Raw genomic sequence first — 288,358 nt, forward strand, 5'->3', positions numbered from 1 at the left:
CCCACTCACTAATCCATCTCCTGCAGGCAGATGACCAATCCAAACCTCTAAGCAGCTTTAAACATGTGTCATTTAAAAATTTGTCAACCACAAAAATATTTCCTCCTTTTTGTCCAAAAGTGGAATTCACCACCATCTTACACAGGATAGAGTTTCAGGTTGGGCACTATTCTGTCCTGGACCAGCAATAAATGTATGGTCTAAAATCCAATGTCTTTTACGATGAAATAATTCCTAGCTGTCCATTGGGTTCTAGCCCCAGAAGATCTTAATATATATCAGACTTTAAAAACATGATGCATTCTTTGTATTTCTTAGATGTTTTAAAATTGTGTTACTGATATTTTTTCCTCTCTCCCACATAGGTCTGACTAGCTGGACTCATGGGGCCAGGTTCTCAACTTGTATAAATCAGTATATTTACCACATCTGATTTATACCAGATAAGGATCTGGCCCTATAATACTAAGGCAACTGGTTTTAAAGATAGAGGATTACAAAACAAAACAAAACAACCCAACCCCCCCCCCAACCCAAGTCCCAATAAAAATTTAAATTTCAAATATCTAAGTTTTCCTGTGAAATACAGACTACATGATCGGTTGGTATAATTATTTTTATCAGCCTGAATTTGGAATCAAATACATAATGCGCCCATCTCAAGCTCATGCTGATCAAATCTTTACGTTGCACCATACCCATGTGTATTACAGAATACATGCTGCTCAGAGACTATAAGATTCAAGGTGTTGCACATCTGTCTGTTTTAGGAAGATATTACTGTTGTGCCCATCACAGTGGTATCTAATCATTAGGAAGTACATTAGTTCAGCATGGTGGTGTCCTTAGTGAATTTCACAAGAGAGTCTACTCTGCACCCAAATTCTAAGCTGTCTTGTGTACATTTTTCATAACACTGATTTTAGACCATGTTGCAATACCCACCCATTTGCTAAAGCATTCCTACCATAACCAATCACATTTTGGGTTAGCTTAATCTCCTCATTCCACAAATGATCTCCCCTTACTCCCATGAATGAATCCCAAAATATGAGTGTCAATTTCCTTGTATTTTTTGTATAATTAGTGGTTTTGTATAATTAGCTCTGGTAGCTACGCCCTCATGAAGGTGGTTTTTTGAGAGCTCTGGGAGAGCTGTGCCACAAGTGGCAGCGCTTTAATGTTACCAGTGTAGACAAGCCCTTACAAAAAGCAATAATGAAAAGGAAGTGGGAGATGCACCTAAACCCCTTGGATAAGGATGATAGGGTAAAGGAAACTCCCCTAGCCTTATTTGCATCTAAGATGGGACAGGGAGGCATCTCCATTAGCATACAGAATGGAGAACAGATTCCAAGACAAGAACCGCATGGAAGTCTGGGACCAGAAAAGCAGGGAAGCACTGCATGATGGGGGATCTCTGCTCCAGATGTTAATGAACCCATGTCTGAACACACCTAGCTCAGTAGTTATCAGACTAATTCTAGTAATAAATCCTTTATTGGTATCCAAAATAGTGAAGCTCCCTAATTGCCTTGTGAGCTCCCTCCAAGGAACTCCACCCAAAGCCAGGAATGATCAGCTTCCATTGTCTAGCCTGAACAAAACAACTTTGGTATTCTCCATTGTTTACATATAAACAAATCTAGTGTTCTCCCTTGAACCATTGTTGTTTCTCTAGGAAAAACCCCTACCCATGCTCAAGTAAGCCTGGATCCAAAATCTGCATCAGTTCCATTGGAACTTCATCTTCTCCTGACTGATCATGCTGGGGGCTCTGCCTGTCTCCAGCACTCCGGACCCTCAGTTATCACCACCACCTAGGACCCCCGATTGATTCTAGCTTCATGGAGTGGTGAGAACCTAGCTCTCTCTCTATCTCAGTATAGCCTTCTGACCCTGACTTATGTGATCAGTTACAGTTTTGTAAACCTGACTTTTATAATCAAATGTAAGTTAGATTTAATATTATAACTGTTTTGTTTGTTTGGCTCCCCTATGGTTATTACCTGGCAATAAATGACTCTCATAATTAAGCTGGTTGCTTCTCTCTCTCCCTCCCTCTCTCTTTCTCCACCTCATGGGTTTCGTTTTGTTTTTTGTTTCGTTTCCTCATTTGCTCTGTAGCAATGCTCCTCGTACCTAAGCGAAAGATCCCTGCAGCGCCCAAAAATCCTGTGGGGTTTGCTCATCAAGTGGGTGACTACAAGAACAATTGTAACATGAAAGTGGGGGTAGGGACGTGCTGAACCTGGGACATATGAGGGTGGCAGCTTGGAAGTGCTGCTCGACCCAGTCTGCTGAGTCCAGAGGCATAAGAGGGTGGCAGATTGAAAGTGTTGCTCCACCCAGCCTGCTCAGGCTCACTCTATTGTGGTGCGGAACCATGGCATATCAGGATGGCAGCTTGGAGGTGCTGTTCGACCCCATCTGCTCAATCCCAGGGCACATGAAGATGACAGCTTGGAAGTGCTGCTCGACCCAGCCTATTAAATCAATGGTGTAACTGAGAGCATAATATGGCCAAGGGATCCCTAATCCATCATTATTAGTGGATTATCCTTAGGCAAAGGTAAAACATTTGCAAATTTCCAAGCCAAGGGAGATATTACCCTCCAGCAAGGATGTGTTAAATATTGAACAAAGCATTCAAATGACCACTTCTGCTCCATCTTTTATTACTCAGGTTTGAATCAACAGCCTCAAGTCCATCTGCTTTAATAATGTTAATTCTATTTAGATGCAATTGAAATTATCACTGCGTGTTATTTCTTTTGAGCATCCAAAACTGTGGTATGCACATCACAGAAACTATAGACACAAACTCTGTCCTTGAGGATGTACAATCGAAATCTGACAGTACAACACAGGGCTGACCAACCTAAACCCTCCCCCCCACCAAAAAAAAAAAAAAAAAAAAGCAGGGTGGACAAAAGAGATAATAAAATCATAGAAATGTAGGGCTGGAAGGGACCTTGAGAGGTCATCTACTCTACCTCCTGTGCTGAGGTAGGACCAAGTATACCTAGATCACCCTAACATGTGTTTGTCTAACCTGCTCTTAAAAAAACTCCCATGATGAGTATTCTACAACCTCCCTTGGTACACTATCCTTAGGGGTTTGAATGTTGTTTTCCTAATAGTTAACCTAAATCTCCCTTGCTGCAGATTAAGCCCATTATTTCTTGTCCTACCTGCAATAGACATGGAGAACAATTGATCACTGCCCTCTTTATAATAGCCTTAACATATTTGAAGACTGTTATCAGATTCCCCTTGGTTTTCTTCTCGGTTGACTAAACATGTCCAGCTTTTTTTAATCTTTCCTCATAAGTCATGTTTTCTAAACCAGTTTTGTTTTGGACTCTCTCCAATTTTTCCACATCTTTCCTAAAGTGTGGTGCCCAGAATTGGACACAGTACTCCAGCAGAGGCCTCATCAATGCCAAGTAGAGCGAAACAATTACCTCCCATGTCTTGCATAACAAATTCCTGTTAATACAGCCTAGAATATTAGCCTTTTTGCAACTTCATCACAATATTGGCTCATTCAATTTGTGATCCACTATAATCCCAGATCCTTTCCTGCAGTATTGCTGCCTAGCCAAGCCAGTTATTTCCCATTTTGTGATTGTTTATTTGATTTTTCCTTCCTAAGTGCGGTACTTTGCACTTGTCTCTATTGAATTTCATTTTGTTAATTTCAGATCAATTTTCCAATTTATCAAGGCCATTTTGAATTCTAAACCTGTTCTCCAAAATACTAGCAATCACTCTCTGCTTGGTGTCATCTGCAAATTTTATAAGCATACTCTCTGCTCCAATATCCAAGTCATTAATGACAGGTTTAGTACTGGACCTAGGAGATACCTCTGTGGGACTCCACCAGATATATCCTCCCAGTTTAACAGGGAATAATTGATAACTACTCTTTGAGTATGATTTTTCAACCAGTTTTGCAATCGCTTTATAGTGATTTCATCTAGACCATATTTTCCCTAGGTTTCTTATGAGGATGTCCTGGGGGATGATGCCAAAAGTATTACTAAATTCAGGATGTACCTCATCTACTGCTTCTACTATCACTAGGCTAGTAATGCTGTCAAAGAAAGAAATTAGGTTGGCTTGGCATGATTTATTCTTGATAAATATATGTTGGCTATTACATCGTATCCTATTACCCTTTAGGTCAGTGGTTCTCAAACTTATCTGATCGTGTTACCCTTCTTTGTCCCTGTAGTAGTTCTCCCCCACCCCCGCCACCCAAGTGCGTCTATTGATTAAAAAAGTCAACATGCAACTCACTCTAAATATTAAAAACAGTAAGGCATTGATTCAAACAGAGCCAACAATCCATATAAGAGCAAAAGCAAATCTGCGATTGTTGTCAATGCTTACAAATAAATGTGCACACCTCATTGTAGCAAATGGATTAACGAACAGATGGCAACGACTTTGTATAATGCTAGGCAGGCTTACCAGAAATCTGTCAAAATGCACAGCGCCATCTGGAGTCAAATGCATAGTGCCATCTGAGGACCTGGTATGTCTGGAGGAATCAGCTTTGCTGTGGGTAAAATGTGCCCAGTAATGCTGCCCCCTGCCCCTGAGTACATTCCATGTCCCCCTGCAGAGGAGACTGTCCCCCAGTTTGAGAACTTCTGCTCTAAAGTGCTTATAAACTGATTGTTTAATAATTTGTTCCAGTATCTTTCCATGCTTAGCTAGGTCAGTGAGATCAGTCATCATGGTGGTGGCATTGCTTTTAGTGTTTTTAGTTCCTTCTCTCTCATATTTCACCCTGTGCATGGTGAGACAACAGAAATGAGCTTTCAGAATGGATTTGAAAGAAGCAAGGGAAGGGGCTTGGTGAACAGGTTTGGGGAAGGAGTTCTGGGTGCAAGCGGCAGAATGCTGGGTGGCTACCTCTCACAATTTCATCACAGGTGTCATGATATTTGGTGTTTTTTCTTAAAGCTCAACCTCCTGGAAGCTCGTGATCATGTGCGGATCTCATTGTTCATTTTTTAATAAAACCTGTTTAGACAAAACCTGACAACACGATCTGAGCGCACCCGAAAGACTCTAAAATCAGAAAGCAAATAAAAAGAACCACAAATGTATTCTAATTTTAAAAGCTCATGATTTTTTTAAGCTAATCTTGACATTTGAAGGGGGGCCTGACTCAAGATTTTTGATTGTTTGATGTTGGCAATACTGGGGATGGAAGACAATGTGACAGACAAGGACATTTGCAGGAGCGGGAGATGAAAGGGGTATTGAGACAGATGGGATGACAATGGTGGAGGAAGGCAACATGAAAGGAGATGAAGTGTCGCGGGTCTTGAAAGTAGCGTACGGGGAAGAGGAACCATGTGTAAAACCTTGCAAGAGGCGGAGAGAAGATTGTTGGAGCTTCTCCCTTCATTGCCTCCCATCCCATCCATTTATCCATCTACTATCCCTGTCTCTCCAAAAGGTGCTCTCCTGTGACTGATGGGCCAATGATCTGCTGCTCTTCACACTGGTATCACAGCTGCCAACTTTCATACAATAAATAAGCACCCTGACTTTCACAATAAGCCAAAAATCAAGCTAATCCCATTTCAAAACAAGGTCAAAACAAGCCAGTCCCTAGGAACCCCAACACTCTACGTGTCTAGTTCCCCCTGATGTGCAGTATGGGACTGTAGTGGGCCCACTGTGCACCACTGACTCTCTCCCCCCCTTGCCCCGCCCCAGCTTACCGGGAGCTGATTAAAAAAAAAAGAAGCAACAAGCTACAACAAGCAACAAGCCAAAAACTAGCCAACAAGCAACTCACAAGCCAATTAAGCCAAAACCAAGCCCAATTTCAGCAGGGTTTTTTGTGGGTTTGGCATGTCTGCCTGGTATCCCCTCTTCTGTTCTGTACTCTGTGTGAGTGATAGTTATGGTGCGGGAGCAGGGGAGGCTGTAAGCAGTGAATACTCAGGTAGGGAATTAGCTGTCAGCTGGCCAGCCCTGCTATTTTACAGCCATTTTTAACTATTCAGTGTCCAGTGTCTAGATATTTTGTTATTTACTACCTTATACTGGTAGCACCTAGAAGTACATTAAATTGAATGCACCAAGGTTTTTTACTTGACTTTGATAACTGTTTGGTAACTTCTTATTCCTTTAAGAAGGTGCTCAGTTACAGTATAATTACAATGGGATGTGGCAGTTGCTACGGTAACAAATCTTATGAAGAGCCTAGCAATTAGACATGTAAAAGCTATGGAGAGCATCCATTTGTAAATTTATTTCTGCTGTTGTGTTTCAAAAACACCTCCCCACCCTCTACCCCTGCTTAATGGCCACATTTGAAGAATTGTATTCATGACTACAGGAACACAGTGTGTAAATAGGGAGAGCGCTTGCTGACAGCTGACCTGAGTTTTTCTCTCTCTCTCTTTTTTAATTCTACAACCCCTTTGTAACTAAAAGAAATGGCCACTTAAAGACAGAAAAATCTCCTCTGAAAGGTCTCTCTGTGTGAGGCCTTATTTATTATTTAGCTCTCGGTCATATTTAACACTGCAACACCCTTGGAGGATAGTTTGTATGAAATATACTGCACAGAATCAAGCCTTTCTGCAGGAACCAGAAAATCATCCTAAACAAAGTGAATTTCTCAAAGTTAAGGTTAATTCCTATGAAAAAGCAACAATTGTTGCTAAGGCCAGGTCTACACACAGACCTCTATAGGTACAACTATGTCGCTCAGGGATGTGAAAAATCCAGACCAGCATAGTTCATATGGATTCATAAACCAATGAACCTTCCTTCTACTGAAGAGATCACATTAACCCTTTGAATTCCTGCTCCTCTTGAAAAGGAAAAAAAATGTGCATAGTGTCTTTAAAAAATAAAGTCACAAAATATTGCAGGCCCGATTTTCTTGTTATTTACAGTTTTAACACCAGTGTGAAGCCATTCACTTCTGTGGCGTGACACCTGATTTACACTGGTGAAAGAAAGAAGAGAATCAGACTTTTTACATGTGGTGCAGTTCCTTAATCCTGAAGTTAGTTCTGTATGTTATTGGCACTGAGTCACATATTGATTTATCTGAAAAGCCTTAAGGATGAAGTATAGAAGAGCTGAAAAGAAATGAGGGACTTTTTTCATAGTCTGCGTTAAGCCTGCAGCAGTAGATAATGCATTAAGTGAACAGTACATTTGGACACCCCTGTGCATTGCCATAACAAGGGAAATAAAATTAAAGATCTCATTATTCAGATGGCAGGACTGCAAATGTAACTCCTGGCTAAAGTGGGAAGGTACTAATGACAGGATGGGCAAGGAAATGACTCAGTGCTGAGTGCAAAGATGGGGGTTTTCTCTCTCAAAACTGAAGATGGGACAAAGCTAATGCTGTAGATACATAGATATTGTTATTTATACAGAACCTAAATTTGCCCTTGCGTAGTAGTTACCTAGGCTTGGAGTCATGAATAGTGGGTGTAAAATGTTACTGTTCTGATTTGGGAGCATTTTATACCCACTTTGTCCTGGGGTAAATGACTACATAAGGTGCAAGGCAACAGCCAGTCAGACCTGAATCCCTTTGAGGATCTGTGCTTTGGTTCTAACCCTAAACAGCTCAGCTGCCACTAGGGCTCAGTCTTGCAGCCACTTATTACAAAGCTTGCTACAGAGAGAGAATAAGGAGAGAATAAGAATAAATCTACACTACAGAGACTATACCAGCATAGCTACATTATCATAGCTATAGCAGCATAATCCCTTAGTGTAGACACAGCCTACACTGATGGAAGAGGTTTTTCCATTGGTACAGGAACACCACCTCCACAACAGTAGCTATACTGATGGAAGCATTCTTCCATTGCCATAGCTGTGTCTACACTGGGTGTTCAGTTGTCACAGTTACGACAGACAGGGGTGTGTTTTTTCATACCCCTGACCAACATAGATATATCATTGCAACTTTTAAGTGTAGACTAAGCCTGAAAGTGAATGTGTGCGAGAGGGGTGAATAGATAAGGGTAGGTGAGAGGGAATAAGTGACCGCACATGTGAGGGAGTGAATGAGTATGAGTGCAAGATTGAATGAATGACCAAGGCCTGGTCTACATTTAAAATTTAGGTCAACCTAGCTATGGTGCTTAGGGGCTATGCTGACCTAACCCCAATGTAAACACAACTAGGTTGATGAAAGAATGCTTCTGTCGACCTAGCTACCATTGCTAGGGGAGGTGGTGTTCCTACTGAGATGGAAAATCCCCTTCTGTCAGTGTAGGCTATGTCTATGCCATTATAGTCCCCAGAGTGGCCTAAGTTTATGAGGGAGGAGGTGGATGTGAGGGAAGGCATGGAAAGCCTGACTGAGGCCCTGTCCCTTTCCGTGGGCTGTACTTATAGATACATCAAGCACTAGAAGGTTGATATATTATTTTACTTTATAGCTATCTCCAATTAGCATAATGAGGTAGGCTCCTTTCAATGCAGTTTCAGCAGTATCCCTGCAGTGCCTTTCCTCCAAAACTGCATACGAAAGACAGCTGGTTAGCAGCACATTAGGAACACTGAGAAACAACCTCCTCTACTGCAGTGCCACCGAAGGGGCAGATTCTCGAGTGAAATAGTTTCTAGAGTCTAGAATCTAGACATTAACCAGAGTTGCACTGAGAGCTCAGACTGATTAGTCTGTGAAGTAAGGAATTGGACTACACTATTACAAAACCTGTAATTTTTTAGAACATATGGCACACAATTGTGCTCCTAATTTGCATTCACAATTATGTAATCCTATTCCTCAAGCAGTGGGATTGAACCCAGGACCTCTGGTTCTAGAAGTATGACATCACTATTGTGCTCAGAGGTAAACATCTACACTCCTGAGCATCATAGCTATGCCAGCATAACCTCCAGTATAGGCACAGCTAGGTAGATGGAAGAATGCTTCTGTTGATCTAGCTACTGTCACTCAGGGAAGTGAAGTTTCTACAGTGATGGAAAAACCCCTTCTGTCACTGTTGGAAGCGTCTACACTATGGGGTTAAAGCAGCTGTAATGCCTGTATAGTAGACTTGGCCTGAACTGACAAACCCAGCTTTGTTAGCCATTGTTGTAAGCAGGTTCATCAACATGTATATATGGCCCAGCCACCACCAGAAGGGGAGAGTGTAGGTTATAACCTAAGTGTAGGTTACAATTATGGTAACTGAGCTCAAGTCAGGTGGAAATTGAGGGTTAAGTGGAAATCCATGTGATCTTGTATTGCTTTCAAGCAGGTATCTCAGTGGGAGGAGGAGTCCTGGCTTAGCTGTTTGGCTCCCTTTCTGAAAACAGAGGTGTATGTCACAAACAGGACCTAGTATGGGGAGGTTGCTACAGAGAACAAGCCTATGTCACCTACTCTTTTAGATCAGTTCCAGGTCTCAGAGAAGACATACTGGACTTCCAAAATTAACTGTATTCCTTGGGAGTGCAGCCATGCACTTTTGTCCAGCTCCTGATGGACTGGGTAGTCTGTTGGTTCAAACCTGGGGCCTAGATGGTTCTAATAACTGTACTGGTATTTGAGCAGTTTGATTAAGTTAAAAAAACAGGAGTACTTGTTGCACCTTAGAGACTAACGAATTTATTGGAGCATAAGCTTTCGTGAGCTACAGCTCACTTCATCGGATGCATAGAATGGAACATATAGTAAGATAGATAGATAGATAGATATACACACACACACACACACACAAGTTGGAAGTTACCATACAAACAGTGAGAGGCTAATTAGTTAAGATGAGCTATTATCAGCAGGAGAAAAAAAAACTTTTGTAGTGATAATCAAGATGGCCCATTTGATTAAATTGTCTTCTATGTTCTGGAAACCCTATTTATTGCTGGAGGCATACATCATGCTCTGGGTGAGACCATGATGGGACTGGCTATTTGGGGGGGCGGGGGGGGAAACGGACATAATACCAATTCAAGATAACTAGGATCATCACATCCTTCATCTCAACATTTAGGGCCTGATTCACTGCTGTTTTACTTCTACTTTATATCAGTGACCCCATTAGAAGTGGTGATCATCACTTGGAATCTTTAAATAAAGATTGGCTGTCTATTCAGCAGCAAGTTACTGGCCTCAGTAACGTTCATTTATGCAGTAGGGAAGAATGATTGCCTTCACTGCAGAAATAACAGTGTGAAATTCTATGGTTCATGTTACGCAAGAGGTCAAATACGATGATAGTGGTTCTTTCTGGCCCTAAAAATCTATGAAAAACTGGTTGCCAATTCATAGATACTAAGGTCAGAAGGGACCATTCTGATCTAGTCCGACCTCCTGCACAGCGCAGGCCACAGAATCTCACCCATCCACTCCTACGAAAAACTTCACCTATGTCTGAGCTATTGAAGTCCTCAAATCATGGTTTAAAGACTTCAAGGAGCAGAGAAGCCTCCTCAAGTCTCCCATGCCCCATGCTACAGAGGAAGGCGAAAAACCTCCAGGGCCTCTCCAATCTGCCCTGGAGGAAAATTCCTTCCCAACCCCAAATATGGCAATCAGCTAAACTCTGAGCATATGGGCAAGATTCACCAGCCAAATACTACAGAAAATTCTTTCCTGGGTAACTCGGATCCCATCCATCTAATATCCCATCTCAGGGGATTAGTCCTATTTACCCTGAATATTTAAAGATCAATTACTTACCAAAATCACATTAACCCATCATACATCTCCTCCATAAACTTATCGAGTAGAATCTTAAAACCAGATAGATCTTTTGCCCCCACTGCTTCCCTTGGAAGGCTATTCTAAAACTTCACTCCTCTGATGGTTAAAAACCTTCATCTGATTTCAAGTCTAAACTTCCTGGTGGCCAGTTTATACCCATTTGTTCTTGTGTCCACATTGGTGCTGAGCTTAAATAATTCCTCTCCCTCTCCTGTATTTATCCCTCTGATATATTTATAGAGAGCAATCATATCTCCCCTCAACCTTCTTTTAGTTAGGCTAAACAAGCCAAGCTCCTTAAGTCTCCTTTCATAAGACAAGTTTTCCATTCCTCGGATCATCCTAGTAGCCCTTCTCTGTACCTGCTCCAGTTTGAATTCATCCTTTTTAAACATGGGACACCAGAACTGCACACAGTATTCTAGGTGAGGTCTCACCAGTGCCTTGTATAATGGTACTAAAACCTCCTTATCCCTACTGGAAATGCCTCTCCTGATGCATCCCAAAACCACATTAGCTTTTTTCACAGCCATATCACATTGGCAGCTCATAGTCATCCTATGATCAACCTCTATTCCAAGGTCCTTCTCCTCTTCCGTTACTTCTAATTGATGCGTCCCCAACTTATAACTAAAATTCTTGTTATTAATCCCTAAATGCATAACCTTACACTTCTGGTTGGCTCTATTCCTGGAGGTTTCATCACAGGACATAATATAATGTTAATCTTTAATTCCTGGAGACTCCAGGACAATCCGGGAGGGTTGGCATCCCAAAGCAATGGTGGTTAATGGCTTCTCCATTGTGTCTTTTTACTAGGATTCCTATATACTCCTCCCAGTTCTGCCACTGATTTGCTGTGTGATGTTGGGTTTATTAGAGCATAAGCTTTATTTACATTTGTGTGTCTCAGTTTACCCTACTGAAAAATGTATGTACCACGATTTAGCCATCTATAAGAGTGTAGTGAAAGTTACCTAATGTTTAGAAAGCACGTGGAGATCATTGGATTATTAATTATTATGTGTTAAATGTACAGCATTTCAGGCTTTGAAATAATCTCATTTGACAATGTAACTGAAACAGACTGGGGACGTGATCTCATTTTGTTTCTGTTATCAATTTCCAACTGTGCAAACATGTTTCATTATACGCAAGACTACGATTTAGAGATAGGTATTTTTAGGAAAAGTAATGGGCAGGTCACGGGCAACGAACAAAACTTCACAGTGACTTATACTAAAAATATCTGTTATTAAATCTTGGGGGGGGGCATTGGAGGGGCATGGGGCGGGGCCACTGCTGTGGGGAGCACCCAGGACCAGCAGCACCATCTGCCTGAGCCAACAGACAGCGGCTGCTCCAGCTGGCCGGGGATCGCTGCCTGGGGCTGCAGACTATGGCTGCTCCGGCCGGCTGGCCAGGAACTGATGCCTGGGGCAGCAGGAGCAGTGGCTGGCGTGGCTGTCCCGGAGGCCACCTGAGCAGCTGGTCCCAGAGCCAGCTGCTTGGATGGCCCTGGGGTCAGCCATACTAGGCCCTGCAGAAGTCACTGAGGTCACGGAATCCATGACTTCTGCAACCTCCATGACAGACACGAAGCCCTAATTATAGGTAGTGTGATTCTTGAATGGATATTCCTGGGGCTGGTTTTGTTCAACATCTTTTTTAGTTATCTGGATGATGGGATGGATTGCACCCTCAGCAAGTTTTCAGATGATACTAAGCTGAGGGGAGAGGTAGATATGCTGGAGGGTACGGATAGAGTCCAGAGTGACCTAGACAAATTGAAGGATTGGGCCAAAAGAAATCTGTTGGGGTTAAACAAGGACAAGTGGAGAGTCCTGCACTTAGGAAGGAAGAATCCCATCCCATGTGGTGGCTATACTGTAGTACTTAACTAAAAACCCTTAGCTCAATTCACCACTACTGAACGTTATGTACTCACCGACAGCTGTACAAAGAGGGAGTAAAATGCTACTGCGGATGGGAGTGGAGAATTCTAAATTGACAGCATTTTACACTCAGAGGGCCAGACTGTCTCCTGTAGCTAAGCTCCATTAAGCAGGGTGTCATGAAGCCTGTTATTCAACGGGAGTTTTGTTTGAGTAAGAATTTCAGGATTTGGCTCATTATTAATAATAAGTATATAGTTACTTTAGGACAACTGCTGTGTAATATAAGAGGAAGGGTAAACACCTTTAAAATCCCTCCTGGCCAGAGGAAAAACCCTTTCACCTGTAAAAGGTGAAGAAGCTAGGATAACCTCACTGGCACCTGACAAAATGACCAATGAGGAGACAAGATGCTGGTAAAAGTAAGCTTAGGAGGTTTTTATGCAAGTCCCCACATCTGTACCCTAGAGTTCAGAGTGGGGAAGGAACCTTGACATGTTTCAAGTTAATCCCACTGCTCTGCCACCAAGTCAAGGTTCCTTCACCACTCTGAACTCTAGGGTACAGATGTAGGGACCTGCATGAAAACCTCCTAAGCTTACCTTTTACCATCTTAGATTAAAACTTCTCCAAGGTACAAACTATTTTACCTTTTGCCCTTGGACTTTATCGCTGCCACCACCAAACAACTAACAGGTATATAACTGGGAAAGAGCCTGTTTGGAAACATCTTTCCCCCCAAAATCCTCCCAAACCTTACATCCCTTTTCCTGGGGAAGGTTTGATAAAAAATCCCCACCAATTTGCATAGGTGAAAACAGACCCAAACCCTTGGATCTTAAGAACAAAGAAGAATTTTAATTGAAGAAAAGGTAAAAGAATCACCTCTGTAAAATCAGAATGGTAAGTACCTTCCAGGGTAATCAGATTCAAAACATAGAGAATCCCTCTAGGCAAAACCTTAAGTTACAAAAAGACACAAAAACAGGAATATGCATTCCATTCAGCACAGCTTATTTTCTCAGCCATTTAAAGAAATCAGAATCTATCACATATCTAGCTAGATTACTTACTAAATTCTAAGACTCCATTCCTGTTCTGTCCCCAGCAAAAGCATCACACAGACAGATAGAGAGGCTTTGTTTCTCCCTCCCCCCAGCTTTTGAAAGTATCTTGTCTCCTCATTGGTCATTTTGGTCAGGTGCCAGCGAGGTTATCCTAGCTTCTTAACCCTTTACAGGTGAAAGGGTTTTTCCTCTGTCCAGGAGGGATTTTAAAGGTGTTTACCCTTCCCTTTATATTTATGACATAAGTATATAGTTACTTTAGGACAACTGTTGTGTAATGCTTAGAGAAAACTTCAGAATGATAATGTCCAAAGCAGCGCTGAGTAGATAAAACTTCCAAAATCCTTGCAATATTATTTCCAATAATCCTTGACAATACTAGTGGTATTCTGTATGTGCTGTACAAGTGACAAACATCTCGCAGGAGCCCCACAAATCTTTCAGAGTCCAGGTGATTAGAGGTGTCAGGTATCTTTTCAAAAGTGTCTAAGTGATTTAGGAGCCTAACTCCCATTTTCAAAAGTGCCTAAGGGCCAAATATTCAATGGTATTTAGGTGCCTAAAGATGCAACCTGACACCTAGTGGGATTTTCAAAAGTGCCTCGGTGCTTAACTCTCATTGAGTTGTACCACTTTGACTATATTGGGATAGTGGAAATAGTGCAGCCTTTGTGTGTGTAGGCAAGTCCCTTCTGAAAATGAGACTTTAGCTTCTAAATCGCTTAGATGCTCTTATCTGTATTCTATGATGCACATTGAGTTAGGAGAAACTTATTTCAAAACAAAGGTCCAAGATCCAGAGCCACAAAAGGACTTAGGCATTGCAATGCTAAGCATCACAGTGCCAACTTTTAGGTGCCTAGAGAATCACAGGAACAACCCAGTGATTGGCAAAGCCTGCATTAGGTACCTAGGCTATACAATGAATGGGGAGAGATAGTTGCCATAGATTAGAACCACTGGATTTTTTTTGGCTCAGCACCAAGATGCCTGAAAAATGTTTTCTAATTAAATAACTAGGGCTGCTTCTGGGCCAAATGACTATTTAAGTATTTTGTCAAGCTGTTCTGCAGTGTCTCAAGAGCATGAGTACCAACCTTAGATCAGACTGTTAAGAACCAGGGCACAATCCCCAAATTGGTTCTGAGTTCTGGTTGTGTGTTAGATTTCACCAACCAGTTATCAAGTGTAAACTCCTCATGCACCATAACAGCCTGAACACAGAGTCATAGACACGAGTCCCCTTCTCGCTCCTGTCACCTAGACAAGCCTGCCTCTGTGACAGATGGTCCCTTACACCACGAATCACAGAAATATTCAGGTTATTCCAAGTCCAAAAGGACCAATCACTTAACCCAGATCAATTGCACCTTAGATCTCAAACCAAAGACAATGCTTGTAGAGACCCCTATAATAAACTATATTGTTCTATTCATAGGAAAAGGAAATAAGAGTGTTAGTTACAAGGTTAAAGCCAGTAAACATACATACACAAATGAATTACAATCTTCAATTTCAACATTATAGAAGGATTCTTAATAAGCTCTATATGTCCTTTAGGGCTAACCCAAACTCAGGACTGAGTTCTCTTGCCTATGCCTAGAAAACCTTGCCACGAAGAGTCCAAACAGCATAGAGGTCCACTTTCTTCTCATTAGGGGTTTTTATTCCCTTCCCCCTGGCACTTTGAGCTGCAAATCAGCTGATGGGAATAATTCACTTGCAAGGCTCATCTTCATGGAGGGGGAAAGAGTAAACAACATTTTTCTTCGTTAATGTTCTTCTCTATCTGGTATTGATGGGCCTTCCTTGTCAGGCAGGACATAACACCTTCAATTGGAGACCAGCATTTCACACTAGTTCATGTCTCTCTCCTGTCTGGTGATTTACACAGTTACAGAAGCTTGCAATGCAAACCCTCAAATATGACCTTATAATATGGGATACAGATGTTATCAGTGAAATTAATGCACACAGCAACTCACAAGCATTCACATCTAAACACTAAACAATTCTTATAATTCTAATACCTATTTTAATAGTACTAACGCACAGGTGAGCCAGCCTGATCTCAGCTATATATTTGTCAGTACTCAACTGAGACTGGTAAAATGACTAGGGCTGCTTCTGGCAGGGGTGAAAGTAACATTCAACACTTACTGGTACAGGGGCTGGGTCCGGGCTCAGGAAGGGGCAGGGCTGGGGGTCAGCCTCCCCCAGCCAGCCCATGCGCACTGCCTGGCCCACGTTGCCTGGGACTCCAGTGGCAATTTAAAGGATCCGGGGCTTTGGCTGCTGCCGCAGTAGCAGCAGTGGTGGCCGGAGCCCTGAGCCCTTTTAAATTGAGGCCCCAGGGCAGCTGCTCCGCTTGCCACCCCACCCCCATCCCGTCAGTGGCCCAGGGGGTGCGAAAGGGGCAGTGACGTTAAAGCGCTGTCATGGCAGTGCTTTAATGTCAGTTGAGTACGGACCGGTACCGGTGGACACTTTTTACTGGTACGTACCAGATTAGTTTCACCCCTGGCTTCTGGGCCCAATGACTATTTAAGTATTTATCCACAGTAGAACAGTCACTGGGCTTGAGAAAGGTGGGAGACTCAGGGACCAGCCCCTGTTTCAATCAGTCACTCATTATTTGGCCACAGCAGAACAGCTTCAATAGGAGAGATTGAGGGAATCCTGCATCAGACTATCCCATACTTCAGTGGTTAGAGCACACTTTCCCCCTTTTGGCAGTTCTCTAACCACAGGGCTAAAAGTGATAAGGTGTTCATGATCACCTCCTCCAGCAGCTAGATCTTGAATGGAAGTTGACCTGGTAGATGGCCTATGCTCAAACGAGTTAGGTGGATAAACGCTTATCTTTCCTCAGTTCACAGCTTGTTCTGGGATCTAGGTATCTGGACGCCTAGAGGAAGGCAGCACTGCATATGCTCAGAGGCAGAAACTTAGGCACCTAGGGAACTTTTACCCTGAAAACTTAGGTGTCGAATGAGCCTACAAGGTTTAGCAAGAGTTTTGTGGATCACAGTGGAGCCTAAAACTGGGATGTATGCACAAAAACCTAAGGCTTCATTTTTGTTAAATGAAAATTAAATTTTAAACTTATGAACCTGCAACAAAACACAAATGACTCAGCTTGGAAAGGGCCCAGTGATGACCAGAACAGAGCATTCTCAGCTTCCACATATAAAAAGATAGCCAGTAGCGATTTCTGATAATTATTATATTTACAGTAGAACCTCAGAGTTATGAACACCAGTTATAAACTGACCAGTTAACCACACATCTCATTTGGAACTGGAAGTACATAATCAGGCAGCAGCAAAGACCAAAAGTAAAAAAAGGCAAATAGGGTACAGTACTGTGTTTAAACATAAACTACTAAAAAAATAAAGGGAAAGCAGCATTTTTCTTCTGCAGAGTAAAGTTTCAAAGCTGTATTAGGTCAATGTTCAGTTGTAAACTTTTGAAAAAACAACCATAATTCTTTGAGAGTTACAAACGTTTCAGAGTTACAAACAACCTATATTCCCGAGGTGTTCATAGTTCTGAGGGTCTACTGTACATCTTATAAATGAAAAAAGTAATTGACTCAAAACAATCTGTGTATATAACTAATCACGTTCCCTTTGTCCTCTCTTCCATTTTTCTTCCTATTGTTTGTTACACTCACCCACTTGTGTCTTGTTTTATAGATTGTAAGACCTTGAGAGCAGAAACTGTCTTTTACTCTGAGATTGAACAGTAATGTCTTTTACTATGTATTTGTAGAGCCCAATCACAGCTGGAGGCTTTAGGCACTACTGTAATATTGTATAACTATCATAATAAAAATAGAATTAGTGGGAGTTGAGAACGCTCAGCACTTAGCAGAGCACCTTGCAGCATTAGCCTGCAAATGAAAACAGAATATGCTACCTTGCATGAAAGCAATGCTGAGGGTTTTCAGTGCTTCTTCTCCAGAAGAAGAATACAGAAGTGAGGCGCATGTGGGGATCTGAATATAAATAGGTTGAACACAGAGGTGGAACAGACTTTAATATGGTCTAACAGATACAGGTATCAGCCATGAACATTATAAATACTGTTCTCAGTCAATGGTTACAGAAAGACTGGGGCTGAACGCTTGGTGACAAAAGAATGAAGAGGCACAATACATTCAATCCGAAGTGAACAAAAGGAAAAAGGAATCCAGGCAGACAAAAAGGTCCAAAGTCAGTATTATTCATGGGACAGAAAGGCTGTTGTGGTTATGTTCTTCCTTTTAATAACTGGGTTGCAATAACTGGATGAAAAAGAAAGTACACATTCAGAGAGAATCATCCTCTGCATACCTGTGAAGAAAAACAACATAGAATGTTAAGATAGTTTAAGTGTATTTGGGGGACTCATTTGTAACCATTTGTAGTTAAGAGGCTAGATTCGGTCAAATTGGCACTAGGAGGTGTACATTAAACCTATCAATCAACTCCAACAATACCCTTGCATGGAACAGGGCATTCCTCTCTAGTGAGAGCATGGAGCCTGTCAGCAATTTTCTTCATTGGGGGTCATCAGCGCAGGGCAGGGCAGCTTTCATTTGTACCAGAGACTCATAGGAGCTTTGGAAGTGGGAGTGCCGGGGGAGGAACTAAATCAATGAACTCCCTAACTGCCCTGGAAATGCCTCCGTCCTGGTCATCAGACCCATTCTGGGGGATATACTGGCTCCTATGCTTCTCTAACCCCTAAGAAGAACTGAGATTGTGATTGCTTTGCACCACTGCAACCCTGACACTCTGCTATTGGGGCTTGTGCTAGTCATGTAAGTGCTGCATAATTGCGGAGTTAATTGAGCCCAAGGGATTTAATTCTCTACACTGCTGATATTCTTACCTTCTGAGAATTGATCAGTCATAAATCATCAGCTGCTCATGGGAGATGGGGAAAAGCATAAGATTTCAAATGCAGTATTTTAAAATATAGTTCTCTCTCAATTATTTGTGTCTTTTCATATCAGAGATACATCAATTTCAAATATGTATCTGTGTTCAATTTTGTGTTCAATCACTACCATAATCAAAAAACATTACTGTGAGATATGTAGACTCATCTCACTGTACAGTGTTACATGCCTAGCTAAACTGATTCCTGCACACCAAGATGAGAATATACCCATTACCTTGTTTTATCTGCTTGCTATATTGTTATGGCATCTTCACAATCACTTCGTTCTGAAGCTATGTATATGCTAGAATGCAAACAAATAGTCCTCTAACAGAAGCTGTCCCAGATTTTATGGAATACTTGAGGTTTACGTTGTTTTTCCTCATTGTCTAGGCATCCTAAATTGGTTCCTCACAGCCCTCTATTGTGATCCTCTTTAGCATGTGACAGTGTGCCAAATGTTCATGACAATTTGGGTATTCACAAAGCCCCACACTATGTCTGCCCGGACACTCATATTGTGCAAACACTGCTCTTTTTGAGCAAACAAAGCCATAGATAGCAGGATCAGAGGAACAGAAGGGAGTGGGGGAAGAAGTGTATCTATCAATCTAATATTCTTTATTGAGATACTCTCTCAAAATGGTGTGCTTTTATGGCACACTCCACATTTATAATTTTTCAGCATTTAAAGTTATTTTACGAGAAAAAGCTCAGACTATATAGGTGATGTTTCAGGTTCAACCAGTGCCCTGTTTTTTAAACTATTAGTTCTCTTTAATTGTTGCATGCAGTGTTGTTGTAGCCATGTTATTCCCAGGACACTAGAGACAAGGTGGGTGAGGTAATATCTATTATTGGACCAAGTTCTGTCAACTTAGCTGTGACACACTGAGTACCTTTCCCAGACCTGAGGAAAAGCTCTGTATAGCTCAAAAGCTTGTCTCTCTCACCAACAGAAGTCAGTTCAATAAAAGATATTACCTCAGTCGCCTTGTCTCTCTCATTCTCTTTAATGCAGCAACTGTGCTTTTGAACTGATGGTCTGCTAAGTGCACTGGGTTGCTTTAACTGTTGGCAACTTTCAAGGGGACACCCCTGAGGCTAAAATAAGAATATAATTTAGTTTCAGTAACACAGTGCAAGTTGTAAATATGCATATTGTTTACAAGCAAAAATATAATAAATAGAAAAAACAAATAGCCTGAGCCATCACAACAGAGTACAGACATATCATGAATTAGTGTTACAAATATTCAGTTCTTAACTGCCTGCCATAGGCTTCTTTAAACCAGCTTGTGTAAAGTGATTACTGTATCAGTTCTGTGAATAAATAAAATAGTATCAAGTTGCAATTATTAAACAACTTTTATTCCAGGGTACAGAAGCACTTTACAGAAGGTAGGTTTCAGAGTAGCAGCCGTGTTAGTCTGTATTCGCAAAAAGAAAAGGAGTATTTGTGGCACCTTAGAGACTAACCAATTTATTTGAGCATAAGCTTTCGTGAGCTACAGCTCATTTCATCGGATGTTAACACAAATGCGTTAGTCTCTAAGGTGCCACAAGTACTCCTTTTTTTTTTATTAGAGCATAAGATTTTGTGGGCTACAGCCCACTTCATTGACGCATAGAATGGAACATAGTAAGAAGAAATATATATACATACAGATAAGTTGGAAGTTGCCATACAAACTGTGAGAGGCTAATTAGTTAAGATGAGTTATTATCAGGAGAAAATTTTGTAGTGATAATCAAAATGGCCCATTTAGACAGTTGACAAGAAGATATTTACAGAAGGTAGTGAGCACTGTTAGCTCCAGACACAATGGTGATTGATTAATATGTAAAGATCTGAATAAACAAACAGATATTTATGTATAGGAAACTGAGGCACAGTATTAAATAGCAGGCTTCAGAGTAGTAGCTGTGTTAGTCTGTATTCGCAAAAAGAAAAGGAGTACTTGTGGCACCTTAGAGACTAACAAATTTATTTGAGCATAAGCTTTCATGAGCTACAGCTCACTTCATCGGATAGCTCACGAAAGCTTATGCTCAAATAAATTTGTTAGTCTCTAAGATGCCACAAGTACTCCTTTTCTTTCTAGTATTAAATAGCATAATAGTTACTATGGAAAAGAGTGCAGTGTAAAACTCCCAGCTACCATGGGTACACTGATGGTGGTATATGAACTTCAGGCCCAATTCTGCAAAACACCTATGCATCTAAATAACTTTAGGCATATGACTATCTCATTGTAAGTAATTTAGCAAAAAGAAAAGGAGTACTTGTGGCACCTTAGAGACTAACAAATTTATTAGAGCATAAGCTTTCGTGAGCTACAACTCACTTCATCGGATGAAAGCTTATGCTCTAATAAATTTGTTAGTCTCTAAGGAGCCACAAGTCCTCCTTTTCTTTTTGCGATTACAGACTAACACGGCTGCTACTCTGAAATAAGTAATTTAGATTGCTCATGTGTGTAAAGTTACTCAGTGGTTGCAGCACTGGATTTGGAAAGAGAGAGCTACCACAGTCATTCTGTGGTATAATTTATAAATGCCTAGATGCTCAGATTAGATTAGACCTGTTTTGCAAAATTTTACCAGTGCACTCACCCAGGAAAAGTAATCTTTATTTGAAGAGTAAATGAAATATCTGTACTTTTACCATTCTGATCATCATCATAAAGGTAGAGAGAATGCTCTAGCCTCTCTCATGGCTTTATCACAAGTCTCAAGATACCTGGCATTTTATGGCATCTTAAAGACCCAGCTCCTGGAGCCATTTGAGGAGGATGTGATCATTTTGCCTTTCCTTTCAAAAAGGACATTGCCAGCCGCGGAGGTTTCAGAGAAAAAAGCTTGAGAACAGGAATCCCAAGGACGCATTAACCAGCAGGCGAGCATAAAGCAGCCCCTGGTGATTATTTTTAAATCGACTACTTTCTGAAGTGAAGCTTGCGATGCCGTGGGGCCTGATTCGTGATGTCTGAACGCGGGTAGCCGAGGGGGCCGCTCGTGTCCGGGCCGGTACGTTTCCAGGACGGCTTGCCAAGAAGGCCGGACTGGGGGGCTGCCGATCACCCTGCCTCTCACGGCTCTGCCCGGGCCGCCGCCCCGCACCTGCGAGCACCTTGCAGCTGCCCCAGCCGCAGGGCGGCTCCGGTCAGGTGGTTGCCGCTGGCTGACGTGGCCGGGAGCCCGCCCTATATGAAGCCCAGGCGGCGCTCGCGCTGCCGAGCCTGACGCCGGGGGTGGTGACTGAGCCGGGGCTGCAGGGGAGCAAGGCGGCGGCGGCGGCGGCTTCCGGAGGGCGCTGGCTGCGAGCATGGACCCCAGCAGCGAGCAAGGTACGGGGGGGGGGGCGGCGCTGTCTGCCCCGGCCCCGCGGGGCCCCCGGAGCAGCGGGACGGGGCAGAGAGGCGGAGCCTGACTGCAGCGCCCCGGCCCCTGCGCTTCCCCAGCCCCAGAACCCTCCCGCCTCCGGGCGGGGCGGGCGTGGCCGCGGCAGCCCCTCCCCTGGCGCCGCAGGGCACGGCCCGCGCTCGGGGGCGCTGCGCTGCGTCCTCCCCCCCCCCCTGCCCTGTCCCCGTCCCTAGCCGCATCCGGGAGCCGGGCGCGTGGTGACAAGCGGCCGCCGGGCAGCGCCGCTTGTTTGCATAGCGATTAGCTGCGCGCGGCGCTGGCTGGGGGCGGAGGAGCGAGGCGAGGGTGTGGAGGTAGCTGGCCCCGCCGGGGGAGACGGAAAGCCCTAAGCTCCCCATAGCTTGGCTTCCTCTCGATCTCCCCTGCTGGGACCTAGGCACCTCCCAGCCCCGCTCCTACCGGGCCCCTGTCTGCACTAGCCGAAGACGTGGCTCGTCTCCCCCCCCCCCCGTTACTCCTGCGTGACACCAAGCACCCAACCTGCTGAGATGCTGAACTCTCCCTACTCCGATTTGCTCTTGGGGGTGATCAGGCCCGAGGTGGACCCAGCTACTTGGTTTAACTGCCCAATGGTCCCCGTTAAAGATGTTGTACGCTTTAAAAAAAAAAAATCCACATTCTTCTTAACCATGGTGTCTTCTCTACTAGAATGTTGAGATTCTATTTATGCCATGTAGTTGTTGCCCTGTTGTCCCCAGAATACTAAAGAGGGGAACTTGAGTCTCACCTACAGATTGTATTGCCTTATCTCTTCAGGAGTCTACTTACTGAGGATTGCAGCCTTCCTCCTATCCCTATTCCTTGCAGGTCAAACGGCTGACATTTCTAAGACAAAAGGTGTCTGGCATTGGCCCCTTGCATAGGGTGACTGTAGCTGATTCTAAAGGGAATGATTTTGCTGCATGAATGCAGCTTTTAGTGGAATGTTCCAAGGTCAGATTCATGTATGTACCTTGAGACTGCTTCTCTGTACAAACACAGGACTGGCATTTGAGCTAAGGCATGATCTGTGCTTTGCACCAGAGAATAAAATCCAATCTTGAGTATTTCAGAGTAGCAGCCATGTTAGTCTGTATTCGCAAAAAGAAAAGGAGGACTTGTGGCACCTTAGAGACTAACAAATTTATTGGAGCATAAGCTTTCGTGAGCTACAGCTCACTTTGACTCTAGTTTCTACCTTCTGTTCACATACAAGATAGAATGGAATTACTCTGATTTAGCCTCTGAGATGTTGGGTAATCTTCTAAAATAGCTTATACATTCATATGTAATAACTGTACTAGGCTCAGATGAAAGTCTTAAAACACAGGCTAAGCATTTATATCCTATATTTCTAATGTGCTCAGCACTCTGGATATTTTATGACAGTATAGTAAACATGGATTGAAAACCAAACCCAACAAAACACCTTCATTATAGAAATCTGGATGGGGGATAGGGATTATGTTAATTTTGTAAACCTGGTAGTGGAACAGTTCCAATAAAATATTCTAATCTGCCAAATCTTCTCTGGTAGAAGTAAACCTCCAGTTTTTCTGTAGCACGAAAGAGCTGCTTTCCTACAATAAATCCAAGGCTTTAAACCACCAAAAACTATTAGCGGGAGAACTGAACCTACTAGTTACAAATATGACTTTATAGCAAGGAGTGGATATTGGTAAGGTATAGGGCAATGCTCTAATGAAGAAACCAAACTCTGCTGTCAAATCCACCTGGAAAAAAAAAAGTTGAGTGCTGGGACTTATTCCTTGAGCAGGAGTGCTAGGGTAGTAGTTGTCAAATTCCTCACTAATAGGTAGAATGGAGAAGCTTTGTTTCTTCTTCCTTGCAGTAGAGGCACATGGCTGTGGGAGGGGAACGGATAGTGAGGATGTTGAGTAAATGGAGACTTTTTTTTTTAAATTGGTCTTCCTAATTCTTGTGCTCACAACTTTGCCTAACAGCAAAGACTTTGCAAAAAGAAAAGGAGTACTTGTATGATGTCCCTTGTGCTGCAGCCCACAGGCTTCTGAATTGCTATAGCAGAGGCAGTGCAGCTGTCTGTAGACTTTGGAAGGCAAAAATTCATGGGCTTGGATTTCCTTTATAGATGGAAGGCTCTTACGTCATCACAACTCTCTTCCTGCCTTTATAGTTAACTGAAGCTCCTCTCTTGAGATTAATCATGAGACTAAGGGAAAAAGTGAGTTGAATCTTGCGCCTTAAGGCGGGTGGTTATTGTTGGGCCAATCTGTGACATGACCTGTTGCTCTAAAATGCTTTCAGGATATTTTACACTTTACATAGCAACATGCTGCATTATGCACCTCTGATGTCTCCTGGGTGGAATAAATTAGACCTACTGTATTTCTATAAACAGCTTCTTGCACTGCCTGAGCCACTGGTGCTGCTCCTTACCTGGTCAAGCTTGATATTTGGATCCAAGTGCCCTCATTTTGTATCTTCATGACACATTTTCAAAGTCACAATGGGTTAAATGGTAAATGGCTAGTCTTGGTGTGAACAATAGACTGGCATGCCTCCAACTTGGACTTTATCTAGTTTTGGCCATAACCCCTTTTGATCAGAGGCTGTGCACTTCAGTTAACTCGCATGGCAATGTAGTTGGCCTGATTAGACTAAACAAGTGCATTACTGTGTTAACCACTTTTTTTAGCAAAAGTGTACTGCATTAGCTGATATAACTTTAAAAAGACATCTGTAAACTTCTCTGCATGTGCACAACAGAAGGAAAGCATTGCCTGGTAAGATAATTAGTGCAGAGGAAAAAAACTTGTTAGTGAAAGTACTGAAGTAAAACTTTCAGTTGTACCTAAGTCCCATTGTAAATATTTGTGCTCCTAAGTCACTTTCGTAAAATTTAGTGCACATCAGTGCAGCAGGATTTATGTGGCACCTTCAAATATTGTCAAGTACTGAGGACATGATCCATTATGCTTTGAGATTGAGGTCTCAATTTGGTGTTTTTTTGCTCTGCAATGTAATTGTAGACTTGTATGTCAAATTTTAGTTTGTTTTTATGTGGAATGTTATAAAAAAAGTGGATGAAACTTGTGCTTTGCCAGGGCACCTCCACTGAGCTCATGTGAGGGTCTGCTAAGGAAAATGTGTAGCTTTTACACTTAACTAATCTGGTCACATAAATCTATCTCTGTAAGACTCAAAGTGCAATATTTAACAACTTGCATCAAAGTATATTTAATTGAAAAAAAATTACTGTAGGGTAGACTTTATTCCAAAGCAGCTATTCCCTGAAAGGAATAGCTCTGCACTGAAACATGGAATCTGCAACAAAAGATTGACAAGACTTGTAGAGTGAAATACTTGCCTCTTCCAGAAGCCACTGTTTCACTACGATACTGTCACGGCTAACCTGGTGCCTGAACTTTGTGACTTTGTCCTGACCCATAACTATGTCACATTTGGTGACAATGTATACCTTCAAATCAGCGGCACTGCGATGGGTACCCGCATGGCCCCACAGTATGCCAACATTTTTATGGCTGACTTAGAACAACGCTTCCTCAGCTCTCGTCCCCTAATGCCCCTACTCTACTTGCACTACATTGATGACATCTTCATCATCTGGACCCATGGAAAAGAAGCCCTTGAGGAATTCCACCATGATTTCAACAATTTCCATCCCACCATCAACCTCAGCCTGGACCAGTCCACACAAGAGATCCACTTCCTGGACACTACAGTGCTAATAAGCGATGGTCACATAAACACCACCCTATATCGGAAACCTACTGACCGCTATTCCTACCTACATGCCTCTAGCTTTCATCCAGATCATACCACTTGATCCATTGTCTACAGCCAAGCGCTACAATATAACCGCATTTGCTCCAACCCCTCAGACAGAGACAAACACCTACAAGATCTCTATCATGCATTCCTACAACTACAATACCCACCTGCTGAAGTGAAGCAACAGATTGACAGAGCCAGAAGAGTACCCAGAAGTCACCTACTACAGGACAGGCCCAACAAAGAAAACAACAGAACGCCACTAGCCATCACCTTCAGCCCCCAACTAAAACCTCTCCAACTCATCATCAAGGATCTACAACCTATCCTGAAGGACGACCCATCACTCTCACAGATCTTGGGAGACAGACCAGTCCTTGCTTACAGACAGCCCCCCAATCTGAAGCAAATACTCACCAGCAACCACACACCACACACCAGAACCACTAACCCAGGAACCTATCCTTGCAACAAAGCCCGTTGCCAACTCTGCCCACATATCTATTCAGGGGACATCATAGGGCCTAATCACATCAGCCACGCTATCAGAGGCTCGTTCACCTGCGCATCTACCAATGTGATATATGCCATCATGTGCCAGCAATGCCCCTCTGCCGTGTACATTGGCCAAACTGGACAGTCTCTACGTAAAAGAATGAATGGACACAAATCAGACGTCAAGAATTATAACATTCAAAAACCAGTTGGAGAACACTTCAATCTCTCTGGTCACTCGATTACAGACCTAAGAATGGCTATCCTTCAACAAAAAAGCTTCAAAAACAGACTCCAACGAGAGACTGCTGAATTGGAATTAATTTGCAAACTGGATACAGTTAACTTAGGCTTGAATAGAGACTGGGAATGGATGAGTCATTACACAAAGTAAAACGATTTCCCCATGGTATTTCTCCCTCCCACCCCACCCCCCACTGTTCCTCTGATATTCTTGTTAACTGCTGGAATTAGCCTACCTTGCTTGTCACCATGAAAGGTTTTCCTCCTTTCCCCCCCTGCTGCTGGTGATGGCTTATCTTAAGTGATCACTCTCCTTACAGTGTGTATGATAAACCCATTGTTTCATGTTCTCTCTGTGTGTGTATATAAATCTCTCCTGTTTTTTCCACCAAATGCATCCGATGAAGTGAGCTGTAGCTCACGAAAGCTTATGCTCTAATAAATTTGTTAGTCTCTAAGGTGCCACAAGTACTCCTTTTCTTTTTGTTTCACTACTGTCCACTTCAGGAACTTCAAGGGAATGTTTCTCGGAATTCCCACTTCTGATCTCCTTGTACAAAATGAGAATATGCCCAATTATAAAGTCAACTACTCTGAAATAACAAGACTCCTGTGTAGTGAAGACAAACATAGTTAAATCAGTTTAAAAAGAAGGCATGCAAGAAATTAGTCTAAAGAAATATAGCTGTAAGAAAACTCTAGTACAGGAGATATGGGATTCTTGTTCCACATTTGATAGGCCTACACTCACCAATGACTTACCACTACAGCGGCCTGTTGTCTTGGACACATCTAATTAGCAAACTGGATGTTTCTTTGGATTGTAAACTTGGCTGACAATACTAGTCTTGTGTGTCTCACCAACAGAAGTTGGTCCAATAAGATATTACCTCACCCACCTTGTCTCTCTAATATTCTGAGACTGACATGACTAGAACAACAATGCTAGCCTAGTCAGCCAAACAAACTCTTGCTCAAGAAAGCATAGTGTTAGTAAGCTGTATCTCATTGACTCTTGGTGGCTGCTGTAAACCCAAAAGGAATATGGGGGGAGGAGGGTGAGAAGGCAACCCAGAGGTAATACAGATAACTCGTAATCAGCTCAGCAATAGCCAGAATGCTGAAAAGATCATCTTTGTTTGAAACTAGCAAAAGTTGGACTCTTCTTGCTTTCTGTCTCTCTTTTCTGGGTAGTGTGGAAGGAAAACCTCATTTAGATGCTCTATATAAGATTATGGCTACAGTCTAGGAGATGCCTATGCCATGAGCAAGACAATTGAAATAAGTTTGTTGGTCTAACAATGAGGTTTGTGAATTGTGATGCATACAGAGTGATAATAGTGAAACTGCCATGTAACCTATGTTTCCACTTAATAGATGTCAATGCATGGTATCAACCTTGTAACAATTAAGTTGACAGCTGCATTCTCACCCTGTGAAAAGTAAAAAATCTTGGATGGCTTGATAGCTGTTCCTGAATTTTTGTACTCCAACTATATAATATGTTAAATATGAAACTAATTGTAAATAAGTTGGTTACTCAAAACAGTAAACTTTAAAAATACACTGGTAAATGCATCTCAAAACAAACAAATTAAAATAATACACTGAAATGAAGAGCTTCATAAACTTAGCAATTAATACCATAAACTGGGTTTCTTCACACTTGTGCAATAGAAAGACTTGTGTAATGCTGGCTAGAGACTACTTTGATTGGAAACCCGGCAAGAGAGCCTTTAGTTTAAAACTGTTAGCACTAGAAGTTTAACTTTATAGAACAAAAAAGCAATTTACTAAACTAGTGGATGTCACAATATTAATTTAAAATGCTACTTAATGCTTATTCTTTGTTTAGTGTTATTTAGCCCAGATGCTCTTTCACTACAAACTAATGCTGATAAATCATGTAGTCTTTTTTGCTTTGTGGTGCTTGTAATCGCTGAGAAGTAGGGTCTTCATAGGTAAATAGACACTAACTTTCTGAGGAAACCTGCCTTGGTTACTTACTGTTTCCCACCCTTAAAGGCCAACTACTTGGGGCTAGTCTACACTAGAATTGCTACAGAGCTCTCCTATGGGCATAATAAAACCACCTCGAGAGGCGGTAGCTATGTTGGTGAGAGAAGCTTTTCCACTGACCTAGCACTGTCCACATTAGTACTTAAGTTGGTGTAACTTGCGTCATTTAGGAGGATGGCTTATTCACACCCCTGAGCAACATAAGTTATATCAACATAAGTGGTAGTGTGTACAAATCCATAGATCATTGCATACTGTCAACATTCCCACACCCTCCTCAAAAACCTAAGCTTACAGAGTTTAGTCTGAACAACTTTTAAATGGCCTGTTACACAAAATACCTGAAGCTGTGTGGTTGTATCCTTTTCAGCAGTAGAAAACATTGTACCAGCACTTCCAGCTTCTGCACAGTATGGTAGCAAGAGACATCTGAGCCCTATCTATGTTGGCACTGACACCTTCGCCAGCACTTGTGCAGCTCACCATTGCTCAGAAAGCTGGCACAACTTCAGTGCACATGCAATCTATCGGTATGATCGGATCAGAAATGTCTTAACCTTGAATGCTTGGTAACCACATGCAGCAAAAAAGTCTCCATGATTTACCAAGACTAATCCGTGTTTGATTTTTGTTCTTGTGGTTTTTTTAATTGTATTATGCTCAGACTTCACAATTCGGTGCTGGTTTCTTTTACCTGCACTTCAGCAGTTTTCCATTTTTAGACCTGGAGAAGAATCATAGCGTGCAAGCTTTTCACTCCAGTAGTCAAGAGGATTTTTGAAGTGTTCTGGGAGTTGTGGTACATTGAGCTCCTCTGTTCTATTCACATTGTTATACATGCCCAATATAAACATCTCTTTCTAGAACTAGCAGTCTGTATTAAGTCTGTTACATCAGAATCCATTATATCAACCCCAGGGTGGAGGGAACTACTGCTAGCAATATTGGGAACCTTCCTCATGTTGACTCTCTAAGCACTAATGTTGCACGTCTAACATCGTAGCTAACATGAATGATGGGGAAAGGAAACAAATGTGCTTTAAAATCGGGAGTGACAAGCATAACTTCACCAGGCAAATGGGCCACCTGTGTGACTAAAAGTAAAACTGAAGAGAATTTAGCTATACAAAAAAATCCAATTTTACTGTGGCCAGAGCAGATCTGCCCTTGAACCTCACTAGGTTGAACTTTGGCCAACTAGTCAGTCCATACAAGACCCATCAAGTTCTGCCCTGGTGAGTATGGTATGTTTGTCAACTTGTATCAGTTCTTGTCAAGCTTGTTTGAAAAACTCAGACTTGCATTCAAAATTAAACTACACATTTCAAAACTACTTTCTCTAAAGTTGCACATGGCTAGACAAATGGGAAATTAATAGTTAAGGGATCATCCAGTTCTCACTGTCAGTAATTCTTCAGTATCCTGACATCCAACTGACCTTTTCTGTAGGTTTTCATTGATGTGTAGAGGTGAAGCTGACCAACTACTAGATGAATAGAAATTGGCTTTTTATTCCTAATTTATAAGGCCAGAAGAGACTACTGATCTAGTCTGACTCCTGCATCACCCTGACCATAGGATTTCACTGAACTAAATTCCATTAGAACTAGAGCATGTTTTAGGAAAAACATCCAATCTTGATTTAAAAATAGGATTTTTATGGTGTCCAAGTAACTTGTTTTGACCTCCTGTATATTTTGGCAAAACTTAGTGGTAAACTGTTTGGGTGGGCAGTGTAAATCAGAGGGTGATAGTGAGAAAAGGATTTCTCACTGGAGACGGGTTGGGTCCTGGATGGCTAACTGGAAATGCCCAGACACTCCAATGCTTGTGAGGAGAGGTGGGTGGAAGGCTGAGGAGCAGGATGTCTCTGTCTCTGGCTCTTCCAGCTTTTTTTAGACCCTCATTCCCCCGACAGCTTCATTGCCTGCATGCTTCAGGTATTCGGAGCTTCCCCAAGTACCAGCAGGATAGTTGATATGAATCTCATCAGTTTCATTGCTGCCCATAGCACTCTGAGCAGCTTTGGTGAAACAGAAGAATTCTGAACTTCAGTCTGCTGCTTAGCAAAGTGAGTAGCAGCTGAGATGTGTCATTTGTCTCTAGACTTGGAAGGGTGCCATTACATTGACAAACACTTTGTACTTTCAGCAAATGGAAGGGCTAAATTGTCTCTAAATGAGGATTACATGTTCCAGGAAAACTTCCTATCTTATCTCTGTTGTAAATTCTACCCCTAGCTATTTTTTAGTGTTGCTCCTATTAGGCCTGATCTACACTTGTGCTATAGATTATTTTAATTCTACTTGTAAGGGATGTGTCTCTTTTTTTAAACAATCAGTTAGGCCAGTGAGAGCCCTAATGTAGATCAAATTATGCTGGTATAAAGGTCTCTATACTGATATAGATTATTTTGCTTTGCTTCGCCAGGCTAAGCTATATCAGTATATGCATTCTTATACCCATACAACTGCATCTATGCTGGGGGAATTGCTGCTATAACTATGTTGACCTAGTAAGGTCTATGATGATGTCGTTAAGTGGCAAAACCTTAAATGAAGACAAGGCCTTAATTTCCCTCTCCCCCACCCCCCTGACCCCTATATTTACCAGTTTAGAACTGGCTTCACTCAGAAGTGCTTATTTGGCAAGAACATCATTGGTAAAACACTTCCTTAATCTCACTCGGCTCAGAGCATCTAGCTTTTTTTTCTGTTGAGTTTCCTTTTCCTGTTTGCAGCCTCTATTCCTGGGTCAGATCCTTGGTTCCAAAGCTTGCTGATGTTCTATCAGCACAAACAAAGCCAGAATTTTCTGGATCTGGATGAAGGACTTTCCTTAGTGTGGGGGAATTCCTAGATGGTATCCCCAGCTCTTGCTGTAGGGGATATTCTGGGGAAGGGAGAGTGGTATGACTGGAATGCTTTTGTAATTGGTCAGTCCTGGCTGCTAGGACAGTCCCTTTGCTTCTACTACTAGCTGCTGGCATAACAGAGTAGCCTGAAACTGCTCTGAACTATGCTGGGTACCAGCCTGGTGCAGAACTGTTACTGAGCAACTCTACTAAACCCCTTTCAGCAAAACCCGGTGCTTATTAGGAATAGCTATACATCTAGCTCCAATATATGCAAGTCTGCTGCTGCTCTCCAACACTATTCTAATTTGCTGTAAGAATCTTGTCTATGCCCTCCTTGCTCCAGTGCTAATCTCATGCATGCTTTTGCTTTCTAGTGTTAACTTTTTCAACGCTACTGGCCATAGAGAAAAGTTCCTATATTCTGGCTACTCTACAGACCTTAAACATTTCTCCCCTTATTAGCCTGTAAGTACTGTCTCTCTTTTTAAACAATTTTTTTTCTCCAGGGCCAGATTCTTTCCTGTGGCAGAGCATTGATCTGCCTAGGAAATGGGGGGAGATCTATGTCAGGGAGTTGAGTGAGGCTTCCTGACTTGCACCAGTCTCTGAGATTGAAGAAGCCTCTTGGCTGTTCTAAATGCCACCATTGCCATGAGGGCTCAGTTGGTATCCAGAGCTGTCATGCTTTCTCCCAATTGCTTGCATTTCTGACACCAGGGTGTGGGGCAACTGGTGTAGGAGCCACTTCTGCCTGTTTATGATAGAAAGCTCTCCTATGCCAACAGAAAGGGATCTTGGAGAATCTACCTTCATCATAGCAACGTATAAAGGTGTTGGCGTGTTTAGCCTATGTACTATAAGTCTGTAAAGTATTTTGGGATTTGAGATAAAAATGACATAATTGTATCCTTTCAGACAAATAGTGTGCAAGATGGAAACAAAACAAAAGTTAGTGTTTCCATGGCAGCAGAACAGTGTAGGAACTTTACCTGAATGCTAAGGATTCCTGAACTAACTTACAGAAAATCTTATTGTAGACTTAATGGTGTGTGGTTTTTTTTTTTTGGTGGGTTCCCCCCGAACAGAATAATTGTCCAGGTTGCTGACCTCTGCTCAGCAAGGCTATCTGAAAGAACTGTAGGTGGCTTCAAAGCAAAAGTAAAGCTTGACTGAGCTTGTATCAGAAAAGCACACAGCTGCTTCTGATGGAGAAATAATCTTTCCTAGTCTTAATATCTTGGCTTGAGGTTTGTTGTGTGTTAGTAGATGGCTCACTTATCCTCCTCCTTGGGTAGACTGCAGAGGGTAAGCCAAAAAAATGGGGACTGGAAGGGAAAGATGGTGCTACAATAAGACTACTCACTGAATTGAGGTGCTACTATATGGCCAGAATCATCTGTGAGTCAGCTTAAGCTTGGGCCCCATATAGATTCTTAACATAGAGATGCTGAGCACATGGAGATGTACTTAATTCTCAGAGAGGGGTAGGATGGAATGGAACTAGGTCATTCTTAGCTAGATGCCTAAATTGAAGCCCCTAAAACTAAAAAGTCAAGTCTCTATCACTAAGGCATACTGAGCTTTTGTGTGTGTGGGGAGAGGGAGAAGCAGAGTTCCCTCAAATGCTGAAGTGTGGAAATACTAGAAAACACTTTCTAGTGCAAGTCTAAAATCTATTGTTGATAATGGGAGAATCTCAGCTAGTCAACCAGAAACTAGTGCTAAAAAAGAAACTACTTTCATGACTGTAAAAGTTCTGCTCTCCCTATTTTGCAGCTGTGCTTTGGACCCCTGTTCATAGCCTAAGGAACACCATCCAGAGCATTTACTAAATGTTGAGTACTTAAAATCTACTCACTCACAAGTTGCAACTGGAAAGCTTTTTCCTGGCAAGTTTCTGTGGCCAGTTCTGCAGAACTGAAACTTTTAAATAAAATGTTCTAGTCCTTGGCTGCTGCAACCTAAACACTAACTGATAATTAAGTTCTCTCTCTGAATCTGCAAGGATGGACTCACTACCGCTGTTGCTGTTAACTCTTACCTAGCAGCAGAGCAAAATTTTCCTACTTCTGGGGGCAGTTGAGCAGCACAAGCTTCCACTGGACTTGGACCTTGTCTATACTACACAGTTTTTAAGCAAAAGGCTGTTTTGTCAGCAAAAGCTATGAAGCTGTACATACTAAAAGCTACTTTTGGTGGCAAAACTGTTTTGCAGACAAAATAAAACCACCTTGACAAGAGGCATAGTTTTTGTGGCAAAGTTAGTGACAAGATGTCAGCATAGATGCTGCTGTTTGTTGCCCCAACTGGCCTCCCCAGTATCCCACAATGCTCACCATGACTGCTTTCTCTCGCTGTTTTGAACTCTGCTGCCCTGCATCTAGCTATGAAGGCATGTGCCTCTCCCCTGCCAAAGCTCCAGGAAGCTTTGACATTCCACAGTGTGGAGAGCTAAGAGCTGCTGAGGAGGCTGTGGGATAACTTGGAGGGAATCACAGAAGTCCGTTAATGGGAATCAGCAGGCAGAGCAGGCTGCTGTTGTGGGGGCTGAGAGGGGGAAGAGACTGCTGTGCAGAGCTGGGCATTGATGTGTGGAGGTGTCCTCCTCCCTTGCCTCAGGTTGGTTGCTCAAGCAGCTGTCTGAACTTAGAGACAGCATGCTCACACACTCTTCCCCAACACACTCCCCTCCCCCCCTGCTCCCCCTTCTCCACCCCATACTCTTCACTTGAAAAGCAGCTGGCAATGTAATAGGATGCCCATGGAACAATGGGATTGAGAAACCTGCATTATGTGATGCTGTGCCTGCCCCATGAGGCATTGCAAACCCTTCCCAAAGCACCCTGTGGCCAGTTGCACAGTGGGATAGCTACCCACAGTGCACTGCTTCCTGTGTTGATGCAAATGCTGCTAGTGTGGCTGCACTGTGCTGACACAAGGAGCATAGTGTGGCCATGCAACAGCTGTTTTATGTTGCTTTAATTACTTTGTCTACAAAACTCTGTACTGTAGACATAGCCTTAATCATAGACAAGAGTCAAAATATAGAGGCCAGGGAAAAGGTAGTGGCAGACTCCTTCCTCCTGTTACAAAATAGCCTAGAAGGAGAAAAGTGCTCTCTTCCAGCAGGGTAAAGGTAGATGGAGCTTCAAATTTATCAGAGCCCTATAAGACACTGATTCAAAAGAATGTGCCCAGCAAGGGATAGGGACAGCATCGCACCTTGGTAAAAATCAATCAGCTGGGGTGGAGTTGAGCTTCTCGTCAGAGTTGCTGCTGGGCTTCAGTGCAGGCAGAGCCCATCCTTGTGTAGCAACCTGGATGAGTAGCTCTCATATTCTTCAAGGCTTTTATAGCAACCTATCCTTGCTTATTTACTCCTCTAAATGGAGAAATTGACATGTACAGCTGCAGCAGGCAGGTACTTCATGTGCTTGCCTTGTTAGGCGTTGACTCTTTTTTTTGTCTCTCTGAAAAAGGCCTTTTGTCACTGATCAAACAGCAAGCTCTGGCAGGTTTTATGCACTGCTGGAGAATATCTTAATGCATTAAAAGGCCAGCAGTGAGGTTACTGATAATCCTTAAGTTATGGAAAGGTAGGACTTGAAACTCTGTGTCCATTACAGGATGTAGGACCCAGTCTGCTTGAGCAGGGCCAGAATTATGACTCTCTCAAAATCTATCCAATGTTTAGGACCTGTTCACAGGATACACCTCTACCTCCATAAAGGTATCTCCATCCCTGAACTGTGTGAGATAGAGAGAGAGATATGAAGTAATGGTAACTGACAATTGGAACAATTCAAAGTATTTGGATTTTCCATCATTCAAAGTCTTCAAAGAATGGATGCCCTCTTCCAAGGGTATGTCTACACAGCCAATGTTAAAGTGCAGTGGTAGCACTTTAACATGGCTGTGTAGATGTAGCTCCAGCACAGGGAGACAGCTATCCCAGCACGCTTTAAAAAAAACAAAACAAAAAAAAAACCTACCTCTGCAAGGGCAATAGTTCCCAGTGCAGGGAGCACTATCTACACTGCCACTTTACAGCACTGAAACTTGCATCACTCATGGGTGTGGTTTTTTTCTCCCCCCAAACCCCTGAGCAAGGAAAGTTTCAGCACTAAGTGGCAGTGTAGACAAGCCCTAAAAGACACTAACATCACTTACTGCACTTCTGGAAGGAGCTCTGACTACAGTGGTGAGGGGCTTTATAAAACTGAATGGAGTAGTACAACCCAGAAGTTATGGGTTTGATGCAGGAATTATTGGATGAAAGTCTATGGCCCGTTATGCATGAGGTTACATTAGATTAAGGCCAGAAGAGGCCATTATGATGATCTCAGAATTGATACATCATCCTGTAAGGCACTAAAATGAGTACTGATTAGCTTTGCCCTTTAGTTCAAGGTCAAGCTGCTAGGGCCCAAATTTTTAGATTTGATTCTTGAGTAATGCTGTGACTGAGGGGTCTTTAAAATTTTTAGGTCTAGATAACTGACCCTTAATATAGTAACATGCCCTGCTTTCAGCTATAAGACAGTCAGTAAGAACTAGTCTCATTCTACCCACAAATATGCAGTAGGCAATTGGCTGGAACTGAAATATTTATTTGTTTCACCAGGACATCATCAACTCTCGAATTTGTCTTCTCAGTAGCAGATTCTGAGCCCTCTGGAGCAGAGATTCCCAAACTTTTCTTAGTGCGTACCCCATTCCATATCTGCCAGCTGCCTATGTACCCCATTCCAGATCTACCAGCTGTTCCTGTACCCATACCCCACTCATCACTGATCCTTTGTGTGTTCTTCTTAACTCTATCTGTCTTTAGCCATCTGTCCATATTTCACTGTTACGTACAGTATATAGTGTGACATAAACAAATGAAAACCTCCACCGACTAAGTTTTGAGCTCAGTTACACTGGACAATTGCTGGGCAACTGAACCTGTGCTGTACGATGATTAGAGGTGAGGGCTCTGTGTATCAGTTCTCTGTCCTCATTGGTACATCTTGAAGTAAACTAACTACTGTATTTTATATATCATTACCACAGTTGTAAAGCTTTGAGTAGCCTGTTAAGAAAATGCAATAAATCCACTATTATACAATTTCTCTCGTGTACCCCCACGGGATGTGTACAACAGTTTGGGAACTCCTGCTATAGGGGAAGGACTGCAAATACAGGATGTTGTACTGTCCAACTTGTCAGGATTGCAGTTGATATTAAACTTGACCGTGCGCACAATTGCCCAAGGGAGAAACAAAACAAGCTGAGCAGGCATATACTAACTAAGCACTGAAACGAAACTGCTTAAATTATACAGTGTTATATGTCATAGCAACACAAAACTTTAAAACTGTTGTCTTATAAGTATCTACTATGTAACAAACAACCCTAGAGACAGGAAATCCTAGGTTCCCTGGCTCTGCTTTACATAACATACACAGCATACACCTTGAATTCAGCAGGATTCTTTACAAATCCATGGCTACAAGCACTCCCGAGGCTTGACTGTATTTACAAAAACATACTGTCATTGACATCTTAAAGCAAGCTTCCATATGTCAAGTGCTTTATCTGTATTCCTAAACCCATCTGCAGACTCAATTTCTGCATAGCAACACAATGTTTAGAGGCAAGCTCATCAGACATAACTTAAAATGTAGATATCAAGGTCTCTGCGGTATCTTTGGCTGGCAATAGTAGTGTATTTAAACTCTTGTAGCAAATTACACCTGCATTCATAGCTGGAGCAGTATCTCAGTGGCGACAAGCGTGCACAACAAAATACTTAATCAGTGGGCATAGTCTGAATCTTAATAAAATGTAAACTACATCTTTTGTGAAGACTAATCCATTAAACAGGCTTCAGTTGTCACATTAATCGTATGAAGTATTAATACAATGTTTGTCAAGGTTCCTTCCCCACTCTGAACTCTTAGGGTACAGATGTAGGGACCTGCATGAAAGACCCCCTAAGGCATATTCTTACCAGCTTAGGTTAAAAGCTGCCACCGCCAAAATGTTACACAAAACAGGGGAAGTGCCCACTTGGAAACTTCTTCCCCCCCCCCCCCAAAAATCCCCCAAAGCACTACACCCCCTTTCCTGGGGAAGGCTTGATAAAAGTCCTCACCAATTTGCATAGGTGAACACAGACCCAAACCCTTGGATCTTAAGAACAATGAAAAAGCAATCTGGTTCTTAAAAGAAGAATTTTAATTGAAGAAAAAGTAAAAGAATCACCTCTGTAAAATCAGGATGGTAAATATCTTCCAGGGTAATCGGATTCAAAACAGAGAATCCCTGTAGGCAAAACCTTAAGTTACAAAAACAGGAATCTACATTCCATTCAGCACAACTTATTTTATCAGCCATTTAAACAAAACAGAATCTGACGCATCTAACTAGATTGCTTACTAACTCTTTACAGGAGTTCTGACCTGCATTCCTGCTCTGGTCCTGGCAAAAACATCACAGAGAGAACCCTTTGTTCCACTGCCCCCCCCCCTCCAGCTTTGAAAGTATCTTGTCTCCTCATTGGTCATTTTGATCAGGTGCCAGTGAGGTTAGCTTAGCTTCTTAACCCTTTACAGGTGAAAGGGTTTTTCCTCTGGCCAGGAGGGATTTAAAGGTATTTACTTTATTTATGACAGTGTTCATCTTTATTTGGGGACTAGAGCAGGATATGGATTTCTTTCCAGACTGAAGGGGTACCATTCTATGAACTCTGAGTACAACCACACTCAAATGGATCTGTTTATACAACCTATACAGTAACTAGTTCCTTTATCAAGATTATTCCTGGTTGGCACTTCAGTGCCAACCCAGTTAAGAGGGAACTAGTCTATACCTCCCTTGAGCATTAATAAAAACATTCCAGTGACTTGCATCCACTAACAAAGCCCATGGAAATAATGCAGCTGCATGTCACTGAGGCATATTTGAGTCTAGACAGTCCTCCCATCCTATGTATGAGAAGGAAACCCACCATGACTCCTATCCTAGGTAGAATCTGGAGAGCTATCTGTTTATTAAAAACAACAACAACAAAAAACCTTGCTGTAGCTGTAAATAGAATACTTATGCTCTGGTTATTTGCTTATAAGAGTTGCACTTTATACATTAATTGAATACTACAGTATTCAATTTTGAATATCCTTCAGTTTCTTACCTAAACTAAATGGACTTCCTCTTGATAGTTATGGCAGGGCTGCCCACTCTTAAACTTGGAAGGGCACTGCAGGGTCTTCACTCCAGCCCTTGGCCCAACAGATGGCATATAAATGGGAAGGAAGAATAGGTGGTGGTTGAAAAAAGTTGGGAGAACAATCAAAATATTGAGTTCAGAAAGAACTCTACATATCAAAGCCAAACTATAAGAAATAAGTGTGAAAGAAACTTGAGACATCTTAAGATCAGAGGAAAAACTAGTGAATAAATGTGTGGATCTGGAGGAGAATGGGTGTTGCAATAAAGCAAGCTTTCTCTTAAATGTTTAGCATCTACAATCTTTATGGTAACTTGACTATTTATATTCAGCTTTGGATGGGGAGGGAGTTGCTGTTTATCTAACCCCTTTAGGATGCTGCTGTACTCTCCTTTCAAGCAACCAAGTTTTGGCCTGTTATAGAAATAAGGATTCAAGCACTTTCAACAAGTGGAGAGTACTCTAGCACACTACTACTAGTAGAGAATGTCTTAATATGTTGGAAGTACTGTTGATTTAAATAATGCAGTAGGTTGAATGTGCCATTGAGAATTGCCTACATCATACTTGCAGATTTCAAGAACATGGGTGTTTAAACCCCCCCCCCAAAAAAAACCATACACCTTTGGCATCACATTCTACATTTCAGAATGAATGGAAAATTAATCTGGATTAGTCACCTTAATCCCAGCAAAAAATGCTAGCATTTAAATATTCTCAGCAATTATCACACGTGCTGGTGGCACCATGTGCAAAACAAGGCTTGTACATTTACTGATGCAATGGCCTAAAACTCAGAGTTTTCCATAACTCTTGCTTGGATATAGAGATTTTAAATATCTAAACAGTTTCTTAGGTTGTAAACTGATAATATAACATGCAGTCTGCTACTAAACCCAGCAACAAGAAATACCTGTTAAAACTTTCACTATAGGCTTCATAACTGTGGATTACAATTAGGAAACAGGATGAATGCATAAGTGATTACTGAAATCGTGCAATATATTCAAAGTTCCAGTCAGGGCTTTACATTATACTTTAATTCTAGCTGAGAACTTGCATAATTCACAAGATGAAGTGATCCCACAACTTCAGCTTTTTATTGTACACTTCTTACTGTACACTTGTAAGTGTTCATAGGTCTCCTGACACCCATGTTGCCATTCTTCAATCCATAGAAAATAGTGCTAGATCTCTTGCCCATGCCACCTGCTTTCTGAATCTCCCCACTGGTTTCCATGTTCACTGCATCAAGTTCAAGGTCTGTCCTTTCAGGTCTTGCATAATTGTCTGCATTGTTCCATTAATGCCAGCTTTTACATGTGATTGTCCATTTGCCTTTCACTTAAACACTTTAAAATTCACCTAACCAGTTTCCCTGTGAAATATAAACCTTGCTAGATAATCCCCAGTACAAACCTGCTTATGAGGGCAGATGAGAGAAACAACTTGCCATCAGACCGGAGTGACTGAAGTCCCACAAATGGAAAAGACAAGCATGTCGATACCACTCCTGATTACCAAATGGTTGGGAGGGATCAGAGCAATACTAAGGCTAAAATATCTGAACAAATTCCTAACCATGGTTTGCAAGAAGTTAAGGACTCTGTACTGGCAGTTCTATCTTGGAACTTTTATCTTCCATAAACTTCAAGGAGGCAAATTCACACCTAGATTCATCACCTACATGTAGCAACAAGAAGTCACACTTGCCATAGCACCCTGAATACTCATAGGCTTTTGCGGTACTGGTAGCAGGCCTTGGACAAGAGGCGACTATATACAGCTCAGGGCTCCATCTGAAACAAAGTAGTGCATGTTACAGATAATCCTAGAGGAGAACAGACATTGAGATAAACAGGAAGAATTGGCTTCATTGAGCCTGCCTGGATGCCATCTAGCAGAAGGGGTTTCTTTGAGAGGAAACAATTTGCCCAGGTCTCCTAGATGTGATGGCCTCACTTAAAGAAATACTGCAATGTGTCCACTTGCCACAATTTCAACTAATTTAGGGGTCTCCCTCTGTGCATGGCAGAAAGCAGATTATTGAGGGCATGCTGAATAGCCAAACAAGAAATCAATTAATGACTGAAGCCTGTGGTCTAGAGTTAGCTAAGAAGTGGAATGAATGTTGTCTCTTTATGGAAGACGTCAAAAGTTGGAATTTTTTGACCAGCTTTATTGCAGATGTCTCAATCTTGGAAAATAAGAATGTATTCCTATTTTGTGTAGTAAAGATCTACAGGCCAAATATTCTGATTGGGACTGAACCAGAGAACATGGCTCTTTAGCACCCTTCCACTCTGACCCTGACTCTGGCCTGCAGTGTTCAAATATGATGAAAATAACTTGAACATGTAGAAAATTCTCTAGGTTTTTACATGAACCCCATAACTCTAGTATCTTTGCATCTCATAAAGGGCCATATACTTGCCTTCCTCACAAGAAGAGGACAAGTAATTTTTTTTATTCAGTTACCTGAGCTTGCACAGGAAGTCTGTGGTATAGCTGGAATAGAATGCAGATCTGAGTTCTTGTAGTACCTTACCTAAGGACCAAACCTCAGCTCTATCCAGTATTCCAGAATCTTCCAAAGGAGGATGCTGGGATACAGTGAACTCAAGCAGCATTAAACATTAACAAGTCTTACTATGACTAGACATTTGCAGTTATTTCAAGTCAGATAATTAAGTGAATTGGTAAGCCTACAAAGATATTGCTGTCACATGAATGAATCAAACTGTTATAAATACTAATCATCCCAATCTTCTACACATGAGCTAATAGCTGCTAGTATGCAGCATCTACAACTTTAGTCTTACCTATGTTACTACTCTGCTATACCATGTGATGGAACAAGTGGATTAATAGTTTTGCAGTCAAACTAAAACAAATAGAACCAAACCTGTCAGATGCTCTTACTATATTGTCAAATATGGATTATTTGAAGGTCAAGATTTCAAAACCAAACTAAAAAGCAGCGTATCTGGTGTCCATCTGCATCAACCTTTCTTGCAGTTTCCAGCTTTGTGTGCACACACATTGTGAATGACGCAGGAGGAAACTAACAAATGGGGAAACTGGTCAAACCTTTTGAAAGTGCATCAGACAATACTGTGTACTAGTATTGCAATAGCCCCAAAATGAGCTAGTTACACAAGGGAAGATGAGCCCTGCCCCAACACACTTGGTGGGGAAGGGTTATAATAAAACATAAGCAGACTGGTCAGGGGATGATAAACGCATTTTACTTTGTTTAAAAAAAAAAAATCTAATTCTGTGTCTAAGCTGTGACTATCCTTAGTCCACCTTCTTGCAAGCTACCACCTTAACATCAAGCTGCAAATTAAATCAATGTCTTTTTTTTACCTTTCAAGCTGTCTGAAAGATGTCTGGCTAAATATTAAACTTTTTTTTAATCCAAGCAGGGGAGCTAATACGTTGCATTAGTGGTTAGAAATAATAGAGCCATTATTTGAGACTTGTCCAGTGTGTGTACACTCTTGCTCCAGTCATACCACTGAGTAAAGTGTTCACTAATAATCTTCTGTAACAAAAGATTCAATTCAAAATGGTATGGGACAACTTCATAACAATCTGCAATTTGCTGTTGACAAGCTAAGAGAGCAAAGGTGTTGGGTAGCAGTTCTAAACTGCCAGTTGGGTATGCAACAACTTCCCTGCAATCATTTGTTATAGCAATTCAGTAAGGCAAACTTCTTATGCAATAGCTTAAGATATGACAGAAGTCCCAGTTGACAATGCTGTGACACTGCAATCTTGAATTTAGCTGGTTGTGGCCTTAAAGAGAAGAAAATAAGTAACAGCAAGTTTTGATGCTTGGTGTGAGCATGGTTCATGTACACTGTTTGAACTACTACAGAAATACCTTATTTCTATACTGGATAGCTAAGCTTGCTGTACTCTGGTTCCATATTTAATTTACCTGTACTAGATATCTTCTACAGATGTGCTCTTGATGAACATGAAGCAGAGTCTCTATGTACATGTAACTATTTGGCTACTAAAATCTAGAAATGTTCTTTTTAGAAACACTTGAACATTTAGAATCTTTAAAGCTAGCCAAATTTTAAGTGACTAGTGTCTTTAAGACTAGCACCTACATTCTATTTGCTGTACACCATAGCTTGTAACCCCTCCCCTGAGCTGACCACTTCCCCTCTCCCGACTTGAACTAGTACAAACATTTTGGGGGAGCATTTTCTGCCACCAGGTACCTGCTGTTTACCAGGAGGAGGGATGTGGGGGAGGGAAGTCAGGGCCTGGCTGGGGAGGGGGGGTGGAGAAGACTGACTTGGCCAGGGGTGGGTGATGGGGGCCTGAGTGAAGGGGTGGAGCCAAAGATGGGAAGAGGTGGCACAGGTGGGGCCACCCCAGCCCAGGTGTCCGCGCACTGAAAGGCAGCGGGTCGGTAATTGTACCACAGGTGAGGCTTAGCTTCCCCTGGCCTATTATACCCTCCTCCTAGGCTAAAGAGCCACTCAACTCTGAGAATTCAGGGTTGAACCAGGATTGTCCCCTGAAAACAGAGGGGAGGAGTACATGTAGAAGCCCACAGTTCTCAAAACAAATAGCTGGTACAGAGTTAATGGGAGTGGGTTAATGGCTTAATGACATCCATACAGAATTTTAAAGGGCAAAACTAAACTGATACTCCTCTATAGAATCCCTGCATGATATGGACCTACCTGTATAACAAGCCTGATAAATAGACTTGTTTACAGCAGAGTTGATATCAGTAGTGTCTGAATACACTAAATTTAAGATCAAACTGATCCTTAGACAATTGTGCTACTGGCAGATCAGGCATAATTCAGGGATTGGGAACATTTGAGTACTCTCAAACTGCTAGGAGAACATAGACTTGTATTAATAATATAATAATAATAAATAATAATAAAAAAGGCTATTAACTTCTAACTAATCTAACCACTGTAACACAATGTAATTTCAGGTTTCCTCAAGGAGCAGATTAGTGAGATGTAAACAAGGCCAGTCTAACTTGCTTTCCCAATTTTTTTTTCCCCAGGGCATAATATTCTATAACTTTCTATTTCTACAGAATGCCATTAGGGGGAGCTCAACTACTTATTTCAATACCTAGGCTGCTTATTAATGATTTTAACTTTGTCACATTTAACCTTCACACTTGCACTGAACAAATAGTATTAAGTGCAATCTAAATATTTAATTCAAATATTAGTTGGGTGACCAGATAGCAAGTGTGAAAAATGGGAGTGGGAGGTGACAGGCCTCCTTATAAGACAGCCTCAAATGTCAGGACTGTCCCTATAAAGTCAGGACATCTGGTCACCCTAAATATTGGAATAGGCAGTCGGCTGTTCTTAAAATCCCTGATCAGTCCCTTATTCCTCTACTGCAGCGTTTCCTCAATGACCCATCTATGGACCATTGCTGGTTCCTGAGAACTTCCTGACACAGTTTAGGAAGGCAAGGTATCAAAGGTTGCACTAGAGCAGCATTTCTCAGTGTTTTTTGATGTCAACAATTCCCCATTTGCTGAAGGACACATTTCTTGCACCTCTTCCTCATGTAAGGGGAGCTGGTAGAAGGCTCTGGATGCTGCTGTCAGTAGTGGTAAAGGAGCCTCCAGAAGGTTAGATGTTGGCTCTGGCAGAATAAACAAATGTGACAGTCTAATTCTTCTGTCTACAACAGGGGACTTTACTGTGAATTACTAGTACCTAGAATCAAAAATGGATTTCTTTAGGTCTGGGTGGAGAAGAATTCAGGTGCCCCTGAACCATTTTTAAGTTTCAGCTGGCTTTACACTGTTCTTTGGGTGAAGCTGCTAAATTCTCATATCAAATGCACCAAACTAGGCCTTGTCCACAATAGAAAAAAGTAGTAGTGAAGAGAGCGTGTTTGGAACTTGCTCTGCTTGAGTACCTTTGAACAAACAAGTACAGATTAATACTGTCTAATAAACAAGCTTCTCCCTATTCCTAGCCCCTCACATAGCTGCATGGATGCAATCCCCTTAGTGTCTCTCAACCCTGCTTGAAATTAAGATAGCTGCTTGGCTGTCAAGCAGGCTACTGATGTAGCTGCACTGGTGCAATGGACAGAATCTGCACAGAGAATATGGCGGTGCTCAGTCCCTTAGAGGAAACTGTTAGTCTAAAACCCAAAATTGGAGCTCAAATCTCCAACTTGTATGAACAAGTTCTTGTTTGTACCACAGGTACAAGTAGTGCAGAATCCTTTCCCTTTGGATTTCAGTCCTGGCAGTTACACTATCACCATTTAAAGAACTTTATAAAAAGGCATAAGGGGACAGTCTGCTCAAACTCTAAAAACATTAATGTCTTAACTGGATGTGATAACTTCTAAACCAAGTTACTAGTTACATCTCGCATTGGAGCATAATTGGCATACTTCAAAAAATTGGATCTTTCTACCAACATATCTATTGTATACTCTGTTCAAGTTCTTAAAGTAACTTGAGCGCTACTCAAAGGTAATCATGTAAAATCACTTAATGTTGTATTCTCGTATTCCATAATTAACCACAGTAGGCTAACGTTGCCTAGTAGAGCTTGTTGTGAAAAACCTTAAATTTTGTTCTCCAGCAAGCTTAACTTTCATTAGCTTCAGATTTTGGGCATGTCAACTACAAACTTAAGTCGCCCTATGTTAGGTTCATGTTATCCTTCTGCCAATGGTGCACATCCTCACCAGGAGTGCTTCCACCAACTTAAGGGGTTAATGTTGGGGATGCTGAGAACCCAGGCTCTTGGCTCTGCAGCTCTCTGCCCCCCAATGTAAGTAACCTGCAGTGTCTACACAGACACAGTACTGCCTAGCTATACCAACATAATTCCATCTCCACAAGAGGTGTAGGGCTGCTTATGTCTATAGGTCACTTACATTGGCAGGGCAAAGCGGTAGTGTGTACACAACATAATTAGGTTGACATAAGATGCCTTATGTTGACCTAACTCTGTAGTGTAGACCAGGGCTTTGAGATCCAGAAAACTGACCAGTTCAACTGTCTTTGCCTGTTTAGTAACAGCCTTGCTATATGGTTCATATGTTAGCTGGCTTTTGCTCTATCATTACTTGCAACAAATTATGCATTACCATACTACTAGCAGAAGTTTCTGAATGCCAGTTCCTTTTTAATATTCCTTGTACTCAAGCTCTGTGGCTATAAAAATCCAGGCCTTTTAAACAAACAATCAAAACTTGTTGGCATTCCCATGGGATGAACTAGCTTAAATTAGCAAATATCAGCACTTTAGCAATACCTTAACTTGAAGCCTGAACTGATGGTTACTGGCACATCTAAGAGATTCAATACTATTTTAGGTCACATCAAGTGACTAACTTTGGTGTATCGACCACAAAACTAGTACCATCACTTCAGATAACATTGCAAGTGCTACCTCAGGAGCACTATCTTAGCTACTTAAGATCCAGCTTGGTGGCTTTAATCAAGAATATTTAATGCTGTTCCAAGTTAAGTCCTATACCTTGGATTCAGGGTCCTTAGTGATTTGGCAAAGAGTTCTGAGAACCAATGAAGGAAGTTTTTGGCATGTTGCATTGAAGGAAGTGGATTTAGCTGAGGAGAGCAGTGTACATAATCATCCTCTGAGGAAAGACTTAAGACAAGTTTAGTACATAGCTGTAAGGGTTAGGCAAACAGCATGCTTGAGTGCACTAAAGAGAACCAGGACACATCCTCATCTAGAGCATTGTGTCCAACTTTGGTTATATTTTGAGATAACAGTCCAAGGAAGAGCAGCTGAAATGACTAGATATGGCAGGTCTAAATGGGGCACTTGCTGATGAATCAATTGCATAAAATTTACCTGAGGTTGTGTGACAAACTTGGGTACAATCTGGACTAAATTATAGCTGTCACTCATGCCCTGTAACCTGGAGTGCCCTCTACAATGTTTTGCTGCTGTAGCCTCCAGTCTGAACTGCTCACAGCTTCCAGCATATAAGCCACTCACAGCTGTCTGTGCTGCAGCCATCCAGCCATACCTTTGCTCTTGCCATCCTTGGTTATATTGCATGGTGACTCCAACACACTGTCCGACTTCTCCCAGAAATGTATGTTTTGTATTGCCCAGACCTATCCTAGACCACACACATTCATACAAAGTCCATATTTCTTTGATAAAAGTAATGTGTACACACCTTGTTACCCCAATAGAGTTTCACAGACACTTCCATTTAAACAAACTGGATTCGATAAAACAAGTTTATTAACTACAAAGATTGAGTACAACTAATGAGGCATAAAAGTCAGAAATGTTGTACCTTTTATTTTTATTATAAACACAACTGGTGCCTGATTTAACAAACTGTTAAATTTAAAGCAAGGTTTTCTTACCACATGCTCTGAGCAGTCTTACTGACCAAACTTCTTAGACCAGAAGCCCTTTTCCAATTCAGTGGCTGCTTCTTTTGTCCCTTCTGGAGCAGTGAATCAATGGACAGAGGAGAGGTGCCTTGGGGTGTGTTCCTCCTTTTTATGGTGTCAGTCCTCCTCTTGGAAAATGTTTCCAGCTGAGATTCTGGAGACAGTCTATGGAGAAGGCTGTTCCCTGCTGCTTTTCCTCAGCTGTCTGAAGTTTGTCTACCTTTCCTACTTGGGGACTGTTTTTTACTGCTTAAATGCAAATTAAGCACAGAACACATTCCTTTGTTTGATATACCAGTTTGTCAACTTCTACTGTGGTTTAGAATGTGGTGTTAACACTATAAAGGGAAATTTTATAACTCCACATACAACTTTGGCACACATTTTATCAAGACAATATTGACCAGCAAACTCTGTGTGTGTGTGTGTGTGTGTGTATACACGTACACAATTTTTTTTTTCAGATACTACCTCACAAGGCTACTTAGTACAAAGATTATTCATGTTGTTTTGTGGGTGTTGAAGCTGACCACTTGCAACAAACTGGTTTAGTTGTCCTTGTAGCTGAAATGGCTGAGTTTCTCTGCTACTGAGGTAAAAATGACCAATGAAATCTTGCAGAAGGGCCATTCAGGTATATCCTGCATATTGGTGCCAAACATAAAATTGGTACTGGAAGCACGTCCAAAACTGTGAAAGCTGTCATCAAGCAATTGAAAAATCTGAATGCTTGATATCTGCCTTTTATCTGAGTTGCACTGGACACGAAGCAATGAAAAAATTGAAGACTATACTTTGTTCTCACGCTGCCCTGACAGGTTGCTTCAGCAACAGTAGGCTGTTATAGCTTAACCCAGTGCCTGATAGGCATTGCAAGGCTGGCAGGTGATTGATGAACTACTTACCAGTATCCGAGTCTATACCAGCTGTAGGCATCTTTCCATCATTGCAGTATGGGTCCTGCCCAGGCCAATGATGCAACTGGAGATCACTTTTTACCAGCAACTGCAGTCAGTCCTTTAAGAAACTCCAAGAACTCTTGTGATCCTGGGAAACTTTAATGCACAGGTAGGAAAGGATAATGACACCTGGGCAGTACCAAACTTTGCATGTCTCTGGTAGACAAACGGGAACCAGGCACTGGCTGCTCAGCACATGGTGATGATTGATTTGCTCTTGTCACTCATTCACAAGCAGATCTGAGACCGCCCAGATGGTTTTGCTATGGCTGATGTCTTCAGCACCACTGACCACCAGCAATAGATGTTCAAGTTCAGAGGTGATGAACTTGATGCTTCTGCTATCGAAAGTGCACCTCCAACTTTGAAGACAGTTGATGGGCTGAGTTGTTCCAATTCAACCAAAAGCTCTTTATTACAACCCAGCTGTCAGATGGCTTTGTCTTGAATGGTGTGACAAAGTCAGGCCAGATGGTTGCAATAGGGTCCTGGAAGGCAGATATATTAGTCCTAGAATGTTAAAGGCCCTTTTTCCTCCAAGCTGAGAAGGGGGTCAGTTAGGGACACCTGAATCCAATTAAGGACAGCCTGATGTCTTTAAAAACCCCTCCTTGGGAGAGCGAGAGCCAAGCTGCTGCCAGGCGAGTGGCAGCAGGGAAATAGGCTGTTCCAGGCTGCGAGGTGGTACTCCTTAGCCTAGGGGAAACAACCAAACCTGAGGGCCTGCTAGGGGAAAGACTGACACCCCAGGGCAGGGGTGACCAATCTGTGGCTCCAGAACCACATACGGCTCTTCAGAAGTTAATATTCAACTCCTTTGTATAGGCACAGACTCTGGAGCTGGAGCTACAGGTGCCAACTTTCCAATGTGCCGGGGGGGGGGGGTTCTCACGGCTCAACCCCTGGCTCTGCCACAGGCCCTGCCCCCACTCCACCCCTTCCTGCCCCCTCCCCTGAGCCTGCCATGCCCTCGCTCCTCCCTCTACTTCCCCCTCCCCCCGTGAGTCTCCTGCATGCCATGGAACAGCTGATTGGGAAGGAGGGTGAGGCTCTGATCAGCCACCCGTGGGCAGGAGGTGCTAGGAACAGGCAGGCTGGGAACAGATAGGGTGGGGAAGGGGGCTGCTGACATTGATAAATTCTGGCTCCTTCTCAGGCTCAGGTTGGCCACCTCTGCCCCAGAGCAACCAACTGGATGACACAAGGGGGGGGGCAGCGAAAGGTACCCCCCTGGGTTTTTGTATGAGACTGTTTCCTTTTTGTTTGGTAGAGGATCACCCCTTAGGCCGACTCTGAAAATACAACCAAGGGAGCCCAGAAGGGAGAAGGCAAACCCTGCCAGAGTGGGGCTGATTACCCTAGGCCTGCCATCAACAGAGGGGGAAATGCTAAGTCTGGCGAGAGAAAAGAGGTGCCTTGTCACAATGGCTTAAAAACATCAAAGGCCGCTTTCTCTGTCATCTAAGCATATAGATTCTAGTTTTCAGTGCTGACTGCAGCCAGATCAGTGCAGGGGCCTCAAGCGTTCAAACTTCCTCCGTGGATCATTGGAGCTAAGAAAAAAGTGAGGCTACAATATGAGTCTTTAAAGACACATTTGACAAGCACAAAAGGAAAGGCTGAATGGATTTGATTTCAGAACTTCATGGGGTGTGTGTGTGTGCGTGTAAATCCTGGTTGACTCAGGTAGCTGGTGTAGAATAGGGTGCAGTCGGGTATGATCTCTGCACTCTTTTATTCAACTTAGCAGTGTGTTTGGGCACCAGCTTGTAGAGGAAAGGATCAGGATGACCATATCGCCCAGAGTCTGCAGATTAGTTCCATTGATGGAAGGTGCACCTTCCAAATTCCACATTCAAAATGCACCTTCCAAATTGTCTGCCCCGGCTCCTCCACTTGAGTGCTCCTCCACTTGAGGAGCAGGAAGTTCAGGTAGAACGACTTTTTTTTTTCTTCTGAGATCCAAATAGTCCATAAGCTGAAGTCGGGGAAGACACCGGGGGTTGGTTACAGTACCCCTGAGTTGCTACAGACACATGAGAATTGTTGTTGTATTGTGGCTGTAGAGTCTGGAAAACTCCTATCTGGTGTATAAAAACCATCCCCCTCTGATCAGAAGAAAGGGGCTATTCATTTGCTGAAGGTAGCAACTATGGACCCAGGGGAAGTTTTCACTTTTGTTAATGTCTCAAATGAACAATGCACTTTATGAAAAAGGCCAGGATACTTGGTGCAACATTAGACCTAGTTATTCCATTGTCCATGAGATCTCTACCTTGAGACTGCCTTTTGAGGATGTCTGAATTTTAGTAAGCAGGGTGCTGCACTTACATGGTGGCCTTTGATTCAATACATTGAACAAGTTTGTGGGAGCTGAAAACGTGGCTCAGCATCACAGGGAAGATGGTCACTTGCTAGAAGAACTATATTGGAACAAAGCTGCATTCAAGTCCATGGCAGATAGGAAACCCTGGTGTGTATTGCCACAGGAATGTGGGAAGGCAGTTTTGCCACCCTCATTGTTCAGTATCCTTGTTGATTGGCTAACAAGTTTAAGAAGGCAACTGCTGGTGTTAAACTCAGCACTATTCTGCTGTAAAGTCTCAAATATGCTGATGACCTATTGTTGGGCTTAGTTTGAAATCACTGTACCTGATGGCTGACTTGGTTGGGCAAGAAGCCATGAGCACTGATCTGATTATTAAATAGGCTAAAACGAAGTCCCTGGTTTCTGTCATTAAGCTGTCCAGATGGCAACTGTCATACATGTTTGGGTAGTGTTAGTGGAGGATACTTGAAGGATGTGGAAATTTGTATAGCAGTAGCTGCTGCTGTGTGAGGCCTTTCAATGATCTCCAGGGATGTCATGTCATCAAGCTTGCTATAAAGCTGCAGATCTGTAGAACCGCAGTTAAACTGTTGCACAGAAGCAAAACATGAGCACTGAGGCAGGCTGAACAACATCAGATTGACTTTTTTTTACTCTTGTTTTTTGTTAGCTGCTCCCCCAAAGCATGTGTGCCAAAGAATGCTGCTATGTGGCCTGCAATCACATGTCATGTTACCAATGCTTTTGGTGCACAAGATTAAAGTTATGCCCATCATTGGCATATCAAACCAGACCACCTTAAGCTCCTAGCTAGCCAGTGACCTGGATGGTGCTCTATTTGCAGAGGCTGTGTCCCTTTGCAATTTGTGGTGATGTGTGTTCAGTGTCTTTTAAACTACAGGAGGGGAAAAAGAAAACTTAGACCACAATGGAAAGTGGCTTCTGGTAATATCTTCCTTTGGTCTTAAATGAACAGACTCCAGTTATCCATTATGATTCTAACAGTGTGATTTCAAAAGCTGAATTGCTGGCTTCCTCTACTAGAATCCTGTGTGTTGGAATGGGAAAGGTGGGGAACAGCAGTGCCACAGGACCATTTTAAAAACCAAACCTGGACACACTACATGTCATCTTGCCCTGTTGCACTGCTTTTTCCCATCCTGAAAACCCTGTTTTTGTTTTTTTTTTTTTAAACTGATCCAGAACCTTAAAGCTGCATTAGCTGACTTAGTCTTTGAGGGTTTATCAGTTTAGGTTTATCATTTGGATTGCTTATCTACAGTTATGCAGTAAGTGGCTTTAAGGTTTAGATGGTGTATACCCCACTTCAGTTTTATTGGGGTAAGGCATCTAAGGGATATGGGAACACTGACTTGGTTGAAGGGTGTAGGTTTAAAAGGCACTAGTTGGGCAAGTATTGACTAAATTCAGAATGGCCTAGTAAGGTAATCCCCCAGTTCAGGTCACAGTCTAAAGCTAATCGCAACATAAATTTGGCAAAGTGATGCCCATGTAAGAACCCTTTTAGCATGACAGCACTACCCTGCCAATTCAAATAGAATATGGTTCTGGCCTACAAAGTTGTGACAATGATCATTCAGTCCAGGAAAGTGATAGCCAACTGGCAGGGGACTTAGCTTTTTTTAGTGCTAATTCTGGAGTGTGGACTTGAAGGCACCAAAAGACCTCAAGAAAGAAATGTCCATGGAATTTCTATTACATGTCCTGTGCAGCACCAGGCTCTGTCCAAATAATGCACCCTGGTCCAAAGCTCTAATGATAGAATTTAATGTCTACTTACTTATAGGGTAGACCACTAGTATCCCAGTCACTCTTCAGGCAATATGGAGCTCCTACCCAACTCTCACTTTCTGACTTCAGTATGGAAGACCAAAGAAATAGATATTGCTGAAGTGTGTTTCAGATTCTAAGGCTGTCTCCACTGAAGATGTGCTGTTTGCTGTGCAAACAATTCAAATCAAGGCTACAGGCAACTGGAACTCAGTTTCTCTAATCAAGCTTCCTGAAAAAAATGCACTTACTACAAGGTAGGGGGAGATGGACTGAATTAATAACCATTGTATGTTATGACTATATGAAAAGCATACAGCTGATTAATTCATAAATGCAATCTGTGATAGTGTAGATAAGATAGCCTTATTGAAATGTAGGCAAGCATGCTTTCTTAGCCTTTCCCATTTGAGAAAGCAGTTAATAAGATGGCAACACTTGTCACATTATCATTGCCAAATAGTATTAGCCCTATGCTGTGAAATTGAAACTAGGTAGCAGTTTGTATATGAGGAACAAATACATCTGTGCCCAACTCTAATCAAATACATGTCCTGTTTTTTTAACAGTGGTTAACAGCTCTCTACATGTGATTCATGTAGAGAAATACTAGCCCTTGTTCCTCATGCTAAGTACTAACTCTGAGAAGTCTTGGAACACTAACCGATCGCAATCCAATTACTTGTAGCATATAAGAATCTTTTGTGGAATATACTGACTAGCACTAAATAGGCTTTAGCCAAAGCACTGAGTGCATGGGTTACTAAGGTAGATGAAGGACATTTCCTCTGTAGCTTGTGAAACTTAGACTTTTTATACTGTCTGTTAATCAGTTTGTCCATTGCAGGCCCCTTCCCTGGGTCTCATCTGGAAGTATCTTGAATATATTGGTAACTCTCTCTTCTTGGGTGATAAATACCACTTTAAGTATATTAGACTGCTGAGATGGGTGCTGCATTGTAACCTTGCTAGATAGAATCAGTGCTTTTGTTTGACTTTTTATTTTTGCTAGCCACACAAATTACAAGCAGTTGTTGCACAGACAACAGGATGCCATGCATGATTTCTTATTTCTGCGATTAAAAGTCCTACACAGATGGCATATAGAATAGATTATGGCTAGTAATCCTTTTGTGTCCTAGAAGATTAAGGATATCCTGGTACAGCTGCAGTCAGCTGACTTTTTTTATTTCAATGATTGAAAATTCTGGCTGCAATTCTGCAGAAGACATCCCAAAAGCCTATGCATAGTGTGCTGCAAGTGTTTGTTTACCAAGGGAACGGTCCATAAAACCCAGCCCAGTTTATAGATTTACAAAAACTTAACTTTCTGCTATGCCACAACTATGACGTGGCTCAGAAGTAATTTATTAAATGTATACTGCACTTGAGTCTCAAATGAACGTCTAAAGTCGTCCAAAGGAAATAAAGTTCAGTGTGGGAAAGTACAACATCTAAATCCTATGGTTGGGATTACTAAGTGAATGAGGCTGCACAACGCTGAAAATCGGAATGAATGCTTCAGTGGATGTTGATCTATATTAAGGAGTGAACATGCATTCTGAACTTTCTGGGATGGATTGGAGGGATACAGATCTAAATGAGGATTATAAATCTCCTTTTGATTTCAATAGTGGCATTAACAAAAACTATCTCTACCTGTCACCTAGTGTAAACATCTCTCCACCTGGATCACCTGTACAGAAGAATTCTGGTAACTTTTTCCTTAATATCTTTTTGCAGGGGAGTGGTGAGTGTACTAGTTTACTTTAATCTATGTAATCATTTCTACATCTGCAGCAAGAGCAATCAAATTCTGGGAATCTAAGGGCTGGCATTGTGGGGGCCAAATTCTGCCAAATTCCTATTCTGGCAACATCATTGAAAAAAATGGTTAGTTATAAATGAGGACAATTTGGTCCACTGCTCCCAACTTGAGAGGCTTGCTGGATACAAAAAAATGCTGTCTTGTGGAATGACCTGCATTACATATGCTTCACGGACTGACTAAAGTTGACTTCCTGCTGTAAACAAGCTGTTTGGGGTCTGAAGTAGACTGAGGAAAAAAAGTGATCTGAAATTTTTTTGTGGGATGGAGATATTTAACATAGCTAAACAATTGCTTAGTTTCATGTGAATCTTGCATCAAAAAATCTAAGATGTACTTCAGTTTAAGATTGCCAGTGCCCCAAAATGGTGGAAACCAGACATTAACTCTTGATGGTTCTGTGTCAAAGTATTTATTTCCCAACCTATCAAAGGTCCATAAAGTCTTTTAAATTACAATTCCCACATAATTTCTACCCTCCCTCCCCCCTCCCCCCCAAAGCTGCACACTAACTTTCTTGTGCACACAACCGGCAGAGTCTGGTTCAGATGAATACTGCTTTTAGTGTCACATGTGCCAAAGAAGCTGCTTTGGTTTAAAATTAAACATTTATAATTATGGATGGACTGGCATTTTGAATTTGTCTTGAACACTTGTGACAATACTCTCCAGTTGGAGAACTGCCAACCTCTGGCACCCTCCTATGCTCATTTACTTGCTTCTGTTCCTGCCCCATCCACCCACCCTTCCTTATGCTAGTGAACACATTGCTCTTGTTCACACTGTGTTCAGATCTGACCAGAGAACAGGAAGTTGCTTGTAAAGTGATAAATTTTAAATAATAAATGCAAAAGAATATGGTTCCTTCCCTCCCCCCCACCGCCGAGGACAGAACTGTTAAGAAACATGTTTTAAAGCTAAACTACAGGGATGGAAGAGACTGTTTGGGAACGTGGTCCTCTGTAGATAGGAGGCCTAAGGTATTAGTATGGAAAAAAGAGGTAGTTTCTCACCAGATTGACTAGAGAATTAGTGAAATAACTTACAAGTGAAAGTTGAGCCAGAGAAGTTAAGTTAAAATGAAAACCAGTGACTCTTATGGAACAAGGACAACTCTGCCCAATATCTTCATCTTAAATCAATGTGGGAACTCAAGGTATGCATCCTCCCCATGACCAAGTGTTCTCTAGCAAAATCAGGGGGAAACTGACTTGGCAGACTGTAAATTAGATACTTCATGCCTCTCCTTTGTCAATCACAAAGCAAAAATCCCTTCCAGTTAGGCTGTAAGAAATTATGTGAGTAAACTTAAGATCACTAGCAGGCCAGATAGATTAAGAAAAATCTTTAGTATACATGGGAACATTTCCACTCCCTGCCACCCTGTTCATGGGCTTTAAACTGTTGTGCCTATCATGATATTTCACTTTCTAGTCAGACTTGACTTATCCCTATTTCTGTTCACTGAGGGCAAAGTTCATGGAAAATATCAAATTTACAATGATTGGGAGACCTACAACTTTTCAACATAAAAACGGACATACTGGTCCATCTAGCTCAGTATCCTGTCTTCCAATAGTGGCCAGTGCCAGGTGCTTCAGAGGGAATGAACAGAACAAGTAATCAAGGACCACATTTTCTGTTCCCAGAACTAGTGGCTCAGATCATATTGACTACTCCTAAATCTTAATTTTTTGGGCAGAGAATGAACATGAGTAACTTCAGGTCAATAAGTAACTTTTTTGAGACCATCAATATCTTGTGTGTATGGTTCTAATAGTAATTCATTTTGTAGTAGCAGAACAGGGAAGTCTGCAAACAAGATTTCTCAAGTTCCTAAGGAGATGCAGTTCTCAAACTGGGTAGCGAGTGCTAATTGCATCTTTTAAAAGCCAAGTGCTTTCCCTCTTGATTTTGCAAACCATTTAGATCTCAAATGAGGAAGACATCAGCTCAGAAGATGGGTTTAAAAACTTGATAATCTGAGATGCTAAAATGAAGATGCCATTCCTGCTCTCCAGACAAACATGTACTGGGTTAGTAATTGGAATGCTGTCAGTGGAATTAACCCTCAAAAGTCATGAGGTTGCCCATGTTAATTAATCAGCTAACATACACTGAAAGACTTCTTTTGGAAAAAAGCACCAGGTAGGTCTAAATTGACAATGTATTAATTTTGGCCATCCTTAGTTGTGTAAAGGTACAAAATTACCCCACACAACTTGTGGCTATCAAACTAGTTAAACTTCTGAAAAAGTCATCCTAGTGTGTTATCTATTTTGCAAGCATCTTAGAATGAAAACACTGTAGCCCCTTAAATCCATTCAGTCCAGACTTTAGCTCCTAAAGAGCTGACAGTATCCCAAATGTACATTGGAGGAGAACTCCTAAAACAAATATCTTTCCCCTTCTGCAAAATAAGGGGATTAGATAGCTGACTTCTTACTACCTTTAAACTTATTAGGTGGTAACAACTGTTACTTATGTTTTGACATGAAATTGAGTTGGTCAGTCACTTGCTAGCAATGTGTCAATATTGTCTACCCACATCAGATGGAGAGCTTGCCACTTGTGGCAGGATGAGATTTTTAAGCTTTTTGGGAAGTTCAGATCTACTATGAAGGCTGCTTATAACCCTGGCTTCAGGACTAACCGAACTCCCACTAGGTGTAGGGGAAGAAGACTCTGAATAGCAGCGATTTCCAGTGTCCTGAAAATGTTTGGCATCACAAAATCCACCTTTGCTGGTACGTGGTGCAGAGGTTGAGGACTAAATGCATATGGAAACCTATCTACAGTTTTGACCTGGGTGGTCTTGAGCTCAGGATTGAGGCATGCTGTGCTGTGAAGAGGATTGTGCTGCTCATGTTGACCCTATTCCTCAAATATATAGATGTTGCTGACAATCTGGCATGTTTCATTGGCACTGAATTTACATAAACTGTTTCTGGATAGATAAGCCAGATGACTGTGTTCCAGTCAGCTTGTAATTAGGATGGTAAATGAATCCCCATGAACACAGGTGATTAACGCACAGCACAATTAGCATGTTCATTTTTTAATGCACGTTAATTGCAGAACCTCTGGGTGGGAGGGCAGCATCAGCTGCTACGTAGAACCTATGTCCGGTCAGGTGCAGTATCACAGCAGTCACCTGAGGGCATGAAGAGAAGAGGCTAGAGAAAGATGTGGTTTTCATCCTGGCTCCAGGGATGAAAGTAGAGATTCTGAACAAATATTCTCCCTCCCCCCGCAGGTGACCATATTTCTTAAAGTAAAAACAGGATGACCAGGGGCTTGCCCGAGCAGCTGCCCCCCCCACCAGGGCTGAGCCCTGTGCTGCCTGTGGCCCACCAGCAGCAAATTTCTCCACTTTCCTGCTGGTGGGCAGTGCTGCCTTCACCTGATCCTCAGGCAGCAGCCACCACATTCTGCTCTGCCTTGCAGCTGGGACAAATGCCCAGTTTTGGCAAAAAATAAGGACAGCCAGGACAGAGCTGAAAAAGGGTTCTGTCCTGGCCAAAACAGGACATGGCATCACCCTAGCCAACCTGTGCCCTATTGTTCCCGGCCAGCCCCTCACTTCCAGGACCAACCCCCCCTGCGTCATGCCCCATTGCCCCATCCGGCCGCTTGCTCCAGGGGTACCCTGTAGAGGACATGGGCCTAGCGAGCTCAGCCTCCCTGCACCAGCTTCTCCTCTCCTACAGTATGATGAGTTCCTGAGGTAAAATCACTCTTCCTTGCAAACAATGGCTCACTCAGCTGAAGAGAGCCCAGCTCACCTCCTTTTACTGAGCTAGCCCAATACCAGAAACCACCCTTCCAGAAGCAGCCACAAGATATCTCCTTCATCCTCCTCCTGCACAGTTATTGCTTGCTCTCTCCTGTTGTCACCCGCTGCCCTCACAGATTCTTCTCCTGTACACATTACTTCCCCCCCCCACCCCCTGTCCTCCAACACTGAATGCTTGTTTGTCTGACTGAGTGGTTGAACAAGAAGTAGGACTGAATGGACTTGTAGGCTCTAAAGTTTTATATTGTTTTGTTAAATGCAGTTATTTATCATGAAAGTTGAACTTGCAAATGTAAAGAGATTGTACTACAGTACTTCAGTGAGGTGAACTGAAGTTTATTTTTTATAGTCCAAATGTTTGTAATATAAAGTGAGCACTGTACACTTTTTGTATTCTCTTGTAATTGAAATCAATATATATTTGAAAACATCCACAAATTTAAATAAATGGCGTTCTATTTAACAGTGTGACTAATTTTTTTAATTGCTTGACAGCAATTATTAACTTGTAATATACTGGTGTCCCAATTCTAAATTCTCAAATCAGAGTCTCTACTTGATTTTATTTTTTTTCATATCTTTCCACTTATCTTTGCACTTGTTCTGAAGTAGTCAATTAATTACTGAAGTATAGGAAGAGCTATTCTATTCCCAGCTGAGTGTCATTTAGTATTAATTGTATTAAATTTTAACACATGAATGCCAGATAAGTCTGTTAAGATTCTGCAAGCTATCTTGGCTGTGACCCTGTATCCACTCCTGGCCCTCCAACAGGGTGTCTGAAAGCATTAAGTACAGAAATTCCTTACAGCTATAAAATGGCAACATTTTATATGTGCCCCAGTTTTCCTTTGGAGAAAAGAATACTACAAAAAACTTTGGATCCAGCAAGCTGTTCCAAACATTACTCAGTTGCTTGCATTCCTTCAGGAGTAAGGTTTTCAGGCAGTCTTGGCTCAAGAGCAAGCAGTTAACATACATTTTGGCACTGTAGTCAGAGAGTGGGTAACACCACCATTTTTACAGCCTCCCCCAAAAGTATTTCAGGTTTGTTTCTGGAGAGTGCCTCATAACCGTTGTATGGATGAAAACACTGGGATCTGTTTCCTAGAAAATAGATTAGGCGCACTGGCTTATCACAGAAGGGTCTGTCTTTGACCCTTTGAGGTATAAGGCATGTCCTTTATTTTCTTGTGATGTACACTCCAGGTTTAGCAGGGTTTTTCTGTTTTTTTCCAAATACAAAACCAATTCTCTTCTGATGTAATATCCTTATTTGCTGTCCACATACTATTGTGCTTGCATTGCAAGCTCACTGGTGTAGGGACTGTTTTATTTACACAGCTCCTAACTCAAGGGAGTCCTGCTCCATGATCAGGGTTTCCCGAGTCTCTGGTAATACAAATTAAGAAGTGAGAATAAATGGTCTAGCAAGAATTACTTGCCTAATGAGCAGTAACACTGAACAAATTGTTGGTAGATCAGAAAGTATTAAGGTTGGAATCTATTAGCTTTACACTTTAGTGCTGTGTCCACTAAGGTTGAAGCCAAAAACTTGTTAATCAGACTACTGCTATGAAGCATATATTTAGTGGTGATCACAGTACGTGCCAGCACTAAAACATGTTTTGGTCTGAAAATGACTGAGGCCCAGGGCTATCTTGCTGACTGTTTCAGTTTCCATATCAAATACACTCAATTGGTTTCTCAAGACAATCAGAACAGCAGATTCAACCATGGGCTCTGGACAAGATGGCTCTCTTTGCACATCAGTAAGCAAGGTTCTTCAGGATAAATGTTTAGAGTTACAATTGGCAATCTCACTGAAAGCTCTGAGGTTGTGCTGGTAGAACTGTCTAGAGTTCTAATGACTTGCAATGAGAATAGAATCTATCTTGCTTAGTTTTGAATGGCCAACATAGCAGCTAAGTATAAAATTCCTCATTGGCCTGTAGAGGAGATGTATTTAAAAAGCTGTAGACCTGCATCTATTTAACAAGGCACCAGGCTTCTTTCCCAACCCCCAGTTACAAAGACCAAAGGACAGAGAATATGGCTGTTCTCTGATCCCACCTTAGTGCTAGGTGCTACCTGTATTTTCTTTGGGAACTTGGACTGGTATGTTAAAGGATGACAGGCAGTACTTTCCCCCAGCTACAGCAGGGGTCTGGCAATGGAGATTCAAGAATGTCTGCTTTCTTTTTTTTTTCCTATCCATCCTACATGTATAAGAGAGCCTCCCAAACTAAGGAAGCTGATTTCAATGCTGATGTCAAACTAGGAGGCCCTTATACAAGTGCCAAAACAATTGCCTTAAGGATTTCAGTACTCCTTAGTACAAGAACTCTGGCACTTCAATGTTTGTCACAAGAACAAATCTTGCAGTCTCCTAGGAGACTGCAATACATGTACCATCTTTTCTTACAATAGAGTACTCTACTAATCTTTCTCTCCTAGGTTTGCTGAGCTCAGACACGGTACCTGAGGTAGGAGAGGATGCTGCTGCTACTGTTAATATGACAGAAAATCTTTCTGAAGAAGAACAGGAAGAACTGAGAAAAGAACTTGCTAAGGTAAAGAACAATCTTTATGCAAGTGATTCTCACTCTGAATGAAATCTTTCAGAAACCAGCAAGTTCAAAATTTGAATAAGATCCTTCTCTAAAGTGGCTGACTTCAAAATAGAAGTCTGGAGAGCACTGACCAAAATGGTCAACTTTGGGTCCCCAACTTGAGGCATTTATCTACCTTGATTTTTCTTCAAAGCTGGTACTCACAAATCTCCCTAAAGTCATCTAAAGCTACCAATGCTCAACATTACATAACTAATCATTTTCAGTAGATGCCTAAATATAGCTTTAAGTCTGTTTTTAGGTTCCCTGGCTTGAACAGCTTGTCCACTTCCCTTCACACTTCAACTTCAGCATCCACTAGTGAAACATCCTGCTCATGTTTTTATTTTTTGTAGTGTTAACCATTAGCAATAAGATGTGCACATTGATAACAAGGAAACTAATCTGTCCTCAATTCATAGCAGCAGTGAACATTCAGTAAACATTTTTTAAACAGACCTTATAAATGAGCCAAAATGAACTAGGTTCCTAAAGTTTTACTTCTAAAGCTGCTTGAACACCCTCTAGCTTCAGTGTAACCTGAAAAAAAAATCTGGCTGCTCAAATAAGACTTTACTCCTGAGAGACTTCTGTGCCACTGTGTATGTGCAGAATTAATGTCCCCTGCAGATTTCTTTGCTTCCCTGCAGAAAAATGACTTTCTGACAGGGAAGCTGCAAGAGCAGTGTCACACCACTCTCTAGCAGCACAAGTACATTGTTTCAGGCACCTGGAACAGCCAGCAGAGAGGTAAATCACTGCGGGGCTGGACACACCCCAACCACTGGCTCTTATCCTGAGCTGGGATGAGCTGCTAGTCCTGGCTGGGCTGGAGGCAGAAGAGGATGGGTCTTCCTCTTCCCCTTCAAGGAGTGGATGGAGCTGTTAGATCCACCCCCAGAAACCTCCCCCAGCTGCAGGAAGCTCAGCATCCTCCCTTCTTCACTTCTCATGTGCAGGGAAGAGGGGTCACTGTAAGGGGAGCTGGTCCCCCATGCATCCAGACCTTCCATACCCAGACACCCCTGTCAAGCCTCACCCTGTACACCCAGAACCCACCTAGCACTTCATACCTGAACCCCACCCTACTGAACCTCAACCCCTGCATCTGGAGCCCCCTGCACCCAGACCACTCCCCACTGAACTCTCTGCACTCTGACCCCCAGTTAGCTGCACCCAGACCCCCCCACACAACCAAGCCCCACTCCCCCAGTCCCCTGCTGAGACCCCCACACAGAGATCCCTCCACTGAACTCCAACCACCTTCACCTGGAAGCCCATAGTCACATTGCATGTGGAACCCCCCTGCCCCACGAGCCTCTGTGCATCCAGATCCCCCCACACCTAGACCCCCTACTGAGCTGCCTGCACCCAGATTGTTCCACAGAGTCCTCTAACATCTGGATTTCCCTCCCCCCCCCCCCCCACCCACTGAGCTCCTCCACACTTGGATCCTGCCTGGTTGAGCTTGCTTACTTCCAACCTGGTGCACCTGGCACAGAAGGAGAGGGCCCCAGGCTGTTTCTGGGGCAGGCCCAGGCCTTGTGTGGTGTCAAGGTTGGGTGCAGCCTCACCGCTGAGTCCGTGTCCCAGGGGTGGGGAGGCTGCAAGGTGATCTCCCACCTTTGTGCAGCCAGTGACCTGTGCTCCTCACTGCCATGCTGGAGCCTCCATATTGTTTTATTGACCAATAAAATGTGCAGAATTTTAAAATTTTTGGCGCAGAATTTTTAGGTGCAGAATGCCCTCAGGAGTAAATACTGCTAGAGCCTCCATATAGTTTAACTTTAGACCCTTAAGTTTGAACATCTTGGCCTAAATGCTTTTTATGTATCCTAGAGTTGATGAATAAAACTGGCATTCCCCAGCTAGTCATTTCTCTAGCCTCTGCTGGCCTGTTCAGGAGTGGTGTTCACATATAAGCAGATTGGTTGGGCACCTCCCCTCTGAGAGGGTCTCCATAAGCTGCTTCATGCTGGACACTCAAACCTTGGCATTCTGTTTATAAGAAATATAATACTGTCAGTCTATTCTTCTCAAGAACCTTTAGTCTCCAGGGCAGCTACTCTACATTTTTTTTTTTTTTTTTTTTTTAACACAAGAGCTCAAATCTTATGCACAGAACAGGTACAGTGCAGGCTTCACTAGTCCCTGTAACCGTGCGTTAATCCTGACATGAAAGGACTGTCAAGACATGAAAGTGTGTGGTAATTCCCTTAAATCAATCCTAGAGCTTCAAACTGGCTAAAAATTGTCTGGTAAACCATTATTTACTATTTAATCTGGATGAGTAGATAAATGAGGCCCTATAGCCTATTAATCTCCTAAATCACTAGTCCTCCAGAAATGCTGAAATAACTGGAGGAGATGAGGACCCCCTCCCCTTTTTTCATTAGGCTCTTCCTAATGACTGCAGTCCTTTTTTTATAAAAAGACACTTACATCAATCCCTTTCTAAAATACCAGATGAAATGTTAAAACATTGCATCCATTGTAAATTACTTCATTATGCTAAATGTTCTTCGGTTAATACCTTCCTAAATGAAGTATTGCTAACTGATTCCATAACTTGCTAACTGATCTTCCTTGAACTGTATACTGCCCTAGGTAGAAGAGGAAATCCAGACACTGTCACAGGTACTAGCTGCCAAGGAGAAGCATCTAGCAGAGATCAAGAGAAAACTAGGAATCAATTCACTGCAGGAACTGAGACAGAACATTACCAAAGGCTGGCAAGATGTGACTTCTACTTCAGCGTATGTTCCTGTCACTGGTTCAATGTATCATGAATCTGTGTTGGTTAAGTGAAAACCGTTCCTCTGCTGTTAAACTTTGTAACATATTTACTAGTCAAACTTTCTTTACTTACAAATGTCTGAAGAAACAGTAGCAGCCTTCTTGAGGATATCAAGTTTAAGGTAGAACTAAGCTTCATTAAAATCTAGCTAGGTCCCTGCCCCAAAGAGGCTTCTATCAACCCTGTCTTTACAGTGCCATGATTCTTATTCCACATAAACAAAAAAAGCAATTCTGTCTTGCCAGCACATAGCATCACCAAGGTGATGCAAATCAAATGCAATACCCTTCCCCCTTTATTTGGCAAACTATTATAAATCTTTCCCTTTATGTAGGAAAAGAAATGTACAATACCACAATGGACATTTGAACCTGGGATTTTATCCAAAAAAATTCCAAAGATTGTTGTTTTTAATGTCACTCAACTAGTGGATATCTGAAAGATCTGCAATAACTGTATGCATGAAGTAAAAAGTTTATACTGAAGTCTCACAATATTGAGATTCAGCAGAAAGCCTTTACTCTTACTTAATCGCTTCTTCAAGCAGTTTTTCACTAGAACCGCACAAAATTTAGCAATCTTGGTTTCAGCCTGCAACTTAAATCACTTCTCCAGTGGCCGCAGAGCATGTTGCTTTGCTTCATGTATAAAAACCAAATTGATTTCTAGGTGAGCCTGCACTGAAACTTGAGTTGATGCCAGTGAATTAAGTGTTAAGGCTAAAGGGACTATTATCTAGTTTGACCACCTGCAAAATTTCAGATTCTTGTGATTGGGGCATATTTTGGATATCTGTCTTGATTCAAAGACTTAATGTTCATATGGGTTTTTCAGAATTTTTTTTTTGGGTATCAAAATGTTGCACAACTTTTGTGACTGTCAGACTTACTAATGGAATCCGATTTTACTTCTCGCTGTTTGAATATAGATATAAGAAGACATCAGAAACCCTGTCTCAGGCTGGGCAGAAGGCTTCTGCTGCTTTTTCATCAGTTGGCTCAGTTATCACAAAGAAGCTGGAAGATGTGAAGTATGTTTCATTAATCTTTTACTGAAGTTCAGTGTGTTGGGAGGGAGGGCACTTTATTAATTTCACTTACACTTCTGATCAGTAAGTAAAGGCACAGAGTAGTATACCAAGAACCTGCAGAGCATCTGCTGCTGACTTGATCTGGGTGAGAGAGTGGCTGCTTGTGGAATGCACTCCTAAAATCATTATATGCAATTCTATTCATACAAGAGGTTTATGTATGCAAAATAGTTTACTATTAAAATATTTTTTTACTATAAAAACATTACTTCTAATGTCACTCACTTGAGTCTCTTTTGTAGGATATTACACAGTAAGTATGTTCATCAGTACTCCTGTGGTGTCATTGCTCCTGGGGTTTTTTTTGGCCATCTTAGCCTATGGAAGCGCATTACATTCTCTCATGACAGTCTAAAACCTTTGCATCAAAATCCATTTTGTATGAATAGCTTTTGGTGTTTTGTTTGCTCTCCTTAAGTTATGTTCCATGTTTTTATAAGCTATTTGTAACTTCATTCCAAGAGCCTGATTTTATTACCTTTTATGAACTATTGCCAATGTGCCAGGTTAAAAGCTGGTAACTGCCAAACTGAAGCTGTTGCCAACTTGTGCCAAAACTGCACATCCATTCTATTGTTGCTTTCATGCACACTAATACCAAAGACAATTTAAAACTACCCTCTGTTTTGACCAGCATGAAAGATTTTTTTTTTCCTGAATCCATTAACATCTGAAGGCTTATACAATTGCACTGCTTTCGCTAAAGGAATTTGCGAAATTCCTATTTATCTTGCATGTCTTGCATTAGTGGACCACATTATTTGCCTGTTAACTGGATTACATTTCTATAGGCCAATTAAGAATTTAACTGCATTGAAAAACAGTGTAATAAAGTCAGCCCTGCATTTCAAGTGCTGCCATTTATCTCTCTTGCTTCTATAAAATGAGTGCTTGAGAAGTAGCTACATGAGATTAATTTTACTACAGATTTATCAGAACTTCCTTTCTTTTTTAATGCTTACTCTGGCGTCCTGCAGATTGCAGGCATTTTCACATTCCTTTAGGTAAGGTGGGCTTTAGAATTGTTAATACAACTTCAGCACATAGTTGGTTAGACTGTTCCATATAAATTTTTAAAATTGGTTTATCTAGGAAACAGTTAGTTCCCTTATAGTAACCACACAGAATAAAAATAACCCAGTCTTTTTAAAGTCGGGGATTGGATTTTATCATTTTGGGCAGTTCCTAAATGAACAGGAAATCCCAGATATACAGTAAAACTGTAATATTTTTAAAAAAGTAAAAGAAAGGAAGCTGTTGAGAGGTGGAGGGGGAACAGTTGTGGAAGCATGTTATAAAGAGACGTGGAAAGGCTTTCAGGTCAATGGCATGCAGAATTCCTTCCTCTGTTTGATTAAAAGTTCTGGTCCCCTGTTTGTACCATGTATGTTTGTTCAGCAGTGCATTGGTAGAGTAGTAGTTGTCTTTTCAGTGTCTCTCATCACAGTAGCCGTTCAGTAATTACACTGGTGTCACAATACTTGAGGCTAAATACATTTCAAAGTAATTGATGCATACTGATGTCTGTAATCTACCCAACTACACTATTTCTCACCCTTTTGTATTTATTATTTTTGGAATCCTAAGCAAGCTTAATATTTAACTTGCAAATAAGACTCAGATTTATAAGTAACTGAAAAGCTAAGGCAAGCTACTAAATTTAATGTTAGTATACAGACTTTGGTGGATCATCTTGGTCTGACTAAATGTAGTGTATAAGGGGCAACAAATATTGATGGAATTGACAATGTATCTGCATAAACAATATTCACACAATACCATGTAAAGGGTTGTGTATTAAAAAGGGGTAACATGCATGAGAAACGAGTACTTCTAAATATATAGTAATTCAAGCATCTTAAGTGTATAACAGACCTATGGCACAAATATTCTGAATTTGATTCACGTGTATTGTAAAATAATACTCCTGTCTTCAATGTTTTATCCCTACCAGTGCCTCTTGGTTCCAGTGGCTACCTGCTAGAGTAGAGCGGGGCTGGGCAAACTTTTCGGCCCGAGGGCCACATCTGCGTATGGAAATTGTATGGCGGGCCATGAATGCTCATGAAATTGGCATTGGGATGAGTGTGGGGGGGGACTCCAGGGTGGGGCCAGAAATGAGGGTGCAGGAGGGGGCTCCAGGTGGGGCTGGGGATGAGGGGTTTGAGGTGCAGGAGGGTGCTCTGGGCTGGGACTAAGGGGTTTAGTGGGTGGGGGAATGGGTTGGGGCATGGGAGGGCAGTGGTTCAGGGGTGCAGGCTCTGGGTGGAGCTTCTGTACCAAGGCCAGCCCAGGATCACAGGTGAAGGCAGCCTAGAAACCAGAACTGCCATCGCCAACCCCAGCCTCCAAACAACCAGGGATCTGGTTCGTCCAAACTGCCAGGCCCTAGGCAGGCCTTTTGAAGATGCACCTAAGGATGACCAACCAGCCAACTGGATCCTTCCTTCCCCTTTTTTGGCATGTCTATCCCATTTATAGTAGGCTTGGTCCCAAATCACCTCAGACCGTTGGGACCTTTGCACGGTAGAAATGGATATTCTCTCCAATTCTTTCCCACCCCTTCTCTTTCCTCCCCCTCCACCCCAAATCCCTCTTCAGGGACCCTTCTCATAAGCAACTCCTTATGCAGGAGGTACAAACCATCCTATCGGCAGGAGCTGTGGAGGAGGTTCTGCTTGAGCTCGGGGGCAAGGGGTCTTTACTTATGCAGTATTACTCAATACTGAAAGCACAGGGGGGCCTCAGACCCATCCTGGACCTGCACAACATCAACAGCTAAAGTTTCAGATGGTCTCTCGGCCACCATTATTCCTTCCCTGGATCCAGGAGATCTGTATACTGCCCCTGATTTTTTGAAAGATGCATATTTCCATAATCCCACCCCACAGGCATTTCCTAAGGTTTGTAGTAGGGGGCTGCTCACTATCAATCCAGTGCTCCTGCTGAGCCTGTCATCGGCACCTCGGGTGTTCAAATGCATGTCAGTCATGGCCACTTTCCCGTGGAAAAGACTGGTTCAGGTATTCCCATATCTCAATGACTGGTTGGTGAAGGGACGTTCCAAGACGCAAGCAGATCAGCAGGTCAACCTGATAAGATCCACCTTCAACTCATTGGGCCTCCTGCTAAATACTCAAGTCAATGCTCACCTCTATTCAGAGAATAGAGTTCATGGGGGCGGTGCTAGACTCAAGGCAGGTCAGAACATGTCTACTTCAGTTCTGTTTTCAGGCCATACACGTATAAGACCTCAGACAGTTTCCTACAGCCACAGCAAGGAGTTGTCTGAAACTCTTGGGACCCATGGTGTCATGTACATATGTGGTCCAGCATGCGAGGCTCAAACTCTCCAGGCTTGGCTGGCATCTGTGTATCAACCAGCAAACAGTCTAGACAGGGCAGTCATGCTTCCACCAATGGTTCTCTAGTCTCTTCAGTAGTGACTCAACCCTCGCATGGTGTATACAGGTGTCGCATTCTCCAGACTGTACCCCTCATTATGTCTGGCCACCGACTCATCGGCAATGGGGTGGGGAGCTCACCTCAGAGCGCAGAACTCAAGGCCTCTGCTTTCCAGAGGAGCTGTTGCTTCACATCACCAGAGCTGAGCGGTTTGTCTCATGTGTCAGATCTTCTGGCCTCATCTGGAGGGCAAAAGCATATCAGTCCTGACAGACAACACAACAGCGATGTATTGTATCAACAGACAGGATGGGGCGTGCTCCTTTTCCCTGTGTGAGGAAGCCTGCAAGCTCTCGGAGTTCTGCATAACACACTCAATCCTTCTGAAAGCCTTCTACCTCCCCGGATCTCGGAATGAGCTAGCAGATCATCTCAGCAGGTCTCTTCACAACCATGAGTGGCCCATTCACCTGGATGTAATAAACAATATCTTCCAATGGTGGGGTCTTCCCCAAGTTGACTTGTTTGCTCCAAGGAGCAACAGGAAGTGCCTGTAATTCTGCTCCTTCCTGAGCCACAGCCTGGGCTCACTGGCAGATGCATTCCTTCTTCCACGGAAGGACCAGCTCTTCTACGCATTCTTCTTCCTCCTCTTTCTCCCCCCCCCCCCCCCCACATGACACTTGTTCACAAGGTCCTCCTCAAGATCCGGAGTGATGGGGCCTCTGTCACCCTGGTAGCACCAGCCTGACCATGCCAGCTTTGGTACGCCATGTTACTGGAACTCTCAGTGGAGACTCCAATCACCCTGCCGCTAGTTTCAGGTCTCATTACTCAACATCACAGCTGGCTCCGACACTGCAATCTCAAATCTCTCCCCCTCACTCCTTGGAAGCTGCGTAGTTGAATCCACTCAAGCATGCATGGTCAAACCCCATTAGGGAAGTTCTTATGGGCAGCAGAAAACCATCAACAAACCTACTTAGCCAAGTGGAAAAGATTATCTATTTGGTGTTCGCAGAGCCATGTCCTTCTATCACAATCTTCAGTCCCCTTTTATCTTGGACTACCTACTAAAGCTGAAACGGCAGGGCCTGTCACACTCGTCAATAAAGGTTCACCTGGTCGCCATCTTGGCTTTTCACCCAGGAGAGTTGGGCCTCTCTGTTTTCACTAACTCTATGGTGCAGTGGTTTCTTAAAGGGATAGTTTGGCTATACCCTCAAATCCAGTGGCCCACCCTGCCTTGGGACTTTAACCTGGTACTCTTAAGGCTGATGTGGCCTCCGTATTCAAATCATTGGCGACATGCTCAACTACTTTACCTGTCTTCTAAAGTGGCCTAATCCTAGTCACTATAGCTTCAGCCAAGAGAGTGTCTGAGCTCATGCCCTCACATCTGACCCTCCCATATACTACCTTCTCTAAGGACACAGTGCAACTTTGACCCCACATGGCGTTCCTCCCAAAGGTAGTTTCCAACTTCCACACCAACAAAGACTCATTTCTTCTAGTCTTTTTTCCTAAAACCCCATGCCAACAGCCATGAGCAGAGACTTCACTCCCTGGATATTCAGCGGGCTTTGGCTTTGTATGTTGAACGAACAAAACTGTTCCGCAAGTCAAACCAGCAATTTGTTGTGGTGGCGGACAGGATGAAGGGCCAGTGTTCTCCCAGAGAGTATTTTCTTGGATCACATCCTGAATCCAGGTATGCTACAACCTGGCTAAGTGTAACCATTGGATTTGTAAGTCAAACTTGAAAACCAAAGTAACTTAACTGCTACTAATTGAAAATATGCTTCATTTTAAATCCGTTGGCTGGGCTTTATCCTACAATATGCAAATACTATCCTGGAGGGCCACTCCTTTTTGCTCTAACTTTCCTGTATGTATGTGTGGGTGGGTTTGTAGACTCGAGTACCAGGGTAGAGTCTGCATCCTTCTACTCCAATTTTAAAAAATAAGACTCCCATCTCTAGAGGTGAGAGCCTCTTACAGGGTCAGACAGGTGGCTGACCACTGCTGGAAAAAATGTAACTATTGAGTACATTAGAAAATGTATTGAGCAGAAACTTGGCATCCAGCAAAGTTGGGATCTGTGCCAATCATATCACATAATGGGACTCAATATAGAAGTGACTCATCCTGAAGGCATGGGATAAAATGGACTCTCAAAATCTAATTATTAGAAGCTGGACCTCCTACAGGGACATGGGCGGCAGATGTACACAAGGTGAAACAATGAATAAACATGACTGGAGCACAAACTAAACCTCAGCAAACTAGTAGCTGACACTGAGTTTGACTTGCAGTATATGGCACTACTATCCCATCTTCAGTCACATGTTCAGTTAGCAATGTGTCCTGGCTTATCTTAAAGCTTTTTACCTCTTTGGCATCTAAACAAGTCCAGAAATCCTTACATTCTAAACCTATTCTGGAACCTTTTCATTAGTACCAAAGTGGCTCTACCACTGAGGCACTAATTTAGGGGAGACGAGTTGCCATCAAAATGAGATGACTAGCTACTGCCAGGGATAAGAACTCTCATATGAAAGTATTGATTCAAGATTAAGCATTCCAGGTGTGGTTGAACATGCGTGTCCAGCAAAACTGCTCTACCGAAGCTGGTATGGTACTCCACTAGTACAGACTACACATCTACAGTAGCGTAGGGCTAGATTTTGGGGGAGGGAGTGGAGGAACTGAAAATGAGAATGCTGAGCTTTTCCTAGGAAGGATTAAATTGGCTTCAGTTATTACTTTCTGAAATGATCTAGTTGCTATTGGGCCTGAGACACTCCTAATGACTCCTTCCTAATGAGCAGTTGTCCACATCGCCTAAACCATATCACTAACTAAGCTCATAGTGATGAGTTGGATGTATTGGCAGGGATTAGATTTAACAAGTATGAAGACTAAATTTTGTCGTTCCTCAAAAACAAAGTTAAGGCTAGGGCTGGGCAAGAAACTGTCTTCCTGTCCCACAAACTTGAGCTTTCAAATTGTTCTCCTGTTCCATACTAGAACAAAACAAAGGCCAAATTCAGAGCTGGGACTTGATCCTGGGTCTGTGACATTCAAGGTGAATGCCCTAACCACCAAGCTAATGGATATATCACCCCACTATACCAGAAAAGCCAACCATTTTGTTAGAAACTTCGCAACCAGCTGTAGTTGAAACTAGGCCCGTTGAGTTACTATCACTCTAATCCTAGTGAAAGGTAATGGATTGAAACTGAGCTGTTTCTAAATGGTGCTAGTGAACTAAAATTCAGCCTTGTAGTTTGCTACTCCATATGCAGGAGTCCCATTAATGTAGTAATAGTCTGAAAGAATTTATCCTTTAACATAAACATCATTCAAGGGGAGGAAATATGTGAATGATAGAGCTTTAGGCATTCACTTGACACTACCAGAATTGCAAATTTAGCATGTTTCTCACTGTTTGAAAACTTAATGGGTAGATTAAAGGACACAGGAATTGTGTTGACTATGTAGAATGTACTTTTTAACTGGCGTATTTTTAATAAAGTATTGCTACAGCTCTCATGTTCTTTATGAATGTGTTTATTTGAAACTACCCTTGGGGAAAACAGTTGTAGTGTCAGAATCTTTCTCCCCATAATTGAAGAGGTCTCTTTAAATTGAACCTAATGCAAAGGGTTTCTAAGCAAATTGCTTTTCATAATTGATCATAACTAACTCTCTCTCTCTCTCTCCTTTTCTTAATGCTGACACTTAGTATACGCTCAATACAACATTCAATTAGCATGCCTGTTATGAGGTAATGTATGTATGTTTTAGTATGTAATCCAGCTATTGGATGTGTGTTGTCTTACTAGTTGAACTGATCCTCTTTCCTTCCCATAATCCACCCACATATGTAGAATTAAATACATGGAAACATCTTGGTTTTTTAGAACAATTTACTGTACTGACTTAGGATAAAGCATGTACTGACTGTTCTTGCAGAAAGTTCATTATTTCTTTGAACTTGTTCTATTGGCAATTACACATCCTAGACATATTTGCTTATGGTGAGAAGCTGAATAGTCTTTACTTTCTTAAATGTTATGCTACTAAATGATTTCAAATTCAGAACCATCTACAGCTCTTCTAAAATGAAGACTTATTTTCTTATTAACCTATAGGAAAGTAAGTAGTTTGGCCTCTGACCTCAGTTTTTTCTCTTGCTGTCTTTAATTGCTTGCCTTGCCTCCCTCTTCCCCAAAAAGCCTGCTTTGATCAAAAGGCATGCAGATACAACTTCATATTGGTTGGTGTCCATTTCCCAAACCAAGGAGTGGTGCACATGCCTACTGTATAAATGCATATCAGAGTAACTGGAAGATAAATGTGGGGCATCCTAAATGGACAATGAGCAAGGGAAAATCTGAAGTTAGGGCCTTACTCCAAACCTAAAGCTTCTAATGTTTTGCACCTTCTAAATAAGGTTGAGTACATTGCAAACACTAAGGCTGACTGCATCAGAAGTAAGAATTTCTCCATCTGGCAAAAAAGGCACACTATCACACTGCAAATTGGTGGCAATTGATATAGAATCCTTGGGTGACTTACCGACCCTACTGAAATCAGTGTTTGCCATTTACTTCAGTGGGGACAAAATTTCACCGCTTGTCTCAACAAGCAAACCTAGGCTGCTACCACTAAATAACACTGCTTTTAACTTAGCATATTGCATTTTATCTTTTCATAGTTTAATAGTCCTATACCTGTGAGAGATCGAGGAGAATACTTATTACTGTTGATAGGGGCTGTCTCCAGGACAGGGTAAATTATCTCCAGGGTAAATCTTTAACTTTGAGACACACATACTATAATGAGTTGTCTTTATAGACAACTAGAGCAGTGATTTTCAAACTGCGGGTTGTGACCCAGTATTGGGTCAGAGAATGTAAGGCACTGGGTTGTGGCGCGGTGCTCTGGTAAGCACTGCTGACCGGGCCATTTAAAAGTCTCTTCGTGGTGCTGCTTGGCTACGGCAGGCTAGTTCCTACCTGTTCTGACACTACACTGTGCCCCAGAAGTGGCCAGCAGCAGGTCCAGCTCCTAGGCAGTGGGAGCCACAGGACTCTGTGTGCTGCTCCCACCCTGAGCACCGGCTCCACACTCCCATTGGCTGGTTGCTGGCCAATAAGAACGGGGGGGGGCAGTGCCTGCAGGTGAGAGCTGCATGCACACCTCCACGTAGGAGCCGGACCAGCTGCTTCTGAGACACAGCGCAATCTGTGGTGCCAGGACATGCAGGAAGCCTGCCTTAGCACCCCCGCTGCACCGCTGACTGAGCGCTGCCTTAGGTAAGCCCGTGCCCCAATCCCTTGCCCCAGCTCGGAGCCCCACCCCAAACCTGGAGCCTCCTGCTGCACCCCAAACCCCTCATCCCTGGCCCCAGGCCAGAGCCCCTTCTCACACCCCAAACTCCTCATCCCCAACTCTGCTGGGTCACGGGCATCAATGATTTTTTTTTCAACTGGGTTGCCAGAAAAAGTTTGAAAACCACTGCTTTAGAGTGACTAGATGTGGCTACGTTGTCTTACTGAACTAGTTAACTTTCCTAAGCCAACAACCATCAGCCTGTTTGAAGAGTCTATGAAAAGTGACTAATGACAAGTTAAATCTGGCATTCTACAGTACTTTACCCCTTAATTTTGAAAAGGGTACTGTCACTGAGTTCCAGGCAATGAATAATTTCACTAAGAACTTCTCTTGTTTTTTTTTATTCTGCTGTTAAGCAGTGTAAAGACTAATTGCCTCAAAGATAGTAATAAAATGAGCTTCTTGGCTTGCAGTATAAAGCTCTATACATGAGTTGTATTTGAAGCTCTTCAACTGTACAGTTTAGGTCTAAAGCAGGGGTCGGCAACCTTTCAGAAGTGGTGTGCCGAGTCTTCATTTATTCTCTCTAATTTTAAGGTTTTGCATGCCAGTAATACATTTTTAATGTTTTTTAGAAGGTCTGTGTCTTTAATATATAACTAAACTATTGTTGTATGTAAAGTAAGTAAGGTTTTAAAAATGTTTAAGAAGCTTCATTTAAAATTAAATCAAAATGCAGAGCCCCCTGGACCGGTGGCCAGGACTCAGGACTCGGCGTGCCACAGGTTGCCTATCCCTGGGCTAAAGTAACTGTTCACAAAATGTGCTAAAGCTACTATCCAAAAGATACATTAATCTGACTGCTGTCAAAAGCATGTTAACATAGGACAGGGAAACATGGATGCATTGTCCCAAAACTAACCTAGTATTACTATGCTCAGTTTCTCACTTTAAGAAACTAACCACTAGCTTTTTTTTCCCCCCACAGAAATTCTTCTACTTTCAAGTCATTTGAAGAAAAGGTTGAAAACTTAAAGGTAAATCTAACTAGCTGCCTCTGGAAACAGCTGTTTAATGGGAGACTTAAGCTGGGACTTTCTAAGGAATCAAAATGTGGTGCTCAAATTTCTTCCCTTAAAATTCAATGGCAGCTGGGCAACTAGCCTCTTAGGCTACTTTTGAAAATTCGAATGTAGTAATTTGACAACCAAGTAAACAAATGCTATGAAATGCAGGGATTTAGTCAACTGGCTTCATGCCAGAAAATCCCCAGTTGGGAAGACTGACTGACTGCTCTCTGGTCTGCTTGTATGCTCAGAATGGCACAAATGGGCTGGATCATGCTGTTTCAGTTCAAGGCAGTTGCACCTGTATTTCTCCTATATGGTCCAAAAAAGGTCACTCTTTCTGACTTCCTGCCGTTACCTTTGGATGAAAACATGCATCTCTCTCCCTCCTGACCCCAAAATACTTGAAGAACACAGCTCCCTGCCTACACTGTAAATTCACCAGCAAAGTCAGACTGCCTAAACAGGCCTGCTTTTACTTTTTCTCCTCTGATGGTAAACAATGTAATTGACCACAATTAAGTTAGCACACAGCTTTCTAAGCAAGTACAATTATTAAGGAAAAAAACATTAGTGAGAGAACATATAAAATAGTAAACCCACACGCAAATAGGCTTATCAGAGATCACCCCAATTCCAAGCAGAACTCTGGCTAGAGAATGGCCCTTCAAACCCCACCAAGGGGTTTTTCTGTAGTTACAAGTTGATGATTGCCTTGGTGCAGACCCAGAGCACTATGAATAGAGTTGCTCTTTTATGCCATTTGGGCTTTGATCCTGGGAACAAGTAATTTTGTAGACAAAGATTCCCATCTCAGGTCAAGCTTCAGTAGATCAGGTCTGGAGGTGGATATTTGCATTCCCCTCCTCCCAAATATTTCCTAGGAAACCTACTCCATTAAAGCTCAGTCTTGTCTTACCCCATTGTTTTAAAATCTTCTTTGACGCTTGTAACGCTTCTCAAAGTTTACATTTATCATGTTTTCCCAGACAAGTTAGACAGTCCCACAATAACACAAACTTGCATTTTTAATACAGTGAGGTTCTAAGATACTTCATTCAATAAAGGTTGTCCAGGAAACTGCCTTTCACACATAGAGAACCTGGTCTTTGTATATCCAGAATCTATACTGTTTTTAACTTTAGGGCTGAAAAGCTTTATATTCTAGCTTATACTGGGAATGCAAACTCTTACATGTTACCATCAGAAAGTAAGGAATACAGGTGTGTAATTCTGTTGTAAAATGTACGTGATGTAAAATGACTTCACTTTCAGGTAAGGAGGCTGAAGTTGATGCTGAGGCCTCAATAAGCAGAGATCAACGTTGTGTGGCTGTTCCAACTAACCTTTTGGTATAAAGGCCTTCATATTATGGACTAGACTGCTCCTTGTACAGGAATTTGGGGTTGGGAAAAAGTACATAAAGAACTCCTTTCCCCTTTTAGCATCTTGTATAATGGTTTGTTGCAATCTGAGAGTTTAGGGACTTCTCCTTCCATGAACTCTGGGAATGCATCTCCCTATAAGGGAGGTGGTGGAGGTAAGTGTGTTACACACACCATCTGAAGGGGTGTAGCAGTGGATGTGCTCCACCAAAACTCCAGAGCTTCAGGATGTGTCCTTGAGGCTGAATGTTTCTTGGAGCTGCTCCAGAGTGGTACAGAACAAAAGCTAATCTTGTTTTAACTCAATGTTCCAAAACCTCTGTAGGATGTCTCAACTTGAAGTTGTACAATCTTCATAGAGCATATCTGAATATAGGCGGCTGCAACAATCTCATCAGGAATATTTTTGCAGTACTAAAGGCCAAGGGAAACTCATGTGTTAAGCCAATGATTGGAGGGTTGCAACATTTCCTTCAGAGTATCTCCACCTAGCTTCTTCCACCAAGTGGCACTGAGTGCTGCTTCTACTACAAGTATTGTAGAGGCAGTCTGATCCTGGAAAAATTGTTTGCCTCCACAGGATAAATTCCCCCAATCTTAACATTAAGGTATTGTTTGTTGCAAAACCTGTTTGTTAAAATACCTGGCTATCTAACTGTATTTGCAGTTATCCTTTCTGAAAAGTTTATCTAAAACTATCTGTATTTTAGTCTAAAGTTGGAGGAGCCAAGCCTGCTGGAGGTGACTTTGGAGAAGTCTTAAACTCAGCTGCCAATGCTAGTGCCACAGAAACTATTACAGAACAGATACACGAGGAGACCCAGTGAGATTCCTGCCTTTGTCCTGCTACCCACTGCCAGATGCTACAAGCAAACTCTAAGCACATTTGTAATGTTCTTCACTGTCAGTTTCCACCAGATGTGTTTTTACTTAGCACTTAGCTTTATATCAATTTGATAAAATAGCTTGTTTATGGGTTTGAAATATTTTTGGAACTAAAGTAGATTGTATCAGCCTGGCTTTCTGGGGGGAAGGGACAGTTTTATGCTTTTCAAGTACTTAAAGGATATATCTGATTTTAAAGGCAATCTCTAAAGCTCTGAAAAACTTTATGCTGTACATATAGTATGTGGATTAATAATCACAGCATCCAAAAGAAAGTTATTAGCAATTGTCTTCACTTATAAGAACTGTCATTCTACTTTTACTGCCAAACTGAAGGCTTACTTCACTCCTTTGGTGGCTTCAGTGCAACAGTTCCCTAAATTGGACATCACACTTGGAAGATTACTCTAAGCTGCAGAAAGGATTTCTGCTTCAACATTATAAATAACATAGTTATAGCAGGTTTCCACAAGTGTGTAGTAATCTACTGTAGTCAAAACAGGAGTCCTAAACTGGATTTGGTGCACATGAGGCAAAGGACATAATCCTAACTAGCCTTTAGAATTACTGACTTCTCTGTGGGTCCTATGACTAAAGTTAATGTCCTAAGTGTGGGTTTCTGAAAGTGCTTCAAATGAAAGATGCCTAATGCTGCTGGTCTAGTATCTGAGCTAGTTTGTTTACCACAGTACACTATTGTGAGTTCTTCACTTGATGCTTTAACTCCTGAATTATTCTGCTGTGATAAAATGGCAGTCTTGTAATAATGGTCTCCAATAATGCTGATTTTAACTTCTATTCTAGTATTAATATTGAATCTTGCACTATAAAACGTGGAGTGGAGATGAAATGTGAACACATTCGTACAGCTTAGAATGTAGGAATATGGCTTTATGAACTTGATCTTGAATGGCTGCAAAAAGTATTTCTAACAAGTCATTACTGATTAATAATTCAGAGACCGTTACGGGAAGCTTTTCAAAATCTTTCACCAGGCTGTAATAAACTTGCACAGCATTTGCAGGCAAGAACCATTGCTCTAGGAGGTAGAAGACCTTTTAGATGTTCAAACTATTTCATGCTCTCAACACTCTTGTAGTCCTACTCTTTTTGTTAGAGACTTGAAAATTAGCAATACTGTTTGCACCATGGGAGACTCCACTCCTGCTTAATCATTGAGATCCACTCTTGAAACTTTACCCATTTCAAAGCCTACAGCAGTCTTTGTAAGAGGGCTACATTGCTTTACATATTGACTATATCCACTTTATGTACTTTGGAAGTTGCTTGTATTATGTACATGTCTGGCACATGTTGGTTGTTATCAAATTGTAACTTATGCCAAATGTCTCATCACTGAGCTTGGAATGAACTGGAAGCAATTAAAAAAAAAAAAGTACCTGCAAAAATTTGTCTTATGCATGTCAAATTCCAAAACTGCTACACAATTTTCTTTAGACACCGTTGTACTACATTTCTGACAAGCGCTTTGATAGCACCTCACCACTAGTGAATATGCTTAGTTACACGTGAGCAGCTTAATAAAAATCTTATACATGAGCAATGTATTGCCATTCTCATTAACAGCACAGCTGTATATGCAGACATTATGAAAACTCTTCTTTGGAAAAGTCATAGCTAACTATAGGCCTAAGCTTTTTTTAAAATCAACTTGAAAGGACTGAATTCACATATGAAATATTCATAGGCCTAATCCTCTTTTCGGTGATGTGATGAAACACCTGAATCCTGCCCAAACGTAAACTGAGCTAGCTGTGTGGGATAAGCTGAACAGATGCACCTTGGAATCCTTAGGGCTTGTCTACACTGGCAATTTACAGCACTGCAACTTTCTTGCTCAGGGACTTGAAACACCCCCAACCACAGCAAGTTTCAGTGCTGTAAAGCACCAGTATAGACAGTGCACCCCATGCTGGGAGCTACACCCCTTATGGAGGTGTGTTTCTGTGTTTTAAGAGCCCTGGGAGTGCTCTCTCCCAGCGCTCTGCTGCGACCACACAAGCCACATTAAAGCACTGCCATGGTGCCAGTGTAGATTAGCCCTTGGGCAGTAAAATTCCACTTAAAACATTGGAAAGAAATCAGAGGAGCAGTTTCAGTTCACACATCTAGGGAATGTTTTCCCACTAGTGTGAAATGCAATTAGCGGCTCCATCGAAGATGTCTTCAGTACTGAATTCTGTCAATTGAGACTCCTCCCAGAACCTTGACTTGAAATGGCTGAAGCCATCCTGGGCATCAATTTTCTAGAACCACAACCTAGTCAAGATCCTAAGCCAATTAATATTTACTCCCTGCTTTTGAGAGGGAAGTTTTTATGCCCATTTGATATCCAGGGCAGCTTCTGTTAGAAATCGGACCTATCTGCAAAGCTGGACCTTTGTGCTAAAGATAAATGCAATGATTTGTAATTGTCTGTGAGATTTAGTAGCTGATCTCCTAACTTGATCTCTATACATATTCTACCTGTACTGCTATTCATTACTCGGTTCTTATACTTTCACTACCTGCTTCCTTCTTTATTACTCAATTTACCCATTTCCTGTGTCTCCTTTCATTTTCCAATCTTTAAATGACTTATCAAATACAATACGCTTACTGTTCCAGTCCAGTGACCTTTGTACTAAACTGCTGCTTTTACTTGTCATGGATTTTTAGATACCTTTACTATCATAATGCTATCTAACTTTCTTAGTTATAACAATCTTTACAGAAACCAGACAACAGGTATAGAGAGTCTCAAACTGGTCTCTTCTAGGTATTTAGCCCTAGACACTATTTGTTTGAAAAGATGGAGTTTGTAAAACAGCTATTTTACAAATACTTTAATTTTTATGAGATTCATTTTCTAGGTACTGATTATCTGTGAATGCACCTATGTTTCTTGGCCTAAGCTTCCCTATGTATGTCTCCTTACTGAAACTGCTCCTCTGATTCCTTTTTAACTGCCATTACAATAGAACCTCAGAGTTGCGAATACCTGGGGAATAAAGGTTAACACTGAAATGTTTGAGATGATGGAGCATCCAGGATTTCCAGGTTTATGGATCTTGGGTAGCAGATAGAATACCCCAGGTCGGGATTCCAGGGGTGTGTCTGCAGATTTGTTCTTGTGCTTTTTCAGGGAGTTTCTTGAGCAAATGCTGTAGTTTCTTTTGGTAATCCTCAGTGGGATCAGAGGGTAATGGCTTGTAGAAAGTGGTGTTGAAATGTTTAACTCTAAACAAAACATTAGGGTTATTCTTTCAGAAGTTTACAACTCAACCTTGACTTAATACAGCTCTGAAACTTTACTATGCAGAAAAAAAATACGGCTTTTTTTTTTACTAGTTTACATTTAAGAGTACTGTATTATATTGCATTTTGGGTGGGTGGGTATCTCTCTCTACTGCTGCCTGATTGCATAATTCTGGTTCTAAATGGGGCATGTGATTAACTAGCTAGTTTGTAGTTCTAGTGGTCATAACTCATTCACCTCAAGATTGTTATTTTTTTAGTCCTTTTTCCTGTTTCTCATAGATGTCTTGGCTTTTCTTAAACTCACCTGCTGCTGCTAGACTGAGCCTTCAGCTTGCATTGTGTGTCTAACTTAGCTTTGGTGTAGTGGGAGCTCTTCTTTCTTTGTGCAGGCCAAGTCTCCCTGACAGTTCACAAGCTAGGATTTCACAGCCAATGTGTCAAAATATTAAACAGGAAGGCTTGTCAGTGCTCTCTAGGCCTTCACCTCCTCAAGGGTGTCCTTCACTAACAAAGCTTCCAAACTGTACTATTGCAGCAGCTAGTCACTTAAGACTATCTACGTAGTTTTGGAGGGAGCAGGAACAAGCCTCCCAGGCCCAGCTGCCAGAGGCAGGCTCGTGCTCTGAAAAATATCTGTTCTGACAGCAGTTTGAAGTTGTGGCTTAGGCCCTGGAGCCTACCTTGGCTTGAGAACCCAACCTCCACCTTAGCCCCCCTAACCTAAATAAGGCTATTGATCCAGCCCGGGCCTATTCCTTCCTTCCCAACTGCTGTACAGAGGGTCGCTTCGACAAAACCCAAGGGCCTGAGCGGCCTGTTTAGCAGTCGTCATGACAGTGATTCACTTATCTCCCGCTGCCAGCTGGTTCCCAGCCGGCCAGGCCTGGTGGCAGATTCAGCCTGTCCCTCAGTCGCGGGGGAGACTTGCACTTCCAGCGAAGCCGGTGCCTTGTTCGGGGACAGTAACGGGGCCCTGGGCGTGACACCGCCGGTCTGAGCGGCCGCGGCTGCTGCTGGGAGGGCCTGGCCCTGGGCCTTCGCCCCGAGAAGGGCAGCGAGTCTCTCACTTCGCTCCTCCCCCTCCCCCACAACGGGCCGCTCCTGGCAGCTAAGCCCTTACAGCGCCCGCGAGCCAGCAGCAGAGGCGGACGCTGAGCGGCCGTTTCCGCACGAACAGGGCACCCCGCGAAGGGGGGGGACCCTCCAGCCAGGCTCCACGGGCCGGAGCCCCCGCCTCCTGTCCCCGGGCGGGACACGTGACGGTGGGGAACTTGCCACCCCGCCCCCGGGAGAGGTGGGCCCCAAGCAGCAGGTGCTGTTCCCCCTCCAGCGCCTTTTTTCTCTTCCCCAGAAGCCCCCCCCCCCCCCGCCCTTGGGTGAACGCCGCCTCCCGGAGCCGACCAAGATGGCGGCGGAGTTCCTGCGCGCGAGGCGGCGCTCTAGGATAGCCCCGCGCTACTCGATGGTTGCCCGCGAGGCCGCCGCCCGTGCGTGACCGGGCGCAGGAGGGGTCAGAGGTCACGCCCCGCCCTCCCGACGGACGCGGCATGGCGATGCTGAGCTGGAGCCGCGCCGCCTCGCGGAGCCGGGCGTGGCAGCTGCTGGGTGCGGCCAGGCGGGGCAGCAGCCATGGAACCGGCGACTCGCTCCCGGAGTCGGAGAAACGGCCGAGCGGCCTCACCAGCGCTTTGGGCGCCGGCCCGCGGCAGGTGAGAACGCAAAGAGGGGGTGGGACCAAGGGGAGGGATCTCAACGGCAGGGGCAGAGGAAGCCGCGCGGTATCACGTGACAAGGGGCGACGGCGCTAGTGGCGAGTGGTTGTCACCTGATGCGGAGCGAGGGGCGGGGCTTATCCCTTAGCGCTACCCCGTGCGTGCGCCGTAGGGAGGCCTCGAGGGAGCGCTCAAGCAGCGCCCCCTGCGGTGTGTGGGGCGGGCCTGGCAGCTGGTCCTTGGCGCGTGCGCAGGGGCATCGCGGGCTTCACTGCTGCGGGCTCAACACGATTTAGTGCAACACGAGTGAAAAGCCCTGCTTAGATGAGCGCAGGCGCGTGTGAAGCCCGTTTTAGCGGGGAGGTGGGGGGCTACAGGGGAGGATGACCCCGGCTTGATACGTGTCAGGTGCCAGCCTGCAGCTGACCAGGGTTTACAGGTGCAGGGCTCCTTTTCCCCCCACGCCGTGGGTATGTCGCTCTCCCCTACCCCTGCTGTCGGTGTATCACTGGTGTTGCCAGGTTTGCCCTTATTTTGGGGTATGTTCATTTGTTCGGGTTACTCTTTGGGGAGATTTCAGAGTAGCAGCCGTGTTAGTCTGTAATCTCCCCTCTGTTTTTTCCACCAAATGCATCCGATGAAGTGAGCTGTAGCTCACGAAAGCTTATGCTCTAATAAATTTGTTAGTCTCTAAGGTGCCACAAGTCCTCTCTTTGGGGAGAGGGGGTGTTCTATAATTCTGTCAATATACTGCTTGTGTCATTTGTGTTCTCACATGGAGCTCTGCTTCTCCCTTTGGCAAGTCCCGGCGCAATGGAGCTATTCTGCAGGATCTAAGTTCCCCAGGGCTGGGTTCCTCCAGCCCCAGAATCAGATGAACACACACAAATGCATTAACAGAGCACGTCTGAGAGGAACGGGTTAATCAGCACTCCCAAGCTGAACCCTTATGTGTCGCTGGACTCAGCAGACTGGGTCGAACAGCACTTTCAATCTGCCACTCTCATATGCTCCTGGACTCAGCAGACAGGGTCAAGCAGCACTTCTAAGCTGCCATCCTCATATGTCCCAGGTTCCAGCAGGTTCCTACCCCCACTTTCATGTTACAATTGTTGTTGTAGTAACCCACTTGATGAGCAAACCCCACAGGATTTTTGGGCGCTGCAGGGATCTTTCAGTTAGGTATGAGGAGCATTGCTACAGAGCAAATGAGGAAACAAAACAAAACAAAACCCACGAGGTGGAGAAAGAGGGAGGGAGAGAGAGAAGCAACCAGCTTAATCATGAGAATTATTTATTGCCAGGTAATAACCATAGGGGAGCCAAACAAACAAAACAGTTATATTAAATCAAACTTACATTTGACTAGGAAAGTCAGGTTTAGAACATTAAACTCATCACACAAGGCAGGGTCAGAAGGCTATGCCTAGAGAGGGTGAGAGCTGGGTTCTCTCACCCTTCTCTCCATGAAGCTTGAATCAATCATGGGGGGGGGGGGTCCCCAGGTGGTGGAGGTGGTGGTAACTGAAGGTCCAGAGTGCTGGACACAGGCAGAGCCCACTGCATGATCAGTCAGGAGAAAATGAAGTCCCCATGGAACTGATGCAGATGTTGGATACAGGCATCAGAAAACTTACTTGAGCATGGGTAGGGGTTTTTGTAGGGAAACAACAATGGTTCAAGGGAGAACACTAGATTTGTTTATGGGTAAACTGATGGCCCAAGGGAGTATACCAAAGTTGTTTTGTTCAGACTAGACAATAGGAACTGTTCATTCCTGGCTATGGGCTGTGTTTCCTCAAGGGAGCCCATAATGCAATTAGTCAACTTCAGTAATTTGGATACCAATAAAGGATTTATTACTAGAATTGGTCTGACAACTACTGAGCTGGGTATGTGCAGGTGTGGGGTTATTAACATCTGGAGTTGAGATTCCCTATCATGCAGTGCTTCCCTGCTTTTCTGGTCCCAGACTTCAATGCTATTCTTGCCTTGGAATCTCTGTTCTCTATTCTGTCTGCTAAATGGGGATGCCTCCCTGTCCCATCTTTGATGCAGATGAGGCTAGGGGAGTTTCCTTAATTCTGTAACCCTTGTCCGAGGGCAGGTGTGTGTGTGTGTGTGTTTAGGTGCGTCTCCCACTTCCTTTTCATTGCTTTTTGTAAGTCTTTCTTCTGATTGGCTTTGGCTCAAGTAGAGGCTGGGAGGGTGTTCTTTGTGAGTCAGACAGGTTCGATACTGTGCTCTGGTTCCCCAAGAATGCAGAGCTGACAGGTAACACCGGGCTCCAGGTGCAGGGCTCCCCCCCATCTGTCTTGGGTGTGTCACTGGGCCCCTGGTGCAGCGCTGTCCTCTTTTCCCCCCTTCCCCCTGCTTTCGGTGTGTCACTGGTCTCCAGGTGCACGGCTTCCCCTACTGTCGGTGTGTCACTGGGCCCACATGTAGCCCCCCAGTCCTCCCGGCAGTGTGTCACTGGGTCCAAGTGCAGGCCCCTTCCCCCCCCTGCCCACCGTCAGCGTGTCACTGGGCCACAGGTGCAGGGTTTCTGTTCTTAGGAAGAATGCGAGGTTTAGGTTTTCTTTCTTTTAGCAAATTCTGGATCCTATTCATTTGACCAGTAAACAAAACAAGATTAATGTAAGAGAAAATCATATTAAAATTCATAATGGAATAATCAAATCAGCTTTCAAGTTATTTGTTTTTCCTTCTGAAATCAGAGAGTCAGTTTCTCCTTGGCCAAGTTCATCCTACTACCAACATGTAATAAAGTAAGAGCTTTTCATGCCTATGGAAAAAAAAAGTTGAAGCTTGCATGGGTATCTTTTTAAAGGGATTCTATCAACATGAAATCTAACCAATTTAAAAATAAAAATAAAAGTACAAGTAGTTTTATATACTGCTATTGAATCCCCTGCCAATTATTGTTAAATAGGAGAATGTGGTAAAATATTTTTCTCTCCCATGTTGTTGTGTAATAGATCCAGGCAAACAAAGGGTGAACTGACTGCCAGTTGCAGGAAACTGGCTGTTAGTGTGATTATTTATTATTTGTATTAGCATAGCATGGAACCCTACATGATTGTTGTTAAATGCACAAAGTAAAATATTGGGGAAAATAGGGATTTTTTTTCTTTTATTGGTTTAAATTATAGTAATCTAAGATGTCATATGTAACAAAAATAGGTAAAGCATTTTCTGATAGGTGTATGGCTTTTTAAAATCGTCTAATTTGTTAATGTGAATTTCAGTTTTACATACCTATTTTTCTAATTACAATATTTGATATACAAACACTGGAGCAGTTCTTCTAAGTTTTGATTCTGCAAGCAGACCTATGTGGGCTGGTTTCAGTGGGTCCTACTAGGATGCAGCAGTCTGATTTTAGGATTGGGACCTAATATGTCAAGCTGAGCCTTAATTCTAGTGGTTAGATACCTTTTTTTTTAATGCCCTAGCTAAACTGATGTGAATTCCTAATGTTGATTATCTAATGGGTTTAACTCTTGCTTGTATCCCTTTATTGACTTAGTGTATGTAAGTAAGGGTTAAACCAGTTCAGTGTGTCTCCATTAGCGATTTACACCAGTTTTAACTGGATACATTGGTTTAAAAGTCCATCTAGTTAAGATGGTGAATTTTTCTAGTATAGCAAAGATTAAAGTTAAGGTTGCCCTCTGCAAAAATAACCCATGCTATAAAAAGCCTTCCGCTTACACAGGCTATTGGGAAAGAGTATCCTCATTAACTGAAGGCAAACTGTGGCCTCAGTGCCTCTAAGAATAATGGAATATGGCAGCCATTTTTGAAAGAGGGCAATTGTGAATTCCCCTGAAGATTTGATGCACCAATTCTGCAAACAGGTAAACTTACAAACAGGCAAAAATCACATTTAATCCTAGATATTTATTTTCAAAACCTACCTACTGTAGTAGATCTATGCAAGGGTCATCTCTTCACCAGTTGTTGTGTCGGTACAAAACATAATGTTGTTTTTATAAATACACGTTGATAACAAAAGGTTAGAAACCCTGCAGGAGTCCAACTTCAAACACTCTTTTAAAAATGTATTACACAAAACGAAACAAAGTTTATGTAGAAAAATCAAAGGGCATAAAAGATAACACTGTGGAAATGTCACACTGGAAGACCAACTACATTTGAAACAAACCAATCCAGAAATTGATGCCACATTTTAAAACGATTTCAGAATGCAACCTTAGCTATAGAGTTGTGGCAAGAGTCTCCATTGTACATATATAATTGCAATATATGGAACATGATTCATTATATGCAGTCAGATATTCGATAATGTATAACAGAAATCTGTTTTGCCTCTGTAAACTGAATATCATCAGAATAGAACTAATCTATCGGTAAGATATTTGCCGTGGGGTAGAATTGCTTCCAGTGCAGTTAGTAACAAAATTTCATTGACTTCACAGGGGCCCAGATCAGTTACAAGTTGTGTCTGTAATAAAACTAAGCAATAGAAAATATCTGAATTCTATACTGAGTACATCAGCTTGTCACACTGCTTAGTATGGGACACAGCTAAGAGCGCCTCAGGTCAGACTACCAAAATACAGGGCATGTACCCCATATGGGAGGTTTACTCTATCATAAGATTTCACCAAGCCAGTAACAAATGTGTGCTTCCAAACTATTTTACTAGTTACTGTGAAACCACAGACAATCCCTCTCAGGCCCTCTAGACCCTCATGTATCACCCAAACAAACCAGACTTCAGTGATAAATGTTTATTAAAACCAGAAATCACACATATATTAGGTTCTTCAGTTCCAGAGAACAGCCACTCATCCCAGGCCATAGTATACTTCAGATCTTACCCAAAAGCCACGCTGGTAGCTAATCCTCTAGCAAACTAAAAACTAACAGTTTATTAATATAAAAAAAGAGAGGAGAGTTATTAAATGGTTAAGCTGAATCATAAATTACAGTTGATTTCAGAATCTGTAGATCAGGCTAATAACAGTGATGTTAAATCTGATAGCTTGTAAAAAGGCTCTCTGGTTCATCCTAAATGTTGGGGTCCTCAGTCCATTGTTCAAAGCTCCCTTTGTTAGAAATTGTAGTCCAGAGAAAGGGACAGGAAAGAGGCAAGGAGATGTGTCAGTCTCCAAGTTACAGCCCGAGTTTATGTGCATGGAAAAATACTGGTCAAACCATGGAATCATGGATCACATTTTCTACTGCTGAGTCATTGGCCAGACTCCTGCTGAGTCACTGGCCCTCCATTGTCCATATGCTCTCTGAGGCATCCTTGGGAGGGGCCCACGGGAACAGTTGATTCTCCTTAATGGCCCATCAACACATGGCTAGCTAGTCTTGATGTAAATGGGTCGGGTGGGCATTATCCAAGAACACAACATGTGTTGTAACAATCACACATAACAATTTCATAACTTCATACACAATGGTGATACACACATTTCAACAGGATAATAATACTTAGCAGATTATAACTTTTCCAGTGATACCTTGAGAGGCATACTTTGTACAAATGTATTGTGATTGTGCAACAGTGGTGATAATAGTAACATAAACAGGGTCACCTTACTTTTTATACAGTGTCACACAGCTATAAAAGCTTATTAGTATAACTGACCAAATATATATCTCTGTGTGGGCCAGGTTGTGTCCAGAGCATAGGCAGAAACAGGGCACTTCGAGCATCTCCCTCCCCTTTGGACCACAGCAGGAACCGGGCATGGTGGGAGTCCTTGTGCTTGAGGGCAAGATCTCCTTCAGTCTAGTGTCAGTGCTACCAGAAGCCACTGCAAAGGGATCTGGACCATGTCCGTGGAAGGGGTCGAGACACCCGTTAGAAATGTTTACTGGTGACCAGTATGAAAGATGGCAGATCCCCCACCAGTAAAATTCACAGGCAGTGCCCTAATGAGAAACAGCCTCACCCCACTCTGAACTGCTGGGAAGGGGAAGATGGATGCTGGGGAGCTATCTGCCCAGGGGCTCCATCTTGCATATCAGCCTATGACTTGCAGGTGTCTGATATACCTGAAACCACGTGACCCCCCCCCTCTGATTCCTGGAAGGGAAGGAGCTTTTCCTCTCTCATCTTTCATCCCCGAGCCTTCTGACTGTTGGGAATGTGTGGGCGCAGGCCATTAATTACATAAATATTTGGGAGTTGGTTCAAGGATGGGTTGGTTCTCCTATGTACAGAAGCCAGTTTGGATCAGGGTATTTCTTCACTGTAGTTATCTCAAGTTCTCTACTTCTCTATTTTTACTTCTCTTGAGTTATCCTAGCTTGAGTGAGAACAGCCACTCCGTGAAATAACACTCATGTTGTTGCGGCCATACTGGCACTGTACTTACTTGTGTGGTGCTAAAACTTGGGCTGAAAACGGAGCTGGGGGCAGAACGGGGGATGTGGGAGGAGCTGGGGCTAGAGGTGGAGGAGGGGCTAGAACTGGGCTGTGACTGGGGCCAGAGCTGGGCTGGGTGTGGAGTGGAGCTGCATCTGGGATCAGAGCTGGGCTGAGGACAGAGTAGGGGGTGGGGTGGAACTGTGGCTGGGGGCAGAGCTGCGGCTGGGTGACACTCCCATTGGGGCTGGCCTGGGCCCCACCGTGCACCTCCCTCCCCGAATGTTTCTCTGTGCCTCCCTGTGGGTTGTGCCCCACAGTTTGGGGACCACTACCTTAGATGGGCAGCACAAAGAGAAAGATGTTTATTCCCCATCTCCACTAAGTAGCCATATAAGGACCAGGCATATCCTGGCCCGCAGTGAACTGTCTATGAGAGGGTGTGAAGTTTAAGGGTAGTTTTACAGTTTTTATGGAGGAATGATAGTGAAGCCACACTTAACCACAGTTCTCTGATGCAACCTTAACCGGGCAAAAGAATTGGAGTATCTGCTAAATATTTCACTTCTGGGAGGTGGGGAAGGGGAAGAAATCAACAAAATACAGTGTAAGAAAGAAGAAAGCTTTTAATTCTTGTATGGTAGGAATTTGTGGGGGAGTTAAGGTACCTCAAAATATTTGGGTCCCTAGTGTCATGCTTTTTTGGAACCCTTTTGCAAAGAGTACATACAGAGATTCTACACTAAGTTTCTGGGATGGATTATTGTAGATCACCACTCTTATATTTTTCCATTTTGGAATTTTGGAGAAAATACATTTTAATTTTCATAACTGATTTGAGCTTTGCCAGTTTGAAAGCACTGCATTAACCATATGACAGTGTTATTGCCTAAACAGATAATCTGTCTGTACATCGTAGAAAATTAGACAAATTCCAGTTTCTCTATTTACTCGACATGTACTTCAGCAAAGCCAATTGAAAAAGCATCACATACACTAATTATTACATTCTTTGCTAGGTAGTTTTCCAATTTTTTCACACGACAGCAAGAGTCGCCAAGCTGCAAGCTCTGCATTTTAATGTTGACATTTCTCCATAGTCAAACATTCCCTGCAGCTTCTGTGTGCTTCACTATATTATTCTTTGTAAAGCTCTGTATTATTTTATTTTTATTTTTAATTTCCAATTTGCACATTTTTTTAAAATCTAGGGAAATTAACAAATAAAAGTTTTCATTTAAAGTTAGTTATGGTTGCTCAGTTCTACTCTAATAACATTTTGCTGAAAAACCAGCAAATACAATGTTAAGGTCAACAGCCACGCTTGTTTCTCTACTTACACCAATATAAAACTTAACAATTTTATCTATTACTGTCCTTTTTACACAACACATGGTTGACAGCCAAAGCTTCAAAAACTACCATGCAGTCTTAATTTTGGTACACCTACAAGAAGAACAGGTACATTGTTCTTGTTGTTCTTTTCCCACCTATGACATCTATTCAACAAAATCTTAAAAAGAAAATACTTTTAACATATGTCCTTGTATGCATGTCAGATTTAAGGTTGCATAGTAGTTTAATGAAGGCCTGCTTATTAGGTAAGAGTTGATTAGTTTTATGTAGATGTTGGTAGAGAAACAAAATGTGGTTGTTGATCTTAACTGAATGTTATTTATTTGCTAGCTTTTCAGTGGTTGAGAAAAATGTTAAAGTAGAACAGTGTAACCTTAAGTTACATTAAATGAAGTCTTTTGCTGTGCGATAGACTAAATAAAGGGTAAAATGTTTTGATAATAGAGTGAATAATCTAAATTTTGTAGCTCAATATCTTTAAGTGGAAATGATTATTACTATGACTTCTTTTTAGTTGTTTAGAAAAAGAGTGCATTGGCACAGTATTAGGTTCTGTTTGCTCCTATTGTTTCCTTAATATTAATAGAAAAAGATACCAGGTCTACCTTTTACATTTAGGCAAAATCTTAGAACATCTCAAATGTTTATTTTAAAACTATTTACTAAAGAATTTATGTCTGAAAGCCTAGTCTCCGCCCCTTAAATTTAATGGAATGTGAGTTGTTGGAAGCAAAAACACAAAACAAAAACAAAATAAAACAAAACCAACAATGACCCAGACTCATAACCCTCAATATCTCACTTATAACCACAAGGTGGAGGTAACTGAGCAAAGAATCCTCCTTTGTGGAGTTAGGCTAACTTTAGTTTTATTACAGCAGAGGGCATCAGTTCTTTTAAGACATAGTGGAAAAAGTACTGTACATTTGGGGGATTTTCTGTCTAGTCACTTTTAAAACATACTACTCTTGGGAAATGTTATAATTGTGAATAACTAAGGTTGAGATTTATAAAAGTGCCTAAGTGACTTAAGAGCACAAGTCCCTTAGGCAATGTTGAAAATATCACCCTTAATCTTCAACTTTTATTTTGATTTTTTCTTATTTATGAGTGTACATACTTTTATCATACCTGTGTATTGAATAGTTCTTTTGATTAACATTGCATCTCACTTGCTTGGCTGAGGCACAATGCTTAACATGTCGATCTCATCTTCTGTTCTCCATGTCATTACAATTGAAATGTTAATATAAATATGCATGTGTGTGTTTTTCCATCTAAAATTATGCTGTGATAACTGTTTTTTATCTAAACCTTCTTGACCTGTAAAATATTTTGCAGTTTCTGTATCTTCTGCACAAAAGGTCTACTGGTCTATTTTACCTGAATGTGAAGATTTTCTACATCCATTTGAAGTTCCCTCCTCTGGATCTGTGGTGATATTATTGTGATGATCTAACTTTTCTTGCTCTATAAATGAATTTTTGATGGAAAATCACAGATAACATTTCTAATAATGATTACATTTGTATTAAATTACATATGTTATTTAACTTTAGAAAAAAACTTTGCATATGTTTGTTAATCCCTTATTATGAGCACATTAATTTCAAAATAAATTTTGAGGTGGACATTAAAATTGGTAAATGGCACTTCGTTTAATGAAGGCCAGCAAACCATGTGTTTTGGCTGCAGTCCAGAAAGTCATCATTTGGAGCCTTTTGTGGTGCAGTTTCTCCCTTCTTTGTCTAACTTAGATGGGAAGATAGTGAGAGAGCTCCTACTTTTTACAGGAAACAGGGATATTTGTTTGAGCTGATAAATCACAATAAGATGTTGTAAGGTTATGGCGTTTGTGGGTTAGCCCCTTGTAGTTGTGGTAGCAATACAGCATGTAAACAAAGTGATGTCACTACTTTCTACTACATTCAAATAACTGATTTACCTCACACTAGGGTTGCATAAAACTGGGACCCAGGAGTAGCTGTGGTGAGAGCATCCTGCGTTTAGATAAGGTCTAGCGATGATACTTTAGGCTTGTTCAGAGGTAAATTGTACTGTTTATTTTCAAAGTATAATTATTTGTTATTGTTTTCTAAAAAGGATTACCTGAAAATAATAGATATGAAATTATAACTCCTTTTCATGTAGGTACGTTTTATCAATTGGGGACTATGACTTTCTTAATATTTTCAAAAGAAGGAAATTATAGACGAGTCCCTACTCCTTCCTAGTACAAAAATAAATAAATACATTTTTTCTATTGAATATGTGTGGGTAAATAATAAATATATGTTTAGCATTACTATATTTTTATGCTTCATGACATTAAAACTTTCTCCCAAAACACAGAGATATATATTAAATTAATGCTGATTTTTATATGTTCTAGATGCATAGATTCTAAGGCCACAGGAGACCACTGTGATCATCTAGTCTGACCTCCTGTGCTACACAGGCCTTCTGACATTCTGTGAACAATATTGATGCAATATAATTAACAAGGGCATATGATACAACATCAGTATTGTTATATTACATTATTTTACCACCTACATATATTTATTAAAATTATGACACCATAACATAATTTCTGTTTTCCACAGTATTGAAGGGCTGTTTTTTATATATCTAGACATGCCTATGAAAATGCCTCTGACTCAAAAAAGGCAAAAGTCACAACATAAAAAATATTATCAGAGCCATAGAAAAAAAAATTATACAGCAACGAAGTTTTGATTTAAAAAGAGAGTAATTCAGGAAAAGATATTGTATACTATGCCAAACATAAAAATAAGATGGCTGTCATTTAAAACCTGCCTACATGGTACTTCTTGAAGAACATCATAATTAATAAGGAAAAAGGAAAATAACATGTACAGTATAATACTAAACAGTTGGAATGCTTCATATATTTGTCTGTTCACTAATTAAATGATAAAAAATAAATTGTCATGTCCTATTCTAAACTTTAGTTGGAGTTTAATCTTTAACTTTATATTTCCTGATTCTTTTAATAATTTGATGGAAAGCAACCAACATGCACATTTAAACAAAGTTTTTTGTGTTGGAATAAAAATCTCTGGTAAATTATTTTCCCTACATGTATAATTTTTAATATTTTTGTCAGCAGTCACATGCTAATCACTTCCTTTTTCAACCACTGGCACATCCTTCATAGTTGCAATTCAGGGGATTAAGCAATTAACTGTGAAGAAAATAATTTAATGTCCAATATATGCCAGCAGATTTTCACTGTTGTTCAAATATGAATGTAAGGTGTTAGAAAAATGGTATAGAAATGTACTGGATTGTTTGAGAAATAGTGTGTGATCGTGTAATTAAAGACTACATAATAGATTTTAATATTGAAGGGTGCCATTGTAATAATCTAGTTTGATCTCCTGCATGATACATGCCGTAGAATTTTACCCAGAGATTCCAGTACCAAACCAATTACTTGTGGTTGAACTAAAATACATCTTTTAGAAAGACAGCCAGTCTTGATTTAAAATCTCCATCATGATGTGTGGAAGAGGGCAGAGTTAAGGTGTCTAATGTAACCTAATTTTTGGCATTTTCTGATTTCTGAATGCAGCTTTAACATTCTCTTTATGTAGCTTTGTGTCTTGGATTTTATGAGTTTTGTTTTATTTGCTTTAAGAATAAAGTTGGAAAAAATAAAAACATAAGAAAGAACTTCAATTTCTGTGACTTTGTAGTTCAGCAAGCTCTGAACAGGTTTGGCAGGAGCACTTGTAAATCAACGATTTGGAACTGTCTGTCCAGACACCCTCAGAATGCCCTGTCCCACATATGCAGGAGACTTGCAGAAGGAGTTGGTAGATGCATAGAGGAATGCAATGGGTGGGAGGGGCAGAGAGACCCTCTCATGCAAACTTTTAGCAACTGCACGCTTCAAAGGCACATCAGAGCAGGTCTTCTTTACACAAGTCTTATAAAGTGTGCAGTACCTTTCTCTAAAGTCTTTGTATCTTCAGTATAAATGAGCTAGCCTGTTTTGCAAAGGGTTTTTCACTAAGGCCTTGACTACTCATATGTGCAGCATGGGCTCCTTAGATGAATTACTTACACGCTTAGGCCCTTATTCTGCAAATGTGAGTAGTCAAGGCCTTAGTGAAAAACCCTTTGCAAAATAGTACTGTGCATAGGCAACAAGTGGTTTTTGAAAGGCTATAACTTGGTAAAATCAAAACTAAATTGTGCTAGATCACTCCTTCTCATTAAAAGATATTTAAATATCAAATTTCAACTTTCTATCCCCATCATTTTTGGTTGTAGAGTTAATAAAGTAGGAAGAAGATTTTTTATATAATGGGAAAAATTATACATGTATTTTTCACCCTCTTACTCAGAACAGTTTTATTTGTAAATTTGGAAAAAAACCATTTTTTTTAGGCCGGGATTAAACATTGAAAAATTTAAATCCAAAATACGTAAATTTCAGAAAGTTATGAAATGAATGCAGATGCTTAAGCAATCTCAATCATAGCAGTTACTGTTACTCATGGTATAATTCTATTCCGACTAGATCATTTATCGCTTTTTTCTTTCTTTTGGTAACCATTTCCAAGATTCCTTCACTGCATTTTTGTTAGCATATTGAAAGTGTCTGAGTAAGAGACTCCAGTTTTCACTGTGGTCTTTCAGCTTTGTGTTTTGTAATGTTAACTCTAACTCTTACTCATCTTTTTTTCATCTTTTCTCTGAATTTTGATATTCTTCCACAAAATTTGCTATGTTCACTGGGGTCATTTTGAAGACTTGTTTATAGTCGGTTATTTTTCTAAATTATTATTAAGTTGAAATAAGCAAGAAGGAATAATGCTGTTGAAAAGGCTGTTGGTATTCATTGCAATAGCTGTTGTGTGCATTTTTTTTAAACTATTAGAGAAGATTAAAATGTATTACTAATTCATATATTTCCAGTGTTTTCAGTGCTTTGGTTGCAGGCAATAACCAGTTAACTTTAAAATATAATAGACAAAAATAGGATTGTGGTGACTCTCATGCTTACAGAAATGACCCAGGACAATATGTTTCCTAAGAAGAAGAAAGTTTTTAATACAATATTTTGTTTGAGAATATCTTCTGACTTTCCATCCAACTGCCTCCCAAATCCCATTCAAAACTCTCCCTTGTGATTTTCCAAGTCAGCATTTAACTGTTTTCTCTGAGTTAATCACAGCTTTCACTTTCTTTGTTTTTGATAAAAACATCCTTCTTTTATGACTTCTCCTGTTACCCTGTTTTATAAAGCAACTTTATTAAATAAAATTTCTTTCTGTTTCAGTTTATACAGTAGTTGTTTTTAATTCCTGTTGGTAATGAGATCCATGTTTGTGCTCCCTACCATTATCTCCAATTGTATGGAATAAAGTAAAAAAGTTTCTTGTTTTAAAAAAAAAAAAAAAAACACGAAGAGGTCGATCTTGTCTTTGTGGTTGCCCATGTTGGCTTGTATGTTCAATCTGCTGGGAAATACTATGAGCTTTAATTGTGTGGGGTTTTTTATATGCCAGAAACCCAAAGGCCACTAATGAAGGAGGACAAAGAACTATACTCTGATGGGAAAAAATTTCAAAACACAGTGTGTTTTAAAAAAGTAAACACTGTGTGTGTACAGTATTTAGTTGTAACTATACAAGTAAAAGTGGATTATAATTGAACGTCTTACTTATGTGCCTTAATAGGTGAATTTTACTAACAGCTGTATTTACTTGAATTATTCACACTCTAGCTAAAACTTTTGATTTGGTCTGTATCATGCAGGGTTGTATGATCAATGGTCTTGTTTAAATTTCTATTGCCTGCCCAGATTGATGTGTATATTTTGTCCATACACATCATTTTGATTTTGTAAGCAGTGTTGTGATTACAGTCTAAGATATAATTTGTCACAATCAAGTAGATTCAATGAGCGGTAAGTCTTGAAAAACACTAAATGTAGTGGATACTGGGCAATTGCTTTGCTTTTGAGACCATTAGACTGCCAAGCCAGGATGGGTAGCAACAGTTTTGCCATCCATATTGAATTGCTGTATCATATCTGGAAAAATAGGAAAGAGACTTAATACTTCTGGTCTGGTGATATTTTCAAATCAAGAGATTAATAACTAAATCAGTACTGTTTACTGCTGGGGAAATTGTGCTCAGATTTCCTTTGCTTCCTTGCAGAAAATGGTTTCTGTGGGGAAGGAAAGAGAAGCTTCATCAGTACTCACTCACCCCTCACTGGCAGCTTGGCAGCTCAGAAACATCTGTTTGGGCTGCCGTGGTTGTGGGGAGAGGTAGATCACTACGGGGGAGAGAGATCTGGAGATCCCCCATAGAATCATAGAAGATTAGGGTTGGAAGAGACCTCAGGAGATCATCTAGTCCAACCCCCTGCTCAAAGCAGCACCAACTCCAACTAAATCATCCCAGCCAAGGCTTTGTCAGGGCCCTAGCCGCCTCGGGGATATTAGTCCCAGCTGGGGGAGGAGGATGGAGATGGAGCTCCCCCTTCCCTGCAGGGAGTAGCTGGCCTGGGTCAGATCAAGCTCCAGAAACTTCCCGTGGCTTCAGGAAGCTCTGCACTGCGTGGTGGGGAAGAGGCTTGAGAGAGGGGTTCCAGGTATGGGGGGTGAGGCTCAGCGGGAGAGGTTGATTGCAGGGGGGCCCGGATGCATGGGGCTTGGGCGGACAGGGGGAGCAGCTCCCTGTACAGTGACCCCTCCTTCCACCCACGCACCCGGAACCCCCCCACTGAGCTCCCTTCACATCAGGAGCCCCCCCACTCCCTTCGCACCCAGACCCCCCCCAAGCCTTAGCCCCTGCATCAGGAGCCCCCCACACCACTGAGCCCCACTCATCAGGGATTCCCACCCCCTGAGCCCCAACCAGGTGCACTCTGACCCCCCACTCTCCCTTCCCCCACTGGGCCCTAACCAGCTTCACCTGGACTCCCCTGCAGAGTCCTGTTTCCCCCTGTACTCAGAACCCTGCACCGAGCTCCTGTGCGTCCAGATTCCCCATGCACCCAGACTCCCCACTTAGCTGCCCGCACCCAGATTGCACCACACAGAACCCTGGTACTCTTGAGGGAATTCTTTGAATTTTAAATTTTTAGGTGAAGTTCTAGATATTTTAATTGATAAAATAACACAGAAACACAATAACTATAATCACAGCATTTTCAATTATTTTGGTAGTTTATTTCAAAATACTTGTCAGCAAATAATTGAAAATGGTGTGATTATATTGTATTATTTTGACAAACAAAATTTGCAGAATTTTAAAATGTGCGCAGAATATTTAATTTTTTGGTACAGAATTCCCTCAGGAGTAACTGTTGAATAGTGTACGATGAATGACTTTGGTATATACAATAGAATAGAGATTTGGAGAAGACATGCTGCACTGAAAACATGCCCTACCAAATTCAGGTCCATGATTTCAGGTATTTAAATCTGAAATTTCATGGTGTTGTAACTGTCAGGGTCCTGACCCAAAATGGGATTTTGGAGGGGTCGCAAAGTTATTTTAGGGAGGTCCCAGTATTGCCTTCCTTACTTCTGCACTGTTGCTGGCGGTGCCCCTGTCTTCAGAGCTGGGGAGCTGAAAAGCGGCAGCTGCTGGCCGGGAGCCCAGGTCTGAAGGCAGCACCATCACCAGCAGCAGTGCAGAAGGATGGCCTGGTATGGTATTGCCACCCTTACTTCTGTGCTGCTGCCTTCAGAGCTGGGCCCTCAACCAGCAACTGCCACTCTCGGCCACCCAATTCTGAAGGCATCAGCACAGAAGTAAGGATGATGTGGTATGGTATTGTCACCCTTATTTCTGCACTGCTGCGGGTGGGGTGCTGCCTTCGGAGCTGGACACCTGGCCAGCAGCTGCCGTCTCTGGCCACCCAACTCTGAAGGCAGCACAGAAGTAAGGGTGGCAATACCATGATCTCCCCTACAATAACCTTGTGACCCCCATGAAATCCCTTTTTGGGTCAGGACCCCCAGTTTGGTCTCCCCCATAAAATCTGTATAGAATAGGGTAAAATTCCACAAAAATGTGGCACGGACTGTGAAATCTGATCTTTTCATGGCTGTGAATTTGGTAGGGCCCTAGCTATATGTGTTTGTGTGTTATCCTTAACTGAAAGTTCAAATGGAACCTGGGGTTACATCATAGTACAGCACTTCTTGTATGGTCCAACACTACAAAAATATTAATACATTCTGTACAGCAAATAGGCCACAGTATTTAATATTAGGTTTCAGAGTAGCAGCCGTGTTAGTCTGTATTCGCAAAAAGAAAAGGAGTACCCGTGGCACCTTAGAGACTAACAAATTTATTAGAGCATAAGCTTTCGTGAGCTAAGTGAGCTGTAGCTCACGAAAGCTTATGCTCTAATAAATTTGTTAGTCTCTAAGGTGCCACGGGTACTCCTTTTCTTTTTTAGTATTTAATATTGTAAGTATAAATACGTAGTGTTTATTCATCGGCTTCTCTTTGCTTCTAATAACATCAGCTAATAGGTGAGATGAGCCTGTGACACAGCAGAAATAATAGCTTGTTTAATCCAAAAGGAAATTATGAACAATATTTCTCTGAGGAATTTGGAGCTGCTGTGTAATAATTTATGAATACTGTATGTTGGTCTGGTTTGTGGGGTATTTTCTGTATGGCTAATATTGACTTAAATCAACAGGGCAAACTATCTGGAAAAACAGGCAGGGAAGAATTGCTCAAGATAATACCTTTCTATGCTAATAATTGAGAGTTAAGGAATAACGCCAGAAATCTTAGCTCTGAAGATTTTGCCTCCTCCCCAGCTAACCTACAGAACTGGTTTGGATCAAGACATGAAAGAAATCCATAGAACTTTGACAGGTTTTAAAAAAGCACTCTCTAAAGGGCATGTGTAGTAGTTCAGGGGAAGCAGGATTGAGACTCCAAGAACTGATGGGAGTGTCTGAAGAAGTTAGGTGTTGCCTGTATTACCATTGGGGATGGTAAGCCTCTAGGTAAGTAGACGTGTGTAGACTATTTGGGCATGTGTGCACTACAGACTTCAGTCGCTACACTGTTAGGTCACCTTTCATCCACCACAGTAAATACTGTGGTGCTGCCTGATGTCCACACTACCTTTCTGTCGATGATGCATGTCCTTGCCAGGAGTGCTTCCACCAATTGAAGAAGGGCAGTGTGGGGAGGCTGAGAGCCAGGGCTCTCAGCTCTGTGCAGCTTCCCACCGGGAACCTAGCTGTCCCCCGAGCTTCTTGCCTTCCCACCAGGAGTGTGACCCAGCCACCTGGGTTCTTGCCTCCCCATCACGAGTGAGGGGAAGCCACCTGGGCTTCTTGCCTTCCTGAATGGGGAGCTAGGCAGGTGCAGCCCAGTTCCAAGTGGGGAGCTGAAGGCAGCCTGGCTATAGTCCCCTGGCTTTCTTGTCAATTTCACAGATCCAGCATGGAGCCCTGAAATTGACCAGATAGCCAACAGCCCAGGTAAGTAATGCAGCAGACGTAACTACACTGACTTAAGCTCTAGGTCTTTCGTGGAGGTGGAGTTATTATGTCAGTGTAGTAGGGCACTTACATCGGCAGAACGAGGCTTTAGTGTGTACTCTGACATACTTAGGTTGACATAAGCTGACTTATGTCGACCTAACTGTGTAGCGTAGACCAGGCCTTAGTTGATTTCAAATCCTTTTTCTGTACAAGCTAAAGCTTTGTTCCTACTTCTAAAATAAACAATACTTCTGTTTTAAGAAGGCTGTCTGACCAGAAATGCCACTGGTCACAGACTCCCAACAGAAAGAATCACAGATGCCCAGACTAGCTGACTTGGGCTTGCACTGCAGGGCTGTTTTATTGAAGTGTAGACTTTTGGGTTAGGTCTGGAGTTCAGGCTCTAGGACTCTGTGAGGTGGAGCTAGGGCTGCAGCCTGAGCCCAACATCTATATTGCAATTAAACAGTCCTGCGAGCCCAAGTCAGCTGGCATGGGCCAGCTGTGGGGGTCTAATTGCAATATAGACATACCCATTGGGTCTTTCATTTTGTTGGACATCAGGTGCTTCAAGACTATATTGTGCGTGAACTGCCTTCAGCTATGCAGCTCCCATTGGCTTCAAGGTGAGAAGTATATGCACAGCTGAGAGCAAAGTTTGGACTTGAGTACAGAAATCTTATAAAAATCTTATAACGGTTATTATCAAAGTTACAAGCCTTATCTTTGGGAATTGGCATTTTAAGAATTGTAAGGGTCCCTGTTTCTAGAAGTAATGCCTGGAGCGCATTTTGGTTAAAGGGTGGTGGTTGAGGGGAAAAAAATGGTATAACTGAAGAACAAAATGTGTTGGTGATTTTTTTAATAGAAAACTCCAGAGAGAGACCCACTAAGTGGGTTGTGTAAATAGTTACTCCCTGGGTTTGTAGTAATTTGTATAACCGTTTATTTAAAATTGCTAGAATTTTCACTCATATTTAAATAGTAATATATAATTTTTATAGGTACAATATTGCAGAACCATAAGCTCTTGTGGGCTAGTAAATAGAAATGAAATATTTATTATAAAGAAATACAGGTAAAGTGACTTAATGGTAATGATTTTCATCAGGTCAGATGAGGATTTTTTTATTTTATAGTAGACTGCCTACTCCTTGTTTTCCAATTGAGTCCTTAATTGCTGTGGCAATACACTACCTCTCACTATAAAAGACCTATTTCAAATTACACATTTTTTCCCTATTTTTATTTGTTGTAACTAGGAAGGAGATGTCTGCCCTTGTCAGCGTTTTACACTGGTAATCCTATATTTATGTACATGATAGTTGCATTCTTCACATACTGCTTTATGTTAACATCATTCATTCCACAACTGCAGGAATTTAACCACCCATCTCATTTATCCATGTTTCATTTGTATTCCACACATTCCAACATGCACACTGCTTGTCCTTGCAAGCAGACATAAAATATGTTTGTAGGTTTTTCAAGACCTGTTGCTCATTTGGGTGGGATGGGACCACCTTGCTGTTAAGTTGGGGGGTGGGTGTTTACTTCAGAAAATGTGCATGGCCTTCCTCCATTACCTGGGGATCTTTTACTGAGGTTTGGGACTATGATTTTTCCATCCTTTGTTCAAGATATATTGCCTTGCAGAATATTTAGTTTTAGGGAGAGACCAGATTCGTAGCGTTTTTCATACTGACCTATACAGTGTACCTAGGAAACTGAACATATCCAAAATGTTGTGGTTTGTGTTAAACCCTTCTGGCCTCTTCCCCTTTTAATGTCTAGGGTGTAGAAAACAGTTATTTACACTTAATTTACCTAGATCAGTGGTGGGCAACCTGCGGCCTGGCAGGGTAATCTGCTGGGAGGACGCCAGACAGTTTGTTTCCATTGCATGGCTACCCGCAGCTCCCAGTGGCTGTGGTTCACCATTCCCAGCCAATGGGAGCTGTGGGGAAGCAGCGGCCAGCATGACTCTGTGTCCCGCGCTGCTTCCTGCAGCTCCCATTGCCCGGGAACAGTAAACTGCAGCTACTGGGAATTGCAGACAGCCATACAAATGTAAACAAACTGTCTGGCGGCCTGCCAGATTACCCTGACAGCTGTGTGCTGCCCATGGGCTGCAGGTTGCCCACCACTGGCCTAGATGTTTGACATCCTTTTTGTACATCTGAATTTTATTTGTCATGTTTTTCTAAATTTTTAAAATTTTATTTTCATCATGATTAAGTATACTTTATATCGTAGACAGGTCTGAATGTTTGACAGGAAAGCGAGCAGCTGTAAATAACTTGAGGTCCAAAGGTTTGTGCTCTCAATTCTGCTGTGTCTACTGGAAGAAAATAATTAGAGGAGACTTTGAAGTCATGAAGAGAAAACAACAAATATATCAGAAGGTGATCTAAGAGTGGAATTATATGTTTGGAAGAAGCTGAAGACACACAAACCAACATCTAGTGAGAAATCCTGGAAGTCACACAGAAAATTAACCAAGTTGCATTTTCTGCCACCAAATTGTAAACAAACATACTGATGGTGATGATAACCCACAGAAAAGTCTTGGGGCTCCTGTATACAAACCGTTAGAACCTCATCCCCATCATAGCAACTTAGAGGAGAGTCTCCCTACTTCAGGCACATGGGTTTGTAATAAATCTCAAGAAGATCCCTAATCCCTTCTGAGAGAATTGTCCACCTAGAAGTCAAAATAGGTTCAAAAGAGGGAGGTTTCTTTGCAAAGCAAAGGTTCGATGAGACCCAGATGTTGATCTCCGTGGTGTCAAGGAACCAAGTTCGTCCATCCATATTTACCTGCAGCTTCTGCGGCTTCCAGTCTTCCAAGCAGATAACCAAATATGCCTCTATACATCCCTTTTTCTTGTTTCTGTTGGTGAGAGTAATTCAAAATATTAAACTGGAGGAAACGATGGCCATTCTGATTACCCCAAATTGGCTAAGAAGTCAGCAGGCTAAGACCTAGTAGAGTTGCCACAGCGACTGCCAAACCATCTTCCAAGCAGATAGGATCTCCTATTCCGTGGCTCAGTCTGCATTCCAACTGAGGTTACCTGAGCCTAGTAGCTTGGTATTGAGTGCAAATGCCAAAATAGATAAGAGTGGATACTCCTCCAAAGTCATAAATACCTCTCCTAGCCTCCCATAGACTCCTAAATTCCTAAGTCACTTTTGAAAATAGGACTTAGATTTTTAAGTCACTTAACGCTATTGAACATTTTACCCAATGCTCTTAAAGTATAATGGGGAGGTCAGTCAGTACCCGTTGTAGACTTTGGCATCGTCTCTAAGGTGCTAAAAAGTGCAAGAAATTATATTTGTGCTTTCCTTCAAAATACTTCAACAGGCAGAATCTTAGACAATTTTTACTACTTAGATATGAGGATTCAAATGCAATAATCTGTTATATAAGATTTTTAGGATGATTCATTTTAGATGTTTGTTTGTGTCATTTGAGCAGCATGTAGGGCAGCCTGAGGATTAGATGAATCATTACCTAGATTGCCATATCACCTGAAGAAATACAGATTAATGCTTACTGTCAACATTCCTATTGTATCTGGGTTTTATTCTTGAAGCACAGCAAGTGCTTTTGTAAAATTAATTTACTTTACCCAGTTGAATTTAGTTTAAATTATACATGCCTAAATTTGAAGAAAAAAAAAAGTGTGCATTTGTGATTGTAAAGCAGAAGCTACTTCTGACAGCTACTTCTATCTCTTGGTAATAGGTGTTTTGTATAAACAGTTGCTTAAAAGTATTTTAGACAGAGTTCTGGGGTGCTTCTGTTTACACTGGTAGTTTCTGAATCAGCAGATTTGCCAGGCATCAGATCTCTAGCTCAATTTTCAATTCTTGAGGTTTTGCTATGTCAGGACAACCCAAGCTGTTTGTGCATTCCAATAAGTCGGAATTCAAAACTATCCCTTTTTGTTATGACGTTATTAGGAATGAGGCTGCCAAATTTACAGATAGAATGTGATGGCCGTGTTCTCGCTACATGATTACTGCTGTGTGGCTGCTAACTTTTTCAGCATCTGTTTAGCTTAGGCTCAGGTATGTGTGTTTTTTATAGTGTCATATTTGATAAATAATACAGAACTATCTGTTAAGAGTTATGAGATAGAAACATATTTGCTTCCCATTAAGCATGCTTTTGATTCTTTGACTTAAATGCGATATGGTTTCAAGTAGTTTGAAATGTTTTAGTTTTCTGATTGAATAGTTTGTGTTTCATGTTGTCCAGTCTCTTGTAACAATTAAAACACATTACTGCTGATGGGTCAGTAGGTTGTCTGATTAGTTCCTTGGCATGAAGAGATTAGATTTCCCACTTCAAAGGGTAAATAGTATCATAGATGTCTGTAGCAGTGGTACTCTGTATTTTAGACTACATTGTGTAGATGATATAAAAGGTGGTAAAAATGTTAGAGCCTGGAATGTCTTATTTACCATTTAAAAATGACTGGCACATGGGCTAACTTCACTACAGATGGAAGTAGGTATAATTCCCTCACCGCTTATATCAGCAGTGAGTTCCACCCAAGCTTTCTAGATATTGAGCCTTATCCTGCTAAGTCCTGAGCTCCTTGTGTGAGGTTCTGAGTGCCCCCTAATCCCATTGGAGTTAACATAACATCAGGGCTGGTGTAAGAATGTTTTGTGCCGTAGGCGAAACTTCCACCTAGCACCCCCCCTGCCCTAAGGCACCCCCCCGCGGCAGCTCCCCGCAGCCCCCTCTCCCCTCAGGGAGCCGTGCAGCAACTCCCCTCGGCCAAGAAAGCCATGCGGCAACTCCCCACCCCAGCCCACCTCTGCTCCGCCTCCTCTCCTAGCACGCCGCTGCTTCTCCCGCCTCCCAGGATTGCGGCACCAATCAGCTGTTTGGCACGCAAGCCTGGGAGGGAGAGAAGCAGAGCGGGGTGGCGCGCTCAGAGGAGGAGGTGGAGCAGAGGTGAGCTGGGGTGGGGAGCGGTTTCCCTGTGCATCACCCCCCCGCCTGTTACTTGCTGAAGGCGGCCCTCCCCGCGCCCCTCTGCCCCAGCTCACCTCCACTCCACTGCCTCCCCGGAGCGCGCTTTTGGCCGCCCCCAACCACTTGGCTTCCTGGGCGACCGCCTAGTTCGCCAAGTGGTTGCACCAGCCCTGCATAACATGGGTTGAGCCATTCTGAGCTCCTTTCAGGATTGACCCACTATATAGAAAAAAGTGATGCAACTGTAATTTTTAATAGTATTTAGTATCTTTGAGACTTTTGATGCTATGTATTAAAAAAGCAGGAAATGACTGAAAAGCAATGCTCCTCTACATCAACCAAATCTCTGAAGGTTTGGCTATTTGATTATTATTTGTTCCATTGAGATTAGGAGCCCATATGCCTTGGCTTGGAAAAATCAGCAGCCGAAATTATATAAAGAAGTTATTCTGTTAAGGTAATAATTGCTAAATGCCAAAAAGCAATTGATTAATGGGTTCTCTTTGCAACTTATGAATAAAAATGTTCTTTTTCATGCACTTTATGTTTCTGGGATGTACTATCTCAAAAACCCACGCATCCCTCCACAAATACTCTTGCTTCCCAGAAAAAGGCTGCTGTTATCATATTTTATAGGCATCCATCTTAAAATTAACCAAACTTAGTATTTTAGTAGTTAGTATTGTTCTCATAAATGCTGCTTCTTTCTGACAATGGTATATTTAGGTATTTTAAGGCTTTCATTTCTTAATACTAAGATCAAAGCCTTTTACTTGGAATATTTAGGTACATAATACTCTGTGTATAGTTTTTACTATTTGGTCTAAATTCTCTTAGAGTTTTCCTTTGAGTGTTTTACGCCTTGGTTATTATGTATTGTCACTGATGGCTGAATTATTAGCTTTTAACTGTACAGTTAAATATTCTTGTCTTGTTTCCAGATCTTTCATGTCAGTCACATTATGCTCAGTTAGCATCAGCCGGCACAGATGGCAGCTAAAGTACCTCAGTTTCACAGAGATGTATTTTTCAGTTCTTGTTTTTAACTGGATGTGGAGAGATGTTTATTAAAATCTATGGATGAGTGTTCTCAAGAAAATACAGTAGTATCGGACATAATTTAAACCTCACCAGAGAGACAGATTGGGGACCTAGGGGAGCAGGCCTCCCTGAAACCAAAAGAAAAGGGGGAGGTCTCCTTTTGCTTGAGGAGGAGGATTTGTGGTCCCCAATTGTCTTCAAGGGGAAAACATAGTGTTTTATGCATTTTGCCAGTCGGCACTTGAATTCAAGTGTTTTGTTTGAGATTTTGGTGTCTGAGAGAGGAAAAAAGATGTTGTTAAGCATTCTCTATGGCAGGGGTTCTCAAACTGGGGGTCATGAGCCCTTAGGGAGTTGCAAGATTATTACGTGGGGGGTTGCAAACTGTCGGCCTCTACCCTCAAAGCCCGCTTCACCTCCAGCATTTATAATAGTGTTAAATATAAAAAAAAGTGTTTTTTAATTTGTAAGGGGGGTTGTACTCAGAGGCTTGCTGTGTGAAAGGAGTCACCAATATAAAAGTTTGAGAACCACTGCTCTATGGGTATTTAAAAAAAATCAAGTTTGTACATGTACTTCCATATCATTACTCTGATGAAATATTTTTCCATGTTTATATGTGGGGTGTAAATAAAAAAGATGTGAGCATTAATCTATAATTTGGACTGTTCCTTTTATTATTTAAATACAAAAGCCGAAAAGCTAAATTGTCAAAAATTAAAAAATAATTAGTCAGTAATGTCTTTCCAAATTTGAGTGCATTTTCAATGAGGAAGTAGTAAATTAGTAAATTAAAATCTAATTTTAATAAGTTTCTACATACAAGTAAATCATATCAACTAGGAAATATACCTTTTAAAGAACTATTATATTATTTTATTAAATTATTGATTAGTTAATGTTTATAGAACACTTTGAAGATATGCCTTACTACATAGGTGCAAAGTATAATTTCTCATCTCTGTATAGCTGAACTATATTGCCCTTTTAAAATATTGCCCTTTTTAATATGTAAAACGTTTTGGATCAGAGAAATAATATACCATAAACTGAAGTCCTCTCAAAAGGTGAGAATTTACAAAAAATGTACCAAGGACATGAAATTTTGAATTGTATTGTAGTGAGTGTATATCTTGTTTATACATTAAAAATAAGATTTAGTATCTCGTTTAGACATTAGTTGCATTTTATGTATGGAAATATGTTTAACATTTTTTTTCCTTATATTTATCTCTAGGTGCCTTCACAAAATGTGGAATCCTTTGCATCCATGTTGAGACGCTCTCCTTTAGTTCAGATGGGGCCCGCCAAAGACAAAATTGTGCTTGGTCAAATCTTCCACATTGTAGAAGATGATCTTTATATAGATTTCGGTGGCAAGTTTCACTGTGTGTGCAAACGACCAGACGTAGATGGAGAGTAAGTAATACTATTGTGGTAAATGAATAAAATTTGCAAGAAAACCAGATACCTAGGTAGGCAGAAATCTCTTTTGAATGATCTCAGATAGGGTTTCTTTTTAATTTATTAATTTTAAACTGCTGAACTATAGATTGCAGGTGGAGAACTAATCCAAATCACAAAAAGATTTGGGTTTGCTCAGAAGTCACTGCATTAAGAGCAGATTCCCTTACATTATCAATCATTGGCACACAACTGTTACAAACTTAAAGCCCAGAGGGGAATTACTTTTGTTAAATGTGTGATTTGTAAACAGAACATTAACTGGAGATCGAAAGTCATTTATTTGTTAATGTTTTCTGTCTTCTTTTAGTTCAGCTTTTTAAATTGTCAGAATTTTATCTTTACGCCTTGAAATGCACATGGTCACAAATGAATAATGAACAATTGGACTGAGATAAATTGTGATGACATAAATGGGTAAATATGATCCAGTTTAGATTCATTGCCTGTTTCTAGTTGAGTGCACCACGAATATATTTGTATAGGCTTTTCTCTGATGGGCAAAATATATGCATGAAATGTCAGATTCCTGTATTTGTAGATGTTGGTTTCAAAAGAAACAATTAATTAAAACCATCTATTTCTGTAGAAAACAAGCTTTATTTTTTGAGGAGAAAGATGTTTCTGCTGTTAGGAGTACAAAGAAGATAGCATTACAAATGTGAACTGAATATAAACTGGGTTCATTGTTGTCTTCCTCACTTTTCAGAGACAGCTCCATACCTCTCTGCAGCTGGGTTGCAGGTTGCCTAGTGGCAATGGTAGCAGCGTGAAATTAACAGCTCAGTTTCACTTTTGCTATCCTGAAACTTGTGGTGTTTGGTGAAGCTGTTAGCTTTCTAATGCAGCAGCATGATTCCTATGAGCAGCAAGGAGAACAGGAACTGAAATGAGGAGGGAGGCTCCAAAAAGAGGGACTAGGGAGGAGCAGAGTAGCACAGACCCACTCTCTGGAAGCAGACTGGAGGCTCTGGTGAGGCAAAAAGAGACAAAATTCCTTTTCCCTTCCGGCCAAAGGAGGGTGGAGCTTCAGATTTATCAGACACCTAATGCCAAAGGCTGATCATAAAAGATAGAGCCTTGGAAGCCTCTAGGGACCGCACCCTAGTAGAGATATTGTTGCTTGCCCTGTTTGCAGCTGCTGGGGAACAGGGCTTCTCACCAGCTTCTTGCCCTTGGACCTTGCTGATGGGAGCCCCCTTCTTGTCTTTCATATCTGAATCTGGCTAGTAGGTTTACTCTTCTGTCCAGTAGGTGTCTCGTCAGAAACTATAATAGGCATCAGTGTGTCAAAGTTGTAAAACCAAACATTTACTGAAAATCTATTTTTTGTGAAAACTTGAGCACATTGAGAATAAAAACTCACTTTCATTATTCAGTTCACTTTCACACTTCAGTTTTTGTGCATTAGCACAATGCTGTGGTGCTTGGGTTCACAATGCTATGGTACATTTAAATCTATCCCCAATTAAAAAATTTTTTTTAAAGGTTTGAAAATATTGTATTGTATTGAATGTATTAGGTTGGATGAAACCCCTCACTACCATGCTTAAAATAATTGTCTTAAACTATCTTGACAATAAAAGCCAACTCTAGAGTATTTTGATTTCCAAAAGTTTTTAATTTGAAATAACAAGTTTGTGCATAAGACTCTAATGTAATTTTGTAATCAAACAGCATTTGCATATTCATGATTTTGTTCCCTAATGTTTTCTAAAATAACGGCATAGTGATTTTTGTAGTGTTGCCTCTCTGGCAACAGATGTGTTTGACAGGCCTGTGACTTTCAAAGCAGATATGATTGACAAATATAAGGTAGATAGCAAGTGCCATGAATACTAATAGTACATTTTTTGACACAGACATGAAATAAACAAGGTAATTTCTCAGTTCAGACTATATATACGGTAAAAATAAAGGGGGATTAATTCTGCGTGTGGTGAGCATCTCCAAAGAAAGTCCTCCGGCCCTATTGACTTCACTGGGAGCTCAGTACACTCGGCACTCTCAGGACCAGGTCTATAGAATCAACCTATATTATGTATTCAAGGCAACTAAATTTAAAATGCAGAAAAGAGAGAAAATTCAGGGTGGAAAAAGGCAAAAGAAAATCCAACCTTTATACATAGTTCTAGTGAATTTTATGTTCACAGTTTATTTAGACTCTTGATTTAATATTATGATCATTTAAATTTTATCCATTACTATCATAAATTTACTTATAAGAAATAGAAAACTTTAAAGTCTGTGGTTAATGTAGCTCATACAGTGAGAATGATCAGTAATCATGGCAATCATAATAGGTCTTAATGTCTTGTGTTAACAGGACATTGCATATTTTGGTGACAGAACATAGACAATTTCATAGAACATACAATTTCCCCACCCAGATGTGGCTCTCGGCCCAAAAAGTTTGCCCACCCCTGCTGTAGAGTCAATCTAGCTGGAGAGTGGATTGTCTGATCTTGTGACTCACGTTGCCAACAGAAATGTTTATAAAGTGGATATTTATTGTTGGTAGAGCATGAGCCAGAAAGGAGACATCTTGAATTTCAGATTGCATAGTGAATGTAGAGGGCTAAACTAACAATTTTAAAAAAACATCAGATTTAATCTGCAGTTACTGAAACAGACATTGAACCTTGTGATGCTATTCTTACAAGTCACTTTACAGAGTAGAACTATATTTTTATACCTATTCTAATGTGACTTGTACTGCAGATCTCTCTTTTTAATTTGTTCTTCTCTTTTCAGGAATGTTAAACTCCCCAAAAGTGTTTTTTTTGATAACAATAAGAAGAAGGGGGGAGAAAAAGTACCTGTCTCAAGTGATGAGCCTGCAATGCTTTCTCGATAACTTTGGCTTATTACTCTAGAACAGGGATCCTCAAACTTCATTTAGCCGTGACCCCCGAAATTCTTACAAGATCCCAGGAGGGTCTTAGGCCTGAACCCACCCAAGCCCCGACTCCCCAGACTGGCAGGGCCAAAGCCGAAGCCTGCTGCCCTAGATGTGGAGGCCAAAGTTAAACCCCGAGGGGAGGCTGTAACCTGAAACCGAAGCATGAGCCCAGCCACGCTGGGGCGTCAGCCCTGGGCAGTGGGGCTCAGTCTTTGGCTTCGACCCTGGGCCCCAGCAAGTCTAACACCAGCCCTGGCAACCCCTTTAAAATGGGTTTAAAATCGCTGCTCTAGAACAATTATCTAGAATTAGTTTATAATTCTAAAACATAATAAAACCTCCCTTTCATTATCCAGCACAATCTTTGAGCTGCAGGGTGACTTTTGGTTCTTCAAAGCAAACAAAACTCTTGTAGACCTGTTCTGTGGAGCCTGTGCCTATTAACCAGCTTCTAAAACTCCTAATTCTCTCAATTCTTTTTGCCTCCTCCAGGAGGCAAATTCCATCCAGCATAAAACTCCTTGTACTGCTGGGCAAAGGAAGATGTATATTTTATTTAATTAAATATTTATGTATTTATTTATTAAATATTTTCCCTTTCTTTTCACGGATAGAGTATTTCCTTTTATTAAGTAATTGCAGAGCAGCAACCTCATAATCCCCCAGAATATGTCTGCACAAGAACTGTGAAAGTATCTGATTTTTTGGTTTGCTGACAGTTACGAAAAATAAAGTTTCAGGTAGACGCAAAACATTTTGTTTTACCTGAAACAAAATGTTTCGTTTCCATTTTGAGTTCTTCAAACATTTTTAATTTTTTTAAATAAAATTGAAGGAAATATGTTAAGTAAAACTAGTATTGAATTAAAGTATCAAAATGTTTAGTTTCAAAAATATCAAAATGAAACATTTTGATTTTCTTTGGATTTTTTTTTTTAGTTTTAGTTTTTTTCATCAACTGAAACAATACAGCCCAATTTTGCATCGCAAAATGTTTTGGTTGATCCAAATTTGCATTTTTCTCCAAAAAAATGTTTTGACCAAAAAGTTTTGCCCCATCTGTTCTCACCATTATATAGATTAATTTGCAACCTTGAGTTGAAACCACTTTTGGTTAAAAGAAATCCTGGAAACAGTACTGATAGAGGTTTAAAAACTATGAATATAATGGGGAAGTGAAGACTAGAAACTCTTTTCTTGCAATTCATTGTCTGTTTCTCCTTTTGGAAAATATTACTTCATGAATTTGTAAAGTCTGTTGTTATACATCATTATTGATGTTTGCTTGCATCGGGATCAGAATCTACCATATCTGGAGTATAGTCAGTTTACTATGGGCCAGATGCATTGCTGGTGTAATGTCAATGGAGTTAAACTAGGATGCACTTGTCCACTAATAGCAGGTTGCCTTGTAGGATTTATTTGATGTTACAAATATATTACCGTCATTCTTGCAGAACAAGAAAATATGAATATGGGGCATTATTAAATATATGACATTTTATTTTATATATTGCAGTTATTAAAAACATCATCTTTCCTAGCATGCATTATTTAATCTTGTATAAAGTCCCTGTAAAAAGTGAAGTTTCTGTAAAATGATTTGTACTAAAAAAAATGATTTGTAATCCAACCTGTTTCTGTCATCACTGGGTGGATTCTTAAGAACTGTTAAGTCTGGGAAGGAGTTGTGCTGATTTTGTTTCTTGTAAGGTCTGCACCTGTATCATTAATGACCATTCCCAGTAAAAGCGCAATGGCTTCTGGTAGTTTTTTGAAATATGGGATTGCATCTGTGCCAGTCTGAGGTTGCTTCGTTTTTGAAGACTGTTGTAATCCTCCAGCAACTTTATCAAGTTACAGAATCTAAAAGATACTTCTTTAAATTTGAATGTGCAGCTGTTGCAGGGATTTCCAATACATCCTGTCGCAATTTACTTAACACCTTTTAGTGTGTGCCAAATTTGCATTGGGGAGGAGGGGAGAAGGAGGGAAAGAAATCATATGATGCTAGTTGCAATTCAGAGCATGACAGCTTCATGACCCTAATAACATTAGGTAATGTTACTTTTGTAAACTATATCAAAACATTTATACTGCTTGAATGGTTGCCAAGGTGAATTTTATTTGGGAAACATTTCCACGCTTTTGTTTTCTATATTAAAATTATTTTATATGTTAGGAGGAGGTGAAACTAATTATTCTAAAAATATCTTTTTATGTAGTTGATTTGTTGGGTGTTTTCCCCCTAGCAGTTACGTTTAATTAAGACAATTTGAGCAGTACTGTTTCCAATAATGATGATGGATGAAGTGTGGATATTTAAGATTAAAACATGTTTAATAAAATTAGAGCTAGGTTCAGTGAGATATTCCGGTTAGTAGATGATTTTGATATTTCAAAATTTGGTTTCATTCCAGTTTGGACCAAAACACCCTAATTTCAAAATTCTCCATGAAAGGGAATGGACCGCTAGCTCCAGGTTAGTGTATCTGGTGGACTGCTGTGGATCCTGGAAGCCCTGGGGTCCCCAACTCAGAGGCAGTTCACCTGGCTGGCTGACCCAGACCCTAGAAATCCTGGGGTCCCCAGTAATGAGGAGCTGAATAGGTGAGCTGGGAGGAAATTAGTCAGATTTCCATCAGAAACCTGCCTCATTGCCAGCAGAACTTTGTCAAAATCAAACCATCTCTATGAAACATTTTGATAAATAGGCAGATTTGAACCAAAAATGTTGTTCTGGAATTTTCCTGACCAGCTGTAAAAAAAAAAAAAAAAAGAAAATTCTACCATTCCTTTTCCTAGGCCTCGCTATAAAAATAATTGAAAATGTTTAATGTGCATCAAAGAAAAGGAAAACATAAGATATTAATTTTACATTACTAAAGTGTTAAGCAAGTATTTTAATTTACATTTCTTAGGCTTGATCTACACTAGTAACTTATGTTGGTATGTTGGCTGTAGAAAAGACAACTCCTGAGTGACGCAGTTATAGCAGCCTAACTCCTGGTGTAGACAGTGCTGTGCGATGGGAGTGCTTCTCCCGTTGACATAGCTACGACCTCTCAGAGAGGTGGATTACCAATGCCGATGGGGTAAGCCCTCCTGTCACATAGGTAGCATCTACATTGAAGCACTACAGTGGCGCAGCTGCACCACTGCAGCATTTTAAGTGTAGACAAGCCCTTGGATTTCAGATGTTTGGCTAAAATATAACTGGCCTCAAAGTCACACCTAGAAAGTTGTGCACCTACCCACATTTGCAAAAGAGTTACCTCTTTTGGTGCTGATCCAATAGAGCACTTAAGCACACATGCTATTTTACACTTCTGAATACTCAAGTTGTCTTCAGTGGGAGTATGCATCTGATTAAAAGTATGCATCTGCTTAAATGTGATTTTTTCAAAAAGAATTTTTACCTGTTTCTAGGGCTGGTAGGAGTTGTAGGATTGATAAGTGTCTGACTGCTTCCTGTGTTTTTGCCAGTGTGTTAATAAAATCATAGAATTGTAGGACTGAAAGGACCTCAATCAGTCTTCTAGTCCAGTGCTCTGCACTTGAAGCAGGACTAAGTATTATCTAGACCATCCCTGACAGGAATTTGTCTAACCTGGTCTTAAAACTCTCCAGTGACAGAGATTCCACAGTCTCTCTAGGTAATGTAGTCCAGTGCTTAACCGCCCTGACAATTAGGAAGTTTTTCCTAATGTCCAACCTAAACCACTCTTGCTACAGTTCAAGCCCATTGCTACTTGTCCTGTCCTCAGAGGTTAATGAGAACAATTTACCACCCTTCTCCTTGTAATAATCTTTTATGTATTTTAAAACTGTTACCATGTCCCCTCTCAGTCTTCTCTTCTCCAGACTAAACAAGCTCATTTTTTTCAATCTTCCCTCATATGTCATATTTTCTAGACCTGCAATCATTTTTGTTGCTCTTCTCTCGACTTTCTCCAATTTGTCCACATCATTCCTGAAATGTGCCACCCAGAACTGGACACAATGCTCCAGTTGAAGCCTAACCAGCGTGGAGTAGAGGAAGAGCGTGGAGGAAGAATTACTTCTCATATCTTGCTTACAACACTCCTGGTAATACATCCTAGAATGATGTTTGCTTTTTTTACAACAGTGTTACACTGTTGACTCATATTTAGCTTGTGATCCACTCTGATCCCCAGATCCCTTTCCGTAGTACTCCTTCCTAGGCAGTCATTTACTATTTTGTATGTGTGCAACTGACCATTCCTTCCTAAGTGGGGTACTTTGGATTTTTCCTTATTGAATTTCATCCTATTTACTTCAGACCATTTGTCCAGATCATTTTGAATTTTAAATCCTATCCTTCAAAGCCTTTGCAACCTCTCCCAGCTTGGTATCGTCCACAAACTTTATCAGTGTACTCTCTGTGCCATTATCTAAATCATTGATGAAGATATTTAACAGAATCAGACCTGATCCCTGCAGGACTTTATTTGCCCTTCCTCCATGACTGTGAGCCACTGATAACTACCCTCTGGGAACAGTTTCCCAATTAATTATGCACCCATCTTATACTAACTCCATCTAGGTTATATTTCCCTAGTTTGTTTATGAAAAGGTCATGCAAGACCGTATCAAAAACCTTACTAAAGTCAAGATATAACAGATCTATCACTTTCTCCCATTCACAAGGCTTGTTACCCTGTCAAAGAAAGCTATTAGGTTGGTTTGACATGATTTGTTGTTGACAAATCCATGCTGAGTGTTACTTATCACCTTATTATCTTCTCGGTGTTTGCAAACAGATTGCTTATTTTTTGCTCCATTATCTTTCCAAGTACTGAAGTTAAACTGACAGGTTTCAGAGTAGCAGCCGTGTTAGTCTGTATTCGCAAAAAGAAAAGGAGTACTTGTGGCACCTTAGAAACTAACAAATTTATTAGAGCATAAGCTTTCGTGAGCTACAGCTCACTTCATCGGATGCATCCGATGAAGTGAGCTGTAGCTCACGAAAGCTTATGCTCTAATAAATTTGTTAGTCTCTAAGGTGCCACAAGTACTCCTTTTCTTTTTAAGTTAAACTGACTGATCTGTAATTTCTTGGGTTGTTCTTATTCCCCTTTTTGTAGATTGGCACTGTATTTGCCATTTTCCAGTCCTCTGGAATCTCACCCATCTTCCATGACTTTTTGAAGATAATTGCTAATAGCTCAGATATCTCCTCAGTCAGCTCCTTGAGTATTCTAGGACAGCGGTTTTAAAACTGTGAGTCGCGACCCAGTACTGGGTCACGGAATGGAAGGCACTGGGTCGTGGCAGCTCTGGTCAGCACCACCGACCCGAGCCGTTAAAAGTCCCGTTGGCAGTGCTGCCTGGCTAAGGCAGGCTAGCTCCTACCTGTTCCGACACTGCACTATGACCCCGGATCTGCCAGCAGCGGGTCCGGCTCCTAGGCTGGGCAGTCATAGGACTCCTTGTGCTGCCCCCACCCTGAGAACCGGCTCCGCACTCCCACTGACCGGGAATCAGCCAATGGGAGCTGTGGGGGGTCAGTACCTGTGGGCAAGAGCCATGCAGAGCCACTTGCGCACCTCCGCCTAGGAGCCAAACTTGCTGCTGGCCGCTTCCGGGATGTAGCGCAGTCCATGGTGCCAGGATAGGTAGGAAGCCTGCCTTAGCACCCCCGCTGCACCGTTGATCGGGAGCCACCTGAGATAAACCCACACCCCCATCCCCTGCCCCAGGCCTGAGCCCCTTCCTGCACCCCAAACCCCTCATCCCTGGCTCCACCCCAGCCCAGAGCCCTGCCCCCCTCCCACACCTCTGCCCCAGCCCAGAGACCCCTCCCACACTCTGATCCACTCATCCCAACCCCACCCCGCAGCCCAACTGTCTGCCCCAACCCTCAGCCCCTCCCATACCACAAATCCCTCATCCTCCAGTTCCGCTGGGTCGCAGGCATTAACGATTTTCTTCAACTGGGTTGCCAGAAAAAAAGTTTGAAAACCACTGTTCTAGGATGTATTTCATCAGGTCCTAGTGCCTTTAATACATCTAACTTGTCTAAGTAATTTTTAACTTTTTCTTTCCCTATTTTAGCTTATGATCCTACCTCATTTTCACTGGCAAGAAAGAAATATGTAGTAGAGATGCAGGTTTCCATTTCAGATGTCCATGGGATCATTCTAAGTAGTGAAAAAGAAAACATGATGAAAGTTACATAAGCTGTCCTTTTAAAGTGTAATTTTGCACATAGTATAGTACATATGCTATAACAATATGATAATTCTTACTTTTACATTCTTCCTAAATAGAAGCAAATCATTTTACAGACTTTATTAACGAGTTCTGTAAAGCGTGTGCTAGGTTTTGCCTTCTGCACTAGGCAACTAGGAGGAAGAAAGCATATGGAGTCTCTTTTTCCCATCCCCAATGCAAGTAGCAGGGCAGGATTCTCTACTTAGCATCTGAGAGGGCCAGCAAACTCATTGGTCAAAGTATCATGGTCTTGTACCAGCTAGGGGCACCATCTAGGCCCACCAATGGCTAGTGTTTATGCTGCTGCTAACAACTCGTGCACACCATGAGCCGCTGCTGCTGCCAGTTAGAAAGTGCACTGCAGCATCTTGTTTCCCATAGAAATCTGCCATGACTAATAGGATGATTGCAGTAGAAAACACACCCACTAGTATTAGGGAGGGAATAATTATATGTATCACATTCATATACATATACACTATAAACATACATATGAATCGCTTTGTTCCCCACGAATGGAGGGTGCAGCCTTTTCTAGATTGAAACCTGGCATCTATTTTAAAGCACATAGCAACATTAGACAAAAGTTATTCTCTTCCACTATCATTCTGCCAATAGTGCCATCTCTCTACTCTGTTTATCTGCTTCTAGGAGCATCTCTGTTTCTTTTTCTATATTGCCCCCTGGTGCTTTGGCATTACCTTATAATTCTGGTCTGCCAGGCCTTCTCTGTCTCTACTTGTTCCTTAAGACTCAGCTCTTCTGCAATGCCACAATGTGAGTAAATTTATATTATTATTATGAAAATATTTTTAAACCACAACAACAAAATAGTGTAACTGAGCCATCATAATGTGTGCATACCCAAGCTGAATAACCTCATGATTTTGCTGTAAACCACATTATTCCTTCCTTCTTTCACCCTATTGTTAATTATTCCCATTTGATGCATCCTACATATTTTTTGGAAGCTGTATGGGAAAGAATAATGTCTTTCTATGTGATCGGTAAGACCCTGTATAGCAAATATCGTAAAAGATGATGTAAAATAAATTAAAAAGTGAGGAATACTGTATCCAACTGAAACATCCAGGTAGAGCACAATTGGCCCAGCTTCCATGGCCCAATGCTCAACTTGATGACATTTCTCTGTTTAGAAATAACACTAATAACTTTTGAATGCTGCATCTGATTAATTCCCATACCTCAGGGAATATTCTAGGCTTCAGTGGGCAGAACCCTATTGGTTTTGGTGAAAATCAGAAAACCAGAGGGGAGAAATGAGAGAGACAAAGCACCACTTGCATTTGGTTAGCAGACTTACTGCCTTCAAAAAGAAAAGGAATACTTGTAGCATCTTACAGACTAACAAATTTATTTGAGCATAAACTTTTGTGAGCTACAGCTCACTTCATCGGATGCATTCAGTGGAAAATACAGTGGGCAGATTTATATACACACACAGAGAACATGAAACAATGGGTATTACCATACACACTGTAAAGAGAGTGATCACTTCAGATGAGCTATTACCAGCAGGTAGGGAGGGTGGGGGGAAGGAAGAAAACCTTTTGTGGTGATAATCAAGGTGGGCCATTTTCAGCAGTTGACAAGAACGTCTGAGGAACAGTGTGTGTGTATGGGGGGGAATAACATGGGGAAGTAGTTTTACTTTGTGTAATGATCCATCCACTCCCAGTCTCTATTCAAGCCTATGTGAATTGTATCCAGTTTGCAACTTAATTCCAATTCAGCAGGCTTTTGTTGGAGTCTGTTTGTTTTTGAAGTTTTTTTTTGTTGAAGGATAGCCACCCTCAGGTCTGTAATCGAGTGACCGGAGAGACTGAAGTGTTCTCTGACTGGTTTTTGAATGTTATAATTCTTGACGTCTGATTTGTGTCCATTTATTCTTTTACGTAGAGACTGTCCAGTTTGACCAATGTGCACGGCAGAGGGGCATTGCTGGCACATGATGGCATATATCACATTGGTAGATGCGCAGGTGAATGAGCCTCTGATAGTGTGGCTGATGTGATTAGGCACTATGATGGTGTCCCCTGAATAGATATGTGGACAGAGTTGGCAACGGGCTTTGTTGCAAGGATAGGTTCCTGGGTTAGTGGTTCTGTTGTGTGGTGTGTGGTTGCTGGTGAGTATTTGCTTCAGGTTGGGGGGCTGTCTGTAAGCAAGGACTGGCCTGTCTCCCAAGGTCTGTGAGAGTGATGGGTCATCCTTCAGGATAGGTTGTAGATCCTTGATATGCGTTGGAGAGGTTTTAGTTGGGGGCTGAAGGTGATGGCTAGTGGCATTCTGTAATTTTCTTTGTTGGGCCTGTCCTGTAGTAGGTGACTTCTGGGTACTCTTCTGTCTCTGTCAATCTTTTTCTTCACTTCAGCAGGTGCGTATTGTAGTTGTAAGAATGCTTGATAGAGATCTTGTAGGTATTTGTCTCTGTCTGAGGGGTTGGAGCAAATGTGGTTGTATCGTAGAGCTTGGCTGTAGACAATGGATCGTGTGGTGTGATCTGGGTGAAAGCTGGAGGCATGTAGTTAGGAATAGCGGTCAGTAGGTTTCTGTTATAGGGTGGTGTTTTATGTGATCATCGCTTCTTAGCACCGTAGTGTCCAGGAAGTGGATCTCTTATGTGGACTGGTCCAGGCTGAGGTTGATGGTGGGATGGAAATTGTTGAAATCCTGGTGGAATTCCTCAAGGACTTCTTTTCCATGGGTCCAGATGATGATGATGTCATCAATTCACCTCTGGAATTGTCTAGAGAGCAAAGAACCAGTTGATGGAAGCCATCTACACATTCCAACAGAATAGTATTCCTATCTCAGTTTAAAATGTTGACACCCTGAATGAATGGAGAGAGGAAAGGGGAGATTAGGGTCATATGCAGAGCCCCTGGCATGATGGGAAGGGAGGGTGGAGTATGGAGGACCCGGTATAGGGAGGGAGAGGAACTGGGGGTACATAGAGACAATGGGATTGTAGGGAAGGGGAGAATGAGGGCGTACAGAGTCCCTGGCATGGTGGGACTCACATAACCTCTGGCTGAGGAGGAGAAAAGGGAACAACATTATGGGGAAAGGGGAGCACACAGAGTACCTGCCATGGTGGGGAATGGGGAATGAGGGGCCCTGGTATGGGTGGCACATAGAGACCCTGGCATGAGGGGAGTTGTGGTGAGTCACTGAAATAGAGGGGGATGGAAGGGTGACACACAGGGAACTTGATGGGACTCAAGGAGGGAGGCAAGGAGACTCTGGTGTGTATTTTAAGCTCAGATGACAGAAGCAATAAAGTGTGGGAATCCCCAATTACCCAAATTAAAATTTGGCCAGGATACAGGAACTTAACCATACACTTGCAAAAAATGTCATGGGATTTGCAGTGACTCCAGTGATCATGGACTTCATAGATCTTCAGACCTAACCCCAAAAATATCATCATTAGACTAGAGTTCCCCCTAATACTAGGCTGGGCCACCGCGATAGAGTATAGATTCTTCAGGTTGGTAGAGAGCACCTCCCGTTGAGTCACCAACATTACTTCTTGTCAGTCCTGAATTTCCTCTAGATCTCTTCCACCCAATTATTGACCCAAGCTTGTGATGTTCTGACATTATTGCAGCTTGAGGTATAATATAACTGTCAAACAGCTGTAGGTCAATATGCAAGCCGACAGAACTTTAATTCTGAGCAAACCATTAACTCATATGTAACTTTGTTTTTAGCAATAATGCAATGCTAGATTTAAAAAAGTGGTCCTGATACTGCACGGGTGGTACAGCAAAAACAATCTGCTTACATATTGAAATGCTTGTGGAGGGGTTGGGGGAGGTATTGCCATCTAGCTTGTAAAGAATGGTTATTTTTAAATGTCTTAATTTTCACACTGGTTATATACAGAGAGGTATATAATATATAAGAGAAAGGTAAAAAACAGAGATGTAATGTTCTGCTTCTGCTGATGGCTTATTTTTAAATCTTCTTATTTTTATTTTTATTATTGAGATCATTTCCTGCTGAAAACCCAGAATGCCTCAGTTGTTTTTGTGTGTTTGTTTTGTTTGTTTAAAATTTCAGTTTGGAGTTGTATGAAAGATCCTATTGGTTGTGGCCACAAAGGTAGCTTTTTCAGAGTGGAATTAAATTCACAATCATAGAATAGTGGGACTAGAAAGGAAATCAAGAGGTCATTTAGTCCAGTCCCCTGCACTCATGGCACGACTAAGTATATTAATCTAGATCATCCCTGACAAGTGTTTGTCTAACCTGCTCTTACAAATCTCCATGCTGGAGATTCCAGAACCTCCCTGGGCAATTTATTCCAGGGCTTAACCACTCCAATAGTTAGAAAGTTTTTCCTAATGTCCAACCTAAACCACCCTTGCTGCAATTTAAGCCCATTTCTCCAGTTTGTTCAGATTATTTTGAATTTTAAATCCTATCCTTCAAAGCATTTGCAACCCCTCCCAGCTTGGTATAATCTGCAAACTTTATAAGTGTACTCTTTATGCCATTATCTAAATCATTGATGAAGATATTGAACAGAACCAAAGCCAGAGCACATATATGATAAGAGAATAAATCATTTATTAAAAAAAAAAAGTACACTAGGCCAAATGCAGTTGTGGTGTAAGCAGGAGGAGTTCCTTTGAAGTAAATAGAAAACACCCACTTGTGCCAGCGCTGATTTTGTCCCATTGTGATGCTTCTCTGCAAAGACAAAAATTAATATTCTATCTGCATTTATAATCATTTTAATAAATCACAGGCGGATTACCTGGAAATGCAAAGGATTAACATTTAAAGCTTAACAGAATAGTAATACTAAAATTAGGCCTTTTCATTAGACAACTTTAGATATAAACACACTTCATTATTTATTTCCTAAAACATATGTACAGTGCACTTTAGTTTGTTTTCATTTACTTAATGGTAACAATTGTATAACTAAAAGATGTTTAAGTGGTCATTTGGAACCTAAACAGCTATTTCAGTTAACTTTTTTTTTTTTTTTTTTTTAACAAACTAAGCGCTACTTCATTGTATAGTCTGTAGTGTTGTTGTGCGCTTTTAAACAGCTGCCAAGTAAAATTCAGCTTCTAAATCCTCTGAATGCTTTTGTACATGCACTCAAAATTATATGTTGCATACCATAAACCCCATATTAAAAGAAAGTTATGGTTGCAAAGTAAAGCATTTAAAAGTTAAGAAATGCCAGATTTAAGTTTGCTCGTATAACCCTAATTTGGCCCTCTTGTGTATATGCATTATGATACAATCGTTAATTACATGATCATGTATTTTTTCCACAAGACTCCTGCCTCATTCAGTACACAGGATGGAAGGCACTCCTGGAATGAATTAAGGTTATGTAGTGATAGATTGTTTGTAGGATCCTTGTCTCATTTGCTGCAGAAGCTGGCAGATAAGTAGGGAACTGCAGTAAGAGGGAAGAAGATCTTCTGCTTAAGGCAGGTGAACACTCCAAAGGGACCTCAGTTCTATCCCTGCCTCTGCTACAGCATTGCTATGTGCTGTTCAGCAAGTCTTCTTACAACTAAAATTGACAGGTGCATGTTCCCTAATTTCTGGTTGAGGACAGACACCCGGGCATAACTTGCTGAAGTGCTGAGCATTTGCAAATGCAGCTGAAGTTAACAGGAGCTGTGTATGCTCAGCATCTCTGGCTGTAAGGCAGTGTGGTCTGAAGGAATGAGCATAAGGTTGGGAATCAATAGATCTTGAGTTCCAGTTTTGGCTCTGCCACTCCGTTATCCTGAAGTGGAAACAAATTCATTAATGTCTGTGAGACACTCAGATGTCGGAATGATGAATGCCTTAGAAAAGACCATAAGGAATGAATAATTCTGTATTCATTACAGGCTTTGAATGGTGTGCAGTAAGGCAAGCAGGAGCCAATAACTGAATAAGGATAAACATTTTGAATAGCAGCCTCATTCCCTGAGGATCATCTATCCTATGCACTGAATGAGGAGTCAGGATCCTGGGGAGGACGTAGTATATTATCACATATCAGTGCATACAGACAAGGGGCAGAGTTAAGGTTGCACAGGCAATCTATAGTCTGGTATTTCCCAACTTTTTTGAATGTTTGGCTCTACAACCTAAATAATGTATTTTAACAAGATTTCTGTATGTAATTTCCTCTTTTTTACAGAAAAATATTTTAAAAAAAAATCTATTATGTGCAACAGTAACAACCTCACATCATCAGTAGGGTTCGAATCCTGCACCTGCTGGGAGCTAGTGCATGAAACATCTAATTAGCAGGTTATATCTTATTGCTGAGAAGAACATGTAGAGGGAAAGGTCTATGCCTGTTGTATAAATATATCTGTGACCTGGTCTACACTTCGCGGTTAGGTCGAATTTAGCTGCGTTAGGATTATTTAAAAATGACGGTGTCCACACAACCAACCCCATTCTGTCAACCTAAAGGGCTCTTAAAATCAACTTTTGTACTCCTCCCCAACGAGGGGAGTAGCGCTAAAATCGACCTTGCTGGGTCAAATTTGGAGTAATGCGGACGCAAATCGATGGTATTGGCCTCCAGGAGCGATCCCAAAGTGCTCCATTGTGACTGCTCTGGGCAACAGTTTCAACTCCAATGCACTAACCAGGTACACAGGAAAAGCCCTGGAAACTTTTGAATTTAATTTCCTGTTTGGTCAGCGTGGCAAGCTCAGCAGCACAGGTGACCATGCAGTCCCAGAATTGCAAACAAGCTCCAGCATGGACTGAAAGGGAGACACTGGATCTGATTGCTGTATGGGGAGAAGAATCTGTGAGGCAGAACTCCGATTCAAAAGAAGAAATGCAAATATATTTTCCACAATCTCAGAGGGCACATTAAACAGAGGCTACAACAGGGAAACGCAGCAGTTCTGCGTGAAAGTTAAGGAGCTCAGGCAAGCCTACCAAAAGACAAAGGAGGCAAATGGTCGCTTCGGGTCAAAGCCCCATACATGCCGCTTCTATGAACAGCTGCATGCTATTTTAGGGGGGGACCCTGCCAATATCCCATCACTGTCCGTGGATACCTGCAAGGGGGGAGTCCCACGCCGCACAGAGGAAGATTTTGTGGATGAGGAAAAGGAGGACAATGCTCAGCAGGCAAGTGGTGAATCCGTTTTCCCCGACAGCCAGGACCTTTTCATCATCCTGGAGCCAATACCCTCCCAAGGCGGGATCCCTGACCCTGAAGCCGGAGAAGGCACCTCTAGTGAGTGCACATTTGTAACTACAGTACAGGGTTTAAAAGCAATAGTGTTCATGGTCACCTGGTTGAAATAGGGGAATTTTTGTAAGGGAACAGTAAAAGGCCCCGTCATGCTGGGCTGTTTGTGCTTGGCTAAAAGGGATCATTCCAGAGAATAGTTACGCTGCGCAGGGGAGGGGTAAAGGGATCATCCCGGAGAATAGCCACGTGGTGGGGTGGGGGTAGGTGTGTGCTGCACATCTACCTGAATAGTGCAGCCCCTCCTTTTAAATGTAAAACCCAACCCATTGCTTGCTCTGGGAAAGGGGGGTGCTGCAATTTGAAAACATTCCCACATGTTATGAAGGTGAAAGAAACCAACCCAATTTTACTCTCCCTTTTCATCTCCCCCCAGGTGCAAATGTTTCTACGCTCCCCCTATCATCTCCGTCCCTGAGGTTATCACAGATTAGAAGGTGGAAAAAAAGCACTCGCGATGACATGTTTTCCGAGCTCATGCAGTCCTCCCGCACTGATAGGGCACAGCTTAATGCATGGAGGCATTCAGTGGCAGAGGCCAGGAAAGAATTAAGAATTAAGAAGAGTGGAGGCCGGACACGCCAGTCTATGGGAATTGCTTCATTATGCTGTTGCTGAATCAGTCAGCAGATGGCACATTCCTGACAGCTCCGTGCTGCCAGATGTTATCTTGTTCTTTGTTTCTCCCATTCTTGAGGCTGTTGGGTGGATTCCAGTCTGCCCTCCGGGGGTCCTCTGGTTATTTCCACTTGACGTTGTCTTCAGCCGATGGACACTGGATTCTTAGGCTGGCATCTCCCTGATCATTCAGTTATTATCCACACCAAGCATCCATCCACATACATCCTCTATCTCTATTTTAATCACAATTGTTAACAAAGCAAGAGGAATACAACAAAAAGGCGGGGAGTCTCTGGTGCTGTTTCTGTTGTTACAGAGTATTGCTTTGAGTCTCTCTCTGTGTGAGTAGTTGTTGTTACAAAGAATTGCTTTGAGAACAGACTCTGTCTTAGAATGTAGTAACACAATTAGCAGCTTGCAAGTTTCACACATAGAGGGAGAGAAACAGTACCAAAAACCAAGAGACCTCTTAATTAGTAATACCCTGGAATTTAAACTATGGGGAATCAAACTCATTTGTGATTTTAATACAGAACTTCTTTAATATGATCCCACACCTTGCTGTGCTCTTCTAATCACCCTGGTGTCTGGCTGCTCAAAATCAGACGCCAGGCGATTTGCCTCAGCCTCCCACCCCACCATAAATGTCTCCCTCTTACTTTCACAGATATTATGGAGCACACAGCAAGCAGAAATAACAAGGAGAATGTTGGTTGCGCTGAGGTCTGAACTAGTCAGCAAACAGCACCAGCGAGCTTTTAAATGTCCAAAGGCACATTCTACCACCATTCTGCACTTGCTCAGCCTATAGTTGAACTGCTCCTTACTACTGTCCAGGCTGCCTGTGTATGGCTTCATGAGCCACAGGAACAAGGGGTACGCTGGGTCCCCTTGGATCACAGCAGCCCCCACAGTAGACGTGCCCACTCCAAATTGATTCCCGACTGACCGGTAACAGGCGTTGCAAGCTTTCACAGGGCTATTGCCACTCGCTTCTCAACTGTCAGGGCAGCTCTCATCTAGGTATTCCTGTGCTTCAGGGTGCGGGAAAGCAACTCACAGAATTCAAGGAAAGTGGCCTTACGCATGCAAAAGTTTTGCAGCCACTGGGAATCATCCCATACCCTCGACACTATGCGGTCCCACCAGTCTGTGCTTGTTTGCCGGGTCCAGAATTGGCGTTCCACTGTATCAACCAGGCCCACTGCCGCCATGATGTCCCAATTGCCACAGCCTGTGCTTTCAGGAACGTCTGTGTCCATGTCCTCATCAAAATCCTCCTCGTTCTGGCATCTCTTAGCCTGGTTCTACGTATAGTCCAGGATAATGTGTGAGGTGTTTACAATGCTGACGACAGCAGCTGTGACGGTGAGTTGAGCAGGCTCCATGCCATGGTATGGCGTCTGCAGGAGAGCTGAGTTGCAGCGGAAACGGTGGATGACAATGGTTAGCAGTCATACAGCACCCAGGAGACCCAAAACGGAGCCCCCGAGGTCTTCGCTGAGGAGCAGGAGAGCAGAGTTGCAGCAGAAGCAGTGTATGATGATGGTTAGCAGTCCTGCTGCACTGTCTGCTGACAGCAGCACCAGGACACAACAGCAGCAGTGATGGTGAGCTGAGTGGGTTCCATGCTTGCCGTGATATGGTGTCTGCACGGAAAAAAGGCATGGGACAATTGTCTGATGTTGCTTTCACGGAGGGAGGGGCGACTGACAAAATGTACCTAAAACCACCTGTGACAATGTTTTTGCCCGATCAGGCATGGGAGCTTAAACTAGAATGCCAGTCTGTCCGGCAACTAGTGATGGTATCTCTGTCCCTCTTCCCAAGCCAATGGGAGTTGCGGGGGGCAGTGCCTGCAGCAGACATTGCCGGCAGCATGGCTGCATGCGTCTCTCCTCCGTGGGCCGCAGTAGGGAGGTTCTCGGACCGCAGATGGCCTGCGGGCTGGGACTTTGAGACCCCTGATCTAGAACATCCCTGACAGGTGTTTATCTAACCTGCTCTTAATAAATCTCCAATGATGGAGATTCCACAATCTCCCTAGGTAATTTATTTCAATGCTTAACTACCCTGACAGTTAGGAAGCTTTTCCTAATGTCCAACCTAAATCGCCCTTGCTGCAATTTAAGACCATTGCTTCTTGTCCTATTTTCAGAGATTAACAAGAACAATTTTTCACCACCCTCTATGGAATGACCTTTTATGTACTTGAAAACTCTTATCATGTCCCCCCTAAATCTTCTCTTCTCCAGAGAAAACAATCCCAATTTTATCAATCCTTCTTCATAGGTCATGTTTTCTAGACCTTTAATTGTTTTTGTTGCTCTTCTCTGGACTTTCTCCAATTTGTCCACATCTTTCCTGAAATGTGGCAATTGTTTGCCGGGTCCAGAATTGGTGTCCAGAACTGGACACAGTACTTCAGCTGAAGCCTTATCATTCCAAAGTGGAAGAATGACTTCTTGTGTCTTGCTTGCAACACTTTGGCTAATACATCCCAGAATTGTGTAAATCAGTATCATCTCTAAAAACCTTAAGGTCCGGGCCAGTGTTTGGGGCAGCTACAGAGATGGATGTATTTTTAGGCCAAACAGTCTTCGGTTTCTCTTTTTAATTGGACACTCTCTGATCAAAAACATATATTTAAAAATAAAATTCCCTGTCTGTGTTGTTAGTCAAAATATTAATAATTCTAAAATGGAAAAGATGTCAAAGACATAATGACAGGTTTCAGAGTAGCAGCCGCGTTAGTCTGTATTCGCAAAAAGAAAAGGAGGACTTGTGGCACCTTAGAGACTAACAAATTTATTTGAGCATAAGCTTTCGTGTAGCTCACGAAAAGGTGCCACAAGTCTGCCTTTTTCTTTTTAAAGATATAATGTATTCTTATGCATTTGGGGTCAATTTCAAGAATCCCACAGAAGTCCCAAGTGATTGGGCTTTCTACAGCCATCATATGTGAGGATGGGAGAAATTAACTCTACCTCCCAGCCCAGGAAAAGGCCCCTCCACTTCAGCTATGCAGGGGTGCTCAGCCATTGGCTCTGTGAGCCTCAACAAAGAAAAGCGATCGTGCAAGCTGCTGTCAAGAAGCCTGTCCCCATCGCCAGGCCAGCGCAATGGGGTGCTGCGATTGAGAAGGTACCTGCTGCCTCGGGGAACATCACCCAGGTCCTCGCCAGCAGGAGGCCCGTCTCACCCTCTCACGTCGCCAAGCAAATCTCCATACTCAGACGACTCAGTACTACCTTGCCACCTGCCCAGCACGTCCCTGTCCCCAGAAGGATCAGTGCCCCACCGTGCATAGCTGTTCAAGATCCTGTCGCCGGAAGAGCCAGCACCGCCCCTCAGACCGCCCTGCGAACTCCAACCACCGGAGGAGCCAGAGCCACACCTCAGACCACCCTATGGACTCCAGCAGCCAGAGGAGCCAGTGTCAAGCCTCAGACTGCCCTGCGAGCTCCAGCCACTGGAGGAGCCAGCACCATGCCCCAGATCGCCCTAAAAACTCCAGACGTTACAGAAGGAACCAGCCCCGCAGCCACAGCAAAGCACCGGGCCTTCATCACCAGACGGCCCAGCATGGCCCCCGAGTCCATTCTGCAGGACACTGCCTACGGGAGATCTCATGCTCCAGCAGCAACCGCCCAGACAGCAGCCATTCCTAGAAGGACCAGCAGTGTCCCAGCAACCCCCGAGCCAGACTGTGTCTCTCCGACCGCTAGCAACGCCAGCATGCCACCAGAGATCCCGCCCCAGCACCCAACCGATGGGAATCCTGAGCCACGAGATAGACGGCAGGCCGACCATGCAGGCTTTGAGCCTGCACCAGACGAGGTCGAGGACCATGAGGGCCAGCAGCCGGTGGTGAGGGCTGCCACTCCGTGGCAGACTGCCTGGACCGAGGAGCTACAAGCGACAGCTTCCTTTGACGACTTCGACCTCCTCGTAGACAGGCTCACCCAAGAACTGTCTGCTGAAACCGCTCCCAGGAGAAGTTCGAACCGGAGAACACCCCGCCTGCCCACAGAATGCCTTCTCCAAACCTCAACACCACCACCAGGGGAGCCAGAAGTAGAGACTCCAGCCGCCGCTACGATCCAGCAGCGGCTTCAAGAATACAAAAGCTGTACTGGGCAAACCGCTCCAAAGTCATGAGGGAGATCCTAGCCGGGCCCTTGCCCTACTGCACGATCCCATCTGAGCATCTCTACAGCTACTTCAAGGATGTATTCGACCGCATAGCCCAGAATGACGTGCAGCGCCCAGAGTGCCTCCGCCCCCTGCCCCGTGTTGACGAAACAGGTGTCCTGGAAACTGACTTTACGCCCAAGGAGGTGATGGCCAGACTCTCAAAAACAAAAAACACAGCTCCTGGGAAAGATGGCATCCCCTACAGCCTCCTGAAAAAGCGAGATCCCGGCTGCCTGTCCTCACCAGTGCAAGCGATTCTGCCGGACTCCCAGCTCCTGGAAGAAGGCCATGACAGTACTGGTGTACAAGAAGGGTGAGCGGGACGACTCCAGCAACTGGAGGCCCATCTCCCTCTGCTCCACAATGTACAAGCTCTATGCCAGCTGCCTGGCGTCGAGGATCACGGAGTGGTCAGTGAGTGGGGGAGCCATCAGCTCCACCCAGAAAGGCTTCATGTCCTGTGAGAGCTGCTATGAACATAACTTTGTCCTCCAAACCACCATCGAAACGGCCAGAAGGACGCGGAAGCAGTGCACGGTAGCATGGCTTGACTTGGCTAATGCCTTTGCGTCCATGCCCCACCACCACATCTTTGCCACGCTCCAGGATTTTGGGATGCCAGAGAACTTCTTCCGTGTGATCCGAGAGGTGTACGAGGGATGCAGCACAACCATTCGCTCGGTCGAAAGGGAGACCGCCGAGTTCCGGATCCAGAGTGGAGTTAAGCAGGGCTGTCCCCTCAGCCCCATCATCTTTAACCTCGCCATGGAGCCATTGCTGCGAGCGATCTCCAATGACACAGATGGCTTCAACTTCCACGGCGAGAGGGTAAGCGTCCTGGCTTACGCGGATGACCTGGTCCTGACCGCAGACGACCCAGAGAACCTCCAACGTATGCTAGATGCCACCAGTCGAGCTGCCGATTGGATGGGGCTCCGTTTCAATGCAAAGAAGTGCACATCTCTCCACATCAACGGCAGCAAAAGGGACTCGGTGCAGGCGACAGGGTTCCAGATCCAGGGCGAGCCCATCATCCCCCTGGCAGAGGGGCAGGCGTACCGGCACCTCGGCACGCCGATGGGTTTCCGTGTCCGGCAGACACCCAAGGACACCATCCAGGAGATCTTGCAGGATACCGCCAAGATCCACGCCTCACTGCTAGCACCGTGGCAGAAGATAAACGTCCTGAACACCTTCCTGATTCCCCGCATCTCGTTTGTCCTAAGGGGATCCGTCGTGGCAAAGGTACCCCTCAACAAGGCAGACAAGATCGTCCGGCAGCTGGTGAAGAAGTGGCTGTTCCTTCCCCAGAGAGCCAGCAACGAGCTGGTCTATATTGCCCACAGGCATGGCGGTGCCAATGTCCCCCGCATGGGTGACCTGTGTGACATCTCAGTGATCACCCACGCCTTCCGCCTGCTGACATGTCCCGACGCCATGGTAAGGAACATCGCAGCAAACGCCCTCCATGATGCAACAAAGAAGCGGATTGGAAGAGCCTCCTCCAACCAAGACACCGCCAGATTCCTGAGCAGTTCTCTGGATGGCGAATTTGGACGGGACTGTGGCGACATTGCTTCACTGTGGTCCCGCGCTCGCAATGCCACGCGTTGCCTGGGGAAGCGCATCGGCTGTTGCTGGGAGTGGTGTGAGGAGCGCCAGGAGCTGGGAGTCCTGGTGCAGCAGATCAGGTCCGACGACAACACCATCGTCATCCCGAGTACCAGGGGCATGCTGGAGAGGACCCTGAAGGCAGCCATCCACTCACTGTACATGGAAACCCTGAAGCGTAAACCAGACCAGGGTAAAGTCTTCTAACTGACCTGCAAGTGGGATACCAGCAACCTTCCTCACCAGGGGCAGCTTCACCCGTTTTGCCGACTGGCGGTTCATCCACCGCGCCCAGCTCAACTGCGTCCCGCTCAACGGAGCAGTCCACCACGGGAACCGAGACAAACGTTGAAGGAAGTGCGGCTACTCCAACGAGACCCTGCCCCACGTCCTGTGCAGCTGCAAGCCCCACTCCAGAGCCTGGCAGCTGCGCCACAACGCCATCCAGAACCGCCTGGGAAAAGCCATCGCACCATGCCTGGGGGAGGTCGCCGTGAACTCCACCATCCCTGGGACGGACAGCCAGTTGCGACCTGACATGGTACTCACTGACGAGGACCAGAAAAAGATCATCCTCATTGACATCACGGTCTTCTTCGAGAACAGGACCGCGGCCTTCTGCGAATCCCGAGCTCGTAAGCTGGAAAAATACGGCCCCCTGGCCGACACCCTGAGAGCGAAGGGCTACGAGGTGCAGATGGATGCCCTGATTGTCGGAGCCCTGGGTGCTTGGGACCCCTGCAACGAGCGTGTGCTGCGGACCTGCGAGATCGGTCGACGGTACGCACGGCTCATGCAGCACCTCATGGTCTCGGACACAATCCGATGGTCCAGGGACATCTACATCGAACACATCACCGGCCACCAACAGTACCAGGAGGTGTGAGCTGGTACAACATCATGCATCAACCATGGGAAAGGGACTGAGAGACTTTTTTCATTGGACCATATGAACTGGAACCATAAACTCAGTGAACATTAAATCCCACCAAATGAGGGTAGATCCATCCTCATCATAGCATCCACTCATTATACTCCACACCTGAACATAGCCATTATATGGACAACATACCCCCGATCTCAATGTCTGTACTTTGACCCGTTAAACTTTTACCCCCAATCAGGGAGATTGCAGATTATGTATTCCTTATGCCACCCACTCCTAAACTGAATTTTGCACCCCTTGATAATCTGTACCTTGTTCCCTGATAACCAGAAACTTCTATGTCTAAACTCTGTACTGTTTTCTTTTTACTTCAACATTATCTTAATAAAATTATTAAATCCCTACTCTGACCCATCCCTGATGCCTACTTCTCTGTCAGAGTGGAGTCATCATGTCTCAGACCTTATGGAGACTCACTGGGAGTGTATGCGTTCCATCCATGCAGGGGTACACTGAGTAGGCCCTTTGCTACAGGTTGAATTTTGTTTTTTATTTCATTCAGCTTGGACAAGGTAAATACAGTAGTCATTTTAACTTTTTTAAACTTGTTCTCATGCACAATCTTTATCTTGTGAGCATGGCTAGGATGGGTTCAAATCCAAACAGAAACATTGTTTTAATGGAAATTTTTAAAAAATCATCACAATATTTCTGTTTTATTAGGTTTTGTAAAACTTTTATCAGATCTAAAGAAGCTGACAGTGTCCATTTAATACATTCAAAGCTAGTCGCAGGTTTTGTATGAGTAGTAGGGGTGTGTCAGCCCTGACGTTCTAGCCAAATTTTAGTTTGGTCAATTATAGTCTGTAGTGTTGCTGTGCACTTTTAAACAGCTGCCATGTTTCTGCCTTCCGAAGTGTCTGCATTTCAGTGGTGTCTGAAGTGACCCTTATACATATATATTTTTAATAAACCAATTTCATCCCTTTTAGTGTGAAAAGTGGTATATGGGAATAAAATATTATAATTTTAAGAATTTATAATTACATAACTTACAACAGTGCACCTTAACATCTATTCAAAATCAGCATGAAAACTTACCAGGCCACGCACAAAAATCTGTGCACACCAAAATAATTTTGATTTTAAAAAAGCTGTTTTCTTGCCTGCTAAAAACATTACTTGGTCAATTATCAAGTTAAGTAAGCAAGCAGAATTTTTCAAGTTTGTCTGAATAGCAGTTTCTTTTTAAAGAGAAAACGTTTTAAATCCTTGAAAGTTCTTCAGTGCAACCATCCTGTATCAGTTTCTTTCTCTGTAATGGCATATAGGCAACCGAATAGTAGAAATCTTAGTACTGTTTTTCACACACTAGAAGCATTCCTCCAGACAATGTTATGTACTTTGGGCCATATTCTTCCCCAGTGTGACATCAGGGCTGACTTTGGCTCATTGTGTATTTATACACTGGTAATGTTTGCTAACGTTAAAAAAAAAAAAAGTCTGATTCTCCTACACTCCGCATCTTTTAAGGAAAACTATAATCAGACAGTTAGTCTCCATGCTGTAAAAAATGTAGTCTCTCTCTGATTAAAATTGCAAGAATGTCATATTGAAATCTTCAGAGGACAGAGATGATTGCCACTGTTGATCAGCAAACACTGATGGCACTCCAGTCCATCTCTTGATCACAGACTTTACCCAAATTCATGGGAGATACGTTAAGTGCTGCTGGGCTTGTTGTCCTGTTCCCGCATACCAACACTGCTACTTTAAAAGGAAGAGTCGTTTAAATTAAAGAAGGCTAAATCCAAGGAGGTGGTATGAACTCCCTTTTTCACAAAGCTGTGTAGTACAGGTTTCAGAGTAGCAGCCGTGTTAGTCTGTATTCGCAAAAAGAAAAGGAGTACTTGTGGCACCTTAGAGACTAACAAATTTATTAGAGCATAAGCTTTCGTGAGCTACAGCTCACTTCATCGGATGAAGTGAGCTGTAGCTCACGAAAGCTTATGCTCAAATAAATTCGTTAGTCTCTAAGGTGCCACAAGTACTCCTTTTCTTTTTGCTATGTAGTACAGTTCATCATAGCTCCTAGCCCAAACAATGCATGTGGTGCCACTGTGTCTATCAAACAATTTCATCTTTTCTTTCTATAACATACTTGCAGAGTAGCCCTCTGACTGCAGACTTACTCTGTACAATACAGCATATAACTGCTAACTTTATTTATTTATAGCAGTGTGTATTTTCAAAATATTCATCCCCTGTGCACATAGCATATTATTTGGTTGGTTACTTTACCATTGTGACTTTTTTTGTCACCCACTGTATGTCATTCTGAAATAGTTATTTTCAGCCACAAATTGAGGTATTAATTTTTGTGGTTCAGTAATACACAAGGACCGTACTTCCACAGTTCCTGGAGCCTTTAGGTCTGTAAATATTTTTTGGAATGTGTCTTAAATTTTACATAACCGATAGTTGGTACTTTAAGTTTTAGTTAATGAAATAACATACTGCAGTATATGGGTGATCAAAGTGCAATTGACTTGCACTAATGTTGCATCCGATGAAGTGAGCTGTAGCACGAAAGCTTATGCTCAAATAAATTTGTTAGTCTCTAAGGTGCCACAAGTCCTCCTTTTCTTTTTGCGAATACAGACCAACATGGCTGCTACTCTGAAACCACTGAATATTGAGTACATATTATCACGTCTAGCATCAATCTCACAGCAGAGCAAGTTACCCTGCAAATCACTTCTTTTCACTTCTGGCACTATGTTTGAGGCAGCATAGGCAGAAAGGCAAGAGACTTGCTAGGCATTAAAAGGAAATAATGGCATATTTTACACCAATGCAGTGTTTGCCATATTGAGAGAGCTTATGAGGGCTGTGCAAGCACCATCTTTGCAGTATGAGGCCACATGACATCCTGCATGTGGGGGAGAGAGTGTTGGAGAAACAGCTCTTGGAGAACAAAGAGGTCCATAAATGGTCCTTGGTCCCTTTTGATCCAGTGCCACAGTCTATAAGTACTGTGTGACCACATGGAAAAGCACGATTGCCCTTACATCATGGTTATTCATATTTATCAAAAGGTTTATTTTGCTAGCACATTAGAAGGTCTGAATATTTTGCTTAAAATGTAACCAAACATTAATATGAGCAGGAAGCGCTGTGTTTCCTGGTGTGTTTCAGGTGTTCGACTCCCGTAGTTGCAGAAGCTGGAATTCTAAACTCAGGAATTGGCAAGTAAATTGGAAGGAGAATAGATTTTAACATTGTTTAAAAATGTATGAACAGACCTAATTTAAATCAATATGTGCAGTCTGCGGAGGGATTTTTTTTTATTAAAAAAAAAAAGGCCTTGTTACTCACTTTTAATGAGAACTTTTGTCATACTGAAATATTCTAACAACTATAATTTAAACCACCTCGTTGAGATTCCACCCAACCATTTTGGGTACAGCCTGAGATAATAGTTTTGGAGGGATTCATGGGGAAAGTGCTTTAAAAGATTTGTGAATCCTGGATGACTGGTGTGGAGGTAATTATACATAAGATGTACAATTGTCTGAGGGCACTTCTGTTTATCTGGAAGTGTTTTACACATTTGGGACATATTGTTGCTTAATAGACTGTTCTGTTTCTCAAAAAGAAAAGGAGTACTTGTGCCACCTTAGAGACTAACAAATTTATTATCTCTAAGGTGCCACAAGTACTCCTTTTCTTTTTGAGGATACAGACTAACACGGCTACTACTCTGAAACCTTTTCTGTTTCTGGAACTAAAAATGCATTGGTTCTATTTTGGACGAAGTACGAATGATGAATCTTCATATACATACAGACAGGTTTCAGAGTAGCAGCCGTGCTAGTCTGTATACACAAAAAGAAAAGGAGTACTTGTGGCACCTTAGAGACTAACAAATTTATTTGAGCATAAGCCAATGAAGTGAGCTGTAGCTCACGAAAGCTTATGCTCAAATAAATTTGTTAGTCTCTAAGGTGCCACAAGTACTCCTTTTCTTTTTGCATATACATACAGATACTCTGAGGGCCCATATGAATATATCCTACAATAACAATTGTTTCATTATTTATTTATTTTTACAATGTAATTAAAAATACAGCCTATCCCCTATGGAATAGTTATAGTGGGCAGTCTAAAAAAGAGAAATGAGGGACCCTCTACAATACAAGTTTATAGTTCTAGGAATGCAGAATTGTGAACCCTAGATGTTCAAAAATCATGAGATGTTCTTAAATTTTGTGATTTTTAGGCCAATAATTTTTGGGTTCCTTTTATTTCCCTTCTGGCCTCTGAGCCTTTCAGGTTCATGTTTTCAAGCTATTTTCCTCAAATATGAAGGGTAGGCACTTTTTAAAAAAAAATTAAAGCTGAGGTTCTCCTGTAATAACAAGATTCTGGGGGTTCGGGCTTTAAGAAAAAGACCAAATATTGCAAAGACTCAGGATAAAATTGCTAGACTTGGCAACCTTGGAAATGCTCATCTAGCATAACTATATGATGGACTGTTCTTCCCAGGTCGCTTTATTATATTAAGAAGGTACTGGCTGGTAAGGCTGTCTATCTGATTGATGTTATATATTGAGAATTAATTAAAGATCATATTTAGTTGCTTTCAAAGCATTTGCAGATCAGTTTAGTTATGCATCAATATTTGCTAAAATTGAGAGGGGAAGGGTCATCCATGGGAGTTGCGGCATGAAGCACCACTTGGGATCAGATCCTAGTGGGACATGATAAAACTAATTTTAACTATCCCTCCTCGTTATAGAAAAATCCCTGAAGATGTACTTCAGCTCCTCTAGGACTGACACTGCCTTCCTATTTTGTAATTTTTATCAGCATAGTTAGAGGCAACGGTCCAATCATGGACCAAGGGCATGTGAAATTCATGTTGAGAAACAAGAATATTAAAGAATGAGCTTTTCAAAGTGGCCTAGGGAATTGGGGCACCCACACTCAGCTTAAATGTTAAGCACCTGAAAGCACAAACAGAAAATGGTGTTTTGCAGCAAATGTGTGATTTAGGAATTCACCCCTCCCTTACTCCCACCCGCAAATATATCAGTAAAGAAAACTCCATCCTGGACTCAGATCTTTCCAAGTCTCAGTCTTAAGGGAATTTTTGAGGTTGATTTGTAAACCTCATGAAAGTGGAGGTTTATTATAGAAATGAGCAAATTTTGGGTGGGTGGGGAGGGGACAGATTATACATAATGGCAGAGACTAGTCCATTAGAAATATTTTCAAAAGTTAGGGGCAGAGATACTGAAGGAAATGAATAGGTCAAAGCAATGACTAGATTATGGTGATTATCCTGATTGGATGAAAGTACTTCTAGCAGCATGCGCCACATCAGTATTTTTTGTTTATGCAATTTGTCTAATCTCTTTAGGATTTTTCACTGTAGAAAAGAGAGGGAGGGAGGGAAAGGAAAGGACTTGCTGCTCCATTGGGAAAAGCTTATTGTGAGTGAAAGCTATATTCGTTTTTTAAAAAAAACTGTTCATGTTTTAAAAGCTACCCAGTACTATTAGAATATCTCCTTACTCAACACTGCAGTCTGTGTGTGATCACTGCCGCCATATTGCTGTCAGCATTTAAAAAACAGTAGCAGCCAGCAGAGATGCAAGTTGCTGGTAGTACTTGGTGGGACACACTGAAAGTAGGATTTGTGGACATTGAAATGTGAAGTAAGTTGATATGGAAAAAATATGGAACAGCTTTTCTAACAAAAACAACATTCTGCTTTCTTCCCCTCCTCCCCCCTTTATTATACATGTTGATTGTCAAGAGAAGCAAATTTTCCATTTTCTTTTGTTAGCATTTTGGAACACTTTATTTTTATCTAAAGAACTGAAAATCAAGCCATCCAGCTTGGGTGAGAATTAATAGCCTGAAACATCCTGAAGGAACTGTTCTGAAAAGCTCGGAAGATGTCTATTAAATGAAGTGGTTTGAGACTTGGCAGACTTGTTCTACATAGAAAAGGGCATAATTTGATCATTGGTGTTCCTACCTCAGCACGTAAAAGCCTAGAGTGAGTAACTCTGAAGTACTGCTATAAAGGTAGGGAAAGAACCAATTTGTGTACAATGAGAAACAAATGTCATTTGTTCTTGCTTGGTCACATCTATCATGACATTAAAACCATAATGGATAAGCAAGACACCTTGACTTGGTATCTTACTGTTATATGAAGACGTGGTTGTCAAAGAAGCATCCAGTATTTTAAAGGTTACGTGAAATGGGAGGAGGAGAGAGAAATGGTCTTGTGCCAGTTCCCTTTTTGTTTTATCAAGAAGGCACAAAGAGTATGGGCTTGTTTTTTGTTTTTCTTTGTTTTAGGTTCTTTGTTTATAATTGCTTACTTTTTATGTTAGTCAGGTCCTGTTAAGCTTGGAAGTCTGTCAGCCAGATCCTCAGCTGCTGCAAATCCACTTAGCCTCTTGGAAGCCAGTGGTGCTCTGGTGATTTCTACCAGCCGAGGATCTGTTCCTATGACAATAGAATTAGTGAAATGAGGACATTACAAAAACCAAAAGAGTAACAGCTGAGCTGGGAAGGGATTTTTAGGCATATTGGTTAAAATATTTGTGTTTAACACCTATTAAACTTTAACGACTAACTATTTGGAGAAAGGATGTCTTAAGGAAAGATTCAACACCCTATCCCTTTGAATAAGTTGTGAGAGTTTAATAATTTTATTAAGATAATGTTGAAGTAAAAAGAAAACAGTACAGAGTTTAGGCATAGAAGTTTCTGGTTTAGCTCATCTGACACCAAAGTCCTCTGGTAAGATCAGGAAAGACCAGAATTGATATTTAAAGTAAAAAATATGTAAGGTAAAAACAAGCATGAAAAAACCAGCAAAAACCAACCAAACATTGTAGGCCTTTCTATGGACAGTAAAGAAGCAAAAACGGACACAAGTCCAGTTACTTTAAAATTTGTGCAGGTAATCTTTAAACTGCACTGAGATGTAACACTCAGTTTGACAAGAATTAATTCTCTCTGTTGCTAAGGTATTGTCTTTGTTTCAGATTTTTATTAATATTTGTTGGTTCAACTCAGTGTTTAATAACACATCACCGGCCACCGACAGTACTAGGAGGTGTGAGCCGGTACAACATCGTGCATTAACTATGGGAAAGGGACTGAGAGACTTTTTCAATTGGACCATATGAACTGGAACCATAAACTTACTGAACATTAAATCCCACCAAATGAGGGTAGATCCATCCTCATCATCGTATCCGCTCATTATATTCCACACCTGAACATAGCCATTATATGGACAACATACCCCCATATCTCAATATCTGTACTTTGACCCGTTAAACTTTTACCCCCAATCGGGGATATTGCAGATTATATATTCCCTACGCCACCCATTCCTAAACTGGATTTCGCACCCCTTGATAATCTGTAACTTATTCCCTGATAACCAGAAACTTCTGTGCTTGAACTCTGTACCGTTTTCTTTTTACTTGAACATTATCTTAATAAAGTTATTTAAGGAATTAATGTTTCTAACAGGGTAGTCCTTTGTGTGTCACTCTTTCCTCTTTTGGGTCCCTTTCAAAGGCTCTGTATCAGATATCCATTCTCACAGCTGAATACTGGATTTAGCTCCCTCCAGAGCACAACAAGACTGCTGTTGGCAATTGGCTTGAAGGAGTCACTACAGAGCAAAATGAAGCTCTCTCTTCCGGCAGACAGTTCTGTAAACAAATTGCGATTCTGTGCCTGGCAAGATGCAGCATTCCCACTTGATTGCCAGATACTAGATGGCAGTGGCATGAGGCAGAAATGACAAGAGGACTGTCTGAGAATGTCAGTTATCCAAACGACAGCCCATTATAAACTGAAAATTGTTCAAGATACTTGAGATGTACCTATGCCCCACCCAGGTTTGGGCATATTTACATGAGAGAGTTGAACTGGTTTATTTAAAGGTGTGATTTTTAACTAAGTTAATTAAACTAGTGCAAAAGGAGGTGTGGACACTTTCATTTTAGTTTAAATCAGACTCATTTTGGCATAGTTTAAATTAATTAGGAATTGGTTTAAGAAAGTGAGCTTTAGCTCACGAAAGCTTATGCTCAAATAAATTTTAGTCTCTAATTAGTAATTTGTTAGTCTCTAAGGTGCCACAAGTACTCCTTTTTTTTTTTTTTTTTTGCGAATACAGACTAACACGGCTGCCACTCTGAAACCTCTTAAACCAAAGTAAGAGTGCTCACACAGAGAGGTGTGAGGTGGTTTAAAATCACATCTTTAGCTAAACCAATGCAACTTTCTCACACAATCAAGGCCTTACATTCCTGTTCTCTTCCCTACTGATCATAAGGGAAACTTTGGCTTGAAGGATTTCCTCCCTGTGAATTAGGTCAGTTAAAACAAGAAGTTGTGCTAGGCACTGACTTGCTTTCTGCTTATTTGTTCAAAATTTCAAATACATGGACTTTTCTATGTTATAGGAACCCAATAGACCAACTGATAATGTTCTAAAGCTGTAATTGATGGTCTTGAATGACACGGTGAACTGCAAAATTTCTTCGGGTAGTGTGTTTTTAAAATTACTGTTTTAAATGAATGAAGTTTCCTGAATTAGATTCTCAGTACGTTTGCAGGCACATATCTGCTTTCATACAAATATTTTCCTACATTGCACATTTCGTGCCAGTTCAAGCTATGTGCACTACCACATCCTATAGTGAGTGGGCATACCCACAAATGAACTGAAATCAGGCCATATGTATGAAAACTTATTCTCTCAGCCACTCCAAGCTCCATGCTAGTCATATAAGAATATAAATATGTAATCATAAGTAACCACCTCACTCCTTTTAGAATAAACAGTGCATGTATTGTTTTACAATCTAATTTTAATTTATGAAACAAAGGTAATACAGTTTTGATTTTGTGCCAGAATTGTCTTAAAAGGTAGTTGCTTTGTCTCTCAAACACGAGCATAAAGTTAGTACTTTAAATGTTATAATTACTGTTTACACAGAAGTGCAAGTTGACTATATATAGTTCTTGAGGTATTAAGGTAATTTGTATTAAGTATTTTGCATATATTAAACTAGAATGTCTGTTAAATGTAAATATGAATATGCACAGGTGGGTGTGAATATAGATATACTTGCCGCTATACATGTACAGTGTAACTTTTTGTGTTTGTACCTTGAAATATCAACACACAGCTGATTATTGTCTGCTGTTTATACATTTTGGCATTAAGATTCGTTATATTGGGAGTTTAGAATGCTGAATAAATTGCTCTGTATCACTTCTGAGCTAATTGTTCAAAAAACTTAGAGCCAGTATAATTCATATTCACAATTGAGTTTACCTCTCTGTTCCTTGAAGATGTGATTCTTCAGTACCCAACACTGCTGCAGTGAATTGGACTGCTAGGGATAACCATGGGACAGGAGTGGTTTAAGAAAGGAAATAAAGTAGATTAATTAAAGCTAATACGTTGGCTGCAGGCCAAAATCCCAGTGATAGATGCTGTTCTAAATATGGCCAGCTTGGGGTCTAAATCAGAAATGTAGCTGTTACTTTAAAGTGGGGTGTTGGGAGAGATTTGACCAGTGACTTTGGGCTTCTCATTTGACCTGTCATGTGCCCGTGGATATGCTGTTGGCTGCAGGAGAGAGTGTGGAGCCATTCTTCCGCCTTCACTTCCTAGGCTCTTTAGCCCACATTGAGCTGAGAACAGTGACTGAGGACAAAAGCTGTATACACTGTACAAACAGAGCACCAAAGCAGCAGTACACTGACTCATTCTTCGCTCTGTGTGAGAACTGAGGGGGACTCTATTCACTTCTTTTGTGCTGGTGTCTGTCAACAGCGCTGTTTGAGGCAAGGCCTATTGTGCTGGCCAATGTTTCTTATTGACCTAAGTCTGTGCCTGCAATGTTCCCAGGGTCGAAGTTGCGAGTGAGAGAATGTTTGAAAAGGGGTAATCATAGGCTAAATGCATTTTGCTGCATTGTCATCTGACCTATTAAATCTAAACTGTGGTCTGCGTTAATGCAAACAGGTAATTATGTAGTCACAGCTGCAGCTATTGACATCCGGTTACCGCCCCGTGGAAAAAAATATATGTGGTTTTCTATTCTGTGTCTAGGCTCTTGAACGCTGGACTTTAATGATATTAACTGGAAATAGAGAATGGATTAGTGGGACTGACAGGTCAACAAGGTGGGTACTTTAAGCAAAAATAGCTCCAGCCACAGCTGTCTGTATACTTCTCCTACCTTACATTTCACAGCTTTCCCATGACTCCAGGTTTAACCATTCTCAACTCCAGATTCAGTTATTTGTTATGGGGTGGGAGTGGAGACTGCAGAATATTTTGTATCCCCACTTCCCAGAGTGCTCATTGCAAAATAGTTTTGCAAAACCTGCCTGTTGTAATTGATTTTACAGTGTGGTGCTTTTATTAATTACTATCATTCTTTCATATTGAGTTGCCAGGATTTCTAAATGTAAGTCATTACAACAGGCCAACACCCCCAAAACGTAATGGTAAGTGTAGTGTGCAAGAGTGATAAAACATTTCTGGCTATAAATTATTTTATGGAGATTTCTTTTCCTTTCAGTGTATTGTAGAATGGACATGAGTGTAACCTGCATATAAATCAGTTGTAGGACATCCTCTCTTTCCTTGTTTTCCTGCATTTGACTATAAATTAAGAAATTGTTAAAATGTGTCCTTCTGGACTAAACAACTTTCAAGGAATATTTCAGTGAGAACAAACTCTTTACTGCTTTTCTTCATTTGTATCCTAATATAATTTCTTTGGCGCCAAGTATTCTGGATGCTATGAAGTTACTGAAATACTAAAATTAATGCAACAGGAAGAGTAGGTGCTGTACAGCAGTATGTTAGGTCCAGTGTATGACAGATCCCCTTACAGCTGTGGAAGGACTGTAGCTGGTAAAACTATGAAACTTCCTTCTGCAAAAGCATGTCTGCTGTGTCTTACTAGAAATGTAGGTCATTCTCCTTAAAGCATGATGGCAGAAAAGCCATCTGCCCACCTCACAGGGACCTGTCCAATAAGTAATTCTCTGGAATACTCTGTCTTCCACAGGCCTCTAAAATTCAACAGTTTTCCTTTGTTTGCTTCTTATTGAGGATAAACTTCTGAGATGTGGCTCTGCTTCAGTGAGAGCTTTCCTTTCTTCCTTGCCTTCTGTGCTTTTTACCATCTTCTGCACCTTTTAATCCTTTCTTGTTGCTGGTCCTTCACTGAATGGAGAATGCTCCCTCTGCTGGGCTGGGCATTACAGGATGGCTAAAAAAGCTGAAACTAAAAACAGGAAACGCTCCCTGATGTCCTGCAGCCAGAAAACTGCCTTTTCTGTACTCAGACTCCAGAGGTGGAGATAGTATCTTGCTCAGACAGGGAGAAGCAAAGAGTACCTAAGTCCCTCTACCAGCACAAACCAGATCAAGTTACTGAGTGGGCCAGAGAGACATCAGCGTTGCCCCAGACTCAGACTGCTATTCATCCTTGTAGAGATGAACAAGCTCACTGGCTTTTTGCTTCTGTTCATTAGGAGCCAGTGAGGTGGGAGGCAAAGGTAAGTCCAGATCTCTCTTGCTCTTCCTCTGCAGCGCCAAGTCTGCCTATCTGTTCATTCCTTTTTTCAGAGTCCAACAGGCACCAATATCTTTCCTCTGGTGTTAAAACTGATGTTATTAGATGTGGGCTCCTACGCTGGAATTATCCTTTCACAAGCTCCACTTGTCACAGTACTAGACTCTCCTCAAGCTCTGCATTCCTCAAAGGTAGCCAGTTCAGATGCCTAAGTTTGATGCAGTTGCTGTAATGTCTCAGCTGCAGTATGTCTGTGGTAATGCCCCCATCCCTGGATGACTCTCTTCAATTCCTAGTTATAAGGATGCCATCTAGGAAAGAACAAAAGTGGAGTCGTGCCCTCAGATGTGCCTCCAGAGTTACTAAAAGGTGTGTGAACACCCTTATCATTATGGACGTTTTGAAGGGTAGCACTAGGTACTGGAAGGGAAGTTGCCTGAAAAAAAAACCATTGAAATCATCTGTGTGCTAAGTGAATTGGGAGATACAAATGAATCTACTTTAAAATTATCCACTGTGAACTGTCCAGTTTGTTTATTAGTTTGGAAAGATCGTAGACTCCCAATTTGGGACTGAAGCTTGAAAGAGATGGGGAGGTTTCGGATGGAAATTAAATCAACCAGATTGTGAGGAAATAGTACAAGGTATGCAACACTGCTCTGTAAATCATCATAATAAGACAGTGGAGTTCAAGCTTTCTCATCATATGTAATGAATGCACTTTCTACTTGTTTTATAGGAGAAGTGTTGCACAGGGTGCAGGCAATATTGAACTACCCCATTTTGGCTCAGTGTTCTCAGAAGGATCAGTCTCACTGAGGGCTCCAATGTTAACCTGAAACTAACAACTTATTAGTATCCTCTTGGTGTAAATTGTTCTTCAGATCAATGATAGCAATGGAAAAAAAGCATTATGAAGTACCCAGCACTGACCAGCACATTAGTTCTTTCCTGGAAATAGCGATACTTAAAATGTTTATCTTAAAAAGAAATGAAAAGCAGGATGCCTTTGACCAACTCTGACAACCTCTCCTTGACCTATGGTATAACAGCATACATTATTTAAAAAGTTAACCATAATAAATTCCTTCTGTGTAAAGACCTGTGCTTGCAAAAGGAAAAATTGCTCTAGATTTTAACACATCTGCTTTTTACAGGGGGTCTGATCATCCTTAATAAGTATTTTTTCGGTTGGTCTGTTGGTTTTTTAGTTGCACTTAATTTTTACCATGTGATACTTAATTCACAGTGTAACATGCATATTTTTTTAGCGTCTCTCCTTATACTAAAGTTCATAAATGGATAATCTTCTTTCTTAACCTGGAATGCCAGGTTATGTCATACCTAAATGTATCTCTATTATGTCAGAACTGTGAAACCATGTGGCCATAATCCGAATGGGCTTGGTTTGTGTACCTTTCTTAAAAGGAAAATGAAGCGATTCATAAAAATTATGTTCTAACAGAAATTAGTTGGTGTGTTTCAAGAAAGGCCCCAGGCATGTGTAAAAACCACATTACACTTGGCACAAGTTGTCTCTCTCAGTTCAAAAGAATTTAAGGGGAAACTCAAGTTACCTATTATACTAAAAATACATTTCAGGGCATACCCTCTAGCTTCTGGAAGTTGTGTCAGATGTTCAGTGTGGGAGAGGTAGAAGCTTCTGTGGATTTCAGCTGGAGACTAGCTGCAATGTAGGACAGTAAGAATGCAAAAGTCCTTTAGAATAAGATGCAGTTTTTGTCTTAGAGGTTGGCTATAATGATCATTTGGTTTGTTGGAAAATGAATGTAGTTTGTGAATTCAGTTACTTAACTTCATTTTACAACGCTACTTGGTGACAACTTTCTTAGAAAAATTTTCTTTAATACATTTATTTCAAGAGACGGAGAAGTGTAGCATGCTATAAAAAGATGCAAGCCCCAATTTTGCTAACTTTTAAAAAAGAATAACAAATCTTAAAGCACAAAGTCACATTTATTCATTTCGGTTTGAAAATTTGTTGTTTGAACAAATATTGAACACATTAACATAATGTATATAGAGAGAACATTTTCTAGATTTGTTGGAATGAATGTGCCAAATGCTGTTTGATAGAAGCCCTGATATGGGAGGGATTTGGCATCTTTGTTATTACTGTTCCAGTTAAATCTGAGGGTATTGTAACATATTCTACCTCCATAGAGGAAGACACAGCACGTAGTTACTCTTCTGCACCTCGAGGGCTAGTTCAGGCATGGCTTGTAAAATCATCCTCCTTTTCCAACCATAGGAACTAATACACAGAAAGCACAAGTGAATGGGATTGGACTACAAATTATCTAACTGAGGTTGTGTAAAATTCAGTGTTTATTTCCCTGGAGTAATTAAAACCTCTCTGACAGATGTGTATTGCTAGAGTTTGTAAGATGAGAGTGACCACATAGTCTGCTGAGAATTCTACATTATGGTAACTTTTAAAAACCTACACCAGTTTTTGGTCAATTTTCTGCATTTTCCTGTGTCACACAGACATTTTTGTATTCAAATTGAGATGTTTTCAACTAACAGAACTGAATGGACTCAACTGGTGGATCAGTGTTGCCCCACATTGTGACTCTTTATACTGCTTCTGAGTATACTGTAAGAGAAGATGTAACTGTCGATGCAGGATGTAATAGTTAAACAGGGTTGTGGACCATGAATATATAGATTACAATCAGTACAAGTTAGTCTCAACAGTGAGCTTCCTTTCAACCATTTGGACTATTGTCACTGCTTCCCCTCATTCAGTCTGGTGGTTGTTGTTCTTAGCACAAGACCAATAGACAGTATTGATAGTTTAGCAAATACTGTTTTCTATTTGTTTTTTCTATTTTACATGAGAGAGAGAGAGAGAGAGACTGTGCTTTGAGTGCTCCCACCCCCATGAATAAATGGTAGCTGTAGAGATTTCAAAGTTTGCAAAATATCATTGAAAAGGTAAAGAATTTACATAGCTTTTCTTTTTTTAAAAAAGGCTTATCTTATTCACATTGGACTTCATAAAGAAAATTGTTTTTCCCTTAAAAAAAGAAAGAGGAAAAAATCAAAATGGATACCCAACTTAGTAGGTAAGAGGCTTCATTTGCTTTAGAAAGGTTTCTAAAATCATATAGTACAGTCTACTCAGCTCACTGCTCTTTACTTGAAGAAGTAGAGAAATAAAAACATGAGGACTCAGCTCCAGAGTGTGAATAAAGTCTGGGTTACACAAATATTTCCAGGAAATGGAAGCAAATGTCATAGAGCCTCTTACAAACCAAATAGGAGCAGTACAGGGTTAACACTCTGACATTCTGAAGTATCTTAATTAGGCTTTGGCAAAGAGCCATGGTCAGTAGAAAATGGGCCTCATCTGAGATGGGAGCAGAAACTAGTGGTTTCAGCCTCTGGCAAGGTCTTGTGCATTCAGCAGCATTCTGTGCTTGTGCCTACCTGTTGTGGGAAAGTGAGTGCTGTCCAGACCTGAAACAAAGCAGCCAGGCATTTTCCCATCCAGCTTTGCCATTGTGTGCTTAAAAAGAAAGAGGGGGAGGGAGAAAAAGGTACCTGTCAATGAACGTGGCTTTTTGCAGTGATTCACTGCACATAGCTGCACTCAATTAAAGGAGGGCCTAGTTAACTCACAGAGCAAATCTCTGTCAACTTTCTCAGACTAAGCCGATCATTTAGAGCAATATTCACTGTAAAACAGGATGCCTTAGGGATTTGAGGTTTTGAAGCTTGCCATGCTGAGAGAATTTTATAGTGCTGACGTTTGAATCTCTTGGTGCTTTCTGTACTAGTCTTTTCAAAATGCAAATAATTGTAGTTTTTAAAAATGAAAATTTTGAGATTATGATCTTTGATATATTTTTACATGGTTATTTAGCACTCTAGTTAGTCCTTTACAATGGAACCAAAATTCAAAAAAAGGGTTAGTGACCAGATTCATTTTTTAGATATTGTCACAATTTAGATCAGTGGTGGGCAACCTGTGGCCTGCGGGCTGCACAGAGCCCATCAGGGTAATCCGCTGGCGGGCCGCGAGACAGTTTGTTTACATTTACAGTCTGCAGGCCTGGTCACTCCTAGTGGCTGAAGTTCACTGTTCCCAGCCAATGGGAGCTGTGGAAAGCGGCAGCCAGCCTGTGCTGCCTCCCACAGCTCCCATTTGGTCAGGAATGACGAACCGCAGCCACTGGGAGCTCCGGGCGACCGTAAAACAAACGGTAAACAAACTGTCTCACGGCCCACCAGCGGATTACCCTAGTGGGTCGTATGCAGGCCACAGGTTGCCCACCACTGATTTAGATGGATCAGCCAGGTAGGCTAAATGTAAAAACTATCTGTTTTAAAAATATATATATATATTTTCTCATATAATTACAGGGCTCCAGGAGCAGGGACTGTGAATGAACAGAGTTATTTGGAGACTTTCAATAAAGTTGCAAGAGTTGGCAACACTAATATATATGTCCTGCACATATACACACATTGATACAGAGCGCATAACTGTGACAGGGTCCCCGAGGTGCAGCCTGGATTGTGGGACTGCTGAGCCCTCTGTCCCACCAGTCTGGGTGGCCTCACACTGTGATGCTGATGTCACTGATGCTGAAGTCTGCCACTCCCTCAATGTGGAATGGACACACACTAGCCTTTGTAAACTGAGTTGAGATTTCCCAAGCAGTTCAACCAAAACACACAGTTATAGGTAAAATATAAAACAGGTTTATTAACTACAGAAAGATAGATTTTAAGTCATTATAAGTGGTAAGCATAAAGGTCAGAGATAGTTACCTTAAGAAAATGAAACTTCTAGTTTAAGCAAGAGTTGAATCAAACAATGTCTTACCCTGACAGATGGTACAAGCAGGTTTAGTTCCTCAATACAAAGGCTGGGACTGCCTTCCAGTCTGGGACCATCCTTCCCCAGTTCAAAGTCTTTGTCCTCCAGACGGTCTTCCAGGTGCTGAGTTGGAAACAGGGAAGTCAGAGGCCAAGTGATGATGTCAGTGTCTTTCTATTTTCTTCCAGCTTTCTGGAAAGATCTTTGCTGTGATGTGGGTTAGTCTGTCCCCATGGTGTACATGCCTCCTCCAAGAAATTTCTGGGATAGTGGATTGTGTGTTGATGGACCATTAACACTTTCTGGCTATTGATGGCTACTCCTTTGTTGTAACTGAAAGGCTGGTTGTGGGTGTTCCCAACCTAACAATATATTTCAGTAACATGTATAGTAATACTTGATAACTTCACTTACAACGATTGTACAAACAATCCAAAAGGTTATTATCTCAACGATCAAGACTTACAAAATGATATCTCAAAAGGCAAATTTTGTACAAAACATATAATCATATGATAGTGGTGAATATGGGGGTTCCGGGGTGCAGAGTGTCACAGTAACCTTAGACCTTTTGCACTTCAAGCCAATACATTTGTAAAGTTGATATATAGTTTACACAAGATTACAGACACCTCCTAGAGCTCATAGGGTAGCAAATAAGATTACAGGGGAGATTTTCAAAGGCACAAAGAGCAGTTAGGTGCCCAAATCCCATTGAAATTCAGTGGGAACTGGGTACCTAACTCCAATTTGTGCCTTCATAAATCTCCCACCCTTTAAGATATAAGATTATTAATAATACATGACAGCACGGTCTGTTCCTGCAACAACTTACTACCAAGCGTAATGCTTACTATCGTGTGACGTCAAAACCACCACTATCCATATTTAAATCTACTTAGCTGAACCTGCTTTCCTCAGTAGACTGTCCCCATGTTCCAGTGGGACTCTGGAAGATATCTAGTGGATGCTGGAACATTGTAACAGAGCAGAAGTCCCCTGCCTCGGCTTTGGGAGACGATGGATCCGGACCCAATTTTCTTTTCTTTGGGAGATTCCAAACCACTAGAGGAGCCATCATCTCCTCCTCCAAGAAATTCTAACCCAGACAGTAGATTCAGCGCCTCCTGATACCAATCTCTACCTCATCATTTACTTCGTGCTTTGAGAACCTCCACAGCTCCATCCTGATCCAGCTTAATGGCCATACTGGGGAACATGGGTGTCATACGCTAGATATGCCTATGTGGTCTGCTAGGGAGTCACTCTATCATTCCCCTCTGAGGGGACAGCCAGAGCTTCCTCTTGAATCCATCATTTCCACTGGTACCGAAAAGATTGTCCTCTTCATCTCCTGTAAAGCTGTCACTCTGGCATCTCCATCTCCTCCAGATGACCATAAACAATTCCAAGAATTATTACTGTACTTCCAGTTAAACAAACTATTCTGGAACCTACTAGAGCAGTCTGGCCTGCATCACCCAGACCCTTACCCCCAACAGGGCAGAGAAACACTATTTCATTCCAGCCAAGGAAGTGGAATTTCTTTCTACCCATCCCACACCTAATTATTTGGTGTTCCAGGCTGCCAGAGATCTAGAAAACAACATCCAAAACCCATTCCTTCTGACAAGGAGGCTAAACATCTAGACTTGTTAGGAAGGAAGGTCTTCATGTCAATTAGCTTTCAGTTCAGAATAGCGAACTTTAGAACCGTTGGCTAAGTATGACTATCTGAACTATTCCAAGTTCACAGACTTTGTAGACAAGTTGACACAGCAAGACAGAGTTCAGTTCCAAGCTCTTATTGGTGAGGGCAACCTGGTAGTCAGAACTGCACTTCAATCAGCGGTTGATGCAGCCGTCACTTCAAGGTCAGTAGCAGTTGCCATTGTAATGTGCCATGAGTCATGGCTACAGACTTTGGGATTTCCCAGGGAGGTCCAAACCACCACAGAGGACTTGTTCTTCGATGAAGCCCACTTTTTCAGTGAGAAGACATGCGAGTCCAAACATATTCTCAAGGACTCTAGGACCATTCTGCACTCCCTGGGAATATACATACATGTACAGGCATGCCTACAAACCTAGATCGGTGACTCAAAAGTCTTTTACTCAGCGTATTTCCTAGTACCCAAAAAGAGAGGCAGATGGAGATCCATTCTTGATCTCTGCAATCTTAACCGCTTTATTCACAAGCTGGAATTTCACATGTACACAATGGCATTCATAATCCCATCCCTGGCAAAGGGCATTTGGTTTACAGCTCTTGATATGGAGGATGCCTACTTCCACATGGACATTCACACTGTCCACAGGTGGTTTCTCAGAGTCATGGGGGTTGCCAACTACTTCTGAAACAGAGTGCTCCCTTTTGCCCTTGCCAAAAGACACCCCAGGTTCTTTTCCAAAGTCTTTCTGGTAGTAGCAGCTCATTTCAGACTCCAGTTACGCTGCCTATCAATGTGGCTTCAAACAGTGTATTCAGCAACCAAACAGTATGAATACCACAGTGACAATATTTTTCACAGTAACATCATCTCTAATGTGGTGGAAGGATCTCCAAGTATGTATGGGTGTTCCCTTCCTATTTCCTTCACAGGACAAAGTGATCATTATAGATGCCTCCCCCTTGGGCATGGGGTCCACATGTACAGCCATATGGCAGAGAGCATGTAGATGCTCCAAGAAGCCAGGATGCACATCAATCTTCTGGAATTTTCGGTCAGTCTGAGAAGCTTGCAAGGCCTTTCTGCAATTTATCTGGTTCCACCATGTCCTCATGATGTCAGACAATATGACAACTGTCTTTTAAATCAACAAACAAGGAAGGGCAAGATCCATTCTCCTGTGTGGGGAAGTGGTCACCATGTAGAATTTGTGTATTAGGAATCAAATCAGCCTGTCAGCAGCTTGCCTTCCAGGAACTTAAAATGTGTTGGCAGACACCCTCAGCAGGCATTTCACCATCACTTGTGAGTGGGAGCTGCACGATTCAATAGTGAACATACCTTAGCTCATTAGGGAACCCCAGCCTGGGATCTGTTGCCTTCCCAACCAAACAGGAAATGCAATGTTTACTGTTCCAGGGGAGCTCAAGGTCTACACTTTCAGGATGTTGCTCTCCTTTTCCCCTGGTTAAGATATCTGAGCTATGCCTTTCGTCCCTTACCACTCCTATCTAGATTCCTCCAGAAAGTTTGACAGGACAGGGCACAAGTCATCCTCATCATCCTCAGTTGGCCCAGACAGTTTTGGTTCCCAAATCTCCTAATGCCATCTTGTCCTGTGATCAGCATCCAGTCCTTTCCTGATCTCCTCTGATTTACACTCAGGGGAGAAGGGCAGGATCAAACATCCCTACCCTGAAGCACTTCATCTCCTGGCTTGGTTTTTGGATGTGTCATCCTTAGAACATTCCTGCTCTGATGCCATACAAACTATCCTTATTAATAGCAGAAAAGAGTCCACTAGGAAATGTTGTTCAGCCAAATGGAAGCATTTTTCCACCTGGACACAGCTGAAACAGGTATCTCATGAGTCTGTAAATATTCCCCTTATTTTGGACCTTCTCCTTTCTCTCAAAATGACTGCACTCTCCCTCTGTTCTGTATGAGCCCAATTAATGCATGCCATCCACCATTAGATGGTTACTCAATTTTTTTCTCACCTGTTGATTAACAGATTCTTGAAAGGCCTGATCAGAACCTGCTTTCCAATAAGGAAACCTACCCCTTATTGGGACTTGAACCTTGTACTTTTGGCACTCACTAAGCCTCCATTCAGACAACTAATCACATGTTCCATGTATCACCTACCAATGAAAGTTGCATTCCTTGTGGCCATCACCTCAGCGAGAATGGTAGGTGAGCTCAGAGGCCTAATGGCAAATCCGCCATACACTATATTTCATAAGAACAAAATCTCATCCACAAAGTACTTTGAGTTACACTTAAACCAGTCAACCCAATTACCTTTGTTTTTTCTGAAATCATGTGCATCTGAGGAGAGGAGACTTCATTCCCTTGATGTGCAATGAGCCTTGGCTCTTTGATTTTATCCTTTGTATATAATCAGAAAATCACCTAGACTGTTTCTCACCATTAGAGAATGACTTAAAGATCAAGCTGTATCTTCCCAGAGGATCTCTAAATGGATTTCGAGTGTATCCTACTCTGCTACCAGCTGTCACAGCCTCCCCTTCATGGGGTAAGCGCTCATTCTACAGGAGAACAAGCAACGTCGGTAGTGGAGTTCCAGCTACACATTCACAAGACATTATGGTCTAGTTTCACTGACTCCTCCACTGATGTATCTTTTGGGACAGCGGCCCTTCAAACAGCTGTACTGCCTGCATCCTCGAACCTTTCTCCTATTTGAGTCCTGCTTGTCAGTTACCCACAGTGGAATACACATACAGACCAACATTTGAAGAAGAAGAAGAAGTTACTTACCTTATAGTACCTGGAGTCCATATCTGTATTCTACCACACTCCCTCCTTCCATTCTGCTTTGGATCATTGCTGGATTTGCTGTAGAGAAGGAATTGGAGAGACTGTTGGTCTGTTCTGCCTTTATACCCTTGGTTTGAGGGATAAGGAGAGCAAGCATGCATGCATGGACCAATGGACATTGCTTGCAAGAATTTTCCAATTCTAGGTGCATGGTGAGTATGTGCACCCACAGTAGAATACAGATAGGGAGTGCGTATCTTGAAGAACCTCCAGTTACTGTCAGGTAAGTAACTCACTCGCAAGTATGAAAGTTCTTGTATATGTTTGATTGCATTGTACAAAAAAGAAAGGTTTCAGAGTAGCAGCCGTGTTAGTCTGTATTCGCAAAAAGAAAAGGAGTACTTGTGGCACCTTAGAGACTAACAAATTTATTAGAGCATAAGCTTTCGTGAGCTACAGCTCACTTCATCGGATGCATCCGATGAAGTGAGCTGTAGCTCACGAAAGCTTATGCTCTAATAAATTTGTTAGTCTCTAAGGTGCCACAAGTACTCCTTTTCTTTTTACAAAAAAGAAAGTGTGTCTAATTAAAAATATCCTAAAGTTGTAACTGAGCATGGAATCTTTTAAAATGTGTATTTTTTTTTTGCTTGAGAACCAATATAAAGATTTCCAATATTTGAAGACCAGTTATATTCTGATTTATACCCTGTTGAACCACTTTAATTTTGAAGGGGCTGTACAGTGTATAAATGAAGGCACAATTTGGCCCTTAGAGTGTACTTTTTTTCATTGCAGTTGGGTGACTTACATTAACGAGAGGTGCATGGGAAGGTGAAAACTCAACCCTCAGTCTTCAAGTTTATTTAATCAATCAATTATCTATACAGTGCCATTGATGTGCTGGATACAAAGCACCATGCACACCTAACTTCTTTCCTGTCCCTGGGGATTTTGTATTCTAAATCAGATATAAAGGTAAAAGAAACAAAAGGGGGAAAGAGGGAGCAAGTACGGGAGAAGGAGGAAGAGGGTTGTAATCATGGAATGTCATATAAGTTTATTCTAATATGTGCATTTTGTCAGTTCCTCTTTTAAAAATATATTCAAATCTTTGGCGGAAATGATGCGTTATAAACATAAAAATAAAAAGTGTAATCTAACTTACTTTTCCTGTCACTTTAAAAAAAAATGCCAGTTAGATTATTTTCTTCATTGCAGTACATCCTAACAGGCTTCATCTCTACCAGCTCTTACACTTCTTTTTATTCGGGGTAGTAATGAATAATTTTCTTAGTTTGAGTGAGAAATAGGAGATTGTATTGTGTTTATGGATGGTGTCAGGGAGTGATTTCTCCAGAGATGATGATATATGTTGATTTCTGTTACTTTTATAATTTTGACCCAAATATTTTTCCCCTTGATATACCAATTAGTTAATTTACACAGATTCCGCTCTCTCTTTCTTGAGCCCTATCCACCTCAAATGGCCTTAGTATTCAATAAGTCCATGCTTTTGTCTGGCAGATTTCTTAGACCTGGTGATACCAGATAATCAAGCTGCCTGTGATGTCATAAAATGTGTTGGATCAGGAATGCACCATCAGCCTGGCTTCATTTTGTTTCTAAGAGTCCACAGTAGCTGTCATTGTCTTAGAGTAACTGATATCCTGCAGTCCTTACAGATCAATCATTGGTCAAAAGAAACTTTTGTGGCCTTTCAGACCATTCTGTGAGCACAAGTTTAATTCATTGAAGTACTGATACTAAGCATGACCTCCTCTCATGTCAGATGAAAGTCGGTCACAATATTGTGATGAATTGTGAGAGAATAACCTATATTATTGAAGGCCTCTCTCAATATAAAAGGATTAGCTCTAGAAAACTTTTTTTCCTGCTGCTGTTTAGTGGTAGAAAATATACATTTTTATTGGAGAATCTACTGGTTTTGTTTCAACTATTTAAAAACAGTTGCTGAGCCAGTTGTATGCTTTTTTAGTGCCCATAAATACATAAAGGAATTAGAAATTTGTGCAAGTATAATTTTTAGTCACATTTTTCAAGTTTATTACTTTATATGAAGGAAACTGGGTGAACATTAAAACTGTTAATCAAACTGAAACAAGATTAAAATCCAGGAAGGAGGAGAAACCACAAGTTACCTTGAATTCAAGTTAAAAAAATAAATAATTATCCTCTGCCTACCCTGCCTTTAAATCCTTTGCTTATGAATAAATTTGTTATAACTATTTACACAGGAGAAAGTTACTTGGGCAGCTACACTTACCCCTTGTAGTAAATTAGTTTAACTTTCAGGTCAGTGCTGAGAAGCATAGTTTCATTTATTTTAATTTAAATATAAATATATTTACATTATATGGCTTTTTTTTCTAACTGTCTTATTTAACTGGTGTTTATGGGGAATTGAAGAGAAGATCTTTTTGCAGTGTTTCAGGGATACAAAAATTCAAGATACAGAGTTGACTTACGCAAAATATTTCATACTGAGAACTTCAGCTCCCTGATCACATCTACCTCTGAGCTCCCCTGAGCGGAGCTCAAAGCTTGAAGAGTCTATAAAGATGGTTGCTAGCTCCCGGTGCTGACAGGAGCAATACTGGCCCCCAGTTCTGCTCTCTCTTGCCTCCCTGACCCCAGTTCCATCCCCTACTCCTCTCCTTCCAGTAAAGAGAAGAAGAGGTCTTAGATGGGGACTGGCCTAATTCACCTCAGAGAGCTGGAATGGCTATTTTAATAGCCTTCCAGGCATCATTGACCTCAGCCTTGGAGTGCCACCTGTACTCTGGGGTAGGAGAAGCAGAACTAGCGATCTAGGGGTGAGGAGTGAGTGGGAGGGGATATGTGGAAGATGTGGTATTGCCAACTCATGATTTTTTCACAAGTAATGGAATTGGCTGGGGCTGGAGCTGCAGCCAGTCTGGCAATGACACAAGGAGCTCTAGCCCTCTAGCAAATGACAGCCCTCCCTGAGGGCAAATCCTCTCTGATTGGCTGCCTGTCCCGCTTGCCTGCCTCCAAAGAAAGAGCAACCAGTCAGGGCTGTTGCAGGAAGCAGGCTGAGCTCTCCTGCTCTTCCTAGCAATTTGGCCCATTCTCACTGGAGGGGATGGGGAGGAGGGAACAGAAAAAGCCTTGCAGCTGTAACAGCTCCTCTGCTCCTTCCCTGTCTCTCACCATAACACCTGGACTAGGAAGGAGGCAAGCAGTTAAAGGACCCCTGAAGTTGGTCCTCAGCCTAGAAGGGGGACCCCACTGCTCCCCCCCACCAGGCTGAGGGTGGGATTAAGAGTTCCAGGAGAAGTAGAGGTGGGTCTGGGGAGACTGGAATAACTGATGTAGGGGCAAATTGATCTGGGGACTGGGGAGCAGAACTGATGGGAGGCTAGGTAGTTATGGGACAATGGCAGGACTGATGTGTGATCTGGGAGGGCATGATTTATTTGGCACTTGTGGCAGATGTGAAGGTGAGAGCTACTGCAGCATGGGCCAAAAATCACATTACCCAATAAATTTGAGAGTGGGCAACACTAATTGTCACACACCCACATTAGGGGTAGGCAGGGCCAACTCAAAAATCAGAAGACAGATCATAAAACACAACATAATCTATTTTGTTTTTGTTTTTTGCTATGTTCTTTCTGCCTTGTGATTTTTGAGCCATTGGGATTGGCATTACTAAAGATGGGGTGCAGACATGGGGGAGAATAACTAGGACCTGGGAAACTTTACTATGTTTTTTTAAAAGTAACTATTTCTTGGCACTTTGGCCATTCCTACCCTGGACATGAGTAATATCCTTTAGATTGTATTATGTGTTGTAATTTCAGTACCCAATCCTGGAGCCCTTACTAATGTGATATACTCCCATTGACTTCATTGGAACTACTCACCTAAGCAAGGGCTGCAGGATCAAACCACCCTCTCAATAGGTTTTTTTTGTTTTTTGATTCAGTAATGTAATTTTGCGGTGTAACTTTAACAGCCCCATTCACATGCTGTCTACAGATGAAATGAAGTAGCCTGTTCAGAATTCTGTCTCATGAACCATTCTTCTGCATGCATGTATGCGTGCTTGAGTGCAAACATCTCTTTAAGAAGCACAAAAATGTACTCTGTGTACACATATAAGCACACCTAGAACTTTTAATTTTCGTCCATCTTTTTAAAAACATTACAGTTCACTGTATTTATTGACTACTAGAAACCACCTGCTGTGTACCTGTCTCTGCTGACAGATTGGTTGGATACCTGCTGGCTATATTGTGACAAGGAATTGTTATTAAAATATATTAAATTGGAATTTCTATCAGTTTACCTTGAGACTTATATCATGCAAGAGCATCACATGATCTGATAATCATAAAACCAATCAAGTACAATAAAATAGATGAGTAGTATTCTGACAGTTACCTAATCTAGAGTACACTTGTCAGATGGGACCAGTACAGCTGGGCAGCAAATTTTCTGCAGTGTCAAAGTCCTGTCCCATAAACTCACAGTTCCTGTCAAATCAGTTTCCGAATTATTTCTGGTGCTTGTACGCCTCTTAACTCCATTACATACATAACCTCTTTAAACATTAGTGGTGGAGAAAGTAGGATAAAAACCTTTTTATTTGCGTCCTTGCTTATACATCAGCCTAATCAGTGATTTCAACATTTTCGAAGTCATGTATAGCTGCTCTCCATCTGCCGGCTCTGCAGCAGCAGTAGCAAGAACACAATCCTGGTTTTAAGGAATCCTAAATAAAAAAGTTGCTATTGTTTGAGAAAGAAGGATGATAAATTATGATTAAACTTGAAGACATTTCCCCCCATCAGCTAACAACTTTTAAAGTTCAGTAGACTAAACTTTGGGAATAAAATATTTGATAATGTCTTTTTTAAAAAAAATTTTCCTCCTCCCGCCTTCCCTCTCCCTCCCCCACATTAAATGTGCTCAAAACTTCGCTGCTGGGCAAATTGTCAATTAATGTCTATAACATACAATCTAGCAGAGTGTAGATAGCTTGTGCATGAGTAGTTTATTTTAGCTTCCTGCAGCTGATAGAATGATTTCATTGTGGAATTACTGTTCATAAGAATGCTTTTGTATTTGCAAGGCTTGAAATTGGCACCTGTCAGCAATAAATTGACAAATGATTATATTTATGTGAACAGTGGTACAGCCTCTTTGTGAAGGCAAACACCTGGACTAGCTGAAAAATATAGCAGATATACAGTTTTATCAATCATGTCCATAATGGACTACTTACTGATATGGCCCCACTTCCTTGTTGATTTGAAGGTACAACTTGTACAGTTATCTAATGTAGTTATAAAATTGTTTCACAGCCAGATGTGTTTACCACATAATCCATTATATAAATGTCTGTCTCTATGTAACCTATACTGACAAAATAGTAAGCACAATATTTTAGAATCGATTCTATACAGGCAATTAACAGAAATTCACAGAAGCCCATGACCTGTCCCTGACTTTTACTAAAAATAATGGGGATGGGAAGGAGGGGAGGCTGACTACTGGGTGGGTATTGAAGCCTGACCCCCGCGGGATGGGGAAGGGAGAGAGGATGACTGCCTGAGCCCTACCGCCTTGTGGGGCAGTGGTTGGCTCCAGCCTCCATCATTGTGTCTGACAGCTTCAGGCCCTGCTGAAGCTGAAAAAATCAAGGAGTTTGTTAAAGTCATGGAATCAGTGACCTTCATGACTAAATCGTATCCTTAATTATAAACACATATTCTTAAAGGTATAATCACAGTAATTTGAATATTATTCAGATATGGTGGCATAATGATCAAGACTGTATTGTAAACATTAAAAAAAATTCCATTTCCTCCTATGAATTATAGACTGGAATTCTAGGATAATTAGGTTGTATATACTGAACTCATCACAGTGGTATCTGAGCACTTTACTATAACACGTGAAGAAGGGCTAACATGTGTCACATGCAGTTTGTTCTTTGCTTCTGCCTTCCTTACCCTGGGGTAAAATTTTCATGTGGATTTTTTTTTAATTTATATCTGATTTAGTGTGTGTTTTATTTGTGGAGCCAAGGCTAAATAAGCGCACCTTGAACTTGTAAAAGAAAGTGGTGAGGTCTGTGGTGATAGTTTCTTGCAGGAGTTCTGTCTGTATCTTGCACAAACAAGTTTTATATTTGTGTTAGATAGCTCCATGTGCTTTAGCTGGAGGAGTAGAATTACTGTACTTTATGAGATCTCTTTGGTATTCCAGGCCCAGACCATTTAGTGTCTTGAAGCTAAGCATCAAGACCTTTTACTGTGATTGACTTTGAAAAGCCAATGTATTGAGCAGAGGACAGGTTTGATCTGCTTATGGTAACCTCTGTTGCCAAGGAGCTGCTGCATTGTGTACTAGTTGTAGTTTTCTCAGGGCTGACTGTTTCATGCCCAGATATATTACATTGCGGGAGTCTAGCAGTGAGATAACTAAGATGTGTTTATTTCTGAGGCCAGGTTATCACCAGAATAGGACTCGGATTTCTAGCTGGCTGTAGATAGTAGCATCTTCAAATAATGTGTTCTACAATGTGAGAACTTTGGTGTTGGTCTGACTATTGTTCCTTTGACAGAGGAAGAGAAGGTTTCTTCACTGAACGAGACATTGGCTATTTCAATCATTGAAAGCTCATGCCTCTTTTACTAACCAGGAAACCCAGCAATCAGATTCACAGAGGTGAATCTTCAGAGTGTCCGGCACTTCGTGATTTCTGAATGGGCTGAACTCAAGGAAATACAGCAGGCTGGCTGTTTGGGTGGCACACGTAGATAGGATTTATGCAGCCTGAGGAATCTTCTGAATGCAGGTGATAGGATAGTTCTTTGCAATACATAGTGCTGCTCTGAATTATAGGCAGAGTTGATGAAGCAGTCAACCACAATTCTGAACAATTCTTTAGGTCATGGTCTTTAGGTCTGTTAGGTCACGTGGCTTGTGTGGAAACAGAGAATAGTTCTCTTGCTTGTAAAAGAGCCTTAGGAGAAATTCTTTACTTCAGCCTGCCTGTTTCAACCTTCATTTTCCATCATCACTGCTCAAGTTTCCATCCTTCTCTCCTGATCTGACACACGATCTCTGAAAATCAAAGAGGTCTATAAGGGTGATGAGGAAGAGTGGCCATTTGGGGGCCAGAGTGTCAATGATGTTGGCTAGTATATGATGACTAGGACCATACCAAATTCACAGCCATGAAAAACGTGTCACAGACCATGAAATCTGGTCTCCCCCCTATGAAATCTGCTCTTTTGTGTGCTTTTACCCTATACTATCCAGATTTCACAGGGGAGACCAGCGTTTCTCAAATTGGGGGTCCAAAAGAGAGTTGCAGGGGGGTTGCAAGGTTATTTTAGGGGGGTTGCAGTATTGCCAGCCTTACTTCTGCACTGCCTTCAGAGCTGGGCGGCCGGAGAGCGGCGGCTGTTGGCTGGGTGCCCAGCTCTGAAGGCAGTGCCCCACCAGCAGTAGTGCAGAAGAAAGATACCATACCATGCCACCCTTATTTCTGCACTGCTGCCTTCAGAGCTGGGTGACTGGAGGGTAGCGGCTACTGACCAAGGGTCCAGCTCTGCAGGCAGCAGCACAGAAGTAAGGGTGGCAATACCATACTGTGCCATCCTTACTTCTGCGCCGCTTCTGGGAGTGGCTCTGCCTTCAGAGCCGGGCTCCTGGCCAGCAGCCACTGCTCTCCAGCTGCCCAGCTCTGAGGCAGTGCCGCTGCCAACAGTAGTGCAGAAGTAAGTAGCAATACTGCAACCCCCCCCACACCTTGCAAACCCCCCACCCACACACACACACACCTCCTTTTTGGGTCAGGACCCCTATAATTACAACACCGTGAAATTTCAGATTTAAATAGCTGAAATCATGAAATTTATGATTTTTAAAATCCAATGACCATGAAATTGACTTAAATGGTCCGTGAATTTGGTAGGACCCTAATGATGATGATAGTTCAACATATCTCAGCTTCTTGACCTGCAGGTGGAGTACTGCCATCCTTCTGCATATTTTGGGATTTGGTGGGATTTATGAGCCTTCGTGGACAGACCAGGATCAGGGGCCGTTCAAGTTGTCTGGGAATGCGCTAACCACTGCCTAAATGAAGCAATGATCTGGCGAAGACAGTGGCTGAATTTTAACGTCCTCTACTTTGACATCTAATCCAAAAACCATGGATTAGATGGCACAGTAGAGGACATTGTGAGCAGCTGTATGGGTCTAATAAAAAATTCAGTAAACTGTCTCGTGAGCTGAATGTTCCCAACTAAAAAGAAAATTTCAGTGGAGTTTTCAGTGTGAGATCAACTAAATGCCCTGAATGCTTTTATTTAATGTTCTTCATGTCTGCTGTATCAGGAATTTCAAATAAATGCATCTGTATTTCAGTGTGAAGAGAAGTCCTACTCATGGTTTGTTCAGAATTTAGTGGAGCATGTGCAGTACCCCCATTTGATTTTTTTCCCCAACCACTTAAAATTAAAGTGTGTCTAAGCCACATGCCCAGTTATATCCCCCTTACTCAAATTGAATAGTACCCACTACACAAGTCCAGTGGTAAACAAATTTTAAGTTGAAATCAATGGGACTATTTATATAATAAGTCACTAATCAGTATGAGTAGAGGTTTCAGAATTGGGGCCCAGATTTCTTCAAATATATCTAATGTACTTGTTTTCACTGAGGACTAAGACCATGGCAAGTTGGAAGTTTTAATAATAAGCTGCTTTAAGTTATGTGAACACTAACCATTTTTCCCTCATGTTATTATTAAGCATTTAAAATGGGTTTTTTTCTTGCTACAAGTCCAAAACAGCCAGAGAGGTTGTTACGAAACTTACTTTAAAAACTTTTTTAAAAATTAAAAATGCCTGAAAATAGCTTCTTAAAATGAAATCTTCAATTATAACTCTGAGGGGAGCAGAGAATATAAAACCAAACTCAGATAAATTTGATCTTTGTGTCACCTTTGCCAAGTAATTTAATGCATACATTGAATTTACACAGGAGCAATTAGGTTTAATTAAAATAATATATGTAAAATATTTGCCCTCTCTATCCTTTACTTTGCCTGCTAGAAAAATCACTCTTTTCTGAATTAGCAGACTGGTTTAGCATATGAGTTATGCTTTTGCGACTTATTTTTAGTGTTACTTAAAAAGCTTCCTTTTGCTTTAATGATTCTTACAGCCTTCCCAGTTAATTTTGTTCATTCTTCAGGAAAAAATTTAAGAAATATTTACTTTATTCCATTGAATTAGGAAAATGACTACTAGCAGATATTGTATTTAATGGAACTTTAAAATAAATCCTTTACATAATTCAGTGCAGAATGCAACATGTGTTTGACTGAAGGTTGGAAACCAAGTTTCAGCTAGCTTTGAGCTGTACAGCTTTTGAACTCATGAAGCACTGAGGCAGCCCATTGGCAGCTCATACTCCTCGGCAGCAATTGGGATTGAGTGGGGGATGTACGTGCAAGTGTCATGCAGTGTGTATCCAGAGTGACACTAAAAACAAAAGAGACACCCGGCTGCAGCATGCTGAGCATAAGCAGCTGCTGCTTGATGTCTTGCACTGTGAGAGCACCTTTCTGACAGGTTCTCAGGCTCAGCTCTGAGGTCAGAACAGGATTAGGATGGGAACCCACTTTGCCTATACTGACAGCTGCACTGTTTAGTCAGTGCACTGTGACTTCAACTCCCTGGCTTCTAAAGAATGTTTAATTAATTTGCCCACTATCAAAATTTATCTTTACCAGAAACACAAACATATGTTAGAACTGGAAAAAATACGTTTGGTAAAGAATAATGTCCTAAAAATGTTATGCATAATTTCATATGAGGTAGGATTGTATACTTCTGATTTTGTGAATGCTGCCATGAATTTAAATTTTGAATTTATTTAAAAACCCTCAGTTAATTTTAGATTATACCTCACAGTAATTTTATTGCACTATATTAGAAAAAGTAAATTAAATAATTTAAAATTATAATCTAAAGTATTATGTTCAGTATTATCATCACATTTTGTATAGTCTGTATTGAGTGTGAGGATGTAATCTGAAGTTTCCATAGACTAAATGTATTTTTGTTGTAAATTTATCTTTTTTGAGACATCTACTGAAAGCAAAATTTCACCTCTGCTGAAGGAGTTTGCTTAAGTTAACAAATATGCTATTGTTCTTAACAACAAAATAAAAAGTTAATAGGAACTTGAGTAGACGCAGAAAGACAAATGCTGTTGTATGAGGAAAGCTAGTCTGCCTCAGTGGTTTTCATCATTAGCATAAACTAAATCAAGCAAGTTCATTACAGATAAAAGCAATCCTTCCTGTATTCCCCTGTTGAGTGACTGCTTCTTACTATATATTGTAAATATGCTGTACCCTGAAATATTTTTCTAAAGCCCATTTATATTCTGAATAATAGCTAAAACTATACAAAATGTATAGACATCCCTTTCTTTGTTTTGTGTTTTCTGCAAGAAGACAGTGTTTTGAAGTGTAAAAACCTTTTCACTTGCTTAAATGTTTAGCTGCCTTGTTCCTGGTGGGAGTAAGGGACACTATGGTGAAATGTGGTAACACTCGTCAGATTTCACGGTCATGTACAAGATGTTATCTGCAGCCAGTCGTTCCACTCTGCCAAATCCCCTGAGACTGGTGTTCATTGCCAAAGGCATTTTCCCACCAGGAGATTAGAGAAGAGACTAAAGAGAGCTGATTGGTCTACTGTGTAAGTTGTTGAATATTTAGGTCACGTTAGAAGATGAGATTGCATGAGGCAACATCGAAATGTGAGTGTTATTTACATGATACTATATATATATTTATAGGACCCATAAAGACAGTGACACACAGCAAGCCTAATATGATTTTTTAAAAACTTTTGTCCTCCCCTACCTCTGCTGCCACTCCAGTGCTTATTGTTATCACTTACTGCATATTGTGTAAAAATTTAAAAATTGTAAGCTTCTCAGGGCAGGGACCATATCTTTATCTCTCTGCAAAGTATCTAGCAGTTTGGGGTACAGTATATTGCTGCTGTTTACTTAATAGTCTTTTTATGTTAAAGTTATTTGGAATGATCAAGATGTACACTTTAATCAGCAGCCCTGTCTGTTCTGATTTCTCTCTACCATCATGCTCTTGCCCAGTACTCCCTTTTTTATTGCTTGCCACACTCATTTGCTACATCTTTTTAGAATTTAGTTTGTAAGCTCTTTAGGGCAGTGATCATGTTGTCTTGGATGTTTTGTACAGCTCCTAGTACAATGGAGTCCCAATCCTAATTGCAGCCTTGGGGTTCCACTGCAGTACAAATAGCACACAAGAACAGTAAATATAAGTAGTAATATTCATTCTGTTATGTGCACATTCAGTCCCATGTGATGAAATGTCCTGAGATATATCTGACCTCCTAGCAGTCATCATAAATAGTTTTTTTCATTTGGTCATGTATGTTACCGATATTAATTAGTTAATTAATTAAAACCTCACCACATCCCTATGTAATAATAAGCTATTATTATCCCGGTGACAGATTGCTCTACTTACTGCTGGATGGCACAACCTGCTGGCAGTTCTGGAGATTAGCTCTGTCAAGGCTGATGCCCCTTCCAGAGTTTACACCCTGTTAGTTTCTCCTCTGCAGCCCCTCTCTCGCTCTCAGGAGCCATAGCTGTCTTCTTCGTGACTCAACCCTCTGGCCAGGTCACTATCGTGGTTCCCCTTCCAGGGGGAGTATATCAAGTTTCCTGCTCTCCAGCAGTCTTAGCAGTCTTCCATTTTTCTGCCTCACTGTGCCACTCCTGCACTGGGCCCACCCTGAAATTTGGCTTCCAGCTCAGGGTCCCTCTACACAGCAGCCAAGGTCCATTCCCTGCACTTTGCTGCCTTTTCCCTGAGCCACTTCCATACCTCCTGGCCCTCCCCACTCCTCTGGGTTTACTAGTCTCTTTACTCTCCTCCCAGGGAGTAACTTCAGGCAACTTGTCTCTGCAGCCCCAAACACTCCTCCTTTCTCTAGTCCCTGCAGCCTCCTTCCTGCTATCAGCTTCCTCTCAGCCTTCAGCCTAACAGATTAATTGGCCCATCTCGCCTCCATTAACCCCTTAAGGGCAAGGGTAGGTTGGACCCTATCACAATCCCTGTTTCATGGACGAGGAAACTGAAAGCACAGATATGCAAGGTGACTGAGATTACAAAGTATGTGGCAGAACTCAAAGTAAAACCCATCATCTTATTACTATTTTTATGTTCCATCCACAAGACCATTGTTCTTCCAAATAAGCAAAGACTCAAGACTCGCAGTGCAGTTGCAGAGGGCTTTTACGGTAAGTGGGATAAACAGCATATTTTCTCGCCATAAGCTATGTACTTAGTCATACACTGAAGAATGATACAGAGCCATTGAAATTTGATTTTTCTATGTGTTCCTCAAAGGTGGACAGAACTCTTGGTTTTATGTGCTCTAATGGGGGGTGCAAACAGAACACCTTCTTTTGATATTTGTGCAGAAGGAAAGATTAATCTGAGCAATTTATTCGCTGTTGTTACCCTCTAACTTCACATTTAATGGAATGTGATAGGCACATATCCTCTGAAGTGCTTGGCATGGCAACAAATACTTCTGAATTAAAAATGGAAGTTTAAATCTTTCTTTTACTATTCCAAATAATTGACGCGTGTGTGTGTGTGTGAGAGAGAGAGAGAGAAACTAATGGAAGTCATGCACTGTTATGTGGCTGTTATGAACATGAAAAGAAGATTGTGTGACTGAAAGAACCCCTGAGGTCACACCCTATATATTATTGTAATAATCTTTCTAAAGTATAAGTCTTGTAAAGTAATATTTAATAATTTAATCATTTAATAATAGCACACTGATTATTAATATTCTTGTATAATGTATGTATGAAATGTGTATTAAGAGTTATCAACATAAGCTGAAATTATGAATACAATGTGGTTATGAATACAAGTCTGGGAAGGGGGTAAACCCTTTTCTGAAAGACAAAGGACAACCCAATGCTTCTAGCCAGGTGTCATCAAAATTGATTGGCAGTCACCTATTAAATGGCCATTCTTTGGTAATGAAGGGAGGTAGGAACAGATTGATCTGCATTTTAGCAAACAACAACATGGAACCTCTTTCACCATGAGATTCCAGGTCTCCGTCCTCACAGCTGGAATTAACTTTGTCTAGGGGTACCCTCAGGAGAATGATTGACCAGACTATAAAAGTGAGGGGCAAAAACACCCCAAGTTATCTCTCTTCTTTCACTTAAGACAACAAGGGAACCAGCCCTTTGACTTTTGGGGAGGGGACAGGGGACCCTGAGCTGACAATTCTTGAACTAAGTCTAGCATGTTAAGTTTTAGCTATTGGAAAGCGTTTTATCTCTATTTCTCTTGTAACCATTTCTGACTTTAATATCTTACACTCATATTCACTTAAAACCGAATTCTTTGTAGTTAAATAAACTTGTTTCATTTTTAATCTAAATTAATCAAGTGTTTAGTTTAAACTAAACTGTTTGATAACTCCAGTTCAAGTAGAAAACTGTTGAATATTGACCCTTTTACAGGGGCAGTGGATCTTTACTATCTGATCTGTCCAGGGGAGGGTTGGACGGTGCAGAACACTGTTTTTTGGGTAAATTTGAGACTGGGAGTGTGGTGACATCACCCTCAAGTAATAACCAATGCTGGTGGAAGCAGGTGTGTGGCTGGTGTGTTGCTGAGGTCAGAACTGCTGGACCAGGGCTACAGTTATACAGACACTCAGGTTGTGACCTGCATGCTGGTAGTCTGTTTGTGAGTGGCCCAGGTTGGGAGCTACAACAGCAAAACATTGTGAAGCACCCAAGATTGCAGGGCAGGCAGTGATACAACCCCTCACTGGTCTGAATTGCACCCTGGAATTTGACTGGTGGTATGTGCTTTCAGTTGTAGAAAACTAAAAGTAGTGCTGTGAATGATTACGATAAGTAGAAACTCATGTTTGGAAAAGGTACAGAAAAATTACTCTTTTTAATAAATGTTTTGGATAGTGATGTGCACAGTGCCTCATCTGAAAAACTGCACAGCCTGCTGGGATTACAGTGCTGTATAGTGTCTGAGTACATTTAATTTGACCTGCTAGGATATTTCCATGAGTAGCAGTTTACTGTACTTGTCCTATTTAAATTCATAAGCAAGGAAAGGGTCCAGTTTAAACCTTTAGTAGTAGACTAGCCCCAGTCTTGAAAAGGTGAAAACTAAACAAAAGTACAAAACTTGGCTGTGGTCAGTAGAAACCTGCAGTGATCACTGAAACAAAATGAAGGTATTCAAAAGGGAAGATGTTAGATGTTACAAATACCTTCTTCTTATCCCCCAGGATTTGCTGTCACTAATATAGCAGACACTATTTGCAACAGGTAACATGGTGTTAGGGATTCTTCTTGGGGTATGCAAAATGTGCCTGAAGTGGCACGTGAGCAGGATTCATCACTGAATTTGGTCCGCTGGTTGGTTCATTAGCTTCCACGGCCTAGGCCAGGTACTGATGGGGATTGCAATATGAACGTTGATTGATGCCCCCTGGTGTTAGTGATTATTGTAGGTAGGTGAAAAGGAAAGAGAAGTTTAAGATGTATTTTTAATTTTGTGCTTATTGCATGTGTTTATTGCCTTACTTTATTTGAAGGTCATTCTGGTTTTGGTGCTTCGTAACTTATTGGTTTTAGTTACATTTTACTAATGGACTCAAGAACCTTTCTCCGGTGAAGTTGCTTGCTGCTCCATTACTGCAGTAGTTATGAGTTTTTTGCTTTCATACCATTTCAGAAATAGACTTAAGATCCTTACTGTGTCATTCTCTCCTGCCTCCCTGCCCCCAAACTCAGTGCAGTTTCCTCTGACTGGCACACTTGAGGTACTGCTTTGCTAGCTCAGTCTAATGCCTCTATGCCAGTCAAATGGAGATTCCTCACGGCTCTCTCTGTGGACCCTCCTTTCCAGGAAAGGTTGTTTTGAAACAAAACAAAACAAAACCTTTTTTTCCTCGCTCTCTTCCTCCAGCTTTGCTACAGTTCTGATAGAGAAGAGGATCCTTCACCAGAGATTATGGGGAACTGGGAAATTCCTCCATTCTGGTGTATAGTAGCCTCAACACACTGGCTGGTGAAGTGGGGGCCTAGTGTTCAAATCAAAGAAGGCTCTGCTGACTTTCCCAGTTAGCTCATATTGTCCACAGCACCTCCTACCCACTAGACAATTTTTTTTTTCAATAGTACGTTTCTAAAATTGTTCTTACTCACATAGTTGAGGAAACAAAGTATGTCTGGGCTCTCAGCATGGCTCAAGTATCCCAGAAAGGGGAGTCAGCATTCAGCATTTGGGGGTGAAATCACAAACGGGATCTCATATGTACCTCCAAAGCCTAGAATGAAGGCAGAAAGCCCATTAATACTGGCCAAATAGAACAGTGTGTGTTTCCATACATGGGAAGATAAAATTACAGGTAATTAAATTAATTTTTCCTTTAGGTATAGGGTGCAGATAAATTGAAATGTATGGGTATTGTGCCAACCCATAAAGTATTCCCACTCAATGGGAGTGTTGCCTTGAATAAGGAGCAAGAAAATTAGAGTAGGAAACATTGACCCATTGGCTTTGAGCTTCATTCCTAGTTGGGCCTACAGCGAGGAGTGTCTTGAGTGTTTTGTTTACTTTGTACTTCAGTTCTGGCACTTAAAAATGTTACCAGCAGCACTAAGATAAACTGTTGTAATAACTTCAGGTATGGTATCTATTTTGAATTTTATTTTGAAAAATAAATTTATTTGGATTGAAAAAGTGCACTGTAGGTGTACGTAATTATGTCTATGCATTAAACTTAAAATTCATAGTATTATGTAAAATATATACATCGTAAAAAGACAATGAAATATTTTGATATGGAACAACATCTGGCTGGTACAAAGAGTCACTGTTAGTTGATAATTGTCTGCTTTTTCTACCTGGTCTATATTCTCTCTGAAATCTTAATGTATTTTGAATGGGTATGCTTTTCAGTGGAACGAATTACACACACTGCACAGTAAATAGTATGTTGGTGGCCACAAGCATGGCTATGTACTCAACAACATCTTGTATACAGCTGTTAACATTTATATTAGTGCCAACTAATCCACAGTAACAGTATTTGTGAGGGGAATGCAGGCTAAGGAATATTAATATCTCATTGGAAATATGGCATCATCCAGCAATAGCATATCATCATGGTATTAGACATTGATGTCAACATTGGATACAATTCCATCATCTGATGTCGGACTTGACCATAAACTTCTGGTCCACAGAGGAGAGATGAGCCAAAGTAGCGTACTTGATTCTTTCTCAAGTAACCATAAGTGTCTGTGGCAACAGCCTTTGAGCTGACTTGCTAATCAGTGACTTGACATTACAGTTGCGTACAATTACATTGATTTACAGCTGACTAAGATGGAAACATTAAATATCTGCAAAGGAAATTTGATCACTTTCGTAGCATGCTGTTTTAGTAGTCAAATGTAGAATGTCTCAAAAAATCTGGAGAAATTTTGGAGGGATTGTTTTGTCAAACTATAGATTATGGCCCCTCCCCTTTGAAAGGTTTTTTATATAGCGGGGATTTGGGGTTGGGGGGGGAGTTTGTTTTGGTCTGCTTTAATTAATTTGCTGGTGTACAAATGAGGGACTCTTTTGCACCACAAGATTTTTGTTAATTATTAAAAATTCCATACTCTCACTAAACAATAAAATGCTACCATTCAATATTTCTAATGATTATATACAGTATCAACTTTAAATCAGCATTTTTAAAAAATTTACTTTCAAAGGTAGATTCACTGGTATACCAGAGCAGTGCAAAGCAGCCAGAATATACTGGCCACTTAACCTGCTTAGCCAGAGCAGTGCAAAGCAACCAAAGCATACTGGTGAATCTGATCCTTAATTTGCAGTTGACTCATTGGTTTAGACTGTGGGCTGTGAAAGGGCACCAGTGATGTCTGTTGTAGGCATGGCTAGGGTGAATAAGTGAACTTTACAGATTTTAAAAAGCAAATAGTAGTTTGAATGCACATCTGTGAATTGTAAGTTTCCTGACAGAATAATGGGAAAGGAATCATATAAAAGAACATTGATATGATTTGGGCATCTACAATATCATGTCTGAAAGATGATGATAGTTAATTTTCTGGGCTCCAATTGCATAATATAATACTATATAGAAGAATACATTTGTTTTGTGTGTATACCATTCTGAGCTAACATGGCTTACCAGGTTTCTTTAGTAGGTTAATGCAATTTCTGCATCAAACGTAAGAGAATTTTGGTGTATATCCGTAGCTGTTTGTATGTCCACAGCATTTGCTGTCATCTGCAGAATTCCAGGAGAGTTGGTTTTCCAGAGATGGAATCACTAACTTCCCATACTATTTGTTACACTGTATAGTGTACTTTAGAGAGTTAATGTCCACTGAGTTGGAAAACTAAGAGAGAACTCGGGAATGATTTTCCTGAGATACCCATTACACACAAAATTTTAAAAACCTATATTAAAAGAATATTAAAGTTGCAAAGTCAAGCACTGTAAAATTAGGAAATGCTAGAGTTAAGGTTGCTTTCACAACCTTACTTCAGACTCCTGCATATGCATAATGAAATAGTCTCTAATTACATGATCACCTACTGTTTTTTCCACAAGACCATTGCCTCATTTAGTGCGCAGGATGGACATTGCTCACTTAATGAGCAGCTATTCAGTTATTGTGTTTTATCCGTGTTCTTCCATGTGTGGCTTTGTGACTTATTTACTGCACATTATGCAAACCCTGCTTTGAAAACAGAATCACTAATTTCCTCATAGGCTTTTTCTATGGCATTAATCACTACTGTTTCTGAGTGCTTCACAAACAGTGAATTTATTTTCACAATACCCCCGGTGAGCTGAGGGTACTGCAGCCCTATTTTACAGATAGGAATCAGAAGTATAAAGAGATGACGGTCAAAAGTATCTATTAATATTGAGTGCCCAACTTGAGATGCCTAGGACCTGATTTTTCAGAGTACTTAGCATTCAGTAGCATTTCATGGGTTCAAAGTGCAACTCCCATTGATTTCAGTTGCACCAGTGAGTGCTCAGCACTTCTGTAAATCAGATCCCAGTGTCTCCAGTTGGGCACCCAGAAAATGAGGAACACACAATTAATGAACGCCTGTAAACAGTTCGGTTTAAGTGACTGGACTAGCATCATATAGGAACTCCTGTGACAGAGGCAGGGATAAGAATCCCATTCTCCAGGTCAGCTTTTAGCTGTCTTATCCAGGAGATCATCCTTTGTCTTCCTGCAATCTCATTCACCACAAACCTTCTAATCTTTTTAACCAATGAAATAGGGGTACTGCAGACCACAGCCTCCTTCACTGCACAACGCTCATTGATTCCTTGAGCAGGTCCATCCAGTGCACTGAAGAAAGCACAGGTCCTGTGGGGAAAAAATATGATCATGTATTAAAGATTGTATCATAATGCATATGTACTTGGGCCCTCAATTAAGGCATTTCCTAACTTTTGAGTGTTTCATTTTGCAACATTATTCTTTTAATTGAAGATTTTTTTGTGTGTAATTTCCTAGCTTTTAAAAAAAGCAAACTGAAAAAAACAGAAATTTCATCACATGGCATCGTATTGATATCCACATGGGTCATCAGCAGGGTTAGACCCTTTAGATCAGGGGTTGTCAATAGGCATACCAGAGGCCAAACCTGGACCTCCAAATCCTTTTGAATGAACTATGAAATCTTTTTATTTATGTATTGTGACAAAAGCTCTGTCCTTGCCTCCATGGGTCCCGCGTTTCCTGGCAGATTTCGCTAGCCTCAGAGGTTCACTGTGACCCTGCACTAACCCTCCTTTCTCTAGAGACAAAGGTCACAGTCTACTGAGCCATTTTCATCATAAGCCAGTGAGGGAGGTGAGGAGAAGTTATCCTTCCTTGCATAGTCTCTGTTGTCTCCCAGTCTCTGTGATTAATTGGGGCAAAGGTGGTGGTGGTGGGGAGCCCGGGCCCACCCTCTACTCCAGGCTCCAGCCCAGGGACCCTAATAGTATCAGCTATGGTAGCTGACCTTTTAGAAACATGACGTACAATTCCCTGGGCTACTTCCCCCATAGCAGCCCTCACTTCCTCAAGCTCCACTTCACCCTTACCTCAGGGCCTCCTTCCTTGTGCCTGATATGGTGTGTACTACTCAGCCTCTCCAACCGCGCAACTTCTTCCCTACTACTGACATGCACACCCACCTGACTAACTGGGAGGCTTTTAACTAGTTTCAGCTAGCCCCTGATTGGTTCAGGTATCCCAATCAACCTAGCCTTCTCCCTGCCTTCTGGAAAGTTCTTAATTGGCCCCACATGTCTTAATTGACCTGGAGCAGCTGCCATTTCACTTATCCTGGTACCAGGGATTTGTTTAGCCTGGAGCGAATCTCTCTCTCTCCCACTCCTCTTCCACAGCCTTCTAGTGTGGAGGGAGGTGGGAAACTGCTAGTCTTGCTGCTAGGCCCTAAGCTCTCCCTGCTGCTCCAGCTGCTCCCCTGGCTGGATCAGACATGCCCCATTCTCTGCTACCTGGTTGCTGGACCCCCCACTGTCGGATGCTGCTACTGCTCCAACTGCAGCCCGGGGGGGCGCAGGGCTGCTAGCCCACTCCCTAGAGAGGAGGAGTCAGGGACCCCAGCCACTGCTTTTGTGGACACCACCACCACCACCTGAGAGAGGTCCTTTCTGCCTGCCTGGACCACCACCTGGAGTCCCTGGAGCTGCTGCTGTGGAGTCTGCTGCCTGGAGCTGCTGAAGCCTGAGGAGAAGAAGAAGAGGACCATCTATCAGGGGGGGAGCATCTAGAGACTTTGCAGACCACAATGGAGGGGGGCCCTAAGACTGAGTAACTTTCAAACTATGCTCTTGTGGTGGAGGTCTTGACTGTGTTTCCAGGGACACAGGGGGTGTGGCGTGAAGCTGCCCCCCGATCCATCTGTGTCCCCCTGCAACCCTCACCACTATTACCACCACTGCTGCCCCCTCCATCACCCCCCACTGGCTGTATACCATCTGCCTCAGCTCCTGCCTCTAGACTCAGCTGCTTGCTTGGCTTGCCACGCCCTATTTCCACCCTATAGGCTAGAAGCAGCAGCCAGCCTAAAAAGACTTGTGCAAGCGCACGTGAGTGCACGTGCCCCCCCCAACTGCCCACCCCACAGCTTTGCCCTTTACTACCTGCCCCATTTGCCACTTGTAGTTTTCCCCCCCTTTTGCCCCAGCCCTCCTTACTAGCCTCAGTTTGTTTGCCTGCCCCACCCATTTCCTTCTGCAGCCTTTGTTTGTTTGCCCCTCCACAGCCTCTGAAGCTAGCCCTTGGTTTCCCTGTCCTACCTTCAGATCGCTTAGCCCTCACTTCATGTACCCATGCACCCTCCCATGCGCTTGTGCCATTCACCATTTTAGTTTCAACCCTCTTCACTGCACCCCCAATGTTGTTGTATTCCTCCCTCTCCTAGTGCAATTAGAGGAGCCGGAATTCCACCCTGTGTCGGCCACTAACCCCTAGCCCCTGATTGCCCCCCATCCAGTCCACCCCTTTTGGCACCCTCCTCCCCTGCCTGCAGCCTAGCGGGGAGGAGTGGTCGACCTGCTTCCCCTTTCCCCTCCTTCTTCTGGTATCTCCCCTTCCCTCCCTGCTCACGATGCTGGGGAACAGGATGGTGGGGCCCCCCTGCAGCCCCAGCTACCCCTCCCCCGCCTGCCCCTCTGTCACCCCCCACAAGCTTCTACCTCCTCTGCCGAACCATCTGCCACCGCCCCCACTGGGGCACAGCAGCGACAGGCACCGGGGTGACCTCCACGGCTGCCACATCTCTCAACCCCTCAGATTCGGGGGGAGCCCCACCAGCCGGCGGGAAGGGCCAGGGTAAGAAGAAGGGGAAGGGCCCCGCTAAAAAGACCAGGCCCTCCATGGCAGGGGCTGCCCCCAGTGCCCCAGCCCCACCACCGGCTGAGGCGTCCCTCCCCACTGTTCCCTCTACCAGCTCTGCGGGTGTCCCTCCCCCGGCCCCCAGGGCGTACGCACAGGTGGCGGCAGTTCCCTCGCCTGCCGCTACGTCATCTCTCACTGCCTCTGCTACCACCTATAGCGGCCGGGGCCCCTTTCCCACCATGATCAGGAAGCACAGCATCCATTGCCTCCTGATGCCCGCCTCGCCCCACGGGGAGACCTATGTGCGGGCGTTGGCGAGGATGGTGGGGCCCACGGCCATTGTGGCGGCCTCCAAAATGTATGGCAAGGTTGTCTTCTTCTTAGCATTGGAGGCCAGGAGGCGGTGGAGAAGGGCCTGGCAGAAGGGGGCGTGTTCGTCCCCTTAGAGCCGCTAGAGGACCTGGGCGTCCGCCTGGTCCTGACCTCCATCCCTCCCTTTCTTCCCAATGCTGCCCTGTTACCTGTCCTCTCTACCCTGGGGAAGCCCATTTCTGTCATCAGCCCTCACCCGTTGGGCTGCAAAGACCCCGCCCTCCGTCACGTCCTCTCGTTCCGCTGGCAAGTGCAGCTTCAGCTGCCACCAGCAGCGTGTGACGGAGAGGCACTGGAGGGGTCCTTCCTAGTCCCCTACCAGGGGGCCCATTACTGGGTTCATTACTCCATGCGGGAGGCGCGGAGCTACCTCTGCCGGGCAATGGGGCACGTCCGAAGGGACTGCCCCTTGGCCCGGCAAGGAGGGGCATCTGGGACCCCCGAGACCCGGCAGGGCACTGGCCCCGTCATCGCCGGCGTCCCTGGCTGCCCGGCGCCCAAAACCACCCCTCCTCCTTCCCAGTCCACCATTGCTCCCGCTCGGGCCCAAGGGGCACCTCCCCAACTATGCCCAGACGAGCGGGAGAGCCCCGCCCCTGCTGCTTCTAATCTGGCAGGGCCTGTGGAGGAGGATGCGGCAGGGATACCGCCGGGCATGGGAGAGGGCCCGCCCCAAGGGGAATCTTCCCTCCCTTGTGCTGCCCCACCATTATCCCCTCGAGTCCCTGAGCCATCGCCTCTGCCCCCTGACATGAACCCTGCTAACCAGCCCCCGGATGATGCCATGGAGGGCTAGGCCCTAGTCCAGGGGAAGCAGGGCAAGCGGAAGGCTCAAGCTCCACTCCTTCCATTTGATGCGGAGACCCCCCAGAAGACCAGGAAGGGGGGCACCGATGCCGAGCCTTCCGCTTTACCCACGGGTATGTTCTATCCACCGGTGCTGGCTGGGGAAGACGTGGCAGCACTGGAAGGCGGTATCTCCCCTCCACAGGAGTCCCTCTCCTCCAAGGGCCCCGAGGCGCGATCTGAAACCTCAGTGTGCCCCGAGGCAACCGTCACACCAGGTGTCGGTGGGGAGAATCCCGGGTTGGTGGAAAATGATTTCCCATCCATATATGAGGAGATCGAGGCCCTGGGTCTGACCCCGGTTACCCAGGGGTAGGACGACCCTATGCCAGCGGGCCTCGATCTGGGCGACTTCATTCCAGCCCCCCTTTCCCTATGCTCCCTCCCCCAACCGTTGCTTCCGCTCCCACCTCCGAGGAGCCCCCGGACTCCTCCATCAACCCGGCTGCAGATGACACCCAGCTGAGGGCCATCGAGCCTGTTGAGGCGATGGCCAGTGCCATGCGGCCAGGACCCAAGCCACCGGGGCACTCCTCATTGATGAGGAGCATTCGACCTCCTTCCCGGGAGGGGGCCCTACAGAAGATAGTCTACCTCCTGATGCCGTGACTGCCAAATCCACCAAAGAGTCTGCGCCCGGCATCACTGAGAGCCCTCTCCCCGCTCAGAATCTCGCATCTAACCCTTCCCCTTCCCCGTCCCTATCCCGTCCACCTCCCGAGATGTTATTGCCTGGGGCTGTCTCCTTCCCTTTGCGAATAGATGACCCCCAGGGAGCAGCCTTTGTGTTTACTCGTCCCGACCCACCAGGGGCTGCTATCTTCCCTCCGCCGCCCCCTAACGCCCCAGCGTTCGAGGCACCAATCCACCAGGAACCCCGTCGGGGGTCCGCACCCTGTCTGCCCGTCTTGACTGGCCACGGGCTGTACCAAGGGCCCCGTCAGGGAGTAACCAGGAGACCGTAACCCCAGCCCCCATGCGCTGCAAGAGGAGTTGTGGGAGTTTCTAGAAGATATCCGTGGCTCCCGCAACAAAGTACAGCTTGCTCTCCAGCGATGGGGGGATTTTAATCAAATCCTCCGGGCTGCAAGGGCACTCGTGGGGGAGGGTAAAAGGACCAGGAGACAGGGCGCCACGGCCTACCAGTGGGTCCGTCTCTTCCGTGACTCCTTACTCACCTACAGGGTAGGTCACGGACTGTTGCGCGGCCTGTCGGGAGCCGCGAGCGTCCCTGCCGGCGAGGATCCCCCCCAGCCGTCCTCATGGCGCCTCTTACCATCACAACATTGAACACCCGCGGCTGTAAGATGGGTCTCCGCAGGTCCCAGGTGCTCTCCTTCCTTCGGGAGGGGGGGTACTCTGTGGTTTTCCTGCAGGAGACCCATACGGATCCGACCGCCGAAGACAGCTGGTGGCTGAATTGGGGGGACAGGGTCTACTTTAGCCATCTCATAGTTCGTACGGCTGGAGTGGCGACCCTGTTCTCCCCCGACCTACGGCCCGAGGTGCTGGGGGTCGCCGAGGCTGTGCCGGGCCGCCTGCTGCACCTCCGGGTCTGCATGGAGGGGCTCATAGTAAACCTCGTTAAAATCTATGCCCCGGCGTGAGTCCGGAGCAGCTGCAATTCTATCAGCAGGCGTCCGCCTTCCTCGGCATCTTGGATCCTCATGAGTGCCTGGTCCTGGGAGGGGACTTTAACATCAGCCTTGAGGAGCGGGACCACTTGGGGACCGAGCAGAGCCCGGCCGTCGCCGCCATCCTCCAGCAGATAGTCGAACACCACTCCCTGGTGGACGTGTGGTGCGACCACCACCCGGATGACACTTCCACGTTCACCTTTCTCTGGGTGGAGGCCCATCGGTCGCGCCACTCCCAGTTGGACCGCATTTATTTATCACGCTTTCATCTTTCACGAGCCCACTCCTCCAGCATCTGGCCGGCCCCATTTTCTGACCATCATTTAGCCACTGTGACAGCCTCCCGCTGTGCGGAGAGGCTGGGGCCGGCCTATTGGCATTTTAACAACAGCTTGTTGGAGGATGCGAGCTTCATAGCGTCCTTCTGGGAGTTCTGGCTGGCCTGGCGAGGGCAGCGGCGTACCTGTCCCTCGGCACGGCGGTGGTGGGACCTAGGGCAGGTGCGCGCCCGGCTCTTCTTCCGTGACTACACCCGGGGTGCCAGCCGATGGAGGGATGCAGCGATAGAGCAGTTGGAACGGGAGGTCTTAGAGCTGAAGAGGCATCTGGCCGCCAACCCTGAGGATCCGCCCCTCTGTGGAGCGTGCCGGGAGAAGTGGGAGGAGCTCCGGACCCTTGAGGACCATCGGGCCTGGGGTGCCTTTGTTTGATCCCTCATCCGTCTCCTTCGGGAGATGGATCGTGGCTCCCTCTTCTTCTATGCCCTGGAGAAAAAGAGGGGGGCTAAGAAACATGTCATCTGCCTACTGGCAGAAGATGGCACCCCCCCTCACAGATCCGGTGGAGATGTGCGGGAGGGTGAGAGCCTTCTACGCAAGCCTTTTCTCCCCGGATCCGACCGATCCTAACGCTTGCAGAGTGCTCTGGGAGGAGCTCCCGATGGTCAGCATGGGCGACCAAGACCGGCTAGAGCTGTCTCTCACTCTGGCCGAGTTCTTGGAAGCCCTCCGTCGCATGCCCACCAATAAATCTCCGGGCATGGATGGGCTGACCGTGGAGTTCTACCGCGTGTTCTGGGACGTCCTCGGCCCAGACCTCGTCACCGTCCGGGCCGAGTCTTTGCAGAGTGGGATCCTCCCTCTTTCGTGCAGGCGAGACGTGCTTGCCTTATTGCCAAAGAAGGGGGACCTCCACGATTTACAAAATTGGCGTCCCGTCTCGCTCCTCAGCACGGACTACAAAGTCATGGCAAAAGCAATCTTGCTGCGGCTAGGGTCCGTGCTGGCAGACGTGGTCCACCCAGACCAGACCTACACCATCCCGGGCCGCAGCATCTTCGACAACCTATATCTGGTCCGGGACCTTTTGGAACTCGGGTGTAGGGATGGTCAGTCATTCGCCCTCCTGTCCTTAGATCAGGAGAAGGCGTTCGACAGGGTGGATCACAGGTATCTATTGAGCACTCTGCAAGCGTTTGGCTTCAGACCCCAGTTTGTGGGTTTTCTCCAGGCGCTGTACGCCTCCGCAGAGCGTTTGGTCAGGCTCAACTGGACCCTGACCGAACCAATCATCTTCAGGCGAGGAGTACGGCAGGGGTGCCCCTTCTCGGGCCAGCTGTACGATCTGGCGATTGAGCCCTTCCTCTGTCTCCTCCGAAGGAGGTTGATAGGGTTGGTGCTGCGGGAGCCAGAACTGCGGCTGGTCCTGTCGGCGTACGCTGATGACGTGCTCCTTGTGGTTCAGGACCCAGGCGATCTGACGCGGGTGGAGGCTTGCCAGGCCATCTATTCAGCAGGCTCCTCCACGCGGGTCAACTGGGTCAAGAGCTCTGGCTTGGTGGTAGGAGACTGGTGGCAGGCAAGCTCCCTCCCACCCGTGCTTCAGGCCATCCGGTGGAGCGCGGGTCCGCTGCTCTATCTCGGCGTTTACCTTTCTGCCACGCATCCCTCTCCACTGGAGAACTGGCAGAATTTAGAGGGCGGGGTGACAGAGCGGCTCCGGAAATGGACAGGACTACTCCAGTGCCTCTCCCTTCAAGGGAGAGCGCTGGTGCTTAATCAACTAGTCCTGTCCATGCTCTGGTACCGGCTCAACACCCTGGTACCGGCTCAACACCCTGGTCCCGGCCCCGGGTTTCCGGCCAACCTCCGGACATCGATTCTGGAGTTCTTTTGGTCAGGACTGCACTGGGTCCCTGCAGGGGTTCTCCATCTACCCCTGGAGGAGGTAGGGCAGGGCCTGAAATGTCTGCTTACTCAGGTCCATGTCTTCCGCCTCCAGGCCCTGCAGAGGCTCCTTTATGGTGCAGGTAGTCCGGCGTAGAGCATACTGGCGCACACCTTCCTGCACCGCTTCCGAGGGCTCCGATACGACCGGCAGCTCCTTTATCTCCATCCGAGAGGCCTTCCATGAGACCTCTCCGGGCTGCCGGTCTTCTACCAGGACCTCCTCCGGACCTGGAAACTCTTTTCAATGACCAGGTCCATGGCGGCCACCGAAGGGGCAGATTTTCTCGCGGAGCTCCTGCTACACAACCCCTAGCTCCATGTGCAGGTGGCGGAGTCCCGCTCGGTGCGCCAGAGGTTGGTCCTGGCAGAAGTCACAAGAGTCGGAGACCTCCTGGACTATGACCGGGGAGACTGGCTGGATCCCCTGACGCTCGCTCAGCCCATGGGTCTCTCCAGACCTTGTACTCCCCAGCGCATACTTCAGGAGGTGAAGGCCACTTTGCCGCCTGCTGCTCGGGTTTATCTCGACTGGGTCCTGCACGAGGGCACGCCCCGCGCACCCCCTACCCCAGGCCCGCAAGACCTTTTAATTGGACCCCTGCCCCGTGGACCCAACCGATCCCCTCACCACTTCACTGTAAGCCGGCTACACGAGATGCAGCCGGTCTGCTTTCAAACCGCTCCAAGAAAACATCTATACGTGCTCGTGCTCCACACCCTGCACGCCCTCACCCTTGTGTCCCGTCCTGATACAAAATGGCGGGACCTCCTGCCACCTTTAGAGGGTGAGGAGCCCCGGTGGGCCAGCCTATATTCCACCTTAGTCCCGAGGCCCGCCGGGGATGTCAGTTGGCAGCTCCTTCACGGAGCTGTGAGCACGGGCATGTACCTGGCGCGGTTCACCTCAATCCCAGACACCTGCCCCTTTTGCGGCGTGAGGGAAACCCTGGCACATAGATAACTGGAGTGTGCCAGGCTGCAGCCCTTATTCCAGCTCCTCACCAATATTTTATTACACTTTTGGTTGCACTTTTCCCCTCAGCTTCTTATCTATGCACTCCCTATCCGTGGCCCCACAAAGTCTCCTGGTCAACCTCCTCCTGGCCCTAGCTAAAATGGCCATCTATAAAACCAGAGTGAGGAGGTTGGCTGATGGAGTCTCCTGTGACTGTGGGACCTATTTCCGAACTTCGGTCCGTTCACGTATCCGGGCAGAGTTCCTCTGGGCGGCATCCTCTGACTCCTTGACGCCTTTGAGGAGCAGTGGGCGCTGTCGGGGGTTCTCTACTTGGTGTCCCCACCCGGTTCCCTTCATTTGACCCTTTGACCACACTCCTGTCCCTGTTATTTCATTAGTTGTCCCCCGGAATTTTTTGGGTATCTAGGTCCTGTGGATCCCTCTTTTAGGCTGAGGGGGATTCTTTAGCGGTGGACGGGCTTCCCCCGCCCACTTCCCGGATCCCAATAAGACTACTCTTCCATAGCCATCTGGCCTTGCCCCATCACAGTATTGTTACAAAAATAATAACAATAATGAAGATATTATTTTCTCTGGAGGCTGGACTTCGACTATACATTGACCAAGAAATTTCTATTTTGACACAAAAATAATTGATTAACCTTGCTTTAGATCCACTATTCCCCAATCCCTCCCCTATGAAATAATGTTGCTGGTGTTATTGATCAACTATACTACTTGAGTTTTTCTTACTAGTTTGAAGTGAAAGCCCCACAGTGAAGACTAATTGTATATTAGATTGAAACTGCATGGGAAAATTAAATAGAATAGAGTGACTGAAGTTCAGATTTAGCCAGAAGGCCCGAATGAACAGCATTACTCATGTGATAAATTCTTTTTTTGATTTTTATCCAAAAGTTGTCAGGATCTTGATTTCATGTACCATTCCACAGATAGTACCTCCAGTAGCACAGAGCCCCTTAACATCAAGCTGTGATACGGATTCAATACTGACTTAATATCCCCTCTTTAATCACTAAATTAACATCCGTCTGTACCAGGGAGGTCTCTCATTCAAGTACTTTTTAGTGTTATCTAAATATATAGGCAGGATATCCCCTCCTCCTTTGACCAGTTTAAGGGTATATGTTATACAATCTGGAGAAAAAACGTATTTAGGACTAGGTAATGTTTAGGGGAGTGCTTTCCTCCTACTACCCATTTATTTGTTGACCCTCTGTATGTAAAGTTTGTCACTGCCTACTTCACCTAAGAGTGATGGATAGATAGCTGCTTCTGTAACTATGTGAATGCTATTTTATAAATCGGACAGCAATGATCAGTCTGTGACTTTTGCAGTCTTGGTTCAGGAAGGTCTTTGATCTCAGCCAAACTTCCTTAGAGATTCCAGCACGAAAATCCATGAGATTAGTTTCTTTTTTAGGTTACGGCATGAGGTTATAGTAATACAGATACCTTTGCATTCCTATTCCAAGAATAGCAGGAGCTCCTATGGACTCTTCTTGATGAAAAGTTCAGAATAACTGATGCACAGTGTTAGCCCTGGGGAAAGAAATATCCCTGCATTATTTTAGGTATCAAAAATGAGGCTTGTACTGATTCAGCCACTCCCTCCCTGATTCAACCACTCCCTCACTTCTAACTATTGTCACCTATCACTCTTCTTGCAGCTGTATGGTTAGGCAAGCAGCTGTTGTTATGTATTAATATGTAGACTTGGCATTGGTTATGAAGGCAGCTACTAAGCAGTCCTCACAGCTGGAGGAAGTGTGTTTGCTGTTAGCACAGCTAAAAGAAATAGAGGGAATTAATAACCGGGAGGGAATGCGGTGCCCTTGCATCTTCCAATCTAGATTGCGCAGGGTTGCATAACTCTTTGATTTCATTAGGAAGTGTAAACAATTAGTGGAAGTAGTGAGGTATATTGATAGTCACCTAGAGGTTTTTTTCCTGCATGTATGGCTTTAGAATGGTGACACAGAATTGCAGGGTAACTGTTGAAGTCTTGTAGCAATACTGATTGTTCCGTTGGGGAAAAATGAAGCTATTTCAAGGTTCTGCACTGAATTTTAAAATCTCACAATAACTAATAATGCCTCTACTAACTTTACAATTAATGTCCTCATGACATGCAAAGCCTAGAGCTCTGCCCAGTTTTAATATACATACAGGTAATAGGGAAACAGGACGCCTGAGCTTTTTGTAGTCGCTACTTGTGTCACACTGGGAATTTTATTAAATGCACTTCGACAAGTTTAAAAGACCCAAACCGAGTTGAATTTGGAGTTTTTCTTTCTGCCCTTATTTGTGAAAAAAGAATGAAAGTTTGTGTTACAGTTTGTTTAGTCTTTGACAGATGGAAGCTCCATTCTGCTGTATTTGATCTGGTCACCAGCAGCCAATAGTAGATTGTATGCGGAAGGCCTTGTCCATATGAAACTTCCTCCTGTCAAATACTCAAGTAACATAAGGCTTAGAAGAAAGAAGAATGGGGATTAGTGAAAAGCCTGAAAGTGCTGTGTGTCACACAAAGCCATGCCATCATCAGTAAATGACACAAAGCCCACCACTAAGCTACTTCAGACTTCATGGACAGTGTTGAATGAAGTAGCAAAATTCTGCAAGAACACCAAGGTTTTTCTTTAAATTGGAGAGCAGCACAGGGAGAGAGCACAAGAGGATATTTAGTATTCTATTGTAGTGATCTGTTCTGCTTGATAACGCCAGTCAGTGGGCAGATCAGGCTTCAGTGACACAATGCTATGCACTTTTTGAGTCCATTGCAAGCTTGAATGCAGGCCTAATGGGATAAATAAGGTGTTTGAGGAGTAAACAGTAAAGCATGAGAGGCTCTTGGTATTGATGAAAGTGCCTTCCTTCATGTGATTGGGAGGCCTACACTCCATAAGCTTTTCTAGTACCATAAACAAACACTTCTTCTAAGAATGTGGTGCATGTTTTTTTTGATGTGGGCTGAGAGCTTTTGGAGTACATATAAGAAGAAATTCTTTCATTCCTTAGTTTGGAACTACTGTCAGTTCTCCCTTTAGATTTCTTCAGTCACCAGGATGGGAAGTGAAAAGATTTTGTTTCATTCAGAAATTAAAAATACTGTATTTTTCAGACACAGTTAAAATCTTATGTGCATTTTAAAAACTCCAGACTAAAAGAGAAATGATTCTGCACAACTATGTTTTAAATGGAGATTCAAAGAATTGTTGATATTTTATTATTATTTTATTGGGTACAATTTCTGCTGTAATGTGCAAAAGAATTAAACACGGCAAGTTCATTTACATGTTCAAACATGTAATTGTTCATTTGCATTCCAGAGCAGCTATGGTAATTCTTCTGTGGGGTTTTTTTTTATTAACCATATATTATAGGTGGAGCTGGTAGTGATGCCCATAGTTAGTATTGCTTAATACGTTCCACTACAAGCCCCTATTTTAGTTGCTTGTAATTCTGGGAAACTTTGACTATTTGGGGTTAAATTTTCAGCCATTTCTGAAAACAAGATTGGGTAAAAGTGGGTAATTTTGCCAATGTTTAAAAAAAAGAAAAAAAGTTCCCATTTCTTTGAGAAGTTCTGATACCTCCATGCTTTGAAGCAGGGACTTGAAATTTGTCAGGTGGAGAGCCATGATGTCAGGACATTGCCTTTTGCTGTTCCCTTGAAAATTCACTTAGAATTAGCTAAGTTATAAGTCTTTGAAAATTACCATTTTCACATAATTAGTTGAGGTTTGCTAGAGGCTCACAGATAAAATCTTTCAATGTTCTGCCTACGGAGCATGCTCCAGTCTATCAGAGCTTACTGAGCATGTTCTAGTACCACTCACTTCATTTGTACTGAGCATGCTGCCTGGTCTCATGCAGCTTGAGGTGCAGATGGGACCAGGGCCGGCTCTAGGTTTTTTGACACCCCAAGCTCTGAGAATGCAACTGCCCAAGCGCAAAAAAAAAAAAGGAGGTGGCCAGAATGCCGCCCCTGGAATTGTGCCGCCCCAAGCACGTGCTTGCTTTGCTGGTGCCTAGAGCCAGTCCTGGATGGGACACAACAGCAGAAGCAGATGTCCCTTTAACTTAAGGGATGGAATGCAGGGTAGGAAGCCTGGAAAAAAACCAAGGCTTCTAGTCTCAGTTCATTTGCCAACCGGTGTTAGTAATGCACTGCATGTTGTTACTGAGCCTTACCTCAGGACGGAGGCAAATATTATTCTACAAGTTAAGTAATTGAGAATTTGCAAGTGGTCACTTTTGGCAGTGCTGGGAATAAAATTTTTATCACTAACATGGCAAATGAAAGCCACTTTGATCCAGAAGTTTCTCTTAAAAGATTTTTGATCCAGAGTTACCTTTAATGATTTATCCTGTTGTAGTTGGACATATCAGAACATTTATTTTGAAGCCAAATTGCTTAGATTGCAATATAAAATAATAGTAATAAAATATTACAAAATTGTTCAGACCTCTTTCATCGTTAAGGTAAACTGGGTTTCCGATACCCAAGTTAAGGATGTATTGTTTCTGTGATAGATGATTACATTCCAAGAACATTCAGTGAGTATTTCCCCTAAACCATTCCCACCCTCCCAGCAAAACAAACGGGCATTCTTTAAAAAGAATGCTCTTCCCTGACTGGTTGTGAAGCATTGCAATTATGCCCTAGAAAGCTATAAGCAAAATGCTGATATATAACCTTTGGGCTAAATCTGGCCCTCTGTGTCACTGGGCCTACTGTGAGAAGGTTGGGGGATTTAAGGGAGGGGAGTCTTTTCAGGCTGCAGAGTCACTTCACTGTCACTGCTGCAGCTTTGAGGTTACAGTAGTTGCTGCTGCTCCTTTGCCCTTGCTCTGCATGGGATAGGTAAACTGGCTGGTGAATATGGATAGCGATAGATCGCTTGGTCCTGCTGCTCCCTGTCCACAAAAGATGCTGAAGGGGCAACAGCAAGTCATTTGTAAAGAAATAGATGGCTTTGATCCCCTATGTTAAGTTTTTTCTTTTCTGTGTAGTGTATCTATAAATGTGCAGTGTCACTCTGCTTGCTTTTGGGGGGAGGAGGGAAAAGGATGGCATACAGAAATGCTGTCAGTCATTTCAAAGAGGAGGATCTTTCAGAGCAAGATACATGCATTGTATTCATTTTCATGGAGAAAATAGATTTGTTCTTTTGTTGTCATTTTCTTTGATCTAAAATAAGACATCTAGGTTGACAGTACATGTTTTGCTCTCGGTGTATGGAAAACCTGACACCTCCCTTCTCTATTTCTGGGGCTCTTTGTGGCAATAGGATAGGGACCCCTTTTTATTTTGTGTCTGTACTTCCAAAACAAGGGTATTTTGGGCATGGGGGAATCAAGAAATGACCACAGTTCTGATGATAGATGTTGAGTTCTGTACAAAGGCACAGTACTCAGATCTCAAAAACTGAATGCAATGTTATTTTACATAATGAACTACTAAAATTGACAGGCAAGCTTATTGGGATTTCATTTGCCAAAAATATTATTAAGATTATTATTACTATTACTATTTTACTTTTATTTGTTCCAGGACATTTTTTCTAGGGCAAAATTTTCAAAAGCGCCGCCTATGTCCCATGGATTTTCAATTCACTTTCAGGCTTGTATGTGCCCAAGATACTTTTAAAAATGGAACTTAAGGGCCAGAATTTCAAAGATGTTCAGGTGACTAGATATTCAGCCAGGCACCTAATGGGATTTTCAAAAGCAACTAAGAAGATTAGGTGGTTAACGCCCATTGATTTTATGATGGCCTTTATTTGTTATTATTTGTGTGAAGGAAGCACCCAATGTGCCCAATCAGGATTGGGGCTTTATTGTGTTAGATGCTGAACGGTAAAATTTTTGTGGTCTCTATGCCATTTGCTTTCACCCCGGATTGCTTAAGCAGAGCCATCACTCTTGTGATTTGCAGTTGTATTGTGTGTTAATTTTGTATGTTAATAAAATCCCATGAATAAAATTATAAACAAAAAGTAAAGCTGAGCATTTCTTTTAAAAGTTTCCAAGCAACAAGTGACATCAAGTTTTATACCTGTAGTCCTAAGGTATTTTGTCACATACATGTAATCACATTATTAAGAATCACTGTCACTCTATTAGTATTAAAGATTAGGTGCTAGCAAACATAACAGGATTTTTTTAAATTTTCAAATGGAATCCTAAAGCAATTTACCATGCATTGTGGAACTAAATTTTATTTAAATAGTCCAACACTTAAGATAAATGTATGTAGTTTTAATTCAAAAGGGCATAAAACACTGTCGTTTAAACTGAAGTAGCTTTCCTTTGGGTTAATTGTATCCAGATCTCATGATTAAACAGTTTCAAGTCAGCCAAAATACCTTTCCACAAAACTACACCTAACAGACTACTTAAACTAGTGAAACTTTCTGGAAATGGGTTTCAGAGTGGTAGCCATGTTAGTCTGTATCAGCAAAAACAACAAGGAGTACTTGTGGCACCTTAGAGACTAACAAATTTATTGAGGGCTAAAACCCACTTCGTCAGATGCATGGATTGGAAAATACAATAGGAAGATGTATATACACAGTACATGAAAAGATGGGAGTTGCGTTACCAAATGGGGTCAGTTCTAATGAGACAATTCAATTAAAGTGGGCTATTATCAACAGGAGGAAAAATCACTTTTTTAGTGGTAATCAGGGTGTCCCATTTCAAGCAGTTGACAAGAAGGTGTGAGTAACAGTAGAGGGAAATTAGCATGGGGAAATTAGTTTTTAGTTTTTGTAGCGGGCATATAGTTTATGTCACTACAAAAACTAAAAACTAATATCTTTCTACTGTATTTTCCACTCCATGCATCTGATGAAGTGGGTTTTAGCCCACGAAAGCTTATGTCCAAATAAATATGTTAGTCTCTAAGGTGCCACAAGGACTCGTCTTTGTTTTTTCTGGAAATGGTAATTAGCCAAACAGATACTAAAGATCATGTTTTATGTTTGTACAGCACCTAGCACAGTGGGGTCCTGGCTAGAGCACCTAGGCACTACAGTAATACACATAAATAATTATAATATAAAACTATACCTACATTCTTGTGTGCAAATCCTTTCCTGATCTAGATGGGTCTTTTTATCACCCAACCACTCTCTTTGACCTTAAGAGAAATGTAACTTTACTTCTTATATCACATCTGGGCATCTTAATGCCTGGTTTTAGTCTTACATTCACTTAGCCTTACTGTTAGAATGATAGACACCACTGATCATATTTTAAAGCTTTTTTTGTGTATTACAGACATACGTATCCTTTTTAAAATGTTTATTTAGTTCTGTTGTCAAGTGTTTAACAACATATTTTGATAGCCTTGGTACGTCAATGCAAAAAATCAAATTTGTATGGACTTATTTCCTTTTCTGTGTGTGTGAGAAAAGTTTCTGAACAATTCTTTCCACCCCAAGGGTATTATAGATTGCTTGTACTGTCAATACTTTCCTACAATCTTTTGTTGAATACAGTAAACCTCCCTGTCCTTTTTATTAAGAGGGATGGTAGAATTTCACCCACCAATTAAAATGTAGATAATGCATTGTTTGGAGAAGTTTGTTTGAAAAAGTAGTTTAAATTGGAATGAATTATCACCTAGGTGCTCTGTGTGCATGTGTGTGGGTGTGTGCGTGCGCACCAGCAACTTGATACAGTGGGAAAGCTGCAAGACGCCTTCTGAGATGGAGAAAAATATATACTGCAGTACAATTAGTTTTGCTCGCAGATGAGAGTAGGATTTTGTTATGGTGATTCATTGTGACTCACCATACTCCACGAGAGGATGGGTGATGGCAGTAACTGCAGTTCCTGAAAGATGGTGAAAGAAGCAAAACATACAGATTAAATGTTGAGGTCTATTTTATTCACATTTTTTTTATATTTATATTTTTTATATTTCACAGATATAACTGCTTATGCTGAACCCATAGAATATTAAAGCTACTTTGTTTTTTTTAATGAGCATGTTAAATTGTAATTATTTGTAAGAGACAACAGTTGTTTACTTCACTAATACTGCTGAAACTGTGGTGCAAGGACAGGACTTAAATCAAGAGCTGATTTTACTAGCATCTACTGTTTCATTTGTTCTTTTTGTTGCAGAAGCATTAACCACAAACCCTCTGTTGGTTGTTGATCCGTCTAACTAAAAGCTCTCCTCTCTACTTATACAAAAAGCCTCTTAGCATTTATTCTACTTCCCACCACACTGGTTTCCTCTAGATTCCATCTAACTTTTTGTGGTGCCCCCTCTCTGCATCATCATCCGCATCCAGAAGCTTCAGTTATCTATGGTCTTGTCCATACAGTATAGTTATACTAGCCTAATCTCTTGGGTAGGCCCTCTTATTCTAGTTAAATAGTGGCTTTTTTGGTTTAGCTTAAACCTTCTTAAACGACATAAAATAAATGTAAAAAGACTCTCCTACTGGAATAGAAGTGTCTGCACAGGGAGGTTATATCAGCATAACTATCTCTTTAACTCATACCTTAGCTTTATACTGAAACAAGGTCTGTTCCTTCAGGGTTACTTTTCTGTGTCTTGATTTTCCTGTATATCAGCTTTACTTCCATTTGGTGGCAGCTGATAATGACTGGCTAATGGGTGTAAGCACCACCAAAAAAATCCATTCCCCTTCATTCCTTTAAACAAGCAAAAACCCTTTGTGGCAGATCCTGTTCTTTTATATAGCTGTACAATGGAGAGAACAATGGGGGATGATTTGGAGCAGGGGCTGGCAGATTCTTCAGTACAGCACCAAATTATTTGTCTGGATTGAGAAAATAGGTGGGGTTAGCTAACCTATGTTAGGGGAACCCTGACCTAACCACTATCTCTTTCACTTTGTAGAAATGGGTTAACACCTTTTACCCCCATTTAGCTGGTTGAGGTGAACCCTAGAGGGAGCAGATTGATCCTTTAATTGGAGGTAAAAGGTATTAATCTGTATCTACACCGGGGGCATGGCTACACTTGAAACTTCAAAGCGCTGCCGTGGGAACGCTCCCACAGCAGCACTTTGAAGTGCAAGTGTGGTCATGCGCCCCAGCGCTCCTGATACTCCATCTCCATGAGGGGATTAGTTTAGAGCGCTGGGAGCATGGCTCCCAGTGCTGGGGCACTGTCTACACTGGTGCTTTACAGTGCTATAACTTGCTGCACTCAGGGGGGTGTTTTTTCACACCCCTAAGCGAGAAAGTTTCAGTGTTGTAAAGTGCAAATGTAGTTATAGCCTAAGGAAGAAAGGTTGTTTAGAGACAAGGTTAGCTGACCTGTTTTCCTAATCTAGACAACTCAGAGTGCAGTTAGCGGATCGAGGGACTGGAAGCGTCTCTCGCATCTTCATTACATCAGTACCATAGGCCTTGTCTAGACTAGGATTTAAAACTCTGGTGGAAGAGCGGAGACTTTAACTCGACCCATTTATTATACTGGAAACTACAATTGCTTTGTCTTGAATAGAGTTTTAAAAGGTGTTAATTAGATCAAGTTAGTTGATTGCTTCTAATTTTCTAGTCTAGGCAAGATCATCCAGGAGGAGAGAGGTGAATGGGGCTGGAGGGTTTCCATCCCCTTAGATTGCTGCTACTCCATTGAAGTACAGAGCAGTGCTAAGAGTTGCAGATGTTCTTGGAGATAATTTTCCACCTTCAACCCTCCTCCCCCCCGTCACCAAAGTCTGAATGCAGGCATAATACCTGTGCAGAGCTCCAGCCCCCAGACACCCTCTTCTCCCCCTGGTGCAACACCAGGGGCCCAACACGGAAAATCTGAGGCACAGGAAGGGAGTAAGGAACTGGACAGCCTGTGATTTCAAGAAGGCAGAAAAACCTATGGCCAAGGAGGAAATGGGGATTGAGGGGGTTGAAGAGAGGGATGGGAGGGTGAGGTGTCAAATGTGCTGTGTTGTGTTGTAAGCATTTCTGAGACCATTTAAGTTTGTTTATATATTCCAATAACTTCGAGTCTGCAATACTTCACTGGCCAAAGACTATTTAAATCATGTTTCCTGTGGAAGTTTAAAACCATATTCGAAATTAGTACATCCTTCTTTCCCTCTATGTATAACTAAAACGGAACATTTTGAGCTTTTTTTTCTTTTCTTTTTTTCAGTTTGCTGTATGAGAATTTCCTTATTTGTGTAAAAGAGCATTTATTTAGCATTTTATGGAAATGTCTGAAGTCTTTGAGAAGCTGTAATATGTCTGTTCATTGTTTCTCAGAAAGTAAAAATGAATGTTTTAGGAGACAAAAAAATGTAGATAATTTCTGTAAGGAAGATGAGTTTCTTTTTAGCCTGTCCTGGTGATTTTTTTTTTAAATTTTTTTTTTTTTTTTTGGCAATCTCTCACAACCGCAATGTAAACAATTTCTGATTGAACCTAGTGCACAGACTCTGAATTACTGCCAACAGAGGTGCTGTGGGCTTTGTTTTTTTCTTAAATAGCAAGTCACTCAGTAGTGGAGCTTAAAGATCAGATTTTTGGACATTAAAAAGGAATTGTAATAAATGGATTAAGGAGGTTGTGGTGTGAAGGAAATGACTAGGTTTTGTGCACACAAACGGTTCATTTTTGATTCTACATTGGATGCATAAATGTAATTCTGGTATGACATCATGCTGCTGTTCTCTACTCAGGGCATCATGGTATGTTGTCCCATGCGGGATGATTAGTAGTACTACTTTCATTAGATGCTTGAGTGTTTATTAACTTCTGTCTCTGATAGCTGAGGCTAACATTTCTGCTAATGACTAAGGCCGAGTCTAAAACATGAAACTTTTGCAAAAATTATCCATTATTGTGAGCATCAGCTCAACTCCACTAGCATTGGCAATATTGGGAACCCTAATTTAGAGGTGCCTTTGGTTGCTCCCATTGTTTTAAGCACTGTGTAATCTAAGGAGTACTTGTGGCACCTTAGAGACTAACAAATTTATTAGAGCATAAGCTTTCGTGAGCTACAGCTCACTTCATCGGATGCATCCGATGAAGTGAGCTACAGCTCACGAAAGCTTATGCTCTAATAAATTTGTTAGTCTCTAAGGTGCCACAAGTACTCCTTTTCTTTTTGCGAATACAGACTAACACGGCTGCTACTCTGAAACCTGTAATCTAAGGCTATGTCTACACTTACAAGCTTACAGCAACACAGCTGTACTGATACAGCTGTGCCACTGTAAGAGCGCTCATGTAGCTGCATTATGCCAACATAATAAAACCAGCTCAACAATGGCAGTATCTGTGTTGGCGGGAGAGCATCCCCTGCTGACATAATGCTGCGCGCATGAGCATTTATGCCAGCAAAATTTATGCCAACATAAGTGCTAGTGTAGACATGGTCTTAAACTTGTTAGGGCAGGTCTGATAGATATGTTGCTTTAAATGCATATAACTGGTGTATACTTGAGATCCCAACATTGCAAAAACAAGTAAGGCTCAGTGGCAGTAATTATGGGATATTTTTCAGAATTTGCCTATTGCAGACAAAACTTAATACTAAAAGTGCTTGGGATGGGGGGAATGACAAGGAGATCCGGGATTAAGAGGAGAATAGATTGTAGCAAAAAGGATGCTTAGTGAGAGACTGTGAATAGTGAGGAAGGACTAAGGAGACTTGCAAGGAATGAAGAGGGAAGAGTAGGAGAGGAATGAGGACAAACACACAGAAAAAGAGAAACTGATTGGAGGAAACTGAGGAAGAAAAGAAAATCTAACAAAAGAGACCACAAGAAGAGCATTGGAACAAGAAAAAATTATCCTGGTGGAGACAGCATCCCTTGTCAATCATAACAAGCACTGTCCTTGTTTCTTTGTCATTGGTGGAGCACTTTCCCATTTTAACCAATTTTTGCATAGACCTAAAAATGTGCGGGGCCATGTGTAGTAAACTAATATAGCAATAGTCTTTGGAAATTTGGTGTCAAGGAAAATGAGTTTGATATGATAGTATCTGTCAAATTCCAAGACTACTAGTACCCCACAATTTGGCATGACTGAGACTCTCAGTGTAGTGCTGGCCATGGACTAAACTGTTGTGGTAGCCGTGTTGATCCAAGGATATTAGAGAGACAAGGTTACAGATTGTTCTAATAAGCCATAAACTTAGTGTACTTCATTCAGTGCACTAAATACCCCAGTAACAACTGTGTGGGTGAAACCAATCACTGAAGTCTTGAACTCGCACAGAAAAATGATAAAAGACAAAAACACCATGTCACTCATGGGTGAACACTTTTCACAAAATGATTGCTCCATATCTGACCTTTCAGACTTTGTCCTCAAAGGCACAACACATGAACATAAGAACGGCCATACTGGGTCAGACCAAAGGTCCATCTAGCCCAGTATCCTGTCTTCTGATAGTGGACAATGCCAGGTGCCCCAGAGGGAATGAACAGAACAGGTAATCATCAAGTGATCCATTCCCAACTTCTGGCAGACAGAGGCTAGCGACACTATCTCTGCCCATCTGGCTAATAGCCATTGGTGGACCTACTCTCCATGAACTTATCTAGTTCTTTTTTGAACCCTGTTATAGTCTTGGCCTTCACAACATCCTCTGGCAAAGAGTTCCACAGGTTGACTGTGTGTTGTGTAAAGAAGTACTTCCTTTTCTTTGTTTTAAACCTGCTGCCTATTAATTTCATTTTGTGACCCCTAGTTCTTGTGTTATGGGAAGGAGTAAATAGCACTTTCTTATTTACTTTCTCTGGACTAGTCATGATTTTATAGACCTCAATCATATCCCCCCATAGTTGTCTCTTTTGCAAGCTGAAAACTCCCAGTTTTATTAATCTTTCCTCACATGGAAGCCGTTCCATACCTCTAAATTTTTGTTGCCCTTTTCTGAACACTTTGGAATTCAAATATATCTTTTTTGAGATGGGGCAACCACATCTGTACGCAGTATTCAAGATGTGGGTGTATCATGAATTTATAAAGATATGATATTTTCTGTTTTGTTATCTATCCCTTTCTTAATGATTCCCAACATTCTGTTCGCTTGTTTGACTGCCGCTGTACATTGAATGGATGTTTTCAGAGAACTATCCACTCCAATTGACTCCAAGATCTCTTTCTTGAGTGGTAACAGCTAATTTAGACCCCATCATTTTATATTTATAGTTTGGATTATGTTTTCCAATGTGCATTACTTCGCATTTATCAACATTAAATTTAATCTACCATTTGTTGCCCAATCAGACAGTTTTGAGAGATATTTTTGTAGCTCTTCGCAGTCTGCCTGGGACTTAACTATCTTGAGTAGTTTTATATCATTTGCAAATTTTGCCACCTCACTGTTTACCCCTTTTTCCAGATCATTTATGAATATGTTGAATAGGAGTGGTCCCAGTACAGATCCCTGGGGGACACCACTATTTCCCTCTCTTCATTCTGAAAACTGACCATTTATACCTATCTTTTGTTTTCTATATTTTAACCCATTACCAATCCATGAAAGGACTTTCCCTCTTATCCATGATAAGATACTTGGCTTAAGAGCCTTTGGTGAGGGATCTTGTCAAAGGCTTTCTGAAAATCTAGGTACACTATATCCACTGGATCCCCTTGGTCCACATGCTTGTTGACCCCCTCAAAGAATTTTAGTAGATTGATGAAGCATGATTTCCCTTTACAAAAACCATATTGATTCTTCCCCAACAAATTATGTTCATCTATATGTCTGACAATATTGTTCTTTACTATAGTTTCAACCAGTTAATCCAGTACTGAAGTCAGGCTTACTGGCCTGTAATTGCCGGGATCACCTCTGAAGCTCTTTTTAAAAATTGACATCACATTAGCTATCTTCGAGTCATTTGATACAGAAGCTGATTTAAATGGTAGGTTACAGACCACAGTTAGTAGTTCTGCAATTTCACATTTGAGTTCACATTCAAAAGAGCTTGAATTCATAACTTTGCTAGACAGAAAATCATGTTCTTAATAAAGACCCTGGATTGATGGTTTCTTATGACAATCTGTAACCCACTAACCACCCTTTTTTGTCCTATGACTGCAGAGGTGTTAATGGGCTACTTCACCTTGAATGGTCTCTTCAAATGTATGTTAACTACTTATGGTAAACAATCTGTTCCACCTTATATTTAACTGTGACACTCCAAGGCCTGTCTACACTGCCACTTTACAGCGCTGCAGCTTTCTTGCTCAGGGGGGTTAAAAAACCACACGCCTGAGCGCTGCAAGTTTCAGCGCTGTAAAGTGGAAGTGTAGACAGTGCACCAGCGCTGAGAACTGTTCCCCTCTTGGAGGTGTTTTTTCTTTATAGCACTGGGAGAGCAGCGCTGGTGCCACAACTACACAGCCACGTTAAAGTGCTTCCACGGCAGTGCTTTAATGTTGCTAAGAAGGCATGCCCTATGTTCTTTTCCTAAACCTGAAGAAGAGCTCTGTGTAGTTTGAAAGCTTGTCTTTCTCACTAATAGAAGTTGGTCCAATAAAAGATATTACCATACCTACCTTGTCTCTCTAATGGACTAGACTGGCATATACATTGTAGGTAGGTTTTCAGGTGTACAGCAGCAGTAGCAGGTGGGGCCAAAGGAAGGAGTACAACCAACTAACCATCCTGCAGCCTCCCTTACTCAGTCCATTACAGGGCAGTCCTGGGGGTGGTTTATGATCAGGACCCCAGTTTCCCGAAGATGTGGCAGCAACAGCTGAGGTGACATCTTCACTGAATGAGACTGTGGGAATCTTTGATCATCAATAGAAACTCAGTGAGATAGAGGAGATTTTTTGGGGGTAAGAGGTTAAGGAAATAGCAGGATTGGCAAGGATTCAAGGGAATGGATCAGTGAGGATCAGCTTTACCCAAAACTTGGCGGGGGGAGAGGGATAAAAGGGGTGGAAAATAAAAAGAAAATGCAAGAGTTAAATAAATAACGCTTAAATTAGAGGTAAGTGTCAAATAAATAAACAGAGCTAATAAGGCATGTGCCTGTTCTCAGTATTTTGTTTGTTTTACCCCTTTCACCTACTTGTCATCTTTGTCTGTTTTGGCCCCAGTTCAGCTACCATGCCAACTAGAGGACTTTGTCAATAGGAATAATAAGAAGAATACAGGTAAAGCTCTCTGGGGAATCTTGTCTACTTGGTTTATTAGTCCACACTCATGCCTGTTTGTGTAATATAGAAGATATGACCTCGCCCATCTTCTGTTTATGCTTATCTTCTTATCACAAGCATACATTAAAATTTATCAGTTTTACCCAAAAATGTAAAATGATTAAAATATATGATTACATATAAAAATATATTTACCTCTATAGGTAAAGTGATTGTATTAGACAACTATTTTTATTCAGAAACCCATTCTTTTCTGGTACTGAGTGCATACATAAATAAAGTGAAGTATTTTTCTATCAGACCTTGCCAGACGCTATCCCCTAATTTCCATAAAGGATTTTATTGTTTTTTTTTTCTAGATCAGTGGTTCCCAAACTAGGGGCGCCGCTTGTTCAGGGAAAGCTCCTGGCAGGCTGGGCCGGTTTGTTTACCTGCCGCGTTTGCAGGTTCGGCCGATCGCAGCTCCCACTGGCCGCAGATCGCTCCAGGCCAGTGTGGGCTGCTGGAAGGGCGGCCAGCATGTCCCTCAGCCCAAGCTGCTTCCTGCAGCCCGCACTGGCCAAGAACAGCGAACTGCTGCCAATGGGAGCTGCGATCGGCCAAACCTGCGTGGCAGGTAAACATACTAGCCCGGCCTGTCAGGGGCTTTCCCTGAACAAGCAGCGCTCCTAGTTTGGGAACCGTTTTTTACTCATGCAAAACCCTAGTGAAGATGTTCTGTAAAAAGTGACTTACCTCAGTGGGTCTTTCTTTGGTTTCAAGCCAGAGTTCCTGGCTTACATCTACTGGGCAACACTGTCTCTCAAGGTACATCCACACTGATGTTAAACCTGTGGCACTGAATCTCAGGTCTGGTCTACGCTGTGGGAGAATCGACCTAAGATACGCAACTTCAGTTACGAGAATAGCGTAGCTGAAGTCAGCGTAACTTAGATCGACTTACCTCGCGTCCTTACGGCTCGGGGTCGACTGCCGCCATTCCCCCATCGACTCCGCTTCTGCCTCTCGCCGCAGTAGAGTACAGTAGTCGATGGCAGAGCGATCGGGATCGATCACTACCTGCCAATCTGGCGGGTAGTGTAGATGTACCCCCTGGGTCAATTGACTAGGACTTGAGGGGCTCAGGCTGCAGATCTAAAAAATACAGTGTAGACATTTGGGCTTGGGCTCTGATATCTATCCCCTCATGAGGTTTCAGAGCCCTGGCTCCAGGCTGAGCCCAAATGTCTACACTTCAGTTTTTAGACCCACAGCCCAAGCTCAGCAACCCCAAATCCATTGTCCCGGGCCAGCCACAGCTGGGTCTTTTATTGCAGTGTATACATATCCTAAATGGTTGACACAAAATCCAGACAAGCAGTACTTATTTGTATAAACGTTACTTTTGTCTATTTTTTTTCTTTAAAATTTTACCATTTGCTGTTCCTCAGATGAAACCTGCAACACTATCCAAGTCAGGAGAAACCTTTTACAATCTGTAGTTCAGTATTTTATGGCTGAGATCTACTCTCGTCTTGTAACAATTTGTGATAGAGGAAAGAAGACCCAGAGAGAAAAGGAGTACTTGTGGCACCTTAGAGACTAACAAATCTCTAAGAATCTCAAATTCTCTAAGGTGCCACAAGTACTCCTTTTCTTTTTGCGAATACAGACTAACACGGCTGCTACTCTGAAGACCCAGAGAGTTTGAATTATTTGGTGACTGTTTTTGCTTAATATCAAAAGCAGTTCTTCATTATAAAAACAAATCCAGATTAAAACTAGTAATGCAGGATCAACTTAACCCTTTTCACTGTATTTGGACTAATAGTAACAGATGTCGTTGTTCAGCTGTCTTGTTTAAAATCTAAATAAAATGAAAGGGAAAAGGAAGGGAATGAAAAAGCATTTCCTTACCAAGCGGTCACACAAGCTATTGTTTGGGGGATAGGGGGAGCCAGTTTTGTGTAGTTCTGAGCACACAGATGTTCCTCTTGGCATCAAAACAGTACTAGTCAGGATAGGGTTTTTTGCAGACGTAGAATGTGAGGCTTCTTTGTTGGAGACAAAGTGTGGCCTGTGGTGGGAATTGCTGCAGTGATGGGAAAGTATCGTAATGTATTGTTGGATTGCTGTGATTTTTTTTTTCAATAGAAACAGTACATTAAAGTAGCTTTGTGGGCAACAAATTGTTTGAGCCAAGCCTGGCTAATAACACACTTTTCTTGGCAAGCAATCTTGCAAGGTATGGCTGGCATAGTTTGTGTGGTCATGGGGTTGTCCCAAGCGTGAGCATCAGCACTGCTGCAGTGAGTACCAGTTTTAACAACCTAATTTATTTAGGTGATTTAATAAAGGAGTTTTTGACTATAAAGCTAGAACTGTAACACTTTCTGCCGCTATTTAAACAAATGTATATTAGAACTGATATTATACATTCCTTCCTCTATAATAATTTTTTACGATGTCTCTCTGGTTTGGTTTTTTAAAGGTGAATGGAAAAGCTTTAAGAAAATTTGGTAAACATCTGAAAATCACAAATGAAAAGTACTTTTCAAATCAGTTCTTCCATTACTTACAGGCCCCAGTTTAATTTGAGGATCCTATGTTACTTCGGGAGTGGCTGATGATAATGCTATCCTAAAACACCTAAATACAGCAGCTCTTTATACTGTTTTTGGTGATGTTCAGCAAGAGGAACACAGACCTATCAACTCTGGTCTTGGTTAGGGTTTTTTTTTTTCCGTCTTTTCACTAAAGCTTCTTTTATTTACCATTTAATTGTTCATCTCTCCTTTTAGGCCTATTGTACACACTATTTTTTATGACAGGTTTCAGAGTAGCAGCCGTGTTAGTCTGTATTCGCAAAAAGAAAAGGAGTACTTGTGGCACCTTAGAGACTAACAAATTTATTAGAGCATAAGCTTTCGTGAGCTACATCTGATGAAGTGAGCTGTAGCTCACGAAAGCTTATGCTCTAATAAATTTGTTGGTCTCTAAGGTGCCACAAGTACTCCTTTTCTTTTTACTATTTTTTATAGTGATTTAACTGATGATTAATGATTTAATGATTTTAATGATTAATGAAAATGATTTAACTATTTTGGTTGGGGATGTATCTTTATACCAGTTTAGCTAAAGAGGTACTGTCCCCTAATCTGGATGTAGTTATATGGGTGTAGCTCATTCCCTTTGCTTTTCTAGGAAAAGGCTATACCTGTATAAGCACTTTTATATCAGCATAATTGCTTCCACAATAGGGGGGCATTATATCTCTTACCTTATTGGCATAGTTAAAGTGGTACAACTTTGTGTGCATAGACAAGCCCTTACACTGGTATAATTGTATCCACTAGGGGGTTACGCCACATTAACTAGGTCTGTTTCTGAACCAATATTGTTAAAGCAGTACAAAAACTGTGTCAGTCAGCTCTTAGATGGAAAGATTAGGTAAACCCTTAGGAGTAATGCCCCATTCTGTTAATCTCACCCCCCCCCCAACCTACATTTGCAGTGCCTAAGGGGCATTTTCCTTAGGTTTAATTGGGTCAAACAGTCATAGATTATGACAGATTCATTTTGTTGTTGTTAGGCATTATTGTAAAATCATTTATACAGCACTATAAACAATACCATGGAGGGAGAAGAATTATTTAAGATCAGTACCAATGTGGACACAAGAACAATTGGATATCAACTGGCCATCAGGAAGTTTAGACTTGAAATTAGACGGAAGAGTCTAACCATCAGAGGAGTGAAGTTCTGGAACAGCCTTCCAAGGGAAGCAATGGGGGCAAAAGACATATCTGGCTTCAAGACTAAGCTTGATAAGTTTATGGAGGAGATGATATGATGGGATAGTCTAATTTTGGCAATTAATTGATCTTTGACTATTAGATGTGCCCAATGGCCTGTGATGGGATGTTAGATGGGGGTAGGATCTGAGTTACTACAGAGAATTCTTTCCTGGTTGTCTGGTTGGTGAGTCTTGCCCACATGCTCAGGGTTTAGCTGATCGCTATGTTTGGGGACGGGAAGGAATTTTCCGCCAGGGCAGATTGGCAGAGGCCTTGGGGGATTTTCGCCTTCCTCTGCAGCATGGGGCACAGGTCACTTGCTGGAGGATCCTCTGCACCTTGAAGTCTTTAAACCATGATTTGAGGACTTCAGTAGCTCAGACATAAGTTAGGAGTTTGTTACAGGAGTTGGTGGGTGAGATTCCGTGGCCTGCGTTGTGCAGGAGGTCAGACTAGACGATCATAATGGTCCCTTCTGACCTTAACGTCTGTGATTCTTTGAATATTTCATACATGTGGAGTATGATGTATTTCTTGCTCCAAAAAATTTACAATCTAAGGACTCAATCCTGCAATCAGGTCTTCACAGAGCCCCCATCAGGCTCTACATGAGTATAAGAGTGAGTCTGTGCTGATGCAATTGTAGGATCATAGTGTGATATAGACAGGACAAGTCATGGGCTAACAGTTCAGGGAAGAGAGATTATTGGTGAGAGGAACAAATATAGAAAGATACCTGGGAGAAGATGGTTAGAAAGTGAGTGGTGGTGATTGACTCTGTACAGTAGTTTTACATTTCATGAATTTTTCCTTTAAGAAGACCACTTTAGGAACACCCCAGCTCCATCACAATGGCTTTTTTGATTGGCTGGTTTGCTAATTTAGGAGATTTTACAAGAGTTGGAACTTGATACTTATTTCTCTACTGAGCAATATTTCAGTATCTAAATGCAAACAGTTTAGCTGAGGAGGTTCCCCTAACACATAACCAGTCTGAGCACTTACAGAACGTAGTATGTCTTCAGCTTGCTGTAAAAACATTGGGTTCAATCCTGCTCTCATCTGTCCTCTTCCCTGTCACATTCCACCCTCTTTGGTATGTCTACACTACAAAGAAAAATCTGCAGCGCCAAGTCTCAGAGACCTGGTCAATTGACTGGGCTCAGGGGGCTTATGCTATGGGGCAAGAAATAGACATTCAGGCTCAGGCTGCAGCCTGGTCTTTGAGGTCTTCCCCCTTTACAGGGTTTCAGAGCCTGCACTTCACCCCAAGCCTGAAGCCTACACTGTTTTGTTTTGTTTTTTAGCCCCTCAGCCCATGCCATGTAAACCCAAGTCAGTTGACCTGGGCTCTGGGACTCACTGCTGCAGGTCTTTTAGTGCAGCATAGACATACCCTTTCTCTATTCCTTTGCTCCTGTTTCCAGCTCTGAGACCTTTCTTTTAACAGTCTGTCTCTTCAATCTGTTCCCTTGATCATACTCATTTAAACTGCACCCTCTCCCTTAGTTTCAGCCATTTTATTTTTCACTGCCTACAACTATATTCTTGTTTCTCCGGTCATGAAAAGTCACCATCCTTTGATCCAAATTCCTTCTCTAAGTCCCATCCTATTTTCTTGCTCCCCTATGTTTCCAAAATCCTAAGGCATATGGTCTTCTGGCTGCCTAGCCTTCCTCTCTTCCACCTCTTTCCTTGTGACCCTCCTGGTCAAGTTTCAACTTGCAACTTTAACTTCTCTCTCACAAATCTTTTCTTGAATGTTCGGCTGCCATCTCCTGCTCATTTTCTTCAGAACTGAACTTCTCTTATTCCTCCTGAATTTCTTTCCTTTGCTATATTCATTGATAGCACCTATAATTTTCCCATATCCCAAGCCTGTAGCATCAGGGGAATCTTTGACGCTTCTCCCTATATACGAGCTATCACAGGCTCGAGTCTTTCTTTATAATGACAGGTTTCAGAGTAGCAGCCGTGTTGGTCTGTATTCGCAAAAAGAAAAGGAGTACTTGTGGCACCTTAGAGACTAACACATTTATTAGAGCATAAGCTTTCGTGAGCTACAGCTCACTTCATCGGATGCATTTGGTGGAAAAAACAGAGGGGAGATTGATATACACACACAGAGAACAAGAAACAATGGGTTTATCATACACACTGTAAGGAGAGTGATCACTTAAGATGAGCCATCATCAGCAGGGGGGGGAAAGGAGGAAAACCTTTCATGGTGACAAGCAAGGTATGCTATTTCCAGCAGTTAGCAAGAATATCTGAGGAACTGTGGGGGGTAGGGTGGGGTGGGGGGGGAGAAATAACATGGGGAAATAGTTTTACTTTGTGTAATGACTCAGCCATTCCCAGTCTCTATTCAAGCCTAAGTTAATTGTATCCAGTTTGCAAATTAATTCCAATTCAGCAGTCTCTCGTTGGAGTCTGTTTCTGAAGCTTTTTTGTTGAAGGATAGCCACTCTTAGGTCTGTAATAGAGTGACCAGAGAGATTGAAGTGTTCTCCAACTGGTTTTTGAATGTTATAATTCTTGACGTCTGATTTGTGTCCATTCATTCTTTTACGTAGAGACTGTCCAGTTTGACCAATGTACATGGCAGAGGGGCATTGCTGGCACATGATGGCATATATCACATTGGTAGATGCGCAGGTGAACGAGCCTCTGATAGCGTGGCTGATGTGATTAGGCCCTATGATGGTGTCCCCTGAATAGATATGTGGACAGAGTTGGCAACGGGCTTTGTTGCAAGGATAGGTTCCTGGGTTAGTGGTTCAGTTGTGTGGTGTGTGGTTGCTGGTGAGTATTTGCTTCAGATTGGGGGGCTGTCTGTAAGCAAGGACTGGCCTGTCTCCCAAGATCTGTGAGAGTGATGGGTCGTCCTTCAGGATAGGTTGTAGATCCTTGATGATGCGATGGAGAGGTTTTAGTTGGGGGCTGAAGGTGATGGCTAGTGGCGTTCTGTTGTTTTCTTTGTTGGGCCTGTCCTGTAGTAGGTGACTTCTGGGTACTCTTCTGGCTCTGTCAATCTGTTGCTTCACTTCAGCAGGTGGGTATTGTAGTTGTAGGAATGCATGATAGAGATCTTGTAGGTGTTTGTCTCTGTCTGAGGAGTTGGAGCAAATGCGGTTATATCGTAGAGCTTGGCTGTAGACAATGGATCATGTGGTATGATCTGGATGAAAGCTAGAGGCATGTAGGTAGGAATAGCGGTCAGTAGGTTTCCGATATAGGGTGGTGTTTATGTGACCATCACTTATTAGCACCGTAGTGTCCAGGAAGTGGATCTCTTGTGTGGACTGTTCCAGGCTGAGGTTGATGGTGGGATGGAAATTTTTGAAATCCTGGTGGAATTCCTCAAGGGCTTCTTTTCCATGGGTCCAGATGATGAAGATGTCATCAATGTAGCGCAAGTAGAGTAGGGGCATTAGGAGATGAGAGCTGAGGAAGCGTTGTTCTAAGTCAGCCATAAAATTGTTGGCATACTGTGGGGCCATGCGGGTACCCATCGCAGTGCTGCTGACTTGAAGGTATACATTGTCCCCAAATGTGAAATAGTTATGGGTGAGGGAATGGGTGAGTCACTACACAAAGTAAAACTATTTCCCCATGTTATTTCTCCCCCCCACCCCACCGCACCCCCCACTGTTCCTCAGATATTCTTGTTAACTGCTGGAAATAGCCTACCTTGCTTGTCACCATGAAAGATTTTCCTCCTCTCCCCCTCCCCCCCCGCTGCTGGTGATGGCTTATCTTAAGTGATCGCTCTCCTTACAGTGTGTATGATAAACCCATTGTTTCTTGTTCTCTGTGTGTGTATATCAATCTCCCCTCTGTTTTTTCCACCAAATGCATCCGATGAAGTGAGCTGTAGCTCACGAAAGCTTATGCTCTAATAAATGTGTTAGTCTCTAAGGTGCCACAAGTACTCCTTTTCTTTCTTTATAATGTTTCCAAAAGCTGCCCTTTCCTCGGTCTTCACATTTAAATCTTTTGTCTACATACAAGTCATTCACTTGTTGTGCTAGATAACACATTTTTAGCTGCCTACAATTACTGCTTTGAAGCCATAACGTACAAAGCATTCAGCTCTTCCTACATTTGCTTGTTTTGTCTCATTTCACAAGTTTGGGTAAACAATTTTTTTAACATCCAAAATGTTTTTAATGGACTATATTTAGCAGAAAGTAAAAACATCATGTCTTCAAGTGTTAGGTTTGGTCAGGGACTGATGATATTTGTCCTTTCTGTTAGAAATCAGACTTGCTGGTGGCCTTGCAGCACACTTTAGACTCATTCCTGCAGTGGTCTTGAACTCTGATGGTATGACACTGCCAAACCATTTTCATTTTCTTTTCAGGGTGCCAACCCTTTGTAAGAATTTTCTGTTCCCTCTAAAAAGTATTTTTATTAACCAGCAAAGTCATTTGAATGGGCTATTTGAGTCCTAAGGAAGTGCAAAAAAATGTTCCTGACAAAATCTGAAAATGTCCCTTTGACAAGGAAACCATGACCTTTTTTTCACCAAAAAGTCTGTTTAATACTAATATTTTATTGTGCATTCATAACGTAGGTAGCTAAGATGGTTCTTGGGATATTTTGATTCATTTTGAGTTAAAAATGAAACCTACCATGTTTTTAAATACTGGGAAATACCCTCTGGTTTCTATATATTTTTTTATTTTAGAAACTTACCCAAGAAAATAACCACCCTAAAAATATTATGGGCAGGGCTGGTAGTACTGTCTATTATTAAGGTTGTATTAACATTGTATGCAATGTTGTTGAGACCTGAAGAAGGGCTCTGCATAAGCTTGAAAGCTTGTCTTCCTCACCAGTTGGTCCAATAAAAGATATTACGTCACCCACCTTGTCTCTCTCATTAAGGTTGCCTATCTGTCCCATGATAAGATCCTGCCAAATGTTAAATGTTTTCCATTACAGATGGGTGCCTCAAGCTGAAATTTTTGGGGGGAAATTTTCAACCAATGGCTGGTAAGCAATTTCCAACAACGAGGCTAGAGAAAAAGACATTGTTTTGTCCATATTAAAAGAATTCTGACAACCTTCTCTTTAAACAGCTCTAGTGCCCACATGCTCTGGAGTGGAGACTTGAAATTTTGCAGCGATTGGCTTTTGTGGTCAGGGTTTTTGCCATCTCAGGGGAATCTGCTCAAATTTGGCCAAGTTATAAACCTCTGAAAAATCGCAGTGCAACAGCTAAAATCTTTAAAGATTCTATCTTTACTGAACATCGTCAAGCCTCTCACAGCTCCATGTGGTGATTGGATTGCACATGCACCATTCACATAGAGTGACTGCACATGCATCATCCAGCCCATGGCTGTAGGGGCTCAGAAAGACTTTACTTTCCCCAAAGTCTGATTCCTTCTGTCCCATCCTGGTCCTCTCTCTTCCCCACTCCTGGCTCCTTGTCTTAGTCCCATTCTCCTTGCCTACCTAGTTCCAGTCTCCACTTCTCAGGGCTTCATATCTCAGTCCCAGTCACCTTGCCCAACCAGTGAACCTAGACTATGCCTCCAGGTTCACTGTCTGAATCCCATCTACCCTCTGACTCCCAAGTCTTTTCCCTGTCCCGACATCCAGTCCCAGTCTCCTTGACTAGACAGTCCCAGATCTCCCATTCCCTCCTGTAACGGCCATTCCCACCTGCTCCAGACAGGGCACTGGAACTGCGAGCAGGGAGCCTGTCTCTTTTGTGTTCTCAGTAACCCACCCCCAGCCCACTGGAACACAAGCAGCGTGGAGGAGGAAGCAATCTGATTCAAATGCAGAGGGGAACCAAAGTTGTACCATGCAGGAGGGAAAAGAGTAGATTGGGACAAGGAGTCTGGTGAGAGTGGTACTGGCTGGGCAAGAAAGCTGGGAGATAGTGAGGGAAAGGGGGAGGAATTGGTGAGGGACAGGCAGAGAGGAGAGATCTGACAAGGAGCTGGAGTGTTAGGGGAGAACTGGTACTAACTGTGTAAAGGGACAAGGTGCTTGGGGGAGGGGAGACTAAGATTGGATGAGAAGCCTGGAGACAAGAAGTTGGGATTGAATGGGAGATCTGGGACTGTCTAGTCAAGGAGACTGGGACTGGATGTCGGGACAGGGAAAAGACTTGGGAGTCAGAAGGTAGATGGGATTCAGACAGTGAACCTGGAGGCATAGTCTAAGTTCACTGGCTGGGCAAGGTGACTGGGACTGAGATATGAAGCCCTGAGGAGTGGAGACTGGAACTAGGTAGGCAAGGAGAATGGGACTAAGACAAGGAGCCAGGAGAGGGGAAGAGAGAGGACCAGGATGGGGCAGAAGGAATCAGACTTTGGGGAAATAGGCAGAATAGTCTGTGCTCTATACAGGACACTCCCCTGCAGATCCTGGAATGGAGACCAAGATCCTTGAGTCTCACCAGTCCTGTGTTGTCAGCAAAAATAAAACTGAAACCTACTGGCAGAGTGTGTCCTATCCCTGTCTAGTGTTGGTCCACATCAGCCTGCCACTGCTATGAGTTACTCTGTTAGCTCGAGTGACAGAGGTCTATATCATGGTTCTAAAGCTGATGAGCCACATGCGTGTCAAAAAGACCTGTCAGTCACTCACAGCAGGGAATGCTGAAGTTCCCTCCACAGTGGCCATTGGCTCAACCAGTCCTCCCTTCAAAAGTGCTTACTAAGGGAAATTCCAAAACTTCATTTCAAATGTTTAGACCAGCAGTTCCCAAACTTGTTCCACTGCTTGTGCAGTGAAAGCCCCTGGCGGCCTGGGCCGGTTTGTTTACCTGCCGCATCCACAGGTTCGGCCAATCTCGGCTGCCAGTGGCTGCAGTTTGCTGCTCCCGGCCAATAGGGGCTGCGGGAAGGGTGGCCAGCACGAAAAATGTGTACATTAAATACTTAGGGCAAAAACCTTCATTCTAGTCCCAGAAAGTAATAGAGCACAACCTTGAAACCTCTTTCTGCTGCTGATTGCACTATCCAGAATGAACTTGTACATGAGAAATCATTGTACTTCCAGTCCATTAAAGTAGACTTCCCAATAGCTTTTCTCTCTAATCAGACAAGTTTTGAAGTTGAGATCTTTCTCCGATGAGACCCAGTATTGTTCTTTGAATTCAAACAAGTAGTCCTTATAACTATTATGTCATGTCATTCATTCTCAAAGTAAACTCAAGAAATATTCTTCCTTCTGTTAAGCATCAAAGTCTAGTCCTTGAGAGCATTGGCTACCTCCAGCAGAATAGTCATGTTTCCTGTATTGACAGACCGTCACATGACCAATAGTACACAAATTCACCAAAACGTTACATATTGATTATCCATTCTTTAGCCATACTAATTTTTGGCAGACATCTTCACAAGGAGATGTGGAGGGATATGTACTATATCTCGTTTTGGAGATCCATATTTAAAAGATGACCCTGGTTCCTACCCTGGAGGCCGACGGCTGTGAAAACTCCAATGTAATGGATCTGTGGATCTAAGTGTGGTGAATAGGAAGATGCATCTGTGTGTTTATTTGAAAATTTTCTTTCTTCAAGTAATACTGTCCACAGATCCAACTCACCCAGAGGTAAATGGATCATCTTGAATAGAGCTGGAACTGAACATCCAAAGATTTGGTTTTTGTTCATGAAAGAGAATTTCCTATACTCTGCAGTAGGAGGAATTGTAGTGCTTCTTCCTCAAAGTACATTTAACACTGTCTAATTTAGTAAAGTAGAAGTGGAATTATGGCTGTGGAAATTGCCGCATCTGGTGGGATCTTCAGGGCGTGTGGTACTCCCATGTTGCTATTAACTGACTGGTCTGGTTCTGCCCTCCAAGCCGCAAGCAGACTGAAGTACCCATTATAATGGATCTGTGGACAGTAATACTAAAAGAGAGGAAATTGTCAGGTAAGCACAGATACATTTTCTGAGTCTCAGACATGAGCCTTAATTTAAGTCTGATTGTTAGCCAATATAACATAGTAATTTAGGAATTGCAATATATGATCGGACAAGTGGTCTCTCTAATAGAGTGGTCAGTCTCTGAGAATTACCAAAACCAGATGCTTCCAAAAAAAAGAAAAAGGCAAAAAACACTCTTCAGTGAACAATAACTTGCTGATAGGGGAATTTTTTTTCAAATTAAAGGTTATTTTATAACTTTTTAAAAATCCAATCTAGCATAACTGAATATTCTCATTCTCTACACAAGTGTATAATCCTTTTGCAATTCTACTAAGCATTTAGAAATGATAAATATGCTGACATTACTGCCTAAGTAGTAGCTAAATTCCATATATATAATCTTCATTTTTAAAATATTATTTCTAAATTAACTAACAATATTTTTGTCTTCCAAAAGAGTGTGTCTGCTGATTACGTTCCTTAAGAATAAAGTAGTTGAATCTCAACTGAAGATGTCGATTTCCTTTACCACAGTCCTTTTGAAATGATGTTTCCTCTCAAGTTAGGTGACAAATTCTACATTCCGGCCTGGGAAGGTGACTGGCATAAATTGTTGTATTATGACATAATTGTACCTGATACAAGTTCTTTGATGACAGCAGTTACCTTTTTCAGGTTTCATTTGTCAAATCTTATCAGATTGTGCCATGGAGAAAAGGTTATAGCATTCATCTTTGATATGATATGAAAAATATATACATATTATTCCTTTAGTGTGAAAGAAGAGGGGCTCTTTCAAAAAGTTTCAATAAGAGCTTTTTACAACACAAACTGATTCTTCCATACAGTCAACAAAAATTATTTTTCTATTCTGGAAAATGTCACTGTCATAGTGTGGGGCACTTTGGAAGAAGGGTTTACTCTAAGATTATGTCTACACTACGAAATTAGGTCGAATTTATAGAAGTTGGTTTTGTAGAAAGCATTTTTATAGTCGAGTGTGTGTGTCCCCACACAAATGCTCTAAGTGCATGTAGTCGGCGGACTGTGTCCACAGTACTGAGGCAACCGTCGACTTCCGGAGCTTTGCACTGTGGGTAGCTATCCCACAGTTCCCACAGTCTCCACCGCCCATTTGAATTCTGCGTAGAAATCCCAGTGCCTGATGGGGCTAAAACATCGCGGATGGTTCTGGGTACATATCGTCAGTTCCCCGTTCCCTCCCTCCCTCCGTAAAAGCAAAGGCAGACAATAGTTTTGCGCCTTTTTTCTTGAGTTACCTGTGCAGACGCCATACCACAGAAAGCATGGAGCCCGCTCAGCTAACCGTCACCGTATGTCTCCTGGGTGCTGACGGACGTGGTACTGCATTGCTACACAGCAGCAGTTTATTGCCTTTTGGCAGCAGACAGTGCAGTATGACTGGTAGCCGTTGTCGACGTAGTCCTGGGTGCTCTTTTAACCGGGCGCCTGGGCAAACATGGGAGTGACTCAGCCAGGTCATTTCCCTTGTTTCGTCTCATGGCGATTGAGTCCTACCAGCGGTGCACTGTCTTTTAATCTGCAGCTAGCAGAAGATGACAGCCAGTAGTCATACTGCACCGTCTTCTGCCGAGCACCCAGGAGGTGACGATGGCTAGCGGTCGTACTGCAGAGTCTGCTGCCAGCATGATGTATAAAGATAGATGAAGTGGCTCCAAACAAGAAATAGACCAGATTTGTTTTGTATTCATTTTCCCCTCCCTCCCTCCATCCCTCCCTCTGTGAAATAAACAGCCTGCTAAACCCAGTTTTGAGTTCTATCCTTGAGGCGGCCATTCAGTTTCTCACAAAGCCACCCCCTTTGTTGATTTTAATTCCCTGTAAGCCATGTCGTCAGTCGCCCCTCCCTCCGTCAGGGCAACAGCAGACAATCGTTCTGCGCCTTTTTTCTGTGCAGACGCCATACCACAGCAAACATGGAGCCCGCTCAGATCACTTTGGCAGTTAGGAGCACATTAAACACCACACACATTATCCAGCAGTATATGCAGCATCAGAACCTGGCAAAGCGAAACTGGGCGAGTAGGCGACGTCAGCGCGGTGACGAGAGTGATGAGGACATGGACACAGACTTCTCTCAAAGCACGAGCCCTGCCAATGTGGGCATCATGGTGCTAATAGGGCAGGTTCATGTGGTGGAACGCTGATTCTGGGCTCAGGAAACAAGCACAAACTGGTGGGACCACATAGTGTTGCAGGTTTGGGATGATTCCCAGTGCTACGAAACTTTCGCATACGTAAGGGCACTTTCGTAGAACTTTGTGACTTTCTTTCCCCTGCCCTGAGGCGCAAGAATACCAAGATGAGAGCAACCCTCAGAGTTGAGAAGCGAGTGGCAATAGCCCTTTGGAAGCTTGCAACGCCAGAAAGCTACCGGTCAGTCGGGAATCAATTTGGAGTGGGCAAATCTATTGTGGGGGCTGCTGTGATGCAAGTAGCCAATGCAATCAAAGATCTGCTGCTATCAAGGGTAGTGACCCTGGGAAATGTGCAGGTCATAGTGGATGGCTTTGCTGCAATGGGATTCCCTAACTGTGGTGGGGCCATAGACGGATCCCATATCCCTATCTTGGCACCGGAGCACCAAGCCAGCGAGTACATAAACCGCAAGGGGTACTTTTCAATGGTGCTGCAAGCACTGGTGGATCACAAGGGACGTTTCACCAACATCTACGTGGGATGGCCGGGAAAGGTACATGATGCTCCATCTTCAGGAACACTGGTCTGTTTCAAAAGCTGCAGGAAGGGACTTTCTTCCCAGACCAGAAAATAACCATTGGGGATGTTGAAATGACTATAGTTATCCTTGGGGACCCAGCCTACCCCTTAATGCCATGGCTCATGAAGCCATACATAGGCAGCCTGGAGAGTAGTCAGAAGTTGTTCAACTACAGGCTGAGCAAGTGCAGAATGGTGGTAGAATGTGCATTTGGATGTTTAAAAGCGCGCTGGCGCAGTTTACTGACTCGGTTAGACCTCAGCGAAACCAATATTCCCACTGTTATTACTGCTTACTGTGCGCTCCACAATATCTGTGAGAGTAAGGGGGAGATGTTTATGGCGGGGTGGGAGGTTGAGGCAAATCGCCTGGCTGCTGGTTACGCACAGTCAGACACCAGGGAGGTTAGAAGAGCACAGGTGTGCATCAGAGAAGCTTTGAAAACCAGTTTCATGACTGGCCAGACTACGGTGTGAAGTTCTGTTTGTTTCTCCTTGAAGAAACTGCCCCGTCCCTTGGTTCACTCTACTTTCCTGTAAGCTAACCACCCTCACCGCTTGCAGAGGCAATAAAGTCATTGTTGCTTCACATTCATGCATTCTTTATTAATTCATCACACAAATAGGGGGATAATTACCAAGGTAGCCCAGGAAGGATGGTGGAGGAGGGAAGGACAAGGCCACACAGCACTTTAAAAGTTTAAAACTTATTGAATGCCAGCCTTCTGTTACTTGGGCAATCCTCTGGGGTGGAATGGCTGGGTGGTTGGAGGCCCCTCCACCGCATTCTTGGGCGTCTGGGTGAGGAGGCTATGGAACTTGGGGAGGAGAGCGGTTGGTTACACAGGGGCTGTAGCAGCAGTCTGTGCTCCAGCTGCCTTTCCTGCAGCTCAACCATGCGCTGGAGCATATTAGTTTGATCCTCCAGCAGCCTCAGCATTGAATCCTGCCTCCTCTCATCACGCTGCCACCACCTTTCAGCTTCGGCCCTTTCTTCAGGGTGCCACTTACTTTCTTCAGCCCACCTCCTCTCCTCCCAGTCATTTTGTGCTTTCCTGCACTGTCACATTGTCTGCCTCCATGCATTTGTCTGTGCTCTGTCAGTGTGGGAGGACAGCATGAGCTCAGAGAACATTTCATCGCAGGTGTGTTTTTTTCACCTTCTTATCTTTGCTAGTCTCTGGGAAGGAGAAGATCCTGTGATCCTTGAAACACATGCAGCTGGTGGAGAAAAAAAAAAAAGGGAGAGTGGTATTTGAAAAGACACATTTTATAGAACAATGGGTACGCTCTTTCACGGTAAACCTTGCTGTTAACATTACATACATAGCACATGTGCTTTCGTTACAAGGTCGCATTTTGCCTCCCCCCACCACGTGGCTAACAGCGGGGAACATTTCTGTTCAGCCATAGGCAAACGGCCCAGCAGGACCAGGCACCTCTGAATGTCCCCTTGAGAAAAGCACCCTATTTCAACCAGGTGACCATGAATGATATCACTCTCCTGAGGATAATAGAGAGAGATAAAGAACAGATGTTGTTTGAACGCCAGCAAACATACACTGCAATACTTTGTTCTACAATTATTCCCGAGTACGTGCTACTGGCCTGGAGTGGTAAAGTGTCCTACCATGGTGGATGGAATAAGACTGCCCTCCCCAGAAACCTTTTGCAAAGGCTTTGGGAGTATATCCAGGAGAGCCACGAATGCCATTAATTAACCATTAAACATGCTGACTTTTAAACCTTGTATAGTATTTTAAAAGCTACACTCACCAGAGGTCCCTTCTCCGCCTGGTGGGTCAGGGAGGCAGCCTTGGGTGGGTTCGGGGGGTACTGGCTCCAGGTCCAGGGTGAGAAACAGTTTCTGGCTGTCGGGAAAACTGGTTTCTCCGCTTGTTTGCTGTCAGCTATCTACAACCTCCTCCTCATCGTCTTCCTCATCCCCAAAACCTGCTTCCGTGTTGCCTCCATCTCCATTGAAGGAGTCAAACAACACAGCGGGGGTAGTGGTGGCTGAACCCCCTAAAATGGCATGCAGCTCATCATAGAAGCAGCATGTTTGGGGCTCTGACCTGGAGCGGCCATTCACCTCTCTGGTTTTCTGGTAGGCTTGCCTCAGCTCCTTAAGTTTCACACGGCACTGCTTCGGGTGCCTGTTATGGCCTCTGTCCTTCATGCCCTGGGAGATTTTCACAAATGTTTTGGCATTTTGAAAACTGGAACGTAGTTCTGATAGCACGGATTCCTCTCCCCATACAGCGATCAGATCCCGTACCTCCTGTTCGGTCTATGCTGGAGCTCTTTTGCGATTCTGGGACTCCATCATGGTCACCTCTGCTGATGAGCTCTGCATGGTCACCTGCAGCTTACCACACTGGCCAAACAGGAAATTGAAATTCAAAAGTTTGCGGGCCTTTTCCTGTCTACCTGGTCAGTGCATCTGAGTTGAGAGTGCTGTCCAGAGTGGTCACAATGGAGCACTCTGGGATAGCTCCCGGAGGCCAGTACCATCTAATTGCGTCCACAGTACCCCAAATTCAACCCAACAAAACCGATTTCAGCGCTAATCCCCTTGTCGGGGGTGGAGTAAGGAAATCGATTTTAAGAGCCCTTTAAGTCGAAAAAAAGAGCTTCGTCATGTGGACGGGTGCAGGGTTACATCGATTTAACGCTGCTAAATTCGACCTCAACATCTAGTGTAGACCAGGGCTAAGGTCAAAGCTAGCAGTATCTTTAAGAAGTTTGTAAAAATATGAATTTCTGTCTAGAATATATTTTAAAGAACAAAATCTCTGCTTTAAGAGCCACATGTAGAATTAGGTTTTACCTGTAAATGATTTCAAACTTTGAGTATTTTATTTTTACTTTAGCAGAAAAATATATCAATTAATTAGTGATATTACCATAATTGTACAACATGATGGACAGTTATTTCACCAATTTGTTAGGATGACTTCTGTCATGAAAGGGCTATAATGAGGGATTGTATTCTGCGGTTTTATCAGCAGACACTGAAAGCAGACACATTTCAGCTGTCCACCAAAGTTGACCCATCTATTCTATGAGGAGGGAGTCTACACTGTCACTTCTTAAAAAAAAAAAAAAAACCTAAAAAACCCAAAAAACCAAACACCTCAGTTGTTAATGGTCTAACAGCCAGCCACATAAGCACACCTAAGAGTGACAAGGATACAGAAATCTGATTCATCTGGAATGAAGACACCACTTGATCAGTATATTTAAGTTTTGGGCAGCTCCATAAGTATAAAGAAGGTAACCCTTTAACCCCCAAATGTTGCAGTAGTTATCAGAGTAGACATTATTAAAAGTAATGTCAGTAGACATTATTAAAATTCACACCTGTTTAGACCATGTAATGACAGTTTTACTGTATAATGTGTTTTTGTAAGATCCATAGACTACATGGATTTTCACATGTCCCAGTATGTCCTTTTAAGCTTCAGGATCTAATTACACCCCCAAATCTTTATCTGAGAATTTCAAGACAAATTTGTCTTTTAGAAGTTGTTAGATAAAATAGTTCTTGGGACCAAATCCTACCTAAGGTACATAAAACTCTTGTTGATTTCAATGGTGATTCTTTGTATACTTTCTGCATATATTGTAGTTAGAAAATACAGCACATAGTGTAATGAATATGGGCAGTAGGCTAAAGGTTACATAAGGATTGATGCATTCTGCTAAGTATTTCAAAGAATGTAAGATAGGGGAATAGTTTTTGAGATGCTTAACATTATCCTGAAAAGCATGTCCCTTTCCATTTCTGAAAGGAGGGTTTTTTATACCTGTATGGTGACATATGGAGCAAAAAATATCCTGGACACTTATTAAACAAATAGCATGAAACTAAACACTCAGCAACAAAATATAGAAAGATGTTTGCTTTTTAGCACATGGAAAGGTGAGAACAAAGAAATGGAGAGGAAAACAAGCCTAGATAAAGTGGCCATGGGCGGACAAGTCACAAGGGAAAAAAAATACAATTTCTTACAGAATGGAGTAAATCTAACTTTCGTCACCAGCAACCTTGGACCATTTTTGTGCCGTACTTAATGATTGCAGAGAACAGGGGTGCCTTGTAAATCCCATTTTGAGTATACATTCTTCTTGTGATGGACTGACTGCTGCAATAGAGATAGATTCATAGAGTTTCAGGCAAGAAGGTACCTAATAGATTATCTAGATTGACCTCCGGTATATCAGAAGCCATTAAATTTCACAGTTACCCCTGCGTTGAGCCCAATAACTGCACTTGACTAAAGCATCTCTTTGAGAAAGACATCAAGAGATGGAAAATCCACCCCTTCCCTTCTGTAATTTGCTCCAGTGGTCCTCACTATAATTTATTTATCAACTTTGCTGATCTTTGTGTCCTCTACAAATTATATCAGCAGTGATTTTATATTTATTTCCAGATCATTGGTGAAAATGTTGGACAGCGTCAGGCTTACTACCACACATTGTGGAACCCCACTAGAAACACTCCCATTTGATGATGATTCCCCATCAATGACTACTTTTTGAGATTTGTCAGTGAGCCAGTTCTCAGTCCATTTAACATATGCTTTATTGATATTGTATGGCACAATTTTTTTTATCTGAATGGTGTGTGGTACTAAATCAAATGCCTTACAGAAGTCTAAGTACATTACATCTAGGAGGTTACATCTATCATCCAAACTTGTAATCTCATCAAAGAATAAAATGAGGTTTTTTTTTGACAAGACCTGTTTTCCATAAAGCCATGTTTTGTGGCATTAATTATATTCCTGTCTTTTAATTTTTTATTAATTGAATCCCATATCAGTTTTTTCCATTATTTTGCCTGTGATTGATGTCAATCTAAGCAGCCTATAGTTATCCTTGGTCATCCTGCTTGCTCTTTTTGAATATCAGCACAATATTAGTCCTCTCTCAATCTTCTGGAATTTCCCCAGTATACCAAGATTTATTAAAAATTAACATTAGTGAGCCAAGGACTTTTCAGCCAGCTCTTTTAGGACCATTTGGCGCAAATTATCCAGGCCTGCTGATTAAAAATGTTTATCCCTAGTGGATTTTGTCTCACATCTCTTTGTTTACTAATGGCCTAGAAAGTACTTCAGTATCCTCATGTGATGCAAGTACACTATGATCCTGGATCCGATCTTCTGCTGGGTGCAGCAGAGGTGGGGGAGCTGCAAAGGAGTAGATTGCTGCAAATCCTGAAGGCCTGCTCAACTATGAGTGTAGTTTAGAGTTGTTCAGAACTGTGCTCTGGCTGCAGTGACTCTTGAGGTTGTAGCGTGCTAGTCAGGAATTGATGAAGAGCAGTGTGCCCTGACCAGGCTCCATTCCCCTGGACCCACCCACAACCAGTCACCTACGCCAGCCTTTATAAGCCTTAGACATCAGAGGAATATCCCCACCTGTTCGTTTTTTTTTTTAAGCCAGCTCTACTGTGCCATATATAACAGTATCCTGGACAAACCCCTCACTGAATTGAGTTAAGCCTTATTGAACTGAGTTTAATACCTTTGGGATCCATTGTATTAAAATTGCAATTGTTTGTGGTCTTGTGAAATTGTATGTAACTTCTCTAGGAAGAGTCAGTTTGCTAAAGTAATTCCTTTGGTTATCAGCCTTTTGAAGCCATCCCCAGAGAGGTGTGCATATACTAATTCAAATGAGATTCTCCAGGGGCTAACAGACAAAGAAAGGATTTTGGATAAATAGCCTGGTTTTAAACAGGCTCAGGGGCTTCTTCCTGATCTAACAAACAAACAGGACCCCTGGTCTACAGAGAGTTCCAATCATTAGGGAAGCATTGAAAGGACTTGGCCTAATGAGGTCCTATAAGACTGTGTTAGTTATGCACTGATGCTGTTATGAACTTGTGACACAAAATGACTCCTTTGAAGGATATGAAGGACTCACCTGCTAGAATCCATGTTGGAGACAATTGGTGGGCTTATTAGCATGCGTGTAGGTTCTTTTATTGTTTTAATGTTTTCTCTGTAGTGCTTTTATCTTAAAAATAAAATAAGCTTGCATAGGAAGTGCCATGTGGTAACTTATAACTGTTGGCAATTACTCTGTTATAAGTCTCTGAAGAGAAAGCAAGCAGGCCTGTTTAGGCAGATTGTCTTTTGGTGGGAGCAACATATGGAAGGCAGGGAACTGTACAACCTGTATATATCCTGGTCAGAAGGGAGCGAGGTGTGTCTACACTCAAGAGGTGACGGGAGCCAGAGGCCTGAGAGCCAGTGCCCTTGTGGTACCAGAATGGGGAATACAGATGTGGTTGCTCTGAACTCCAACATATGACCACCCCCCGCCCCACCCCCCCTTCGCTAGAGCAAATGGGCAGTCGCAGGGCTCAGGACAGAGCTCTGAGCATTTTATAATTCCAGAACAAACTCCTGACAATGAAATACAAATATTTGCATTCCTTACTTTACTAAATCAGAAGTTGAGATACGAAAAACTGTATTTTAGTAAGGAGCTATTAGCATAACACAGGGGGAGTTCAGATTGCTGTTGGTGTACTTGAACAGTGGTGATAATATCAAAGAAAAAATTTGGAGCCAAATTGACTGTAAAACCTCATAAAAGACCATTCATTTTTGTTCTTGTATTTTTTTTTAGGTTGACAAATATGAAGTCTTCCATTTTAAAGTTGGAAATGGTGAGAAATCGTAGAAAATCTTAAACTACACTGTATTAAGGCATTGGAATAAACACACTATTTGTTATTAGTTTCAAAAGATACATTTTGAAAGTCTCAAGATGCATTGTTGCAGTAATACAGCTAATTTGCCTAGCAAAATCAGAATTTCTTACAGCATTCTGTATAGATACTGGATACTGTGGTTCAGTCCTAGCCTTGACTTCAGTGTGCTTTGCATTATTTAATATATTTATATCAAAGAACTAGCCAGAGAGATTCCCTATTTAAATCTATGAGAACCATCACTAGAATGCTTTGGCAGATGTTAAAAAATGTCTGTGGAAAGAATGTCAAAAACCTCTCTAAAGGAAAGTCTTTAAATCATGCCCTTACTACAGAAACACAAAACCAGATTTAATTGCCCTTTTCCTATCCAGATCAGACAGGCAGTCTCTTTTGGTTCAGCATATGGTATGAAAGAGTGCATAGTGGAAGAGAACAGGCATAGCTGGGATTGAATCTGTTTAGCTTTAGATGTCATAAAGATCACTCCAAAGAAAGCACTTGAAGTTAAAAAAACAACAACAAAAAACAAAGAAAACCCCAGACAGAACAGAGTATTTTCATTTAGAATATGCTTATTTGAAATGTCCTAGTTGCCTTTCAGGGTAGCGATGTTACATGTTTATGAAGTGGAACAGAGGGTTTCTGAGGAGCCTTTGTGTATGCATGCATTTTAAAAATCAGTTTATAAAAGGATGGAGAAAATTAAGACAGCATGTAAAGTGCTCCCGCTTCTGCAGTTGTCATTGATTTTATAACCTCTCTAGGAATAAAAGCCCTTTCACTTTAACTTAAAATAATAATTATTATATGACTTTAATGGCAAAAGCAGTTCATGATTGCAATGATGCTGGGAAAATGGCCATGTAAAATTCTTATATATTGAATGATTGGAAGAAAAAAATACTGCAGTCATTATACCATAGTATAGAGTCTGGAGAAAATGTCTGTTGTCATTCTTAAAATAAGGATACTTCTGCTACCCATGAATAGACATGAAATTGCACACTATTCACTTGGTAGCAAACACTGTAGTTAGAGTCACAGAACAGTTTCAGTAGAACCCCTTGGTTTTTACATGTGCATTGCTTTCTGAATTACTCACTATGCAGATCTTACACTCTATCCAAAGGTAATGTCTTAAACCAATATATGAATTTTTTTTCCAGCTGTATTGTCATGGGTTGTAAACCATCACTACAAGTGCACGCACACACACATGCCTGCCGTCTTTCTTAAGTAAAATATTCTTAGGTTTGTTTGCTTTTATTTTTTAATAGTACACCATTGAAAATGGCTAAAATGTAAATGTTGAAATTTGGTATCCAGAAGAGTCTTCTGTGAGAGGTTGTGTTTTTGCTTGGTTTGAAAGAAAAAATTTGGTTTTAACAGCCTTAAAGCTCTGGTACAAAAGTGAAAGGCGTGGTCTGAGAATCAGAATAAAATAGAAGGGTATGATCATTTGGAAAGTAAGTTATGTTGCACATAGATAGTACTTTCCCTTCTGGATTGCATCAATTTTGGGGGGTATTGTTTTTGAAAACTTACTATATTTTTGTTACTAAATTTATGCTACAAAATATTGAAGATCTACAGTATGGGTGAATCAACATTTGTTGTAGAAACTTGAGGTTTGAATATGAAAAATGCTTTTCTTTTTGCTCGCCCCTTCAGACTCCTTATCCTGTTTCCCCTGCCACCTTCTCCATCCTTCCAAAAGAAATAAAATCCACCACCCCTGTTACCAGTACCATAAGCAACTTGTGTCTATTATGATCACACCATTGTGGACAATTACTATTTTCAGGTTTTGAGGAAGGGTATTGATATGATTCTTTGAGTCACCTCCAGCCTGAGTCATTTTCTATAGAAAGATGTTTGAGGGATGAGGCACCTTTGTGCCATTGCCAGCTTCCCACTACAAGACACATAGAAACCTATGAATAGTTGCCAAAGTAGTTTGTCAAGGATCAGTAATCCAGGGATCCAGTTCAACAGCTGGTTCACCAGGAATTTGTGGCAGCCCCCGCACCTGCAATAGCAGCCCACAGAGTCCTGCCTCCAAAATCGGAAATTGGTCTGGACTCCTCCATCCAAAACTGTGGACTCCAGACCAATGCCAAAATTGAGGTTTTCATGGGTCCAAAAGGACAAATGTTGGTGGCTGAGGAGGGGAACATGACCATTAGTAAAAACTCATAGACAAGCTTTGAGTTTCAGCTATCAGTTTATGTTTTCAAAGATGTCTTTACATGAAAAAGGCCTGGAAACTTTTTCAAAAGAAATCAGTGCTTAGTCTCAGCATGTCTAGGTCCTTAGAAGGTGGATAAAGGGTATGCTGTAGCCAGGAACCCCAAATGCCAGCTCTGGTTTGAAAGCTATGCTATTAGGATGGAGGGAAGGGGAACTTTTTCTGGGTAGAAGAGCAAGAGTTACATTGTGCAAGAAATAGGACTGAAGCATCAAAGGGATCTAAATTAATTATTCCAGATGCTGCCTTAACTCACAAACTAATTTTCATGTACCTGATATTGCCCTTCTGATTACTGTTTTGGAAGTAAATTATAAAGAAGTTTCAGAGTAGCAGCCTTGTTAGTCTGTATTCGCAAAAAGAAAAGGAGTACTTGTGGCACCTTAGAGACTAACAAATTTATCTGAGCATAAGCTTTCGTGAGCTACAGCTCACTTCATCGGATGCATTTGTGAGCTGTAGCTCACGAAAGCTTATGCTCAAATAAATTTGTTAGTCTCTAAGGTGCCACAAGTACTCCTTTTCTTTTTATAAAGAAGTTGAGCCACTCCTTCTCCTTAGAATTTACTTCCAAATTACATTGTTTCCCCTTTTTTGAGTTTTCTAAAAGTTTTGCAGAGGAATTCTGTACCACTGCTTCCACTCCAGACCAGACTGTCCTTCAGATTGTTTGTTTACTTCAAAGTGGGTTCAGTATTCTCACTTGACAATGGAAAGTTGACAAACATAGGAATGCTTTACAAACACACACAGCACTTGCGGGGGTTAAGAGAGAGGCTCGTTGTTCCTGTCTCTCCTACCCACAAATTGTCCTGATATGGAATGCTTTTGAATACAGCTGTTGACATCATTTTAAAAGAAAGTACACCCTTTAAAAAAAGAGAAAGAAAGCTGGACAATTCCTTTCCTTTTCCATTGGTATTTTATGCTTTCTTGGACAGTTCTCCAGTTTTGAACATAACAAAATGCCTGCTTTGTCTCTGGATTCTACTTAAAGCTTCTACCTTAAACACAGTATAACCTCGGTTGTTTTAAGGATTAATACTTTGGTGCCTTGGATAGAATGATGGGTTTTATGTATTATTACCATGCCTGCAGCAGCCTATCATTTGCCCATGCTTCTAAACTTCTCTGATGGGAAACCCCTGCAAGTAGTATTCATGTTTCCGCTTTCTCTACACCCTCGATTGATCTTTTATCCTAAAGTTTTCTAGCTGTAGGGAAAATCTGTCACAAAGGCAAATGTTTATACCCACACAAATTGACAGTTGTGTCAGCTGCTTCCAGGTGGTATTCTTCAGGATACCTTTGTAAGTAGGTGTGCTGTGACTACGGAAAACTTCCTTTAATAATTGGATTATGTGTGATTAAAGTATCTGGAATTTATGTTCAGATTATTGAAGTAGCAGTTAAGGTTTGTGATGCTTTCACCATGATATAATTACTTGGCTTTTTCATTACAAATATGTGTTAAAGGCATGTCCTTTACAAACTGTACTGTGAGCAAATAGGCTTGTTTATAATTCTACAATGGGAGATTAAAGCATTCTTGTGGAACATTATGATAAATTGAATTTACTTCACAGTTGTGAAATGCATAGCACAGGAAAACCTGCATTTGTAAGACACGCTTTTTTATAGTAATATGTAAATTTTGGTCAAACTATTTGTCTAATCTGTGCATTTCTAAAAAACACCCATCACTATAGTATCTGGGTGCCAACGGATTATGGTGGTATTCAAACAAAAAGAAGTTTTTTCAGTATAAAAGTAATACCTTTGTACCTGGAGCCTAATATGTAACTTTTAAGATTCTTTCCATTCTGGAGAACTAGTGGCTTGATCCTGCAAAACCTTCCTCAGTTTAATAGTCCTATTGAAGATCTACACATGTGAGTACAGAGTTTTCAGAGTAGAGCTCTAATTAGGTCAGTGCTGGGCAGCTTAATTTACTGGTGTGTTTATATGTATGAAGGTATTGGTGGGGCTTGACAATTTACCTGACACCTCCTAGCCCAAGGACTACATTTTATTATCCAGGACAAAAATCTGTCTCTCCTCCTTTTTTAGAAGACTGGAAGAGTTGTGTACTGTTTACTTTGTACTTACTTAACATATCACTCAACATTTCTATTTAAAATTTTTAAAAAATTCTAACTTATGTTTCTCTTGCTTTTGCTATACCTACTCTTCCTTCCTGGCTTCACTCTATATTTTCTTTTATTTCTATCCTATTGTAAATTATGATATCATGTTTTCTTACACTATTTCGAGTGAGTTACCTGCTGTCAGTCTGTCTTTCTCTTACTCTCCATCCCTATTTATCCCTTTCCTTTTCATACATTGTGTTCTCCACCTTCTCCTCTTGTCTGTTTTCTGACCCACATCTTCTCCCAAAATCTCTCTCCCTCTCAACTACTAACTTATTTTTCAACTTATTCCATTCATATGTCCTCTTTCATATACCTCATCTGCTCACCCACTCAAGCCCCTTATACATAAGGAATGAAAATTTTGTCAGCCAAAGTAAAGGCTAAAGTAAGATGAGAAGTCCAACTTTCCAAGAGCAACACCCTGGTGAGATACCAAGACCCTCCCTTCTTCCATGCTGCTGCTAAAGAGGGCAGTGCTTGAGTTCATATTGGAGAATTGGCTCTGGATACTTCTAAAAGGCTCCATCTTTTGTAGCCTCTGGCTGCTGGAAGGCACTAGGAACAGTCTCTCTATATTATCTTTCTCACCCCAAAACCTCCTGGCTTCTGTGAAAGGCATCTTTTGTTTTCCTAAGCCTAAACCAGCTTCTTTTGTGTGTGTGTCCTCATCACCAGTAAATAGGTTCAGGTTTTGGTACATTTTCTGTAACTTTGTTTCGCCCATTTTTAGACCCTTGAAATTTTGTGTGTTAGCCAAATTTCATGAAAACAGCAATTCTACTGTGAAACTGCAAGATTTTGCCTGTTTTCACAATGAAACCAATTGGGCTTCAAAACAGTCCTGTTTAAGAGTTAAAAACCCATTTTGTGGAAATCAGTTTCAAATTACAACCAAATGCAAACATGCCCCTGTTCCCCAGCATTTTGAATTTCACAGTGACTATTTCATACACCACTACGACTGTTAAGTAAATTTTACTTCGCCTTAAGTCCTTGAGAGGTTTCAAGATCTGCACTTTACTCTGTAAGAAATGTATTATTTTATTCATGTTTTGGGACAGTCAAAATACCTTAATTTTCTCTTTTTAAAAACAAGTGTATAAAAATCCTGACTGATTGCATTGATTGCTACTGTTACTGACAAATGTGATCAGGGCAAGGTCCCGCAAAATCACTCAAGAAGCTGGTTACTGCAGTTACCTCTTTAGAATCATGCTATCAATTATTTTCCTTTACTACTCTGGGGGAAAAAATCATAACCCAACCACCTGAGCCGCAAAGGATTTACCAAGAGACCCAGGAGCAAACTGTAAACTAGGATCTTCACATATCAAAACAAATACGTACGAGCCCAGAACACTTTGTTTTAAGATCACATTTGTTTTCCAGCACAGTCTTTCTGTAAAAAAGAAAAGGAGTACTTGTGGCACCTTAGAGACTAACAAATTTATTTGAGCATAAGCTTTCGTGAGCTACAGCTCACTTCATTGGATGCATCCGATCAATTCCATTACAATTTTTCTAAGAGATTCCCACTGTTTTGCACAGTGCTAGTAGTTAGCTGTCAGACTGTAAATACTGATGTCCAGGCTTGAAAGGCAAAAACAATGAGCTTGTCAAAAGAGCGTATACATTAGACAGTCTGACTTGCCCATTACACCTTCTCCAGTTGGCCACTGTTGCTAAAGTTGATCTCATTTGATAAGTGTTTAGTTTTTCATGCATTAAAAGTAAGAATTGCTTATGGCTGAATTGTTCAAAAATACGTATACATAGTGCTTTTCATCGGTAGTTCTCAGAGCACTTTACAAAGGAGGTCAGTATCATTCTCAAAGTGTTCACTAATTTTGGGGGCCCAATTTGAGTCACCTAGGGCCTGCTTTTACCAAGTGTTGAGCAACTTCCATTGACTTTTTAAAAAAGTAAAACAATAAAACACAAGTGTGTCTCTTCCTATAGGCAGAATGTTCCATTATAATAGGTGTGACGATTTTTTTTTAATAATTTAACAAAAAATGGCAAATGATACTAACTCTATGGAGGATAGAATCAAACAAAAAGCTTCCTTCCTTGCCTGAGGCTTAGAAGTGAAGATATAAGCCATAGTTAATGCAAAGATTTTGTCATGGTTATTTTTAGTAAAAGTCACGGACAGGTCATGGGCAATAAACAAAAATTCAGGAAGCCATGACGTGTCTGTGACTTTTGCTGCTACAGCTCCATGTTTTCCTCACCACCATGATGGCTGGGAGCTGTGGGGTTCCCCCTCTGCCTACAGCGGCTGGGAGCTGCAGGGTGACCATATTTCCCAAAGAGAAAATGGGACACCCCAGCCACTTGCCTGAGGCATCGGGAGGCTGTCGCCTGTCCTAGGAACCCTGAGGAGGGGCCCCTCAGGAATCTGTCACATGTGGCTGGAACTTTGCAGGGGGCCCCCTGTCGCTGCAACCCTGCCAGGGCCCCATTGACTGTCAGCTTCAGAGTCCTGCAGCCCCTGGGGCTAAAGCAGAGACTGTCACCAAGGTCTCTGGAAGTCACTGATTCCCTGACTTTCATGACCTCTGTGACATAAACATAGCCTTAGCCATAGTTAAATAAATGCTAAGTAGCTTGAGTAGCCAGTGTCATATATTTTTTGAACAGAGAGTAGCAGTGTCACCAATGACCTAGTGATGTGTTGTCTTCCCTGTTAATGATGTATAAGTCTTGCACATAATGGTGTACTGATATCAGCAGATACAGTAAAACCTTTTGGTAGAAGAATAAAATAGTTCTCACTAGTAACTCCATTCTAGCATAAGTCCCAGTCTCTCAGTGGGGTCTAGCATAGATTGCTGCACCTGGGCAGAGTTCATTGAAGATAATCTGCATAGGTGCAGATCAGGCCCTTATTATTGCTCATCATTCACTGTACTTGACCTACAAAGGAAATGATGGACATAATAGCCCATTGTGTCTTTATTTTGTCCACCAGTTAGGCCTACTTTCTGACGTACCGATTTTGGTTTTCTAATTTCCACATTTTCCTTGTTTACCAAAAATAATCTTAACACAGTCCTTAAATTATATCAGTAGGCATTTTTTGTTTTGACTAATTTAGTTTGTTTTCCTTTGATACCTGGTCCCATTAACATTTGTTGTTCTAAGTTGTGACATCTTATAAACTTACTCATTTTTTATAAAGACAAAGTGGCTGAGGTAATATCTTTTATTGGACCACATTTTATTAACTCACAATTATGGTAAATTTGTAGGCCCAGTTATCAGAACAACCTTCACATATGATTAAGCTCATGTGCATAAGTATTTAGCAGGATTGGGCCGTAAAACAAGGAGAAAGAATTTACTAGCTTTCCCCTCTTTCTCCCAAATCACACTGCCTCTAATTCACATCTGTTGTTTTAAACATGTAGTTCAATAAAAGTAAAATGTATTTATTTAAAAGATGCCTATTGTTCTTTAGCAAAATCTCCTGTATTCATTCCTTATCTGTATCAATGTACTTTAAATAGCATGTGTGTGCATGTAATTATAATGTAATAGGAAAGTTACCACAAATGTAGGTGTATTAGTTTCCATACAAATTCCCTTTAATCATTTTTTGAAATTAGGGACCAAGGTCCTAATTCAAAACCCACTGAAATCATTGAAAGACTTTCCCTTGACTTCACTGGGTTTTGCATCAGGCTCTCAAGTGCCTTGCAAAATTTTAATTTTAAAAATGAATTTGTTTAAGTAGTTTGTTGGAAAGGTTTTTAAAAAATAAAACAAGCAAACTGTTTGTTTTTTCTTGCAATTTATAAAATAAAGTAAACTGTAAACTAATATTGGTGAGTGCAGTGCTGTAATGCTGCTAACCTCATAAAGAAAGAAGTGAATCATTACCTTGAAAAAGCCACGATCAACTCCCTTATCTTTTGCCAAAGAAAATAGTATGTGTTTGGAATTTAAGCTAGTAATATACTACTTTGCACTTCTGTCTTCCATCTAAGGATCTCCAAGTGCTCTTGCAAATATGTAGGTAAATATTATCAATGTCATTTGACAGACAATAGAGTGAAACATGGAAGGTCTGAGTGATTTGTGTGTGAGAGAGAGAGAGAGCTGGGAATGGAGGCTGGGATGTGTTACTGCCAGAGATTCATAGATTCATAGATACTAAGGTCAGAAGGGACCACTCTGATCATCTAGTCCGACCTCCTGCACAGCGCAGGCCACAGAATGTCACCCACCACTCCTATGAAAAACCTCACCCATGTCTGAGCTATTGAAGTCCTCAAATCATGGTTCAAAACTTCAAGGAGCAGAGAAGCCTCCCTCCAGTCAACCATGCCCCATGCTACAGAGGAAGGCAAAAAAACCTCCAGGGCCTCTCCAATCTGCCCTGGAGGAAAACTCCCTCCCGACCCCAAACATGGCAATCAGCCAAACCCTGAGCACATGGGCAAGATTCACCAGCCAGATACCCAGGAAAGAGTTTCCTATAGTAAATCAGATCCCATCCATCTAATATCCCATCTCAGGGGATTTGGCCTATTTACCCTGAATATTTAAAGATCAATTACTTACCAAAATCCCATTATCCCATCATACCATCTCCTCCATAAACTTATCGAGTAGAATCTTAAAACCAGATAGATCTTTTGCCCCCACTGCTTCCCTTGGAAGGCTATTCCAAAACTTCACTCCTCTGATGGTTAAAAACATTCGTCTGATTTCAAGTCTAAACTTCCTGCTGGCCAGTTTATACCCATTTGTTCTTGTGTCCACATTGGTGCTGAGCTGAAATAATTCCTCTCCCTCTCCTGTATTTATCCCTCTGATATATTTATAGAGAGCAATCATATCTCCCCTCAACCTTCTTTTCGTTAGGCTAAACAAGCCAAGCTCCTTAAGTCTCCTTTCATAAGACAAGTTTTCCATTCCTCGGATCATCCTAGTAGCCCTTCTCTGTACCTGCTCCAGTTTGAATTCATCCTTTTTAAACATGGGAGACCAGAACTGCACACAGTATTCTAGGTGAGGTCTCACCAGTGCCTTGTATAACGGTACTAAAACCTCCTTATCCCTACTGGAAATGCCTCTCCTGATGCATCCCAAAACCGCATTAGCTTTTTTCACAGCCATATCACATTGGCAGCTCATAGTCATCCTATGATCAACCAATACTCCAAGGTCCTTCTCCTCTTCCGTTACTTCTAATTGATGCGTCCCCAACTTATAACTAAAATTCTTGTTATTAATCCCTAAATGCATAACCTTATATTTCTCACTATTAAATTTCATCCTATTACTATTACTCCAGTTTACAAGGTCATCCAGATCCTCCTGTATAATATCCCGATCCTTCTCCGAATTGGCAATACCTCCCAGCTTTGTATCATCTGCAAACTTTATTAGCACACTCCCACTTTTTGTGCCAAGGTCAGTAACAAAAAGATTAAATAAGATTGGTCCCAAAAACGATCCCTGAGGAACTCCACTGGTAACCTCCCTCCAACCTGACAGTTCGCCTTTCAGTAGGACCCGTTGCAGTCTCCCCTTTAACCAATTCCTTATCCACCTTCTGATGTTCATATTGATCCCCATCTTCTCCAATTTAACTAATAATTCCCCATGTGGCACGGTATCAAATGCCTTACTGAAATCTAGGTAAATTAGATCCACTCCATTTCCTTTACCTAAAAAATCTGTTACTTTTTCAAAAAAGGAGATTAGATTGGTTTGGCACGATCTACCTTTTGTAAAACCATATTGTATTTTGTCCCATTTACCATTGACTTCAATGTCCTTAACTAATTTCTCCTTCAAAATTTTTTCCAGGACCTTGCATACTACAGATGTCAAACTAACTGGCCTGTAGTTACCCGGATCACTTTTTTTTCCTTTCTTAAAAATAGGAACTATATTAGCAATTCTCCAATCATTCGGTACTATTCCTGAGTTTACAGATTCATTAAAAATTCTTGCTAATGGGCTTGCAATTTCAGGTGCCAATTCCTTTAATATTCTTGGATGAAGATTATCTGGGCCCCCCGATTTAGTCCCATTAAGCTGTTTCAGTTTCGCTTCTACCTCTGATATGGTAATATCTACCTCTATATCCTCCTTCCCATTTGTCATGCTACCATTATCCCCAAGATCCTCTTTAGCCTTATTAAAGACTGAGGCAAAGTAATTGTTCAGATATTGGGCCATGCCTAGATTATCTTTAACCTCCTCAGATTCTAGAATATGTTCCATCCTGGAAGATGTAAGCATGTCTAGTGCTTAACAGAACTTATTTTGTTTGTTTTGTTTTTGCCCCAGAAAATATCAAAAAGGATCCAGAGTGCGTCTGAGACTGGTGGACCTTGAACTCACATCTAGATTCCTGGGAGCAAAAACAGATACAACTTTACTGGAGGCTGACGCAGTGCTGCTAGGGCTCCTGGAAAGCAGAGAAATATGGCAAAAAGAGTAAAGTTATGTAAATAAATCAATCAATAAACTGTAGATGTTTAACATTTAATTTGTACAACTTGTTTGTTCTCAGAAAGAAATGTTAGGATTCTTCCCCCATGGTTGTGTAAATGGTAAGGTAAATTTAAATAAAAGGCACCAATCACAGTATGTCTAGTCCTTAGTTATCTTTTACCTTCTCATCTCCCTGCTTAAAATTGAACATTCTCACTTCATACTAAATTCAGTGGTAAGAAGTTAACTGAGCTGCTTTGAATAATTTGGCGACTTGAACTTATTTGTTGCTTTGATTTGAGCTCTCATCTCAAATACATGTTGGTAATCACTGATTTTTTTTAATGGTGACTAGTCTAAATGCAAAAACCTATTTTAATGTAGCATTATGCCTGTGACTTTATAAACAAACTTAGAAAGGGCATGACAGTGTGTGTTTTAATGGACAGTCTAGAGATTTCACACATTGTGCACATTTTGAGACTCTGCACTACAGTGTTCCAAGTCTCTTTGGCATATTTGAAATTTGAGCACCTTTCTGCTGAGCTCTGGTGCCTCCAGGTTTGAATTATATATACTCAGTGGAGCTCAGAATAGGTTAAATGTGCCATTTTATAGCAATGAGGCCCAGAAGAAAGGCCACCAAATCTGCAGGATTGTTCATAGAAAGAAAAGGAGTACTTGTGGCACCCTAGAGACTAACAAATTTATTTGAGCAAAAGCTTTCGTGAGTTACAGCTCACTTCATCGGAGAGCATCTTTAAAATGTATGAAGTGAGGAAAATTGTTAAAGTGGATAGGACTTGCCAGGCTGCAAGGATAACCCAAGGAATCAAAAGCTGCATGTAGGAATCTAGCACATTACACATTGGCCCAAAAGTATATTGTTCTAGACATCAGCACTTGGTCCAGCAGTTCCACTGTGGTGTAGAACGGGGTATGCAAGTGTTAACTCCTTATGAAAGGCAGTCTCCCACTTCTCTCCTCAAGCAGCCACTCCTTGTAACCTTTTCTCTGAAAGTATGTGCAAGGAAAGGGAGAAGCAAAGATGAAGTTAAGCTCCAGTTCACCAGGGACAGGGTAGTAGTTCCCCAGAACCTTGTCACATAATGGTTCCTAATTCTTTTCCCTCCTGAAGAAAAGATTACATTCCCTTTACTTTCTCCCTTCTCCCCCACCCTTAGCAAAACCAAGGTCTTGGGTATCACACAGGAAATCACACAGCCACTAGTGCCGTTGTCCAAAATTCATCTCAGTGAATGATCTGTCGAGAACAATGCTTTAAAAATCATGTACTTCTCTGCCACAGGATACGAGTAGGAATCTTATGGAAAATGTGCAAGCTTTGTGAGGGGAATGGACCATGTTTTAACAGCTCTGTTTGCAAACCAGTAAAGAGACGTTGTTTCTCAAATGAGAAATGATCCAAGTCAATGAAGGAGGGCAGGCCATGTGAGCTTGCTTGTTGCCTTAGTTTGCTCTTTCATCTCAGTGATCACAATTATGGGAATTTGAACATAAATTTGAACATGGAGATTAGCCTCCAGGTAAAGAATTATACTGGTTATACACCAGTTATATATTATACACCAAGACAGGAAAAAGAATGTTTTTAGAAACCAGAAGGCATCTTGGATACCCCCGAAAAATGACTGATCAAAGTAATCCGTCTATTTTACAGTGTTATATCATTCTTAAAGAAATACAATTTGGGGGCAAAATGCATGATATTAACTATTCCAGGGCATGCAGTTGTGAGATGAATTGCTGTGATATTGAGACTCACTACAGACACTGATTTTATCAAGACTTCTTTGGGGGAACATTATGTTCTCAGAGTAGAAATGGCTTTTTAAAGGCTGCAATGGCTACTAAACAAGGTTCTGATAAAATGGAAAAGCAATTTGTTCTCATCTGTGGAATCTGAGATGTTGCAAAATGTGAGAAGAGTCCGTTTTACCAGAACGAAATGGATTGCTGCAAACTAGTCTGGGCAAAGATTCAGGACTTGTATTGTGAATAGCTTGTTTGTGGGCCTATTCTACTGTACTTGCCACTTTTGTGTGTGTACAGTATACTCCTGTTTATCCAAAATTCTGTTATCTGAACTTCCACAGTATCTGAATCTCATGCTGGGAGACAAGGAAGGGATTCGGATAAGGTGGAGGTTTGGATAATAGAGCAGAGACACACACCCCCATCCCACTCCCCGAGGAGGAGGACAAGCCCCAGCAGTGGGGGAGGCCACATGGCTGCTGATTGGCTCCAACAGCCTCACAGGGAGCCCTCTGCAGCTCCACTGTCACAGCCCCACTTATTCATTCGCATGACAGCAATCTACAGAGGGCTCCCTGCACTACTGCAGGGCAAGTGACACCCAATCCCTGCAGGTGCAAAGTGCAGGAAAGGTTGCAGTCCTGGCAGGACAGAGCAGAATCTTGTGATAAGTCAAGAGTTCTTTGAATAGTGTCCCTATAGGTGTTTCACTCTAGCCCCAGGCATCCTCAATCAGAGATTTTCATTAGCAGCCTCCATTTGACCAGCACATGTAGCGTTGGTATCTACGTGCCCCGCACCAAGGCTGTATCTAGCTGCGCAGGTGAATTGCTTTCCCATTCTTCCCACCTCCAATTCCTTTTCAATAGCCTTGGCCTGAGACAGAGCTAGTATACAGTATACTGCTTCTACAGTGTGTCTGCTGCTTGCCTGTCTCAGTAGTTTTGGAGCTTCTTGTTAGTTAGTTCGTTAGACAGTTAGTTGTAGTTAGTTCTCCCTGTGAGGGGCATGCCTGGTTCACCAGGGTGCAAACATTGCCTTTTGTGTAAAGAGGCCATCCCAGTCAGTGATGGACAACCAAGTGTGTTCGCTGCCTGGGCAAATCGCATGTGCCTTAGAAGTGCAACTTCTGTCTAGTCTTGAAATCTAGGGCTCAGAGGAACCAAGAAGTCAAACTTTGATTCCTTAAGATGGAGCGTCCCCTCTGCCCCACTTCAGAACCAGGTCAGGACCTCCTAGATGTCAGTCTCTGGAAATTTCTAGCACCCCTTCCCTCTCAGTTCAACATTCTCCTAGGAAAGAGAAACTGTCAGAGCCCTCTTAGAAGCCGCTAAGAAGAAGAGATATAGTTCCCCTCCCATGGATTCCCCCTTAAAAGACCTCTGTCTCCAGCCAGATCTACAGCCTCGGAGATATCTTTCTCGAGGCTCATTCCTTCCTATAGTAAAGTCTCCTCTGGTATGGGGGATGTGGGAAAATGCATTGGCTCTAAGACTAAACAGGACTGCAGAAATTGGCTGGGGATGGTACCAAACACAGAGGACTGGTACCATTGACTTGAACTCCACTCTCAGTGCCCTTACCAAGAGTCGCAGTACAGTATAAGCCTTCAACCTCATTGGCACCACCCTTGAAGCGCCTTAAGGCTTTGGTTCCATCAGATAAAGACAAACACTTGATATCACAACCGCACTTGATACCGCAACAGTTATTGGTACCACAACAGTTATCGGTACCACAAGACTTCAGATACCAGAGAGACTTGGCAGTCATTGCCAAACCAGAGTCTCCTTTTTAATAGGCATCAAGAATCTCTTGGTTTCCAGATCCCTTTACATCCCCGGTGCTATTGCCCCCCCTATTCTCTGGGAGCGCCTCCTTTAGAAGAAGAAGAGGATGACAAGGATGATGACCTTCTCTCGGCTTCTTCCATTTTATTGCAGTATTCTTCAATACATCCTTACGCTAACCTCCTCTCCCAAAGGGGCAGGGAAGATGCTTCAGGACCTCATCATTCCTGGTAGGAGCAACTCTGCATGCTGTCTCCTCCCCTGTGTTGGCCTCAACAGCCATATTGGGGTCTCTGGATAGCCTACTGTCAGCAGTTCTCTAAGTCCCTGACCCTGCCCTATACGGACGATAGGGAGACCCAAGCTTCTCCTCTCCAGCAGCATGAGGAAACATTTGATGAGCAGGAGTCCAGTGCAGACATCTCAAACCACCATCTCATTCTCTTCACCAGATGAGGCCCTGATGCCTCCCCATCCATTTATAGCTGATGATTTTTGCCAAGTCCAGAACCTTGTTAAGCAGGTGGCAGACTCTGCAGATACCCCTTGAGGAGGACAGAGAACCCCAGCGGAAGCTGTTGGACATTCCATGCTCTGCAATACCATCTTTAGTTGCCCTCCCAATTAATGAGGCTCCACGGGAACTTGCTAGAACCATCTGGCAAACCTTACCTACAGTGACAACTACTTGTAAGAGGGATGACAAATTTATTTTCTTTCCAAGGACTCTGAATTTCTTTTCTTCCACCCACCTCCCAATTCTTTGGTTGTCAATCCAGTGAATGAGTGAGGCAAACAACACTGTTATAAATCCGAACTATATGACAGAGACCAGAAGTTCCTGGACTTCCTGGGAAGGAAGGCCTACTTATGGGCTATGCCGCAATTCCATATTGCAATTTATCAAGGGTTGGTGGCCAAGTACAGCTTTACCAACTACACAAAATTTGGGTCATTTATTGATCACTTTCCTCCAGCATAAAGAGAACAATTCCAGGCCACTATTGCTGAGGAACAGTTTCTGGCAAGAACATATTTGCAGGCAGCACTCGATGCCACAGACACCACAGTCCATTTTATTTCTAAGGCAGTGGTGATGCGTAGGGCTTCCTGGCTGCAGTTGTCTGGCGTCCTCAACTCTATTTTGAACTTCCCTGTAGATCTCTCATTTGACATATGGAAGCTGTTTGCAGAGAACACTGGCAAGTCAATACATACCTTTAAAGATTTGAGGACCCATTATGCTCGTTAGGCATCTACACTTCTGCAAACAAACATTAAGTTCAGCAGATCACACATGGCTCAGAGATCCCGCCCTATACAATTTTCTGTATTCCACAGGCCTGCAAAACACCCCAGGAAGAGGCACTGGTTCCAGAGAAAGAGACCCTCTAGCCCATCTGATGTGGCCCCACAACAAGCATCATCATCATCAAGCACTAGTTTTGATGGGACAGTCAAGGGTTAGAATTCTCTCCCTCATTAGCCTGCCAGCTTCATCATTTTGCCTACATTCCCCCATTTGGAAGCCAACTATCCCATTTCCAGCATGCATGGGAACATATCATCTCAGACAAGTGGGTACTGGAAGTAATATCAATCTACATGATCTACTTTACCTCCCCACCTTCTCATTCACCTTCCCCATCCCTCTTCCAAGCCCCTGCTAAGGCAGGAAATAAACACTCTTCTTTGCTTAGGAGCAGTAGAACTGGTATCTGCTCAGTATAGGAGAAAGAGGTTCTATTCAAACTGTTTCCTCGTCCCAAAGAAGAATGAGGGTGGAGACCAATTCTAGATGTAAGACGTCTAAACAGATTCATGAGACCTCAGAAGTTCAGGGCGGTGAATGTGGCTGCTATAATTCATTTTCTGGATTCAGGACGCATACTTTCATATAGTGATACACCTATCTCACAAAAGATTCCTCTGATTTGTTGAAGGCCAGGATCATTTCCAGTATCGAGTACTCCCCTTTGGCCTCTCCTCGGCTCCAAGAGTATTCTTGAAGGTTCTGTTGTTATCAGGCTATAGTGGTATTCCCACACCTCAACTATTGGCTACTCAAGGGTTGATCCTACCAAGAGGTGTTGTCCATCACAAGGACTGTGCTTTCTTTGTTTTGCTGAACGTAGAAAAATCCACATTGACACCCATTTAGAACATACAATTCATAGGGGCATGACTGGATTCCTTCATATCCAGGGCATCTCTTCCCATAGACACGCTCCGGATATTATTCATCAGACACAGATCCATCAAAGTCATGATAGACAACGTTGCTTGTATGTTTTATATCAGTCAGAAAGGAAAGGTGAGATCCCCTTCCCTAAGCACCAAAGCAGTCAAGTTGTGTAATTGGTGCATAAAGCATCATATAAGGATCTGCCCAGCATGCAGAATGTCACAGCTAACATGCTCAGCTGGTGCTTCTCCCAACAGTACTAGTGGAGTTGGATTCCCAGGTTCTTCTTGGAAACTTTCAGATTTGGGGGTTTCCAGAAGTAGACCTTTTTGCCACAATCACAAACAAAAAATGCTCAAGGAGAAGTTTGGGCCCCAATTCACTGTAGGGTGCCTTCCTCTTGCCCTGGACAGACAGACTGTTTTATGCCTTCCTTCTGACACCTCTCATCCTCAAGGTGATAAACCAGATCAAGCAGGACAAGGCCAGAGTCATTCTGATAGCCCCGACATGTTCAAGGCAAGCATAGTTCCCTTACCTGTTTCACTTCGCTCTGTATCCTCCGCTAGATCTCCCAGCTGTCCATCAACTCCTCTCTCAGGATGCCCGATGCATCGCAACTTGGGCATTCTTCGCCTCAAGGTGTGGTTCCTAGATGGTTTGTGGGCTAGAGCAGGGTGGGCAAACTTTTTGGCCCGAGGGCCACATCTGGGTATAAAAATTGTATGGTGGGCCATGAATGCTCATGAAACTGGGGGCTAGGGTGCAGGAGGGCTCCGGCTGGGGGTGTGGGCTATGGGGTGGGGCTGGGGATGAGGGGTTGGGACCAAGGGGTTCAGAGGGTGGGAGGTGGATCAGGGCTGGGGCAGGGGGTTGGGACATGGGAAGGAGTTGGGGGGCAGGCTCCAGGCGATGCTTACCTCAAGCAGCTCCCAGAAACAGCGGCATGTTCCCTTTCCAGCTCCTACGCAGAGATGTGGACAGGCGGCTCTGCATGCTGCCCTGTCCGCAGGCGCTGCCCCCGCACTCCCATTGGCTGGGAACCGCAGCCAATGGGAGCTGTGGGGGCGGCGCTAGGGGTGGGGGGAGCCTGCGGAGCCCCCTGGCTACCCCTACATGCCACTGCTTCTGGGAGCCGCATGGAATGAGGCAAGCCCCCGACCCCACTTCCCAGCTGGAGCACCGAAGCAGTGCAAGCCCCAGACCTTGCTCCCTGGCGGGAGCTCGAGGACCATATTAAAACATCTGAAGGGCCGGGTACAGCCCCAAGGCCATAGTTTGCCCATCCCTGCCATGGGGGACCCATCATGACTTATGAGGAGAGGCTGAGGGAGCTGGGATTGTTTAGTCTGCAGAAGAGAAGAATGAGGGGGGATTTGATAGCTGCTTTCAACTACCTGAAAGGGGGTTTCAAAGAGGATGGCTCTAGACTGTTCTCAATGGTAGCAGATGACAGAACGAGGAGTAATGGTCTCAAGTTGCAATGGGGGAGGTTTAGATTGGATATTAGGAAAAACTTTTTCACTAAGAGGGTGGTGAAACACTGGAATGCGTTACCTAGGGAGGTGGTAGAATCTCCTTCCCTAGAGGTTTTTAAGGTCAGGCTTGACAAAGCCCTGGCTAGGATGATTTAACTGGGACTTGGTCCTGCTTTGAGCAGGGGGTTGGACTAGATGACCTTCTGGGGTCCCTTCCAACCCTGATATTCTATGATTCTATGATTCTATGATCTCGAAAAACTGCACAGGGTGAGTAACCTCCTTTTATTGGATAGTGTATTATGAAATGTCTCAATGTTCTGTTCATTGGTATTGTGTGTGTGTGTTTCATGATTGCAATACATGAATATTCTTTATGTATGGAGTACATGAACTTCATTTAAATGCAGTATTTATTAAATGAGTACCAGCAGAATACAAACATATCTGGATACATGTTTCCAGTTGGGCTTGCAGTCTAGGACAGGCAAGACATAAGATCATAGATGCTATTATGAATGGGCAGTGGTCTGGGAATCTAGTGGAGCTGTGTGTTGAAAGGCTTTACAGAAGTAAAAACAATCAGGAATCCTTGTGGCATCTTAGAGACTAACAAATTTATTTGGGCATAAGCTTTTGTGGGCTAAAGCCCACTTCATCAGATGCATGGAGTGAAAAATACAGTAAGCAGGTATAAATATACAGCACATAAAAATATGGGAGTTGCCTTACCAAGTGGGGGTCAGAGCTAACGAGGCCAATTCAGTCAGGGTGGATGTGGCCCATTGCCAACAGTTGACAAGAAGGGGTGAATATTAACAGAGGGAAAATTACTTTTTGTCATGCTACCGGGCCAATTCAATCAGGGTGGATGTGGTGCCACAAGGACGCCTCGTTGGTTTGGCTCATACAGACTAACACGGCTACCACTCTGAAACCTTTACAGAGGTAGTGTGTTTTGAGAGGAGGAGTCTGAAGGAAAATGGGGGGAAATTTGGAGCATGAGAATTGAGAGACTAACATAAATCAGTGTGGAAGAAGGCAGGGAGATGAAAGTAGGGGAAAGATGCAAAAGGATGCCAAGGTAAAAATTATATTAATATATTACCAAAATATTTTTAGTTACTTCCAATTGTTTCTGAAGTAAGAAAGACACTTCGCTATGCCTATTCTGCCCTTATTTACATACATGAATCTCCATTTACTTCATTTACACATGTTAAATCCTGTTGACTTTAAGAGAGGGTAGATTTATCCCATAATGGTATTTCCTGATTAAAGATTAACACTTCAGGCTAATAAACTGAAGGGTGCGACTTATTTTAATATGATGACACCCTATTCTCTAAAATCATGCAGATATAAACATACCTTGGATTTACAGAGGAATCCCGTAGCATAATAAAAGTTAAGTTTTGTATTCTTCTGAGTGCCAAATTCAGGAATTTCCCCATGGGACATTTTGGCAATGACTTGTTTTATTTCGAAGTTTATTATTTATGGCTTCCTCTGGAGCAGCGATCAGGGATAATCTATTAAGATCACTGTTTGGCCGGGTCCTGTAAGTGAAGCAGATCCAGCGCCCCTGTGTCAGAACAGGTGCTCCCAGTTTGGCCAGTTAAGAGAGTGAGGCAACACCTGGATGCTATAAAGGATTAGGGAGACTGGGGAGTGAGGAGAAAGACCCAGTGAGTTGTGGAGACCCTGTGAATCAGGGCAGCCAGTGACAGGTGGTCAGGAAAAGGACAGGTGAGAGCTGCCAGGGAGTCGGAAACTGGAGACGAATTATCAGGAAGTCCATGGGTAGCTAGCCTGTTGAGCTTCCTGAGCCAAAGCCAGTGCTGGGAGGCTGAAAATGGCAGAGGACTAGGAAGCCAGAAGAGGGGCTGGTTTACTGATGACCTTCCTTGAGCCAAAGAGCCATGGCTTCAGGAGGCTGAAAGAGGGCTGACAGCAGAGAGCAGCAGAGGGAAGGGAAATGCCTGCTGGCTGTCTGAGCTGAAGCCAGAAGGCCAGAGCAGGCTGAAGGTGAGGAGTGAGTCATGGTAAAGGGTCACCAGAGCTGTGCTGGAGAGCTGGAGCGAGATGCGGAACACCGGAGCCGTATTGGGGAGCTGGGGTGTGGAGAGAGATGCTGGATCTCTACTTGATTACTGTCTGGATTATAGTTGTTGGACTTGGTTTGGGGGCTTGTTATGGTTTATGTGCACAGAGCTTTCTTTTCTAATAAATTAATTGCACTAGGGCCCTTTGTACTCAAAACAACTATTTGGACTATTTCTGGGGGGAAGGAGGGAAACCGAGGCAGGCGCACTTGTCCTGTTGCAGCCTGCCACAGGAGGATGCTCCAGGCAGGGAGCCCTTTAGGGCGAGCATATGGGGTTTAAACCAATACAGTCAATTTTTTACGGTTTGTCTTCAAGGACAGTGCTACTGCAGTGCAGCTGCACACTGTAGTGCTTTAGTGAAGACACTACTATGGCACCAGGAGACCAGCACCCGTTGGCACAATTAATCCACCTCCCCAAGTGGCAGTAGCTAATTTGACGGGAGAAGCTCTCCCATCGACACAGCGCTGTCTACAGCAGGGGTGTTAGGTCGGTATAACTATGTCACTCAGGGGTGTGGATTTTTCACACCCCTGAGCAATGTAGTTATACCGATATAGGTTTGTAGTGTAGGCCTGGCCTTAGAGTTATAAAATTGAGACCACAGCAGGTTTTAGTGGATCTTATTCCTTCTCCTCTTCTGTTTCTATAGCAATCTTTTCATTCTTTAAGTGTTTATCAGTTCTGACAACACACAAGTTACAATACAATGAGAGCATGGTACTCCCTTCATTAGCTGAACTTCAGTTATCTTGTACTTCCCCTCATCAGATGCAGAGTTCAGGTCCTCAGTATCTATGAATTACATTGACAAGTCCCTCATACATATGCAGCTAATGGTGACAGATGGACTTTAACTATCAAGAATTCATATTTCATATAGTGTAGAATTAATGCTGAGAGTGAAATTCTACCATAGTGCGGGAGTGCCAGTGCAAGCCAGGAGTTGTGCTGAGAGGCTGGTGCACCTCATCTGTGCTGTGAATAGAATCTTCATGGCTACCCTGTGTGATTCAGCCCAGAATTCCACAGTGGGGCAGGCCAGGGAGGGGCCACAAATTCAATTTTATACAGATCCCGTGGTCCTGTATCTCCCTGCAATCTGTGCAGAGAAGCTGGGGCCACTATTCGAGCCCAGCCCATTGCAGAAATGCCCATGAATTTCACCTTCAGAGAGCCCAAATGTTATACCAATAAAATAAAAACCAGCAGGATCTTATTAAAGGGGGAAAAGGCAAAATGCCCATTTATTGTGAACACAGAAAGAATCATAGTAAGCAGTTAGTTATAGCTCTAGCATTCCATTCAATTTCATATTTATTCACACATTCATTCATACACACACACACACACACACACAGGTTCTGCAAGGTTGTTATCATAGCCTTAGAGTTGCTCATGCTAAGCCACTGGCCAGGTGGCCTGGACATGAGGAGGGAGCAGGGCCTTGTCAAATGCTCATCTGATGCTCCTGGAAGTTGGTTTGCAGAATCAGACCCCAAAGTTCTCACTTTCTAGAGTCCATTTTTATAGGAATTTATTCCTATGTCAGTCTATGGGAATTGCTTCATCATGCTGTTGCTGAATCAATCAGCAGATGGCACTTTCCTGACGGCTCCGTGCTGCCAGATGTTATCTTGTTCTTTGTTTCTCCCATTCTTGAGGCTGTTGGGTGGATTCAAGTCTGCCCTCCGGGGGTCCTCTGGTTATTTCCACTTGACTCCTTCTTCAGCCGATGGACACTGGATTCTTAGGCTGACACCTCCCTAATCATTCAGTTATTATCCACACCAAGCATCCATCCACATACATCCTCTATCTCTATTTTATTCACAATTGTTAACAAAGCGAGATGAATACAACAAAAGGGGCGGGAGTCTCTGGGTGCTGTTTCTGTTACAGAGTATTGCTTTGAGTCTCTCTCTGTATGAGTAGTTGTTGTTACCAAGAATTGCTTTGAGAACAGACTCTGTCTTAGAATGTAGTAACACAATTAGCAGCTTGCAAGTTTCACACATAGAGGGAGAGAAACAGTACCAAAAACCAAGAGACCTCTTAATTAGTAATACCCTGGAATTTAAACTATGGGGAATCAAACTCATTTGTGATTTAATACAGAACTTCTTTAATATGATCCAACACATATACTTTACACAAGTGTTTGTGGTGCTTTCTGTTTCTACAAACATTCTGAACTAATGTGCTTGCTCAGATGTGCCTGGAAAGCAAGTAAAAGGGGTCACAAATACCTTCAAAGCAAATTTGGTCTTTAATTGATGGAAAGTTTAAATTTCTTTTTAATAAAGGATACACTCAGATGTAGTTTCAGGGCCTTTGATGATGAATTCCCCTAAAATTCTGCCTAACTTTTACATTTCTGTACTGTGTAGAACATTAAGTGGGCATGTGCAGCTCTGAAAAGCAAAACAAAATTTTAATCATACACTGTGGAAGAAAAGTAACACCATGAAATGCTCTCTGGGTGGCTGATGTACTAATGGAGTACATTGTAAATAGCAATCTCTCTGCCGTAGTCTGCCTTTTCAAATTCCAGGCTCCTAGAGGGTGAAATGGAAAAGATGCTGAAGAAGAAAGCTAGAATTTGCCTGATGGCAGTAAATTAGCATATTGCCACCTGCAAAATCTGCCACTGGGCTTTCTCTGAGGAGAACAGTTAACATTTTGCTTTTCTCTAGAATATGAAAGACTTTTAATTTTATCTTGTTTTATATTTACACATTTATAAGTAAAGGCATTTCTTCTTAAGCTTTTTATTTTATTTATTTATTTATTTATTTGCTAATGTTCTCTTTGGTTGAAAAATTTCTAAGAGTCTTCTGTCTTGACTGTGAAGCTCTTTAAATGAACACAAGCATGCACTCTACATGTGTCTTAGTAAATTATGTGTTCTGGGGTTTATTTATCATGTATCTAGGGTCAGACTGTCCAAATGAAGCTGTAACATTGTCATCTGGCCTGACACCAAACTAAATATTATCCCTGAGATGAATGCATTAGACTAATATTCACTAAGTTCTTAAATACTCTCAAGCGTTCTTGTTTCTTGTTCTGTGCTGTGTCCTATTCAATCAGAATTAAGCATGCTGTTGCATTGTACATTGCAACTATACTGAGGAAATCAACTATTTGATAATTTTTTCAACCCTTTTGCAATGGTTTGGGTGTAAAACAACCTCAAGAAATAAACTTCCTTAATAAGATAATCCATCCAAGCCATATGCCTTATTTGAGGAGGATATTGTAGTTAGTCTGCAGTTTTGGGGCTAACCTTTTACAATGGCAATATATTGAAAAGTTTTTGGCGTCATTTCATTTAATTGGGGAGATTATCTCTTGTACAAGATGACCGGGGGTGGAGGGAATTCTGGTCCTGATAAACATGTTCTATAGAATGACAATTTTGCTAATGGAATATGCGAATAAACTGCTAATCTAGTGAGCATCTGGTACAATTCCAAATGAGAACATAAAACTTTGGCTTATTAAATAAAATGAGGGCTTGTGATGTCTCACTCTGAATTAAGTGTAAGAAGTCCATTTTGCTTTGTGAGGAGTTTAGCTGAATAATATTAACAATCTCATTTGTCACTTTTAACAGGTGATAGTTCTGCACAGTGTCATCTTTGGAAATATTTCAATGAAATGTTTACATTTCAAGTGGTACAGTAGGTCCTATTCTCCTGACTTTAATGAGAAATTAGCTACTAAAAATGATCAGTCATATTAGCAAACAGTTCCTCTTTAAAAAAAGAAAATGAGTACTTGTGGCACCTTAGAGACTAACAAATTTATTAGAGCATAAGCTTTCGTGAGCTACAGCTCACTGCATCCGATGAAGTGAGCTGTAGCTCACGAAAGCTTATGCTCTAATAAATTTGTTAGTCTCTAAGGTGCCACAAGTACTCCTTTTCTTTTTGCGAATACAGACTAACACGGCTGCTACTCTGAAACCAGTTCCTCTTTAGCTTCCCTGCTTCAAACAACACAAAGGAAATTATGTAGCGCTGGTACTTTTCCCCCCTCAGCATTAAGCCTCTTTTGTGGTTAAAGGTGTAACACACAGGAGCACTGGGAAGAGACTGAACGTTATTTCCTGGCCTCAGTCATCTAACATGGATGAGGGATACAAGAGGTTAATATGTCCCTCACATGACAGGAGTTTCAATCTCCTGAATGTTTACATGTTCCCCTTTGAAAAAGAAATTAAATGCAAATAAAACATATCAATTAAACCTAACAACAACAGCCCCATGCACAAACAAGGCATCTAGAATGGAGGTCAGGGTGGACCACTTGAACCTCCTAACAGATGAGAGGATTCGCCTGCCTCTTACTGGAAATCTGTCAGTAACTTCTATTTCTAAATCTCTGTGGCTTTCTGACCACATGACCACTTCTTAAAACAGTTCCTTCTGCGATGCCCTGTTTGGTTGCTGGTGCAGATCCACCACCCAAGGATCACAGGGAGGGCAGGCAGTATCTTCACCCTGGGATTCCACTGGTTGGGGACAATGGGAAGTCAGGGAGGTTTCTAATGGCTCCATAGGCGTTCTGCCCACAAGTGGTTGCTGAGGGATGCTCTGGATCAGCACTGTTCCCCTCTTCAGCTGGCCCACTTTTTGTCTTAGACAAGTCTCTTGCTTGTCCTGCAATGGCGCTAAGGTTGTGGCCGCTTTCTGGCACTGCTGCCTCTCACTTAGCAAGTTTATGCTACCCTGAATGCTATACCCTGGTTTATCTTTATGTATACAAGCAAACTGAGGGCAAATTCAGAGGTGGGACTAAGCTGTGCATCTTCTTCTAGCCTCCTCTTCATGTACATTATACCAATTTAGAACCCCTAAGATGTTACTCACCCTTACAGTCACCTCTCAATTTGACCCACTGGGTCAAAGTTGGTGTACCACCCACACTGAGGGGGCAGAAAAGCAACCAGCCACAGCAGCTATGTTGAAATTGGCCTTTCTCTCCTTTAACTCACACCTTTTCCCAACTCAGTTGATAAATTATACTATCTCAGGTAGACTATCTCAGATGCCCGTAGCCTTCTTTACACCTACTTCCACAGGCAATGAATAACGTACATCACCATTTCAGCTCTGAGAGATTGTGTATTTTCCAAGTCACGTAGTGAATCAGTGCCAGGACCAGGTTGTAACTCAGGAGTTCTCTGTGCTGCCTTGTGCTTTAATAACTAGACTTTGCTGTCTCCAAAAGATCATTATAAATCAAATGGAAGTACAATGAACTCATGCCAAGTTTGGAATTAAGAATTTTAATCATATTATTTCCCCCAAATGATGTAAAATACTTCTGAATTATACATTAATTCCTCATGGCTTAATGTCTCCCACCTCCCAGGCTGTGTCCACTATCAATATACAGCCCAGGAGATTTTTCTCCTCTCCTTCCTTTAGTAACACTAGTAGGAGATGTTACCAAAATGTCTCTGCCTGTGGCTTACAAAGCCACATGGACATTTGGTGTTTCCCTGGGGCGTGGGGGCGATACGGACCTGAGAGACCCAGTCACCAGAGGCAGCCGGCTGCCTGGAGAGCACGAACTGTGAAAGAGCAGCGGCTGCTTGGAATCTTTCTGCCATGCCCTTTGCACCTCGGCCTGCAGCTTCCCCGCACACGCTGGATCACAGGGGAGCTGAAGTTTCATTTACCGACTGAGCGACTTTGAAAAACGTCCCTGTTCCCAATTAGTGTTGCAAGTTGTCCAGATCAATGGTGGGTTAAACTGAGCTGCCCACTCAAGTGGTGGGCGTAGCATTTAATAAAGGGGAGGGAAAGGAGGCTCGGGATGGGGAGCGGGGGGTCCCATCTCTTTCAAGGGGGCTGGATTCTTTCAAGCGAGCTGCAGTGAGCTGGATTCTTGTGTGAAAAACAACTGCCACAATACTTAAGTCGTAACCTCCTCACCCCTGACGGCATGGGAAAGTGCACTCCTCAGCTGTTAGTTATAGAGAGGCCGCTGTAGTCATGAGAAATGTTGATAAAATGCAGTTTAAAGCCTGCCCTCCTACTCTGCACATGTCATCTTGCCTATCAAACTGCCTAATTGGAAAATTAGACTTGCCTTAATTTAGAGCCCTGAAAGTTCAAGTGCCAATAATTTCTCAGGAATTTTTTTAATTTTATTTATTAACAACATATTCACTTCATGAGACCTTTTAAAAAAAAAGTTTTGATCTTTCATTTCTGATAGATTCTTTGATTCTTGTCTGAAACTTTGCTACTGTTAGCGAGGACAATCAAGCAGATGTGAGCATGTCCTGTATCTTTTTTGTCCCTTCCTTTACCACATCCAGGGAGCAGTGCTCATTTCAGCTGACTGGCCATTTCAGTCTTGTCTTAGACAAGTCTCTTGCTTGTCCTGCAATGGAGCTAAGGTTGTGGCCGCTTTCTGGCACTGCTGCCTCTCACTTAGCAAGTTTATGCTACCCTGAATGCTATACCCTGGTTTATCTTTATGTATACAAGCAAACTGAGGACAAATTCAGAGGTGGGGCTAAGCGGTGCATCTTCTTCTAGCCTTCTCTTCATGTAACCATAAGCAGATGTTATTTAAATAAGAGCTATTTAAATAGCTTATTTTTTCTCTTACTGATGCTCCTGAATAAGTGCTTTAAAGTTCTAAAAACAGTGGAAGTTCTTGAGAGGTAACTCTGAAGCTACATTGAAAAACAGTCACCTGTATTTTGGGGCCTGATCTTTCAAAGTCTTACTCGGTAGCTTTGATCATTTAGTGGGAGCAAGATTGGATCCCTGATATGTGCTTTAGTTACATGGGCAGTCCCAGGACTGCTCATGGGGGTAAAGACTGCAGGATCAGGGCCCAGTCCAGCTCTCACTGAAGTCAGTGACAAAATGCCTACCGACTTGAGTGTGGGCTGGACCAGGCGGCTGACTTGCAGTTCATCTGTTCTGAGCAGATGCAATGTGTCCCTTCTAGATTTCCATTTCTAAGCCTGTGTGGCTAGATCACACATCACAGCACCATATGTGTTCATTCTATTGCTGGACAGCATACATCTGAGACCTCTTATGGGTTAAAGGAAATAGCAATTGAACGCTTTAAGACTTACAGGCTTTCTTGTTTACACTCCAGTTTTAGGACTGTAAAGGGGAAGGATTAAAACTGATTCTTATTTTGCCTGTACTAACAGGAGCTCTGTGTTCTCATTAGTAGAGCAAGGAATCCTGAACATGATTAATCATCAGGGCACTACAGCCTTCAATTATAATCACTGCCAGTCTAGACAATGGTTCTCTCACTGTTTTTCAACATTTATTACAGCAGTTAGCTGTAAATTAGCACCTTGGGGGTTGACAATATGTTCTGTGTGCTTTCCAGCTGTGGTGCAAGTGGCTGGCACTTACAAAAATGTTTTAAAGATAGTCGGATACACCTGTTAATCCTGTGGACTGTCTCCCTATTGATAAAAGCTTCACATCCCAAGGACATGAGCAGAAAGGAAACAAATATAGAGAGGAATCATTATTTTCAAGGCCTCAGAGCTGATAATCTGGTATGTATCAAATACATTAAATAATATAAAGCATGACACCATTTACAGTCTGGGAAATATATTTTACAGAAAGAGAGCTGGTTTCCTACAAAAGTATCTTGTGGTCTCAAGCAAGTAATAAATCAATCATCCTTGAATTTAAATAGTGTCTTTTATCCTGCAGAATCTCATTACATGTTACAGGGTGTATCACTTAACCCTCCGCACACATCCTGAAATGCAGCAGCTCTGGGAGATCTGCAGGAGACATTTTGTGATGAAAGCAACATTATGTGACCCTGATTCTAGGAGGAGAAGTCAAGAATAGTTAACTGTCAATTAAAACTAGAGGGGGAATGTTAGGTAGGCAAAGTGTAATTACCTAGGTTGGAATTTGACCAGGTCAAACACCCTACTCTGGGCAAAAGTGCAATGAGTTCTTTAAGGAACACAAGGGGTCAGGATCTTAGTTTTTTGTCTCCTCCAAAAGTAGCTTCAGAGCACCCATTAGGGTCATGCTGAAGTTCAATATTGGAAGAAGAAAGGAAGAATGAATTGTCACTAACAAAAACTAGAACCCGTACATTTCCTTGGAAGCATCCCATCCATCCAATTAGTGGCAGCCTTGATCTTGCTTGGTGTAAGGTGTGACATGGCCATGGAATTTTTTACTCTGTAAGTAATACGATTTCAGTGCAGCCTTGCAGGTTTACACTATTTAAAGATCTGACCCCACTAATGTTATGTGTATGCCAAATCAAAAGGTATATGAAGTCTGGATTTTTTCAGAGGAAAAATCAAATGAAACCAGAAGAATGACTTGAAAAACCCAGTCAAACACAAATCCTGGTAATATGGGGCAAGGTTTGGTCCTCCATGCAGGTGTGGAACACTGTGCTTGAATGAGTAGAAAGCGATAGGTAGAATATCATGCCAAAATAAACCAATTCTGCATTAATGGGATCACTGCTGCTAAGTTAATCCTTTTGGAGAGCAGAAATAAGGCCAAAGAGGAGAGATCCTGGAGCAAAAGGCTTCAATTCCATGTTGGAAAAGATACTCATTTGTGTTTTTGTTTCATTCTGTTGTTTTTTTTTCATATTTACTAATAAGTTCTTTTAAAACTTTGTGCTGCCTTCCTAGAAAGGCACCCTTTCTAAAGTTCATAAAACTATGTGGAACAGAAGTGTGTTTCTGTGTATGCAAGGGAGCATATGTATTCCAGACAAGGTGAAGCTGACTAGATAGTATAGATTAGAACCATAAAGTAACTGTAGGTTTGTTATTGCTCTTGCATTCTGTACACAAATGGGGTATATGTGGTAGGCTCCCTTAACTTATACGGAAAGAGAGAAGAGTTCTACGTACTGAATCACAAACTGCTTCTGGCAGCACCTACTTACCCAGTAGATGTCTCCAAAAGAAATACTGATAAGACCTGATCCTGCTTAGTTAATGAGATCAAAACCTGAACTGCTTTGACTGCAGAAGTAAACTAACGTAACAATGGTAACAAATCATTTATTTCAGGTCTATAGGGGTCATCAAGCCATCTACCCTTATATGCCGCACAACTGGTTAGGTTCATTAAGAGGGCTACTTACCTTCTTTTGAAGTATCACTCACTGCATGGGCAGCATAACAGGCTAGATTGACATGATTTGATCAAGAATAACAAAGCACTAAGGTGCTCAGCCAGCATGAATCAGCTGTAGCTCCATTGTAGTCATGCTGATTTACACCAGGTGAGGATCTGGCTCCAAGTTCCCAATAGCAGTAGTTACTGTTATCCATTATTTATCATGGGAGGGCATGGTACTTTCACAAGCAGATAGAAAGAAGAGGTCCCTGTCTATTGAAGTTTACAATCTAAATTAGATTAACAACAGAAAAATACGCTGGTGGTGGGAAAACGCATCAGCAAATAGAGTGAAGGGAGTACAGCTCTTGGGGGAGAGCAGTTTATTTTGCTACTTCCATGGGACCAAGATTTAGCCCAGAGAACACACTGTTAGACTTTATTTTAAGGAGTGCTGACAACTGGCTTTGTAAAGTTAACGCATAGTCACACTTATATAAAAGATTATTCTGTTGTTCTTCTGTTGGTACATAACCATCTATACTTTCATTCCTCAAGAAGAAGAAACATTTGGACAGGATGTGCAAAACTTACATTTAACTTTATGCATTGTGAGTAGTCCAAGTGGCATATATTGGACTACTCGTTGCATAAATTTAAGCACATTATAGTGATTCCACTTCTCCTAATTATTCATCTTAAGTATAAACAAACTGAATACAAATACAAAGATGTTATCAAATGTAAATAGGCTCAGTACTTAAGAGATGGAATGATGGTTACGGAGATAAGCACCTTGCTCTTTATTCCAGCACTCTCCTCAGGAACTCTATTTGAAAGTGCTCTGATGCCACTAACCCGGAGTTCTGGTAACCAATGACATTACTGTTGCTTCTGTTTCCTACCCTTTCTGTTGAGCATGCAAAAATAGATACATAAACCACAATTTCCTTGTATTTCAATTCAATTTACTCATTTTTTTATTTCAAATTCTACGACTCCTAAATTTTTCTTTTTCTTAGATAGGTTTGCAAAGTCCATGTCATTCTTTTTTGTATTTTTAAACAAAAAATTCAATTATATATATTTTTAAAAAAAAACATATCAGAAGACATCTGGCACTCCTGAGCAATTCTACAATAACACAATCCAGGAAGTGCGATGGAGGAACAATACTGGTAAGGGTGAAAGGCTTCTGGGAGACGGGGCCAGCTGGGGGAACTCTTGTGAGGAGCAAGTATTGTCCTACTTCATTTTCTGCCTGTCTGGGCCCTACTACTGCATTCCAGCCTTGCTCCTGATATGACACATCGTCCCTCCAGTTCCTGACTTCTCCTTCAAGCTGGGAACCAGCAAATAAGGAAGTGGGTTGGGTCAGGTCAGGAGAAAGGCCTGGTAGGTAGGAACGAGCACAGAGCTTAGAGAGAGAGAGGGTATGTCTCTATGTAAAGCAACAATTTGAATTTATGTTAATATATTTTGCCTACTCTGAATGGGGTGCTAATTAAATCATTTTTGAGAAATTGGAGGCTGGAAAGACCATTTTTCTGCATGCTTGTTTCAAATTCCTATCTCTCTCTGTTCTGATGAATGTACAGATTAGTAGTTGGTTATATGGGTGGTGTAACAATTCTCAAGAAATTTTTTTATTCCCCCTTGAAATGACATTTTGCTATTTGAAAGAATTATTTTCCACATAAGACTTTAAGAGCTGGATAGGCACAACTGAATGTGTGCAGTGCTCACCTAGCTGGCAGTTTCTGTGATTGCTCATGCCAGGGCAATAACTGAGTACTCATCTTTCAAAATCAAGCCTGTAATGTTCTTAATTTTACATACTTGATCATAAAGAATTTTCAGGTTTATAAAGGGTGAGGATTACTATGTCATCTACTAAAATACACTTCATATTATGTCCAAAAATGGTTATGTTGGGTACCTAAAGTTAGGTGCCTAAACACATAGTTAGGTATCTACAGAAAAATGGCCTGATTTTCAAACATGGCAAGTATCTACTACTCCAATCATGATCAATGAGCTGGAGGTGCGCTGTACCACTGAAAAATCAGGCTTCTTTTATTAGAGTGCCTAAATATGGATACAGGTGCTGATCTTTGCGCACTCAAGTTTGAACACTTTGGCCTTCTACTCCTAAAAGTTTATATAACTTGTAAACTCCAGCTTTTCTTATGATATTACATTTTAAAATTAAAAGTTACCTCATTTTATTTTTGCTCAAAACTGCCTTGTATTCTTGTGAAACACTGATAACACTGGATATTGTATAGAAAGTTGCATTTTTCTCAAGTGCAGCTAAAAACAGAAGGCTGTTTACTGAGGTCTGAGGTCTATTTTTTTCTCATTTTCAGCACTAGCAATTTAAGCTTAATGAATAACTTTTGGGGTTTCTTTTGTTTTGTTTTCTTTTTACTTAAAGAAGCAACGTATCATTTCTTGTGAAATTAAATGACACAACGTCTCCTCTTTCATTTGTCTGCTTTTTAATGTAGTGTCTAACCTGCAGAATGTGATATGGGAATTCTCTAAAGAAACCACATGAGGTTGTGGCACAGATGTGAATTGTCAGCCGCTAATACAGAGTTAATTTGAACTGGTGCTGGGACTGGTGGGCACACCTCAAATTAGACATGTGGTGAGCGTTTAACCACAGTATTACCAATTCACATCTGAACAGCTGACAGCTCTGAATAATTTATTGCATGCAAATGGTGGGACCTGCCATCCATGTTAGAAGTGGGATCCAATTGCCACAGCACATTAATTATAATTGCTAGTTTGTGCTGACAGTAGTAGTACAGACAGTCAAACTACAATGATTAAGCAGCTACAGGGGGACTGTCTCCTCCTCCCCTTCTTCCAAAAGTAGACTTTTTTTAATCTTTTTTATTATTATTATTGAACTGGAAGGATTGACCGAGCAACTCCCATATGCTGTCTCCTTGGGAAAACAAGGTGTACTCTCAGGATGTCAGGTAAATTAATCTTGATTCAGAGCTTAATTGGAATTGGAGGCTATTGTAAATTATGGGTGGCAGGCACCTGAGTATCACGTAAAATGCTTTGTAGAACACAGGGTTCTCCTCTGTAACAATCCCTTCTGGGAATCAGAGTCACAGAATCATACTAGTTAGAAATGGACATGTCCTACTAGGTCTCCCACTAACCCAACATTATGTTGTCTAGTGCCTTGCCTAGATGACTAAAGCAATGAAAGCATCCACTTCTTCCTTTTGGAGATTGTCTGTGATCCCATAGATCTCACTTTCAAGAAGTTATTCCTGACAATCAGCCCAAGTTTTCCTTTGCTCAGGTCCATCTCTTTGCTCCTTGTTATACTCAATTGGCAGTACTCCTGTACTGTCCCACACCATTTACATCCTACAGGTATTTATACAAAATAATATTCCAGAGTCATTATTTAGCCAACCTACAGTGCATGTATTTAATTTTTAATCTTCCTTATAGTCTTTAATCCTTCCTTAAGTCATCTAATAATTTTTGAAGCTCTTCTTTGAATTTTTCTCCAACTTGGTCAATGTCGTTGTAGAACTAAGGTGTCCAGAACTCTCTGCAGTGACTAATTATGGTACTGTTTCACAACTTCTGTATAAACAGAGACTGCTGTATCAACTCTTTACTCTGTAACATGAAGCTGCTGCATAGACATTCTAAATTGCAGCACCTTCTTTGCCACCATATAGTATTTTGCTGTTCACCACGACTGCAAGTCTTTCACTGGTCCTATGGGGGCTCTTCCAGCATTTCCAACTATCTCCTTCCCATTGAATATCTATGTTGCTTAATTTTTCTCCAAGGTGTACTACTTTGCAGTTTCTTGGGTTCAGTCACATTACTGCAGAGGGGCTAATTGCATGAGTAATTTCCAGATACTGTGGCTATTGTCCTACTGAATATCTTCAGTTACCATTCAGCTATTACAAGAGTTGGTGCTCATCGTTCTCTGAGATGCTGGGTCAGCAGAAGGCCAAACCACAGCTAGAAGCTTTTAATCAAAGATGAGGAGGAGGAATGAGGGGAAGGAAAGATGAAAGGCTAGGGAGGAGGGAGGAAGGAAAGAGAACATGGTAGAAGGAAAGAATGGAAAGGAAAGATCAAGTCAATATGGGAAAGGAGAGATAAGATTGTCACTGAGGGGCAGAGAGAAGGAAATTGAGAGAAGAGGGAATCCATGGGAGGAAAAAGATAGAGATGAGGTAAGAGGCAAAAGAAATTATTACAGAGAAGAGAAACTGAGTATATTTATTTGACATAATTCTAGGAAGAGTGGTAATGTCCCCTATCGATGGCTAACATTTCATATTATTTATAAACATTTTTCTGATTGTTTTCAGATGATCTCTAGTACCACCATATTTTGAAGCAGGAACTTGAAACTTGTCAGCTGAGGTAGCCCTGAGGACTAAAATATTCCTTTTGCTGTCCCCATTGAGACGTGGTAGACTTTTAAGTTTTTGAAAATCACCCTTTGCCTGAGCTCCATAGAATTTGTTAGAGGTTTCTTCCTTAAACCACTGAACATTCCATGTGCACCAGTCCTGTGGGGAAAAAACAGTTTCTAATCATGTAATTAAAGACTAGCATAATCCATACACACAAGGGGGCCAAATTAAGGTTATACAGGCAACCTTAATTCTGGCATTTCCCAAGATTAGAGTGATTGACTTTGCAACATTAATTATTGTTTGTTTGTTTTACTCTAACATGTAGAAGCCCTAGTCATAGACCAGGACCCCATTGTGCTAAGTGCTGTGCAAACACACAACAAAAAGACAGTACCTGTGTCATAAATATAAAGGGAAGGGTAAACACCTTTCAATCCCTCCTGGACAGAGGAAAAACCCTTTCACCTATAAAAGGTTAAGAAGCTAGGATAACCTCGCTGGCACCTGATCAAAATGACCAATGAGGAGACAAGATACTTTCAAAGCTGGAGGGAGGAGAAACAAAGGTTCTCTCTATCTGTGTGTTGCTTTTGCCGGGACCAGAGCAGGAATGCAGGTCAGAACTCCTGTAAAGGGCTAATAAGCAATCTAGTTAGATATGCGTTAGATTCTGTTTTGTTTAAATGGCTGATAAAATAAGTTGTGCTAAATGGAATGTATATTCCTGTTTTTGTGTCTTTTTATAACTTAAAGTTTTGCCTGGAGGGATTCTCTATGTTTTGAATCTGATAACCCTGTAAGGTATTTACCATCCTGATTTTACAGAGGTGATTCTTTAACTTTTTCTTCAATTAAAATTCTTCTTTTAAGAACCTGTTTGCTTTTTCATTGTTCTTAAGATCCAAGGGTTTGGGTCTGTGTTCACTTATGCAAATTGGTGAGGATTTTTATCAAGCTTTCCCCTGGAAAGGGGGTGTAGAGTTTGGGAGGATTTTTTTGGGGAAAAGAGGTTTCCAAGTGGGCTCTTTCCCTGTTTTATATTTGTTAGACGCTTGGTGGTGGCAGCAATAAAGTCCAAGGGCAAAAGGTAAAATAGTTTGTACCTGGGAGAAGTTTTAACCTAAGCTGGTAAAAATAAGCTTGGGGAGTTTTTCATGCAGATCCCCACATCTGTACCCTAGAGTTCAGAGTGGGGAAGGACAACCTGGGTTTTTTTATGTGTAATAATAATTAGATTGCATAAAATGGACACACAAAAAGATGGAGGAATTGTTTCTTCAATGTACGATGTAGCGCCGAAGGAAGGAAAAGGTTGAGCAAAGGAGGAAGGACAGAAACAAGGGAAACATAATACACTTTTATTGTATCCCTTTCCCTTTAAAACCAGGTGAGCATGAGTGCAACTGTACAGAACTCAGAAGTCTAAAGCACCTCCAAAAATGAATTAAAATAGCATTTGCATATATATATTTGAAGGCCATTTTCTTTGCCCTTCCAGGACTAGCAGTTAATGCTGGTCTCTGTAGGAAGCTCCCCTTTTCCATGGTATAAAACCTCTCTTTTCTAGCCCAGCAGGTCTGCAAGATATCTGATGAGTCATGACAGATCTTGAAAAAACTGCTGGGGACATAGGATCAAAGGGGCTTCCTGGGTCATTGAGACCAGTCCCCGGCCATCGCAGGCAATCCCATCATATAATCCTGTTCATAAATTTATCAAACTCCATCTTAAAACTAGGTAGATTGTTTTACCCTATCCTCCCCGCCACTTCTATAGGAAGGCTTTTCCAGAACCTCAGATAGTGGGAGACTTGGGTCTGAATTTTGTCCATCCTGGGCATCAGGAAAATGTAATAACTGGGGGAGATTCTACATTCTGGGATGAAAGGAGGAAATATTTCCCTAGCAGGTTGATTTTCTTTTTTAATATGGCAGCTGTGTGAAGCGGCTGAGGGGAGTGCAATGTTAGAGAGGGCTTGGGAGGTGGATAAATTGGCCTGTGATGCAGCCATAAGCATGTGATAAATTTCACATGCATCTGCTAAACTTATTTATTATATGCTTGCAGAACCCCATGCTTCATCACAGGGATATTATCACCTTATGTGCATATTTTATAAAATATGTAGTACAGACATAACAATACATATGTACATTCTCTTTATGTTTGTAATTTCATGTTTCCACATGTATCTAAAGAATAGTAGAAGAGTGCACAGGGGGAGGAGGGTCTGGTAGATGCAAGCTACATTTAGTCTTAGTCTGCCCTAGTACATATGACAAGTAGAGAATATATATTTCCTCTTTTTTTTTCTTTTTTTTTTGTAAAGCTTTGAGTTTCTGGGGTTCATAGAAGATTAGGGTTGGAAGAGACCTCAGGAGGTCATCTGGTCTACCGCCCTGCTCAAAGCAGGACCAACACCAACTAAATCACCCCAGCCAGGGCTTTGTCAAACCAGGCCTTAAAAACCTCTAAGGATGAAGATTCCACCACCTCCCTAGGTAACCCATTCCAGTGCTTCACCACCCTCCTAGTGAAATAGTTTTTCCTAATATCCAACCTAAACCTCCTCCACTCATCATTGTTCCTTGTTTTGTCATCTGCCACCACTGAGAACAGCCTAGCCCCATCCTCTTTGGAACGCCCCTTCAGGTAGGTGAAGGTTGCTATCAAATCCCCCCTCACTCTTCTGCAGACTAAATAACCCCAGTTCCCTCAACCTCTCCTCATAAGTCATGTGCCCCAGCCCCCTAATCATTTTTGTTGCCTTCTGCTGGACTCTCTCCAATTTGTCCACATCCTTGCTGTAGTGGGGGCCCAAAAAACAGGACGCAATACTCCAGATGTGGCCTTACCAGTGCCGAATAGAGGGGAATAATCACATCCCTCAATCTGCTGCCAGTGCTCCTACTAATACAGCCCAATATGCTGTTAGCCTTCTTTGTAACAAGGGCACACTGTTGACTCGTATCCAGCTTCTTGTCCACTGTAATCCCCAGGTCCTTTTCTGCAGAACTGCTGCTTAGCCAGTCGGTCCCCAGCCTGTAGCAGTGCATGGGATTCTTCTGGCCTAAGTGCAGGACTCTGCACTTGTCCTTGTTGAACCTCATCAGATTTCTTTTAGCGCAATCCTCCAATTTAGCTAGGTCACTCTAGACTCTATCCCTACCCTCCAACATATCTACCTCTCCCCCCAATTTAGTGTCATCCGTGAACTTGCTGAGGGTGCAATCCATCCCAATCATTCAGCTCATTAATGAAGATGTTGAACAAAACCAGACCCCTGGGGCACTCCACTTGATCCTGGCTGCCAACTAGAGGTCTAGCCATTGAGCCCGACGATCTAGCCAGCTTTCTATCCACCTTATAGTCCATTCATCCAATCCATACTTTTTTAACTTGTTGGTAAGAATACTGTGGGAGACCGTATCAAAAGCTTTGCTAAAGTCAAAATATATCCCGTCCACCGCTTTCCCCATATCCACAGGGCCAATGTTTGCAGAAACTGAATACAAAAGGGCACATCAAATTTCACTTTTGAATTTCAATAAATATTCAGGCATCTTTCCACTCCTCACTAAGCTCTTCTTGTAATTCAGCCATCTAAAAGTCGCACTTAATAAAACCTTCCAACCACACCGTGCCATCATGTATTCTGTAATGTGCAATCATGTGTGTTTTAGTCCTCTGTTCCTTCTTTCCCAACCTTCCTTCTCTATAGCTGAATTTTACAAAGGAGCAACTGAAACACAGTCATTTGGTTTTCTTTTTTTGGGGGGGAGGGAGGGAGGTTTTACCGTTTTACATAATCTTCAACAATAGCAGGTTTTCAGAGACTTGGTACAGCCTGTACTCAGAGTAAACCTGAGTATGTTATCAGAAAGTGCTTAGATGGTAAGATAAGAATTTAATACCAATAGAGCAGCATTATTGAATAATACAATGGATGGTGTTTTTTCACTTCCATTCTTTTTCGTATTAAAAATGTCCATTTGAGTATTTACCTGATGTACCTGAATCTTGGATCATGTCACTGTTTGTTTTGGTTGGACATGCTGACGCCTCTTTCTCATGGATGTGTGCTCTCTCTTTTCTTTTCTAAGATCGTAAAAGTAATCCAAAATATGAGACAGCAGAGGAATACATGTATTTTTCCCCATCTGACAGAGAGAGGCCTTTCACAATGTACTAAGAAACAGACCACTGTTCTAGATTACAAAGGATATGTAATGTCCAGTCCTACTAATACATGAGAATGAGAAATCCTGTATATAATTAAAATGTCTTTTTTTGCTGAAACTCTCGCTGATCTAACAGATTAATTGGTAACTTGAATACTGTGCAAAGCATCTGACTAATTGTTCCATTAGTAACGCTCAAATTGTGTAAACTGTAGAAATAAAGTAAGTTGTCAGAATTAGTCTCCAAAATTCTTTGGGTCAAGAATGAAGCCTGTAGATGGACTGTTGCTAGCTGCACTGTACTTGTTCTATAAACAGGAGACTTCAGCCCCCGGGATTGTCAATCCAACTCTTGTCATGGGCCCACACTGTGCTCCCTAGATCTGCACACAGATGGGATTCTCCAATTACAGTTATCCCCTCCTCCACAGGAAGGCTCAGTACCCCTAAAGCACTGTCAGGCTACAGGGATGCTTGACCTGATTCGAGAAATTAGCCCTGTTCAGGAAGCTGTTTAAGCAGGGATGGGCAAACTTTTTGGCCCTAGGGCCACATCTGGGTGGGGAAATTGCATGCAGGGCCATGAATGTAGGGCTGGGGCAGAGGTTGGGGTGTGGGAGGGAGTGCAGGGTGCAGGAGGGTGTGGGGTGCAGGAAGGCGGTCAGGGCAGGGGGTTGGTGTTCAGGAGGGGTGTAGCAGATGGCTCAAGGCAGGGGGTTGGGGTGCAGGAGGGATGCGGGGTTTGGCCGGGGGCTCAGAGCAGGGAGTTGGGGTGCAGGAGGGGCCTGGGGCGTGGCAGGGGGCTCAGGGCAGGGGCTTGGTATGGCAAGGGGTTGCGGTGCAGGAGGGGTGCAGGCTGTGGCCCGGTGCCACTTACCTTGAGCGGCTCCGGGGTAGCAGCAGTGCACGGAGGGGCTCAGAGAGGCTCCTTGCCTGCCCTAGACTGCGCTGCACCACTCCGCTCTGTTCGGCTCCTGGAAGTGGCCGGCACCTTGTCCCTGTGGCTCCTGGGACTGGGAGGGACAGAGGGCTCCATGCGCTGAACTCGCCTGTGGGTACCTCCCCCAAAGCTCCCATTGGCCACGGTTCCCCATTCCCAGCCAATGGGAGCTGCGGGGGGTGATGCCTGCAGGTGAGGGCAGCGCACAGAGCACTCTGCCCCTCCCATCTCCCAGGGGCCGCAGGGACATGGTGCTGGCTGCTTCCGGGAGAGGTGTGGGGCCTGCAGCACAATGGGTGTGGCAATCCCGCGGGCCAGATCCAAAGCCCTGACGGGCTGCATCCGGCCCGCGGGTCATAGTTTGCCCAGCCCTGTGTTTAGGTCACATGGAAATTGTTGCATTTGTCTTGACTTATTGACTAGGATAAAAGGTGCTAAAATCCATCCTTATTCAGCAAAGTTTTTAAGCACATGCTTAACTTTAAGCATTTGCTTACATTCCATTGGTTTTGGCTTGAGTAGGATTTAAAGATGTGGTGTTAGAATGAGTTAGCTAACATGTTTCAAAACTCTATCAAGGACACATAAGTGTAGTCATTGACATGTTCTAGCTGGTCCAGTTAAAATCAATGCTCCCAAAACATTCCAATAACACACCTTTAAATCTTAGTCAAAGAGAAACCCAAATGAGATTTAAAGCATATGTTTAAAGTTCAGCACATGCTTCAGTGCTCTCCTGAATTGAGGCCAGAGGGAGATTTCTACCTCCAGGGTGTGTTCAACCAATTAAAGTTTATTCTGATGTGATGTTGCTATTGTGCATTTTGTTCATTGAGGAATGCGCTCAGTACGCTCTCTATGCACCTGGATTCTGCACCATTACAATCAATGGGAGTTTTGCCATTGACTCCAATGGCAGTAGGAACTTTGTATGGGGGCGGTTCTGTAAAGCACAGTTTGAAACTAATCTCTCTGCTATCCCAAACACTCAAGCTCACCTAGTTCAATTGATAACTCTTAATAAAACTGTAGTTTTTCTAACTCACCTCCAAATTTTTAAATATGACACCAAACACACTACTTATTATAAGTAATAGATGTATTGTCCAGACAAGGCCTAATCAATGATGAAAAGAAAATTCATTCATATTTTATTTGAAAGTTTTTTTAAAAACTTAGAGAAAAAGTGCCTCTTTATTAATTTTAGTCTAATTCTTTAAGATGGAAAAATATTAGTTGATTTTTTTTCAAATATAACACTCATTGAATTAATTACTTCACAAATATCATTTGATGAGCACTATTCAGATGGAGGACAGATCTTATGTATAATAAAACTGTTTTCCTCCATCTCTGGAATGAACACTGGGGATCATTTAATACAAGTACACAGGCACTTCTAGTTTCCCTGTCAGAATATGATTTATATCAAACAGTTGTTGTGTTTTCATTCCATCTGATTTATTGCTTTTCATATATACTTTCCATAAATACTGTATATTGTTTCATTTGAGAGCCCCAGCTTTTTTTCTTTGTATTGCAGCTTGTGTTTGAGTTTCATGTGTAACACTAATATCTTTCTGTCAACCCCTTCAGTTCCACAGAATATGCTAATCTCTTCTCTGCCATTGCAAATACTCATTTTTTTCATTACATGTTTCAGGGGGACCATAAAATAATATTAAGTTCTTTAGGCCAACAAGGTTGTCAATTGATGTCAGGACAAATATGATTCTTTTTAAATATCACATTTGGTTAAATATCACATCTGTCTTGGATGATTTAGACACAACAAATCCTGCATCTTGGCAGAGGGTTAAACTAGATGACCCTTGTGGTCCCTTGTATCCCTATGATTCTATGATAATACACCTTAGCTGGAGTGTAGTAGTCACTCTTCAAATCTTGGTGATTATTTAGATAATGCCTTTCACAACAAAGAGTCCCGTCCTGCATTTGGATCAGTGAGGGTCAACCCTCAGTATTAGTATTTATTATTTGTATTAGCATGGTACCTAGGAGCCCCAGTCATGGACCAGGGCTCCACCGTGCGAGGCAATGTACAAACAAAGAAAAAAAAGAGGGTCCCTGCCCCAGAAAGCTTACAACCTCAGTAGATCCATGGGGCTCCGAAAGCACACAGGTCTGCTTATACTGATCCAATTGCAGGATTGGGGCCTAACTAACCGTACCTCAATATATAGAGGATACTGGGAGTGAAATTCTGGCTCTATTGAAGTGAATGGCAAAACTCTCATTGACTTCATTTTATCATAGGTATTTCCTTACATGCACAGATAAGATTAGTAACCTTGGATAGCTAGATTAGAAAAGACCGGCAGGTCCTTAAGGTTATTCCAAAATCTTAAATATAGTTATTTTTAATTTCTTAGTTGGTTTTACTGCTTCCTTTTGTGGTATTTCCCCCTCCCTCAATATTTTGATTAAAAAAAAGATTAAAATCACTAACTTGCCTAGCAGCAGTTTCTTTATAAGCAAGGTAAACAGATGAGTATTGCACTAGGTTGGAGCTGAGGATTTAGAAAGAGTATTTAGCAGGCTTCTTAAGTTAAATGAAGTATAAGATTTTTATTGGTTTGTGGGCTTGAAGTGCCTGTGGCAATTCTCCCTGCTCTGAACTAAGACAAACAGAAAAAAGTTCCCTTTGATAAGTAACCTTTCCATATTAAATGCACATCAATCTGACATAAACAATTAGCTGTCAGGTGCTTGGTTTTGCAAGCAGAGGCCAATTTTCAGATTACTGCTAATTGCAGGGCGGGCTGACACATCAACTCAGAGACCCAATAGCTAGCAGCACTGCAAGGAGTGGACTTCAATAGTGGGAGCAAGGGAGGGCTGAGGCTGCCTGTCTCCAGATTGCTGGCAGTTTGACTGTAGACTAAAGTAATGGAGCTGGCAGGGTGGAATCAATTACTGGCCAATGAAGATTTTCCCACAGGTCGAGGCTTGGGAAAAAAAGGACGTTCCTGCTGCCTAGACAGCTGGCAGAGACTGTCCACTGGGAAAGAAGCCTGTAGAATGAGAAAAAGAGGGACAGTTCTCTGTGATAAACTGGTGACAGACTATAAATTATGAAAAGGGGATTTGGCAGAGGATTTAGAGCTTGCTAGCCCTGCTTCTTCCTTCCTCCCCCCCTGCACCTCCTCTCAGATTTTTATGCCAGCCATGTTCACTGAGTTATTTGATCATCTTAGTTAGAAAATAACAATGTGTTAAGAGAAAAAGTTATATATTTTTGCTAAACAGGGTGTGTAATCTATTTTGAAAGGCTTTATTACAACACTTTCTCATACAAATAAACATTTGGTTTGAGTAACTAAGTCTTACTAATTATGCTGTATGTTGCGTCCCTGTAGCTGCTGGGAGGCAATTTCATTTCTCTGGTGTTATTTCAAAGGCCACAATACATTCTGACCTCTTGATCTGTTTGGAATTTTTATTCCTACTCTTCTATAGTAATTCATTTGGGCTCTGAGGAAAAATACAACAGCTTTAGCTCAACACCTATCTCTTGGGCCTCACCTTAATCGTGGCAACAAAGTGCAACACCAGCTGCCTTTAAAACCACTGATCTTTGTTGTCAAAAAGGAATTGTCCAGTGTATTTGTATCTGGGGAGGCAGGGGAAATCTCTTCTGGTTTTGATCTTTCATTAAATATTGTATGTAAATTCAAATCCAACAGTATAATTGCCCTAAGCAACAATTCTCTCTGAAAGCTCAGCAGCCTGTGTTTAACTACCCTGTCCAGTTTTTATCACAGACACGACTTGTGTAAAAGTCATTACATGTTTTAGGCAACAATATTTGAATGAATAAGTATGTCTTACCTATTACTTCTTAAACGTAGGTTTAATTATATGTCAAAACAAAATTTTTGTTAGTACTCATTCTGTTTAATTGTAATCAGGGGTGCTGGAACTAGGGATCCTGGGGGTGTGGCAACACCCCATGGCTTGAAGTGGTTTCCAGCATATAAAGAGTTTACAGTTTTGTTCAATGGCTTTCAGCACCCCAACTATACAAATTGTTCCAGTGCCAGTGATTGTCCTAATGGATAAAAACATGACACCAAGATTCAATTAATCATTTCTACCTGTGTTTTGAATTGGGGAGGTTTTTGTAATTAGGAAAGGAAGAAGAGGAGAGTCTGAATGCCTATGTCATTTTGTTCCACCACATTTTATTCCTATTTTTATCATTAGAAATCTAAAATTAAGAATCTGTCAGCCAGATTCTACTTTGTGGTGTTGTTGCACTGTTGATAATCTTCAATAACTCCACTGTCTCCAATGGGACTTCATTGAAAACAACAGAGTTATTTTAGATTTACATCACTGTAACTGAAATCATTGACTGTTTCCTCACAGGCAAACTTAGGACCCCTAATTCTGCACATGTTTAGCTCCATCATTGCTACCACTGAATTATACATAGGATGTTTGCTAATGCTGACTAGTCTAATTTGGTGATCTATCTCAGTCCTACATGCACCCAAAAAAAAAGCCCTCCTTTAATAATAAATGAAATATTTATACAGATATTTAACATTTGTATATGATGCCTTAGGTGTGCAAGTCACTTTATATAAGAATGAAGACATGACCCACGTTTCAAGGAACTTTCAGCTTACTGTATTACCAACCCCAGTGGTTCAAAAATAATGATTGAGCCCCCCAAAATCTTGAGATTGACTTAAAGTTAAATTTAAAGAAAATAATAAATGTGTTTATTTTCCTTATGTTTTCTGAACTTTTGGGATACATCAGTTCACATTTCCAGGCTTGTCTCCACAATCATGAGGGCTAGAAATGTACTTTTTGTTAATGGAAGCTGAGATTCTCACATAATAACTTGCACACAAGGGATATGGCTCTTAAAATCATAAGCACCCATTATTTTGGGCTCACAAAATTATCACAAGAACTGGCAACGCTGAATTTAAGTTAGCTATGAAATGATCTCTGGAAGCTTTTCCCAAAATAATCTTCTGAGGTTCAACTCATGTTGGTTCCACATTTCAAAAAACATTTTGAAAAGTATGAGTGTTAGGGCTGATCTCCACTATGGGGAGATCAACGCTGCTGCAATTGATGCAACAGAGATCGATTTAGCGGGTCTAGTGAAGACAGATGAGATTGCTTTGTTGGTTTGAATTAGATATCCTATGAAGGCAGCTGTCCCAACGCACTAATGTTCAAACTGCAGTAGTGTGCCCAGTTCTATCTGATGACTGGCAGAGATGGTCCCTTGCCAATTCTCAGAGCACAGCATCCATGTTACACAAAAACAAAGCCCCCTCCACCATGCGAACTTGGTGTCAGTCCGAGCACGGAGGCCAAGGACTTAATAGACTGAATTGCCTTCTCATCAGCCAGAGCTTTTGGATTTTCTGACTCTGTTTAGGTGGTAGTGGGGAAAACTCACTAGACTATAAGGAACTTTCCTCTGATTCCTCAGCCCCCTACCTTCTCAGAAAAGGCAACCAATCCACCAGCTGAGGGACAGGCTGACTCCACAGTCTCTCCTCCTTCTGCTTCTGCGACAGGGCTGGAATCTTGCCTGTGCTTCAGCTAGCTGGGGAGCAGCTGCTCCTGCTAGCTGTGCAGAGCCTGCACTCTCTCTGCACAGCCCCACGACCCACACCTGGGGAAGCAATAAAGAGACACCAGTATCCCTGCCTCTGTTGGAGCGTGGGGGCTGTGTGTGAAGAGAGCCCTCGTGAGCTGCTACTCCCAAATGTTTGAAAGGAGGGGGACTAAAATGAAATGTTTATGGGGGTGATGAAGAGGGGGTTAAGAATGAAAACTTGGGGATGGAGAATGAAGGACTGGTCTGGGGGAGAAGACAGGGAAGTGTTGCTGCTGGCAGCAACTGGAATGCTAAGGTCTCACTTGGTCCTTCTCCCTTGCTCCATCCCCCAACCTTACTCCACCTTTTCCTTTCTCCATCTATGGCTCTGTCAACACCCACACGCAACAATTGACTGTTGTTTTCTTTGAGCGTCCTGGCAGATATGTACCCCTGGTACCTTCTCACCTAAACTACTTTCTCATTTGAGCCTCTGGGTCAGATATGAGACATACTGGTGGGAGTGCTTTTAGGAAGCTTGCTATGGGCCATGCCTAGTCTCTGGATAAAGCCTAGGACTTCAGTCTCTAGGGATGTAGCTCTAGCACCCTTCACAAGGATTACATTTATCTGGCTACAGACTCAGGCAGACAACGCTGCGTTGGCTTGCATCCAAGTTACATTTCTTTAAAAGAGAATTAAAATGAAAGCATGGATTCAAGAGCGCAAGATAACGCCCCCAACGGGAAAGAACTGCCTTGCCAAGCTGCTACAAGCCCAGCCCAGTTCGATCCCTACCTGTAGCATGATGGCACATTAACAGAGGGATAGTCCAAGGATGAGAAAGCTTCCTTAAAGCAGACTGACAACAGACCCAACTCTGCAAGGTGCAGAGTTTTTGTGAGTTTAGGGCAACCAGTACTGTACAGTAGCGGGCCTTAAAGAAAGGGAAATGATAGAGTGAGAGGGCAGGAGGGAAGGCCAAAAAGGAGAGCATTTTTAATCAGCAACTGTGGCTCTAAGGCCACCATTTACCTCACTTTCCATGCACCTTTGGGGAAGCATGGGGTGTGGCAGCTTACATGGAAAAGTGAATTAGGACATTGCAAGCTTGTTGTTGATGTGTGAAGTATCCATAGCATATTGTTTTTTCAATGCTGATCGCTAGTAAATAGCAATAATATCCAAAGCACTCTCTCTTTTGGGTTTAGTTTATTTTTCTGCCTTTGTGGAAAACCTGGCCTCAAAATAACATAATGTTAGACTCATTTTTTAAAAATCAGAGGCTTGCCTGACCCTACTGACAGGTCTGAAGTCTGAACAATTTGTTCGCCAAGAGAGGCAGATTTGGCAGCACTCCTCGTAAACTGCAGCCGCAGGAGGCCCCAGTTTCAATTGAAATTGTTTCCTCTGGTTAGACTTTTTTTGGCGGGGTGCCCCCCGGGATGAGAATTCGCAATGTTTGTTTTGGGGTGAGGCTGATGGATAGGAACAATGGAGTATGTGTGTGTCTGTGAGGGAGGGGGCACTGACACTGCCCACAGGGGACTCTGACAAGCTAACGCCAACAGTTTGCCGGGGCAATATCTTCATAAACCGAGGGCCTGTTTTATCAGAAAATAAAGGCCAGTAAAGTGGAAGCATGGTAAACACATGTATCAACCTGGCAGCAAGCTTTTTTGCCTCAGTGGGCCAAAATTATCCCTCACAGAATTCGGTGATGGATGAATTTAGCTCTATAAATCACTCTTCAGCTTCCCGCCACAGCCCACCCAGTGTCTGTGAGGGTTGAGGAATTGACATAGTTTAATTAGGTGACGCCGTAGCTACTGAGCCGTGGGGTGAAATAGAAGGGAACAAAACGGCTCTGATTTGTACCTCAAGTAAGGGCTGGACTTGCAATGATTTGTCATTTAGACCTTGTGTTGTACAAAGCTTCCTCTGCTTTTGCTGCCTATCTTATCACTTGTGACCATTGCCTGGGAAGGAATCTCTGTGGCAATTGATTTTCTTCCTGTGTTTGACTGTTTGTTTGTTTCCTTGCTAAGTGTACAGTCGATTCATCTTCCTCATAGAACAACAGAATAGGAACAGGGGCTCTTTAATTGTTGTGAATTTGTGTAAAGGGCAGGACAATGGGTATGGTATAAATCAAACCATAGGCTGATGACTTTAGGGGGCGTTCTGAGTCTGAAAATTAGGACATTCTGTCCTGACAGTTTTTATAACGTAGCTCTGCATTGCCAGTGTGTATATCCAAGGCACATTGAAAGGTGAATAGAAAGGACAACATAAAATAAATGGAATTTAGTATAAAAATAAACAACACAGGATGACTGTACGGATGGTATTATTACTTTTCATATATAATTCAATGAAAACCCTCCAAGAAACCCGCGGGGCTTGCTGCAGAATTAGGTCTGGCTTGCAATGGAGTGCACAAGGCTGTAAGGATACCTAGCTTCCTTTGTAACCTGCTTTTCAATTCTCAGACGAAAGAGGCTATCCACATGTAAAGCACTGTATGTGTCCAAAGAGTTATCAGCCTTATCCAGTCACAAGAGCCAGCTACCACTTAGGTCTGTGCTGCAAACCCCACTAGAATAGTAAATTGCAAATCTGATAGCATCCAGATATCCAGTCAGAACAGGTATCCTTTGGGGAGTTCTCCATTTCTACAGCCTCATTCTTAGTGATAAAAGAGTAAGAAAAAATGTGAGAAAGTCAGAATACAGTAACAAGAGCTGAAGTAGATATCGGCAGGCCTTACGGGCCTTTCCCACTTCTTGTACCACACAGCATGGTGCCCCTTAGGGAGATGGAAGAGGAAGTGATTTTAGTGTAAAGTTAGCAGAAAGGCTGAAAAAAATCTCACATTGCTGCTGTTTTTCTTCACGTTTTAAGAATCCTCTAATCTACCCTGCACCCCCCTTATGACCACTCTTGAAGCATCAATGGCATGGGTTTATGCTTGCTCTATGTCCTAGCAAATAGGGTCCCTCAAGGGGGAATGTAGCAACAATACGGTGGCTTAAAGGATATCCCCACCCAAGGACATGAATTAATTCCAGTCTTTAAATGTGAAGGAAACAACTGAAAGTTTTGAATCTTAAGTAAAAGATTCTGAGACTGAGAAACTGTATGAATTAACTGTGAGCATCCTGAACAGATCAGTTTAAAGGCTGGCACAATGCACATCCCCGAAAAGGGGCTACCCTCTGTATCCCTCAGGATATATTTTTAAAAATAATCTTCACTGTTACTAACACCAATTCTGCTCCACTCATATAGACTGGGTATTGGCTGCTGCTAGCATTTTTAAAACCATGTTGATTAGACCTGCTCCGAGCAACATGCATTCATTCGGGTGTTAAAAAATGCCAATGGCCAATATACGTTGGGACTCCCAACATTGCTAAGCACCATGGAGCTGAAATGGTGTTTGCAGCATGGGAAATTTTTGGAAGTTTTGCTAGCATAGACAGAGCCTACGTATGACAATAAAAAACCTGATTTCTGACATGCAGAGGCTTTCTGTACACAGAGCCAATGTGTGAGGGATTCAAAATGACTTACTCCAACCCCCAATGACTCATAAGAAAATAAAGAATTTCTGGACATGGAAAAGCCATTTGTCCCATTGTTGTTTTACACTGAAAGCTCTTTAGGAAAGGGAAATTGTCTTCATCTCTTTCAATATACGTCTCTATACGGCTGCCCATCACCATGGTATCTGAGCACCTTCCATTAGAGGTAAACACAAAACATCTCTCTCTCTCTCTCTCTCTCTCTCTCTCTCTGTCATGCTGGCTGGAACAAGCTTAAAGTTATTGCTTGGGTTTCTATCTTGTTAGTGTGATTTAGACAGTTGTCTGTAAAACACCATGCATACTAAATGATACCAATAATAAAAGCAATAATAATATAGTCTGTTTCCTCCTTTGTCCCCATTTCTCTTTCTTTGATAGGAAAAAAAAATCTTGTTGTCTCTAAGACTTCTCTATACCTTACTGGTCTTAACTGGCAAATTACTCCATATGTTTACTTCTGTGTAGTTCACAAAACTGACAGGCTATCTGCAAGTTAGGGTGGTGAATTTTATCCCTCTGTAAGCTCTCTGGGGATCCCAACATACTGCTTGATTACTCAGACTTAGTTGGGGTGGGGAATGAGTGGAGGTGCATTTTAAACCTCCTATGAATCTATTTGAACAACTTTGTATTGTTGGTAGAAAATGTTCATTGCAGCCCCACATTCAGTATTTACTTTTGCTCTTCCAATTAGGGGGCTGGAATTAGGGTACTGAAGCCCCCCCCGGCTTGAAGTGAGTTCCATCCTGTACAGGGTTTACAGTTTTGTTCAATGGCTCTCAGCATCCCCACTATAAAAATTGTTCCAATGCCACTGCCTCCAATTATCTTTTTAAATCATCTGCTGCTTATTTGTATAACTCTCCCCCAGTCCTCCTTACCAGCTTATTTATATTTTAAATGCCTTCTGCTTATTGCTCATTCTGATCTTTTACTTCCTTACTTCACAACATTAACAGCTGTTGCCCTTGTCCCTGTTTCCACTTTACTGGAAGGAATTTCATTGCTCCTTTATTGTCTCTTATGTTTCCTACAGTTGGACCATACATTTCTCTATACACTGTAGATTCCAATCAGAATTTGTCATAGTGTCTCACAAATTCTTCAAAATCAACTTTTCTATGTATTAAAAAACAAACAAACAAAAAAACTTCTTTGAGTATTTCAGCTCATGAAAGTTTCTTTCCTAAGGATTCTGGGTCTCCAGATTCATTTACACTCCTCAAATTCCAACCTTATTTATCATAGTTGACTTCTTGGTTAAAAATAGGTCCAGAATAGTTTCTGACCATGTGGATTGTTTAATAAGCTCCCTGAGGTAGACTGGCATCTTGTAACCAGCCTTGAGTTAGACCACAAGCAGTCCAGGGCCCAAATTCTTTTACTCAGAGTTACTATTTGGTCCCTACTTCCCCCTTGATTCATGGGGGAAATAAATTGTGCCAGCCCTTTCATTCGTGCAGCTTACATTGCCCTCCATGCTGGCTCAGCTGTGCTGGGTGGCATGTTGTGGGGGACAGAACCAAAGCTACTCTTCCCCTCCCTCATGTGAGTAGCTTGTGACAGGGAATAAAAAGGGATCTGATGCCCCATAACCCCTCCTTCTCCACAAACAGAGGCCAGCTCACAAATTAGTCCCATAAAGAAGTCATCCTGCATTACCCCTATACATGGGTTTTCCTCTTCAGTTTGTATGTGGTTATCTCTATCAGTACCAGAGCAACTAAATGTTTCTATAAATAAAACTTCAGCATTCTTACCATCCTGTTATGTGTAAAAACATCTCCTAATCTTCTTTCCTCTGCTTCTTGGATATCCATATAACATCATCCAAGAACCAAACAGTTGCCTTTCTTGACTATAATGTTTTCCTAATCACTAGTCTGTGTTGGGTCAGCCAAAGTATTTGCTGTGTACTATTTCTCCCTATAGCGTTAATATCATCCTTAACAAAATGCTATTGCTCCTCTTCCTGCTTTTGCCTCTCTTATCAAAAGACTCTGGTTCCTGATATTTTAAGTTCTCTGATTATTTTCATGCTTTGTCCATTGATTTCCATAGTGTAGATATTCTTAAAATGTATATGGTAATGCCAGTTCAACATTTATTTTGTTTATTCACTTGGCATTTCTAGAAAAGGATTTTGTCTGACTTAACTCTCAGTTGCTGTATGTTTACATTCTCTTCCGTCTTTTATAAGTAATCTACAATGCTAGTCAGGTTCTTTTTCTATATTAGCAGTAGTATGTTCTCACTTTTACTTCAAAACAGTCCCAGGTGGAAGCTATGTGGATGGGAAAGTGTCTCCCATCGACATAGCGTGGGATAGAGACTGCTTTAAGTCAGTCGACTTAGGTTACATAACTTAACTAGCATAACTTACATCGATTTAGAGCACTATTGTAGACTAGACCTCAGTTTAGGACAGCAAGGGAAGACTACTGTATCCATTTGCAATGGCAGGGACCTATTACTTAAGAAGAATGTAGGTATCCAATTCTGAATATTATCAAGGCACCAGGATTGACATTGCTATCCTTGTAAAAACTGCTGTGGGATCTTCGATGACCAGACAAGGTGATTTCAGTGATTTTATGCATCAACCAAAAGACAACTGTGTGGTGACCCCAGCACTGTACTTGGGTATCGCTTCCTACAGCACCTATGTGCTCTATGAAAATCCCACTCTAAAATGTGAACTATCTATCTTGGTTCAGAGAGCTGAAGAGATCACCTTACACAGTTATGTGACTTGCAGACCTTCTTTTTCAATCAGCTTTCACCAGTTCTCACTTGGTTTTAGACTTATGCCTGTATATGAAAATCAACTAAAACAGCAGTTCTCAAACTGTGGGTCAGGACCCTAAAGTGGGTCACCCACATTTTAATGGGGTCACCAGGGACAGCGTTAGACTTGCTGGGGTTTAGCGCTGAAGCCAAAGCCTGAGCGCTGCTGCCCTGGGCTGAAGCCAAAGTCCAAGGGCTTCAGCCCGGGCTGGTGGGGCTTGGGCTCCAGTTCTTCCCACTTCCCCCGCCCAGGGTAATGTAGTAATTTTTGTTGTCAAAAAGGATTGTGGTACAATGAAGTTTGAGAACCGAGCTTAATATAACCTTTGATCTCAACTGAATTTACGGTTACCTTTGTGAGGTCTCTGAGTAGATGGGCTTCACCTGCTTCCATGGAAGTCAACATAAAAAAAATCTTACAGATTTCAATGGAAGTTGGATCAAACTCTACTTTTTTTTTTGTTTACGATAATCTTAAATGCCAACAGCTCATTTACTCTCACATAGTTGTTTCCCAATATAGTTTAAAAGTAATATTCTTTAGTGAATAGTATGGGCTAAATTCCTTCCTGAAGGCAAAAGAGTTACACCAGAATTTGGAGCTTTGGCTTCTACAGGAGCTCACATATCACAGAAGAGCCTGATGCTTTGGGCTGAATAATGCCATCCCAAACAGACATAGTGTGTTGCCAGAGGTCTCTTCAATTATTCTTTGAACTGTCTTTTCATCATCATCCTCCCCTTCCTCCTCCTCTTCTCATTCCTGTGAGTCCAAAACCAACGAGTCATAACTTCTCAAACTCACTAATAATACAGAAAATAGTAATCTTTCTAATTCTATACTCTGATTTCTTAGCTGCTGTCTATACCAGCGAAAGAAATGGTGTTAGTGCCTATCTAGAAAACTGTGTTTAAATGCTGTTCTTGTGCTCAAGATATTGGCATGGTTTCTCTGTACAATGTGAACAGTCGTAAGGCCACAACTAAGCTCTTGTCTAAACTATAAAAAAAACTGGCCAGGGGACTAGATTATGGTTGTTTTCCCTAAAGGCTGCAGCACTGTTCAGGGATATGATTAAGGTCCTAGCTACACTTCAGAGATGAAACTGTATTTTAACCTTATCACGGGAAACCTTCTTCACCAACTTGATGGTTTTCAGTGTAGATGGGCCCTAATTCACAACACTCATACAAACAAGGGTTCCTGACTTCCACATCACAGACTTGATTCAGATATAAAGCTCTACTTCTCACCCATTGAAATCAGTGGCAGTCTTCCCATAGACTTCAATGGATGTTGGCTCCGACCCCTAATGCATTGCACTGGATTTTTCATACTAACCAAAGTGGGAGCTGAAGCCTGTTCTGACTTTATTTTAGAACTTTTATTTTTCTAAAATTAAATATATTTTTTTCAGTGACGAGGGAAAAATCTGGCCAAAAGTTGGCTTGGGAACCACCTTACGAGGACTGGGGGCGATAAGAGTGATCGTTCTTGTTTTCTTCTTCTTTTGCAAAGCCCCATGGGTAATTGAAGAAATGGCTCTTTTTGGCTTTTGGTCATCATCTCCTTTTTTGTTTCCATCTCTCAATGATGTTGGCAAAGGTTTGCAGTTCTGTTCAGTCATGTTCTTCTCAAAGCCCCCTGAATACCCAAATAAGGGCATGACACTGCAGCCTTTACTCATGCGAGTAGTCCCTTTGAAGTGAATTCAAAGGGAATGGTCATGTAATGTCTGCAGATATGGCACAGTGAATCATGACCAATAACATTTCCATTGTTTAATGACTTAAACTTTATTTCTTATACCCAAATAGAAAGGTGGTTTTTTTTTACCTTGTTGACACTGATCCTCTAGCTTAGCAAAGGGCACTTGTGGAACATTTTCTGAACCAATTTAGCATCTGCCCAGGGCAGCCATTGCACGTTTCTCATTATTAGGGAAGAAATAAAAGCCATTCACTAATCCCCAAACTACTTTGTTCCCCTATGGTCTTCAAAGAGTAGGGCCCCTAAATGGTGATTAAAGACTCTGGAGACGATTCTCAATGAATTTTCCCTTTTCTCCCAGTATCAGAGAGAGAGACTCAAATTGTCAAGCTGGGTAATGGTTTTTTTGAATTAATGCCATGGGACTTTAAGAAAAATCAAAAAAGAAAATAAGGAAGATGATTATATTGGGCTTTTAACTGTTTTTTATAGGCCTCTCATGTTGCCTTTCAATAAAAACAACTCTCTCTGCTTAGTCTGTGGATTGAAGACGGTAGTGGTGAGTCAGAGGCCAAGCAGTGGTTGTTGCAGTTACGAGTTTGTCTAAGTTGTGTTTAGCCCTGCGCTGATGTGCAAGGATGGAAGAGAGTGAAAGGAGCTTTCCTTTACCTCTTGTGTCCTTATGTACTTGGCCCTAGCGTTTCTGGTGTACAAAGACCAGGGCACTCCAATACGGACCGTGGTGCTAACCACTCCATAGGGACAGGAGAAGGGCAGTGTACCGAGGTTGAAGACTCACTGGCACAGCACCTCCTGCAGATCATCTTGGGAAGTAGCTCTTTTCCAGCCTCGGAGTGCCCTCTGCTGGCCAGTGGCTCGCCTGCCTCAGGCCCTGTGTCCCTCCCAGACCCCAGTGCCCCTTTACCTCAGGGTTCTGCTCCAGCAGTACCCCCACACTCTGGGTCTCCTCTCCCAGGTGAACCCCTAACCCTCTAAGCCCACCTTGCCTCAGTGGCTACTGCCAATTATCATCTAGTCCCCACTTACTGGGGCAGACTGCAGTCTGTCATGGCCACTCATCATTGGCAAGGGGTTAGGACCTGCTGCCTTTGCCTATTCCCAGGCTGTATCTCTGCAGTCCCCAGTACTTTTGTAGGTCTTCACCGAGGCCTGCAGCCTGGGTGTTTGCTAGGCTGGAGCTCCCTTTGTCCTTCCCCAACACTGCTCTACTTCAGGTACCTTGCTCCCAGGCAGCTAGCCCTTTCCACTCCAGGGCTAGAGTGAGACTTCTCTCAGCTCCTGGCTCACAGCCCCTTTATAGGGCCAGCTGTGGTCTGATTGGGCTGGCCACACCTGTGGTCAGCTACTTTTACTCTTTTTCCCAGCTGCAGCCTTCCCCAGGGCTGCTTTGGACCCCTGTTGTGTGGGACTGGGGCAGCCGCCCCACTACAGGCAGGACCAGGGCACTGTTCTCACTCTGCACTGACCAAGAGAGCTCCATCTGCAGAAAAGGCGCTCACACTGCACCCTGCCTTGAGAAGCTGCTGCCTGCAAATCATCCCCTCAGCATCCACGCCCTTCTGCCCTGTGTAGCCAATTTACATCTGTGCAAGACCACTACTGGGGCAGTCATTTTGCACAGGTGTAAATGACTACACAAAGTGCACGGCAGAGGAGAACCAAGCCCAAAATATGGACTCTACGAGTGGGGAAATCCATCTCCTTTTATTTCATATTATGCCATTTCCTTTATGCCATGTCCATTTCATCTCCTTCCTCTCCACTTCATCTTGCTAATAACCCAAACTCTATTAATACTTAGCTGAAGCCTGCGGAAGTAGGTAATTTTTTCTCCTCATAGGTTGGCTTGCTATCGTTTCTTGTCCTCATCTGAGTAAGGAGAGATTTTTTTATCCAGAATGCTACTGCTAGAGTAGGCTGTAGAACAGGTGTGTGTGTGGGTGTTGTGTGCACATCACCAGAGGATGCTGAACAATATCTAGGCATGGACGAATATCTAAACAAATACTTTGCCTCAGTCTTTAATAAGGCTAAAGAGGATCTTAGGGATAATGGTAGAATGACAAATAGGAATGAGGATATGGAGGTAGATATTACCATATCTGAGGTAGAAGCAAAACTCAAACAGCTTAATGGGACTAAATCGAGGGGCCCAGATAATCTTCATCCAAGAATATTAAAGGAATTGGCACCTGAAATTGCAAGCCCATTAGCAAGAATTTTTAATGAATCTGTAAACTCAGGAGTTGTACCGAATGATTGGAGAATTGCTAATATAGTTCCTATTTTTAAGAAAGGAAAAAAAAGTGATCCAGGTAACTACAGGCCAGTTATTTTGACATCTGTAGTATGCAAGGTCCTGGAAAAAATTTTGAAGGAGAAATTAGTTAAGGACATTGAAGTCAATGGTAAATGGGACAAAATACAACATGGTTTTACAAAAGGTAGATCGTGCCAAACCAACCTAATCTCCTTTTTTGAAAAAGTAACAGATTTTTTAGATAAAGGAAATGCAGTGGATCTAATTTACCTAGATTTCAGTAAGGCATTTGATACTGTGCCACATGGGGAATTATTAGTTAAATTGGAGAAGATGGGGATCAATATGAATATCAAAAGGTGGATAAGGAATTGGTTAAAGGGGAGACTACAATGGGTCCTACTGAAAGGCGAACTGTCAGGTTGGAGGGAGGTTACCAATGCAGTTCCTCAGGGATCGGTTTTGGGACCAATCTTATTTAATCTTTTTATTACTGACCTTGGCACAAAAAGTGGGAGTGTGCTAATAAAGTTTGCAGATGATACAAAGCTGGGAGGTATTGCCAATTCAGAGAAGGATCGGGATATTATACAGGAGGATCTGGATGACCTTGTAAACTGGAGTAATAGTAATAGGATGAAATTTAATAGTGAGAAGTGTAAGATTATGTATTTAGGGATTAATAACAAGAATTTTAGTTATAAGTTGGGGACGCATCAATCAGAAGTAACGGAAGAGGAGAAAGACCTTGGAGTATTGGTTGATCATAGGATAACTATGAGCTGCCAATGTGATATGGCTGTGAAAAAAGCTAATGCGGTTTTGGGATGCATCAGGAGAGGTATTTCCAGTAGGGATAAGGAGGTTTTAGTACCATTATACAAGGCACTGGTGAGACCTCACCTAGAATACTGTGTGCAGTTCTGGTCTCCCATGTTTAAAAAGGATGAATTCAAACTGGAGCAGATACAGAGAAGGGCTACTAGGATGATCCGAGGAATGGAAAACTTGTCTTATGAAAGGAGACTTAAGGAGCTTGGCTTGTTTAACCTAACTAAAAGAAGGTTGAGGGGAGATATGATTGCTCTCTATAAATATATCAGAGGGATAAATGCAGGAGGGGGAGAGGAATTATTTAAGCTCAGCACCAATGTGGACACAAGAACAAATAGGTATAAACTGGCCACCAGGAAGTTTAGACTTTAAATCAGACGAAGGTTTTTAACCATCAGAGGAGTGAAGTTTTGGAATAGCCTTCCAAGGGAAGCAGTGGGGGCAAAAGATCTATCTGGTTTTAAGATTCTACTTGATAAGTTTATGGAGGAGATGGTATGATGGGATAATGGGATCTTGGTAAGTAATTGATCTTTAAATATTCAGGGTAAATAGGACTAATCCGCTGAGATGGGATATTAGATAGATGGGATCTGAGTTACCCAGGAAAGAATTTTCTGTAGTATCTGGCTGGTGAATCTTGCCCATATGCTCAGGGTTTAGCTGATCGCCATATTTGGGGTCGGGAAGGAATTTTCCTCCAGGGCAGATTGGAGAGGCCCTGGAGGTTTTTCGCCTTCCTCTGTACCATGGGGCACGGGTCACTTGAGGGAGGCTTCTCTGCTCCTTGAAGTCTTTAAACCACGATTTGAGGACTTCAATAGCTCAGACATAGGTGAGGTTTTTCGTAGGAGTGGGTGGGTGAGATTCTGTGGCCTGCGCTGTGCAGGAGGTCGGACTAGATGATCAGAATGATCCCTTCTGACCTTAGTATCTATGAATCTATAAATATTTTGTTTCAGGGTTGGAGAACTTTCTTCTCTTACCTCTAACCCCACTGCCCACAGCCAGAAAACCAGAGGGATTCAGCACTAGTCCAGCATGACAACAATGAAATATAGAATTTCACTTCTAACTGCTGACTTGAATGGATCAATGCACCAGAAAACCACTATGTCCAGACTCAGTCAGACATGTGAGGGAAAAGTAATTGACATTATTCTCCTTGTGATAATGCATCTCCAGCTCTGTTTTTCAAGCTGATTTTGTTTTGGCCCTCATTTTAGGAGAATATTATGAAAAGCAAATTTTCAGTTGTCTTTAAAATGACACCTGTTGTTGCAGATGATTTTCTGACCTCAGAAGAAATCTAGTGACTTCATAGGTGTAATATATTTCAGATATAATGGGCCTGATTCTCCACTGCTTTGCACTTTGTGCACTCATTTATACCTGTACCATGTGCATGTAAACAGGATTTAGCAAAATACTCGTTGCAATTTGATTGGCGCTGCTGGCTGCATGTTGGATGAGTTGCACTAGCAACCTCATCAACCCAGACTGCTTTCTACGAATGTACAGAAGGAAACATTACTTGCCCTGATATTACATCACTCTATCGATGATTACAGCTGTTTTAATGTGGGTCTTGCCAAAACTTCCATAGAGAAGATTGGTTTGTACCTTGTAAAAAGCACTGGCAAGCTTAAAGTTTCCCTTGAAATAATTTGTACTGGTGTAAATCTGGAGTAACTCCATTGAACTTGATGGAGTTACACCAGAATAACTAAGAGCAGAATGTGGCTCCATATCTTTTTCTCTTTCCTGTAAAAAGAAAAGGAGTACTTGTGGCACCTTAGAGACTAACAAATTTATTGGAGCATAAGCTTTTGTGAGCTACAGCTCACTTCATCGGATGCATCGAATGCATCCGATGAAGTGAGCTGTAGCTCACGAAAGCTTATGCTCAAATAAATTTGTTAGTCTCTAAGGTGCCACAAGTACTCCTTTTGTTTTTGTGAATACAGACTAACACGGCTGCTACTCTGAAATCTTTCCTGTAGTATTCATCTCACAGGGCAGGAGTAAAAACTGCGTATAATTTGCAGAGAAGCAGGAAGTGAAAAGCAGAGTTCAAAACTTATTCTGCCAAAAGAAAATTATTCTAACCTAGTCTCCTATGATTGGTTTCAGAGTGGCAGCCGTGTTAGTCTATATTTGTAAAAAGAAAAGGAGGACTCGTGGCACCTTAGAGACTAACAAATTTAATTGAGCATAAGCTACAGCTCATGAAAGCTTATGCTCAATTAAATTTGTTAGTCTCTAAGGTGCCACAAGTCCTCCTTTTCTTCCTCTGATTGGGTCTCATACGACACGTGCATCAAGAAATTCCAAGGACTGTTTGCTGTTAGGTAGTACTCACTAGCCTCGGGTGCTGCTATTGAAATACTGATTTGCCATACTTGTTTGACTTATAGTTGCTGACCCAAATTTAGGACTTTTAAAAGGCTAAAGGTCAACTGGCAGCTTTGGGATGTTTCAGAGGATGTGAGTTATTATGAGCTCATTGTAAACACCAGGCAGTGGCCGAATGGATGAGTTTAATGATAAGAAATAGCATAAAATTCAGGATCTGATTCATTCTTCTTGGTGAAGTGCCAGGTGCCAGTCTTATTTTGTCCATATAAAATAAGCCCAGTTGAACCTATTTAAAAGGAGGCTAGAAGGAGTCATTAATCTTTATAGGAGTTGAAGATCCACAGAAAACTAGGCCTGATCTCTTTTACATCTGTTTCAGGTTCTCAGCCTTATCTGGTTCAGCTGCCTTCACTCTTTGTGGTTGCACACAAATACCATTAAACAAAAGTCCTTTTGCAGTTGCTGAGTGGCAGGTATAGGGTAACTATACTATGAGCACTGAGGACACAGAGGGAGGGAGGGCTGGGGGCGGGAGGTGGGGGAAGAAGCACTGCCAGAGTTATTGCTGCAGACAGCCCCCAAAGCCTGGCTGATTGACATTGTAAATCTATACAGAGGGGTTGTTTGAGGGGAGTCTGTCAGATTGACAGTGTAAATGTGTAACACACACAGCCTGTGAGAGAGGAGTCTGCCGGCGGGTGGGAGAGCACTGGCTGAGTGTTGGTCACACGGAGATTGAATTACAGCTGAATTAGATCAGAGCTGTGGGAAACAGCACCTCCTAAACACACACACAGTCTCATAGGGAGCTGTTGAGGAGGAGGGGGAGATGGAGGCAGGCAGCTGCGGTGAAGTACTAAGGGCAGCTAACAGAAGCTAGCAGCTAACTTAATTACTGAAGATCTCTCTGCAACAGGCTTGCCAGCCTCTGGAGACTCCAGCGTTGGAGACTGAAAGGCTCCATGGTGCCAGCCCAAAGATGGGGCAGTTGGCATTTAATCCACACCCTTGTTTGGAAGGAGAGCGACTGTGTATTTTAACAGAAGAGAAAAACCGTGATTGTGGGCAGGCTGGGGAAGGCCTGGGTGCTGGAGCTGCTAGCTCTGCAGCTGGAGGGTCAGACTCCAAAGGGGATTTGGGTGGCTTTAACTGATACCTTTTAAGATCTGAGGATTTATAGAGTTCCACTAACACCACAGCAAAGAATCAGGCTCCTCGCATACGACTCGCTCTCCTAATCCTTTTGATTTTTCCATGTGCCCTGCTGGCATTTCGCAACTGAGCAGTATTAATGTCTTTGGGTTGCAGGCTGGGGTGAGATGGGGGGAGAAGGGGGAGACTTTAAAACAGAAACATTTTTTAAGCTCTGTCTGAAAGGGCAAAAAGTCAGTTGGCTTCAGCGTGCACTCGCTCAGCGGGGGTGATGGAGGCATTTCCAGGAGCCAGTGGAAAAGCATTTGTTTTCTTGGCTGGCACTGAAATGCCTGGTTGCAATGCAGCAGACAAAGCCGGGCATTCTCTTGGGCAATCACACCTCGGCGCCTTAAAATGATCCCTTCTCTCCCTTTGTCAGTCAGCTGGAGAAAAAAATCACTGGGGTGGCTTACACTGAGCTGGGGAGGAAACAATGTCCTTTCTGCTCATTCTCCCTCCCCTTAATCTCCTGTGTTTGCACATGTCTTTGTGGGCCAGTTGAGCAGGGATGGGAAACTGACCCATAAAGAGCTGTACGTGGAATATCAGATTTTTATTATGCAAGCCACTTTAAGTACAATTCTCCTTTATTTGACCTTCCAGTATCTGTCACCTTGCATAATCACTCTCTGCCTAATGCTAGCCACAACTATTGGCCAGTTGGTCTTTAATACTCTCCACCTTCACGCTAATTCTCATCAGTAAAATGCAAGCTAGCCAGAAAATCAGAGTGTCTCACTATAGACAGGGCTCCATATGTGATACTCACTGAGCAGTTTACCCTGGCTACAAAGTCATGGGGCTCTGCCTGAGCTGTCCCATGATCTTGCCCTGGCAGAGCAGGTTGCAGGGCACATCGGAGCAAGGTTATTTGCTGCCCTTTGTAGTAAAAGGCAAGGGTTGCCAGAGCCTCCAATGTTTGTTCCAAAGCTGATCTGTGTCTGTAACATGCCATCCCACCCTGCCATAAAAATGTAGTGACCAGCAGCGGGGTGGCTAGAAGGAACTACTGAAGAGGTCAAAAAATGGTGGCTACTGAACTACAGAAGGTACACTACTGAGCATATGGCAGAACGTGTGCAAGTGGCCATGCCATACGGAGAACAGAACCAATTTTTCCCAAGTGCTTTGCAGGCTGAACTGGAGCCTTCACATCCCCATCATTTGCAGGGTGACCCCTGTAGACTCAGACTCCCAACAAAATGTTTACATGTTGCTGCCCTGAGGTTTTTGCCAATAGCCAGCCAATTGTGCTCAGAGCAATATCAATTTAGTATCTTTTTTCCACATAGCCCTTTGCCTGTAAAGACAGCCACCCTTAGTATCATGAGGTCTAGACATTTTTCCAGGTTAGCGTATGTAAGCCCAGAGCTAAAAGGCTTAGGGAGGGAACTCTCTGCCCCCCCACAGGAGAAAAGAAAAAGTCTATCTGCTAGCAGGCTTCATTTACATAAAGTGTAATTTTGCTAACCTATAATTCCTTATAGTGTTGCATTATATGAAGTTTATGTTCAGATTTTATGGATGATAATAGTTTAACTATTTACAAAACTACCTTTACAAAAGGGCATGTGAATTGTGTGAGCTGTATGCTACAGAAAATGATCCACCCTGAGCTGAAAGATAGGGGACTTGGACTAGGAGCCCAAAATTCATATGCCCTTTTACAAATGCAGTTAAACTATTGTCATTCATAAAATAAGAACATAAACTCCAATTAAGGGGAGGTAAAGCATCCCATCCTAAGTATTCTAGCTTGGGGGTTTACATATAGAGCATACTTTAGCTTTGCCCTGATTTCTCCCACGTTTCATCAGATCACTCCCTTTTTTGTACTTTTGCAGTGGCCTAATCCTGTCTTGGGAGACCCACCCCAAACTCTCAGTGAAGCCAATGGAATTCTTGGATGTGTATGCCATGACAAAAATCAGGTCATGTAGCTGTTTAGCTTTGGATGCTTTCTATGTAAGCCTGTACAGTAACATAAGAATAAGAAGTTAGAGAATTATAATTTGGAATCTGCTTCTTTTTAAATGATGTTTTGTTTAAAAAAATGGAGTTCTGAGGTGAGAAGTAAATTGGCATTTTTCAACAGATTTGCTCAAGTAGACTGAATGCTAAAATGTGTTTATGGGTGGGACCAAGGAAGTTCTAAATGCCAACTGGCAAGGGATGCAGAGGGTTATGGGTATCTCATGATTCTGTTTGCACATTCTGGTTCACCAAAGAATGTCATGTGAGGTTTCAAATGGAAGCCAGTGTCACACTGGGGCTCAATATCATTGTGAAATGTAGGTTAAGATATTATGCAAGGAGTTATGTATCTGTACCAGAGAAATATGTTCTTAAGCATGTAAGTTAAAAGCAGGTCACCAAAAGGTGAGATACCTTAGACCAGTTCCTCTAGACAGGAGGTAAAAAACATGTCTCTCTCTGTTGGGATGTAAATTACGCTTGTAAGCTAACATAGTGGATGCCCGTTTACATGGAAGATCGAATGCTAATTAAGAGATGTGATGTCAATAGTAAAGGAGCACACAGGAAAAAGCAAACCACCGAGGAGGGGAGGAGGTCCTGTCTATGAGTAAAGACAATGAACTTGCAGGGTATTTCTAGAAGGCAAAGAAGACACCCTAGTGTGCTGTACCTAGGAAGTAAATGGACATCATGTTTGCATTCATGAAAGCAAGGTCTCAGCCTGCCTTGGTTGAAAATGCTGCAGAGAACTTTGGGTGAGATAAACTTCTTTAGACATAATGTTAACTGGTTAGTTGAGTTTAGACCTCAGAAAGTGTATTATTATTTTATATTATATGTAACAATTTGTTTCCAGTATTCATATGTGCTATGACTTGAATCTTGAAGCAGTGATAATAAATTTATTCTTGTTTTCACTATCAATATATATAAGTGCTGTGATGTTAAGCAAAGTGCTGGTCCTGATTTGAAACTTACAAGCTAGTATGTACTGTTCCTTTGAGAATAGCAGGCCTGTGAGTGTCCAGGGAATAAGGAGTTAGACACTACAGGGAATGCTCCGAGGACTCAGGGGTTTGGTATGTGCCTATTGCTACCTACACAGAGAAAGTGAGGCCTATGGAGGCCTGGAAGATAGTGCTTATGTTTCGAGAGGTTGGTGAATTCAAGAAGCTGATTTACAGTAGGCATAAACTAGGCTGTCTCACGTGTAAGGGCAGACAGTGGTGACATACCTCACAATGCTGGGGTACCCTGCGGGAGCCTCACAACAATGATATTTCAATGACAGACCTGGTATATCATGTTATTCCTGGCCTCAGTTCAGCAAAACACTTAAGCATGTGCTTAACTTTAAGTCCCCTTTATTTCAATGGGAGTTATGTATGTGCTTCATTGCTTTGCTGAATCAGTGCTTAGGCCCTGGGTGCTCCCGTCCCCATCTCTAAGAAAGAAAGAAAGAAAGAAAGAAAGGAATTGTTCTCTTTTCTTTTCAACCTCCATGCACTTGGAGTGGGGGAAAAGAGAGACGGGGGGCAGTGCTTTGCCCAGATTCCTGTTTTTTGTCATGATTCACTTGCAGGATTACTCACTGTGGCCTCTTATACTAGTCTCAATCAAAAGTAACCCCTCTAACATGAGTGGGGTCACACCAGTGTAAAACTGGGGTAAATCAGATCAGAAACAGGCCCTGTTGTTTTTTTTTAAAAAGATAGTTCATGACATCCCCTGCCCCACCACCCATAAGAGAGAAAACAGATTTCTGCAGAATCAATGGCACCAGCGGCAGAATGTGATAAACAGAAAAATTTAAGTCTACTCCTTTATTTGATGATGCTGGAGAAATCTGAGGATCTTGTTGCAGAATTCAGGTCCAGTGGGCCATAGAATATCTGAGTCCGCTGAAGTTGTGAGGATGGGCACAAGGGACCCAGAAGAGAAAACTGACAGCATTGATTAGTTTTAGGTGATGTACAAGGTACTCTTCTTCACTACATGCAACTAAAGGATGAGGTAGGAACTTTAGTCTATAGATACATTTATGTATGTTAAATATCATTCTTGTTGTGACTTTTGGAAGGAAGGACATTTGGCTTCTGATTAAGCCCTGGACTTGAATTCCACTTTGGGTTCTATTCCCAGCTCTCCCGCAGATGTCCTGGATGACTTTGGGCAAATCACTCATTTTAGAGGTGTTTCAATTCCCCGTTTTAAAAAGGGATAGTTCTTCCCTACCTTGCTGGGGCTCAGTGAGCATAAATTCATGAATGTCTGCAAGGTGCTCCAATGTCACAGTTGTGTGGGACACACACACGTTTCTCTCTCTCACACACACACAGCTTCCAGATTTCTTTTGCACATTTCTGCCTTTCATCCCAGTTGGGACCATGCTGGCCCCCCCAAAATTCAAGAGGAGTTTTGTCATAGAAGTCAGGAGGAGCAGGTTTGGGCCAAAAATGTATGACATATGTTAAGATCAAGTCATAGATTTTAAGGTCAGAGAGGACCATTATGATCATCTAGTCTGACCGCCTGCCTATAAAACAGGCCACAGAATTTCATCTACTGATCCTTGCATCAAGCCCGTAACTTCTGGTTGAGCTACAGAACATCTTTTTTTAGAAAGGCATCCAATCTGGATTTAAATGTCAAAGAAACTTACCTGGCCAGTTTACTCAATTTATTGTAATGATTTATTATTTGGACTGCAGTAGAGTCCAGTGACCGAAGTCAGGTTTGGGGTTCCTTTGTGTTCAGTACTTTGCAAACATGGTCCATGCCCTAAAAAGCTTACAATGTAATTCTAAACCGGATGCATCAAGTGTGAGTAACAAACAATAGAAGAGTGTTTTTGATCAGACAGCCAGGAGTCCTGTAATACAGCTTTATGGGATTCTAGTTGCCCTGACCTGGGGCAGGTACCTTTTTTTTTTTTTTTGCTGTGTGAGTAAAATATCACTTGTGTTTTCGTCATCATCCTGCTTGTAGGGCACACAGTTAGATTTTGTGCTGGGGCCGTTTTCATTACAACTTGGCCAGGTTGCTGTGATATACGTGCGGGTTCAGCTAGTCAGAGACTGAACCCTTTAAAAATCACCCTCTCACATGATCACCCTCCCCTTTCCCATTTGCAAGAAAACCCTTGTGTGAAACACATTGATTCATTCACCCTTAGCATGAGTTAACTTTTTTGTCTGAATTCTTGCAGGCCTTCAATGCAAATTGCTCATGTCACAGTTCACAGTGACAGTGAAGGGGAGCGACTTCCACTGAAAAGTACTCTATTTAAATCCGGCTAGAGTGCTCAAGAAACACACAGCTCATAGCCAAACAGGACGAAATAGCACTTACAGGAAAGTATGACTAACCTAATTTCCACATTTACTTAGCAAACAGAACACTCCAGTACATATAAGCACTTCAGAGGTCATAGGGATGGGATAGCAGGGGGAGGGTTCAGTTAATTTATGGCTGAGTGGTGCAAATCAGACATGGAATTCAGCTCTTTGATGTGAGCAATGTTATTAGCACTGATTCTGTGTGTGTGTGAGAGAGATTATCTGCCATGTATTATAACGTTGCAAAGTAAATCGCTTGTTTCCTTCGCAAGCAGAATAAGATACTCCTGAAATGGAGCTGTGTGTTTTGAGTTTAGTCAGTACGGCTTGCAGGAGCTTGTGCGCTCTGTCCATCAGAGCTGGAAGGCTGATGACATCAGGAAGCTATGAGTGTCCCGCAGCTGCTTGGTCCGCTCCAGATCATGTATCTGCTTTAGAAAACCCAGCCTGGGGGTAGGGAGTTGAGGGGGAGGGCTGCAGGAGGAGGTTACACATGAATCAACTTATTGAAATGGCAATCTTCTACAAATACAAGCTACATTAAACTGTTTGGCCTGTCTTGGTCTCACAAGTCCTTCTATAAACAGAAAGTTGCAAGTGTTGGGCGGCTTTTTTGCAGCTAAATATACTCTTGTCTGCGTTCTGCATTACTAGCCTCCTGTTCCCTGCGCTAGAGTGCTGTCCATTGCTTCATGAGGCCAAACAACACGAAGAGATGCCACGTGTGTTTGCTGTCTCTCTCGTCACAAACGTATGTCAGCTGAACAAGAAAGCAGCAATAGGCTGTCCTGTTACTAACTGTAGATACAGATCGCAGCTGAGGCAGTGATAGCTGGGTGATAAATTCAATTTATCAGGCACCTTTGACTGCCACACCTGTAGGCTGCTCACTAATCCAGCTCTGCTGGGACTATTTCTGACATTCCAAACCTCTGACCAACTTCAAACAGCTGTTGCCTCTTTTTTTAAAAAACAACCTGAGAGAGAAATGTTTAATTCTTTCCCCCCAAAGGCAAAGTTTTCCTACTGAAATGACATAGACCTAAGGCACAGGATATGCAATATTCCTTCCTGCACTTGTGACAACTTAAATGCCCAGTATCTTGTGACACAAAGAGGGGCTTTATCACACTGGAAACTTGAGATTTCCCCTTTCCATTGGGACTTTCAGCATTTATTTCTACACTTTGGAAGGATCTGAGCCAGTGGACCTTAAAATTGTTACATTACTATGTACAGAAAATCTGCTTTAGATTGCTTGGAGCTGTTTCTAAAATGTTTCAGAGTGGTAGTTATGTTAGTCTGTATCAGCAAAAAACAAGCAGGAGTCCTTGTGGCACCTTCGAGACTAACAAATTTATTTGGGCATAAGCTTTCGTGGGCTAGAACTCACTTCATCAGATGCATGGAGTGGAAAATACAGGAGCAGATATAAATACATGAAAAGATGTGAATTGCCTTACCAAATGTGAAGTTAGTCTAACGAGACAATTCAATTGGTAAGGCAATTCACATCTTTTCATGTATTTATACCTGTTCCTGTATTTTCCACTTCATGCATCTGATGAAGTGGGTTCTAGCCCACGAAAGCTTATGCCCAAATAAATTTATTAGTCTCTAAGGTGCCACAATGACTCCTGCTTGTTTTTTCTAAAATGTATTAGTTATAACTTTTCTCTCCCTCTGTGAGACCTATATAGCAGGATTATGGCTGTAAGGTCTATGGATCTGATCAGTCAACAGGAGTCTTTCTTCAGTGGGCTTCGTCAGGGCTTGATCCTGCAAATTCTTATTCACAAGAATAGTTCTGCCTCAAGCAAGCAGTCCCACTGAAATCAATGGGACTACCTGTAAGAATGAAGTTTAATAGGAATAGGTGCTAGAGGATGGTTGTATAGGTGGATGGATATGGAAAATGTGAACAAATAAAATGCCTAAAAAGCTCAAATATTTCCAAAGTAGTTTTCTGTAAAATATGTGGTATATACATTATATATGATGGCATTGGGTGGTATCTTTTTTTCTGATTAGCCTAATTTGTTGTGCCTGCAAAGTTCATTAGAGGCTTCCCCATTCGTGAGTAATGTTGCTTCCTCTACCTCATATCGAGTGCATCAAGCGCATATGTAATCTCTTTCTCTAATATATATTATATAGGTATTGTGTAATGTCTGTGCTCATGTATAATGTTTCTTGAAAACTTGCTTCTGTAGTTTTAAAAACTCTTTAAAAAAGTGATTTACAGGGAAAACTTTAGAAATTTTGAAATTTGCAGCAAGGAAACCTGATGAGAAAATGAAAATAAATGGAATTTTTTCCAACTTCCATAAAGGCAGAGAGTCAGGCAGGCTCTTTTTTAATCTGAATGTCTTCATGGAACATGAAGAAACAGGGGCAACCTTGTTAATTAGAACATTGAAACCAAATAAAATGGGAGAATGGTCCATTTCATACGCAGCTGTGACATGGAATTTTGTCTAGTGGTTGAAGTATAGGAAGTATGGCTGAGTGGTGAAGATATAGAACTGGCAGGAGCTTTTTGGGAAGGAGTTTTATTCCTGGTGCTACATCAGACTTCCCGTGTGACTGTGGGCAAGCTACTAAAGGCCTAGCAGTATAAACACTTGTTAGTGAATATAACGAGCAATACTGCGGTTAGTCCCAATGACTGCAGTGGGCCTGTGCCCAGTAATGTTTGCCGGATCAGGCCCTTAATCTCTCAGCATTTAATCAGAGTCTTCTATGTCCAAGTTGGGGAGTAAGACAGCATAAAGCTACCCCCATCACAGCGTGTGGGCGAGGCAATGGGAGAGCAGCCATGACAGAGCCAGTACTCTCTGTCCTTCTTGGCTAGACAGAGAGTGAGCAGAGCATTGGCTTTTCCCTCCCTCCCCCGAGACATGCTGGCCAGTGGAGCTGAGCTGTCATGAAGAGGGATGTAAACTGAGTCAAATAAAGGGCAGGTGCAGCTTAATTCCCCCTAAACAAGGGGTAAGCAGGGACCAAAGAGTGACTTCCCTACCCAAAATCCAGTCCCTAGTCTGCTTCTGCTGGCAGTGCAACAGCATGCTGCTTCTTTCTCCGAACTCATGGTAACTCCATGTTCGTTAGTTTTTCCATCTGTACAATGGAGAGAATACCTGCCACAGAGGTGTCATGAGGCTGACTTTGTTGGAGTTTGTAAAGCTCTTGTGCTCCTCAGATGGACGGGAGCTATAGAAACGCAAGGTATCATTATTTAATCAAAGGGGCTTCGCTTTCCCGCTCTCACCAGTTATAATGACTCTGTTCATTGTTTCTGTTTGACTGACATGATAATCAAGGAGGGCCTGGGACAGAGGGATGGGTTTTAGCTACTGTATTAAAAACATTGGCCCTACTATTTATACTCTCAGCACTTTAAAGATGCCCTCACTTGTCCCTCCCCCCAGAAGGCTTCCATAACAAACAAAGCTCCGACTGCAGAGCAGATCTGCAGTGTGGATTATCTGCTTGTTTGAAGTGAAATTTAGCTGGTCTTAATCAGAAGTCTAACCGCATCAGGTTCACATTAGCGTGTACAGAGGTAGTAGTTTCACACAATGACATGGTAGCAATTAAGCCAGTTGCTACTGGTTCTTACCCTAGGGTACTACTTTGTTTTGTTCCTTATAGATTAGTAGAACTGCCCTAGTTTCCACATAGTTTTCCTTCCTGTAGACCCTGGTTATTTCATGATGAACCCTCGGGGGCCACTTATTAGACCACACAAATTGTAATTATTTCCCAAACAGGCAGGACAAGTTCTGAATCTGCAGCATTGTCAGTAAGAAGAAGATTATGAATCTGAAACAGGGAAGGGATTTCACTAAAACCAAAAGAAGCTAAAAACTCCACAACCACAGGTAATAAAATAATTTCAAACATCCGGCATATGAGACAAGAACTCATTCCAAGAAACAGTATCATTCTTTATTTGGGGTTGGGTGAAAGGAGGTTCCTTTAGGGTTCCCTTCATGTCTTCCTTTACATTCCCCAGCAACTGCAAAATCACAGATCCCTCCTATACTCCAACTGCGAGGGGACCCAATTATATCATAGTTGTCACTTGACGCAGTTCTATTTTGCAGTGTGGACAGGGCCTACGCACTGTAGGCAGGACTTTCAGACTTGTGATAAAGCCTTGGCATGTGGGAAAGGACTGGATCTACCCTACTTTAGAAAATAATACCAAATTGTATAAAATGAAGAAGTTAAAAAAACAATTATATAAAGTACAGCTGATCATCGGTAACATCAATTAAGGTTGCTGGCTCTACAAAAGCAAACTTTATTTATAGGAAAAACTACTTTTGATTGAGTTTTCTGCACATGGCATTTTTCCAGCTTCAGGCACAGCTGACTTTGGGTGCCAACTATCTTTTATTAAACCTATGTATTCTAGACACTGTAATGAAAAGGCTGCTGTCCATTACTTTCTAGAGTTCCCTCCTACAATATTCTGAGGCAGTCATGCAGTAGGGGGTCTTATTCCAAACCCATTAAGTTTCTTTTGGTATTTGCATGAGCAGTAATAAATTATTTTAATGGGAGTTGACTGACTAAATCCCTGTCTACTTCTTTGAAAATGGAGGGGGACAGGTCATTCTAGCAAAGTTCCATAGCAAAATTTTCCACCAAGTTAAACTGCATAATGCAGAAAACTGTGACTCTCAGGTATAAAATAAAAGTTTGCCCTTTGGATCAAAGGCCTTGTGTGGCAGTATCATGACATCTTGACAACTCCACATGTCACTCTGCAGACATCACCATGGTGGGATATAATATTGTTATGTCATGACAGAGCTTCAGAACGTGGTGCCATTGCATTGGTCCCCAAAATATTTTGAGTCACTTTCGTGGCAAGGGACAAAAGCCCGGATCACCAAAGGTATTTAGGTGCCTGCCTCTCATTGATTTCATTGGGAATTAGGCACCTAAATACCTTTGAGGATCTGGGCCAAAGCATCAAGCTCAGGACTTCCCCTTGATGCTCTGGACTGATGGCAACCTTAGCTCAGACCTCAAATTCTTTGAAAGCCATGCCAAAGACCTTTACTAACTATAGGCTAAATGATTCCAGCTAATGGTTCTGGACCTAAAAACCACATCTGCTCAATGTGCAGTGAGCTGTGGAAAAGTTGAAAGAGTGGAAGGGGGTGGAAAGGACCCTATTATCCTTCCCTGCTTAGGGTTTATCCTAAATTCAGGATAGGAAGAACCACACATAATAATATATGACATGAAGACATCTGCATTTCCAGTAAGGACAAATTGATTAGTTCAGAGAAATTGCCACTACCAGCTGTGGAGCACATAGTGCTTTTTCAAAGGCTAACAATATAAGGTGGAGAATGTGCTGATAAATACAAAATGCCAGATGCTCAAGCCCAGTTAAGGTGCCTTTGTGCCACTCTGGTGGCACAAAGGGGCCATAATAAGATGCAAATTGCCAGCAGAGAATTCCCCTGGTGTAGGGAACTCCCTGCTGATGCATCTGTGCCTCCATTGAGTCTAGCACCTCTGCTACTCATCCCCTCCCAGCGTAGAGTGCATGCTGGGAACTGGGAGGAGGAGGGAACTCCATTCAGCAATGCAAATCCTTCCCTGGGATATGGTCCATTAAGGACTCTACATCAATGGCATAACCTGCAGCTGCCTCACAGCAGATGTAAGCTGTGGCAGGGCCAACGCTGGACTTCAAACCTGATTGCCCCCCCCACCTCCTATGTAGAGTTGCCAGTTATGGTTGGACATATTCCTGGAGGTTTCATCACATGACAATCTTTAATTAAAGATTAATGTTTAATTCCTGGAGACTCCAGGACAATCCTGGCGGGTTGGCACCCCTACCCTAGGGTGAGCAGAGCTCTGGCACAGGCGAGAATATGCTCTACAAGCCCCAGTGAAGTGGAACACTTCCTTTCCCTTTTGCCCTCTGCAGGATCCTGCAGCTTACACATCTATTTCTTTTTGTAATTAACAGGGATGGTTATTGTATGGTTGTCTTCATAATTATAGTAACCTGATTATGAAAGTATTGTGCATTGCTCCAAAAAGGAGTGAGTGTGTATGTGTGTGTGTGTTGAGGGTTTTTTTTTTTTTATAAATAACATTGTGATTATGATTTTAATGCCCTCTTCCAGAGGTCCCCAACTAGGGTGAACAGATGTCCCAATTTTATAGGAAAAGTCCCAATATTCAAGGCTTTTTCTTATATAGGCACCTATTACACACCACCCCGTCCTGATTTTTCACACTAGCTATCTGATCACCCTATCCTCAACAGAATGAAAAACAAGTAAGTATATAGCAGTTTATAACTGTGCCTACTCCAGTTAGCTCCTTGAAATCCACATAGACAACTCTCTTTCCTCCTGGGTCAAATTCTGACATTGGATTTTTTTTGCAGAGAAACAAATGACAAAAAAAGAATCAATCAAATGGAATTTAAACAACTCTCTAAATTCCCATAACAAAGGCAGAACAATGTGTTTTGCAGAATTTACTCAAGTATTAAGACAATGTCCTCTAACCTGCTGACAATTAAAAGGAAGGAGGCACTGTAATGGTTAGGAACAGGAATTTTTGTTACATGCATTAAAAAACCATTCCTGATGGCTGATATACACAGGCTTCTGCTATTTGCCTTCCCAAAGGTCAATGACTGAAGTCTGCAAAGGTAGTTAACCTGAGGACAGGCTGCTGCAATATGCCAACTGTATTGTTACTTTTAGAGGTTTTGGTCTCCAGACTGATCCAGAGTGATACCGTCTTCTATACTTAAGGGTTTTTTTTAAAGGTCCTCAGAAATACTCTATTTTAAATTATATACATGTATATATTTCCCTTTAGTAAAATACTTTCTTTATAAAAGGTAATAATGATGAAGATATCAAATTCTGGTTTTGGTGGGCCACGAGAATAATATTCCTCCAAGGGAAACATTGACGTTGGCTTTGCCAGAGTCAATATTTGCCTCTTGGGTAAATAAATCTTGCTGTCAACCAAACCCCCAACCTAATATCTGCTTATTGTAATACAGAAGGTACAAAATATTGAGCAAGCACCAGACTTCACTTGCTAATACATGAACCTTTCACTCAAAACAGTTTCAAATTAAATATATGATTTTCATCCCTATATTTGAAAATGACAAATCAAAAATCCTAACAATTTCTACAAAACTCCCACCTTACACCTAAAACACCATAAACCCAACTTTTGCTTCCTATAATGTAAAAGTTCCCTTACTCTCAGAAACAATCTGCATATCTAGGATTAACTCACTAATCTGTTTGTGATGGGTTTCCCCCCGGGTAACAGGCTATAGATAGACTGCTCCTGGTCCTACACTCCCACCAGCATTCATACAGGCAGAGACACACCCAGCTGCAGTTACATGCAGGGTGACCAGCCACTGCATGAACCAACAATAGAAAGGCTACAGCTAAGATATCACCAGATTCTCAGTCTAGGATCCCAGAGCTATACTGTCCTGCCTTGGCTGAAACCCTGACCAGTATGAATTTATTAACCAGTTCGTCCTCCCTCAATGTGGAGAGGAATACGCAACAAGCCTCTGTTAAACCAGGCTGAGATTTTTCCCCAGACACTTCACTTAAAGGTGCACTGTTTTAGATTAAAACAATTTTATTAACTACAACAAGATAGATTTTAAGTGATTATAAGTGATAGCAAATAGATCAAAGCAGATTACCTAGTAAATAAACAAAACCGCAAACTAAGCCTAAAATACTAGAAAGGTTGGATATGAATTAGCAGTTTCTCACCCTGACTAATGATACAAGCAATCTTGCAGATTCTCAAGGCACAAGCTGCACTTGCTTTAAGCTTGGGCTCCCCACCCCCATTCCAAGTCCTTTTCTTTTGGAGCTTCTCTCAGGTGTTGAGTTGTGGGGGAGTGAAGAACCACAGATGAGGTCACTCCCTGCCTTATGTAGCTTTTCCATATGGCAGGAACCCTTTGTTTCAAACTTGGTTCCCAGACCAGTTTGTGGAAAAATACAGATGCCCAAACTGGAGATCAGAGTCATGTGATCTGGTCACATGCCCTTGCAGAGTAATAGCAACTGTTACTTACAGGCTGTCTGGAGTGTTCTCAGGAAGGCTCAGGAAGTGTGAAAGGGTCTCCTAAGGCCTACTGTTTCCCCTGATTGTCCATTACCTTGAATAGGCCCTTTCCAACCAGCTATCTAGACTGGAAGCATTTTGCCTAGTGGGTGTTACCTAGATATAACCACATTTGAAATACAGATACATAGTCAATATTCATAACTTCATATCCAAAAGGGATACATGCATACAAATCGGATAGTCATATTCAGCAAATCATAACTTTACCAATGACACCTTACATGACTCACCTTGTACAAAATGCATCATAATTATGCCATAATCATATCATAATAATATTACTATGATGAATACGGAGTGCAGTGTCTCACTGTGTACATACTTAGGCCTAGTCTATACTACATGATTAGGTCGATGCAAGCTGCCTGGCATCTATCTAGCTGTTGAAGTGTCTTCACTTGAATTTGGCTCCTGCTGATGTATGTGCCTCTGTATGCTGATTTAGTAACACCCCTCCACAAGTGGTGTAGAGTCACGATGACCGTAATTAGGTCAATGCAATGTTGGTTGTTAAGACACTGCGTTGCTTAAGTTGACTGTTACTGTCTTTCAGGAGTCATCCCACAATGCCCCATGCTGACAATACAATCGATAACAAGCGCTCCTGGTGCACTGACAACACAAAGAGCCAAGTATGCACACACACACACACAATCAATTTAATGACTGCAGAGGCTGTATGCTGACTTAAGTTAGGTTGACAAACGTTTTGTGGTTTAGACATGGCCTTAGGGGCTCATCACTGTAGTGTCTGAGTGCCTTCCAAGACTTTAAGAGTAGAAATAATAACAATCTCTCTCTCTCTCTCTCTCTCTCTCCATTGTCCTTCTAAATCTATGGGGGAAATAGCTCAATTTGTTTATGGGGAATTTTTGTTTATGGACATTTGTGTGTGAGTCGATGTAATGCATTATGTATACGTGAATAAAGAACTTACTGAGGGAAAGGCAAAATGAATAAATTAGCTTTGCATTTAATTCTCAAATTGGTTGGGTCTGTTGTTATTCTGATGTGCTGTGGGAATCAGAGTAATCGTCACAGTCTAGGTCCAGCTCCTGCGAAAGTACAGTCTCCTGCATTCATCAGCCTCCCCCTGTTGCTTCACAGTTGCATTGTTCTAGTACATAGGTGGGCAAACTATGGCCCATGGGCCACATCCGGCCCGTGGGACCCTCCTGCCCAGCCCCTGAGCTCCTGGCCTGGGAGGCTAGTCCCTGGCCCCTCCCCTGCTGTTCCCCCTCCCACACAGCCTCAGTGCATGGCGCTGGGTGGCCGGGCAGAGCAGTTGCAGAGCCGCAGCCTGACCCAGTGCTCTGGGTGGTGCAGCTGTAGCATCACCAACCACCGGTGCTCCAGGCAATGTGGTAAGGGGGCAGGGGGAGTTGGATAGAGTTGGATAGAGTAGGGGAGTTCAGGGTGGTGGTCAGGGGTATGGATAGGGGTTGGGAGGGTCAGAGGGTGGGAAACGGGGGTTGGATGGGGCAGGGATCCCAGGGGGGCAGTCAGAAATGAGTGGGGGGATGGATGGGGTGGCA

At 42.3% G+C, this 288,358-nt stretch overlaps 1 protein-coding gene and 1 long non-coding RNA gene across 9 annotated transcripts; one reads left to right on the forward strand and one right to left on the reverse strand.

Moving 5' to 3' along the window:
* Positions 1-15,180: 15,180 nt before the first annotated feature.
* LOC119852070 lies at positions 15,181-21,840 on the reverse strand. 2 transcript variants are annotated; one of them, XR_006278749.1, is made up of 2 exons: positions 21,741-21,840; positions 15,181-18,025 (listed from the first exon to the last, which is right to left on the reverse strand). It is a non-coding gene; the product is annotated as an uncharacterized LOC119852070 (long non-coding RNA). The 2 variants fall into 2 exon arrangements; XR_006278748.1 differs by lacking the exon at positions 21,741-21,840 and adding an exon at positions 21,234-21,553 and having other exon boundaries at positions 17,711-18,025.
* TPD52 (tumor protein D52) lies at positions 21,600-225,140 on the forward strand. 7 transcript variants are annotated; one of them, XM_038392922.2, is made up of 8 exons: positions 21,799-21,967; positions 60,203-60,318; positions 62,965-63,113; positions 64,083-64,184; positions 65,222-65,248; positions 71,398-71,439; positions 73,981-74,029; positions 76,155-77,738. In XM_038392922.2, the coding sequence occupies exons 1-8, from the start codon at positions 21,946-21,948 to the stop codon at positions 76,269-76,271; spliced, it is 624 nt and encodes a 207-aa protein (XP_038248850.1). In that variant the 5' UTR covers positions 21,799-21,945; the 3' UTR covers positions 76,272-77,738. The 7 variants fall into 7 exon arrangements, with proteins under 7 accessions (XP_038248851.1, XP_038248853.1, XP_038248850.1 ...); XM_038392919.2 differs by lacking the exon at positions 21,799-21,967 and adding an exon at positions 53,289-53,835; XM_038392923.2 differs by lacking the exon at positions 65,222-65,248 and having other exon boundaries at positions 21,600-21,967.
* The last annotated feature ends 63,218 nt before the right edge of the window (positions 225,141-288,358 follow it).

Source organism: Dermochelys coriacea, chromosome 2 (assembly GCF_009764565.3).
Source record: "Dermochelys coriacea isolate rDerCor1 chromosome 2, rDerCor1.pri.v4, whole genome shotgun sequence".
NCBI lineage: Eukaryota > Metazoa > Chordata > Testudines > Dermochelyidae > Dermochelys > Dermochelys coriacea.

What these genes read in the sequence shown, in the direction of transcription:
- TPD52 (XM_038392926.2), top strand. Translation starts at nt 53,676, where the DNA reads ATGCATTCTGAACTTTCTGGGATGGATTGGAGGGATACAGATCTAAAT. An exon ending in ACCTGTACAGAAGAATTCTG is followed by an intron (nt 53,836 to 60,202) that starts GTAACTTTTTCC and finishes TTTCTCTCCTAG; the next exon opens with GTTTGCTGAGCTCAGACACG. An exon ending in CGACCAGACGTAGATGGAGA is followed by an intron (nt 105,976 to 224,840) that starts GTAAGTAATACT and finishes TTTTTGCCCCAG; the next exon opens with AAAATATCAAAAAGGATCCA.